This window comes from Ixodes scapularis, unplaced genomic scaffold (assembly GCF_016920785.2).
Source record: "Ixodes scapularis isolate PalLabHiFi unplaced genomic scaffold, ASM1692078v2 PGA_scaffold8__174_contigs__length_109621045, whole genome shotgun sequence".
Classification (NCBI taxonomy): Eukaryota; Metazoa; Arthropoda; class Arachnida; order Ixodida; family Ixodidae; genus Ixodes; species Ixodes scapularis.
This window is the reverse complement of record NW_024609883.1, coordinates 48,370,919-48,658,446: the sequence shown is the minus strand read 5'-3', so window position 1 is coordinate 48,658,446 and position 287,528 is coordinate 48,370,919. Positions and strand designations below refer to the sequence as shown.

The window sequence follows — 287,528 nt, the reverse complement described above, 5'->3', positions numbered from 1 at the left end:
ACAGGGCGGTAGGAGCCATGTGGTTGGTGGGCCAAGCTTTTATTGCCTCATGTCCGACCTGCACATCTGTATGAGAAAGGGGCATGATAAGTGATGCAAGACTGATAATCGGCTGGTTCACCGAGCATGTAGCCTCCAGTGCCCTGTCAGTTAAGGGGTGAATGAAGTCTAAAGTTGGTATATAACAGCCGTCTACTGTCCCACTCTCAGGTACGCCACCCATGACCAGTCCAGTCGTTGATCTATGACACGAAAATTAAACGGATAGACTATTCTTGAAATGGAATGCTCATAGGCTACTTAGTATATACACCAAGTTACGCAATTTTTAGAGCTCTGATAATTGCAATATTCAATTTACGAATTTTTATAATTTTCATCTGGCGACCAGGCAACACTGCTCAACTTAGTCACACCATGGTGTCCATAAACCACCTGACCATGAACACTCTCTCATTCTAGGCACCCCCATGATCGCCCAAGCTCTTCTCGTCGCGGTACGACGCTCAAACAGCTCGGTAAACTGAAAGCTATTCTCGCTCTCGCCCCCCGGCCGGTTGACCTTCCACCCTGCATGCGCCTGCGAGACATTCCCGGACGACTGTGACCACGGCGAACTCGTCGTCGCTGGAGCTCGTCGCCAGCGGGTCGCAGTCAAAATGAACAGCTTCCAACATCTCTTGATAGCAATCACTCTCATCGCTGCTTCGATCAATGTTGAACACTTCGACAAGGCGATCGATGCCGTAGACGTAATCGTCACAGACCGGATGCTGGAAACGTGGAAGGTAAACGAGGAAGCTGAGGCTCGATACGCCAAGAGAGCCAAGTCTGTGAGTGCGTGCAAGTAGACACCATGCTGGAGGCTGGCTACGTCATCAGCCTCCAGGTCCGCCCGGATCTGAGGGGCCCGCATATAAATCGATTTATCCACGAAATGATCGCGCCTTTTTCAAAACACATTTAGCAGGATTATAGGAACATACAATGGGTCCTAGCAGTATAGTTATGTAATATTTTATTTTTGGCGTGTCATAACCCCTTTAAGCAAGGTTAAGCAATCACTGCCTTGTGCCACCACACATGAAGGTGTCCACGGAACAAAGCCGCATTGGTCCTGCCATAACCCACACCTTGTCGAGGTAGAAAACTTTCGGGCCCTTTATTTCCTGTGTTGTACAATACCCCAAGAGGTACCTCTGTTAAAACGGGACTATTTTGACCCCCTCGGTCAGAAGCGAGGCCCCTTGCGGCCATTCAGCGCCGTCTACTCATTCATAGATGTTGCTCCTTTCGACAAAATGTCTGTGGCGACAGCTGGAGCTAGTGAAAAAGCGGACACCGTAGCTCTTCCCAAAGCACCCTGTTCTTCCTCAAGAGCGGCTAGTTCATCCAGGAACAGTGCAATGGTGCTTGGTGATCTATGATCGCAGACCACCGGTCATAACCGCACCAACGGCGGTGCCCCCACCCCAACTGACGTCACTCAGGTGACAAGCATTTCACTCGCATGACGTGACTCCAAGCCATACTCACTATGGCTGGCGACAACGCATAAAAGGCATGCGCTGGCCCTTTGACCCATGCGGAGTGCAGTGCATGAAGTGGAACGGCATCGGTGACCCAGTCGCTGCAGTTACCCAGAATTGTATTACTGCTGTCTCGGCGAAGGTGCAGGCCCGCTGTTTGATGCACGTAGGTAGAAGCCATCAGCCGCAAGCATCGGACACCTGGGGTGGAAAATTTTGCACCCAACAAAACAATAACCATGAGAAGAGTGGTCTAGCCGGTGAATTGCAAAAACATAAAAAGCAGGCACATAAAGAAGTATTTCTGTTACCTTGTCTTGCAAAAACACAAAAAGCAGGCACATATTGAAGTATTTCTGTTACCTCATCTCATGCTCAAGCATTGTTTTGGATAGTATACATCAATAATGCCTGTCTCGCAGTGGCTTTCTGAACAAAATGTAGTAGAAAATACAACCAGTTGAATACCAAAGGAGAAGTAGAACAGAGAGGCACTTATTTGTTGTCACTTTAACATGCACACTATGGAAGAGCACAACTCTTCGCCATTAACCTGTAGCAGAATCGCTTAGCAGTTCTGCGGCAGGTGTGAATGTAGCACGAGGCAGAATACAGTATTTGTGCAGAAAACACCATCGCAGGCCTACCAGGACGAACAGCAACATATTTACCCGCCACAAATTCAACGCGCCGTGAGGGCCATTCGCGAAGCCTGATCTGTTTGTAAATCGCGTCTTTCGACAGAACGCTTTTGTGACTGCACGAGCTCGTCAAAAGCTGACATTCCCAACATGCAAATGCGGCGCAGGCGGCACTTGGGAGCCACTAGGGAGGCTGGGAGCCACATGCCACTCCTGTTGATTATCTCTATTATCTTCTTCTTTGTCCCCGACGCTACGTGAGGTAGCCAAGCGCTATCAAATTCCACCACAGCGGTGTCGAATCGACGATCGAACGCCACCAGTAGGTAAATTCCACTCACCTTTTACTTTCCGAACAACCGTCCCACGGGCCTCCATGTGGAGAGACGGGGCCTGTTGCTGGCTTGCATGAATGCGCTGAATGCGCTGTGGACTTCACTGCCGACGCTCGTTCCCAAGCATTGAATATCACGACCAACTCCACTCGGCAATACCGCGGCACATAACACGACAATGTATAATACAAGAAAGACCGCTGGAACCGCTGATATGGAACCAACGCGACCGCTCCGAAAAGCGCCCAACAAACACTTGGAGAAACGAAAAGTAAAAACAAAAAGTAAAATTAGAAAAAGCAAAAACAAACAAAACAAAAATTTTCGTCACTTCCTGTTTGTGTTGTTTTGCTTGTTTTTGCTTTTTCTCTCAGCCAATAGGCGTTGCAACCTTACTGCGGCGAAACGCTCGTGCTCCTAGGCCGCCGCCATGTTGCTGATGCTGATGCGGCTGGTGCGACTCTCGCGCCCCCTATCAGCTAGAAATTTTCTGCCACTCTCTGGGACTGTGAAGACCCGCTCAGCGCGGTCCTCTACGTACGTTTTTGCGGTTTTGCATTCGACGTTTTCTCGCCTTTCTTGAAAGTTTCCACTTATTTTTTTATGCGTGCTGAGTACCCTTTTTGTGTTGTCTTCCATTGTGAGAAATAAGGCTGCTAAGTGCCTGCCATTCAAGCTTTTCTGCTCGACATTCACGGGAAAGGTGAAGGACGTTGAACGGCCCTCGACGCGATTTTGCGAACATTGTTCTCCCCCCTCCCAGAGATAATCCGCGTAGAACCGTCAGTTATCTCCAAAAATAGTTGTCCGGGTTGGGGTGAGAAATGGGTCAGTCGCATTTGTTTCTTTGTCTTGGTGCGGTTGTGAAAAAAGGAAGCTCTCCCCGAAACGTGCCCCAAAACGAAGTCATCTCGGATTCCGTGCGATCGTCAAGATGTGACTGTCGTCGACTGTGACTGTGTTATTTGAGATCTTTCTCAAATAAATTCTTTTCGGATAACGCTGCATCGTGTGGTACGTACGATATATCATTCGAATGTTAACACTTCCTTAATTGTATGTCCGTGTCCTGTCCATCGGTAAACACGTTATTTGTGAGTGTGAAAAATGCATGCCTTTCGGCCCTCTTCTGTTGCAATTTATTTTTGACAGCAAAACGCTTTGTTGTTTCACATGCGGCGAATCCCGCTGCGCCGTCAAAACTTGTCGTAAGAAAAAAAAAATAACTAGAACTATACATTCCAGTCGCATTCGTTCTGTCGCACGCATACCCCCCAAAAAAAGTTAACAGTTCTTTTTTTTTTTTTTTGCTTGTTTTGTTTTTTCAATTGTGGTACAGTGCTTTCTCAGTGTTCTCGGGAAAATACATGTACCATGAAACACAAAATATAGCGGGAAAAGGCGATAATTTAGCCGCCAGCAGCGTTTGAAACGGTGCCTACGCAGGCTGCGCCTATTGAAATCACAGTCCACTCGGTTAGGGTTAGGAGGGACGCCGGTGAGAGTCTAGCCTCAAACTCAGTGACTGGGCTCGAAAACGGATTGTTGCCCCTGGGGTCGAGTGTTGCGCATGCGCAAACACCTCTCGCTCTGCGCCGCGGGCTGATTGGCTCACTCGGGAGAGAGACATTACGGCGAGATCATAGACTAGCCAAACTCTCTCCATTCTGGCCCGGATGTCACCGTCGAACCTGCTCTGGGTGAATAGATAGATGAATATACGACTACGTCACTCGAATAGGACGGGCTTCTGGGCCATCTAGCCAGTGCTTCGTTTTTAATTCTGGGACATTATGAGTTTCCTTTGATGGGCGGCACTGGGAACTGAAGGGGCCATATAATAAATTTTTAATATGTTTACTAAAAAAAAAGTCAGTAGATTTTCTTGTTTTTCAGTGAATCAGTAGACCCGGAACGAAATCAGTAGATCTACTGATAAATCAGTAGACCTGGCAACACTGCCCAAAGCCTAGCGGGCCTAGCCGGCCTAGCTGGCCTAGCCGCCTAGCGGGCAATGCGCACATAGAGGTTTGGGGCTATGTGGATAGAGGGGCGACGCGACTTCTCTTACGTGGATAGACGTACGAGAGGGAAGCGCGCGTAGTGGCGCCGCGGATTGGCCACCCCGGGATCTACGGGAGCTGCATTCGGCTGACTGTTCCCCCGGTTCCCCCTCCCTTCTTGTTTACTTGGGTAGCCTCGCGGGAGGCCCTGCGGTGTCTGTGTGTTGTTTATCGTGGCGCCTCAACTTAATTAATAGTCACGTTTCACCCATGGCCACGGCCGATCCGACGCTCAGCGCAAGTTGACGCTTGGTTCTCGTGTCTAGAAATCTAAAGCAAAGAAAGAAAGAAAAAAAACAACAACAAAGGGAAACGCTCGATGGCCGCTTCGTTGTGAGGCGATCCAGCCTACACTTTTTTCCCCCGTGCTCTGCCCCAACGCCGCCGCGACACCGCTGCCGCTATCTCCAGAAAACATGGCGAGTCGGTCGCGGCAGGACCTCAAAGACGACGACCTGCGACGACAACTCCGAGACCTGGGCGAAGACGTGGGACCCGTCACCGACACCACGCGTGTGGTCATGCAACGGAGGTTGACGAGCCTTCTGCAGAACGGCATGAAGACTCCATCGCCTCGGCGGAGTCTGCCGAACCGTGCAAGCCTGGGCCGGATGAGTTCGGACGACAGTGACGGTGAGGCGGCGTCGGTGAACCAACGCTCGACCCGGCGTCGCTCGGCGGCGATCCCGTCCTCGCGAAGTCGAAGGACGAGTCCACCCGAGAGGCCGCGGCGTCCTGAGCCGCCGCCGACTCCGCCGCCGCCGGTCGTACTACCGCCGGTGGTGGATCATCGGCCGAACCTGAGGACTCGCGTCGGTTACGCGTACAGCGACGAGTTTTCGGATACTGACAACGACGTGCCCAAGACGCCCTCCCGGTCGCCGTACCCGCTTCAGCAGCAGCAACGCTACAATCACAGCCTTTTGGTGCATCGGGCGGATGGTACGTGACTTTGTCTCGCTTGTGGATTCGTAGCCTCGGAGCTACCCCAATGTACAACGCACGGATGGTATGTGTGACATTTTGGGTCGCTCTTTGCTATGCTTCCACCTTCGAGTCTATTGACGGGGAGTCACTGCTTCCTCGACAGCAGATCAAGTTACGTTAGTGCAAACGTCTTTTTCGTAAAATGCAAAAAAAAAAAAATATATATATATATATATATATTTATATATATTGCAACTTGATTTTGTGTGTGTGCGCTGGTTGCAGTTGGCCCAAAGTAGCTAATCGTTCACTGCTGGGCGGTGTATAAAAAATTGTCTCTTCAAACACACTTGCGAGTGTTAGATCATTCTTATGTCGGAGAGCAGATGCACAGAAGGACACCATTTGCAGGGAATGGGTGGCTAACACCCATTCCCTGCAACACACCGCAGCATATGGAGCAAAAGCATACACTGCAGAACCTCGGAATCCTGGGGTCATACCCACCCCTGCTCATTTCGATCTGGATGAGTGTCATACCAGCATATGTTTATGTAATCGCTTCTGTGGGATGTATACAAGTTAACCCCTTAACCGTTTTAAACAAGCGTGTAGCCATCCCCAAACTGTTTAGCACGTAATCGCTTCTGTGGGATGTATGCAAGTTAACCCCTCCTCTCCAGCGCCTTCGTCGCCGCACCCATTGGCCAAACTCTTCCAATATACGGCTCTGAGTCTGTTGCAAGGATTGAAGAAATCCAGACGACAAAAGAGAGCTCTTTTATGCACAATGCAAACTTAAATAGTGAAGTTCTCGCAGGCAGTAGCAGCCATATAAGCAAACGACGAAGGAGCTCCCCTAAAATATTTCACAGTTCTTTGCACACGTCGCACCTGGGTGCACTCTACTTTTCGGATTGGTCTATTATTGTCTGATTTGCATTTTCTGGAGAAGAGCAAAAAGGCACTCGTCGATATTGTAAGCAGCCATGTACTAAATTTTTTTTTTTTTTTTGACACTGACTTTACATAGGTATACAAGGCAACCGGACAGTACATAGGACAGAAGTTAGGAAACGATAGGCAAGTTGGCATCAGCAGTGGCTGTTGAAAGTATATGCCTTGTTACATGCCTGTCGATGACAAATGGGCTTTAATTAGTAGAGCATGGGATGATTTAAAACATTTCTACCCAAGTATGCATCCCATGATCATACACAGGTTCAACATAGAAAGTCTCGGTCACTCTGCCAGCTGTCCTTTGACCCCACATAAAGTCCTTGGACAGTGTGAACTGAAACATCCAATCCGACCTTTTTTTCCGTCTGCAGTCCCCACAACCCCTGTTAGCTCTTAATTTGGCAAATAATCCGAAGTGTGAGACCTTAACTTCGCATTCCATTTCTAGTTCGAATCACAGCTCTTTCAGAAACTGGCAGGCACACCAAAGAGCACGAAGGACTGTTTCAGCTCATATTTTCCGCAAGAGGACGTCCACAGCACAATGCGTCGTTGGCCAATCTGCAGTCAACGTTTTTTTGCCTGTTGGCATATGTGCAGTACTAACCTTCCTTTTCATTGACGATGTTCTTTGTGTGTAACACAAAAAATATTGAATGGTCGAATAGGCTTTTGGTTGGCATTCTGAAAACAGTTGTAAAGTGCCATCCAAATGTTTACTAGGTGAGCAGGGTAAAATGAGAAAAGGCACACTGGGACCCGTGATGCGGGAGTGAAGCTATTGATGGATGTTTGAATGAGGTGGTGGCTCGCACCTCCTGTTATGGGTGTTTATGGCCTGTAGTACTGTGTCTTATGATTTGTGTATTGACTTCCTAAGACAAATATTGGCTGCATGTTTGGTCATTCTGCCAAACGCATTAAAAGGGACACTGACACCCCCCAAAATTTATTTTTTATTTTTTGCCAGGTGATTTATTATGTTGTCGTAAGGCTACCCAATCAATATTTTGCTACAGCGTCACATATATTTTTAAAAGAGTCAGAAAATGCAACTGCTTGAAATCAAATCCGAAACTGGACTGGGGAGGAAGAAGAAATATAGAGGAGGAGAGAGTTGGCAAAAGTCAAAAAGCTGCTTTGCAAATCTTTTTTTTTTTTTTTTTTTGCGATTAACGCATTTGCAGTTTTTTAGAACCTACAACAAATGGATATCATATTTCTTTTCTATTTTTAGTATTATGTGTGTGGCTTCGATGACCCACAACTTTGATTATATTTGGTGGCTGTGTCTAAACCATAGAAAATGGCACATGACCACGGAGAAGAGAGTGAGTGTGACTCAAACTGGTCGATTGGCAGTTTTCATGTGGAAAGAAAAACAAATTTCGAGCTGCGCATTGTTTTCTGGGTAGTTGGGCTCTCATATGTCAGGTACAAATAAAAACCTTGGCGAGCATAAATACCCTTTTAGTGTCTCTTTAAATGCGGTAGCTTTATAGGATGGGTTGTGCTCTTTGTTTGGGTGGTGACTAGGGCTGGGTTTCATATGGAAACAGATTATGTCGCACCATTGACTATTTATGACGCTGCGCACACTTCCTTTCAGTACCACCCAGATACAAATCCTTCGTGCTGAATTTTCTGGGTCACCAAGAGAGGGGAAGCATCCTTTCCTGCCCTTTCCACTCCTTCTTTTTCTGCATGCTCCTTCTACACCACCTGTTTCTGCTCTTTTCCTTATTGCCCTTTCAACCGTCTGCTCCGCACGCTTTCTCACACCACCTGCTTCTGCTCCTCCCGTTCCTGCGTGCTAGGTCCGTAGCTCGGTCAGCGGCGCACTCGGCTTCCACGGTGGTACCTGGGATTCAATTCCTTGCACCGGTTGCCATTTTCTCCAAGATTGTTTGGAAGTTACAGACTGAATGACCTACACATTCGTGTTTATGCGGCTCCTGGGATTCTTTGGCCCTATAAATCTACCGCTTTAAAGGTTAAGGGAAGACGTTGCAAATGCTGAAGGATGTGCGTGGTGCTGCATAATCAATAAATAAATAATAAATTGACTTAGTTAGCGTGATAGTCTCAAACAGTGATGGACTGCGGCGACAAGTGCTACTATTAGAATTCCTAGAATCTCTGGAAGGTGCACATACGCTTGCGTTTGCACGGTGTATGAATGTGACCTGTTCATTTTGCCTTCCACAGACGCTGGACGCAGCAATGGGTTTGTGGCGAGCACAGATCAGCGGCCCCGGTATCAGTGGGTTTCATTTGTGCTCCTCCTGGCTGCGGCGCTGTTCTTCGTGTTCCTGGGCGCAGCCTACATGGGGGTCCGTTACCCTTCACAGCCCGGTGAGTGCGTCTGCTTAGGTTTCGTCGTGAGCAGGAAGTAGTCTCGACGCGAAGCTGTAAAGTAATCATAGTCGCTGACAAGGTGAGAAGGGCAGGCCGTCTTTTTCGAATACCCGTTCTCAAGCACGCGCTTGTCGGTCGCTATAATTAAAAGTATTACGAGCGAGGTGAAGGCAACGATGTCAAAGTGCTTGTGCGCACGACCATCTTGCACAAGGCTCTTGGAATCGTAAATGGGACATTCAAAATGGTAAATATTTTGCTCAAAATACGGCACCTTAGTTTCCGACTTCTTCACAGAAACGTTGCTCAGAGTTTGGCGCTTTATTTTATTATATTTGCAGCACCGCCTCAGTTTTGTTCATTTAAACTGGTCTAAAACTATGTTGAAAGTACACCATCCGAAGCGTGCAACAAACATTACTAGTTCATTATACTAACTAGGGTTTTGTGTTTTTGGAACTCATCTCGTGATATTCGTAGGTTGTTTCTTGAAGTTTATTTGTGATTGATTCCAGATTCTTTGAAATTCAAAACTTAGTATTGCTGTGTGCCCAATTTTCTTAAAGGGACCATGAAATTGCCTTTTTACTTTTGCCAGATAACTTTTACATTAAACCTTCAACGTTCACTGAATGCCAAACAGGCATCCATTTTCGTCTAAGTTTATTAACTTTTACTAAAAAAATTAATGAAATATCAACTTTTTCTTTCTCTCCAACTGACCGCAAAACAAGCACAGGAACCGGAAGTTTTCTCGGCTGTAGGAGAATGGGAGCGTTAGCGGCGGCGAGTTCGGGGTGCGCCGGTAGGTTTTAGTGCGTGATGGCGCTGATGTCACCGACATATTTTCTGAATCGGCGCCTCTCATCGCCGCAATAGCTATGGACACATCGCAGCTGAGTGAAATTCAATTAGATATGTTGCGCTACAGCGACAGCATGGGACTAGTCCCATATGCCAGTATGCCTGTTGGGAAGTGCGGCGAGTCTTCCGGTGAAGACTCCAGAAGTCAGCCCAACTTTCATTGTTGGTAAAAGGCGGCCCGTGTCAGTCGTTTGCAAAGCGACGTAGATGGAAACAAATTGCCGCGGCTTTTTTCGCGGCCTCGGAGATGCAGGAGCGAGCCGACGTTAAAAAAAATACGTTTGAACTACGACAGAGTCAGCAGGAGCCACGTAAATAGGTACCTGTTCACACTCGGAGCGGACGCGCGCATTTGGTGGAGGTGCTGTATTCGCGCTGTTGGTAAGCGCTTCGGGACCGATCTGTTACTATTGCAACTCGATATTGACGTGACACTCGGCAAAGGAAGGTTGGACCGGCATTGCATGTAGCTCCCGCAAACTGTTATAGCTCGAGTGTGACGTGCAGTCGTGTCAGAATAAAAATAGCATACTAATAACAATTTGTACATACCGTGTTATGAAGGTAATCCATACGGCATTTATTTGAGCTCTATATCATTCAAAACAAGAAGATAGAATCAATGAGAGTCCCTTTTCGATGACAGTGTTCGTCACCACTGTCTCGGAAAACAAGGAGATGACAAGGGTAAGAGATTGACCTCGCCTCTTAATCTAAAATTGAGGTCGGCGATCAAACTATGATACGGGAAGGGTGCATGCACAAGGGTAGGGCAGGCATATTCCATTCAGCACGCCAGCCGGTCGTGGGCAGACGGTCTTGGCCAAGTACCGTTGAAGCAACGCTGCGCCGAGTCGGAGTGCCTGCTATGCCTATCTGCGGAGGTATTCGTCACCGTTGTAGCTTTTCTCGGGTGTTTGTGGATCCAGCGTTCTTGTTCGTCATGGTCTGTTTCAAGTACTTCTTTCTTGCTGCTTGAAGTCGGGGCTCACGGGAAGAACACGTAGAAAAATAAACGTTCGTTGGTCGTCGCGACAAAGTAACTGAGTGATGCTGTCGGCCCTACTGTAGTTGCATCGTTTACCACACGATAGATGGTGCTTGGCTCTCAGCATTATCAAATTTGGCAATTTTAGTCACATCTCTAATTATGCTCCAAATTGTGGATCTGAATATTATTTAACAAAACTTTTAGGAAACATTCGCCGGCTATTTATTGTTTATGATCACGGTGCTGATGAGTTAGGCTCTTACCCAATAGGCGACGTGGATTCGGCTGACGTGCTGCGATTCCGCGGATGCATCGCAGTGAAAAGGCAGAGAGCTTTCAAAGCAAAGAAGGCGCAAAAGGGTCCAGTTTTCTGTTAAAAGTTTTATAGCGAAGAATTTTTTTTGGCTCCCTATTTTTGTGTTTTTGTGTTTCTTTTCACACCTTTTACGACGATCGGTGGACGAAATTCGATTTAAGAATCGTTTCATGGTCCCTTTAAGAATAAATATAAACACAAACATCATCTGGATACAGGCCTGCCCTAAATTTCTAGACACTCCCCTGTATCTTCATCTGGATTTGGCATTCATGCCCTTGCCATCACTAGTGCTAAGTCCCACAACAAAATTTCCAGACAAGTGTTGCTTCAAGAAACATCTATAGCTTAAAGGGTAACTGCTAAGAAAGAAAAGATATTTTTTAAACAGCCTAATTGGGACAAGCATGTCAAAAAACAATTTTTCCGCGAGAAAAAAACAACTTTTTACAGCAATATTTATTGCGTGAGACTGATTTTAGTTTGCGGCTATTTCGTCCGTTTCAAATCAGGCGCCACGAAGTTGGTGTTCTGTGACGCTTAGCCCCAGTTGGCTGCTATTCTTCTCATTGGTTAAGAGTTTGATTGACAGCTTAGATCTTGGTTCTTTAACCTTAGTTATATGTTGTAATTTTCTTTTGAGCGGTATATTTTTACGTTTAAAGGGTGACCCATGTAATGAGAGTTATTATTTTTTACAAAAGGTTTACAAGACGGGTACTTCCGTTTGGATTCATACCATAACAAACTAAAGCTTCGCCATTGTTTCATGGCCGCCGATGTCTCTGCTCCTGCCTGTCTCGCCTACCTCGACTAGCCGTTTCGCCGAAGTGATCAGTGTTTTCATGTTGACTCAGGTGCTTGAGTGATGGTGAATTCTACTCGTAGATCCGGAGCGCTTTCTAAAATCCGCGAGTAGATCCGGAGCGCTTTCCAAACTCCGTGAGGAAGGAAAAATTCCGCTCCGTAGGACCCACTCCGAATCGATGAGGGGAAAATAAACTCGCATTTTTGGAGCGACCTCCCCCACACCCCTCCCCCCACTTCCCCCTCGGCCGTTCAAAATGGCCGCTGCTCGAACTTGACAAGCCCACCAACGCCTCAGCCAACTGATCTTTCCGATGACCAGTGTCAACTCTTACTGCTTAGCTGCAGAAATAACACGTGACACAGGCCGGGCAAAATTATACACACCACAGTGCCCATTTCACAAATAACAAGGAAGACGTCCGCGTTCGACACCGTCACATACCTTTCAGCCACCTGGAAGCGGCGGGGTACGCATAGTGATCGCCCTCAGTGGAGTTCAAATTGCTGGCAAGACTTGAATAAACACACAGAGGAAACCATCACATGCACGGTTGTTGTTTAATCTGTTCTTGCTTTATTGCACGAGAAAACGCCGGCGGCATGCAGTGTAAAAACGTAAACAATCATTGGCTGCAGAATGAACAGGCCTAACCTTGCGTCTTCTGCCTTTGGATTTTCTGTCGTTCTTTTTGTCGTTCTTCCTCTCACAATCACAGATATCAGCGCTTATGATTTACCACGCTCCAATCCCGGCTTTGTATCCCTGATCTACGCGAGGTAGGAGCGTTCAAGCCATCACAATCCTGCGTAAACAACCAACGCATCTGAAGAGATCCAACTCGATGGCCCAATTGGCCCGACCGGTCCGGCTGGCAACCTCGCCAACCTCGTCGCGCATGCGCATTGTCTATTTAAAAAAGGAAATGACGTATGCGCTCTGTCAAGTTCCGGATCGATCCGTGAAATCTCGGGGAGCAAGTTCGGCGGGGTTGGAGGCGCTTTATGGAGCATGTGCTGCCAGGAGATCTACGAGCGGAGGATGACCAACTCGAGCCAGATTTGCGAGCAGAATATGCGCGGTCGAAATGGAGTGCTTTTGGAGAGCTCGAGATATGCGAGCGGAATTCACCATGAGACTTCCTGAAGTGAAGTAGTGTGTGTTTAGCAGCTGTCACCAGTGTTAGTGATAGGAAGCGACGCGGGGTTTTGGCTATCATAGTGCGGTTTGTTACTTTCGTTTCCCTCTTTGCTTTCTTAACGTGCTCTCTTATTATTATTTTTTTTTTTGCTTGTGCTTGTAAATGTTTTTTTTTTTTTGAGATGTCAGCTTCTGTAAAGCGGCGTCGTTGCTCTGTAAAGTGCTGCGAAATGAATTATCGCAACAGCGAGTCTTCCAGCTGCCATGTTGCCCCGAAAGATCATAAGCTGAATACTATTTGGGTGCAGGTAATCGGGCGTTCGCGTAGCGACAAACGGGTCCAGGTATGTTGTCGTCATTTCGCTCCGAGCCTTCGAGATTCGAACCGGGTGCACCGAACGTCCGTGACTGAGACACATCTGTTACGCAAAAATCCTGGCACAGCCAGGCTATTACATAACAGCTGTCCGCAGAAGCCTTCGGACGTCCAAATTCTGCTTTAGACAACATATCTTCTTTTTTTGTTTATCTCGTCTTCCGAATTATCTTACGTACAGTTGTTTGAATTGAATATGTACTGTTATCATAAATTTTAGCTTGGGATTACGTCCTTGCGGGTCGAAAGAGCGGGAGTTTCAAATGTGGAGAGGTTGTGAATCCGACTAAATTTTGTCCTGTGGTGTAAATATTGCTAAAGAAATTTTTTTGTTTTCGCCAAAGATTTGTTTTGTGACATGCTTGTCCCAATTAGGCTGTTTAAAAAAACACTTCTTTTCCTTTGCAGTTACTTTTTAAAATCACTTTAATCCTGGACGTAGCCTCTGGAAACCTTGTTTTCTAGTCGTACGAGAGAACCCTTAGGTGCTTCCCGCCCTCCTCTGATCATAGCTTTCACATTTATCAGAAAATACAGCCCCACCCCTTTCAAGAAGTCCAAGAGGGGGATTGGTTGGTGAGTGGGCTAGCGCATACCAGCTCGGAGCACATGGAGCGAAAGCTCGCGCTGCAGAACCCAGAAATCCTGGGTTCAATCCCCGCCCCTGCCCTTTTCGATCTGGATGAGCATCTTACTGACGTGCGGTTGTGCATCACTACTGCGTGATGCACGTTATAGACCCCAGGCTTGCAGTTGTACCGCACTGGCTAAATTTCTCATCGATAGCTGGGAGACGAGTCGCCCGTTGAGGCAGACTAAGTTCTAGGCTGTATGAATATGCACAAACCCCAATTTTTTTTTTCAAGAATTCCAAGCTGGAAATTAAAACAGTAGCTCTTGTTGTGTGGTGCAAGATTTCCATGACCCGTTGTCCCAAACAAAACTTGACAAAATCAATGGTGAACCTCCTTTTGTCAGTAATTTGAGACTTTGAAGGAAACTCGAGTGGCCTCTCCTCAGGATCCTGATGACCACCGGTCCTGTGCTCTGAACAAGCTTATTTAAAAAATACCATTCTGTTTTTCTTTTTTTTTTGCGTTGTGACATTGAAGCCTTAAGTTTTTGGGTAAATCTGAATTCCGAAAAAATTTTACCGTAAGTGTTTTTTTGGATTTTATTATATTTATCGGAAAACACGGAACCTTAGGAATAAACAACATTTTTCCGTTGCTCGGAGGCTGAACGCCGGCCTACGGTTCTGCGGTTTGCGGGTTTTAATCCCAACTGAGGTGCCCACAATCCGATGAAGGCTTATTGCGGAGGAGGCGCCGTGTAACCGAGATTTCTGTTGCACGTCGGAAAAACGCCCGGGCGGTCCGAATTAGTCTCTAGTTCTCCGCCGGGGCAAGCCTGTGCCCTTCGTAGGTTTGCCACGTAAAACCCTAAACTTGATACTTCGTGTCGGGGAACAAGAAATCTGTGAAGGATTTCACGCGCTCTCGTGTATGGTACGCAAGGCCCTACTCTGCAGTCTTTTTTTTTGGTTTTGTTATTACAATATACAAACAATTGTGGTACTGGGTCATTTGCCTCTCCCCAGGAAGCCACAAGGTCCGATGCATCGCGGCCAAACTGTTAAGAGAAAATATTTTAGCGAGGGAAACCTATTTGGTCTTTTGGCAGAGCTCGGAGGCAATATTTTATCCCGAATAAAATAAAATAAAGAAGTGATGCCATTGCCTTTTTTCCAGGGTCCAAGCCCAAGTCCCGACCGAGGACGGACTCTCCTTACAACGCCACACTGTGCGAAAATTCGAGGAACGTGAGTAGCGCCGCCATTTATTCTAAGCACCTGCTTCGTCGTTCGTTCCCTCCCGACGTATCCTGTGTTGGAAGCTTTACATCTCTTCTTGTGCCCAAGACGCAATGATTGTAATATCGAAGCAAACACGGACTTGGACGCCGAAGTTGTGACTACAGTCAAACCTGTTTATGACAAGCCTGGTCGTAATTAATTATTGTCTAAATATTTAAAACGAAAATCCGCGTAAACTTATTTTCTATAACAAAACAACTGATTGACTTGTACTATATCAAGCTATTAGAAAGCCTAACCCTCAAAAACGTGCAAACACCTTTTTCTGCAAAAAAAAAAAAAAAAAAAAAAAAAAGCTCGCACGGCATGAGCAGCAGCAGATAAAAAGTGTGAGCAGAAAACTTTAGGAAGAGAGCGGCGGGCCGAAAAGAGAAGGTCGAGGCATTTCTTTTTCTTTCCGACAAGATTGGTTGCGCATAATATTTAGCTATTTGTATCTTCCCTCATCAAGCGGTCTGTACTGTGATGGCCGAGATGCCAAGATCAGTGGGGTGTGTCGTCTACTATTGTTTTTCTAGTAGCCTTTGTCTAGGTTGGACTTTCACACGCTAATCCTGATACTGTAACAAACCGCAGTGTTCGTAGCGACTTTAGCTGCCCTGCACGGCTGCCAAACTTGATATTTGCTCTGTGCAGGTTGTGACGTAACGAAATATATACCAACTTTTATGTCACACTGACATGTGGTTCCGACCGAGTTCGTTATAAATGGGTTTGACAGTAGGTCTTAGCCTTGTTTCCAATGTCTTTTACCTTCTGGAAGTCTTTTGGAGCGAGCGTCGTGCCAGTGGAACTCAATATAATCTTCTTTTATTACCTCTAAATGCTTTACATGAAGCTGTCTGGTGGGATATGCTGTTTGTATGTGTATTCACGTTAGAAAGAAACAACACGCAAGCACTCTTAATGGAATTGTATACGTACAGGAAATTTATAGTCATCAGAAAACTTGTTCAGCATTGTGCTACAGTGTAGACCGCATATAACGTATGACGCGGGAGTCGCAAAAATCCGCACTATAAGCGGTACCGCGCTATAACCAAAACATCCATTTTTCAGGCCAGATACATGCCATGAGACAACTTACGTTTGTAAAACAATTTATTTTATGTTAGATGAAAAATAAAGTTTAGTTTGAGGACAGTCTTTACTTCACCAGAATAGTACACTCCTCTCTCAAGTGTGTCACACATTTTGAAAGAAATGAGTGACTTTTGCCTGGTGCAGCCTTTTAACGGCGTCGCGGGTTGCGGATGGACGTTGCAAGTGTTCAGGATTGCTAACCCTATTCACTTTTCTCCATTGATGAAAACGCGCGAAAATTCGGATCCTTTATACGGTACGTGCCAGTAATACCTTCAACTTGAGCACATGCATGAAATGCTCCAAATAAGAAATCGGGGCGATGTTCGAAAACACAAATGCTTGGAAAGCACCACTGTAGTCGAAGTAAACAAACACGATTACACAGGCATTTCTGCTGTCTTGAGAGTGCCGCCACGACATCGCCGCACGAGTAGGCGGATCTTCCCTCCTAGTACCTGCTGGGTTATCATAACGACACACATTGAAAATTCACAGTCAAAGATAGCGCTTTTACGCAGAACGATGAGCTTCCACCACGCCGTATACGGCGACGATCACAACCGACGCCATGTTTGCGGATAGAAGCAGCCGGCCCGCGACCGGCATGCAACGCGCGCAAACACTTCTCCTCGACCTGCGATTGGTCTGTGTTTCCAACTCAGCAGAGGCATGCACGTGAACGACACGTGCGTGCGTCCCTCCGTCGCTATAGCAACTGAAGCCTCTCTCTTCGCTTCTCCCCGCTTCTTCGAGCAACCTCCTTGCCCCGCGAGTGCCGCTTGCGGCTCGCGCCGTTATCTAGTGTCGCACAGGGAAGCGTGCTCACTGCGCCAGTCGGTCGCCACGGTCGGCGGGCTGTTCCAGAAACCGCACTATAACCGGTATTTCCCTTCGTGCGCCTGCATTTTAAGCGGTATGTAATTACATGGAGTTCTATGGGAGGCGAACCGGTAGTTTAAAAAAGCCGTGTTATACCTGGTCCTGCACTATAAGCGGTTACGTTGTAAGTGGTCTATTATTCACGTTAGAAAGAAACAACACGCAAGCACTCTTAATGAAATTTTATACCTATAGTAAATTTATAGTCATCAGAAAAGTTGTTCAGCATTGTGCTACCAAGAATCACACTCACTCGCTCCTGCAACATTCTCGATCTGAGCAGGTTTATTAAAAAAAAGAGCCGTGTAAGGTACATTAATGTCACCTGTGCAGGTGAGTTACACAGCCACGTGTCTATATCTTTCTGAGCTTGACTAATTTGATGGCTTTAGGTGATGCTCAGCAAGTTTCTAATTTGAACCCTATGCTCATTTTCACTAATTAAAAAGTTAATTAACCGAATTTAGTTAATTATGAAATTATCCCTGTTTTCGTGACAAATAACCCCCTATATTATGTTCCTCTGGACGTTTAACCCACGTGCACAGACCAGTGTACCTTGCACGGCTTTTTTTCTTTCAATAAATCTGTTCGGATTGAGATTTAATCACCCTGTATATACACATAATTACTCTGTCTCACTGGATCCTCTTAACAGTTCCTCTATGCTAGCACACATTCCTGTCATCACACCAAGGTGGTGATACTAACGACGAAACGCAGCATGGGTAGCGTTTTCACTGTTGAGAAAAAGAAAAAGAATTGGATTCCCACCTTTGTGCGACTCCCACCACTCGTGTGGACAAAAACACTCACTTACAAACATTGAGGGGCACGTACACAATTCCCACAGTTGGTATACATAGATGCGTTTCTCGTAGACGACACGACGGGGAGAGAGAGCTCGAGGAATGTCGACGAGCAATGGCGGTGTGACCTCGGCACGGATGGTGTCCGCGCGAATGCCCTGGGCACAACCGGCGCAGTACCTCGGCTCACGTTGTCCGACTGGTTGGGTTCCAGGTCGACTTCTCTGTTGTGCCTTCGCAGAGGCCCTGCATCTGGGAGGCAAATGTTCCCGCAGCGCTGGAGCTCGCGGGCCGCATCCAGAGGCTGTTGGGCAACCTGGCAGGTGACTAGGTTTCTTGCCCATCTGCGCTTGACTCATCGATTCTCTTTTCACTGGCGAGGCAGTGTAAAGATGACCGGAGCACTTCTAACGAGCATAAACACTTATATTGTAGATCTCTTTCTACAATATAAGTGTCGCACAATGGCGGTCACTAGCGCAACCGAGGCGTTCAATCGCGCCTCGGCTGTTTGAGCCCTCGTGCAGTGGGAGCAAAAGTCGCAACAACTTGCCTGTGCAACTGCAGTGGCCGACCGATTTTTTGGACTTCGCAGGGACCGAAGGAACGTTTGAATAATAGAGCAGTCTGGAAAATGAGGAGATTAAAAAATTGCCTTTATAACGTCTAAGCGGGTCTAAGAAAAGCTGTCAATAGTGCCTTGCTTCAGGTTACGCCTCCACTTGCATTCGGCCACTTTCTATTAGCTTGAGAATCGCTGCCTTCTTCTCTATCATTATGGTTGAGTACTTTCTGCGCTTCTTCGTGACACTTCGCGGCGGCGGAAGAACAGATAAGGCTATGACGTCCAATCCAGCATTGTTTGAAAACACAATTCAAGGAGACTAGATGAGAGGCGCTAGTCCACAACTGCCAAATGGTGAATGAGTAAAGCAAAATTGTAACATTGATGATGATAATGACGTGCAACTGGAGGGGAAAAAAAAAAAAGCCGTAGCATAGTGTCACCTAGCGGTAGGACTTAGCAGTACTCAAGTAGCACTGCCAAACACCAAGCCAATCCATGCACAGCCAACATAGAATCTAAAATGGCGGCCTCTCGGTGGTGTTTCCCGCTGATCGCTCGCTACGATATTGTCCGGAAAATCAAACTTTCGGACTTCAATCTGTCCAAAACATTGGTCGTGAATATGCTCTATTTCCATCGGATGGGTCTTGGTTCCGCTTTTAGGTTCGAAATATGGAACAAGTCCGAAATATCGGCGTCCAAAAAATCTGTTGACGATTGTACTTCTGTGTTTCGTGGTGTCAGATGGTGAAAGAAATGTTGTCACATGTAATAAACATTGGCTCAGAAGCCTCCCCTTCGGCACCGTGGTCGGGTGTCAGGCTCATGACCTTGGGGTCGGGGGTTCGCTTCCCCGGGGGGGACATCCTGAATTTGTTCTTTTTTTGTCAGTTCATCTTCTTGCCGCTCTTCCAGGCATGTGCTTTTGTTTTGTGTTACAGAACATAACTTATTCTCCCGGGTTGGGAAGGGGAAAGCTGCTTAAAGAAATGCTATCACATTTAAAGCAGGTCGGTGAAATGGCCGCAATCTGCGGCATCGGTTCCCACGCAGTGCAAGTTCTAATGGATGCCCTCATGCTTATTGCTCGTTTTGAACGAGGTCTTGCCGTCCCACCCCCTATTTTTCGCCGTTCACCTCTTTGCTGTGTGCTGGCATTTGTTGGAAACTTTTGCGGCGCTTCATCGGGTTCGCTTTTCTTGGAGTGTCAAACCAACCGATTGCCTCGTAGTTCTCGCCACTACCCTGCAGAGCTCCAAGTTACTTCGCCATACTTGAAGCTTCTTACGGTAGATTCTCTGCATCGCCAACGTGGCGCTTGCGTCGCCTGCCGCCTGGGATCAGAAGCCAGGAGGATTTGGCACGCCGCGGCTACCCGGCGGCCGTGAGGGTAGCGGTCCGGCGGCGATAGCATCTTGCCGGGATGCGTCTCCAACCAGCGCGTTTACTGCGTCCTCGTTTGTGGTTTCTATATTTCCGTGACGTCGCGGAAGCGTCGCACTGTTCCCCGCCGCGTTCCCGGCGGCGTCCCGGCAACAGAGCCTAGTATAACAGGTGCCTATTGCGCCGTGGGTGTCTCTTCAACTCAACGGTCTACGAAAGCTCTGGTGGCTAGGGGTCAAAACGTTGTGACAACGCCGACTCTCGCATTTGCTTTTTTTTTTTTTTTTTCGCCGGAACTCGTACAATTGACCGCCGGGGTCCTGACACCCGACAACACGAAACGTGTGTGCACGTGGTGTAGCCCTCCAACATTCCGGCACCGCTTTCGACGAGTGTAGGATACTAAACATACCGATTGAAGACGCGTACCAGGCTCTGTGGCGACTGGTTTGTTTGTCTAATCACCCTTCATGGTTCTGCATTTGTTGTCAGGAAAGTATGAGTGCGGCGAGACGGCCCAGCCAAGCCTGAGCTACGACGAGTGCTTCGAGGAGATGCGTCGAGCGAAGGACGACTTGCTTGCGGTGAGTGTCCTACACTATCGCGAATCTCGTTTATCTGTCCATTCGAGTAGGTTTCTTCGAGGCCCCTCTGGTGGATAGAGAAGGATGTACACGGAGAGTGATAGCGAAAGAACAGCGGGGCTTCAATAATGAGTCACACGGCTATTGTGAATTTCTCAAGTGGCTAGTAGGTAGTAACTGGGATTTCGTGTTTTCAAAATTTATACCGATAAGCTCTGGAAAGTTAACCCCCAGTTCATTTTATCGAAATAGAAGAAAACTAAAAACACCAAATTGGAGTTGTCCTTGATTAAGGAAGCCCCTGGCTTCTCTTTATTTTGTGTTTATTCAGAACACTGTTTGTGCAATTGAACTGTCTGTGAAGGTGCTTCTTTTTTCGAAAACAGTAGCCTTTCTCTCTCCTTCTCTTATCTCTACTGGGATGTTTTCCTAGTATTTGGGAAATGCAAGCATTCCCTGGAGGTCAGGAAATCCTATGTCTGTGTCCGACTCCGAAAATTGACTCCGAAGACACCGAGCCTGTGATAAAATAAACCCCCTAAAATGCCCCGCCCCCTAACTCAAGCAACTATAGTCCAAAAATACACAACCCCAGTAATGTGCGTAGAAATGTTGCGGATTTGTGTGATTCACGAGTAGTTTGAGGAGCTCATTCTGTTAAGCTACGAATGTAGCGGGTCGGTTCCCAGACCGGGTTCCTTGAGGAGCCCGAATTCTCGAAATCTAGCAACCTTTTTCGATTAGAGTGGAATGAAAGAATAGCTGTGCCATTTCTTTTAAGTGTCTTTAGGGGTATTGTTAAAGCCGACATGTTCGCTGAGTTGTTTTGTCTCCGGAATGCCGAGGGAGACAAAGAAAACATAAATAATGTTGAAGAGATTAGCATGACCATGTAGTAGATAACAGCTCAGTTGAGCTGCAGCACACTGGCTTTTATAGTTCCTAATGTGAAAAGAAGCTACTTCCGGAGCGCACGTTGAATGTTGACTTGTCCAAAAGCGGTTAACAACGGTACATTGGCTCATAAATTAATTTCAGTTTTTCGTCCTAGGATTCTCAGTACGTCATTTAAGGTTTGCATTCTTTTGGAAGCGAGCGACATTTGAAGACTGCTGCGAGTGGGCACTCTGTTGAATCTGAGAGCGAATCAAAAGCTTGCCGAAGGCCTTCAACTTTTTGCACGACTGGCACACTTTGTGTCCTGTCTGCTGAAAAGGCTGTCAGTGTGGTAGATCGTGACATTTAGGGAGCAGAGTTGACTTTGTCATCTCCGTTGCAGGAAGAAGCCTTCGAAGACTCCCTGCTGCTTCTGTTCGAAAATCCTGCCTGGGGCATTGTGTAAGTGGCATGAAGTCTTTGGGAAAACAGTTCATGGTGCTGTGTCCAGTGGCCTTATCTTATATGATAAATTCTAATTTTCCTTGGGACTACAAACTTAACCCCTGCACAAATGTCTGTGTGTGCACATAAAAGTAACAGTTTGTTGCAACAAGTAAGCCAACCAACCATGACACTTGACTCTTGAACATATCCTAGTTTAGTTTTGTACGATTACTTCGGAAGTACTCTGCTTTCAGGGAGACTTTTAATACAGCAATGACTGCATTCACATTCTGAAAACTGATGTTTCTTAGGTGAATTCTTCTCCTTACTGAATACAGTCGAGTCCACTTATAACGATATCCAAGTGCCAAGAAAATACCATCGTTATAACCAATAATTGTTATAACCGGGTTGAGAAAAAAAAAAGACAAAAGAGAGATTGAAACATTTTATTTGCAAGCAAGTAAGGTAGTGCAAGTGCAACTACTTGTTTGCAGAAAAGCCATAGTCTGTCAGCTTTGATTGCTTCACACGAAGCTGGCGCACATCTTTCTCTAGAGCATCTCGGTGCTCCATGTAGCTTAGCGGGAGGTCCTTCACGAAAACAAAGTCCAGGAGGGACTGTATCATCCACTGGGCCTCCTGCGATGACAGTACCTAGGTAGGCTCCTCAACTGCGTCGTCGGAGTCGTTGCTTTCACCGCTGTCCGCAGCACGTACACGCGCGACGATCGCCTCATCACTGAGGCACTCGGACGTTTCCACAACATCGTCTGCATGAAGGAAGTTGTCCAGATCCGATCTTGCATAGAATGCGCCGCTGGCGGATCGGGCATGACGCCCCGTCCGCAGTGAAACGTAAAACGAAGTTGGAGAAAGATGGTCAAAGCAGCAAACTCACAACAGGCGAGTGAGCGAGCGAGTGGCGCCAGAGGTGCGATGGGCGCGGCCGGGTGCGCGGACGAGGCCAAAGCGGCGGCTCCGGGAGGGGAGCTCGGAAAAAGCTGCTCCTCCTCTCGCCTCCTTCCTAGTAAGCGGCGCAGTCGACTCGTTTTCTGAGGGGTGGAAGGGATGCGTGGCGCGGGGTCGTGCGCGGGGCGCAGCATGCCGCGGAGAGCCGGCGGCAGCTGGCATTTTCGGCGCGTGCTGTAACCGGAATCAATCGCTATATCCGATATCGCAGCCCTGGAGCATCGTAATAAGCGGTTTATTTTACCATTGAAAGCGTATAAAAATGGACGGTGCCATCGTTGTTCATTGTTATAACCGATATATTATTATAAACGGTATCGTTATAAGTGGACTCGACTGTATTTTTGTTTTTTAGGGAGTTACTTTCAGAAAGAAAAGGGAAAATATTGAAATCTGATTTTTCTCATAACCAAGTGCATCACCTATAAACTTCAACATGAATTTTCATTCCCAATAATTCTGATGAGCGGCATATATTTTTCATTGCCACATATGTTTGTGTTTGGTCATTGGCCCTACCTTTTATGCTGTTAAGCTGGCATAATTTACCTTGGCAGTTTCTGTAAGGCCTACTTAAAGGGATCATGAAGATTATTTGGAAGTTCAGTTTAAAGAAGGTAATGTTGACGAAGTTTTAGCTCGAAGCTGCGCTTGCGCACTGCACAAATTAATTTAACAGATTGAGCAATAATGACACCGGGACTGATGACAGCGACGCCTGAGACTGTGAAGAAATCCAGCTTTTGAGTCCCATGGACCATGACATTAATTGAGGCTTGTCAGGCAGTTGGTCAAAGTGAAAGCAGTCGGCTCGTCTTTGTTTTCAATAAAAAATTAATCAAAACAAATTTTTTTTTTAATTACATAACAATGAAAAATATATATTTTTGTGAGGAAGGTTTACTGGAATAGAAATAAAATACTATTTCAGTCCACTGGCATGTGGACTTACAGGGGTCATAAAATAATTTTTCTACTTTCGCTAAATACTACCATATTTGCTCAAATATAAGTTGACCACAAATATAGGTGCATGCCTTTATATCAAAACTCAACTAGAATAAAAAAAAGGATTTAAGTATAGGTCGAAGTTTGGGCAAAAGAAAAAGCTAACCTTTATTTACAGCGCTCTCAGTTAAATCAATGCGCAATGCCAAAAACTCAATCATTGTCAGAACTACCGGGCATGTCATTGTTGTTGGAAACTTTGTCAGCTTCGCAGCCATCCTCAGAAATTCGCAACAGTACCTCACTGACACCGTTGCAAAATGACGACAACAAGAAACGAAAGAAGGTGGAGACAGCCGAAGCGACGAAAGACCAAATACAAAGACGCAAGCAACACTGCGAGTCGCCGTGAGAAATGCGCGAGCCGCAGTGAGCAACAAGAAGTGAAAGTAACCTTTGTATTTTATTTTGCTGCACGTCCGCGAGGGAGAGAGGGATGAAGGGAGGGGAGGGTTCAAATGCACGGCCAAGCATGGTGCATTGCATCCCTCTCCCTCCTTTTTCCGTCTTGCGTAGCGAGGGGCATGCGTGAGGCGGCGCCGGCCGCGATGAGGTGCGAAACTCGACACTTGAGGGACGTGAGCGGCGGCCACTGCAGGTGTGCCGCCGGCTGCTGCTCTTTCGGTTGTTTTCGTGCACCAGAAGCATTCTGAAAGAAGAAACAGCGCCGCGGCTCTACGGCGACGCTAGGTCGGTGACTTGATAGCTCCATGCCCTCAGTAGGGTTGCGAAATTCGGTCACTAATGTAGGTTAAAATTCACTGGTCACGATTATAGGTTGACCCTTAATTTTACAGTGAAGCTGTTACGTGCCAGGATCTGGGAAAAAATGCGTCTGCGGATGTTGACAGAAAACTCCCCATTGGTCGTGGCAAGTATGAATAAATAAAAAGAAAAAAGGGGGGCAACCAGTGTGAGTCAGCCTTCCTTGGCATTATTAGATAGGTCCTGATCTCTTGTTTTTATCTCTAGGCATCGTCCTAGAGGTCGTCTAAGAGGTCCTCTAGGCTTCGTCCTATTAGTCATCCTTGAGGTCATCCTAGAAGTCGTCCTTGAGGTTGTTTTAGAAGTCATCCTTGAGGTCATCCTAGAAGTCGTCCTTGAGGTTGTTAGAGAGGTCATCCTAGAAGTCGTCCTTGAGGTCATTCTAGATGTTGTCCTCTAGGCATCCTCGAGGTCTTCCTTTAGGCGTCTTCCTTGAGGTCGTCCTAGACGTCGTCCTTGAGGTTGTCCTAGACGTCGTTCCTGAGGTCATCCTAGGCGTCGTCCTCGAGGCCGTCCTAGAAGTCGCCCTAGCTGTCGTCCTTGAGGTCGTCCTAGACGTCTTCTAGGCATTGTGCTAGACGTCGTAAAGATAACAGCTTCGCTGGTTGTCCATCTTCACATAAAGTGGAAGGGCTCTAAATTTTTTTTAATTTTCTCTCGAGAAAACAAACTTGGGTTGTGGGTATGCTGGCTAGCAATTTAGCTAGCCAGAAAACAAAAATGGCACATTATTGTTCTTCGTTCGTTTTGTTGCGCGTTTCTTGGTTCCATATGTGAAGGGAGCTACAGGAACTGCTCCAGGCTGAGGTGCTGAAATTTCCAGTACTCCTCCGGGTCCATGTCCAAAAGCTTCTTTCAGACCTCGTCTCGCACACTGCAGTCTTTCCTGCGCACCCGTCCAGCCTTTCATCGAAAGAAACCTTTCTGCACGTGTGACGTACCGAAGTGTTTGTGCGAATATGCGGGAACGAAGTCATCGGTAAGCGTCTCTGCGTGTGAGCTCAAGATTCCATCGCTTTTACGCCGAACCTCTTCGAGCAGGACCATACTTGTGTCATGCCGTGGGCTAGTAAAGCCGATGGCATTCGCGTTAAAGAGACACCGACACCCCCCAAAAATTTAGTGGTATTTTTTACCAGGCATTTTAATACTGTGTCAGAAGACTACCCAATTAATATTTTGCTACGGAGTCACGTATATTTTTAATCATGCCAAAAAACGCAACTGCTCAAAATCGAAACGGAAACACGATCACGGAGTAGTGGTGCGACATGTCCACGAGAGAAGAGGGAAAAGTATAGAGGAGGAGGCAGTTGCCGGAAATCACGTGGCTACTCCCAAACACTTTTTTTTTTTTTTGCATTGTGATGGTCAAGCACATAAGGGGGAACTCCGATACGACGCTGTGCTGAGAATTACGCGGTGCATGTGCTTCCGGCATTTTGCAAAATTTTTTATTTTTCAATAGATGTATTTGCAGTTTCTTAAAAGCCAGAAAAAATAATTTTCATTTTTTTTTTTTATCTTTAATATTGAGCTTGCGCCTTTGATGACCCACACTACAATTATTGTTCTTCGTGATAAGTAATCGTAATACGATAGCGCCACTCGCAACGCGATTGGCAATAAACAACATCGACAAAAAATAAGGTCCATACACGCAGTTGCGTTCAAATGCGTTTGTCTGCATTGTGCCAACAAACGGCCGCGAGTCTCTGGGTCATTCGTGCTTTTCAAAGAGTAGCTTGTTCTCAAAGAGTAGCCAATTCAAAGAGTAGCTTGGCAAGCAGCATATGAAGCACGAATATTCTGGTTACCCGTGGTCACAATGCGGTACAGTATAGACCACCTACAACGTAACTGCTTATAGTGCAGGACCGGGTATAACGCGGCTTTTTTAAACCACCGGTTCGCCTCCCATAGAACTCCATGTAATTACATACCGCTTAAAATGCAGGCGCACGAAGGGAAATACCGGTTATAGTGCGGTTTCTGGAACAGCCCGGCGGCCGTGCCAACTGACCGGCGCAGCGAGCACGCTTCCTTGTGCGGCGCTAGATAAGGGCGCGAGCCGCAAGCGGCACTCGCGGGGCGAGGAGGTTGCTGGAAGAAGCGGGGAGAAGGAGAAGCGAAGCAAGCGAAGAGAGGCTTCAGTTGCCATAGCGATGGAGGGACGCACGCACGTGTCGTTCACCTGCATGCGTCCCTCCGCTGCGATGGTTGGAAACAACTGCAACGACAGACCAATCGCAGGTCGAGGAGAAGTGTTCGCGCACGTTGCATGCCGGTCGCGAGCCGGCGGGCTGGCTGCTTCTATCCGCAAACATGGCGTCGGTTGTGATCGTCGACGTAGACAGCTCATCGTTCCGCGTAAAAGCGCTATCCTTGACTGTGAATTTTCGTCGTGTGTCGCTATGATAACCCAGCATGTACTAGAAGGGAAGATCCACCTACTCATGCGGCGATGTTGTGGCGGCACTCTCAAGATGGCAGAAATGCCCGTGTCATCGTGTTTCTTTACTTCGACTACAGTGGTGCTTTCTAAGCATTTGTGTTTTCGAACATCGCCCGGATTTCTTATTTGGAGCATTTCATGCGTGTGCTCAAGTTGAAGGTATTACTGGCGCGTACCGTATAAAAGATGCGAATTTTCACGCGTTTTCATCACCAGAGAAAAGTGATTAGGGTTAGCAATCCTGAACGCTCGCAACGTCTGTCCGCAACCCGCGACGCTGTTAAAAGGCTGCGCCAGGCAAAAGTCGCTCATTTCTTTCAAAATGTGCGACACACTTGAGAGAGAAGTGTACTAGTCTGGTGAAATAAAGACTTTCCTCAAACTAAGCTTTATTTTTCATCTAACATAAAATAAATTGTTTTACAAAGGTAAGTTGTCTGATGGCATGTATTTTGGCCTGAAAAATTTATGTTTTAATTATAGCGCAGTACCGTTTATAGTGCGGATTTTCGCGACTCCCGCGGCATACGGTATATGCGGTCTACACTGTACAATGCTCTTGAATGGCAGAGCGCTGCTAGAGTTCACCATGCTGTCTACACTCGCGGCCACTAAAGTCTACCGAAGCCGACGGCTCACTGTTGACTTCACCTCTGTTTTAAGAGAGTTTGTACGGCGGGGAAGCCGAACCCCAGTTTTGGTTTCGTTCATTTATTTGATACAATATAATGAGCTTCTTAGAACTGTAGGAGAGGGCTGAGCATATTGCCAGGTTCCTAGAGAGTCAGAGAGCACCCTTTTCTAAAAAGTTCAAAAACATCTTCAATGCCTACAGGATCTTTAAAGGTTTTTCTTTGTTTATTGACAGATGTTTTTGGAAGTTGGCATGCATACCTGTCTTTTAATGGTGACTTGATATCTGCAATTACATCTGAAACAAATAACCTAAAAGGAAAGATATTACAAAATATCAAATCCCAACTAGGTCTCTTTTTCTCTCTTAAAATTTCTAATAAAAACTCTTTCTTTTTTTAACAATGTGCAGTGATTTGCAAGGATCCACCATACATCCTAGAGCTAATAGAATCTTTATGAAGTGAGTTTCTTGCCATGAATTAATCACACACGTGAAAGCAAACAAAATCTGGTCATAATTAGTCAACAGTTTACCTAATTACTTTTAATCTATTGACTCTAGAAAAAAAAACAAAAAAGCAGAGCTTTAGGATTCAGTTGAGTTGTTACTGAAAACAACTATGTCAAGATTACAGATACTTGTTCACTCCACGAGGTTCGGCTGGGTTTTCGTTTTAGCATAGTGCAGCAGCGAAAGGCTCTGAGTAACTATTCAATATTTAATTAAACTTTTTCGGCCAAAGCCACTATTCGCTTTGAATTTGCTCCAAACTCAAAATCTAACAATTTGCACGTGCCTAAAATAAAGTGGTGAGAACGTCCCCGTATCCCCATCCCTTCGGTATCATCGTTCAGGCTGCTGGGTCGAGACGGCGAGCCGATGAGCGTCTTCTACCAGAAAGGCTCGGTGCTGGCGCTGCGTGCCTTGCGTCCGGTCAAGTCGTACTGGTGCTTTATACGCCTGACCCTGCAAAGCGTCGCCATGCAGATGGTTTTCGGAACCTTGGGTGCGTTCACCTTCATCTTAACGCTCGCATGCCTCAAATTCCCTTTTTTTTTTGTTTTAACGCGGAATGTGTTCAAAGGGCTACTCCGGCGTTTTCTTTACAGTCCCCGATATGACTGAAAATTGGCTAAACACTCCAAAAGACATTGCTGAATTAGTAACCCATATACAGTGGAATCTCGTTAATTCAAATTAACACACAGGTCCTGTCCCATGTATTTCTAGGAAGGAAACTCCCGGTAATTCAAATTTTGCATTATTGGTCCTTCTTGGGTTCAAATTAATGAGACTCCACTGTATGAGGCAAAAATAGTTATTGTTCCTGAAGTTATTGAAATCACAATTTTGGTCCTCGCCCTGTTTTTCAAACTGAAGGTCTCTACTGGCAACGACGAAAAAGTGATGCCAGTGACAGGCAGGTGTTCGTTCTTTGGACCGTGTGATTTGTTCCCGACCGATTGCGAGCAGTTTCACGGCGTCGAACGAATGCTTTTGGAAGCTCGCTCTGGCACCCGCGCAACAACGCAGAACAAATGCTCGGCAAGCCTGCCTGCCACTGACGTCGTGGCACGGAAAGGCTTGAATGTTGGTTTTGGCATCATTTTCATTTGCCGATTTTGCAAAAAACTAATATTTCGAATTTTTGCGATACTAAATAGCAGACTGGAAAGAGCGAAAGCCGGGGATTCAGAAATTATAGTTGGTTGGGGTAGTTCGAAAATTCTCGGGAGTACCCTCGATGGCTGGGATTCCTGAGGCAGGTGTGGCTGAACATGAGGGGAATCGTTAGAAAACGCGTAACACCTACTTCAGAGGACAATCTGTACAAAAAAATGGTGATTTGAGAAGAAAGGACAAAATTCTAAACGCTTCCCAACGAGAATCGAAACCCACGACCCCACGATTGCGAGCTCGGCGGCACAAAGCTAGCTGGCTTTGTCTCCACCGCGATAGATAATCTTTACTAACTGTTAAAATGCGAACACCGATTGTCGGACGCTGATGTTCGACATTACGGCGTTCGGCGTTTGGCCGGCTTATGAGAAGAAACGAGAAATCCAGGACGTGCCCAAGAGGGATGGAGTTTGGAAGTAAATAACATGCTACGATTAAAAAAAAAGAAACTGCAACGTCTGCCTCAAGCCTCGAAGAATGCCGCGGAAACATATCCTGTGCATACCGACCTTATCCATGGGATCGAGATAAATCGAGCATTTGTTTTTGTGTAGCATCGCAATTATAAATGAATCATTGATACTTTTGCTATGAATTTAAAATTTAACCAGTATCATTTGATTACGGGACTTAGAAAAAGGCTCGTTATTGAGGTTTCCCCACCGATATTTAGACCCTTAGCTGTTTCTAATTTTCGGGAATTCCTGACCCTCGATTGCTTTAATTGTTGTAAAATCAAACTTGTTGCCTTCAGAATAAAGTTTATAGCCACAAACGGAATGGGAGCAAAACTAAGCAATAAAAGGTGCTGTCAGCTGTTGGTAGGGCCGCAAACTACGCCAGGAACAAGCCTGAGTCATTCCAAAAGGTCAAGTGCGTGAAACGGGGAAAGCAGACAAGCTATACTCGTCCCGAGCGGTATCTCCTAACCTGTCTCCGACTGTAGCCAACATCAATGCGTGCCTGTTTGAAACGGCTATAAATATTTCTTGCGATTAATGCTTAAACTCTGCATACCAGCAGTATTAGCGATTCCGGAGAGATCGACGGCACCTAGCGGCTAAAACAGAAAGCCGTGATGGCAGGTTTGCTCGCCAGCCTTCTCGAGCGAAGCGGATATTCGTAGCTCTCGGTGGCCTTAAAACAAAGCCGTAGAAGTAGGTTAAAAAAACATGCGACGAAAATCGCCAATTATGCCATGAATGCATCTCGAGTCGGAAGTTCGAGAGTTTACACTTCTGGGCAGTCGGCATGTGTGTCGGCGTATCATTTGTTCCACTTAGGCTCGTGCTCATTCACCTCTTCCGTCTAAATTGCAATAACGTTGCACAAACTGCCAGGTTTTTTAACGATATACTGCTTTGGAGTTTAGAGTTGTCACAGTTGAAGCGTCGGTTCGTGCTTGTGCAAAGGGGCCACTGAACGTATACAGTTTTTTCGTCTGTGCTGTTTTCCAGCGGTTCTGAGTATCTGTGCCCTGTACTACCTGCTCTGCTGGTGGAAGGCGCGTCGAGATGAGCGGAGGCGCCGCCTGTACAGCCTCGTTGAGAAAATCACTGGTGCGTGCTCTCTTTACATACTTCACGGCCGTGTCGGTGCGCCACTCTTGTGGGCTTTTGTTTCCGGACGAAGCCTGGTTTAACGGCTTCGGACACGTTTGACGGAGACTAGATTAAAGGGGGGGACACTACCTGGGGATGTCAACTTTTGAACCGCTAAAGGAGCATGAAAATGCAAAATCTAAGTTCATAGTAACAGACTCCATAAGATTTCGGCATATAAGCCGCAAATATTAAGTCTCGATAGTACCATACTGAAACGATAGTTTTATTAAGGTGGGATTTATGCCAAAAAGTAGAACGGAGAAAAACTCATTCGAAATGTTCGAACCTCTACATTTTCTTTAGCATCCATGGGCTGAAAATAATTTATAAAAAAATGACTATGCTGCGTAAACAAATTGAACTTTCTGGGAATACTCTACCGTAATATCCCGAGTCATCGCCCACCCCCCAACCGCCTGAAATTCGTTAAAAAAGTGGGGTGGGCCATGTCTCGGTGGGTGAGCACAAACACTTGAAAAAAAGCGGAAAAAAACCGCCTATTTTTTTCTGCGTATGTAGCGCTGATGCGCAAGAGATACATCAAACTCAAAACTCGATTTAGTTTCATTGTTTTATAGAAAAAAAATGCTCACGAAAGAATATTTTACTATAGCGAAGTCCGTTGCTTGCATACGCGCTAGAAACACCGCCGATCTGCATATAGCACGAACGTTTGTTCTGTGAAAGAATGTCACCATTATGTTCTCCTAGTTAGTAAAAAAAAGAAAGAAAAGTCTACGAGAAAATAGAAAAACCGACCAGGCGCAACGAGCGAGCGAGCGAGCGAGCGAGCGGACCAAAGAAGCGACCAAGAGCAATGCTGGGAAAGCGGGAAAGCCGGCGGTCGCGTTGGCAAATACTTTGGCGTCGGGCCAAGTCGGGCGCCTTGTCAATTGCAAGCTCTTGCGCAACTTTCTTGTTTGGTGCGTACATACGTGCGTCCGTGCACGGCGGGCTATCAATGCACGGTTGGGACGCTCTGCAAACGTCTGTGTAGGACGTTCCAGCAAAGCTTTATTTACGCTTTGGCTTTGCCTAAAATATTGCACAACCGCAGTCGCGACGGGCGGGAAGAAGGAGCGGGTTCGCGGTGGCCTTACTTCGGCGGAGACAGACTTTGACCTAACACTCCGCGGTTACGTTAACAAACTCTTATTTTGTTATCTCCATCGTTTTCTTTTCGCACGGATACACGACCACTTTGGGGTCGCTCACGGAGGAAATGCGTGAACAAAAAGAAGCGTCTTTCCCTCCTTCGTTTTACTTTGTCACGGACGTCCTCCAACTGTAAGGTCCGCGGCCGCGTCATTCGGGTAGGATGAGTGTTCGCGGATCGCAGAGTCCGCGCTGGGGTATTTGAAGGGGTGGGCGATGACTCGGTGTTTTTTCGGAAATCGATATTGGCCCAAAAAATGGGGTGGGCGATGGCTCAGGGATGGGCGATGACTCGGGATATTACGGTAGATGTTGGTGGATGTAACAATGGCAGTTTGAAAATCAACTTTTTTTTGCAGAAATTCCTTTTTTCTGGGTAGTGTCCCCCCTTAAACCGGAGCTTTCTCTGAAACCTGGGAGGCGAAGAACCCGTAAAAAAAAAAACGGGGCTCGAATCTTCTTAAATCACGCTTAAACCAGAAGAACACTCTAACTGGGGACAGGGACGACGGTGGAAATTTGGGAGTTTGGGAAACCCTTAGTGGTACTTCAGGAAAACCCCGGGTTCCTATACTTCGTTTCGCATCAAGTCCAGACACAACCGTCATTAAGAGCTGGTGGGACCAATTGGACAGCAACAAAGTGTATTATGGTGGCGTTCGTCACGCTTCGGCACGTGCTCTGTCATCACCGAACCAATCGTAGACAGAAACAGCCTAGCGACTTGGACTTTTGACGCCGCTCGATCGGTCCCATTCTCTCGTGGCACCGTCGGGACTTAAACCGAAACGAAGTATGAAAACCAGGTTTGAGAACCTGCGATCTGTATGACAAAGGTAAATCAAGCCTTTGCACACGGGCTTACCGTGTCCGTTTTTTATTGTCTTTGGCGCAGCCATTCTGAAGGAGCACGCGGAGTCTCCGGACTGCCGAGAGCCGTACCTGGCGCAGGTGCACGTGAGGGACATGCTCATCGAGCCGTCCCAGCGGTGAGCGCCCGTTTGAGGTCACACTGGCCGACGTGGTGCGACCGCCGAAAAAGCCGCATCTCGATGCCGTCTTTTACGTAGCCAATAAGACCGTCCTTTTATGCTCCGTTTCATCTTTCGTCCGGCCGTGGCGGATGCCACGAGTGGTACCGGGAAATCCATCTCCGCAGACGTGGCACGCGACCACGCTTTTTGCGCACGTCACGACGCATCCTCTCGAAGGTCGTGGGAAACTCGCGTGCCCTTGAATTGGCTCCGATGGCTTGTGGCATCTGCTGCGGTCGGACGTGAGGGGAAAGGAAGTGCCGACTGCATTTCAGCGCTATATTTTGCGCCAAAATGCATTCGGCGCATTTCTGTATTGGGTGCATTTCGGTGCAGAAATGCGCATCTAGGTGTAGAGTGTCACAAAAGGTTGTAACAAAAAACATAATACAGTCGAAGCTCATTATAACAGACCTGGTTACAACAGACATTTGGATATAACATACCGATTTGTGAAGTTCGGTTGTGTTTACAACATACCCCTTTAACAACAGACCGTAATCTTGGTCAAAATCAAGGTCTGTTATAACGAGCTTAGACTGTATAACGTGTCTTCCAAAAAAGTTATGTGCTTTTTTTACCCCCAAAATAAAGTATGGATAGCTGAACATTTCTTCTCCACTCAAATGTAGTGGTAGCAATCCACTTTTCCCTTTGGCAGCAGCTACTATTTCAATGTCCATGTTTAAAATAATTTTGAGTATTATTTTGGCGTTCGTTACACCACTGCCTGAAGACTTAAAAATATTTTGAAAATCATTTTGACGTCCTCCATCAAAATATATTTTCTTTGCATTATTTTGACGTATCAAACTTGGAACTTTGGAGCTTTAGAATCCGGACTAAAAAGTGACCAAAGGTGGCGCTAAAAAAAATATATCATCTTGCTTTTAGGCGGCGTTTTGATTCAACATACATTTTCTGAATACAAATGTTGTGCGGTCGACTGCAGTTTTTATAACCTTTCAAGTAATGGGAAACGCAAAAAAAAGGTTCACAAAGTACAACACCAGCTTTCAGGTTGCCCGTAACAATGGCTTGGTTGTGCTAAACATCACGGAATTCGGCACCGTTGCTTTTTGTTGTAACCTGGTTCAGGTGGCAAATATATTTATTTCGAGGAGCCGAAACTAAGCAGGTCCGGCCGCCAGGACATACGGTGCCGAACGCCCGAGCTGCCAGCCACGCGAGCCCGTGCACCTGGCTTGATGGTCCCTTCGATGATGATAGCAGGCTGTCTGCTACATTTCCCCGATTACGAAGACTGGAAGCGCTCCGGTGCCATGCGTCTTCGTTGAGGGTACCTTGGAATGTGCTCCAAATTACGGTGTGAAGCTCCTGGGCTTGCTGGAGTTGGAAATTCCGTTGGAGACGCAGTGCGTTCCACCGGTGGACTTCTGCTGATTGGAAACAGGAGGCCTTCGAAAGCGTCGGATGTGACTCTGTTCTTTAGGTGGTCAGCATGCACACGGCGAACTTTGAAGTTCTCATCCAGGACCTCGAAAATCACGCTGCCTACCCTTCCTTGAATCACACCCTTAATCCAGTGCTGTTTTCTCAGAGGGTGCTTGATCCAGACTTTTTGGTGAATTGCGAACGAGTGCGAGTTCAAGTGGCGGATCTGTGGAGACCTGGACGGTTTGGCCGAGGGTTTTACCAAATCAAGCACCGTCCTATAGTGTCTCTGGTTCAAAAGTATGCATGGGGCCTTCCCAGTGGATATATGAGGGGTAATGCGGTATCGCATCAAGAAGTCTTGTAGGCTCTTCCGGCTGTCCTTGCCCTTTGCGTGACGAAGAGCGGTCTTGAACGTCTTCACGAAGTTCTCGGCTTGACCATTTGATTTCGGATGATACGGTGGCGTGAGAAGGTGGTCAATGCCGTTTTGAAACAGAAACGTCTCGAATTCGGAACTAATGAACTGAGGGCCATTGTCCGTTACCAACTGTTGTGGAAGACCATGGTGCTGAAATATTTCTTTGAAGGCATCCATGGTTGCTGATGCTTTCGTAGATGTCATCTGTATGACTTCCGGCCATTTGCTAAAAGCATCAATGACGATGAGGTAGTGCTTTTGGTCCAATTCTGCAAAGTCTGCATGGAGGCGATGCCAGGGTGTTCCTGGATCTTCCCAACGATGCAGAGGGATTTGCGGTCAAGTGTCCGATATTGATGCGCACTGTTCGCACTGTTGAGTTTGTTTTTCGATTTCATGGTCCATTCTTGGCCACCAAACATAAGATCGCGCGAGCATCTTCATCTTTGTTTGACCAATGTGACCCTCATGAAGCAGATCGAGGATATGTGGCCTGAACTTGCTAGGAATTACCGTTCGAGCATTCCAAAGAATGCAACCGTCGAGCTCGGCAAGTTCTGCTCTTTGCTTGTGGTATGGTTGAATATTTGGGTCAACGATCTTCGTTGGCCATCCTTCCAAAATGGTAGCAGACAGCCTGCTATCATCATCGAAGGGACCATCAAGCCAGGTGCACGGGCTCGCGTGGCTGGCAGCTCGGGCGTTCGGCACCGTATGTCCTGGCGGCCGGACCTGCTTAGTTTCGGCTCCTCGAAATAAATATATTTGCCACCTGAACCAGGTTACAACATTTGCGACGAAAACCAAGAACCCCTGATGACTAGCAGCAGCTCCAACGACCGAGACGTGGGAGACAGCAGCACCCACCGCTTCCATGGCCCTGGGACGTTTGACTCCGACAAGGAAGAGTGGAAGCTCTATCAGATAAGATTTCAAGCTTGCTTGGACGTCGCGAAGATAACCGCCGACGTCGACAAGAAAAATTTATTGATAGCTTCACTTGGATCGACGACGTTTCAGCTGCTGTGCACCCTGGTTCAGCCTCAGAATTTCTCCGAGCTGACGTATCAAGACCTCGTTACACGGCTCCAGGATCACTTCGCCCCGAGGAAATTCAAGGAGTTTGAGCGAGCCAAGCTATTTTCGGCGCGTCAAGAGGAATCGGAGAACGTAAAGGAATTCCTCGCAAGATTATGGTCCATTATTGCAACTTGCGAATATGAGACGGAGACAAACGCCAGGAACTGTTCACTCTTGACGGCATTCATTGTTGGCCTTCACGATTCCCGCATCCGGGCACGTTTGGTAATGGAGAAGGACTTAACGCTAGACACTGCACTGCGGCTGGCCGAGTCTTATCTCAGGGCTGAAACGGAGTCCCTCCAATTGAATCGTCCTGACCAAAATGCGCTGCACGTCGACAAAGTAAAGCATCCTGCTTCTACCCCAGCCAGGTGTTTGCGGTGTGGCAACAGCAACCACGTAGAGTCTACTTGTCGATATCGGAATGAATCCTGCAACAGCTGCGGCAAGAAAGGCCATATTGCAAAGATGTGCCACTCCAACGACCGCAACAAACAACGAGGAAACCGGAAACGGGACGTCAAAACTGTCACGAACGTTTTCGCTACTCGCGATAGAGACGGCGAATTTGTCACCTGTCTCATCCAAGGAATCCCCGTTGATCTGCAAGTGGACACCGGTTCCAAGCTGACACTACTGAACATTGACACCTGGGAGAAGCTCGGATGCCCGCCACTCAAGAAAAGTGAGTGCAACCTGTGTTGTTTCAATAACCAGGCAATTCCTTTCAAGGGACAGTGCGTTCTCAACGTCACACTAGGCCAACAGACCTCTGCGTTGGAAGCCGTGGTGACAGAGAAGAGACACACCGACTTGCTTGGAAGAACGTGGATTGATGCGCTCAAGATCGATCTGAACCGATTGTTTGTTTGATCCTTTGAACTGACTACACGCGCTAAGCTGGAATCAATGCTCACGCGATTCTCGCGCGTGTTCACCGACAGTCTTGGCTGCTGCACGAAGCTGAAGGTTCAGCTACAGTTCAAGCCTGAGGCAACACCACGCTTCTTCAAGCCGAGACCTATTCCGTTTGCGGCACGTACGGCGGTAGAAAAGGATCTGCAGAAACAGATCAACAACAAGGTTATTTCCCCAGTTGAAGTATCCAGATGGGCAACGCCAATCGTGGTAGTCCCCAAAGCTGACGGTTCAGTCCGCGTTTGCGGAGACTTCAGCGTCACCGTAAATCCTCAACTGGACATCGCTCAGTACCCTCTACCACGACCTGAAGAACTGTTTGCCAAGCTCAACGGAGGCAATCGATTCACGAAGTTGGATCTCTCCGAAGCGTACCTTTAGATGGAACTAGACGACGAAGCCAAGCAAGCCCTTGTAATCAACACCGATAAAGGACTTTTTCAATTTCATCGAATGCCTTTTGGAATTGCATCGGCACCAGCCGTGTTCCAACGAACAATGGACCAGGTCACTGCAGGTCTTGATGGCGTGGCTTGTTATCTAGACGACATCATTGTAACCGGGAAGGAAACTTCCGACCATCTTCGGAATCTGGAACGAGTCCTCAAGCGCCTCGAAGAATACGGGTTCACTCTGAAGAAAAGCAAGTGCAGCTTTCTTCAAGAGCAAGTAGAATATCTTGGACAAGTGGTTCACGGTGAAGGGTTAAGTCCGTCCCCTAAGAAGATTTCTGCTATCCTCAACATGCCTGAGCCCAAAAATGTCAGCCAGCTGAGATCTCTTCTGGGGATGATCCAACACTACAGTAAGTTCCTGCCAAGCCTGGCCGAAATATCCGCACCACTAAATGCCCTTCTACGAAAGGACACTGCCTGGAACTGGACCTCCGATTGTGTGGATGCTTTTGACAGGATCAAACAGCATCTATCAGTAACCGAAGCTCTTGCCCACTTCGACCCTGACAAGACGATCTACCTTGCGGCAGATGCTTCATCAGAGGGAGTTGGAGCAGTGATATAACATAAAATCAATGGAAGAGAATGTCCCATCGCTCACGCCTCAAAGACGCTTACGAAGACGGAGCGGAAGTATGCCCAAATTGAGAAAGAGGCACTGGCAATCATCTTTGGTGTACGTAAGTTTACCAGTATCTCTGGGGACGCAAGTTTGTCTTGTACACAGATCATCGAACTTTGACCACCATTTTTGGACCAACCAAGGGCATTCCAGTCACTCCAGCTAACAGACTTCAACGTTGGGCGCTAATCTTAATGAATTACGCCTGCACCATCGAGTATGTTCCAACCGAAAAGTTTGGGAACGCTGATGGTCTGTCCCGGTTTGCAGAAGGCCCTGATCAAGCCTTTGACCAAGAGATGTCACAAGGCGTGTTTTCCATTCAATTGAGGTCTGAAGATGTCTTCGCACTTCACACCGAAACTCTGGCAAAGCTCCCCATCAGGGCAGCTGACATCGCCAAGGAGACAGCAAAGGATAAAACGCTCTCCCAGTTTCGGCACCGTATGTCCTGGCGGCCGGACCTGCTTAGTTTCGGCTCCTCGAAATAAATATATTTGCCACCTGAACCAGGTTACAACACTTTTCATGATTTATATTTGCGTGTTACAGTCAAACCCGTTTATAACGAACAGCAGGAAACGCTATGATCAGTTTGATATACCAAGTAGTTCGATAAGCAAAAAAGCATTTACAACGAACTTCCGCGATGAGTTCGTTGTAAGGCGAGAGCTTTTTTTTCTTTCTCATCTCTTAACTTCCGCCTTGTAACAATGCACTGAAAAGTTTTTTTTTTTTTTTTTTTGCATGCCTGTGTTGTTTTTTTAGCTTATCTTCCCTCCTGAATTGTTTCTCTTCATGGAAAACCGCTTGGGATGAATTTTTTTTTTTCTGTACGTGCGTGCAGGGTGTATTTTCTAGCTTTCTCGCCTTCTGAGTCACTTCTCTTCGCTCAATCTTGTTTGCCACACAGAGCTTTTGGAATTTTCTTTCTTCCCTACTTCTTTTTTGGGGGATGGGTCAGGCTAAAAGACGATTGTTTTCGCGTTTTTGGAAGCCTTCCCGGGGAGAAAAAGTTCGATATAGCCAATATGTTGTTCGTTATAGAACATACTTTTTACATGCATTTTTATTTAAATTTTCCGTGAGTTCGATGTCGACAATAATTCGCTGTACGTGGGTTCGTTCTGAACGGGTTTCACTGTATTTAGACAAAAAGCTGAATCTCGTGTCATAAAATTTGCAATTGATTGGGCGACATGTGCTGTTGGAAGAGGCACATATCTCGTACAACTGTGGCACAGATTGCAACATGATAGTTTTCTTGCTCAGTGCATCAGAACCTTTGTTGTTTGTTCACACCGGTCAAAACACATCGAGAAGGCAATGTTTACTTTCATAATACCTTATTTGACATCCCAACCATTTCGTAGTTAACCCACGCATTATACACAAACCAAAGATAAAAACTGAACTAAAGGAACTCGGGTAAAAACATTATGGGAGCCAGATGCAAAGCGAGACTTTGCAACCACATGAAGACGCGCCCGCACGGTAGTGGAGATGCGGAGGCACAAAAATTGACCGCATCTCCACGTGGTGAATGATGTTGATTGGGGCGAAGCTCTGGTGGTGCTTGTCTGCGTAGACGCTGAGCCGCAGCCTGCCGAGCCTTTTGTTCGTTTTCATCCATGTCAGAAAGAGAATGTGTGGTATGGAACGTGGTTATATATGCATGGTGAGCATTTGACCGCAGCGCCTTCTCGTCTATAAGCGTTGAGCCAATGCATGCGAAGTTTAAAGCAATTATATACGCATTTGACCGTAGCGCCCTCTTCTATATAGACCAGGGGTGGCCAAACCGCGGCTCGCGAGCCGCATGCGGCTCTTTGCTGGTCCAAGTGCGGCTCGCGGATCCCTCGTAACCCCCCCCCCCCCCCCCCCTTTCTGCGTTTCCCCTGGAAAAAAAAAAGGATTTTAGAATAAAGCACAGCTCGGCGGTTTGGCAGCCTTGTACCCCCATACGTACAGTCGTACAGCCTGTGCCCCCATACGTACAGTCAGACTCTCAACACAATCTAAGTTTGCCCCCCCCCGCGGCTCTTAGAAATTTTGTGATTTCGTTTGCGGCTCTTAGGCCGGGTCAGCCTGGCCACCCCTGATATAGACGTTGAGCGGCTACATGCAACATTTCATCCATGGCACCCCCAGCACTTGAGTTACTACCACATCTCAGAGCCCCCTACTCGTCCCGCAGTCGTGGCCGAGTGGTTAAGGCAATGGACTAGAAATCCATTGGGGTCTCCCCGCACAGGTGCAAATCCTGTCGACTGCGCAAACATTTTTTTTCATCATTTTCTTTTTTTGCTTTACACGAGCACGTGAGCTCACGAGCACGAGCACCAGCAAGATCAAGCTGAGCACGGACGCCGGATGGACAAGGCTAGACCCTAAGGAGCTTCGCCCCTAGAAGGCGTACCAAACTCTCAGTGTTACGTAGTACAGTGTAGACCGCATATAACGTATGTCGCGGGAGTCGCGAAAATCCGCACTATAAGCGGTACCGCGCTATAACCAAAACATCAATTTTTCAGGCCAAAATACATGCCATCAGACAACTTACCTTTGTAAAAGAATTTATTTCTATATTAGATGAAAAATAAAGCTTAGTTTGAGGAAGGTCTTTATTTCACCAGACTAGTACAGTTCTGTCTCAAGTGTGTCACACATTTTGAAAGAAATGAGCGGCTTTTGCCTGGCGCGGCCTTTTAACGGCGTCGCGAGTTGCGTACGGACGTTGCGAGCGGTCAGGATTGCTAACCCTAATCACTTTTCTACGGAGATGAAAACACGTGAAAATTCGCATCCTTCATACGGTACGCGCCAGTAATACCTTGAACTTGAGCACACGCATGAAATGCGCCAAATAAGAAATCCGGGCGATGTTCGAGGACACAAATGCTTAGAAATCACCGCTGTAGTCGAAGTAAACAAACACGACGACGCGGGCATTTCTGCCGTCTTGACAGCGCCGCCACGACATCGCCGCACGAGTAGGTGGATCTTCCCTTTTAGTACGTGCTGGGTTACCATAGCGACACACAACGAAAATTCACAGTCAAGGATAGCGCTTTTACGCAGAACAATGAGATGACCGCCGTCTACGACGACGATCACAACCGACGCCATGTTCGCGGATAGAAGTGATAGAAACAGCCGACCCGCGACCGGTAGACCGGCATGCAACGCGCACGAACACTTCTCCTCGATCTGCGATTGGTCTGTCGGTGCGGTTGTTTGTTTCTTTGTTTCCACGCAGCGGAGGGGCGGAGGAACGCACGCACGTGAACGACATGTGCGTGCGTCCCTACTGAAGCCTCTCTCTTCTCTTCTCCCCACTTCTTCGAGCAACATCCTCGCCCCGAGCCGTCAGCGCCGTTATCTAGTGTCGCACAGGGAAGCGTGCTCGCTGCTCCGGTCGTCGGCGCGGTCGGCGGGCTGTGCCAAAAACCGTACTATAACCGGTATTTCCCTTGGCGCGCCTGCATTTTAAGTGGTATGTAAATACATGGAGTTCTATGGGAGGTGAACCGGTGGTTTAAAAAAACCGCGTTATACCCAGTCCTGCACTATAAGCGGTTACGTTGTAAGTGGTCTATACTGTATATGCTCTTACATTTGCGACCTGCAGGTAAGATAGAGGTATATCCAGCTCGCCTTTGTTGTGGATTCAAAATTTTACGCAAGACACCTGACGAAATGACGTGCGAGAACTCGGAACATCGCCGCCGGGCGTGTCACGTCCGAAAGGATCAATTGTCGAGTCGGTCGAGCGCACACACGCTGAATAAGGCATTTCCAGTGCAAAGTACAGCCAAAACATAGACATGCGACACAGCGACACGTGACTCTGTCAACACAACACCGACCGACAACACCATCAGAAACTGAACAGAACGAAACCGACGGAACCACGAAACAGCTACCACTGCTAGTACCACTGCGACAGCTGCACTGACGGGGGACGTCGAAAAATAAAGTCACTATTTTGATGTTTTATGAAAGTGACGTCACAGATGTCGAAATAATTTTTTTTTTTTTAATATTTTGATGGTGGACGTTGAAATAGTTGCTGCCGTTCTTGTTTCCCTGTATCTACTGTATCCTTGCCTTCTGTTTTCCTTGTGTCTACTTTTTTCCTTCTGGAAGAGGCTAGATAAGAAAGCCTTCGACTGCCACATTGCCAGTGTGAAGACACACCTTTACGTGCGATGTGTACTGGCACACACACATTGCGCGATTTAAACACTGGAAGGGGGGATTGCCCGCGGGGAGATGCGCTCCGATAAAAAATTGAAACTAAGAAGCGCGTCCAAATTGAGCGCATTTTTTCGGAATGCCGTAAAATTATGCGAGTGTCTTATATCGTCGTAATGTGGGCGTATTCAGCATTCTCGATGATGCGCATCAAAATTCTAATCGAAACCATCCCTTTAGAATCAATAATTAACAATTTAATTACTCAAAAATTATTAATTACCCTATTATATTGAAAGCTTATCATTTTCCCTAATGGGCCCTTTGACACAGACCACTACGGCCTCAACCTTTTTCTGTGCGATTCGTAGTTTTCGCAGGAGCAATCTTGCCCGCATTTCTGGAAACTCGCCTGTATATTACTAATCACAAGCAGGTATGCCACACGTGAAACATTGGTGAAATGTATGAGATAGCTATACTCAATCACTCAAAAATGTTGTCTATCATGAACTGTATAGACAGCATGTGACACTTCAAAACAAAAGTTTGTTCATCCAGCAAAAACGTTGTCTATTGTGGACCCTTAGCCCCGTCGAGCGCACTTTTTACCAAGCACTGGTGCACCGTAGAGGAGCAACACCCGTGGAAGCGAGCTTCATGGGGGTTGCTTCTCCGCGGTGCACCGGTGCTCGGTAGGAAGTGCGCTTGACGGGGCCGCGAGAACAAAAAGTATGAATCACACGAAAACGCCGTTCGAATTAAGCGACTTATCAATTCATAAAAAACATAGTGGGACACATAAAATTTTAAAATTTTGTTTTGAATTAACCAGAAGTATGAAATATCCGAGTTTGAATTATTACAAGTCTACCGTGTAATCCGTTTCAAATTAGGTCCAGCAGCAGTTAATGCCACAAACCGACATAGCCAATCGGGTGGTGCCAAAAGTGCGTCGTCGCGGCACCCGTTGTCTTTGTGCATCTGCCATCAACAACTAAGCCGATAATGCGCGGAAAAAAAGTGCGAGAGGTTGGCACATTGGCCATGCGTTATTGGTTTAGCTGGCGATGGCAAAGACGACAAGCACCTCGATGACGCACTTTGGGCGTCTCTCGATTGACGCCATGAGATAGTGGCGTCGGCTGCGTTTGTACTTGGAGGGAAACAGTATGGCAGCGTTTGCAATGTGAAACGGAAAAGGCATTCTAAACGATACACATTTGGAATGCCTCTCGTTGCTGCCAAAGAGACGGCCAACCTTTTTTTGCTGGTGCCGAGAGGCAATTGTTTCCTGGTAGCTCGCCAGAGAAAGGCCCAACTCGCCCCAAGTTTATCAATCCTAGGGGCCTAACTCGGGCCTAATATGGTTTCGCTCCGAGTTGTTAGTTTGTGCCAAAGAACTTTTCTTTTGACTTTTATGTAGCTTTTTTTTCTGGTTCACCACATAATTGCGACAGTTCCACATTTCAGCCAAGGATGTCACGAATCGGCCGAACAGCCAAGCAACCACCGGTGAAGCTTGATCCTAACACTTTTTTGGCGATTTAAGCCCAAAGACGCCATTTGACAGCCAAACAAAATTAGCAGCTAAGCCTAACTTCGGCACTTATTGGGCAAACTACGGCCAAGACACCCAGATTCTGCCAAAAGAAGGTGAAGTCGGGCTCTACCTCGGCTTCTTCAAGCTTCGTAAGGCCCAGCATTTTCGGACAAAAGCCAAATTTCGGCCCGAGGAGCTGCGCCACCTGAGCGGCAACCTGAGGAGAGTCCCGGCATCCACGCAGGAAGCGGCTGTCCCAGCTGTGGCAAGACGCAGTCGACTTCCTCGGCCGCAACGAGTCCCGGGTGCGGACGGAGCGGCAGCACATCGACGGCGAGAGCTACCTGGTCTGGCGGTGGCTGGGGGGTGCGGCGAGTCCGCCCGGGTCCCCCTCCGCCACTCCTCCGCGTGCCAAGGTGTGGCAGGGCAGGGCCTTCGAGAGCCCCGGCAGTGGCCTGCCCGGTGGAGCCGCCGGCGGCGGCGTGCTGCCCTACGTGCCTGCCACTTGTCTCAAGATCCGCAACATGTTCGACTTGGAAGTGTGAGTGGATTCCTCGCTCGCGGAAGAATATGAGCGTGACGTCTGACCGCACGATATTCTGGCCCTTTTGCGAGGGCATTTGTTGCCACTTTGGGGCCACTCTCGATGTGTGGACGGAATAGGACTCTAAATGCACCGGTCGCAGATGTGTTTCTTGCACTGCAGTTTAACGTGTCGCTTTGCTCACGAAACCTATCCCTAAACAAGGGTTTTCAAACTTTTCAATCTCGAGGAACTCTTTTTAGCCGAGAAAGTTCTCGGCGTTGGTGCAGTAAAGCAGTTCGGGAGCCTACGGACCTTGCAAACACCAACTCACTAAGATATGTTTTCTTTCCCGTAGTTATGTATCAATGTATGGCTCAGATCTGCTGAAGTATAGCGCTTAAACTGGGAAAACACTCAACTTAGGCATTGGGACGGTCGAGGAAGCTCGGGGAACCCGTGGGGGTGCTCTGGGGAACCCATGGAAGTACTCTGGGGAACCCATGGAAGTACTCTGGGGAGCCCACAGGGGTGCTCTGGGGAACCATGGGGGTGCTCTGGAGAGCCCGTGGGGGTGCTCTGGGGAACATATAGGGGTGCTACAGGAAATGCTTGGGGGTGCTCTGGGGAACCTATGAAGGGTGCTCTGGGGAACCGAGGGGGTGCTTTGGGAAACCCTACAGGGTTGCTCTGGGGAACCCATGGCTGTGCTCTGGAGAACCCATGGGGGTGCTTGGGGAACCCCCATGTTCAAGGAGCCCATTTTCAGAACCCATGCTGTTACACATCCCGCGTTAAAAATTTCCCTTGCCGCGTCCTCCAAATGAACTGCGGCAGAAAATGCATGAATGAACTGTGTCGTGGTAGAAAAATGCATGAAGCATTCCCCCGCCAAATTTAGCGGGAAAGTTTCTTCGCTTAGCTTAATGGTGTGTTCTGACATTACAAATTGATGTGACATTGTTGTCATGGTAGTGTGCAGTCTGTGGGCAGGACAGTGTGCAGTGCGACAGCTGTGACATCACGTCACGCGACAACACGGCGTCATGGGGCACCGTGATGTCACAAGGATCGCAATTCTGCAATTTATGCCTCCTTGCGTCGTCGCGTGCGAGGATCTCCGAGAGCGGACAATCGGCTGAAACAAGAGTGGCGGGTCTTTACGGGTTATAATTTCGCTTGAAGTACCAAACTTTTTTGGCTTAAATAAAGGTGCAGTGAAACACGTTTGCACAGAGTTCGAGGACCAAGAATCATAGTCATTGGATGTCTCTAGAGCAACGACGCAGCAGCGCTAAGAGTCGTAAACTCTCACGTTGTCTTTGACCGTTGCAATTTTTCGTCCCGCAGAGAGTATGAGTGTGACTGGCCGGTGCAGATCCGGAACGCCATCCTGGAAAAGTGCGAGGGCAACCAGGGCATAGTCCACCTCCAGGTCGACACCGCCTCCAAAGAGGTACGGCATCGCCTCATATTCGTCTCCCCAATGCACCTAGGGCCGCCACGTGTTGGCACACCTACCGCGTTCACTCTGACGAAGGCCACACTCTCCGAAAAATTGGGTCTGCATGTCTTACTGCGAACGACTCTACTCCGCTTCGCTTCATCTGCATGCCCATAGTCGCGGATGGGGTGAGAAAGGCAGGGAGGAGTTTCCGTTGCCCCGCCTCCAGCGCAAACTTCCCACCTTCGGCAACGCTTCAATGTCTCGTGCACCTCGAGCATGCGTGCACAGCGCATTGGAAGGCACGAAACGTGCCGGAGGCCAGGCGTTCAAAATACGTGCTCTGCCATTCTCAATTTGTCGACGACTGTAGCGGAAACCACGAAAGTGAGCTCCAGGCTCCCAGCAACCCTGCTGAGCACGCGCACTCGTGCGGCAAAAGCGTCGTTCAGGTTGGGGTAACGCACCAGGTAATGTGCTCCGGCATCAGTTGCCTGTAAGGTGAAACGGGCTGTATTCGTCGCATTTCAGAGTAAGAGCGGAAGAAGGGATGAGGCAGAAGAAACGTTTGCACGAAGGCACTGCCTGTGCTTCAAGGATATATGTAATTGTGTGCACGTTTAGATTGCCGGAAGTTAGTCTGCTTCAACGAGCGACCTGTCTCGGCTGTAGACGAGAAATTAAGCCAGTGCGGTACAACCACTAGCCCGGAGTTTTTAGCGTGCACCACGCAGTAGTGACACGCGCCTGCACGCCGGTACCCTGCTCACCCAGATCGCAACGGGCAGGGTTGAGGATTTGGTCCAGGATCCCTCCCTCTGCGCTACGGTGCGTCGATGCATTTGGATACCGAGTATCTTACCCGTGCTCCAACATTGAGCCTGACTTTTTGCGTGACTTGGGTCCACCATGGATTGTGCTAGACTCGGGCTCGGTGCGGTCTGAGAGAAGGCAATCCAGTGCAGGTTGCCTTGGCTCTTACCGGAAGCTGCAGTCGGATCTGCATTCTTTAAATGAAGGTTGACGCACAAGTCGTGTTATTCTAAGAGGGGCCGTCATTATGCTAGTGCTACGTAGCAGGCTGCAAAACAGACGTCAAAAGCAAAAGGGTGGGTAATATCTTTGCTTTTGACGTGGCAGACGTCGGTGGTGCGGAGAGTGCCCATTTGCTTTGTATTCCCAAAAATACTGGTGCTTGCTAAGATTTGCTGGCTTGTTGTTTGCCAAGACCAGCAACAACCAGGAAAAGTAAAAAGAATCTACGATTTGAACCTCTGGCTTTCTTTTGCGAGAATATGAGCTGTCGAAGTGGGACAGCGATCGCTCGCAATCTTGCGACATGACCTGGTCTCGATGTCGCCGCGGTGTTCGATTGGCTCCCGTCAAAGTGGCGACCAGTCCGGTCACGAGCCAGCTCTTTAGTGACTGTAAAATTACGGTACTTGCGAAAACAAACACCAATATTGCCGGGACCCCCACTGACGATAGTCGTGCATTGTCATTGCGAAAATGACGTGAAATGGCAGCCCATTGTGACGTGCACACAGTACAGTAGAACCTCGTCGAAATGTTCCCGGTTTTTACGTTTTCCCGGCTTTTACGTTCAAAATCACCGGTCCCGCCGATTTCCCAGCCCCCCTACGAGTCTTCTTGTTTTTTAAGTTTTCCTGGATTTTTCGGTTTTTTATCCTCGGTCTTCTGGGAAACATATCATTGAGGTTTGACTGTAGTTGCAGACAACTTAAACGCAGCATGGCAAGTCTGAAGCACCTCATTGCTCCGCAGCCGATGAGAGCGCAGCATCATTCGGCGAGAACGTCGAAGATTTAATCGAAAAGCGTGGACGTAAGAAGGCATGCCCCGCGTTTCTTCGGGAGTCAGTGACCATAGTTGCGTCTTTGTCTTTTGGTGTTTACGTGGGAAGTTGGCACGTGGGTGACTCTGAATTCCACAGTAGGAAATACCTTTCCTTTGACTTTTTGACCTTTTCTTTTACTTTTTCTCTTTGCGTGCCAGGGCTGTGTGTACATGAAGTGTAGCAGCTTGGAAGCAGCAGGACAGGCGTACCGGGCGTTGCATGGCTCCTGGTTCGACGGTGAGTGCTCGTCTGGGAGCGCAAAGGAGGCACGGGTCGTCAGAGAGTTGCCGCACCCAAATTGAGCTCCAACCAGATCCTCTGTCCGTTCACTGGGACAGTGGGCTTTCGGTGGCGCCCTTCGGTGCTTGCATTGTACCTCGTGACCCATCTAAATGACCGACTCCTTGGTTCCCCAATGCTTTTAAATTAATATCCATTCTTTCTCAATGCGAAAGCATTAACTGTCTCATGGAGCGAGCCGACGTCGTCAGCTTGAAACACAAAAACGGCACCTTAAATCCCTTCTCCAAGTGTAGCCAGCTCCCAGCTATGAAACCACGCGAAAAGTCTAGACACGGCACCTAGTTTTCCCGATCCCAAATGAGCGAAGTAAAGCTGAGGAATTTTCGGCTTCAGTCCCATTGGCTGGCGCGCTTCGACTATGCTCCCATTGACCGCTGCGCATCAGTTTCAACGATGGCTCACCCGATGGCGCTGCGTGTCTGCGAGGCAACAGCTGCACCATTCCACACCCAAGGTCAGCTCGGCGTGCGCCGCAGACGAAAGAAGGGAGTGAAGAGCAGCGTGCGTGCTTTCGCATTCACAACTCATAAGAAGTGCTTAGGCGTACCTTGAGCCTTTTTTGCAGCGGAGCTGTTAAGGGCTAGTTTCCCCAGGATTGTGTCCCCCGCAAAGGAATGTCGACACAAAACTTTCGACAGCTACCGCCATCTATAAGTGACGGCGGCAACCAGACAACCGGTTTACCAGCCTCGCTCATAGATGGCGGCAACCTTTCTAGCTTTTCCATTCTGGTTTTCACCAGAGTGGAAAGGCTGAATTTCTCTAGGCGTCGTCCTAGATGTTGTCCTAGAAGTCATCCTTGAGGTACTCCTTGAGATTGTCCTAGAAGTTGTCCTTGAGGTCGTCTTAGACGTCCCTGAGGTCGTCCTAGACGTCGTCCTTGAGGTCGTTCTAGACGTCGTCCCTGAGGTCGTCCTAGACGTTGCCCTTGAGGTCATCCTACACGTCATCCCTAAGCTTGTCCTAGAAATCGTCCTTGAGGTCGTCCTAGACGTCGTCCTTGAGGTCGTCCTAGACGTCGTCCTCTAAGCGTCGTCCTTGAGGTCGTAAAAGAAGTTGCCCTTGAGGTCTTCCAAGAAGTCGTCTTTAAGGTCATTCCACCTTAGTACAGCTTTGCTGGTCTTCCTTCTTCACCAAAGTGGAAAGGATGAAAGTTTTTTTTTTTAAATCTTCTTTTAAGTAGGTCAAGGGTCGTGAAACTTTTTGATCTTGAGGAACCCCCTATGTGCCTTCAGTGGCATTGATGCGAAGAAGCAGTGCTGAAGCCCATGGACCTCGTAAACAAAAATGCACATACAGTCGTGCCCGTTTATAATGAACCCGGATACGGCAAATTACCGTCTATGTCGACCGCCCAAATATTTCTAACGAAAATGCATGTAATATGTAGTTCTATAACGAACATTCTAGTGACTTTATTGTACTCTGAAACGGAAATTGACCCTCGGAAACGCTTAAACGCCTGTCCTATTTTTAAATTTAAAAGAAGGGGGGGAGGAAGCTGTGATGTGACTCGCCGTGCTGACGCGCTATGGTTTTCGAGCCAATGGAACGACCCAGTGATGTGATTGCTGCGCCATTTGCGCCAAACTGCGCCAATCTGCAGTTTGGCGCAAATGCTACATCCTGCTACATTTTACCAAAATGTGAGGAATATGCGCCAACGTTGCGGCAAAACTTAATTTCCCTTTAATAATACTGAAAGTTTAAAAGCCCAGGCCTCGCTGCCTGGCCAGAGCGTTACGATATGCTTATGCGAGTTCTCATAACTTTTGACTATCGTCTCGAATAACGTACTACTATTCGATCACATTTTGTATGAAAGGCTGACAGTATACTCGGAAGTTTCGCAATAATTCTCATGTTCGTCGTCTGTTCTGCTAAAGGATTAGTTAGTCTCGTTGAGTGGGCTTCTTTTCGCACACTGATGTACTGCAGAGAAGCGAAAACCGCAAAGTACAGTAGAATCTCAATGATACAAGCCCCGCGGGATCGCGAAAAATATTCGTATAATCCGAAATTCGTATGAACGAAAAACAAGTTACATATGTACATGAAAGCAAAGCGGGGGCTACTTGCCGTTTATTGGTCACACTCCTCCCGGCCAAAGAAGTCAGTAATATTCTTCTGAGTCTTCTTTTTTTCAATATCACCCAGGAGACAGTTTTGGAATGTGTAAGAACGTTCCAAAGCTCCTTCGCCAAATCTTTCCGTTTTCTTTAGGGTCCTTGCCCACTTTCCTCAGAACTTCCAGCTTCTCTTTGAAGGACAGCGATTTTCTCTTGCGAGACATGTTAAATCAAGTCGCAACTCACGCTGGACAGACGAGGCAGAATGAGGGATATCCTCCCGAAAGTTCATTGATAAAAATCACACAGAGTTCTACAGACGTGCACATGTGCGTGCAAACAAAAGATGTTTGCTCGTTGACGTTCACGTCATCAACGCCGATTTCGAATATTGTTTCTCGTGTTCGCTCGAGTGACTGAGAATTGCTAAAACCCGTTTACCGCGCGACAATAGAAATAAAGCGGCAACCCTGGAGTAGGTGAATGCGAGTTACTCCAGCAATGTGAATTCGAATCACGTGACAACACAGATAGTGCAGCAACGGTGGACGTGGGTATGTTTTCGAGTTTTGGAACGCAGCCACGGTTATTATGATTGCGGCGCGTATCTAGAAAGAACGTCAAGAAAAACAACGCAAAAACGGCGGCTACGGTTGTCGGAGCCGAGGGATGCCGCCCTAAAAGATGTGTAAACGTTGTCGATCATTGTTCGTATGATCCCCCGCGGCCCGATGAAGCGTTCGGACTATCCCAAAACATAATGCATTAGTCTTAAGGAACTTTGGCCAGGGATTTTGAAAAATTAGTATCATCCCGAAATTCGGATGAACCGTGATCCTATCATCGAGATTCTACTGTAAGCATCGCGATTTTGCGTGTCTTGCTTTGCCACAGTGCACCCCTGTGCTAAGGGGAAAGCACTCCTCCAGAGCGAGACGAGTCACAATTCCTGAATACAACTTTGGTTCGTATATATGACAGACTACGATATCCTGATAGACTAGGATATGCTGATAGACTAGGATATGCTGGCGGTACCTTTTTCCTATTTCAAGTACATTTATATGCGCTCTTTCGTATGTTTGTTTATTTATGCCAACTCATTTGTTTAGCTATGACTTTTATATACAGGGTGATTCAAGGAGACGCCAGGCTCTTTAAATCGACCGCAAAATTCGGTTTCTTAACCTATCACGCTACAACTTTGTGCAGCGTTGCCGATAGATGGTGCATTTTTTTTGTAAAATTTGCAAAGAGCAAACTTACCTGAGGAAAAAGTAAAGAAAGAAAAAGGCTTAGCTCGTATGGAAATGCAGCGACGCCACCGGTCTTCAAACAACACGGCGCCGTTTCGCACGGGAGACAAGAGATGGCGCAACAAACACCGCCAACGAACGAGCATACGGCGCCGAGAGCCAGCGTCTTTAGCAAACAATCTTTTCGACTCAAAAGCGGCGCGCGTTCCGCAGGCGGCGACAGTCGCAGAAACAGAAACAGGCACGGTAGCAACAAGGAACTGCAGTTCCTTGTCTGCTAAATACGCCGGCTCTCGGCGTCGTATGCTAGTTCGTTGGCGGCAGTTGGCGTCGCGACCGCTTGCGCCATCTCTTGTCTCCCTTGTGTAACGGTGCCATGTTGTTTGAAGACTGAGGGCGTCACTGCGTTTCCATAGGAGCTAAGCCTTTTTCTTTCTTTACTTTTTCCTCGGGTAAGTTCGCTCTTTGCAAATTTCACAAAAAAAATGCAGCATCCGTGGGCAACGCTGCACAAAGTCGTAGCGCGATAGGTTAAGAAACCGAGTTTTGCGGTCGATTTAAAGAGCCTGGCGTCTCCTTGAATCACCCTGTAGATCTGAGTAAATTGGCACTAAGTTGGCAGGAGCAGTGGATAGAAGCTCGGAAAGAACCTTGTTGAATTCAGCGGGATTGTTTTTAAGGGGATACGCTCCCCGAAACAACTTTTTTTTTATTTCTTTCACTAGAGACATAAAAATTCAGCCCTTGGTATAGTTTTCCATGCGGATTTCAAATATGTATTTAGTTTTCACCTAGCTACTATAGTTATCGAGTTATAAAATACACAATGCAAAAAAAGAGCACTTTTTCCGGGAAGGTTTTGATATACTAAATTTACAAGAAAAGTATCGTGCTGTATCTTATTTTGACTCTTCAGAGATTGCAGAGTGCTGATATCTAGCCACACTTTGCACAAAAATACTAGAACTATGCAAAAAAAGTTTGTACTCTGTACCTAATTATTTTCAGTCTACCTTGAAACAATAAATAAGAAGTTTCATAACTAATGCTGATAGAAAATTCAGTTTCAATTAGATATCAGCCCTCTACATGTCTTGAAGAACATTTGTACCAAATTTCGTTACTATAGGTTAACTATAAGTTCACAAAAGGCTGCCCGGAAAACGTGAAATTTTCAAAAAACGTGAAAATGAGAAAAACAAGTTTGAAAGTTTGTGAAGTTTCTATTCATTGAAATGCCACTCTATTTGCATAAAATCTGGCCATAATGGCAAAATGCACTGACAAGTTTCTAAAACCCTCCAGCAAAATAACTTTGTCCCTCCTGGCTCTTACGGGTTGTTTCCTCACTCCGGGCCCTCTTCACTGTGCTGCGTACTTGTGCCCTGGCTTCCACTGTTTGCTTGGTGTTCATTTTCTTGATGCGCATTTGATCGCAATGGTCACCATGCATGACCAAATCTTCAGAAGGAAGTACTCCAATCTCTTCCAGCACTCTTTCAAAGCCTGTATGGCCTTTGTGGTACCAAAGTACAGCAATCGCTGTGGCCGTCTCCACAGTAGTCCTGGAGGCGAACTTGGTTTTTGGGCACAGCAGCCATATTTTACTATTGAGCGGAGGAGACGGCTGCCGCCGCATGCGAAATGGCGGGTGGCGCGTTACTTTCGCGGCAGAAGGACGCAAACCACACAAATTTTCGCGACTTTTGCTCGGTTTTCACGTCACCACTGCTCACTTGGACGCACTTTTAGATATTTTCTTGTGCGATTTTCAGCTTGATATTTTCAGAAATGAAAGGTTATAGTCCAAGGTCGGCAATGCAACAAAAAAGAAAAAGTAAAATTTGTTCAGAAAATTGTGACTTTTCGACTTACGTCTCCCCTTAAGTTTCGTTCGCATGCTGTTTTTGTTATGAAGTTCAACACACAAATTGCAATTGACGTTCATAATCAAATGACAAGTGCTTTGTTTTTTATTTCAATTAAAAATTGCTGTTTTATTACAACATTTAGAACTTGAAGGAAACATTAATATATGGGCTCAATATTATTGTATTTATTTCACTGGCATTTAGTACCTAAAATAACCATTCACAGCAGTTCGTGCTGTCCTTCATCACTCATCCTCTCACCCTGTCTGGTGCTTATCCACGCAGCTAAACGCTAGCTTTGTGTTTGAGACACTCACTCTTGCTGTGCAATTGATGGTAACAAAGAGTTGCACGTCAGTGAGAAGTCAATGTAGACGTTTTAGTTGGACACGCCGGCGCATTAATCTTAACATAATGTCTGCATTAGTATGAATAAAAATGATGCTACAAGAGTTATTTTTGCTGCTCCAAAATTGGCTTTTGGCTGGTTCAAGAGCTGTTCCGAAATGACTCGGACCAATCACATCACTGAACGACCTCTCCGCCAATGCTCGAGGCCCCGACTTGAGATTACGACGCGCGGACGGCCAACTTGACCTCTTTACGAGCAGCAGTCTCGACCAGCTTTAGCCTGAACCTTGTTCTTGTTGGAGTTTATTACGCACGCAAATGCACTATTGCGTGACGAGAGAGCTTTGTCGTTTCCTGTTGAACGAAGCAGGTGGCGTGCTCTGCCATGGTTCTGCTGGTTTCGTTTAGATTTTTGTATCGAGGGAGTAAAATCTCCTTCAATAACATGCCTGCCATACTGCCAGCCCTAAATCTAAAGCACGGGCGCTTATGGCTCACTCGTAATCGGCGCGCCTCGCACAGCATCTTGGAGATAAGGGTGAGCGACTTCTATTCGTAATCGGCGCGCCTCGCACAGCATCTTGGAGAAAAGAGTGAGCGACTTCTATCTACTTCGCGCAAGTCTAGATGCTCCATTCTAGCGAACGTCCCGGCAGAAGAAACAGTTGAACTGGAATCGCTTCCCGTTTTATCTATTAGCTCAACTAGCGCATTATCAGTTACGTTTGCTTGAATTAAATGTTTTTTTTTTGTGATCCTCCGAAGTAGCTGCATGTAAGTGTTTATCGCACATCTAACGTCAGTACGTTGCATTTCAAACTCCCGGCATTCAAATTTGCTATACGTGAGTTCAAATGTAACAAACTGTTTGATACATCGAACTAATATGCACACCTGAAGGAGTTTCTTAAAGACGAGTTCGACTGTACTATGGTCTGTTTGGTTCATAGTTATACGTCGGTCAGTGGCTCAGATCTGCTAAAATGGTTCTTAAACTTGAGAAACCCTTTACTTAGAGACGGAGACGCTCGAGGAAATCTCGGAACTTCAAGAAGCCCATGAGGGTAAACCCCTGGGTTAACCCAGTTTGAAAACCCACGAAGTAGGCTACCCTTCGTTCACCCCTCATTGGTGGGAGCTATGCTTTCGCCGACCAGTCGGCCGCCTCTCTTCCATTGCCTGACCCTGCTCTCTGTATCCGTGAGAGTGTAGTCACTTGGCTAAAGAAGGATGCAGAACTGGTCCAACGAGCACGCAGCCTCCACCGCCCTGTTATCTTAGGGAAGGACAGGGTATAGGTAGTTTTTGCGGTCATGGCGAGTGCACCCACTCTTCTGTTGGCCAAGAGCCAACAGAAGAGTGGGTGGAACGAGCAGAGCAACCGACTTACAACAGAAAGTTTAATTGAAGCATAATGTAGGCAAGAAAGTCCACTTTGTTTCTTATCGTGCACGCACATGAAAAAAAACCTCAGGTGCTATTTCACACTCGTGAGGAACAATGGATGGAGCACCGACACATTTGTGCCACCCTTTCGTCTTGACATGAAACGAGTTTCTGAAAGCGTGTACTATTTTAGGCGCATGTGTCAATACATCACAACTTACTACGTCCTAGTTGATTGTGCCCACATCGCCTGCCAAATTCAACAGATTTCATCGCATTGGTGCTTCTCGAACCTTGTGGTAAAGTTTAACTGGAATGACGTAATTTGTGTACTTGTGGATTTTCTGGATTGTGCTTTAGCAAACTGCATTGCTTGCAGAGTGGCCATTTAAATGTCCTTATTTTAATCATTTTCGTTCTAAAAGCACCCTGTATAAAAACTGCCTGTTTGCATCAAGAAGTGTACATTCAGATATTGCTTGCTCTATTTGGACGAAGTGAAAATGCTCTTGGATGTATTTTCTTCTTTGTTGAAGCTGCTTTTAATATGCACCTTTCAAAATACTGTGCCCAGGTTGTAGCAGTCACCATCCCATTAAAGGGTCACTCAAACAGAGTTAGCACCTATTTGCCTAAGGTTCGACTACCGTAAAATACCGCGGAGGCACCCATTTCGTTCAAGCACCCACTATTAACATTTCCTGAGCTTGGGGTTTCTGCAGACTATACGTTAAGCGTCCGATTCGTCCGGACAAGCGCCCATGTCTAGATTAACCCAGATTTTAGTAAAAGTGGTGTGGGTGCTGCCCCGGTATTTTACGGTAGGTTATAGTGACGCCAGAGGTACACCAATTTATTTGAGAAAAGGCGCTAAATCTTCATTTAAAATGAATAAAACGATTATCAAGTTTCGCCTGGTGGATGCTCCTAAAGCTGCTTGGAACGTATCTGTGTCAATGGTCCCCCAAAAGCAGGACGGCTTGGCGGAGGCACGGTGCCAAGCTCCGAGCGTGCTAAGCCTGTCAAAATTGGCCGAACGGGATTTTCCTTCTTTCTGTCCCTATTCATCTCCCGCGGCTGGGGAACAGAAAGGAAGATGGGGACAGGGGGAGGAAGAGGGAGGGCAGTTTTGGGACTTGGGTGGAATACTTTGCCTTTGTTCGTGTCGCCCAGTCAGGCATCTTGAACGGCTAGGTCGTAAAGTGTCGACGCCACCAAGTGGCGAAGCTTGCGGCCATGTCACTGCTAGCCGCAGGCTTGCTCATACTGGGACGAACGACGTCGCAAAGGTGCCGGATCTACCGAGGCGCATTGCGCTGTCTGATGGCTGCTCTTCGAGCGCTTGCCAGAATCGGCTAATTAGAACAAAAAATATAGCCATCCGTCGAAAATACGAGCCTGCGACCCGTAATTAGCAGGTATTGTTGATCATGTTTACCTTGCTTCTGAACGCGAGAGGTATACCGTGCTTCAATTGTCTGCTTTTCTCGCGTATCATCTGACTGTCTGATCACGGCGACGTACTGCTAGCCGAAGCACTGCCTCGCGTGATTCGTCGAGTTCTAACAGAGTCAGGGGATTGTGCACCGACCACATCGTGCGAGTTATCGGTCGAGCCGACATTTTTCTCGTTTCGTCCTTATTGACGCCGCACATTCCGCCCCGGACAGGAAACCTGATCACGGTGAAGTACCTACGGCTGGAGCGCTACCACGAGCGCTTCCCGGAGTCCCAGTACTGCAGGGAACCGCTCAAGCCGAGCAACTCTCTCCGACTCTCGCTGGACGCAAGCAACTGCCCGGAGGAAGACGCCCTCTGAGGAACGACGACGACGACAGCAGCCACGGACTACTCCGCAACTTCCTCCTCGTTTGTGCACGCGCATCGTTTCTTGTATACCCCTCGTCCTCCTCCTCTCGATGTGCGAGAGAGGAGAGGGCGACATTAAACAGAAAAATTGGCAGTCTCTTCGCCATTTCCCGAAGGCGTCGCCCGAGCGCATGGCGTTTACGGTCACTGACGAGGCGAGGACGGCGCTTCGTTTGTCCCAACTCCAGCTCGAGCTTTCTACGTTTGACGACGCTTCGGAGTCTTGTGCACTCGGAGTGCACGCACGCGGAGCGAGAACGGCGGGACGTTCGAAAGGCACGCCCCGCCGTTGTCACTCTGCCGGTGGCTATAGTAGAACGCCCATGCTCGCATCCGCCCGGAACTACGGCCTGCCTCACCAATAACGGCTGACCTGCACACTGGCGGCTGCTTATGATTAGACAATCTGTGATCCGGTTTTTAACCGTCTCGCGACCGCTCATGACCGTCTGTGCAGTGGCGCATTCGCAAGAAACTTAAAGGGGAACTCCGCCGATTTTTTTATAGTCTATCGATTTGGTAGTAAATTGGCAGACTGCATCAGTAACCCTTTCTTAACTGATAGCCAAAATATTTTATAAAAATTAATTTTTTGGTGAAGTTATTAAATTTTTTAGTTACGCCGGCCGCGAGGGTTCCAGGAGGCGACTCTCTACTGGCAACAATGAAAAATCGCTACTTTTCCCTACCCGTGTTTGTCACCGGCGGGCAGGCGGACGAGTGATTCAGGCAGCTGGAAGTGGCTTTCCAGGCGTCTGCGATCGAGATTATATTTTCACAGCTTCGAGGTTGAAAGTTAACTTTGTAATGGATAGCAATCTGTGCTCCGCAAGAACACTGCCAGGAAAAGCTTTTTTTTATCCTTGTTTTCGTGGAAGAAAAAAATTGCGCTCTCCGGCAGCTATGGAGGCCAGCCACATCAAGGTGCTTTTGCGTGAGCTGCGTGTCGAGATAACTAGTGTCAGATGAAACATTCTCACTTATGCTCAGAATATTTTATAGCCGCGTGCTGCGAGTTGAGTATTTTCCTGCAGTTGTAACAGCTTCAAGAATGGTAATCGCTGACTCAAGCTGGCTGTTACCACAACGGCATCCGTCCAAAGAGGAGCGCCAATGATGTCGAGACAAATAGTGCACATTCTAGCACTATAGTTGACATTTCGTGCAGTCATATTTGTTGTTCACAATTGCCTCAGTGATATTTTTATTTTTTTTCTTAACATTATATTTCTTTTGGACATTAATATAGGTCGGGGCTACTTTTGGAGTTCCATTCACACGGTCGATTAGGTCACAACGAGAAGTGAAACCTCCAAACAAAGTTTAAGTCCGAGTGTAGACATGACTTTCAACACATTGCTATTTTTATTTGGTATTACAAAGGTTTATGGAGCAGGTGTTGAGCTCCATTAATATATAGAGTCGTTACTTGGTTCGTCAAGTGGTTGGCAGGATATATTTTCTCACGGAAGAGGTGGCAAAAACGTCTTTATTTTATTCTATGGTGGAGAAATGTTATATAGGGCTGAAACATTCTTAAAACCAGAAAGGTATTCATGTCGTTGAGGGGAGGCATGTAAATTTACAGCTGATAGAAACTGTGCGCAACCAAAACCTTATTTTAAAAAAATTCTTATTGAGATTCATCTTCTTCGCATGTGCATTTATTGATGAGCGTTTGAGCATGTTGCATTGTACTCCGACAGTAAAAAAAAAAAAAAAAAAAAATTTGGGTACAATTGTTTTAGTAATTTTTATTAACTTGTTTCGAATTAAAAATTGTATTATGCATTTTTGTACCTTATGCACTATTGCATCTTCAATCAAATATTTTTATTTAAAAATTAACTGTATTTATGTATTTTATATGCCTTTCACGCACCTTGATGTTTGGCCTGGTGGTTGCGCAGTTCTTTTAATTGTCATTTTAGCACCACCTTCATGAAGAGTAACCTGCCATCTGGCCTACACGAATGCAGTTCATTCCATTCTATGCATTTCATTGTTTACGAGAATCACAGTCTACATGTGTTAGGTCACAGCCCAGCATACGCATGTTCGCCGCTTTGTAATGTGAGCAAAGTATGCATCATGCACACAAATGTTGAAAATGGCACCAACCAGAAGCGCTTTTCTGGAATGGTCTATAGATATTTTGCTGAATTACCTAAGCACCAAGGAGCATATGCATGCCACAAGAGTATAGTTACACATTCCGATCATTCTCCATTTTGCTTGAATAATTTGTCAAAAAATGTATTGTTGGCAATTTCTAGCAATTTGCTAGCAATTTCACGAAACTGACTAGCCGCGGCTTAACCGTACAGAGTTGCAAAAACGGTCTTCTCAAAATCCCAATTGCTTCCGTTCTATTTCTCACTTCCACATAGTTCAGCTCATAGGCCAAGGTCACACTTTGTGGAACTAGAGATCATTATCATTTTCAGATAGCACGAGTGCCCGTTTTTTTCGACATTGGACGCGAGCCGATTGTCAGCCACGCGTCTAGCAAACGTCACCTTTGGATGGCAGAGAAAACTGGGCAAAAATTAGGGAGAATGATGTTTCGGTTTCGGCAGTGAACAAAATATCAATTTTTAATGATCTAAAGTGAATTTGGAGGAACGGGATAGCATTTTGGAATTGGGAAGTCATCCGCATTCAGGCGCCTTTGGGTTAGGTAGCTCAAGTAATTGGCGGAGTTCCCCTTTAAAAGCAGTTTTTGGCCTTTCCGGCCGTAAGTGTGCGAACGAGCCTTCACGCGCCACACCGAACGGATTGTATCGCGCACTGGCCTTTAAACGGCAACATGCTTCCCGTCGCTGCTGGGGCCCGGCGCTCTCGTTCTGCAGCCACGTACCGCGCTTTTCTTTCTTCGCCCCGTTGAGCCCCGCCGTCGCCGCCCCTGCGGCGCTTTGATGGTAAGCAAATCCTGCGAGCCAGAGCCCTGGTAGCGTGCGAGGACGCTTTGCCGCAACCGAGTGCACGCCGAGGAAAGCCCCCGTTGCAGTAGCAATCGCCGACTGCACGTGCTGCGCTCCACGTTTTGTCGAGGCTATAGAGAGTATGCCCCAGACTCAAACACGGAGTCACCAGAGCTGCTTCTACAAGCTGTTTTCGAGCGCTCTTCGGGCGTAAAAAGAGTTTGTATAAATAAACTGGCGACCAGAGTGCAATTAAACCTTTTTGCGAAGGTGTTTTTAGGTGGTGCATTTATTATATACAAACTTTATAGGTGTAGGTTTCGGGGAAGAAACCATAACCTTCAAAAGTCTAGTTTTTTTTTCTAATGAACATCCAAACACAGATTCAAGCGTGTGTGGTGCCATCTGTGAGTGTCGGCGTGAACCAAAAAGTTTGTTTTCGGTTCCCTTCCGCGCCAAAAAAAAAGGACTAATTTAGGAATTTTTTGTTTCCTGAAACCCACACGTGAAATTCGAGTGTGACGAATGCGCACCGCCTGGGGGCACCGGTGTGAAAAGTTTCGGTGCTCTCCGATCGTTGGTTCATTTAGAAAACGTTTTTACACCTGAATGGCACCCAAAAACACCCTGTATGAATGCCGCGTGTTGAGGAAACGGAACGACCACCACGCTGTGTTCTTGGTGGTTCCGGTTTTAAAGCATCACGATGCGCCGCCGGTGCCCCAGGTAAAGGCTTGTTGGACGTCTGTCACCAAGACGCTGCACGATCAGTTCGGCGACGTGCAGTTCTTGAGTTGGCCCCGTCGAAGCACTGGCGTTGCGGTCCGTTTCCTTGGTGGACATCGGTCTCATCGCGCTTGTAGCTGGCGGAGTGATGGACTTGCTTGCTGGGCTGCTGTGGTTGCCAGAGTGCATGGCGTAGTCTGCAAACCAGACATGATTGCTCTGCCGTTACCCTTTCCTAGAGGTAGGCTGTCGATCGAACTTAGAATTTAAACAGTTACTGTAATAAGCTAAAGTAGAGCTGTCTCCTTTTGAAATTGTAACTGACATATTACAAACTGGCACTTTTAGCTACACTAATGCGGTCTGTGCAGGTGGAAAGATTGGGGAGACCTCAGGTAAGGGCTAATCATTGCAATAAGTTGGATAACTCAAATTTGTGAACTTTTTAATTAGTGAAAATAAACGTGGTTTGCCATCCGCATTTTCGTATTGCCAGCCTCGCGCCTGTTGTACGAGTGGTAACTTTAGTACACCACCGCACTTCCCACTTGCTCCAAATCTTTTAAAAATTTACAGATTTAATTGTTTTCAATGATGCTCAGCTAGTTTCTAATTGAAACCATGTTTATCTTAATTAAAAGGTTCATTAACAAATGTTGGTTAATTATCCGAATTGTCGTAACGATTAGCCGCCCATGTCCGCCTGGCCTTCTCCCACTCGCAGACCAGATTAGCGGAGCTTTCGCAGCTTTTCTTTTTCTAAACAATCTGTAAAGCCCATAACAGTATAACACCCTTAATAAATAGTGCCTTCGTTTAAGACGGTGCTATGGGGTTAGGCTCCGCATGTTCTCGTTTATGTTGTCGCCATGAACGTGGCAACAACATGCGTGTTGCAGCATGCCCTCACCAGGGGGCATGGAGAAAGAGTAGATAGTAACTGAGAAGCAGGCAAGGATCACGAAAGACAGCAGGGCCGACACCATGATGAAGCGGGACTTTGGAATGGAGATGATCTCTTGCTGGTGTCCCGGTTTAGTGTGGACCACGCTGCAGAAAAAGACAAACGGTAATTGTAGAAACAACAAATCGCCAAGAGGACTACAGGACTACAAAAATATTGTTATCTTTTAAATATCAATACCTATATCGTTCTGTAATTCAGTATGACCGTTCATTAATAATAATGCCAGAGTATTATTAAGAAGGGCTTTCTTAGGAACCGGCTGTTTTAAGTCTTGATGGAGTATTCATTAAAAAGCTAAACTACATAAACTTTAAAAAATAATTTTTTTTTAAAGTTGTAAGTTTCAATATTTTAATGCTTTTTTTAATGCAGTGAAACCGTTCACTAAGTGTTGTTACCCTAATAATAATGCCTGATTAACATTAACATTGACTTTCATTAACATTAATGTAAGCTTTTATACTATGTGAGCTTTAAAAAAAAAAGCCAAAGTTCTATTGTATGTGGTAGCAATATTTTTATGCTTTTGTAACACTGACCATTCATTAAGTTAACTGTTATTACTGTAATAACTGCCAGATTAACACTGATGGGGACTTTAATAGAAACTGTTAGCCTCTACGGAGTATTTGTTAGAAAGCCACTGTTATTACTACAATAAAATCCCTGCAAGTGCCCACTCAAAACTTTGAAATAATCATGTAGAACTGGGGGATAGGCACTTAGGTCCACAGTGCATAAAGATGTGTCTCTTGTGTATCTTCCGAGTGCTACAAAATTAAGGGGGGGGGGGGGGGGGGGGGCGCTTATTGCAGAATGGAAGGATGGTCGGTATTTTACGGTAGTATATAATTTATTTGCTATATCTGCTTCTAATCCCAATTCTGTCTAAATGAAACTACAAATGCGAGGCAAAAAGATATGAGGGCACTTTTTCAGGAAAGATCTATATAAAACTTCCTCCTTTGTTAAATCTGTTCAGGAGTGGAATACTTTTTCCAAAAGAAACAGCTTGTAGATGAGAAATCTTAGGGGTTCTACGAAGCAACCCCCAGTGTTCTCTAAGGAAGGTACTTTACAACGCTCATGCTTGATACCTTCTTTTGATGCCAGCATAAAGCTATTGTTCCACAGAGGCCTTCATATGTTATATTAAAGGGGTAGGGAAACGAAATTTCAGTGCTCATTTTTTAGCTTTAATGTGTTGCATGTTGCACCCCAACCTCAAAAACACCAGTCTTCCATTGAAAAGCACAAGAAAACTAATTTTAAAGCTAAATAAACAATCTTTCAATGTGCACCTGGTGGATGCATGCGGAGCCTATTTGGGAGGTAGTCTAGCAACGTTGTGGAACCTGCTACGTAGTCGTGACGTAGCAGATTCCTTCGGAGCAGCGCCGCCCATTGGAATTTCAACATTTTCCTTTTTAGCTTTCCTCCTAGCTCAACTCACAAATCGCGCATGGTACCAAACGGTCCAAGAAGACAGAAAGGAAGGACTCCCCTCTTTCTCAAACCCTCGTTCGTGCAACCGGAAACAGCCATTCTCCCCCTAGAAGATTAGCCCGTCACCCAAAACTCGAACAAAAGTTGCTTTCCCCACCCCGTTCAGCCCTAAGCTGACAGTGTTGTGGAAGCTACGTGCTCCTTGGGCCAGCCACACGCTCGTCACCCCACGGGTGCTTCGAACGGCTCGGTTGTAACGCGCTGACGCTATTGACACCACCATAACGCTGACAACGCCACCAAGGGCAAAGCTCATAACCGCGCCTGCCTTGCTACTCCACGAACGCGGGGAATCTTTTCTTTCTGTTTTTGTTTGCGCCGGATATCCCACGACGCATCGCGCTTTCCGCTCGCTTCTCTTCGAGCGCTTGCTCGAGTGCACCGTTTGGAACGAAAAATATAGCCAGTCGTTCAAAATACAAACGGGCGATTATCATTTATGGTTATTATCCGTCATGCTCGACTCATTTCCGAAGGAAATTCGAATATTTCAATTTTTGTTTCCGTACCCCTTTAAGTTAGGTTACTGGGTGTTACCCACTCCATGGAGTCGTATGGACGCCTTAATTAAAGGGCAACGCCAATCGAAAACGCAACCAAAATAATTGACTGGTATCGCTTTAGTGGCAGGAAATATGATTGCAGCCGAAATATTACGTCAAAAGGAAGCTGCGTACTCCACCAAAAACAGTTTTTAAAAGATGCGACCAGCTGCTCTTTAGCGAGTGGCAAATGGGTTAGCTAAGTCGTGGAACACTGGCGCAGCACCCCCGTGACGTCACGTCGTGGTGGAGCTGCGTTGGATTGGTTGCACTGCCACAGCCAGCAATCACCACGTTGACGTTGTGTTGCGGCTGGATAGATGGATGGATGGATGGTAATGGCTATACCCTTAGTAACGGGCGGCAGCTTGCGCCACCGAGCCAAACATTTCGTCATCTCTTCTTTTTTTAAAAATTTGTATACATTTTGTCATAACCCCCCCCCCCCCCCTTTTTTAAAGTGATTCCATTGCTTATTTTTATCTGTATATTTTTTTTACCCTTCCCTAAATCTTTTCTACCAATCTTCCAATCTCCTCTTAGTTACCGTAATTCTTTCCCTATCCATTCGTCCATCCGTGTCTACAAATCCCCAGTGCCCCCTCCAAATCCATAGTCATCCCCCCCAAGAGGGCGGGACCAAGCCCCATGCACTTTAAAATTACATGTTCTATAGTTTCCCTTTTGTGGTTGCATATGTTGCGTAGAGTGTCAATTTCCTGGAATTTAGCCCTATATGTCTGTTCTTAGCAGCCCCGTTCTAGCTTCAAACAGTAATGAGCTCCCTAATGAATTATCATACAACTGTTCCTTCTTTAGTTTTTGTCTTTGTGCCCTGTATGTTGTTAAAGCTGATTTCCCCTGCATTCCCTCTTCCCACAATTTCCTCTCTGTTTCCTTCACTCCCTTTTCTACTGATAGACTCTGATCAGCCCCATCTGGTTGAATGTATTTAGATCTCAGCTTGCGGGTTCGGTTTGTCCACCTAGTGTTTAGACTTTTCATTTATAGATACTTATACACCCATTTCGCTGCCCACCGCCTATCCTGAATTTCAGCTAGTCTTTGTTCAAATTTCACTTTACTGATCGCTTCTCTACTCTCGAAAGATACCCAACCGTATCCCCCTGTACTCCCCATCTGGTATATTTCCATGTACCCCCAATGCCAACCTACCCACACTCCTTTGCTGTATCTCAACCTACCTGGATTTCTGACCTCATACACAATCCCACGTTCCCAAATGACAGTCCTGGCACCATGACTCCCTTCCATACACCCCTAACGACTTAATATCTGCAGTGAAACCTGTTTAGAACGAACACAGATACAGCGAATTATTGTCGATATCGAACTCACGGAAAGCATAAATAAAAATGCACGTAAAAAGTACTTTTTATAACGAACAACATATTGGCTATATCGAAGTTTTTCCCCCGGGAAGGCTTCCAAAAACATGCAAACAATCGCCTTCTAGCCCTGTCCCTTCCAATCTACAAAAAAAAAATCTAGGAAAGAAAGCAAATTTTAAAAGCCGAAGCCGCAAACAAAAATGACAAAGAGAAGCGATTAAGAAATGTTGGCTCACCAAACATTTCTGTTTGGTGAGCCAACATGAGTCATTTTATTTTGTTTATTTTGTCCGTAACAGATATTGCTTACTGCTTTTGCCAATGGAAGTGTGTTTTTGATATTTGAATTTCTTGCTGAATGTTTTTTCTTTTTTTTTGTTTTGTCAGTTTGTTTTATTTTTGTTTGCTTTGCCCCTCCCCTCTACAATGCTTCGGCGCTTGAGGGTATGAACAATAAATAAATAAATAAATAAGAAGGGGAAAAAACAAAAGAACTGCACACACTAAAAAAAGCACAAAAAAACTTCATCCCAAAGCGGTTGCCTATGAAGAGAGGTGATTCGGAAGGGGAGATAAGCTAAAAAAAAAAAAAGAAAAAGAAATCTCTGCAAGCATGCAAAAAAAAAAAAAAAAATCCCAGCGCTTTGTTACAAGGTGGAAGAGAAGAGATGAGAGAAAAAAAGAAGCTCTCGCCTGTTATGTACGCACGAATTGGTCGGAGCCAACGATGAACGTTTTACTGTTTATTTGTTAACATGACTTTTGGCTAGGCGGGAAACCCGGTGGTCCTCCGGGCAGCACAGACTTGTCGAATGCCCTCAAATTCCCGGCATACAGGCGGCGGCGCCACCAGTCAGTGGCGAGTACACAACATCTCCCCCTTTCAGTCATAGCCATAACGGCACGGTGGTCGCAAGGGCCTTCCAGATCGAGAGGTTGGTCCGGACCTTGACTGTTGGAGTGATGCTGGCTGGCTGGCTGGGCAGTCAGGGAGCTCGGGCGAACAGGGCAAGCTGCCGAGAGAGATGAGGTCCTCCTCAATGTTGCATCGTCGACGATCGATGACGAGGAACTTGGCATTGCGGCGAATTATGCCCTGGTCAGTGCCAATCCAGTAGGAACGAGGTGTTTCCGCTTTGTTGAGCACTGTCCCTGCACGCTTCAGATCGGTGATCCACACCCTCTGGGACGGCTGGAACTCTGGTCGATCCCTTACAGCATGTCGCCTGTCGTAGTTGATCGCTTGGCGTTTTCGAGCCTTATGCTCAAAGTCTTCGACTTGATGATGATCTGGAACAGAAGGCCTCAACAGCTTGAGGCCTTCTGTTCCAGATCATCATCAAGTCGAAGACTTTGAGCATAAGGCTCGAAAACGCCAAGCGATCAACTACGACAGGCGACATGCTGTAAGGGATCGACCAGAGTTCCAGCCGTCCCAGAGGGTGTGGATCACCGATCTGAAGCGTGCAGGGACAGTGCTCAACAAAGCGGAAACACCTCGTTCCTACTGGATTGGCACTGACCAGGGCATAACTCGCCGCAATGCCAAGTTCCTCGTCATCGATCGTCGACGATGCAACATTGAGGAGGACCTCATCTCTCTCGGCAGCTTGCCCTGTTCGCCCGAGCTCCCTGACTGCCCAGCCAGCCAGCCAGCATCACTCCAACAGTCAAGGTCCGGACCAACCTCTCGATCTGGAAGGCCCTTGCGACCACCGTGCCGTTATGGCTATGACTGAAAGGGGGAGATGTTGTGTACTCGCCACTGACTGGTGGCGCCGCCGCCTGTATGCCGGGAATTTGAGGGCGTTCGACAAGTCTGTGCTGCCCGGAGGACCACCGGGTTTCCCGCCTAGCCAAAAGTCATGTTAACAAATAAACAGTAAAACGTTCATCGTTGGCTCCGACCAATTCGTGCGTACATAACATCGCCTTACAACGAACGCATCGTGGAAGTTCGTTGTAAATGGTTTTTGCTATATCAAAATACTTGCTATATCGAACTGATTGGAGCGTTTCCTGCTGTTCGTTATACACGGGTTTAACTGTATTTTATAGGGTGGTCCAAGTCACCAGGCTCGATCTAAAATGGACCGTAAAAATTGACACCTGCACGTAGCAATCTAAACTTTTCGTCAAAGGTGTATTTCACAGGTCGGTTTTTCTTGTAAAATTACGAAGCGTAGCTCTCTTTCTGTAAAAAATAAGGCCAAGAAACTTGCCAGGGTCTACGGTGGGCAGCAATGCAGACGACAAGCGTCCAGTAGCGGGGTGTGTTTGGCGTTCGTATTGATAGATGGCGCTACCTCCTTATCGCGACGGCTCGCGACCACCGTGGTTTATTAAAATGAATTTTAAAATGTACCTTCGGTTAAAAACTAAATGCGCAAAATAAAAGCAAAACTTAAAGTACAAAACGCGTCTGCATAACGGCGGTGCTTTTGCTGCCAACGGATTTCGTCTGCGTGTTGTCTGCTATCTTTTGCTGGTCGGCTGCACATTAAGACGCTGCTCCCGACGCCATCTATCCACACGAACACCAAACACACCCCGCTACTGGACTTGGTCGTCTGGGTCGCTGCCGCCAGCCGTAGACCTTGGCAACTTTCTTGGCCCTATTTTTTATTAAAAGAGAACAATGCTTTGTACATTTACAAGAAAAAACCAACCTGTGACATACACCTTTGACGAAAAGTTTAGATGGCTACGTGCAGGTGTCGATTTTTACGGTCCATTTTAGATCGAGCCTGGTGACTTGAACCACCCTATAGTTTCATAGTGCCCTGTGTTTCATGATAGCTGAATCTCGTTTCCCCTTCTTTATTGCAATATCTTCATGGTCTTTTAGATACTGTTTTCCTTCACTTAACCATACTCCCAGATATTTGTACCTTTCTACGTGTTCTATCAATGTGTCCTGTATCTCCAAGGTTTCTCCCTTTTCGTTGCTGACAGCTATTATACCCGACTTGTTCCTACTATATTTTAGTCCCAAACTTTCCCCTTCCCTGCTGCAAATCGTAATCAGTTCCTGTGTTGTTTCACGACTTTCTGATACGAGTACAATGTCGTCTGCATACATTAACCCTGGTAATACTTGATCTACTTTATGTCCTTGCTCCATGTAAGTCAGATCAAAACCTAGGCTGCACTGCTCTAACCTTTCTTCTGTCTCACTGAGGTATATCATAAAGAGCAGGGGAGATAATGGGCAACCCTAAGTCCTCTTTTTATTGCTGCTGATCTTGTAGTTTTGGCTTCCCATGTTATAAACACCCTATTCTTTGTATAAACCCGTCTGTTCCCTCTAGCCCATATCCCTTCAGTTGGTTTCAGAGTTTTTCCTGATTCATATTGTTATATGCCCCTTTGATGTCTAAAAATGCTACCCACCCTTGACTTGTCATTGCTATCTCTATGCAGTGAGTGTTTATGAATAAGGTATCATCTAGTCGTCTATCCCGCCTGAAACGGTTTTGATTTTTGAAGCTCCCCCAGAATCTGCTTTCTCGCCGGATGGATGGTAATGGCTATACCCTTTGTAACGGGCGGCACCTTGCGCAACCTAGCCTACGCCAGGTGGCGCAAGCTGTACGGCTTATGATCAGTGTTGCCATCCCTCTAGCAGATAGTTTCGGTCTTGCCGTAGACGCCTAAAACCAAACTTTGAGCTGTGGTACTTATAAAACCACACAATATCGAAAAAATATACCTTGTAATTTAGAGACACTGCCTTAGCTAAAAACAGTCATAATCAAAAATTAAAAGAATGTTGACAGGAGTACTGAAAGAATATTCACTGGATAAGCAGCGCTTGCACCAGGCAGTTCAGCATGGAAGCTTCCATAACTCACCTCTCATTTTTTTTTAATTCTCTTAGATTTTTATATTACAATGGTCACACAACAGTTATTGAACTTCTAGAACACCATGCTGTTCTTGTCCCAAACCCAGGCTTTAGTATGTGTATTCCTTATTGTCTATTTCAGTGGCTGGGCTTCTCGGTGGCGCAGCAAGAGGTCGGTTTGGGTGGCTCAAATTCGTCTCGCACTAAAAGCATGTGTATGTTATTTCATTGAGATCAGTGGTTATTTCCAAATCGGTGATGTCTCACCTGAGTGCCGAACTGTCGTGATGAAGTCGTCTCTCCGATAGGGTCTTGTGCATGCCACATGAGTGGTTGACCGTCATGAGGACCTCGATGCTCGCTGGGAAGCTGCTTGGAAAGTTGCTGTTGTGGGAAAAATCCAGAACTGTCAACATTGGTCAATGCTGTACGCTGACTACTACTGTAAGCGCAACAAAGAAAGGTTGCATTTAATACAAACAGATTTCAATGCTGAGTTAACAGTGTAGATCGAAACCGTGTAACAGGTAGAGCAGGAACAATATTTTATGCCGAATTAACCAGTGACCTGCTTCTCCTCCTAAAACTTTAGATGTCTACAAGAGATTCTCTGAATTTATATTGAACTGTTCGCTCAGTGATGTCATAGCACCAACCGCAGCAGCGCACCTCATGTTGCAGTGCCGCTGTGTCACGTCCTCGGTGGTATGCAAGCTTTTATCGTCGACAGCTGGCTTGACTGGCACAGAGTCTTGCTGGTCCTTGATCTTCATGGATAGGCAGTGCTTGCCACCAGGGCACAGCTGGCTGAGCAGCGAATCGAGCGACTGCACTGTGATTGGTCGCTGAGGCTCGCACGCCACGTCGGAAGGTCCTGGAGACTTGTCACGGCACCCCGGAAATGCTTGCCTGCACGCACACATGCACACAATATCATCATCTTGCCTGAACCAGCGCTAACAAGATGCACAACCTAGGTGGCGCAGGATTATGAGCATCATGAAGATGTCTATGGTATGTTAGGACATTCTAAGGATGTTGCAGAACCTTGCATGCTCTGTTGATCACATAAAACCTGAGACTATGGAGACAACTCGAGTAACCCTATAGGGAGTGCAAGTTCGTCTGCTTCTTGCGCGGGGAGTTGTGGTGACGTAGGAAAGCGGAGCTCTGACTGGCTCTGTTTGAAGGATAGTGGGTAGACCGCAAGGCAGCTTGCTTTGAGGTCTACCCACTATTCTTCAATCGGAGCCAATTGAAGCTCTGTATTCTGATGTCACCACAACCCTAGCAAAAGAAGCAGACAAACTTGTGCTCCATATAGAGACAGTAGAAGAGGACGGACAAACTCATAACTTCTGGTGTTTCGATATGATGTCCCACGAGCCTTTCACACATTATCCAACAGTGCATGGAGCTAAAAAAGACAAAAAATTGTCATGAATGCTCCTCCCCCTGATGGGATATCTTCAATATTAAAAGCCAATGCAAGAAAAGTTTTAAGTGACCTTTGTAGTGCACAGCGCACTATCAGGCTTGTACCTAAATGGGCACTAAACCGCCTACTGCGATTGTCTATCTGTAATCATAACTCAATCTATGGGCTAAAAGCACCCTAGAAAACCAAACATTATACCCATGCATGGCCGACTTCTCTATCAAAGTCAGTATCAAGGATTGATTACCTCGGAACTATTGCAGACACCAGAGGGACACGAGGAGACGATGGTGCCCTCTGGTGTCTGCCATAGTTTCGTGGTAACCGATACTATTCGCGACTCCAGCGACCTGGAGGGGATGCCACTATCGGGCAAATATGGCGGTCGAATCCAGGTCGTGCCGTGCCACGTGCCAGCTGAACGCACAACACTGGGACACCAGCAGGTGAGCATTGGACTCAAAATTGGTTCCCCTGTGTTTTATCTTCCACGTTTCGAACCTGCGGCGATGTGTTGGGGTAAGCGAACTTCCAGAGGCTTGACTTCCTTAGAGGAAACGAGGAAAGGACTGCCCACTGTTCTTCCACGGTGCTGAAGAACATTGATAAACGCAGAATGTCTGACTCGCGCGGTTTCATAGGTTGCGTGCGGAGCAACCTGGGTCACAAGGCGATACTATGGTTACGACACTGTCACCAGTAGAACTGCTCTGTCACGCAAACCACCGACAACATGGAAACACGGAAGCCAGAAGTGACGAGCAGAAATCGTGAAGGGACCTGTTCCGGCCAGTTCTGTGTTTTCCCCGCGAGGTGCCGTTCGTTTTGCTGGAGTTGCGAAATATTAGAAAAATCCGCCATGCATCAATGCAATATTTGGTTATTTCTAGGATGCTTAGAGCCCATTGATTGAGTTATGACCATAAATATATAGACAATGACAAAAAGTGGTTTAGTACCCTTCTAAGGATACCGACTTTGGTTCCAGGCTTTGACCTGAAACTTGCATTCACTTTGTCGAAGAGATAAGACTGACCTTGCTCGTTCAGCGGGGCACAAGGGCCGAGTCTTCTCGGAAGCTCGCAGCGGCTGACACGACGCGTGTGTGGAAGGTTTCGTTGACACCGTCGAAACCATTTTTTGCTTATCGGGCGCAGGTTGTATTCTGGTACGGGTGCTGAGGTCTTCGACCAGTACAACGGGAGGGAGCTGTTGTTCCAACACTGTCCTGGGCTTATGTTGCTTCTGCTGCGGCATTGAGGGTTCTGTGGCAGTGCTCGTGTCGCTCTTGCGACTGCGAAGTCCTTGGGAATTCTCGTTGCCACCTTCATAGTCTGGATCCAGGAGCTGGGCTTCGTCATCTTTGTGGCGTTTGCGACGGCACCACTGTGTGTGAGCGAGAATGAACACTGCTGCGCAAGAGGTTTGAGGCACACATGCCTACTGTTGTGAAGTTATGCATGTAGCGTGTTTATAACATCAAGGGTATGAAGTATGACTACCGAGCTTAAAAATGCATAACGTTTTTCTGTGTTGAAATAAGTCCTAAGCATTACTAAATTGTTGCTTCTGCATAATTACTTACTGATCAATGAACACTTAATTTTTGTATATGATTATATGAGACAATAAAAGAAGAAAAAACAAAAGGCGTGGTGGTGTCTTGGGAGAACGAATAGAACACATTTTTACAATCAATTTACGACAAGACGTATTGAGGTGCAAATCATAACTTGAATCAGGTAACGGAGTAATGGAACCTTTGCAACTGGTCCGGGCAGCGCTACATTTGGGTGAAAAATAACAATTCGGCAATGCATATTTTTTTTAAGAGAAAAAAAAAGGGGGGGGGGGGGGGGGACTGTTACCTTGCTGAGTGGATTCTTGAAAGCATGCTCGTCGTTCCCGTGTTCGCTGCGACACTCCACGTTGTGGCAGCGTCTTGCATGTCCTCTGCGCGGCTCTTTCATGCTTGCCCACGCATCAGGGTGCGTCTTGTCAGAGGATCGGGTAGACAATCATGACGAGCACTGAGGGCCTGCAAATATCATGTCAAGAGAATATATATAAGAAAAAAAACCTTGAGGTGTCTCCACTTTCGCGACAATCTAACTGTCGAGGAAAGATGTGCATGAAAAGAATCGGCGATTCATATTCCTTACCAGCAATTGTTGGCTAGTTGCGCGAGGACATTCAAAACCGCGCACCCGCAGTTTCGGTTTCGGCTTCTTCGAAACTCGTCGGCAATTAATTATGTAAAAAAAATAATTAACTTACTTTATCTAGAGATCTAATAAATTATTTGTATACTATTGTTTAATAAAAAAATTGGATCTGCCGCGTTTGCTTCTTTTTAAAAAGCCTGGCCTGCTGTCGGTTAGCTCCATCAGCGGGGACATCGTCACTCATGCGTCGTGCGCATGCGTGCGTCTGTGCACGTTTCCCGGCGCATTTCTCGCTTCTGTGCAGTTTTCAATCGCGGGTTGGAGAGTCGTGTTTTTGACGGGCTTTGCGTGGTCGCAGGCTGTCCGCCATCAACTCACCATGAAACTGTCCCCAAAAGGGGACCAGACACAGGTCGTCAATGAGATCTTGAACCGCAAGACGACGATGCAGACCACCAAGCGAGCGCTGCCGTGGGCTGCTCTCAACTGCGTTTTCGCCTTACTTGTCTATCTGGATTTGTGAGTTGACCCAAACGCTCGCCGTTTCCACAAACCTCGCGAACGTCTATTCGTCGTTGGCAGAATGAGAACGCCAGGGAAGCTCTTCAGTCTTCCCGCTTTGAGCGCGAGCTCCCTAACTTCCATGACGCTTGGTCTCTCCTGGGCCTCGAGCGCGCGCGCGCGCGACAACCGAAGCACGACCGACGGCACCGAGCTTGTGCTGGAGGCCGGACAACGGAGAGAGGCGTCCTGCCGCTCTCATATATAGTGTAATGACATCACATGCAAACCGTGTATAGTTAATTTTAAGTTAACCCAATTGTATCAGAGTCTTTACTCAATTGTTAATATTTCTTTTACAGGGGCCAAGGATCCGTGATGCGCTTTCTTGGAGGAGAGCTAGCCATCCTTTACTATCTTGGTAAGAGGTTGCTGCCCCGAGCCGGCGAGCACATACCAAGTCTACAAATACTTGCAGAGTGCTTTGTCGGGCTCGTGTTTGGCTACAACTGCTTGGTCCACCTGATCAAGTACGCCTGGGTCCATCTCTACCAGAAACCCGTACAAGTGAGCACGCAACAGAAGAAGCTGTTCCGCATCTTGGACACAGGTAATTCGGGACAGTGAACTTCCCTTTTTGCGTAGTGACGTCGCTGTGGTGCTGCTTGCGGGGGACTTCGTTTTCATCAGCGTTCCTTTGAGTCACTCGTAGCATTCAGACTAAATGAACCCTGCTTTGCTCTTCTCATTTTCTGTGGAACTGCATTCTTGCCGAATCTAACTTTGACTTAGCCATGAAAAGTGAAGTGTGACACAGCGACTGCAGTCAAAGGGTGTTGGCCAGCTGCCTAAAGCCCGCTTCAGACGGGGCAACTTTTCCAGCAATTTTGAGGTTGCTGGCAGTTTGTTCACTAGCTTTCCCTAGATCGACACGAATTGCTGAGACCAAGTCCGGCTCGAAACGGACGAGCAACTCGGAGACGTTTGAAGCGGCAGCAGCCATTCAGGGACGCAGTATTTTTCACGTGACACCCCTGTGGTGGCGATAGTGACAGCTAAAGACTTGGTTCTGGTTTGAAATGGATCGTTTTTGGAACTAAACCTTTTCAGAAAGATGAGTTAGTATTCTCAATGCCATTCAACGATATAAAAAAACACGTTTTGAGCGCGTAGGTGTGTCTAAAAAGTGCAAGAAAAATCGCATTGTATGATGATGATGGCACCGAAGACATGGCGATGCTAGACGCGGCGTCATGTGCCTGGAAGACAGAGACGAGTTAGCGTCCACTGTGTTCCTCATAAAACGCAGTTCTGCATATGACAATTTAATCGATAGATCGAAATTGCAATTTTTTTTCTTACAGTAGCTTTTCCCTCAATGGGCAGTGACAAACACTCACGCATGATGCTCCGCTTCGGCTAATGAAATTACCGTAATATTCCGAGAGATAGCCCACCTAAACTCGAAAGGAATTAGGGTGAAAATGAGGAGTGGGTCAACTTTCGGTCTGCGGCCAAAGAAAGTTTAAAAAATGCTAGTTTTAGGTTTTGTGGCCCGTGAAACTTGTGATCGCAGCCAGGGACGATGACTGTCCTTCCAAGCCAGCAATGCTTGCTTGTCTTCTGTCGTAGGTAAATAATGCAATTTCCGCCGAGGTCTCCATTGGCCAGAGCCCTGTAGTTACTAGAGGTGGGCTACCTTTCGGTGTTTTTGAATAAGTAGGTGATCGTGCCGAAAATTCTTTCACGAGTGGGGCATCTCTTGGGATATTAAGGTAAGCAATTATCTTTGTGCAAATTGACTAATTTGTATGCAGAAAAGAAAATTTGTGGGAGAACCAGAAGAGCGATCGTAAAAGGGTGTGGTCTGTATTTGTGCAATGTTTGTTTTGCGTTATGCCAGCTGTTTTTAGCTAAAAAAAAACACCGTAAAAGCTTTCAGCCATTCACTTATGAAGTTTGGAGAGATTGTACCTTGGCTTTGGGCTTGTCTTCTTTTTCATAAATATTGAAAAAAAGCCTCATTCAGTTCATTGGGTTATTATTGTCATGCAGATACTGGTTTCGGCTTGAAGACGCCACCCCCGGTGGGTGCGCCGGAAAAGCGGCGAGACTTCCTCGGCAGCTTTGTGCTGCCTTCGGCCTCTACGCCCCTCTCTTGCTCCCTTCCCAACAGCCCACTCAACGCTTCAGCAGCCAGCTGGACATCCGCAAGGTTTGAACTGAGTCGTGCATCAGGTGCCGGTTGGACAACAAACAAAAAAAATGCCATGAACTACGCACCACGCGTTTGGAGAAAAAAATGTGACGTTTTTTTATAGCGAGACCTTTATACGGGCCTCTCTTGCTTGGGTTGGCCTGACCATATAATGCCACTGTGTCGCATATCGTCTATTTCCCCCTCTAAACTTGGGGGGGGGGGGGGGGGAATCAATGTCACAATTTCAAGTCGTGGTGTCGCTTGATATTGTGATGTCACGTGGCCTGATGCCACACGACGTCAGATCAGCTGACATCAATTTGCCCGCTAAATTTAGCGGCAAAAATTCTTGTGGGTGTTGCACGACACAATCACGGGGTGTCACGTTTGACGTTGCACTGTTCCCACTAAATTTAACGGGGAAATGTATTCGCAAAATGTTTTTAAGAAGTTGCCGCTCGTTAAAATACTGTTTAAGTGCTATTGTGTTTTTATTGTGTGTGACAGGATGCAATTTTATACTACAACGATAAGCTATGCATAGCCGAAAACCCAGTTTCTGCCCGAACATAGCGCTAGCGGTTTGGAACGCACGCCAAAGTTTTGAAGCGTGTCCTTATCTGATTGAAAAGTTACGGGTGATTTTTGGAAATTTTCAATTGGGAAAATACCAGCCCACCTACTGGTTAGCCGGCGCCATTCATCTCGGGGCGTTCGTGGGCTACGTCGGCTTTCGTTTTCTCATTGAAAAGTTTTAAACGTCGCTTATAACTTTTGAATTGGACAACGGCAAGCTCGAAACAGTAGCATTTTGTCCAGTCTGCCGGTGCCACAGTCGAGCAGAGACTGAACGTTCCGCTATGCATCCATTGTTTTCGTGGGAAAAAAATAACACTTTAAATTTCTCTTGGACACACGGTACAGCAGTCTTAAAGGCAAAACTGTGTAAACATGCCAAACGACAAAGAATAGAGAAGGCACAACACAAGGCGCACTCGCGTCGAAGGGTTGCAAGTGCAACTTCCTTGTTGCGCGTTGCTCCAAGCCAGCGGTTCTCAAAAGGGGGCCTGCAGACCCCTTGGAGTTCCTGAAGGCCTCAGAGTCCCCAAAGCCCTTGACCGTCAGTCAATTCGAGCAATAAAGCTCTTCTTTTTTTTATTGATGCCGGCTGTCCCACAAGGCTAGACCAAACCATATGCACTTAGTGAATAGTTGATTATTCTCCGTTTAAGAGCTTCGAAGCTTGTTTGCACATATTAAGTTAGTATTTTCATCTACCCTTTTGTCATTCTAATCGCCCAATACCCAGTGGATCACATCTGCCAATCCGGAAGGGGTTTTAAAACATCAGCGGTTAAGAACCACTGCTGTATGTATTTACACTTGCCAAAGCCCAGCCATTTGATTCTACTCTTTCCACAAGTTGTTGGGAAGGGCTGCACAATAGCACAATGTGACGGTTCCGATTAATTGTAGTTGGGGCTGTAGGCAGAGAGTGCGAGGTCCTGGTTTTTGCTGTTTTTGTTTCAGCTCGGGCTTGGGTGGCAACGTGAGCCTCTCGTCCAGCTCGTGGGACTACTACGCCAACCCTGCTCAGCGACCGCCGCTGGACACGGTAACGACGCCCCGCTTCACAAACCTGCGTCCCCAAGTGCCTCTGAGGAATGGGCGCAGTTTCTTAGCACTGGTCATGGGCAGGGTTGTAAAAGTTACTTCAAAAATGTACCTAAGATACAGTTACTCATACGAAAAGGTACCTAGGTACAGGTACAGTTACTTCAAAGATACTATTTATTTTCCCCAAATTTGTCAGAATATATGGGAAGTAAAGCTTTTTATACAAGGATATGCACAAAAACGAGTTTGATAAATGTGGTTTATTGATGTCAATGCGATGTCCACATCGGAGTTAAGTCCTCACGCGCCTTATCCCCACGCTCCAATTGGTTCACCAAGGCCACAGCTTCCACTGTTTACCATGTCACGCCGAAACTGCCGGAACTCGCTTGTTGACGTTCTTGCCCTCAGATCCGGTGCTGACGTCGACAGGCCCCGAAGACGTCGGCCGCATAAAGAAACTCATGAGTCAATTGCATATGCACCTAACCTTTGTGACGAAGACCGAAAGGCTTCAAACTTCAGTTTTTTTTTTTCTTCGTTAGAAGAAAAATAAGCTTTTTTTTTTCTTTCGGAACTTTTTCAGTTTTGATAACTGCAAAATTTGAGTCCCATTTATTGAGTGGAAACTGTATTATATACGCGATGTTACATTACTTTACGATTGTAATTTTAATTTATTTTCAGTTATATTTTATATTGTATTTATGGCAGAAGAGGGCCACCACCAGGACAAGATACAGGCAACAGAAACTGCGCACATCTTTCAAGTTATTTCCTTCCTTGTATAGCTGTCAGAGGAGCTTCAAACGCGCAGTGAAGTCTATTTCGGTTTGAGATGAAGGAAGCGGGTCGCTATTTTTCCTAAACGGAGTTCCGAGGCGATTCAATAAATTTGTTTCGCTAGAACGGCATCGCTAATCCACCATTCGCTCAAATGAATATTGCCATTCGCTAAATTGTCGTTCGCTAAAACGTCGTTCGATCAAGTCAGTGCCTTCCAGGTCGTACCCAACTCAACGTTAGTCACGGCACACGGTAGCGTGCTAATACTTCAAGATTTGTAGTTTCTACCATTTTGACGAAGTGAATAGAAAAGTACCTGTAAAAAGTAACTTCACTTAGTTACAAGTTACTGGAAAATGTACCTAAGATACAAATACAGATACAGAGAAGTGAAAGTACTTAGGTTTGTACCTCAGGTACAACAAAAATACTTACAGTTGAACACGGATATATCGAATTCAAAGGGGAGTGTAAAATAGTTCTATATATCGGTAATTTGATATACAAAAATATGTTAACTTGAGCTCCAGTTGAAATTTCGGCTCGTCTCTGCTAATACCGAAGGCCGCGACAAACGGGACCTTACCAAATAAAACCTCTAAGAGCCGCTAAATGCAGTAGAGCTTAGTTGGTGAAGATCGCAAACACTGCCGCCTTTACGCGACCATGCTTGCGATCGTTTATGCCTGGCCACGATCTCCACACAGCACTCGCAACAAAACACGAAAATAATTAAAAAAAAAATGAAAGCAGAAAAAGCGAGCAGCATAAAAAAAAAAAAAAAGTCAATCCGATTTGTATAATGAAGTAGAGCTAGCAAAAAAAGAAACCATTAAATTCAGGCAGCAAAAAGAAAACGGGCAAAGCAAAAACGGCAAAAGCAAAAGGTAAACAAAGATAAGGTGTTCAAAGTATGATTGCTCAACCATTGTCATCATGCTCAACTTGATGAAGACTATTTTTTTTTTTTTATTTTGGGTATCAGGAGTCGCATAGCGACAGTGGTGTTTGAGGAAAGCGCAGGCTACCGTTCCAACAACAGCGGGCACTCTCTGCCCTCCCTACGCATCCACGCTTGCCCTTGCTTTTGCCATCCTTCCCTTTTTTCTTTTTTACAACACTGCTTTTAGCTGCTTATCCCTGTACACGTATGCTGGCTTGGCGGTTTGCCGCCCGTGCAATCCGCAACCCAACCGTGGGAGAAGCCAGGGGAGGCCGTGCTTCCTTCGCTAATTGAGTGTATCCGCTATGGTAGTTCGATATAGAAAAAAAGGCTCCTATACTGTTACATGTGATATTTAAAGGGATGTTTGGACGGTTCGATATAAACAATAATTCGAAATACAGTAGACTCATTAATTCAAACTCCAGGAAGTCACAGATTTTAGTTTGAATTACGAGAAGTTTGAATTATCAGAAATTCATCTAAATATGATAGGCCTAATTATAAGCAAGTACAGGCATAACACATTGGTGAAAGAACTGTGACGTTAAGTTCCTTCATCCGGCAAGAAAGTTGTTGATTGTGGACTGTTTAGTCAGTACATGAGATCTCAAAACAAAATTTTCAATACCAGCCAACGCAAGTAGCTCTTTACGGGACTCTTCCTTTGCAGACAGAAACTTCCGGAGCTGAGCGATGAGCTCAAAGGCCTTTGCGGCTGTGACAGTTGGTAGTGAATCATCCCTTTCTTCATCATCATCTTCACTCTCACTGCTGCACTGTGCTGGCATTACTTCCTTATGTCCTCTAATGAGTCATCACGACAAACACACACATCGTCGTCAAGACTAGCATATTTCGCCAGCTCGGCGTTCACATTATGTGCTTCAAGGCCGCAAAGGATGATGCCAGTGAGCTGTTCCTCATCCTCGATGTCGTCTTGGTCATCATTGCTAGTCTTGAAGCACATAATGTGAATGCCGTTTTCCGCTAATGTGTGCCTGCTTCAGCCCCGTTGAGTGCGCTTCTTTTCTGAGCACCGGTGCACTGCGGAGAAGCAACACTCGCGAAAACAAGCTCCGCGGGTATTGCTTCTCTGCGGTGCACCGGTGCTCGGAAAGAAGCGCACTCAACGGGTCCTCGAGAACAAAAAAGTATGAATTAAGCGAAAACAGCCGTTCGAATTAAGCGGCTTATAAACATAGCGGGACAACCAAAATTTTCAGATCTGTTTGAATTAACCGGAAGTACGATATATCCGAGTTTGAATTATCGCGAACCTACTGTACCCTGATGTGATATAGCCAAGTTGGTAGATGCCAATTTTTAATTTCTTACACCTAGGTACTTTACAACCCTGGTCATGGAAAATTGAGGCCGGTCCACAAATTTATCTTTGACTGGGATTGATTACACTACATCCACTTGTGATAGCTTCCTGGAACACTTGCACTACGCGTGTATCTGGATTGAAAGATTTTTTTTCACCGTATTTGCGAGATCATACCTACGCATTATCCATGAGAAGTGGTCTCATAACGTCCTCGGAATTATTTTAACTTCACGGTCAAAGACTGTTGCGCGAAATGTGCGAACGTCGTAAGTGTCCGGGGCCACCCGGCAGTTGGTGCTGGCATGTCACTGTTAGGGCGCCTAGATTTCAGCTCTTCCAATTGCCCGATCGGGGTCGTGGGGCTTACGGGCCGAGTTTGCAACACAGGTAGAGAAGGGGAGGAGAAAGCGTTGATTCGTCAAAAAGCGTCTTTGAGCTCTGACCGGCTTCTCCACCCGCAATCCCCCTCGCCACGCGACAACTTGCGCTCATTCACCCGAGTTGTGCAAAAGGCACCCGCCTTTAAATTGCAAATGCTCCACGTGGTTCGAGTTGCTCCCTCTTAAATCTAAGCTCTCTACTTGTCGTATGTCGTCGCGAGTGGCTATAGCATAGTAAATGACAGTCAGATGAAAATGTGTGAACCAGCCTCTCAAATAACAGGCTGAAGTTGAGCTAGTTGGTACATAACGCAAAGGGGAACGGTGAGCTAGAACGATAGGGGAAAGACGCAGACAGGGAGAAGCAGCGGTGTATATGTTCCTGTTTCTCCCTGTCTGTGTTTTGTCCCTATCGTTCTAGCTGACAGTGCGGCCTTCAGGTGTCGCAGCACAGTCGACTCACGTTAATTCAACTTATCGTTTAATTCAACAAATTCGAAAAGCTCATACATTCTTACAAAAAAACAAAAAAACTCATTGTTTCGATCTTGAAATATAAAATGTTGGTTAATTTGACCTAGAGAGAATTGGCGGCAGACAAATTACAAGCAGGATTTGCCGTACGTCACATACAAAAACAAGCCTTTTCTTTTACCAGATTATGCAGTGGGCAAGTACAAGCGCAACCGACCGCGCCCATCGGCAAAAAACATTGTTTTAAAATTTTAAGGTGCGCACTGAAGTGCGAAGGGAGAGAAGAAGAGAGCACATGTTGACGCACTGTACACGGCCGGGTCTCAACACAAAACAACCATCGCTACACCGCTCTGGAGCAGCGAACGCTGCTCCGTAGCAGTGTTGCAATGGTTGCCGGCAACCGGCGCACACTACCAAAACAATCATTGCAGCACTGCTGCAGCAGTGTTGCAGTGGTGCCGGTCACCTCTGCTGCCACCGCCTTGAATGCGCGAAGGACATTACCACCGTTGTGCAGCGGTATGTGGCGGATCATTATAAAAATGGTAGCCCGCCTGATCTAAGGCGCTGGATGTTCAGAATTCGACTTTCGAATAATTCAACCCAATTTCGCATGTCCCATCAAGGTTGAATTAGCAAAAGTTGACTGTACGAGTATGAATTGTCGGTCGGCCTGACTGTCGGTCGGGTGTTGTTGCTTAATTATTTGGTTGACTTCAAAAGTAATCGGGCTTTGTTTCTTACGATGTGCATTGACAACATGAAGGCGGACAACATTGCTACCCTTCGGTCAGTAGTCTGTTGCAAGTTAAGAACAGCAGGTAAATCTCCTCACACAAGGCCCTCCACCTTTCCCTCTTTAGCAGAGCGCAGCAAGTACTTTACCAGGAGGATACGTTGTACTCTGTTCATTTGCATCAGACCAAATAATCCCTTGGCGGTGTTGACAAATGGCGTTCGAGAGAACGCGCGTGCATCGGACTGTCCACTTTGTCGCGATTTCTCGCTGCGCCGGGGGAGAGGACTGCCGCCAATGCACCGAAATACTGGATTCGCCAAGACAGCTGAGACGGTACAACCGCCTCTGCCGTCTCAAAGGGTGCCCATGATGACCCATGGCGGCAGCCACCCCTCCCAACTCGAAGGGGAAAACCCCAAGGCTGTGTGCATCCAGATGCAAAAGCCGCTGGTGGGCCGCCGTATTTCCGCTGAGTGGGACGCGTTTCCTAGTCAAGTATTTGAGAGAATGCTGGAAAGGAGGACACCACCAATCACGTCGAACAGAGAGCTTTCGGAGGGGGTCCTGTCCCGCCATTCTATACCTGCAGCGTACTACAGTGGCACCTCGTTGGTTTGATGCAGACGAGCGGATCGGACCGGTCGCCCAGTTCGACGCAGGCCACCGCCGGACCGCTGAGGTGGCGGCATGGAACCTTGGGCACCCGCCGCAGCCCCAATTGTTCGCTGCGTATGTTGCCCTTTATTTTTCTATTAATGAATTGATGGTCACTCATTCGCGTCAATACAAACCCTGTAGGGGTGGAGAGAGAGTCTGTAGATATATTATTGTGAAAGACTTTTGTGACTTCAAAGCATTGTGTAGTGATTATGTTTACAGCCGTCCTTCATTCAGAGATGGCACCACCTACAATGCGTCGATTGCACGTGTCACGTGTTGTATAAAACCACGGGCCGCGTGGCGGCAAGACATGATTCGGCCACCAAAAATATGAAAAATAAATCTGCTCGAGGCGCTCGCCTCAGATCTGCCCTCGTCACCGTCGAGATTGGTTGCCTGTCGTCTCGTTCCCATCGGCAGGTTCTGCCCCGGAGCCGGCCGACACCATCCATGTAAGCGCGGATCTAGTGAGGTCCAAAGGCGTTCAAGGCTTGTTTGACCCCACAGCACCGGAGAATTACAAAACATTGGTAAACCGGTCAGAGTATAGGCCAGATTAATTGAACCTGCCTTAAAGGGGCGGTGCAACGATATTCAAATAGAATGTTTTTCACTTTACACGAGCTTACTGGCACTAGTGGGACTCGAGGATACTCGCACGCAACGCCACTGACCAAGAAACTCCTTTGTTGCGCTGTAATTTCAAGGACAAAACCGAGTGTTTTCATTCAATCTCTCCTTCGTAAAACCTGATGACGTTGGTGGGCGGTAGCAGTACCGCCCAGTGACAATATTTGAATGCGGCTCACTGATTGGACCCGAGCATGGCGTGGACACTCGATTTGGGCTCGTGATAATCAATAGCTCGAGAAGCATTCGGGTAGTGTCCCGTGTCCAATCGCTGCAATGACGACAATAGCCGAGCCATAACAATGTCTGGAACTCAGCGCGTGTCCTGTGCTTTGCCAACCCCAGCGCAGGGCTATGATCAACATTGGCGGCATATAATCGGCTCCAGATCACTTGGCCGCTTGTATTTGCGCAAAATACAAAAATCGTTGCATCGCCCCCTTTAAAGGGGGTGCTGCGATGAAATTCTAGCACCTATTGTATTGTCTAAATGGCAACCGTGTTCCAGGCGCACCACAGAGACACCAATCTTTTGTTCAAAAAGGCGCCAAAATGTTTAGAATGAATGAACCGATTACCAGATTGCACCTAGTGGACGTTCCCGAATGTCGTTGCATCGAACTTACCATGAAAGCAGCACCACTCCACAGAAGTGCGGCGCTGGGCCCTGAGCGCACACAGGCCGTCGAACTCGGCCGAATCAGATTTCCCCTCTCTCCCGTGCCTATTAAGGTGAAAGCCTTACTTGTCCCATTACGCGAAAAGGTGGCATCGTTGCGCCCGAAAGATGTCGTCAAGCGCAACGCTGTCCTTGGCGTCGTTCTTGAGGTCGTCCTATAGGTCGTCCTAGGCGTCGTTCTCGATGTTGTCCTCGTTGTCATCCTAGGCACCGTTCTTGACATCCTAGACGTCGTAAGAGGTCATCTTCAGTGTCGTCCTAGATGCCGTCCTTTACATTGTCCTTGACGTCATCCTTGAGGTTGTACTAAACACCGTACTTGGTGTCGATCTCTAGGAAGTCGTCCTAGAGGTAGTTTTTGATGTCGCCCTTGACGTCCTCGATATGTGCACGGCAAAGCAAATGTTTTGTCATGGTAGCTGTGAAGCCTTTAATATGTGTACTACACATTACTCGAAAACATTTCAGCGGTCGTAAGTGTCCTGTAATTTTTTTTTAACTCCTGGAGGGGGCAAGGAGAGGGGAGCTTGAAGCGGAGGCGAGTCACTTTGGTGTTAGTTATTAGAAACGAAATCCGCAATAGATTCAAGCAAGTAGACTTGTTGCTCCTGTTTGTCTTGTAACTTGTGTTCTAGCCTTGGTTGGTGAACTCACTTCAAGTATATATAGCGCGTACTGTTCTCTTTATATATATATATATGCAGTCAAACCCACTTATAACGATCCCACATATAACGACCGAACGGTTATAACGACCAGTTTTTAGAAAATATACAAATTCAAGGCCCTACCCATTAAAATTGGTCCGGATAAACCGACCGTTTTTCAAAGCATCGTACTGTTACAACGAACTCTCCAAATCCGCTTTCGGAAGAAGAAGAAAAAAGAAGATCGAAAGAACTACATTTCGGGCGCGGCGCTCTGGGAGACGCTTAAAATCATTCCCACGGCTGCGCGGAAAGCAAAACTACAAAAGCCAGAATGCCCTCCTGGCTCGCGTAGGCAGAAGAGGGAAAGAAGGAGCAAGTCAACTTTCCCGCCGTGCTGTGTTTGTTTTATGTCTGCAAACTCTAACTCGATGCTCGGTATAAGGTGGCTAGCCCCATCATCATTGTGACCGTTTGTTTACGTTCGCCATTTTGGCATTCGTATCAAGCACATTCTTTGGCATCTACAGACTCGTGTCTGTCTTTTTTAAGATAGGGAAAGAAAGTCCATTAGGAGGCTTTATTTAAACAAAAGAACATCACGCTGGCGAAAAACGATAACAACGGAGCAGCGCTGCTCGGCCTCGCAATCCCAGCCACCCTGCCAGAGGCGACGGCCGTGCACTCGTACATGCGCAGGAAGCGCGGCACTTGAAACACTTTAGACCAAAGCAAGTATTATTTAGCTCTATGGACAGCGAAGAACCATCGTCGGACTAGAGCACGGCATTTATTTTTGTGTTGGCGTGCGTTTCGTAAAATCTGTTCTAATAAGGCATCTGGCCAATCTTCATTATTTTAGTTGCGTGGTAGAACTAGCAGCAATTTACTTTTTCATTATCTGAAAGCGAAATCTGCTTGCACGTTAGAATTGGGGGCGCGGTAGAGTCGTGCAAATAGTTTCTTTAAATAAAGAGCTGGCAGAGTGAAACTACCAATACCAGCTTCATTAGCCTTATTTATAACGTGTTTTAAAGGCAAGTCCAGATATAACAAACTACTGATAACACAACCATTTTTCGCGGAACTATCGCGTCCATTATAAGTGGGTTTGACTATACGTGTGTGTGTGTGTGTGTGTGTGTGTGTGTGTGTGTGTGTGTACACACACACACACACACACACATGTTTTCCAGCATTTCAAATATTGAAATTACTTTAAAAATATTCAAACTTGCCAAATATTCAATTTGAACTTTGAATCGAATGTGAAATTATTAGCTTCAATATTCGAAAATTTCAAATATTTGCAAAACCCTACGCACAACGTAAGAAACTCGGTACAAAATACAAGCACTAGTAGGAGAATACAGCACAGGTGCTGTCCTGTCTTCTTCAAATATGGCCATATCCCCTGGGCAGCAAAGAGAGAGGCACCCCGGTCTGCTGCTAGTCGGCACGACCTGCAGCAAAAAACGGTAACATTGGGAAGGTACATCGCCCCCAGTCAATGGGACACGATTACTGCGTTGCTGTTTGGCAGAACATACTGGAGCTCAAGCTCGAGACCGGGTCCAAAGACTGCGGCCACGGGCTGTCTCAGAGTTGCGGGAATTCCACAAATGACGGCGCTACCCGTTGAACCATACTTTGCCGCCCTCCTAGCGTAGGTCACCAGTCGAAGGGAGGGAATTTGTGGCTGTCATTGTCGCAAGTACTTCATATAGAAACTCCAGGGTATGTTCACGAGAACGTTTTGTGTTCTTGTTGCAGTCGAGTGGAGTGTGGAAGACGACCGCAGCCTCGAACGCTTCTTGGCTGAGCACAGAGAGAGCGACCACAGCTCCGCCTTCGGTACGCCCCTTTCCACTGTGGCTCCTTCCTCTGCCCCCTTGTGCACGTCATCATTCTTCCTGTTTCCTTAACCCTTCGACGATCGTTGCTGTACATGTATGATAGCGATGACACGTTTGAAAGTTCTTGCCGAAATGCGAGACTGCATGCACACCCAGGAGATGCTGCTATTGGTTGTGTCTTTGGGGAGCTACAAGGATTGTATTCGCACCGTGTTTGGCCTTGCTGGGGCTGCTTGTATTATAGCGGAGCTGTTAAGGGCTAGGTTCCCCAGGATCGTGTCCGGTATGTCGACACAAACCTACCTGGACAGCTGCCGCCATGTACAGTGTAGACCCATATAACGTACGTCTCGGGAGTCGCGAAAATCCGCACTATAAGCGGTACCGCACTATAACCAAAACATCAATTTTTCAGGCCAAAATACATGCCATGAGACAACTTACCTTTGTAAAAGAATTTATTTTATCTTAGATGAAAAATAAAGATTAATTTGAGGAAAGTCTTTATTTCACCAGACTAGTACAGTTCTGTCTCAAGTGTGTCACACATTTTGAAAGAAATGAACGGCTTTTCCCTGGCGCAGCCATTTAACGGCGTCGCGGGTTGCGGACGGACGTTGCGAGCGTTCAGGATTGCTAACCCTAATCACTTTTCTCCGGAGATGAAAACGCGTGAAAATTCGCATCCTTCATACGGTATGCGCCAGTAACACCTTGAACTTGAGCACACGCATGAAATGCGCCAAATAAGAAATCCGGGCGATGTTCGAGGACACAAATGCTTAGAAATCACCGCTGTAGTCGAAGTAAACAAACATGACGGCACGGGCGTTTCTGCCGTATTGAGAGCGCCGCCACGACATCGCCGCACGAGTAGGTGGATCTTCCCTTCTAGTACGTGCTGGGTTATCATAGCGACACACAACGAAAATTCACAGTCAAGGATAGCGCTTTTACGCAGAACGATGAGATGAACGCCGTCTACGACGACGATCACAACCGACGCCATGTTTGCGGATAGAAGCAGCCGGCCCGCGACCGGCATGCAACGCGCGCGAACACTTCTCCTCGACCTGCGATTGGTCTGTCGTTGCGGTTGTTTGTTTCTTTGTTTCCAACGCAGCGGAGGGACTCACGCACGTGAACGACACGTGCGTGCGTCCCTTCGTCGCTATGGCAACTGAAGCTTCTCTCTTCCCTTCTCCCCGCTTTTTCGAGCTACCTCCTTGCCCCGCGAGTGCAGTTTGCGGCTCGCGCCGTCAGCGCCGTTATCTAGTGATCTAGTGTCGCACAGGGAAGCGAGCGCGCTGCTCCGGTCGGCGGCGCGGTCGGCGGGCTGTGCTAAAAACCGCACTATAACCGGTATTTCCCTTTGCGCGCCTGCATTTTAAGCGGTATGTGATTACATGGAGTTCTATGGGAGGTGAACCGGTGGTTTAAAAAAACCGCGTTATACCCGGTCCTGCACTATAAGCGGTTACGTTGTAAGTGGTCTATACTGTATAAGCGACGGCGGCAAGCACACAACCAGTATGGTTTCCGCCTTCGCTCGTAGATGGCGGCGACCTTCCCAGCTATAATAGAAGAATGGATAGTTGGGTGCGTGGGTGGGAATTCATCGTAGGAAACAGCACGCAAAACAGACGACGACGAAGAAGAAGCACACAGTGTATTGAGTACAGCTCTGCTGCTCTTCTTCACGAAAATGGAAAGGCTGAACGTTTTCTCTTCTTTTTTCCTTTTTCTTTATTTGGCAGGTTTTATTGACAGAGACTTTGCCCCCAACAGTTCGACAGTCGGCAAAGCATGGCTTACTAATTAAAAAATAAACATAAAAAAGAAGGCACAATGAAACAGCTAGTTCAACATTCAAAAGTGTGAAGGATACATTCAGTAAAATGAAATACAGGAAATAAAAAAGTTTGAGGTACACCTAAGCATTCCTTATGAGTTGTGAATGCGAAAGCATGCAAGCCGCTCGTCCGCTCTCTTTTTCGTCTGCTGCATACTTTTTGCGCCAGTCAGCGCGTGTGCGCTCCGTGCCCAGGGCAGCAACGGCGCGCTAATGGACACTCAGTGCCATCGGGTGAGCGGTCGTGGAAACTGACGAGCGCAGCTGCCAGTGGGAGCTCCATCGACGCGCATTAGCCAATGGAACCGAAGGATTGGGGAAACTATCTGCCGTTTTTGCTTTTTTAAACTGATGACGTCAGCTTGCTCCATGAAACAGTTAATGCTTTCGCATTAATAATGAAATAAAAGGGCACAATAAACCAACTAGCAAAATCGCATGTTACACAACAAGCATGATTCATAGCTTTTAACAAATGTAACGTCGTATGACAGAGAAGTGTCATATCGCTAATATGGACATAAAAAAAAGTCTGCGGATAAAAAGTTAGAAATTATATACTTGCATGTGATGCGTGCAAGATGCTCTCTTCGCATGTCAATTGCTCTGGTGGTAGTGCTGATTGGAGCGTAGGCTCTTCTGACTGATACTTTTAACATTTCTCGGAATTCAATTCAGGGGATGACGGCACATCGTTTGATGGGGAAGCTCTGTAATAAAGTGCCTTCAATTGGGAGTCGGACACCGCCGGAATGTCGCAGAAGCGGATGCACCAAAATGAATTCAGTTCGATGAAAGGCAGCATCTTTTTGTCCTCAATATTTTAATTTGATGCTTCTCATCCTGAACAGCTTGCAAGCACACTATGCACTCCCATTAGATAACTAAAAAAAAAAAAAACTAACACCACATATTTTTTGTATTATCCTCTAAAAAAAACAAAAAAAGAAAAACGCCACTGTTTTTTTGTTTAATTGAAAGGGTTGAAGACATTGCTTCAAAAGGAAAACTTTTAAACCTGTTTGTCAGGTCTGTAGGAAATTTTCGGGGCATATTTGTAACTGAAAGAGGATGCCTTACAAAGTTTCAAGGTTATAAATTAATCCTTTGAAGAGGGTATGTGAAAGTTCATGATATGAGCACCCACCCACCGAGAAAATCTTTCATTAATGGCCAGTTCATTTGATGAAACATGCAGTATAACACCTGTGTCACACGACTGTGGAAAGAAATGACAAAAAGTAAGCAAATTGAAATAGAAACAAAATGCTAAAACATATATATACCCTTTTTAGGTTAAGTAGGTTGATTAAAACGCAACTTCTTTTTTCATAACGGGGAGCAAGAAAATACAGAACTAAAGTTCACAGCCACATTCGTTACAAAATTTCAGTATAGAACCATTAAAGGTCGACTTCACATAATTGTTTTAACATGAACCTATAGCTTTCCTTAACAAAGATTTGATGCCAAAAAGTGAAACTGAGATAAATGCGATTGTTGCGCCATTTGTGCCAAGCTGCGCCAAAGTGCTTTGCCGGAGCGTCGTCGTCGGTAGGAAATGCCAGATGTGGGACAATGGAAGCTCCTCCTTTTCGTTCTCACCCTGACCATAGCAGCTTGCATGGTGAAGGCCTGTTAATAGATGGCACTACCTTGGCGCCATTAGTTGGCACTGGAAATAGCGCCGACCTTGCTGATGCAGCATTCCATGGGTGCCAAGTTATCGATTTAGTGCTGCGACTGTGTCTGTGTGTGCGAACCTGACCTTTAATTTCGTATGTTTAAACCTCGAGTTTTAAAAGTTTATGCTCTTCGCTAGCATCCTTCCTCATCCATGGACACTTGCATGCTTCTCTCTTTCGAAACGACCAGACTCTGTGGGCGCCGACATCTTGAGTCCCCCGCTCGGCGCTGCAGACTCCGTGCTCCCGCGCGCCGGCCACTACCAGACGGCCACGCGTTCCCCGCAGTCCGCTCACGGGGATGATCCAGACTCCACGGCCACCTTCACCGGAGACAGCGTGAGCCGCCTGTTTCCTCCGTGTTGCTCCAGTTTTTTGGGGAGGACCTTCAAAGAGATACAATCTCACCGTCTGCTTGATGTAGCGTGTACCTTTTAGCATAAAGTTGTAATGTACACTCAAAGTTCAGCTGGCGCTAGTGCCTATGGGACTTTCGGTTTCAAATTGAAGCATACAGCAACCAGTCCACTGGTTGTTGTCTGCTTTAAACTCTCATGCATTTTGTTTCTTCACCGGATAATAACACGAATCACCTTTGTTACTTGGGTCATGGCGAATATAGTAGGTAGCTTTATTAACATTATAAAAGTGCTATTGCTTTAGTCACAGTATATTTCAGGTCAGTGAGCGACATTTAACTTCGCAGAATTCGTTCCAGGCCCGATTCTACGTTCCACAGGAGATGTGTGAAGACAAGTGACTAATTTAAGCAAGAATTGCAGTTGAAAAAAATGCAGGGCTTGGTTAAGAAGTGCCTACTAACGATCACGCTAATATTGATGATGTGCCAGGTTTATGTGCATTATCTCCTCTAAAATTACCCCTATATAGGAGCAATTAGCAATGCATTAAACGGTAAAAATACAGACTATAGAAAGTGTTTCTCTTTTTATTATTGCACTGATTTTATCGGACAATAAGAGTCTTCTGGCTTTTTCTTCATTTTCAAAGTTTTCGAGCATGCAGATGTGATGTTTTGAACGCCAGAACAAAACTACCTTTGCACCTATTCATGAGCAGAGGGAATAAAACGAGTATTATTTATATAAAAAAATGGCACTAATTGCTTGGTTTTCACTTCCTTCGATCGCCTACATGCACAGCTAATTACTGATCCGGCGTTAGTGCATAGTTCTTGATGTCTCTCTTGATTTCTGAGATGCCGTTCGCTGCTTTGGCGCATAAACCGCCCTGCAGAAAAGAGCCGATGCCTCGTTCGCACTAACGGTGTCAAACAGTGTGCATACATGCACATATGAAACTATTTTTGCCCAATGTTTAAAGCCACAAATTTGAAAGAACTGACCAATGTTTTCGCCTACGCGACTGAGAAATGTTCCACGCAGTCTCTCGCAAAACAATTCTTCATAACATTTGCTTTAATAATCGAGCGCAGAAAGAAAATGCACCCACCCTTTCTCACAGAAGTGCATTACCAGAAGTAAATTTCGGACCAGTTGCCATCCGCTTCAGTTTGAAACCGCACGTTAGCGCCAGTCGAACCTCTAGCGCACATTGTCATAACTCTATGCCTTTTAGCACAAAATACGTGATAGGGCTGGCTCCTAGCAATTTCTTGTAACACACTTCCCGTAACATTCAGCTTATACCTACGCATCAATGGGCGACTTGGATCTTCTATAATAGTGCTTAAACTGTAAAAATGTGTGTTTAGGGACGGTTGGGGATATTTGGAAGCTGTGGGAATTACAATGGTACTCTGGGGAACTGAAGAACCCCTGAATCCCTAGAAATCCAGTTTGAGAGCCCACGGAAATTTATTGAACCCTACTGCTTCATTACCGTTCAGCCACAACTTGTGTCTACGTCCTCCGACGGGCGACGCAGAAAGTCCAGTACTACGTCCTCTTCGTCTGGGAGGCGTTGAATGAGCTCGCTCACACACGTGGTGGGAGAATGTGCAGAGGGCGAGGGTGAGGAGGACAAGCACGTGCTTCGGAGGGAATGGGGACGCGTGAAACAGCGAGGTGAAAACTGAGGTTTGCGACTTTGAGGAAGCGAACTTCGCGTTCCGCTTCGGCAGGGCTTCCCTTCGGAGACGCGGTGCAGGACAGTGTTTGTGCTGTCGAGACGCAAAATGCTTACCAAGTTCGGCTGTGCAACTACCCTGCAAAGCAAAAGACAGAATATTCCCTTTTACCTGGCGTTTGCCGCTATGGTGCGGGAAGGGGGCGAATGTTGGCACTGTCTGGATCTTATCTGTTGCTGTCAAAGTTCTAATTGATGCGAGCGACTCTACTCACTGTTTGTATGTCTGCTGCATTGTTTCTACTTTGACAAGAGTGCCATAATACTATTAAACATGTGCCATGTCTGCTTTACTGTTATTAGCTGCCCAAGCCATAAAATTGGGTGCTTTTAGCAAAATAACTAAATGTCTTGCTTGCTGAAACCTATTTAGCAAGAAACACTTTGATTGCATGAGGGATCTTTGGTATTTAAAAGATTGTTTGTAGTGTCACGAAAAATAATGTAAACAATTCAGAATTATGTTTTGGGGAGGTCTGTTTTCTTACATTGGAAGTCACGCTTTTCTGCCTATGTCTGTAATGTGATGAACCAACTAGAATATGCCGTGTTACATATTCTGTAAGCAGTTACATGTGTGCTGCAGTATGTACAGTTTGGAATTATTGAATCGGTGGTGCACGCTCGCTGTCGAGCCTGGAAAACCAGTGATTGAGCATTCTAGTTGCAAAGATCCTTTAAGATCCCACTCCTCCGAGGATCACTAGATAGGCAGTGATCCGGATCTTTTCATTACTGCATCTAGGACTGGAGCAAGTGGTCCGGAGACAAGCAACTGGATCGCTGGGTTGAGAATCTACGCAAGGTTAGTCTACAGCCTGGGTTTTCTTATCCCTGTATTAGAAACAAGGAACAGCCATTTATTCATGAACTGGGAAGATCAGGTGGAAAGATATAGGGCTAGTCAAACCTGAGGCCGTGTTCTTGAAGTGAAACTGAACATCAAAAATGCTTATAAGTGTGCATAAGCACACTTATAAGCATTTTTGACAGGCGAAGATCCCGGCGGCAAATGCCTCTCAAAGGGATCAATGTCGCTCCGCCAGCCAAATGCGTCCACTCGTTTCTTCGACGTCACTGACGTCGCAGCCCTACAAACAAACTTTTTTTAATACACGCTGTTTATGGCGCCAGCGTCTCTGAGAGACGCTGGGTTCTTGCAGCAATTTTTCTGCTCTTTACATGCCCAGATTTAAAATTAGCAAGATGCACAAAAACAAACGAATCACACCTGGCCTCTAGATGATGTTTGCTGCTTTCCGCTTTCCCGAGTGTTTCCAACAGTGCCACTCGGAGAATAACTGCTGGACACATCAGATAGCCAGGAAATAATAGTGAGAGCAATAAACATCTGGAGGCCAAGTTAAGTTTTTTTTTAATTTTCGTGCACACTGCCTATTATAAATAAATTTTCCTGGCACATTTCATGGAAAAAAACTGTGCCGAAATCACTGGTATCGCTATGCCGATTCTCGACGAAATGCATTAGCATTTAGGGAGGGGGGGTGGGGTTCTGACGCGACGAAGGATGGGAATTCCAACCTCGCAACGGTCTGCATACTGTTGTGTTTGGAGAGCCAGTCTATTCTCCCGGGCGTTGGCGGTTTCCAATGCAGCCGCCACAGCTTCCCTCGATCGCCGCATACGGTGCGCATACCGTTGTCTTTGAAGAGTTAATCTTTCCTCACACGTGTCGGCAGTTTCGCTCAAAAGGCGTCATTGCTGTGCCTCGGTTTTACATGTTCACGTATGTTGTGCAAACTGGGGAAACGAAACGATATGCGTACGCTCCGGCTCCATCATAAAAGGACTGTGTGTCAACAGCGGTGCGTCGTTAGAAGCGTGCAGGAAGTCTCTTTCCTTCAAACGTAAGGGAAAGTGGACATAATGAGCGAATGAAGTGAAAGAGCATATTTGGGAACCGCGCTGCGGCCTCGCAAAACCAGTCCGGTTCAGTCCAAACCAAAAGCGGCAGCATGCTCTGAAACGTTAAATGCTAATGCATTTTTAAAAATCTGTATGCAGTGGGTTAGCATTGTGGAGAAAAAAAATCACATCTCCACATGGTGAATGATGTTGATTGGGGCGAAGCTCTGGTGGTGCTGATGATACAGATTTTATTGTTCATAGGTAGTGCTGATGGTGCTGATTTTTTTTTTCTTATTGCTCATAGGTAGTGCTGAGTTCCGGGTGGCGTTTCAACTTCATTATTACTGCTTTATGATCGGTGAAATGCAGAGCCAGTGGTTCTTCTAGTGGATCAGCTTGGATCCGCTAGAAGCCGTGGGAACGCGTCTCCACCGCTTAAAGTCAACGGTCCATGTCAGAAAGAGAATGCGTGGTATGGAATGTGGTTATATGCACATTTGAGCATTTGACCGCAGCACCCTTTCGTCTATAAACGTTGAGCCAATGCATGCAAAGTTTAACGCGATTATATACGCATTTGATTGCAGTGCCCTCTCCTGTATAGACGTTGAGCGGCTATATGCAACGTTTTATTCATGACAGACAGATGGGATGGCAATCGATGTGAGCACGGACGCCGGATGGATGGACAAGGCTAGACCCTAAGGAGTTTCACCCCTAAAAATAAGCCCCGAAACCCCCCCCTGCCCCCCCCCCCCCCCCCCCCCCCCCCCAATTCGAAGAAAAATTAAATTTGAAAACACAAAACCATGTCATGTTGCTCGTGCACGCTGTGTTGAGACTGCAGTGGGCTGCGTGCAACACCTGTGCCACAGTTATTCCTCGTTTCCAGTGGATCAATCAGACCATCCTGGCCAGGCTGGCTTCCGAAGTGGACTCTGTGAACAGCACGCTGCAGCGGCTGGGCTCATCTGACCTCCGCGTTGGGGGTGAGAAGCCGTTCTGTTTGCACCGGGGTCGGGGAACCTCGGCGCTGTCTTTAGGTAGGATCTAAAGCCTGCTAGGCTGGTCATGTGTTCGTTAGCAGACAATGAATGTACTGCTGGTGGTTTGTTCAACTCTAACTTTCTCACGCATGGGCCACTGTATTTCATGTGAGCTCGACCCGAAAACTTGTGGATGCCACGGTAATGAACTTTCGCCCAACGTCTTTCTAAGCGCGGAGGCAATATTTTCTAATCGCTCGAGTTTGTTTGCCTTGTGACAGACTGCGCCAGCAAGAGTGCTCAGGAACGTAAAAGAGAGTCAGCTGGTACTGAATTTTCATACGTGCCAATCTTCATTCAAACTTAACATGCTGGCACATCCTGGGACGCTTCTGACTTGTGTATAACTGAACTGTCATCTTTGGAATGCTCACAAAATCAAACCTACTTGCTGTCTATGAGAAACGGTCGCTCCTAATATTGTCAGAATTATGTCTTGCCCACGGTGAAAGAACAATGTCTAGAAAAGTTAAAAAATATATATATACGGGTCGTACTTGTTTCGGGACTGCCCGATAGGTGGCGCCGGCATGTTGAGCGGTCACGAGAGAGAGTTATGCGCTCGACACGAGAGAATGCAAGTGCGTAAACGAGCCTTAATTCCTCGGTCCCCGTGTTTACTGCGGTTTCAGAGGCAAGCCAGTCGACACTGCGTCAGGTGTCCCTGAGCAAGGGTCCCCAGGTGCCCACGCTGGCTGCCCTGCTGCCCTACCTGGACCTGTCTCCCAACCAGGAGTACCTCGTCCAGAGGATCAAGGGTAGGCGACGTCTTTCTCTTTTTCACGCGGAACTTGCTTTATCGGGCAAGTTTCGTGACAAAACTGTTACAAAGAACCATCGCATCAGTCCTCCCACTAAATTTAGGAAATTGAGATCATCTGGGGACCTCCCGTGGCATCATGAGAAGTCATGATGCCACGGATGAGGCAGCGCTTTGTCCGTGCACTTCTTTCACACGTCCTTTGTCAAATTTTTGCGCTGTTTTCACGTTTGAAAAATGAGGTAGTAGTTTGCGCTCAGCACATTCTGTTGTTCGTAGTCTTCGTCAGCACATTCACGCTTGTGTAATTTTTCCGTTTGTGCTGGTACCAGCTATTGTCCGATTGCCTTCCATATAGCTTCTCTCGAGCAACCCACAGCTTGTCAAAGCGAGGTTAGCTCGTTGTAATGTGCACAGGTCTTGGATGGCTCCCTAATTTGCAACAGGCCCTAAATGATTTTTAATGCAGAATCCGTTTTAGTGCAAAATTTTGTAACGAAAATTGTGATAACATGGCTGGTAGTGTTTGCAAAAAGAATGTTATCCGTCCCTTGGCAAGAATTGAACGAACGAGCTTGCGGTCAGTAGTCTACCGTAAAATCCCTTAAGGGCACCCTCTTCCGAGAGATTGCCCATCCCGTTTTTCTGGCTAAATACTTGTAACATAAAAATTCCGAAACATCGCCTACCCCCCGATTCCTGTTGGACGTCAAGCGATGTGCGATGGGAATCGTGCATCAACAGCGTGATCGGCGGTACCGGTGCGTCTGAGAAGCGAGTTCATAGCGGGTTCCCGCCTTTATGTCCGATCTGCGCGCGATATCGGCTCGCGTAGCATGCTACTTGTTCCCGCGTGTATATTGCATCGTAAAATGCGAATCTGCTGCGTTCGCGATTTGCGGTATCCGTTCCCGAGTTCGTACCGGATTCCTGTGTTTTTGCTTGTGATCTGTGCATGCGATATCGATTTTGAGCTGTAAGTAATACGTGCGAGTTGTTCCTGCGAGTATTTTGCATTGTGAAATGCGATTCTGTTGCGTCCGCGATCTGCGGTATTTGTTCCTGTGACATGCGGGTTTGTAGCGTATTCTTGTTTTTGTCTGCGATTTATCTGCGCGTGCAATATCGATTTCTGTGACAGGCAAGATTGTAGCGGGTTCCCACGTCTTTATTGCACCATGAAACTTGAATCTTCTGCATCCGCAGTCTGCGGTATCTGTTCCCGTGAGATGAGAGTTCTCGGCAAGTTTCCGCGAGTCCTTTGCACCATAAAATGCGAATCTGCTGCGTCGGCCACTTGCGGTATCCTTTTTCGTGACAGGAGTTTGTAGCGAATTCCCGCGTGTTTATCGCATCGTGAAATGTGAATTTGCCGTGTCCGCGATCTGCGGTATCAGTTCCCGCGTCACGTGGTTTGTAGCAGGTGCCCCGGCCCTTATCATTAATTTTTGATTAAGTTTTGCAGTGGCATCCCCAAAAATAGCCATCCCCAAAAATAGCCATGTTTTTCACTATTTATCTCCTAATTTTTGGGTGGGCGTCTTTATGGGATTTTACGGTAGGTCTCTACCCCGTCCAGGAAAGGGGTTATTTCGAATGTAATTTATGTACTCGCACGGCGCCACAATAGTGCGTCTACGAGGAAGATGAGCTACGAACGTCTCAAAGCTTACCGTCAGTGTAAGAACAGAGAAAAACTCATTTATTTTTTTAAGCAGGATTGAGGAACAGACTTGTGTGGTTCAATCAATTCTCGCTTCAACGTGAATTGTGCTGCATTCTTGTTGCTTCCAGAACTGTCGAAAGGTGGCTGCATGAGCGGCTTTCGCTGGAACGGGGGCAGCAGCAATTACAAGGGCAAGCCCTGGGGAGACTACCTACCCACCGATTCCGCCGTCAGTGTTCTTTTATCAGTTTTAACACAGTCGTCGGGCTGGGTGTCGTGAGAAGTGCTACACATTACGCTATATGACTGTAATGTCGCTTGATGTCGCTGAGTTTAGTGATTCACGACGTAACGCGACTTGTGACATGCACACAGCATGTGCCCTGTTCATTTGCAATACATTCTGTGCATCATGTTTTAGGTAACATGACTTTACTTAGATCAAAAGATAAAAACGAAAAAAAATCTCTCTACGAGCCGACGTCCACGTAAGTCTGGTAGTATCGTCAAAACAAAAACTGATGTTGCGGACGCGTCTGGCGTTGATTCCGGCAGAAAACACTTTACAGTCCGAAGGAGGACGTAGTTTTCTTTCTTTCCGACCAGCTTTTTAACTGAAATGGATGCTACAAGTGCCTGAATGTCCCTTCTTGTTTTGACGACAGTGGGCTTGGGTGGAAAATTAAGTCTTTTATCTTTTGATACAGGTGACGTCATGTTCTCAAACTTCCGCGTTCCCTTGCAAACGCTAGCGTCACATTCCTGCAGAGCTTAAGCTTTCTGTGACTCATCATCTATTTGACCAGACCGAAAAGCATGGTTCTCTTTTCTTGCAAACACCTGGTACAACAAAACATGGCTCTCTGATCTAGCGGAGAGCGCGTGCAGGGAATCCTCGACCGCTTTCTACAGGCACGATAAACGTGTGCCCGTAATGGCTCGTGTTATCTTTTTTCTTGCGTGTTACTTTTATTGAGTCTAGATATAATGAAGAAGCAGATATGGCGAAGCGATTTCAGGTTTTCGTTGAATTCGTTGTAACCGGTCGTGATGGTACAGTGTATTTGTAGAGTTTTTGGTATAACGCCAATAAACCTCGTAACTTTCTAGCTAGTTTTATCAAAATCTGGGGGCGGGGCGGGAGAGGCGGAACATTCCCAAATCGTAGCTGTCCTCAAATAAGGAAGGCACAAGTTTGAAGGAACTAAAATTTCTATCTACTCCTTTTTTTTGCATTGATTTGGAACACAGCCCAAACTATCCGTGAGGATGCTTCTCTCTTTGGGAGCCAAATTCCGAACACCGAAGGTTGAAACCGAGAAAACACGGAATCTGGAAGAAATATGAAGCGCCCCCCAAAAACACGTCTGAAAGCACAGAACATTATCTATAATTTGTCGCACATTTGCCTTTTCTTTGAGTTGCGTTGATTCTGTCACGCATCAAGGCTAAACAAACAACCTGTCCAACCCGGAGTCGTGTGCGAGGCGACACGCTTTACTGGTCCTTTTGCACGTCCCCAGATCGTGTTGCACATGTTCTGCACGTACCTGGACTCGAGGCTGCCTCCCGACCCGCGCTTCCCCGACGGCAAGACCTTCACCTCGCAGTTCTTCAGCAAAGCCCCCGACAAACCGCGTAAGAAACGGTTCCAAGTACTTGTTTTAACAAAGGTTTCTGGTTCACAAACAGTTCCTTTCGGAAAAAGTAGTGCACTCCTCAAAATACATAAGGGGATCGGTAGCCGAGCGTGTTGGTACACCGCATCTTGGAGCGTGTGGAACAAAAGCTTGCACTGCAAAACCAGGAATCTCAGGTTCAATCCCCACCGCTGCCTATTTCGATCCGGACGGGCATCGTATCGGCGTGCGGTCATGTGCTCCAGCTGCGTGATGTGTGTTAAAGACCCCAGGCTAGCAGTCATACTGCACTGCCCATATTTCTCATCTACAGTGTGAACACGTGTCGCTGTACCTGAAAAGCAGACCGACCTTACGCCGTTTAAATTTTTTTGAGGAGGGAGGGAGGTCATCAGGAGCATGACCACTATCTAATTTGGTTCTCACGGGGCGAGCCTATATTTTTTAGCGGATGACTTTTTTGTCTGCTATAAGGTATTCTCAGATGAAAATAAAGCGAGAAAGCACCTTCAAGCCGTCTGCTAACCGAACCGCAAAAAGCTGGATTGTGTGCTACAAATCGAGTGCCGCGGCAACGTGAAATCTGACGCAAGTTGAAATCATGATTGTCTCCTATTTCACGGTTCGAAGCGATCGACAACCTATGCTTTTGCCGTCATACAAGAGCTGAAATCCACCGGTGGATAAAGGAGCACTCATAACGAGCACACTCACTTAGGCCGTCGGGCCTCTCTCACCATACATGTGTTGTTGAGACGTTCTCAGCAAAATAGCCCGATCTTGGACTTGCAAATTGGTTGACAACACTTGGCGAGCCACGTCAATTAAGCCATGTCTTAAGCAGCCAAGAAAGCTCTCGCTGTCACCAGGGGTCAAAATTGAATGCCTGAAGACATTGGACACTACTCCCAGAGCACCTCGTTTTGTAGCATCCACCGAAACCAAAGAACAAAGCTAATCAAGCTTTCCGATTGGGTGATGTTGGCCATTTTGAATCTAGGAGAGAAAAGAAGGCTAAAGACATACTGAAAACATTATTGGGGTAGCTCAGAACATCTGGCGAACTGCAATTTGTTGGAAGGTAATATAAACATGTTGACGTTTTCTAGCTACTATATACTCCTTTTTCGTGTAGTCTTCGCCACCTTGAATCGTGGAACCTCCGGTATTGGGGAAGGCATTGTTTGGCTCCTGCCAAGCAACTGGAAGGTATTCACGCTTTAATGACAGTCGGTCCTTGTTTTGCCTTTTCTATATTTTTTTACTCAATCCAGATTGTCTTGCATTTTTTTTGTTCTCCCATTCCGGACATGTGAATTATGTGGCTGAGGACAAGAGTAAACAGGTAGCTCATAGTCTGAACTGCATGTGCAGAATATATTGGCCTGTTTTGTCCACTGGCAAGCAAGCTCTCCCCAGCCCATTATGATTGCATGGGGCAGCCACTTTGAAGCTTTCGTTTGCAAAATTGGGGTGTGTGTATGTTTATACAGTCTAGAACATACGGGCGACTTGTCTCCCAGCTGTAGACGAGAAAATTAGCCAGTGCAGTACAACCGCTACCCTGAGGTCTATAACATGCGTCACACAGAAGTGATACACGACCACACACCGGTACGATGCTCATCCAGATTGAAACGGGCAGGGGTGGGGAGTTCGATTGCAGCGCTGCAACGTGCTGGGTGTGACAATCAGTGGCTTCAGGGTCACCGAAGGCTCTCAGAGTGGTGCACCATGGAGCGTCTGCTTGGTCTGTAAATGAAGGATCCCAGTTTGTTGCTTGCAGACCTCTCTGCCAAGTTGTCGTAACTGTCGGCCATGTTGATGCTCGCTTAGTAAGCTGGGCGACAGTAAATAAAGCTGGGGTATCTGCTGTAAAAACTGCTAGTGAGCCGTTTAATAAACAGGCAGTATTGAGCTTTTTCTGCTTTTTTACTGCTATCACTAGCACTTGATTGGTTGGTAATAGGAAAACTAAACAATTGATCATCTACTGACGGTCCTGCATCCTTTTGTGATCTTTTTCAACAGACACGGGGAAGGACACTCTTTGCATTCACCAGAGCAGCTTGTTTCCACCGCACTACAAAGTGGTCGTGGGTGAGGCTGTCTGGGACCTGCCCAAGGTAAGATAGCTGAACAATTGCCTAACATTCTCCCAATCGCTTAAACTATGTCTGAATGCACACCTTTTAAGAAAACTGTCCATTCTTTTTAGGCAAGCAGCATTATTCCTTCAGCAAAAATGTGATAATGCTGATGCACTGCTGCTTCCTTACCCACAAACCGAAATGGTGACGACATGAGCTTCACTATATAACTGGTTATGGTTAGTGCTGGATCAAGGCAAGGATCTCCAATATGGCTAATGCTTGAAAAGATAACCATGAAAAGACCAGGGTGTCTAGCGACCGGTAAATTTTAATTACCGGGAAAAATAGGGGAATTGTCAGGGATATTGTCAAAAACCGATCCCAGTCAGGGAAAATGAGCCAAAAACGCCATCGGGTGCCCCGAGCAAAGACTTGGGGACTTGGGGGCTTCTGCCCCCAAGTCCTCAAGTCTTTAGGTGATAAATTCTGCTTAGAGCGGAGCGCGGGCTCTGCTCACCTGATGTAGAGTGTGCTACCCGATGCAAAGGAAACAGCCGACAGATCCAGTCCAAGCCTTGGATTGGATTGGATTGAGGACGGGACACTAGGCTAGCTCCAGTTAGACCTACTAGATTTAGGCTGCAGACCCCAATCCAATCGAAGCCTTAAGCCGAAAATATCCGAAAGTGTGCATCTGGCGGCCATGCCGCCGTTTGGTTATTGACGTGTGTGATTGAGCGTCGGTTTTCATAGTGTTTTCGGAAGTGGTCTCTCCTCTGAAGATGTCGGCGGCAAGAAAGTGCTTGTTTAATCCGGACTGGACGAACCCGAATATTTTGGAATATGCAAGTCGGATTAAGCCCGTGCAAATTGATCCTCAAAGTACTCAATGCTCAATGCCTTGTGTGGTAATGGTCTTATATATTTAATCGCCTCTACAGTGGTCAGGGAATTTCCCTGAAATTGTCAGGGAAAACCTGGAAACGTTTGTGAGGGAAACCTGGAAAGTGTCAGGGTAAAGTCACAATAATAATTTACTAGACAGCCTGAAAGACATGGTTGTGAGGCCTTCCTCCCACTGGTATAATTCTGCAATTCTAGAATTTTGTTAAGGGGAGACCCTATTGTTTATCCTGTCATTTCTCATCTGATTTATATTAAATTGTTGCATCTATAATTTTTTTGTGCTAAGCAAAAACATAAGCTTATTGTTTTCTTGCCTAGGTGTTATGGTTTTAAAAGAAATCTAAATTTTATCACATGGTTCTGCCCAACTTTTAACGCGATAGCGTTTAGGAGCTTCTGTCGCAGAAAATCCTGCATTGGCGAGACAGGAAAATAAGGTAATGACGTCGCAGCCACACACTTCGCGCGGGAATTTCGAACAACCCACAACACTCACGTGACGTCTTGCGTGGAATGAAAGCGATTAAGACATTTAAAGGATGCAGCGTGTTTCAAACGATTTCACTTTATAAAGTAATTCATTTGCCTTAAAATGGCAAATGAAAAGGGGATTTGAACCCACAACCCTTCAGTTACGGTCACGCAGACATGCTTGCACTGCTTGGGAACGAGCGGGGGTTTATATGTTTAGCTATCACATTGCACTCTTAAAGGCAAAGCTTAAGCGTCCTCCTGTAATTTTTTTTACAACATTCCCAATTAAAAGAATATGGCACAAAGTACGCTGTATTATAATTTTAGCATTCTCCATTATAATTTATTATTATTATAATTATCCATTTTATATATTATATATAACTATTATAATTTTAGCATTCTCAAAAAAAATTGTCACAAGTTGAAATTGTTTTGCTTATAACTAGAAATAAGTCATTAAAGTCTTTGCAAAATAAATTTTCTAGTTAACATTTTCTAGAACTATTAGTCTCGGTGCACTCTCTAATTATGAGGCATTAAACCCCGAAAAAATAATTCAGATCTATATTTTTTTAATATAAAGATACCGTGAGCAAAACTTTGTGTTGACTAAAAAATCAATTCCAAGAAAACAGGAAGCTTTTCAAAATGTGCTTGCAACAAGCCTAGATATGAAACTTTAAATCGATGTAACTACTATATAAATGCACACTTCTACCAATACCACCTCGAAGACAAGGCCTGCGCACGACGTTTGGTTTGTAGATCCCCGACCCGCCCCAAGCGTATGACGAGAGTAGGAGCCACCTGCGGCTGCGACAGTTGAGCGCAAGCTGATAGCGAGCTTCCAGTTCACATGCAACGTGCATGCGAACACTCCTTCGGCCAGGAGCGCGAGCTAGCACGCGCTCCTGGTTTTGAGACATGCATTTCTAGCGCACGTGCATTCGTTCTGCGGAAGAACGCTTCAGAGCAGCGACCTTGAGCTTCCGCACTTGTGGCGTTGACTGCATTATCTGCTTAAGATTGAACGGGGCATAAACGGTGCCCTCAAAGATGGCGTCCAGTGCCAACGTAGGGCTTGGCAGCCCTTCACACAGCAGTAAGGCATTTTCACTCCTGCATTGGACGCTTGGCGTGAATGTCTCACTTCATCGTGTCCTATAGCAACAGACACTCGGCGTGAGCATCTGTTTCATTATCTGCTACAGAAACCACTGAAGCAGGCAATGGAGCAGACGATGGTGCTCATCCAAGCTAGCTAGGGGGCGCCGAGGGGATCTACTAGTGATGACGTCTAGAGGAGGAAACGCGCAGGCCTTGTCCTCTAGGTGGTGTTGCGTCTACTGCATTTCTTCATGGAAAAACGCATAATGTGGTTTTGGGTTTTATGATACTATTTTGTTTTTTTGAACCTTCACGTTGTATGCATAGAAAGATTGGGCCCTACTATAATCGCGACATTAGCCAAATACACATTTGTAGTACCCCTGGCCCAGAAAGGCATACATCTAAGCCACTTTTGCACGTGCAGTCCGTCACATTGTGGCGTGTCCTGCAACCAAATTTTAGGGGCGAAGCTCCTTAGGGTTTAGCCTTGTTCGTCCGGCGTCCGTGCTCACATCGATTGCCATCCCATCTGTCTTCTTAAAAAAAGAAAAGACGTTTGCGCAGTCGACAGGAATCGAACCTGTGCGGGGAGACCCCAATAGATTTCTAGTCCATCGCCTTAACCACTCGGCCACGACTGCAAGACGAGTAGGGGGCTCTGAGATGTGGTAGTAACTCAAGAGCTGGGGATGTCATGGATGAAACGTTGCATGTAGCCGCTCAACGTCTATACAGGAGAGGGCGCTGTGGTCCAATGCCTATATAATCACGTTAAACTTTGCATGCATTGGCTCAACGTTTATAAACGAGAGGGCGCTGCGGTCAAATGCTAAAAAAATCAGTATCATCAGCACCACCAGAGCGTCGCCCCAATCAACATCATTCACCATGTGGAGATGCGGTCATTTTTTTTTTTTAAGATCTAGGCTGTCTTAAACTTGTCGCATTCTTTGCTACCTTTATTTTCTCACATGAAATAATAACAAAAAGAAAAAAATCTTCTTGCCACGAAAGGGTGTTATTACATAAAATTCGAAAGTTGAAAGCGTGTGTTGCCCTTTAAGTTAGCGGTGTGCTCCTAGCATCATCTGGGGAGCTTCTTACAATACGACAAAGCGTCCGTGATCTTAACCTTTGCCATCCTGGTTTCTTGCAGGGCCGGAACAACCTTTTCTATGCTCTTCTCTTGTTCCTGCACCACATCAAAACCAAGCACGGTGGCATGTTGGGGTGAGAACTGCCCCGTGAGCTCATGGTCTTATGTGGTTACGAGCCCTTGCTTTGTTCATTGCAGGAGGATCAGCCTAGGTCTGTCTGGAGTCAACTTGCTGTGGGTAGTGGACGGATAGCAAGCCTCGAGACTAACCTTGCTCCACACGAAGAGAGAACACAATCGTAAATGTGGACGCCTGCATCCTTAGAATGACAGACAATCCTTTCAGTTGTCCTCCGTCCCGAACGACGACAACGCGGACGAACTGTGCTTTTTGCGTAACCGACGACAGGAAGCTCGGTTACGCAAATGGGACAGCCGAGAGATCCGCCGTCACCCTAAAGCTGCCAGGGAACAGAGTGCCAGAGGTCTTCCACATTTGGAGGTTGTGCAGCAGATGCAGAATCTTAGGATCTGCCTTTTCAGCCACTGCCACGAAGTCCCAGCGAACTTCCACAAAGCGTAGTCATTGTCACGCCACAATCATTCATCGGTCCGAAAAAAGAATTGTAAGAACACTGACAAGTTGATATGTATAGAGTCAGTATCGACTCAATAGTAGAACCCCGTTGATACATTCCTTTTAGTCATGTTTTCCTGGCTCTTACATTCAAAACTGCCGGTCCTGCCAAGCTCCCAGCCCTTGGGGACCGTCCTGCTTTTAATGCAAAAGCATTAACTGTCCTGTGTCATGAACCAGTGTTACAATCTAAGCTCGTTATAACAGACCTTGATTTTGACCAAGATTTCGGTCTGTTGTACGAGGGGTATGTTGTATTCAAATATGAAGTTAAGTCAATGGTATGTAGAGGAAAACCAACCGAACTTCACAAATCGGTATGTTGTATCCAAATGTCTGTTGTAACCTAGTCTGTTGAAATGAGCTTAGACTGTATCAGCTTTCCAAGCCGTGCGCCAGACAGCACCTAAATTCCACTGTCCCATGGAGCGAAGCCTGTTGTCTGTAGCAGCGATTTGGTAGATAGTTTGCCATTGGCTGGCACGCGTCATAGTTTCAGAGAACGAGACTCCCCTTGGCTGGCGTACGTCAGTTTCAAGGACGGCCACCCTATGGTGCTGCAGGCCCTGCGCCGGCAGCACGCCGGTAAAAGGAACATGGTGGCGCGCGCTCGGCCGCTTCTACTCCTCGACGCAGAGGAGCATGGTGGCACCTCAAGTATTTACACTGTGGCGGCCGCTACTTCAGCAGTGGCGAAACCTGCCCGTCCACGCATGTACATTGGCCCAATTTTTTAATAATATGAAGCGAGCGTCGACCGCCGGGCCGGCCAGCGCCGTGTTGTGGAGGCGTGCGGCGATACGGGAGTCATTAGGCGCGTGCGCACAAAGCTCTCCGGTGTGAGCATCGTCTGCTAGTATATTCCGTTGCCTGCACACAACCCCTGCTGCTTATCTGCTGGCAGAGCTAACTGCCTTTAAGCAGAGACCTGAACAGCTCTTGCTTACGGCTCAGGTGTAGCATAAACTGCGCATCATTGCACCGCTGTTTATGCTGTGCAAGACGAGTATCACGCTAGCGCGCGCTCTTCAGACACTTGTTCTACGAACAGATAAAAGCAGCAGTGAGAGAGAAGTGGGCATTGGATAAATGTCAATCAGTGCTCTGGGCTCCTTTGCTACGGAGTAGGGGCTGTGTGCGGTCAGCGGAATAGCTTAGAGTGGACGCGCCTAATCTCGCCCATTTTGCCGCACGCCTCCGCGGCACGGCATTGGCTAGCCCAGCGGTCGACGCTCGCTTGATATTAAAAGCTTGGGCCACTGTACATCGAAAATGAACTAAGGGAGCGGCATAACGCAGCACAACGAGCGAGGAGGCAGTTAGCAAAGTCCACCATTGTTGTGAGGTCTCCGAATACACGGCGGGCAGAACGAGCAGTGGCGCAACGCATTAGGAGACAGAACAAAGCCTTTCAAAAGTGTAAGGTGCAAGCAGATTGCAATTCAAGGCGTCTCGGGCGGCATGCTTTCAGATTCACAACTCGTAAGAAGTGCTTTGCCCTTTTCCCCGTATAATTTTTTTTCCTGCGGTCCCCTGAGAAACATATCAACGAGGTTCTACTGTATACTTATCAATCTGATCTATCTGTGAAGTGTTTTGGCAAGTGCTTTGAAACTGAATCTTGTGCACACGGGCAGCGGTTTGAATGTTCCATAATCACTACCGAACATAAAATGCTTGAACTCATCCCGAATGGCTTTTGTTTTAATTGAACAGTGCATGTGCACCATACGCCTTCTGCAGGGTGTGCAAGGCTGGAAAAAAGAGCAACACACAAGTTTCAGTTTTTCTGTTGTAGCAGTGCTCACAAATGGGGGTATGGAAGTTTCATGAAGATTGCATTGATGCCATCAAAACGTCGCGTGCAAGATGAAGAAAAACATACTTCAATCACCTAGTGTTAACTGATCAATCTCGCCTCTGCACGGTGGCGCGATGTGGCAGCCGTATCTTGTTTTTGATCGAGCGGCCGTGGTAGCAGACAAAGAGCCCAGCATGGCCTTGCAGACTTGCTCTCGCGCGAGCCAGCTGTTGCGCCGGCATCTTGACCCTTGCTGCTCGTTCTTTTTTCTGGCACAAGTTTGCAGACTAATCCTTCATTTTTAGTTCTACGTTTGTCCATTCTTTTTCATCCGCAACAATTTGGTGGTACATAAGCGCTGTTTCGAGTGTTGAATGAGCTTTACGATGTACTATAGTTGCTTTATCAAACTGCGATACATTTTATTTACAATGATGCGCACAAAATAGAACAAACACGAAAACGAAACAGACAAGCTTATTCATCACAAAGCCTCAGGCAGACTGCCCTGGCCACGTTGACTGGATCGTGCGGCGTCCTCAGAGGCTGGCAAACAGGTTGTTGGGGTCCCTGCTGTGATAGACGTCGTCGAGCGGGGCGTGCACGTGCTCCTCGGACGCTTCCAGCTCCATCTGGCGCTCTTCGTGTGCCACTTCATCGTACGGCAGGATTTTGCTGCCACGGACGTAGCCTGCAAAGAGAGACGCACGGCGAGTTCAGTCTCTTAGGTCAGCTCTTCGGGAGCTTGGAACTCTGCTGCCAGATTTAATAGCCTGTAAACTTAGTGCTACGTTGTTTGCCATAGTTTACACAGCGCTGGTTTTTAAAAAAGAAAAAAAAAAAGCCGCATAAAAATAAACTTGATTATACAATAAAATTAAGCAAGCAACAAAAAAGAAACCTCACTAAATTCAGGCAGCAAAAAAAAAATGCGCAAAGCAAAACCGGTTAAAGAAAAAGGAGGTAAACAAAGATAAGGCGTGCAAAGTGTGATTGCTCAACCGTTGTTAGCACACTCAACTTGACTTTTTTTATAAGAGCGCACGCTACCTGCTTTCCCTACGCGCCACTGCATGCCCTTCTCTTCCTTTTGCCATCCTCCGCATATATATATTTTTTTTACATTGCGCATATTTTTGTGCGGGTATGCTGGCTTGGCGGTCTGCCAGCCCCGCAACACGAGCAATGTGCTCACCGCGAGCTGACCGTGGGAGAAGCGACCGGCCGCGGTGCTTTGTTCACTATATCGAGTGTCCCCACCATGGGAGTTCAACACAGAAAAACAACACTCCTACACAATTACATGTGATTTGCAAGGGGATGTTTGAACTGTTCGATATAAACAATAAATCGAAATACCGGGTGTGATATAACTGGGCTCGACTGTATGTGTCTTGTGTCAAACTAGCTTCCTAAAAACCCAGGGGTACGTACCCCAGAGCACACCCAGGTGTTCCCTAGAGTACACCCAGGGATTCACTAAATACACCCTCAGGGTTTTCCGAATGCCTTCCGAATGCCCTTATGTGAAGTATTTGCCATAATGTCACCCCCTAATGTGCCCTAATATTTGTCCTAATATCGCCCCTTAATGCGCCCTAATATCACCCCCTAATGTGAATTCTGGTTTATAGGGCCTGTACACTTCAGCACTGCTTTACTGCATCAATGCCCTAGATAGGAAAGGGCTCCTCGGTCATCGATCGACAGAGGTGGGGTTCTTTGAGATTGAAAAGTTTGAGAGCCCATGCTGTATACTAAAGTCACATTCACACATGTTCCCACATAATCACACACTTCAAATTAGTAGGGCTCAGTTATAAATTGGCAAGGCCTCATGTTTTACCCCAGATTTGCTGCGGAAAGGAAACCCAAGTTGGAACACTGCGCCTCTCACTCCCAAGTTCAAAACGGAACTCTGGCACCATTGAAGCGATCATGTAAAGGGCTGTTCTCTAGCACTGTTCGAGCGTAAAAAGATTTGTATAAATAAACCAATGAGCAGAGGGCATTGATACTTTTTACAAAGGTGTATTTAGGTGTTGCATTTAACATACTAAAATTTTATGTGTAGGTTGTGGTAGGGTTGCCTTGCTGCATGCCCATCCGGGAGGAACAACACGAAGCCGGGGTTTCTATAACGAGAAACTACATTTATTAGAGTAACAGGAATGGGTTGTATCAACGTAAAACATTGCCGGAGCGTTCGAACTGCACGCCTCCGTGACCACGGTCCGTCTCCCCCCTTCTGTGGGCGTGTGCCCTCTTTCGTAGGCTTCTGCGCCTGTCCCATGTGCGCTGTTGCGCGCCTCACATGTTCTCCAGTTTGGGTGGCCGGCAGCGGCCTCTGGCCGTGGTGGCAGACTCTCGCTCCCACAAGGCTTAAAAAAAAGGAAAAGCCTTAAAAACAAAAAGCTTTTCTTTCTTCTATGCATGGGGAGGAAAAGCAGAACCTGATTAATACTGCTGGTCAGATGGCAAAAAAAAAAAACGATGTAAGCAGCAATTTGATAAAAGCGATAGAGCCAAAACAGCGCCAGCAGCCTTCGAGGTGGACATATATTTAATCAAACAAACCTTGGTTATGAAGAACAAGCGGCAGCTTCACCAAGTAAAAAAAATTGAGTTTGCCGACAATTTCATCTGGGCATCAGCTCTCCTCGAACTGCTCCAGGCATTGCAAGAACACTGTCACTGCTGCTGCACTTCACTTCGTTGGAAGCAGCCATAGGGTGTTTTGCACCTCAGCAGGAAAAATCCAACGTGTGCGAAGCAGCTGGCAATCTTTCATTTTCAGGATTGCGGGCGAGCTTTCTCTCGCACGAAAAACTCCTCAAACCCGTCCATTATGCCTTGCTTGTTCCCTAACACGGTGAACAGTGCCGAACAGCCGAAGCCGGAATGTCGAATTCTTTGGCGATTTCAGATTTAGGCCGGCCGCTTTTCTTAACCTCAAGGATCTAAGCGACTTTTGGTAAACGCTCAAATCCCACATGACAAATGTTTGCGGGTAGCGTGTGGTATGCCGCAAGCGTGCAGGCGCACGCGTTGGGGCATCTCGAAGAAGCGACCTCCTCCAAGCTCCACCCTTCCCTTGACCCGATTCCGACAGGAGTGGGGCAGCGTCGACCACGTCCACGTTATAACAAAATCACTTTTTTCGAATTATTGCTTTTATCGAAGTTCAACGTGGTCCCAACCAAAATGCGCACAATTTGAACCGGATTACTCTAAATGCATCAGCGGCCGACCAGCCAAAACATGAAAGCTTCATTGAGATGAATTCCCCTAAAAGCAGATCCGAGCATGTGTAGTGACATCTGTAAGTAGCAGTGTCAACCAGAAGGTTTTTCGCCGTTTTCCACTCTGTGCATAGAAAAAAAAAGATTTTCTAGACAATCTTTTTTTTTTTCTGCTGAAGCTTACATTTATAATATTTGATATGATAAATACACCACCTCAAGACACTTGTGAAGTTTCAATACACTCCTTTCATTTGTTTATTTACACAAATCTTTTCCTAATGCCCGAATAGCGCTCAAGAACGCTTTGTGTTGCTCATGTTCTGCTACTTCAGACACGTAGCTTGACTGTTCGTTGTCGAGCTAAAGACTTGGCTCTGGTTTGAAATTGATGGTTTTTTGGAAATAAACCGTTTCAGAAAGATGCTTCAGTATTCTCAACGACATTTACATGAATAAAAACATGTTTATAGCGCGTAACTATCTGTCAAAGTAGTGCAAGAAAAATAAAATTGAATGATGATGATGCAGCAACGTGGATGGCCCGTGTTGCTGGTGTTGCGACGTCAAGTTGCTGGGCGAAATTGCCCTGTCTGAAGCGGGCCTAAATGGTTGTGTTTTGTGGTGCAGTCTCCCAATAGCTGCAGTGAGCAGACAACAGTGTGTGTCGTCTGGTAGCTGCGCCTTTCGGGAGATGGTGCCCCAGGTTACATCCACCGCTAACTCGGTCGTCTACGTACACATCTGCCGTAGACTTTGGCAAGTTTGTTGGGCATACCTATTACAGGAAGAGAACTCCACCTTGAAATTTCCCAAGATAAAAATGAACCACCTCGATGCATATTGGGTGAAACTTTCTATGCGCAGCCGCCAAATTTTCCGGCCCGTTTTACAGCACAAGATCCACCACTGCAGCCACCCTACATATATTTCTATGGGTGGTCAACGCAACAGCCAAAAAAATGATTCGACCAAGACCATATCAATGAGGTCGTTCCACATCAAAAGGAAACGCTCACAAACCTGGTGGGTAAGGGCTTTTGTACTTGTCCACTTCTTCGTCACTGTCCACAATGTGGTCTAGGCTGTACCGGATGTAGCCAACCTGTCGAAAAACGGAAAAAAATGAGACATTTACAAATTTCTGTAATGCGAAATTAGAGTGCAGCCCTTAAGGAGGAGGAGGGGAGGGTATAGCCCTCATCCTCCTCTTCCATCCTCCATACCCTCCCTTTCTCCCACAATTTTCCCGCTAAATATAGCAGAAAAATTTACGCCATGTGACCTCAACGCCAATTCAGTTTCTCTGCTAAATTTAGCAGGGAAAATTACGTCACACGACTTGGTGTCACGTCCCCTACGAACAAATTCAGTTTCTCTGCTAGATTTAGAGAGAAAATTAACGTCACGTAACCCCAATTTTACCCGCTAAATCTAGCAGAGTAACTGAATTGGTCCACTAAATCTAGCGGAGAAACTGTACTTCTAGTAAGTACAGGGCCCTGGCCAATGGTGACCTTGAAAGAAACGGTGTCACTTAGCCCAGGCGGGACATAAGTGAACACTGCCGACTGTGATCCCAAGTTTCACAGGTCACAAAAGCTAAGACTAACATTTTGTCTACATTTTTACACACGAAAAGTTAGCTTGCTCTTTATTTTCATCCGATTTTCTTTTGACTTTAGGTGTGCCATCTCTTGGGATGTTACGGTAGTAACATAAATTACGAGCGCTTTTTAAAGTGTCATTAACTCTTTCCTGACCGTGCCCACAGGCGTTCGATCACCGGTGATCGCCACCAAGAAATTAAATTCAGTGCGGAGCATTATATGTTTCACAACCGTGTGAATAGCCGGAGAACCCTAGTTTCAATTTCAATGTAGGTTTGAACTTTATCACAAGCTGGTGGGCTGTCATAAAACAGTCCTGGGAATGGTGGTTGTACCTGTCAAACATGGCTAACTACTTGCATCAGTCTTCATAACAAAGATGGCATTATTTACATAACCCAACTCTGTTGTTGCATATTTTTTAGACCTCAAGAGTTCTGGGAACACTTTAAATGATGTTACAGGCGTCACTTAACAAATCTTTGTCGGTAAGCATGACTATAGTTTCTAATGCTGTCCTGAGCCAGCGTGCACGTTTTATGTTCCCAACAAGGCGGACAAAAATGCTAAATATGAAGGAACTTCACATTAGCATATGAAGGAACAAGGTAGATCATAAAGAATTCTGCTGGGGATCTCACCAGTATAAGCTAGTAACAACTAATTTGACACATTTTGATGTGTCATATTGCTCCATACGCAAGTTGGGAAAATAAAAGCGTTTGCACCCTTCAACTTCCAAGGGGAGAACTCCCTTTTCCTGTCATGCTGCCACATCCTTTTGATAACCTTGGCATTACTTTTTTTTGTAATAACCGTACAAAGTTACTTTTTTAATTTCTACGACTAACACTCACTTCTTAGCAGTGACTGGCCGATTCGAGACTGAGCAATAGCAATACCTTTTACGCGTCAAAAAACGAGTCGGTCGTTGCATGCCGACACCGTCGAAGTCGACGGTCCATCATCACTCTCCTTTCTGTCGACGAAAGTGGAATTAACGCCGCCAAAGAGGCCGTAGCGAGCGTTTGACCAACAACGGCCGCCATCACAGGGCGTGGGGCTGTCTGCCTGCCTCATGTCCTGTCCCCGTCAAGGCGCATCTCGAGAACCGTGCTTACGACCGTGGCTGCACCTTTCCCCCCAAATCCGCCATTGCTGTATCTGCGCAGCGCCACCTAGCTTGCGTCAACGTTGCCGCCGGTGCGTTTTCGCAGCGTCTCGCAATGAGCGCGACACTGGTGCACGGCGATGCCGAGACGGACGCGTCTGCTGCTTTGCGGCGACTCTCGTCCAGCTACGGCGTGCTTGCTGCTTGGGGAGGGTCAGAAATCAGCCAACGACGATGTTTTACGCGGTCCTCGTCTCATAGTTTGCATCGGGTGAGCCACCCACCCTGCAGTGCCGATCGGTGAGGTAGTTCCAGGTCTGGGAGGCGACCGCCTTGACCAGGGTCAGCCGCAGAGCCTTGGCCTTCGGCTCCAGGTTAGAGGCCTTGGGCAGGATCGGGGCGTGCAGCGTCTCGTACGTCGCATACTCCTGGCCTTTCCACTGGAACCTGTGGGAAGAGGTCGGAGGGAAGGGGTAAAGACGCGGGCAGAACGCGGCAAATTGTGTCCGCTGACTTCGGTGGTTCCGAGGGAGAGCCGGAAGTGGGGAAAAGTAAAGCGGATGAAAGGTGCAGCGTGTTCGTTCTGTCGCTGTGAGTATGTTGGAGCCCTTGTCGACTTTGTTTTACTGAAAGGGGTGATGCAACAATTTTAACTTTAAAAGAATTTGCAGTTTTAATTTACACTGTTAATCTTACCAAAGGAATGGACTGTACAATGTACTGTAACTGTACTCTAACAATGAGAGGTGGTGTAGAGAAGGGTTCTTTTTCCTTCTTTCTTTTTTTTCAACCCTATATAAAGCGTTCTCTCCTCAATAAAGGTTTAGCTGTGTTTGAGACGTTCTGCTTCTCTTCCTTGTCGTTGTTGTCTGTCAATATTTCAGTATCGGGTTCTTCACTAAAATGTTTGATATACACCAGCTCACTTGTGCCCTTACGTTCTGCCCATTACTAGGTACAATAACCGCAAAGTGTAAATAGGTTTGTGTGCTGATGTTTTCTATCAGGACTGTTTTCTGCGTCAGCTATTTTTGTATCAGCTACTTTTGTTTGTTTCTCTGAGCTGTTCTGTTCTGCCAGTGTAGGGGGGCGGGGACCCGTCAAGCTGTGTTCACAGCTTTTTCCCCCGGCCTCCCTTTCATCGAGTGATGGAAAAATAAAGGCCTTATTATTATTATCATTAATGCGAAACCATTAACTGTCTCATGGAGCGAGCCGACATCATCAGCTTTGAAACCATGCAAAACGGCACTTCAATGAAACCACGCGCAAAGCTAGCCTACGGCACCTTTTACACTTCGGTCCCATTGGCTGGCGTGCATCGACGAGGCTCCCATTGGCCGCTGCGCTTCAGTTTGTGTGGTGTCATCCTGACTGTGTTATCACACTGTTGTGTTATCACTGATCACCGCGTTTGCTCGCCTCTTATCGGTTGTACGGCGCGTGGCAACATATATGGCACATGGGATAAACCGAGGGGTTCGTTCTGCTGGGAACTGCGTTGCTGTCTGTTCTTTCCTCGCGACGCGAATCACACGATAGTTTGAACGATCGTTCACCCAATGGCGCTGCGTGTCCGCGAGGCAGTGGCTCCACCGTTCCACGCCCAAGGTCAGCGCGTTGTACGCCAAAGATTAAAGAAGGGAGCGAAGAGTGGCATGGGTGCTTCCGCATTCACAACTCATAAGAAGTGCTTACCGTAAAATCCCGCCAGGACGCCCACCCAAAATTTAGAGAGGGATGGTGAAAAACATGGGATGGGCTATCTTTGGGGATGCCGCAGCAAAACTTGTAAAAAAAAAACGTTGTCTTTCCACTATCGTGAAGAAGGAAGACCAGCGGAGCTGTGCTCAATACACTGCCGCAACGCGCACGTGCCCGTTTCCCGCTTCTTCTCGTCTGACACGCCGCCAATCGTGGATACGTCTCCGACGAACCAGAGTTGGTCGCATACGGCGCACGCGACGCCAAACGGGTTCTCCACAAACTCCTTTCGGAACCTCGCCGTCGCGCCCGGGAAGTGTTCAGCCCGGGAGGAGTGCAGTCGCCGCCGGGCCTCGCGCTTGCGCTTGGCCTCCGTGGCACGATCGTCGTCCAAGGCGTTGGCCCGCCGGCACCCTTTACATCGCTGGTTCTGTTCTCGCTGGCGGCTTTCTAGGCGAGCGATGTGCTCTTCTTTGGCAGGAGAATCCGAAGTGCTCGACGCAGTGGAAGTCGAGGCGACAGCGGCTTTGCGGTGGTTACAGACCCATTCGCGCTGCTGCGTACGTCGCCGCTCCTTCCGCAGCCAGTCTTCTTTCCCCAAAAGGGCGTGCGGCCGACCCATCCTAAGTCCCAACCGAAACTGATAAGAGCGAAGGAAACAGCGTGCAAAACAGACGAGGACGAAAAAACACACATGACGAGCGCTGCGCTCGTTACGTGTGCTTTTTCTTTGTCGTCGTCTGTGTATCACTCTGTTTTCTACGATGAATTACCACCAACACTCCGCCCAACTATCCATTCTTCTATGATAGCTGGAAAGGTTGGCGCCATCTACGAGCGACGGCGGCAACCATACTTGTTGTGTGCTTGCCACCGTCGCTTATAGATGGCGATAGCTGTCCAGAGGCGTTTTTGTCGACAAGTGTACCGGACACGATCCTCGGGAACGTAGCCCTTAACAGCTCCGCTGTACACACCATGTGACGCGGGAACTGATACCGCAGATCGTAGACACAGCAAAGTCGCGTTTCACGATGCGATGAACACGCGGGACTTCGCTCAAAACTCCTATGTCACGGGAAAGGATACCGCAAGTGGCCGATGCAGCAGATTCGCATTTCACGGTGCGAAGGACTCGCGGAAACCCGCCGAGAACTCTCATCTCACGGGAGCGAATAGCGCAGATTGTGGATGCAGCAGATTCAAGTTTCATGGTGCAATAAAGACGCGGGAACCCGCTACAATCTTGCCTCTCATGGAAACCCATATCGCACGCGCAGATTGCAGACAAAAACACGGGAATACACTACAAACTAGCATATCGCGGAAACAAATTTCGCGGATGCAACAGAATCGCATTTCACGGCGCAATATACACGCGGGAAAAACTCGCGCGCTCGATATTGCGCGTGCAAACTGCGGACAAAAACACGGAAATTTGCTACGAACTCAGGAACGATACCGCAAGTCGCGAGCGCAGCAGATTCACGATGCAATATTTACGCGGGAACAACTCGCGTGTTACGGGAGCCGATATCATGCGCGCAGATCGCAGACAAAAAAGCGAAAACCCGCTATGAACTCGCTTCTCGGACGCACCGGTTCCGCAGATCGCGCCGTCGATGCGCGATTCGCGTCGGACATCGCTTGAAGTCCAACGGGAATCGGGGGGTAGGCGATGTTTCGGAATTCTTATGTTGCAGATATTTATCTAAAAAAACGGGATGGGCTACCTCTCGGGGAGGGCACCCTTACGAGATATTACGGTAAGTGTACCTCGAGCCTTTTATTATTCCTCCCTTCCTTTCGAAATAGAGAGAAACTCCTCTCCTTTCTGCGGAGAGTAGCTCAGAAACCCGCACCTGCGGGGAGAAAAGTGGAGAGGAGTGCGAGGGGGAGTGGACAGAAGGAAACTGGAAGCCGGTTTTCTGGCCGACAAAGGACCATTCCCTGTAGGTTGACCTTCAAATAAAAATTCAGCTGTTCCCAACCTTCCACTTGTCTACTTCTAAACTCGGTTAATTTTAATATAACTGTATGAACTGTGGCATGTAAATCCCAAATTCGTCGCACGTCTTGACGGGATATATAATCGATCGAGGGAATCTAGAAATCTGATCATTTATTTACAATCCAGGGGATTTATAAAACTGCTTGTTATATGCCAATATTCTTTCTTCAATTTCAAATTTGGAAAGAAAAAAAAAAGCTTGAATGATGAACGCGGGTTGTGAAGACATTGCTGCCTAAAATATACCATAACATCCCAACTCATCGCCCGTCCCCGAGTCATCACCCACCCCGCTTTTTGGGTGAGTATCGATTCCCGAAAAAACACAGAGTGATTGCCCACCCCTACAAATACCCCACGCGGACTCTGTGCTCCGCAGACATTCATTCCACCCGAAAGACGCAGACCGGAGCTTACGATGGGAGGACGTGCGTGACAAAGTACATCGAAAAAGGAAGAGTCACTTCACTTTGTTTACGCATTTCCTCCCTGATTTCCACGACCCCGAAGCCAGAGTTCATGACTGCCAAAGGAGAAAACGTCCGTTACCGCCGAAACAAGGTCGGCGTGATCCCACTCCTTTCCTCGGAAAGTCGCGACCACAGTTGGTAAAGTTGTGCAATGTCCAAGTTGTGATAGCACATCTTATGTGCTCGTATCACAATCATTATGACCTAAAACACCTGATTCGACCTTTTTCTGTGTCTGTGGTCCCCACGCAGGTATGCCAAAGAATCATGAAGGAATGCTTCAACTCATATTGAATGCGATAGTACATACAACCCTCCTAGACCTCCCAGCCGTATGGGGCACAATAGAACAAAATTGATTGATTGAAAGAAGGTCTACCGCTTCCACCACCCAGCAATCTCTTCTCACCTGAGATAGAACGAAGTGCTGCTCAGCTGCAGCTCACAGTCCCTTGTCCCCTCAAAGCGAACTTCCACGTAGACCTGATGTTTGTCCTCCCACCACCACAGGACAGGCTGCCGTTGCCTGCGCAGCAAAGGACGTCATACAATGATACAAAAGAAAAAACCCCACAACGTTTTAGAAGTGCTATTGTCTATAATTTGTTCTAGGAGAAACGGCATTGAAGTCTCACGAGTCACATTCAAAATTATAAGGAATACACAGAAAGAATAAAACACATGAATGACAAAAACACACACACACGTTTTTTTCAGTGTATTCTATAGTTTTCAATGCGCTCTGCTATGTGTACGAAACATAAGGGTTTTGATCTACAGATTTATTAAGAAAAAAAGCAAACTCCCTGCCGTAATGGGTTAGACTGTACCTCCCGACACAGAGGCAGAAAAAAGGACTTGACATTTTGTCACCTCAAGATATTCAGAAAAAAGAGTATCCCTGTGCCCTTTAGGGCTAAGCACTAAGCTTTAAGAATAAACTAGACCACTCTAGATGACTGAGAACAATTGTATGTTGTTAACAAGCATCTTGCAAAAGCAGGATTTTTTTATTAAGCCTCATTAACTAAGACTAACTTGCTTGTTTGAGCTTAGGTCCCAATGGGGAGAGGTGTAGAGCACCTCGAGAAACATACAATTGATGTGTTTGCGACATTGTACATTTAGCGTGCTTCTTTCTTCTGACCTAAAAAAAAAAGTGAAGCATGAGAAAATTGGCAGTGCACATGACCCAATGTCACGGCGTCAAGTCGTGTCAAGTCACCAAACGTCGCATGATGCCATGGCGTCACGCAACATTGTCACCTTTGCGCCCAGTATTACTAAATCCAATAACGTTGTTGACCGTTATAAAGCGCTCCGCGCTTTAAAAATATCACGTGATATCACGCCTGTTGAGACAAGGCCTCGAAGTCCTGTCTCGGACATTGCGCCAGAGATGGGGGCCAAAACCTTGTTCCTCCAGAGCATGCCCGAGAGCAAGGGAATTGCGGCACACGAGTACATCGTCGTGTGCTTTCATTTTATAATTTGCAGGCCCAGTGATGTGATTGGCCTAAGCCATTTTGGTGCACGTTTCGAAGCAACCAAAACAGTGTTTTGGAGCAGCAAATGTGGCCTTTGGAGCAACCAAAACAGTGTTTTGGAGCAGCAAAAGTGGCTTTTGGAGCAGCCAAGACAGTGTTTCGGAGCAGCAAAAGTGGATTTTGGAGCAGATATTCTTAGGAAAATAAAAATATTTGTTTTAAGTGCTGTACAAACGAAGGGCACTTTGTGCTGTGTTGCGTTTTGATGTGACGTGTTGTGACGGAACTCGCTGCTTCTGTTTTTACTGCTCAGACGTCCCACAAGTGTACAGTGCTGTAGGCATTGCCAAGCAATTTCGAAAAACTGCTTGCCACCGTTTTGCTGGTTCCCGACGTGCCAGATTTTCGTCAAAATAAGCAAATGTAAAACAATGAATTGCAAGCGTCCCAGCTGGTGCCTCAGTCACGCAACCATGTTCACATGCACGTGAGGCCAACTTCGGCAGGATTGCTGTTGGGCATGCTTCGTCACACGAGTGCAGACAACGGCTGTCCGATCGAAACCGAAACCATGCCCCTCAGCTCCGTCGCTAACTTATCCCCAACATTTTATACAAAATGTAACTTTCGAGCATGCGACAAACACAGTCCAGTGGCGCGTGTTTGCCAGGCCGGCAAACAAGGTACAAGCTAAACACAAAAAAAAATAAAGAAGCTGAGTGCATTGATGCAAGACACTGCGAGCTAGCCTCAAAACGTTCTTGGAGCGCTTTGTGCAACTACTGAACTCGAGACAAACAAGCACACTGCGCGGGTTCTGCGTGCAGACAATGCCTTCTTTGCTTTAGCTCACTTCTCTTCATCAACTTTCTTTCACGGCAGATTTTTCATGTACCGGGGTCCCTCTCGAAAGAAGGCCTAGATAATCAATACTTTGACAGAGCAGTCTTTGAATTAAAGATGAATTTTTTGTAGTAATGTACGATTTAAACAAGAACAGGAATGTTGATGAACATGCGGCGGTACTTAGTTTCATTTTAGAAAGTACCATATCCGCAGTGATGTGGGAACAGCAACATTCGACGTCGCGCGACCACGGTGACTGAAAGGCAGTGACCAAATGTAGTTTTCCCACGGCCATTGCTTCAGCTCACAAAGTAACCCCTGCCGCGCAAAAACGTGGTTTCGTTTCACAGCATGACGGCATGGCTGGTACCCCGCACGCTAGCGTCGGAGTGTCTGCACACATCCACGTCTATCGCTGGAAATATAAAAAAAAAAGAGACGAGAGACAAGACCCACAAGACGAGAGCGCGAAACGCAAGACGCCGGGAAATTCATGCAAGACCGGGTGTACAATTGATGCACGGTACTTTGTGTCAGGTGGCCGCTTACGCCACGTAACACACGCCTGCTCAATTACAGTACTCAGCTTAGTTTCGGTTTTGAAAGGCGACTTAAATTGGTCCTTTGGTGCAGGCTTGGTGCAGATTACCCATATTTTGGCGAAATGTAGCAGGATGTAGCAGGGTTAGCCCCTTGGCGCAATTGGCGCAGCAATCACATCACTGCAGGCCCGTGTCTCCCCATTTTAACTGGACAATTAAGCTACATTTTTTTTAAACTTGGCATGCATGTTCACTGGGACACCTTATATACTAAAGTTCATGCTTGTTGCTGGAAATATATTCTATTGTACCCCCCTCGGAACTTAACACCGGCATGCCTTTTCACAAGATGGTGCTGCCAAACTCTGCCACCCTGCGACCCATCAAAAATAAAAAGCACTGCATTGCAATCCCGCCTGCTTTCCGTGACGCCAGAAACTTTTCGCTTTTGTCACTCAAAAGTGATGCTGAAATTTTATTTGGCAGTTCAATTATTCAGAATGAATTAGCTGGGCTAGGAACCATGGCAAAAAGGACAATATGTATGCCGGCAGGAGTTGCGGGCTCCTAATGACTAAATTCAGCGGGTTGTTTTAGAGCAGGGGTTCTCAAACTGGGTTCCGGGGAACACACGGGTTCCACGAGCTGGTCTCATGGGTTCCGCGAACACCCATGAGACCAGCTGACTTTTGAAAGCCCCGACACGCAGGAGACACGGAAGCGTGGTTGAAAGTAGGAAGCTCGCACCGGACGTATGACAACTTCGCTGTTTTCATCTTGTCAGTGACTATAAAAACAAGGACCGTGCGAATCTTTCCCTAAAAATCCCAACAAGGGCCAATGGATTCTTGGCTAAATTACCCGATCCACCAGGGAGCGCGCTGCGAGCATAGTCAGACGTGCTACGTGTGCTGGCATCTTCAACAGAAAATTCTCACTAAATAGAAAATCTAAAACGCACGGCACTTTGCATGTCCATTCGTGAATACCTCACTTTAGGAATATCTACTTTGAATCTTTGACACGGGTAAGGTGCATGCCTTACCCGTTCTCAGCACGTGTACCCACATTCCCGGCATTCTATGCGGTGCTTGAGGGAGTCGACGAAAGATCAACTGTGAAGCTTACTTACCTGGAAGGCAACAGAAGCGCTGACTCCAGCGGTGGCATCTTGGAAGCGGAGCTTGTTTTCGATGCTTCAGGTTCATCCCTGGTCCGTTGGGTGTCCTTATTAGCTGGAGTGGTGGGTGCAGGTTTCTCCCCGAGAGCGGTGGCTGCCTCTTTTTCGGCGGCGGACAGTTCGCTTTCCATCTCGCGGAGCAATTCTTTTCGGATGTGTCCGTAAAGCTGGTCCATGTACTCCTTCATGTTCTCTTCGCACGAATGGTTGTCGGACTCGCTCGCCGACGTTGAAGAGCCCTGACGAGGAGTGGAGGACAAAAAAACTTGTTGCACTAAAAACGTCGGTCGGAAGAGCTTGTAATCTGCTGTAAGAACTTACCTGGCAATATGTTCCTACAGCAGTAATTTTACAAATAAGCAGTTCTTTACAGTTTCTGTACATTCAAAATCTGTTTGAAATTCAACACTAATTGGGCAAGAACACCATATAAGTCCGGTTTTCACGTGGAAGAGGCTATGCACATGTACAAGAATCGGAAAGCCCGTTCTGACAGAACAGACAGCTGAAAATAAAACCGACATTCGTTTGCAGAAAGTCATGCAGGTTTATCTGCTTCGTTTCTGGACGATGCTTACCCCGCCCACAATTAGTGATGCAGCTTTGTGTATAGACCATTTGCTAAATCCTCCAAGCACCACGGCATGCTCCCGAGGAATCATGGGAACAGTAATCAGTAATTTTCACCAATTTTATGCTTATTCTAAAGTTCCAAGAAAATGCCCGCCCCCGAGAGATTGCTTATCCCGTTTTTCTGGCTAAATATCTGTAACATAAAAATTCAGAAATATCGCCCAACCCCCGATTCTCGTCCGACATCGCATGACGTCTGAGAGAACCGCATAAATTGCGCAATTTGCTGTACCGGCACGTCTGACAAGCGAGTTCGTAGTGGGTTCCCGTGTTTTTGTCAGCAATCTGCGCGCGCGATATTGGCTCCCGTACCACAAGGGTTGTTCCCGCGTGTGTTGCACCCTAAAATGCGAATACCGCACTGCGGTATTTGTTCCTGTGACATAAACTTTGTAGCAGATTCTCGCATTTTTGTCCACGATCTGCGCGCGGGATCTCAATTCCATGCAAGTTGGTCTTGCGTGTATATTGCATTGCGAAATAGGGTTCCCCTGTGTTCGCTATCTGTGTATTTCAGGTTTTACTTGAGCTAGTTGGTACATACTTGAATATGATCAGCTGAACAATTACAAATTAGAAAAAAACCGTGAGAGGAAATACATACACACTGCTGACTATCAACTTGTTGCTTTTAATACTTCGTCTTCCTTTTTTTCTCTTTACTACAGCTAGTGATGACAGCCATCCGCCATGTCCGCGCGATGCCCCCATCACGGTGTTATGGTGTTATGCGGCTCGTGCCACGTCCCAAGTATTGTTTTTCTTTCGGGTGGATTGTGAGAGACATTTTTTTTTTTTTAGAAAAAAACCTCCCACGGTTTTTTTCTAATTTGTAATTGTTTAGCTGACCATATTCAAGTATGTACCAACTAGCTCAAGTAAAACCTGTAGTACAGTTTATTTCTAGTTATATGAGCATGCCTTATTTATGCTTTTCATCTCTCGCCCCGCAAGCGCTCACCCACCTTATCGCCACTACTACGTGCCAAGGCCGGTTGCTAGCGCGGAGCATTAAAAAGAAGATTATTCTGGATGACATTCGGCAGTTCTTCGGGATGATACAACCATCCCAGGCGCACGCCATGCGAGTGACCAAGATTCTTTGCTCAGAAACATGGCGGCAGCAGCGAATGTTAACTGACTTTCTACGGGTCCAATGTTCAGACTACGTCTTCAGGTATCATATGTCGGCGACAAGACGCTCAACAAAGACAATCTGGAAAAGCCGGTTTCTCCCCTCTTTGAAGTTCCATCTGGCAAGGGAGGCCAATCAAGTTCCCCAGAGACAGCCACTTCAGATGATTGGGGATGTGGATCTTTCTGCCAAGGCCAAGCAAGTTCTTGAGCGAGGCCCGAAGTTTGCTCTACAACCACGGCTGGAACCCATCGACAAAGTGGTCCTAGTCAGGACCATCGCTTCCAGAACTCACGAAAAAAAAACGGCACATATCATCAGTGAAGGAATCGACTGCCTAGAAAACCAGAGACGTCAGAGGACCTCGACTTCCCCTGGCATAAGCTTTGGAGCAACGATACAGGAGATACGAAGCAAAGATCTTAGGTTGTGTGTGTCGGATAAAGAAGGTGGCTTTGTCGTCCTGGATTCTGGGTCATATGGTGAGAAAGCCTTAGCTGCTATGAAGAAAAACTTTATCCAAGTTGATGGCAGGAAAAGCAGAGAATCAAAACGGACCGTCATACGGACTCTCGCGAGGAATGAGCTTAGCAGCATGGCCACCAAAGTTAAAACAACGAAAGAAGGTCATCTTGAGGTTTTTTTCTCGGCCAAGACACATAAGGAGGACATCCCTTTTCGTGCCATAATTTCGGAAAGGGGAACCTGGCAGGCGCACATTTCGACCTATTTAGCCAAGCATTTATCCCAATTGCAGTTCAAAGACCTGTGGCGATAGCCACTGAGAAAAGAAGAAAAAGATTGCGTGCGAATAAAAACGAGAAGATCAGTTCGATTTTGGAATGCGTCAGACGTAGTCGTTTTTCGTCTGTCTTTCTCTACATTGGTGACCCGGACGTGATCTTTTTCTTCTGATCGCTCAGCCGACCGATCTTCCCAGCGTGCAAGCCGCCTCGAGCTCAACAGTAGCACACGCGACCCGCATCAAACACTCCAGGACAGTTCACTGGGACGACTCCGTCTCCAAAGGGGGGCTATGTGGCGATAGCCACTGAGAAAAGAAGAAAAAGATCGCGTGCGAATAAAAACGAGAAGGTCAGTTCGATTTTGGAATGCGTCAGACGTAGTCGTTTTTCGTCTGTCTTTCTCTACAGACCCCTACAAAATTCAGAACTCAGAACAACTAATTTCCTTTCTACAGGAAAATGGAAAAGATGTTGCCTCTGGCTTTTCTATTGACGTAAAAGACATGTATTATTCAATTCCACACGCGAGCATCATGCCAATTCTACGGGACAGCATTGAGAAGCAAGGGGTGTCACCTTTTCAAAATGCGGCCGGAGTGAACGTTGATTCCTTTTTGGAACTGTTAGGGTGCTACCTGACAGCTACAGTAGTGTCACATGAAGGCCAGGCATATGTACAGAAAAGTGGAGTATGTATTGGATCCCGGGTAGCTCCTCACCTCTGCGATGTATATTTGGCAGCGTGCGGAAGGAACATTGAAAGCAAACTAAAGGATACCAGAATCAAGGCCATCTTCCGATATGTCGATGACTTTTTTATTCTGTGCAACACTGAAGTGAATGAAGAAGAGGATGGGTGCAAAGCAAAAGGTATACAGTGCTTCCAACAATGTTGCCCCGAATTGGATTTCACATATGAATTACCCATTGAAAAATCCATCAGGATCCTTGACCTGGCGCTTCAGTTTAAAGAAGGCCATGCGTGCTGGAGATATGAGGTGCGCTCGTGCCAAGGGTTTCTTCCATACAACTCGGGGCATTCGAAAATCATCAAAAGGAATGTTGCCACAACTGCTTTTATTTCCACCTTAAAGAAATCATGTCACCATCAACTTGAACCAAGTTTTGAAACACAAATGAAGCATCTACGTGAGTAGTTATCTGGAGTCTCTCCTGGTGACCGTCTCTGAAACCATTTGCCAGAAGTTGAAACGCGAGCATGCAGGGAATGAGGCTTCATCGCAAGCTACAAATCGAAGAAACGTAGCGGTCATACCCTACATCCATGGTCTCACACACAACCTAAAAAAAATTGCCGGGAGGCATGATATTCGGGTTGTGTGCTCGGCACCAAACAAGGCCTACTCCATGTGCCGGAGAACTAATCAAAAAACAAATCAAAAGAAGCAATGCACAATTGCTCACAGGACGCAATACACCCCGTGCCAAAGCGGCGTTGTGTACAACATACCGCTTTCCTGTGGCAGGTGCTACATGGGGCAAACGGGGCGGTGCGTGAACAATCGAGCTAGGGAGCACGCGGCTTCTGTTAAAGGAACATCAACAGGACATCTTTCTGCACATTGCCGGTCCTGCAAGTGCACTTCTAATTTTAACAACATTACCATTATAGGGCGGCACCGGAACGCATATGCACGTGAACTAATTGAAGCTCTGGCCATCGAAGACAGTGCTCAACTGTGTGTGAGCACCCCGTCTCTCACAATCCACCCGAAAGAAAAACACTACTTGGGACGTGGCACGAGCCGCATAACACCCTGATGGGGGCATCGCGCGGACATGGCAGATGGCTGTCATCACTAGCTGTAGTAAAGAGAAAAAAAGGAAGACGAAGTATTAAAGGCAGCAAGTTGATAGTCAGCGGTGTGTATGTATTTCCTCTCCCGGTTTTTTTCTAATTTGTAATTGTTCAGCTGACCATATTCAACTGTGGTACTTGTTCCCGTCACATACGAGTTTGTAGCGGATTCCTGCGCTTTTGTCAGTGATCTGCGCGTGCGATATCGTTTCTCGTGACAGGCAAGATTGTAGCAGGTTCCCGCGTGTTTATTGCACCATAAAACTTGAATCTGCTGAGTCCACGATTTGCGATATACGTTCCCGCGAGATGGGAGTTCTCGGCGGGTTTTCACGGGTCTTGTGCCCCGTGAAATGAGAATCTGCTGCATCCGCAACTCCCGTGACACAGGAGTTTGTAGCAAAGTCTTGAATGTTTATCACATCACGAAATGCAAACTTACTGCGTTCGTGATCTCCGGTATCAGTTCCCGCGTCACAGGTTTGTAGCTGGTGCAAGGATGTTTATCAGTAATTTTTGATGAAGTTTTGCTGTGGCATTCCCAAAGATAGCCCACCCCATGTTTTTCACCATTTATCTCTTCTTTTTGGGTGTGCACTCTTTCGGAACTTTACGGTACACACTTTTGAGCGTAATCCGGAGTAACCCTGACTAAGCGTCATATAGGGTCCGAAGACCTCTGATAACACTTTTAAACTTTCTCGTCAATGTCAGCGTTTTTGCTATTGTGCTTGCCATCAACCCTTTAACCTGGCCCTGAGCTGCAGAAACCTCTTACAATATTATCATTCTCAGGCAGCTTTAAAGACGCTGATATGAAGATAGAGACGTTAAAAAGCTATAAACAGTCCTGCTGACTCCAAGCTAAATCCTGGTTTTGATCGTTATGAATTCTCGGCTTTGCAATTCCCGCTAAAACGACAATCATGAGAATGATAATATTGTAAGAGATTTCTGCAGTCCAGGCCAGGTTGAAAGGTGGATTGCATGCACAGTATCAGAAATGCTGACATTGACGAGAAATTTTAGAAGTGATGCGACAGGTCCTTGACTCTACACGACGCTTGTTCAGGGTGACTCCAGACCACACTCAAAAAGTGTGTAACCATTGAATTGGTCGAAATTACCGATCACTAGGAAGCTGAAGGAACACCGTTCCCATGATTCCTTGTGTGCAGGCCAGGGCACTTAGGGATTTAGCAAGTGATCTATTGCAAGCATATCCAATTCCTCACTTGTTTCACAACCAATGTCCATATGCTAACAACAAAATGACACTTGAAGAATGTGTTCAAAGCTCGGACTCACTCAGAAAAGCCATAAAAGAGATTGGATGTAAGCAGAAGGCAGCACCTGTGCTCTTGGTAACTTTTAGTTGCTACCAACACCAGTAAAATCAAATGTAGTGGTGTGGAAACTTCAAATAGGTTTTTCCGCGGTTTCCCTTTTTTGCAACAACTTTTGTTTTAGGAAATCTATAACTTCAATGAATTGCCAAATTCATTCTTCGCTGTGGAGGTTTATGAACCAAACTTTAATGAGGAATGTAGACAGGTATTTTTCTATCTGAATGGAGCTCTTACTGCCAAAAAGTAGGGTTTTGATGAGGAGAAAATGCCCCATTATCTGGAATGCTATTCAAACTGCCATTTTGCATAGAAAAAAAGCAGATTTCAGGATAAAAAATAGACAGTTGCACCCCCCATATGTTCTAGCTAAGGGCAAGCTTCGAAATGCTCAATATTTTGTGGCAATTATATACGACAGATTCTCTCGCTAAGTGAGGCGGCCTACGTCAATAGCTGCATACCTCCCCCTGCTGCTTATTGGAAAATAGTCCTACAAAGATGAAACGTCATAAAGTGCATTTAAGCAAGGAGTTGAATAGACCCACCAAATTTCATCAATATTGAGCAACTGGTTTAAAATTCGACATTTGAAGGTGGTGCCACCCCTTAAGCAGAAGTAATAATTTACTCCGGCATGTTAAAACTGCTAAGCCCGAACCCCACGTAAGCGATTTGGAGGGCGGCAGACCAAGTGACGGCGACGAGATTTGATGATGTCGGCTGTCCCATGGAGCGAGCGACATCTGATGGTGTCGGCTCGCTTTATGGGACAGTCAATGCTTTTGCATTAAAATCAGTCGTGCCAAGTTTTTTATGCTCACACTCTGTTCAAACCTTACTGTAGACTGATGCACTTCTAGTATTTACAATAAAACTGCGAGCTCAAGTGACTACATACTACAGTAGCAGTGTCCCAATGGAAACTAGTGTCATGACCAGAGATGAACCAGCATAAAAATGTTCCAGCTCAAATTTTGGAGCGTAAAGGTTTGCACGGGACCAGGATTGGATTGTTAAAATATGAGTCCCGGAGAAGTCCAAAAACAGCTGAGAGTAAAAAAATGTGTGGGAAAACAATTATAGGAATTCAGAATGCTACAGAAATGCTGTCCTGCTCGTGACGCTCGCATACTCACAATCTCTTCCTTCTCCGGCAGCCTTGCACCTGGTGCACAAGTGGTAGCTTTAATGAACCTCAAGTCTTTCTAAAGTTTATTGATTTAGTGGTTTTCCATGATACTCACAAAGTCTAATTAAAACCATATATTTACCGTCACTAATTAAAAATTTATTAACAAATCTTAGTTAATAACTGACTTATTATAACGTTTAGCCCCCTGTGTTCCGTACCCCGGGCCGCATAGCTCAACCACGCAGACAGCATTAGTCGAGCTTTCACTGCTTTGTATTAAAAACAATCTGTAAACCCCCCCCCCCTAACCAAGAATAAAAAATTTTTAAAATACTTTGTAGGATGAAGCTTTAGCATGACAAGACCATTTAAAAAATGGTTGTAATTGCAATTCAAATTTTTCAATTACTTAGTTAAAAAGTAATTAAATCACAAATTATGTAGAATTACTTTTAGTAAAAAGATTACAACTACAAACCACCACAATCACGACAACCACAAAAGTAATTCAATTACTGTAATTAAAGTACTACCCAAGTAGTATGCTAGCAACACTTGAAGAGAGAGAACAGACCTGCACCTCCTCCAACGGTGGGGGCTGCAGGGCCTCTGCGTCCAGGTCGGGCACTGGAAGCTCCGACGCGCGTGCCACGCCGCACTTGACGAGTTCGTTGGCGATGTTGACGTTGTCCTCTCCGCACTGGTCGAAGAGGAGCACCTCGTAGCAAGAGGAGCCTGGCTTGTGTCCTTCGGCTTTTCGCAACACCTGGGTGCCAGTGTTGCCAACTTAGCGCTTTTTAGCGTTGACTAGTTAGATAAATTGCCCTTTTGCGGGCGGCGAGATTTTTGTATTTGTTATGTAGAGATAGAGATTTTTAATCATGAATACTTCCGGCTTTAAAAGCATTTTTGTAAAACAATTAATAAAAATTGGCGGTGAACTTTAACTTCAAATATAATGCATGGAATACAGTGTTTACGAGCGACTGTTTCAACTGTTTGGTAGACATTAAACAGTCGTTCCGGGAGTAAAGAGCCCATATTTTTATAAATTTTGGGGAACCTAAATTGGTGCATCACATGACCGAGGAAGACAGAAGGTGAGGCAGTGCACCGTACGGGAATGAGGGAGAGATGGGGGGAGGGAGGGGAGGAGAAGGGGGAAAAAAGAGGGAGGGGTAGGGATTAGAGGTAGGTTGGGGAGAGAGGGAAGTGGAAAGATAGGGGCGGGGAGAGGAAATTTGTGCGTCACATGACGCATATTTCCCACAACTGTTGTATAGGTTGTGCAACGTCGATTTCCCTCCACTAAATTTAGCGGGGAAACTGGATTGGTGTTTAGGTCATGTAAAGTCGATTTCCCCGCTAAATTTAGCCGGATATGCACGGGCGGACGGGCAAATTCTGGGATCGGGAAATTCCGTTAAAAAGCGTTTCATGCTTTAATAAATAAATGCACCCACCCTGAGCAGGAGTATCTTGTTTAAGTTATCCGCGTTGTATCCGAAATCCTCGAGGGCGGAAGATGCCTCGAGGGTCCACTGGTCCGAAGCCGGAGCAACTCCGGCCAGCCGACACTGGATGCCTTGCAGCGGAAGCAGGAGCATCTGCGGCGGCAGAGCGTACAGCTCTTCCAGCCGGCACACTGCAGTGTCCCCGTAGTCTGGGAAGAACACCTCCACGTTCCCGTCTTCTGCTATCTTCTCCACGTGCGCCCGGTACCACCTGGATCGTCGGCAAAAGGTGCAAACGCACGCCGCCGTTGGCAAAGAGGTGCAAAAACACGCCATCCTCGGCAAAGGGTGCAAACAAGCGCCGCCGTAGGCGAAGGGTGCAAACCCACACCGTCGTTGGAAAAGGGTGCAAACCCGCACTGTTGTTGGCAAAAAGTGTAAACACGTGCTGAAACTCTGTTAGTCCGTACACGGGACTGGTGCTAGTTCAAATTCTAAAAAAAATGTAGCATCAAGCCAAGTGACACAGGATGCGTCGTGTGTTTCTGTTAGGCGTGTGCAAATATTTGAAATTTCTAATACAAATAGAATCTGCTCTACTCATATTCGAATTTCCTATTCGGCACTTCGTGAATATTAGGCTGCAGTTGAACATTCCAAAAGGTCGCAAGTACTCCAAAAAAAAAATGACTAAGCGCCGTGCAGGGTGCACAGCGCTTAGCCATTTTTTGCCCGAATACCTGCGACCTTTTCGAATACTCGACTGCGGCCGAATATTCGGCCGCACCAGCAAGGGATTTATTAAGCTAGCCTCACTTATCCGGCAACCTCAAGCGAAAAACCCACCGACGACACAAGCCCGTAGGTGCCTCTGGGCTCGTACCGTTGGGTGCGAGCCTGGCCTTTATACACACATCAGTTCGGAAAAAGCGTCGACCCAAAATGTACCAAAGACAGATCTAAAAAATGAAAGCCGCTTACAACTCCCTGTAACGCCGAATTAGAGCGCAGCTCTTGAGGAGGAGGAGGGAAGGGCACGGGGGGGGGGGGGGGGGGGGGGGTAAACTAACCAGGGGGGGGTCACGTGACCTTGGGGGTCACGTGACCCCCAATGCCGATGATGTCATCACTGACGTCACTGATGACGTCATCCGTGACGATGACGATGCGGGTACCGATGACGTCATTAGTGACGTCACTGATGGCTTCACCAGTGATGATGACGATGACGATGCGAATGTCGGTGACGTCATCAGTGACGTCCCTGATGACGTCATCAGTGATGATGACGATGACGATGCGGATGCCGGTGACGACATCAGTGACGTCACTGATGACGTCATCAGTGATGATGACGATGACGATGCGGATGCCGGTGACGTCGTCAGTGATGATGACGATGTGGATGCCGGTGACGTCATCAGTGATGATGACGATGACAATGTGGATGCCGGTGACATCAGTGATGATGACGATGACGATGGGGATGCCGGTGACATCAGTGATGATGACGATGGCGATGCGGATGCCGGTGACGTCATCAGTGATGATGACGATGACGATGTGGATGCCGGTGACGTCATCAGTGATGATGACGATGACGATGTGGATGCCGGTGACGTCATCAGTGATGATGACGATGACGATGGGGATGCCGGTGACGTCATCAGTGATGATGACGATGACGATGTGGATGCCGGTGACGTCATCAGTAATGATGACGATGACGATGCGGATGCCGGTGACGTCATCAGTGATGATGACGATGTGGATGCCGGTGACGTCATCAGTGATGATGACGATGACGATGTGGATGCTGGTGACGTCATCAGTGATGATGACGATGAGGATGTGGATGCCGGTGACGTCATCAGTGACGATGACGTCATCGGGGGGTCACGCGACATCGGCGGGGGTCACGTGACCTCGGGGGGTTACGTGACCTCGAGGAGGGGGTCACGTGACCTTGAGAAGGGGGTCACGTGACCCCCCACGAGGTCACGTGACCCCGGTGGGGGGGCTTGCGCGGTGCATTATGGGACATTTCCCATGATGCACCGCGCGGTTACGCCGACGGCGACGGCGACGCCGCTCAAGCCGGAAACGGGCCCCTAAGAGCTGCGCTCTAAAATGCCTTCAGTGGAAACACCCATCATGAAAAGTGAGAGCATTTCAGTGGCACCTTTTGTTCTCGAAACGAGCGATGCAGGGGTCTCCAACGTGAGCGGGGTCCAGCCACTCCGGCCCTCCCTGCGACATGTGCTTCTCAATGGTGTCCTCCAACTCTTCCAGGCTGGCACACATGGGAAGCAAGGTGCAAGCAATATAATATCCAGCAAGGCGGTTACTATCTAAACATTTACTGGAGTGAAACAAGCTAAAAAGGCACGTTGCAATGTTTGGTCTCTTCTCAATAGAGAAAAGGCCACGCGTGACTACTTCTGGGTTTTCCAGGGAGCGTAGAGAGAGTCTTTTTTTTTTTTTTTTTTTTTGTGCAAGGCTGCCAGAATTTGGTAATGCTACGAAATTTTTCTGAAAGTTATGAACTCAGCCTTCGTAAGAAAAGCAATGCACATGGGGCCCAAGAAGTTCAGAGTTTTGCAGTCTTACTCGCTGAATTCAACTGACTGCTGCCCTCGGCTAGGCCACGCCTGCAGATTCGCAAGTTATAGGAACGGCCCCTAACAGGGCCTCTAAGCTGGACACTTGGCAAGAGAGAGTCGGCGAGATAACCGAAGGCTGCGAGTGGCCATGGACGCGCTTGACCTTGGCACTGGCTAATTGCAGCACAGCGCTGGCGCTATTGCAACGGTCGGCAATCTCGCCGAGTTTCCGAATTGGAGCCCCGGGTAAATTCAGATGGCACACATGCTCAAAGATGTGAGCGACGGGCAGAGCGGTCTCACCATTCAGCAAACTTGGCAATCTGCACGTAGAAGAGATCTGGGGAGACCACCTTCCAGAGGTACACTTTGGTGTAGCAGTCCGGTTCCAGGAACGCGTAACGGGGACCACCAGCTCCGTCGTTGTAAGTGCCACCAGCTCTTGGTTTTCTTGCTGGAGTAAAAACACTGGGTGAACACACAAAATTGTTGCCAGAATCGTTGCGCAGATTGTCCTTGAAATGCGATACCATTTTACACCGTCTTGTACTGGGTAAACGTCTCTTTACAAAACCCCTTAATGCCTGCTGGGGAAATCCTAAGAATATTTTTTGTAGGCGTCCGTGAAGTGTTCTAAAAATAATTTTTGATGCAAGTGTCTACGCCCTGCAGAAAGGTCTCCCACAACCTACCGACTTTTGTTGCAGCATTACTGAAATTAAAATGTTTCTCTCTAACTGTATGGGTATGAACACAAAAGTGAAAGATACCTGCATCTTTATAAAATACACCCTTATAACTTTCACCCCTACTGTGACAACGCCCATTTAACGAAGTAAAATAAAGCCCCTGTCAATATCCTACGTGTTCAATGTGTTTCTCCAACTGCCGTAACATCGCGACAGATTGCCCACCTAAAATCGATAGCAAATCGAACGAAAATAAGGGAGGAAAACTAACTTTCAATGTGCCATAAAAAAAAGAAAAAAAATGCTAGTTTTAGATTTTGTAACTTTCAAAACTTGGAATGGCAGGAAGGGGCGAGGAACTAAAGACAACTGTCTTTCCCGGTCAGCAAATGTTCGCTGGTCTCTTGCCGTGGTTAAGTAACACCGTTTTCGACGAGGTCACTACTGGCCGGGGCACTGCAATCATTAAAAGTGGGCTATCTTTCGGTGTTTCTGAAAAAAAAAAAGCAAATCATGCCAAAAATAGGGGTGGGCTATTTTTTGGGAGTGGGGCATCTCTTAGGGTACTACAGTACTACAATTTCCGTTTAACGAAGCAATTCCTCGGCCCCACAAAGCAAAAATGACCGGTTTTACAAATTTTCTAGGAGACTTCGAGTCACATAAATTAGAGGAGATACTCAGGCCATACCTCGGACGTGCACTAATCAAAGCATGCTTAATAACAGCATCGCCAACTAAACCTGCTTCGACCGTGCTCGAGGTGTATCTGAAGATAATTCTGTTGCCGTGCCAGCGACGAACACCACGTCTTTTGCACAATGTATGAAGCAGTGTGACTGCAGCTTTAGAAAACATATGCAAAGGCAAAAAAAAAGTTTTTTTAACAGCCTAAATGGGAAAAAAATGTCAAAAAAGAAACTTACAATAAAAAAACATTTTATAGTTGTATATACAGTGTGAAACTAATTCGTAGTTAGTGCCCACGGGAGCCCGTGGAAAAGTGGCCACTAGCAGTCACGTGACCGACCACTATAGTCACGTGGTGCTTGCGCTAAAAGTTATTAATAATCTTGGTTTTTTTTGTTGCACTTTTTTTTTTTTTTTTTTAGCAAAATATTTTGATGTATGAGAAACAACAAGTATAAGAAAATCGTCACTTTCGTTTTGTCTCGTACGACTCGAGCGAGAGCTGCGACCCGCTGGCACCGCCGTCCGTGGGCATGTCGCCAAAAAAAAAAAGAGGTTTCCGCGGGGAGGTTTGCTGGTCTTTGAGGCGTGTCCTCGTAGGGGCAAAGCCCCAGCCACTTGAGGCGGACGACAAGTTTACGCTTCGATTCCGTATCCGTCGCAAAAGACGCAGAGACTACCACCGCCACCACCACCGGCACAGAAACCCAAGAACACAGCGTGCACCGAAGTTGAGCGGAGGTCGTACGCAGGGGGGGGAAGGAGGAAAAGGGAGCGTGGCGCAACACGGAGGCGGTCATATTAAAACCGCTTACATTGCCAGCATAGGTTTTGCAGCGAACAAGTTGCTGCCGTATACGGCGGACTGAGTTTTACTTTCTTTTTCGTTTTGGAAAGAGAATGTATTGTTGTGTTACATAAGTCCTTCTGCATACAGACAACGAAGTTTAATTATATTTGTCTTGTTTACTTGGTTTGAAACCCTAAGAACGGGTGTTTGACGACTTAGGTACTGCTTCCATCATTTTGGAGTAAGCAAGGCAGTTATCTCGCTGCTCTGGTTTCGGTTACAAAAGCAAGGCTAAACGTTGATCATGATGTAAAATACTTGACCACCAGCTCGCCTGTGCACTCACTGTTTTTTCAAGGCAAAACGCTCGTAGAATTCCCACCCTCAGCACACGTTGAATATCTTCCACACTTTAACACCGGATAACTAGATGAACAAGGATTTACATTTACTTCAGAGGTCACTCTCGCCGCTTCCCCACCGTCGAAGAGCCAGATCAGCTGGCGGCAAGCCGCGAATGAAAGGTGCTAAGTGCACTCAGTGCCGATGCGGGCTTCTGTCGACCGGCAGCCCATCACAAACCATGACCGTTCCAGCTTTTCGTTATGACACGTTGCAGAAAGCAGGGTAAAATACAACTATACGGACCACCGAATCAAATGCACTGTTGTCATAAATCTTGGCTTGCAATTGCGCCTTTGTAGATCATCACAAGGATCACCAAATCAAACACACTGTTGTCGTAAATCTTGGCTTGTAATTGAGCCTTTGTAGATCATCTTATTCATTTTGCTGGAGAAACGCAAACGACGGGCATAAAATCGTTTGCATATTCTGCATACCTCGCAAAAGCACTTACCCAGTCACCTTGCGAAAAGCGCGAAACACGAAGTCCGCACCGTCCTGACTTACCAGTCTTTTACCCGCTTTAGGGCAGATTGTACCTGCTAGTAGGCATGAGTGTACAAACTGGGGGGGGGGGGCAAGGGGGTGCTTGCCCCCCCAGTTTTCAGAGTGGGAGGGCAAGGCATGTGTTTTGCCCCCGCTGAAACTACTGGCAAACACTGGCCGGCGGCACCCAAGGGATACCAAGGGCACCGCCCCCCGGTCCTGGGAAGGGGGGGGGGTCTAATTTGCCCCCCCCCCCCCTTCAAAAACAAATTGGTACGCCACTGCTAGTAGGTATGACTACTGAAACTAAAACTTGAGGGCAGTGCCAGAGAGAAAAGAGACAAAGGTGGGAAAGCTTGCTCGCTCTCCCGAATTTCTCAACTCTCAAGTGATTGTACCATAATAAATTCACCAAAATAAAAAAAAAGCACTATGTTCACTACGTAAAAAATGGTCTCAGTTCATGCATCTGAGGGCAGGTAGGAAATCTTGCCCCAATTTATTCACACCGCATGATGAGCGCAACAAACTCGCACGAGATTTAAAGGAAAATACTATCAGTGGTGACTTAAAGGGCCGATGAAACGATTTTTGGGTTGGGATAAATCATTTTAGATTGGGATTTTACTAATAGCACATCGTTCAGTGAACCAAAAGAAAAAAGGTAGAAAGTCAAAAGCCTGACTTTCAGTGCGAAAATTTGAAAACAGAGCGGACTATTTCGTACCTCCTCCCCTTCGCAACCTCTCTGCCTTTTCACTGTGATACATCCGCGGTCCCAAAAGCGCGTTATCGGGTCCAAACTGACGTCACACGCAACCGGACCTCACTTATTCCCTTCACCCCTAAGCTGACATTGTGGTGGAAGCTACGCGCTTGCCGGACCAATCAGCCGCCTCCCTTTAATCACCTGACTTCATTCTCTGCAGCCACATTTGCCACGCTCACGTGGCAAGTGTGGCTGGCCCAACGAGCACGTAGCTTCAACAGCACTGTCAGCTTCGGAATGAACGGGGTGGGGAAAACAACTTTTGTCTGAATTTTGAGCGACGGGCTAATCTTCTAGGGGGAGAATGGATGTGTCCGGGATCACACAAACGAGAGTGCGAGCAAGAGGGGACTCCCCCTTTTCGTCTTCTTTAACTGTTTGGTGGAATGCGCGATTTATGAGTTGAGGAGGAAAGCGAAACAGGAAGAAGTTGGAAAAGCGTTTCATGACCCCTTTAAGTTTCCCTGAAATTCTGTATAACCGGTCATTTGCAGGACCAAATCATCTACTCGAGCGGTGTGCGTCGCTGTGCAAACACAGCAACAACACGAAGCATAAAAACGGCCGATTTAGGACAACCAATCCGGACTCCACTCTTCAATTAAAACGACGTCATTTTGTTGAAAACGCCTGCAGCTTTTCACTCACATTATGCGTCGGGAATCTTCCACATTTTGAAATGGAACAAAGAAAGATTTACTTTTAAAAAAATGACCGCATCTCCACGTGGTGAATGATGTTGATTGAGGCGAAGCTCTGGTGGTGCTGATGATACTGATTTTGTTCATAGGTACAGTCAAACCCATTTATAACGAACAGCAGGAAACGCTACGATCAGTTCGATATTCAAGTAATTCGATATAGCAAAAACCTTTTACAATGAACTTTCACGATGCATTTGTTGTAAGGCAAGAGCTTCTCTTTCTTTCTCATCTCTTCGCTTCCGCCCTGTAACAAAGCATTGAAAACTTTTTTTTTTGCATGCGTGCAGTTTTTTTTAGCTCATTTTCCTTTTTGAATTGCTTCTTTTCGTGGGCAAACAGTTTTGGGATGAAAGCTTTTTTTTTTTTTTTTCGTGCATGCGTGCAAAGCATATTTTTCAGCTTTCTCTGCTTCTAAATCGCTTCTCTTCGTTCAATTTTGTTTGCAACTTGAGCTTTCCAAATTTTCTTTCTTTCCTACTCTTTTTTTTTTTTGGGGGGGGGGGGGGGGACATGCTAGAAGATGATTGTTTGCGCGTTTTGGAAGGCTTCCCGGGGGGGAAAAAAGTTTGATATAGCCAATAGGTTGTTCGTTATAAAAAGTACTTTTTACATGCATTTTTATTTAAATTATCTCAGAGTTCGATATCGACAATAATTCACTGTACAAGGGTTCGTTCTAAACGGGTTTCACTGTAGTGCTGATGGTGCTGATATTTTTTTCCTTCCTCATAGGTAGTGCTGAGTTCTGCGTTGCGTTTCGACTTCATTATTACTGCTTTATGATTGATGAAATGCAGAGCCAGTGGTTCTTCTAGCGGATCAGCTTGGATCCGCTACAAGCCGTGGGAACACATCTCCACCGCTTAAGTCAACAGTCCATGTCCGAAAAAGAATGTGTGGTATGGAAGGTGGTTATATACACATTTGAGCATTTGGTCACAGCACCCTCTCGTCTATAAACGTTGAGCCAAGGCATGCAAAGTTTAACGCGATTATATACGCATTTGACTGCAGCGCCCTCTTCTATATAGACGTTGAGTGGCTACATGCAACATTTCATCGATGACATCTCCAGCTCTTGAGTTACCACCACATCTCAGAGCCCCCTACTCGTCCCGCAGTCGTGGCCGAGTGGTTAAGGCGATGGACTAGAAATCCATTGGGGTCTCCCCGCACAGGTTCGAATCCTGTTGACTGCGCAAACATTTTTTTCTTTTCTTAAGAGGGCAGATGAGATGGCAATTGACGTGAGCACGGACGTTGGATGGACAAGCCTAGACCCTAAGGAGCTTCGCCCCTAAAACACTCGCTGCGTCCTCCCGGATGAGGTGGACTGGATCAGCTGACGTTGACGGGACTGAACCCGTTGAACCTCAACCCCACAATAGCCAATTTGCGCTTTGTGTTAGTGTGGGTTTCTACCTCCAAGCACCACACCACACACCACGAACGTTTCAGGTCTTTGTCGCATCGCTGGCATAGCCGTGTTGCACCAGACAGAACGAGGTCGCCGAAGTCAACGCAGCGCTGTAGTGAACCTTGGCTTGTGGTTGCGCACTCGTGGATCCTGTGACTCCCTTCGCTTTCAAAGCACACACAACGATTACGAATGATACTTTCCGTCTTCCGGGAACATCACAGGGGCACCTTCTCCGGTCACGTCCTTGCTACATGTGCTCGCAAACCGTGGAGCGGAGTTTCTCGCGTGGCTTTAAACCAAAACAATACCGGCGCTATGTTGAACGTGCGTTGTTGCTAGATTTTCTCCGACCAAACAAAAACAACAAAAGCAAACCGGCTCTAGCTTCCAGCGTACATTGATGTTGATGTCAGCTCTAACTTAAAGTCGACCTACAGATGCAACAAGACTGGTATCAAGTTTTAATATGGCGGCCCCCACGGAGCGCCGTAAATTCTAAGGAGGGTGCATGGGAACCGGTCGCGTGGCGACACCTTCTCTTCTCCCTCCCTCCCTCCCTCCCTCCCTCCCTCCCCCCCCCCCCCCCCCCCCCCCCCCCTGGTTGCACGAGGCTCGCGTACGTCTTTCAGCCGGGCAGCCGAGCCCAATCCCCAGGCGGCTTACTTCTTCCCGCAGAGCGCGCAAAGGCGAGAGAGAGGAAAGTGGAAAGGAGGATCGTCACACCTCGCTTGATTAAAAGTCGTCTCGCGCTGTAAATAAGCTCTAAAAAAAATTTTTGTTGTAAATTTGTTTTATGACATTCTTTTTCCATCCAGGCTGTCTAAAAAAAAGGTTTTCCTCTGCATATGTTTTTCTTTTTTTAAGCAGTGTTCTGTTGAATCCGCACATACCGGGTGCGATGGGCGGCAGGTCGAGGCCTGCGTCGGCCGCCAGTTTTCGCAGCTGGGTCACGTGGTCCGGGTTGTCGCACGCCATGCCCTGGTTGATGAGGCAGGACCGGACGTGGTGCTCGTTCACCGTCACCCCGATCTGGTCCAGGTAGGTCCTCTTCACCAGCGGGTCGAGCCACAGTGTGTTGCCCAGGCACAGCACCACCTGCAGCCGAGTGAAACAGACTCCTCTCGTTCTCGGCGGCGATGCGTTTACACGATGAAGTTTGTTTGCAGAATATGTCACAAATTGTCGCGAACGTGCGACAGAGATTTCGGAGGGCAATCTGTACAAGAGAGCAATGAACTGAGAAGAAAGTAGGAAATCTTAATCGCGCCCCGAACGGGAGCTGAACCCCCGACCCTGTGATTGTGAGCTTGACGCGCTGCCACCATGCCAATCAATGGGTAGACGCTGTTTCGTTTTACGTTCTTTTGGCGAAGAGAACACACAGACCTCCTTTCGTGCCAAAGTCAGGCTGAAGACTAATTTTTGTTTATTAAATATAAAACGAAATAAAAGAAAGACGCCTCTGGTACGGGGGAGCTCAGGTTACGTACGAAGCAGAGGAATGGATGTTTATATCTCGGGCTGCACGCAAACGGTGGTTCTCGGTCGCTTTGAACTTTGGAGCTCGCGAGCAATGGCGCGTCGGTGACCATAACAGACGCGAGGGTGGCCGGCTTTCTCTCTACCGGGGCGGTATCTGCGAACTGTTCAAACGCAAACGCCGGCGTTTGCGTTCAAACAGCTCATGAGAAAAATGAGAAATCCAAGACGTGCCCACTACCGCATAAAAAGGACGAAGTTTGAAAGAAAATAACATGCTATAACAAAAAAAAAAAAAAAAAAAAAAAAAAACTTGCAACGTCTCTTACTAAATTTAAGGAATGCCGTGGAAACGGATGCTGTGTACTGACTTCATCCGCAGGGTTGAAATAAATCTAGCATTTTTTCTCCACGAAGGGAATTAAACGTCTTCTAAATTTTGAGGTCACGGGCACCGCGTTGCTGATGCTTCCTCATCCCCCGAGCCCTCGGGGAACTGCAGAGAACCCCTGACTGGCCCACAGAATATTCGTCGTCATGTCAGAGTGACCGGTCCCCCTCCCTATCGAGAAGGATAACAGTCAGCAGCATTAAAATGCAAAATGCCTTCCTCTTATTTATTTTTTTTTCTCTGTTTTTTCTAAAGCGATAGCCTTAAAGAACTCGTGTCCTGATTGATCCTGATCAATCCTGATTAATCAATAAGTCCTTAATCGTGACCTGATTGATCCTGATCAATCCTGATTAATCAATAAGTCCTTAATTTGCTTTAAAAAAAGAAATTCAAAGAATTCTAGGCGAAGTGAGGTTGAACCTACAACCTTTCAGTAGTGAGCAAGACACGCTACCGACCAGGCAATGCAGACATGCTTGCACGGCTAGGGAACAAGCGGGGGTTTATATTTAGCTGCCGCGTTCCACTCTTAAAAGCGAAGCTTAAGTGTCCTCCTGCAATTTTGTTTGGTGAGCCCGTGAAGGTCACAAGGAGGTACGTGAAAAACAAGACCCTGCCGACTTAACTAAACGCGACTTTGTCGTGTTTAGTTAAGTCGTGTTTAGTTAAAACTACTACACTGGTGGAAAATGCTAGGTCAATGTGCTAACCCAAGTGGTCAATTTAGATGTCTGCCAGTACGCTTTCAAAGTAAAATGCGAAAAAGTGTCGAAGTTATGTATGTGGTAACAGTGCCATGCAGTGTACATTTTATAACTCTCTGAAGGGTTAATTCATAAACTGTAAACTCTCTATGGCATCCTTTTTGACTACTACAAGTATTACCCGTAAGTTTCGCACAAAGGAGACTGATGATTAAAAATTAGCCTTTCAGAATAGTGTTTTCTGGGCAACACTGCTTCTAAAGCTTTTTTTATATAACGTGTCATTCAATTCAAATGAAATTTACATAGATTATTTGCCATTAATATCCGACTACAAATATGTACTTGGTTTTGACATAACCCAATTAGTTTTGTTAATATTGAAAATTTCATTCCCAAAAATTATGGGAAAGATTAAGACAAGTTGAAATATTGAAATAAGAAAATAAACATATATCAGTGAGCTAAAAGGTATGCGAAAAATAATAAGGCATAAATGAAAGCTCTAAAAAGCTTCATTTAGGACACTTACTTTGCAGTTTCAAAATTATTTATTGCAGGATGCCTCAAAGGCACCTAAAAAAGCCTGATATCCTATTCAACATATCTGTACCCCTTATTGCATACGTCACACATACACCAACCAGAGAAAGAAAAAAATATTAAGATTAGATACGTGCAAGTGGAGACCCCCCCCATGGCTTCCATAAAATAGTAAAGGGTGTAAATAGTTCACTCAGAAATACTATAAAAAAACATCCACAAAAGTCAACTTCTGTACCACTTGATTGATTTCAATCTAATTTGCAGTGGAAGATTGAGTGGCAAGCCCATCCCTGCCATATTTCATTATCCTATGTCAATTCTGAAACTTGTTACGAATGCTACAATATGGAAGTCAGCGTGTTCGCTTAGAAAAACTAGTTTTAAAATAAAATAAAAGTTCACGATTCTTACGCATAATATAGTCACAGGAATACATACCCATAGCACATACCCAGCTAGTTATTTTGCTATATTGCCATGTTTTTCATGAGTGTATAACTTCTAAAGAAGATCAAAATTATTTTTTCATGTCTGCGCTTTTTTACAGTTGTAGTTTTCTTAGCATAAAAGAATGTTAAAGTAGAAAAACTAACCAGCCAGGCATGTCCCTCACAAAATTCTATCTCAGAATACCACCTACGAATAATTCTCTATTGTGCAATAGGAAAACGATAGTCTTCCTCAAGTGAAATTTATGCCGAAAAGTGGAACGGAGACAAATGCATTCAAAGTGCCCCAACCCTTACCTCTTCTTTAGGATTGGTGAACCGAAAATAATTTATAAAAAATTAACTATTTCTGGAAATACTCTCTAGATGTTGGTGGATGTAAATAAGGCATTTTTTCAAAATCAATCTTCAAAAAACACGATTTCAAAACTTTTTTTTTTATATTTCTGCCTCAAAGAACAGTGTCTCCCTTTAAGAGAGAACACTACCCAGAAAAAATATATTTCTGCAAAAACAGCTGATTTTGGGAAATGCCATGTTTACATCCACCAACATCTAGAGAGTAGCCCCAGAAAGTTTCATTTGTTTACAATGCCTGGTTATTTAATTATTTTCGGTCTATTGATGCTAAAGAAAAGGTAGAGGTGGTGGACGCCGTTCATCAACAAGTTGGAACATGGCTTGAAAAAGTGAAAGCCGTTTACAACTCCCTGTAACACTGAATTAGAGCGCAGCTCTTGAGGAGGAGGAGGGAAGGGTACTGGGGGGGGGGGGGGGGGTGAAGTGACCTGGGGGGGGGAGGGTCACGTGACCTTGGGGGGTCAAGTGACGATGACGATGCGGACTCCGATGACATCATCAGCGATGATGACGATGACGATGCGGATGTCGCTGACGTCATCAGTGACGATGACGATGACGATGCGGATGCCGGTGACGTCATCGTTGACGTCACTGATGACGTCATCAGTGCTGATGACGATGACGATGCGGATGTCGGTGAGGTCATCAGTGACGTCGGTGAGGTCATCAGTGACGTCACTGATGACGTCATCAGTGATGATGACGATGCGGATGTCGCTGACGTCATCAGTGACTTCACTGATGACGTCATCCGTGATGATGACGATGACGATGCGGATGCCGGTGGCGTCATCGTTGACGTCACTGATGACGTCATCAGTGCTGATGACGGTGCGGATGCCGGTGAGGCCATCAGTGACGTCACTGATGACGTCATCAGTGATGATGACGATGCGGATGCCGGTGACGTGATCAGTGACGATGACGTCATCGGGGAGGTCACGTGACCTCGGGGGGGGGGGGGGGGGGGGGGGGGGGTCACGTGACCTCGGGGGGTTACGTGACCTTGGGGGTCACGTGACCCTGGGGGAGGGGTCACGTGACCTTGGGGGTCACGTGACCTTGGGGTGACCGTGGGGGTCACGTGACGTTGGGGGGGTCGGGTGACCTTGGTTACGCCGACGGCGCCGCCGCTCAAGCCGGGAACAGTCCCCTAAGAGCTGCGCTCTAAAAAGGCAAAAAGCCATTTTGTGAAACTGCCCTATAGGGGAGGTACCCGCTGGCAACCATAGCCAAGTGCACAGCTGCTCAGCATGTGTCCACGGCAAGCTTCCACTGTACTTTTGGAAGATGCATTCCACACCATATCAAGATTTGCCGGTCACAAGTGTGATCTCAGTCTGAGCGCGCCCAGCGAGCAGTGTGCTCAAATATGGCGTCCCGCGGAGTGGGATCTTCGCCAGCATGTTGATGAACGTGTCTTTCTCCGTTCCACTTTTAAGGGCGAAGATCCTTAGGGGCTAGCCATGTCCGCATGTCCATCTGATGTCTGGCGTCAAGTGCTCGTGTAAGGAAAAAAAAAAAAACGCGTCTTCACGTGGTGAATGATGTTGATTGGGGCGAAGCTCTGGTGGTGCTTGTCTGCAAAGACGGTGAGCTGCAGCATGCCGAGCCTTTTGTTCGTTTTCATCCATGTCAGAAGGAGAATGTGTGGTATGGAACATGGTTATATACGCATTTGACCGCAGCGTGACATGGATGAAAACGAACGAAAGGCTCGGCATGCTGCGGCTCAGCATCTACGCAGACAAGCACCACCAAAGCTTCGCCCCAATCAACATCATTCACCACGTGGAGATGTGGTTGTTTTCTTTTTGGCATAAATTTCACTTTAGGAAAACTCATTTGGTGACAGGACAAAAGGAAAGGTTCGCTCATTGTTTTTTCTCATTGAAATTTAATCAGCAATGCATCTGTGGCATTGTCTTTTTCCACCTTTTGGACGTCTTTTATGAGACGTTAAGATTTTGTCGACGACATGAAACGCCGAAAATTCAGTACATTTTCCAGCACGATTTTAGCATAAAAAAAATTACTTTTAGAAATTTTATTTTCACAGTTCCACTTTTCGGGCATTCTGCTGCGTATGTGGTGAAGAAAAATGTTGGGTATTAAATTAGTTTTCTGATGATAGTTTTCCTAAACAATGTCAGTGTGTTCCCGATAGAAACAACTATAATTTCACAATCCATGTACACAGATATAACTCTGCACTGCATTCTGCCTCCCAACTGCCACTGTAAATTTCATTCATAATATGCCAAGGTTCAAAAGTTGACCCTGTTGGGTAGTGTCCTCTCTTAAAGGGTCCCTAAAGTGAATGTTAAGAGTGACTTTCTATGACGCAAACTCAATCTACATGTCCTAAGCATTCTAGGAAACCGAAGACAACAATTATGTATGACCTGTTCTATTCTAATGCAACAAAACATTGTGACATGCCCACTGCCCTAAGTATCCCAGAAAGCCCAAAAAGTACAATTGTGAGAGACTTCTTTTATCAAACGTCTTGACACGCTTCCTTTTTTATATGCTGTAAACGGCCTCATTTTCACGAAAACCTAGTCTTCGCGAGTTTTGCAGCTTGAAAGCCATCGTAATCCAATCCAATCCGGAAAATAAAAATCTGGACCGACCTTTCCGACGAGCTCTTTCTCGGTGACCAGGGAGTGTGAGGTGCACTCCGCCTGGAAGGTCCACTCCAGGTCCCTGTCCTGGGGCTGCACCCGGCAGCAGAACACCTCCACCGCGAAGGGGGGCAGCCGGGCCAGGCGCTCCGGCAGACAGAGCAGGCGGCGCAAGGCCACCTTGGAGCTCCCGCCGTGGTCCATGTGGAACACCTCCGCACGGAGCGGCGAACATCCCGCACCGCCGAACTCGGGCACGATAGAAACTACCTGGATGGCAACCGTTGGGAATGCTGTGGGGGGTATTTGCTGGGCGCCATAATTGAGTGCACCGCTCGCCGAGCGTGCTCAGATTGAGCTCACGCTTACGGCTAAAAAAATCTTGATGATGTGGAATGCACGTTTCAAAGCTACTGTGGAAGCTTGCCGACAGCACGCATTGAGCAGCTGCACACTTGGCTACGGATGCCAGCGAATACCCCCTACAGGGCAGTTTCCACAAAACGCCTGTTCCATTTTGTCAAGCCGCGTTACACCACGCTGATGAACGGCATTTCCCACTTTCGCCATTTCTTTAGACGCAGAAGCTGAGTTAATGGCATCATTTTGGTTCTTGCTGAGGCGCTAAAGTGTGGCGAGCGGCTCCGTCGACGACGAAACCCAGTAAGTGCAACCAAGAACGTATTTGGGTCGCATAAGCCCGAGTTTACACCGATTTGTTTCCTTTCGGAGTTGCCCTGGCAACATCTAGTGGGGCTTTAACGGCCGTCGCTGAGTCAACATCTCCATCATCCGCTCGTCTTAAGTCCGGATCAAGACCGGCATGCATAAAAATAGAGTACCAGACACGTTCCTTTGTGTCGCCAACGACCCCAGGAGACGCCGTCGACCATGACGTGAAAAAACTAAACAGAGCTGGTAAACAATGCCTGTTGCCACTGCAGCACTCTCTGTGCAAGGAGCAGACAAACTTGCTTGTCCCGATTGAAGGGCACAGTTGGTATGTACAAAGGTGGAAGCCTTTTTGCTTACCGATTATGCAATCCAACCAAAGCTTAGTGTCGTGACATTGCTGTACCTCTGCTCAAAAAACTTTCAGCCTTTCCACTCTGGTGAAGAAGGAAGAACAGCGAAGCTTACTATGGTGGAACGACCCCAAGGACGACTTCTTGGAAGATTTCAAGGACTTCTTTTACGGCGTCAAGGACGACGTTTAGAGGACGTCTAGGACGACATCTAGGACGACGTTTAGGACGACCTCAAGGACGACTTCTAGAATGACCTCTAGGACGACTTCTAGAATGACCTCTAGGACGACCTCAAGGATGACTTCTAGGACGACCTGGAGGACAACCTCTCGGACAACATCAAGGACAACCTCAAGGACAACTTCTAGGACGACGCCTAGAGAAATTCAGCCTTTCCACTCTGGTGACAACCAGAGCGGTTTTATGTTGACATTTCTTTCGCGGGGGACACAATCCTTGGGAAACTAGCCCTAAACAGCTCCGCTGCAAAAAATTGTAGAGCCCTTCCATTTCACGTGAAGATAGAGGACCAACGAAGCTGTTACCTCCTTGATGTCTAGGACGATGCCTAGAGGACGACCTCTAGGATGTCCTTAAGGACGACGCCTAAGACAACCTCGAGGACGATGCTTAGAGATCATAACAAGGGATCAGGACCTCACTATCTAATAATGCCAAGGAAGGCTGACTCATTATGGTTGCCCCCTCTTTTCATTTTTATTATTCATACTTGCCAGACCAATGGGAAGTTTTCTGTCGACATGTGAGGACATATTTTTTCCCAGACCCCAGCGTATAACAGCTTCGTTGTAAAAGCATAGAAACTTGTTTGCAGTATGAAGCAAGGCTGTCAACCGCTGTTCCGAGTACTCCGTGTTAACTGGCAGGAGTGATGGAGGAACCCGTCCATGGCAAAAGGGGTGGGGTTTTCTTTTGCGACTACAGTGACAACACGACAAAAGAATGCCACAGCCTCATCTCGGTAATTCGGAATAGCATAATTCGATTTCCAATGGACTTCTTCCAAAACCGACGCGCCCCATCGCGGCAAAGTATCACGCAGTGCACTCTGGGAACTAGTTGGCCACTCAGTTTCGGTTTCGACTCAGCAGCTTCATCTCACGCTATCACGCCGCGACCGAATGCGCTGCATGCGTCTTCGATTATCTGACTTTTCACGAACTTACAATACACTCATTCTCGAGCGATACAAAATGAAGACCGGGCCCTTTCCTTGCTTCCCGAAACACCGGATATTATGAGTGCGTATGCAAACGTAGTAAAGCGTGGCTTAGTCACCTCACCCCACGAGTGCATCTTTGAGTTCAATTTCAATAATACTGTCTTGTACCAGTGAACTACAACTGAAATTTGGTCATCTGGAGTCTTACACGTATTTCGTTTGCCAAACGTCCGCTTCTTGTTACTTCATCGGGCGAAAAGCAAGCTGCATCCTTACAGGAGTATCAAAGTTGAGCCCAGAGTTGACTCATGAATTTTTAAGGAAACTCAATAAATTCGACCTTACTAGTGTACAAAAGTGACTATGATTTCCTCCTCGTGTCATCATATATTTCCCACTCAAATTTTATGCTGATAGAAGATTAAGTTTTCGCAAACGCTGAGATCGGCTAGCTATGACGAAGGCCCTAACAAGTGTCCCCTGCCCCTCGCTAAACCGTCTTGGACGAGCTTTTACTGACGCCCAGGATCTGTGCCTGTACGGTGTGCCTGAAATTATCTCCGCATACTCAGGCAGGAAGAAAGCAAACACATAACAAATGTTATGGCCATTAGCAAATGTCAAACGCGCTTTGAATAATTTCGTTCGTTTGGCGCATGCCAGTTCGGTTCACTTCCGGGAACGGTGCGACATTCTTCAGACAAGTGCTCGACTTTTACGTTCTGAAAACGGTCTATATGTGCGAATGTGGCTGTACGATTGCAGGATAACTTTATTTGTATACGCGATGTTTAATATTAGTTCAATGCGGGAACTTCACTTCGTGCAGTGCTGTGGGGCAGTAGAGATAAGAGATAATAAGTGTGTTCGAATGGAGGTTTTCAATGGCGCCTCTGAGTTTTACCTCGCGTACTCAGGGTTATTAAGAAAAACTATAATTGCAAAAAAGTAATAGTTCGTCTATGGACTCACGAAAGAAACAAACTTCCTGATTACCAACACTAAAGTAAAGGCGCGAGCTCGATGTATGCATACTTATTGCTTTTTAATTCATTCATTCATTTAATGCTTTATTTTCAAACTTGCTTTCAAAATACACAAAAACAGTTTGGACCCATAGCCGTTCAGCTTGTTGATTCGTACATAAGAAAGATCCCCGAGCTTCGCAGCATCAAGATTCGCAGCACTGGCTCGTCCACATACCTCGATTGGAACGCTAACAGAAAGGCTCGAGTGCAAAAATTCAATAAGCATGTCTTAAGCCAAGCTATACGTCTCAGGCATGTGCTAAAGCTTCGAGGTCTGGCCATTTAGGTTAGCTTAGGGACCACAAATGACGCTCTCGGGACCAGAAAACATGATGTAACGGCCGTTAATAGTCCACGCTCTGTGTGTAATCTCTCGTCGACGTGTCGATCGAAACCGAAACCATGCCACCCTCCTCCCTGGCCAACTAGTTCCCAGAGTGCAATGCGCGCCGTGTTGCATGCAGGGCTTTATGGAAGTAGTCTATTAGTTCGAAGTATGGATGCAGATCCCGCAACCATATATACAAGTCTGTGGAAAAAGAAAATGAATAGTAATTCGAAGCTTAACCTGTGGCTCTGGTTAATTCTGAAGATTTTGTTTCAAGACTCCCGAAATCTGTTATTTTTGGACTGCTGAAGAAGACTAGCGATTATGCCGAGAATGCCTAAAAGGCAACTGTGCACACTTCATTGCTTTTAAATACCGCTTGCTCAGTCAGGAATAGAGCAAACGTGCATGGCCAAGCGATTGAGCTCCTAATCCAGCCAAGCCGCCAACTCAAACCAAATTATGGCAGCTGTCTTGGGCACCGCCGCTATGGAATTGAGTGGGAGCTTGTGGTGCCATCTCGGGATAGGCGGAGCTACCGGACGACAGTGTCTTTTCCTTTCAACCAAGCGTGTCATCTGCTCATTGTATTTATTCGGAGATGGCCTAACAAGCTCAAACCTCGGGTAACTTGGTCGTCTGTGTTGGCCGTTGAAGGGGTGTTGTCCTCACTTCTCGCAGGAAGAGAGCTACGCCTTAAAATTTCGGAAAGTAAAATCCACCCCTCAAATGCACCTTTTCAAAAAATTTAAGGCTGCTACAGTAACTGAAAAGGTGAGAACAGCGGAGGAGAGGAGGTCAGGCTGTCCACCTTCGGTGCCGACTTCCTACTTCGACGACGCTTCAATGTCTCGTGCACTTTGAGCACGCACACAGCACCAAAGCACGGTGAAAGGTGGGGAATGCCGGGCATTCGAACGACACGCCCTGCCATTCTGAGTCTGCCAGTGACGACTTAAATTTTGCAGGCTCTATGCATTTCGCAAATTTGACTGAGTCCTATTCAAAATATTTTGCGGGCACGAAATTTCGCAAATCAGGGTGGTACGGTAGGTATCTGTCACCATAAGAAAACATATTCGTGGGTCCTTTTTTAAAGCGATAGCTTTACGGGCGACACTTTGCAGAGATTTCGACCTCGTGGGCTGTTGTCGCCGCACATGCGAAGAAGGAAAACATTTTTTTTTTCTCCCCTCTTGACGCGAAGAGAGCGAAGTCGGAACTTCCCGTCGGTCGTGCCACGCGAAGAGAGCGAGGCGAGCGAAGACGGCAGCCCTGGCGCCCCACCAAGAATGGCACAACAAAGAAAAAATGTTCCCGACGTCTGCTTGAAACAGCAGTTTCCAAACATTCCTTGCGTTATGCGAAATCCCACTTCGGCAGCATCCAGCTGCTACGCAAAATGTTGGATGGTTTTAGAAACTTCCACCGCGCTTACCCACCTGCTTCACGGATCACTGGTGGCAGTTGTCAGTGGCATTCACGATGCCAACTGTGATGGCTACGAGAATTAACCATGTCGCACCTCTGTCCTCAGGTATGTGATAGCGCCATTCCACCCGCATTGCACGACCATGCTACAGCTATCACTTTCGTTTCTTTTTATAAAGTATAGATCCTCGCAAAAACTAAGTCGTTTGTCATTTACAGTGCGCGGGCAGGCGCTGGTTCTTCGGACCGACTTCAAAGCAGGGCCCGGCACCGACAACACCCTGTAATCTTCGGACTTCGGGAACGCCGCGCTCCGGCCGCCGCTCCGACCCACCTGCACCCTGTGAAACTGGTCCGCATCCACTTCCACCGCGTAGACTCCGCCGACCACCGGACTCTCGTTCTCCCCGAGTCCAATGTGTCTGTCGCCGCCCGGCACCGCAAAGTAGGCGTTCATCTCGAGCATGGCCTCCTGGAACTCCGTGTGGACCACCGCCGCGCCTCCTTTTCCCGCCGTCGGATCTGCCGCAGGGTCCCAGTGCTCCAGCACCCAGGCGTAAAAATGTGTCGCGTCCACCATCTTGGTCACGAAGATGCGGACTTCCCCGCTTGCGGGTAGGTGGCACCAGCCCCGGGGACGGTCCAGGGCGGCGACGACGCCGTGCCGGTCGCGGCACGCGGTGCCGCTCGTTGTGGGCGGAGCCAGGCACCTTCCGAAGGACTTGAGGTGCGCACACAAGGGACGCTCGGGGTTACAAGCGCGCCTCTGTAAAGAGAGGCAGACAAATAGGGTTACCAACTCTTCAATTAAGGAAGTCGGGAAGCCTCGGACTAATCAAGTTTGGTGTGACACGTCGCGCCATCTAGCTCAAAACATTTGCAACACTGGGAAGGCCCTTTGGCCAGCCTGCTTGCTCGTGGGGCTGTTCACACATCAATTTGAAGGTGTGGATTCGTGCGTTTTTGGCTTTTTATTCTTAACATTGCTATTGGATGTCGCAGGAGACCAAACGCCGAAGCTGTAGGCACTGTTGCACACCGGACTGTCGCAACAGCCAGAAGCTTAGCAAGTGTAAAGCTCCACAGGTTCCCATCGAGGCCATGGAATATAAAACGTGGTCAGAGACGAGTAAATTCCGTAAAACATGTAAAATATGTATTCCGTTCACATTGCCTGACTTGAGACGGATTTCTAAATGTGCTATATGACTCGACATTTTGAAAAATGTGCTCAAAGCCCGGCGTTGTCTTTGGGTTCAATATAATGACTCTCTAAAGTCAGACCAGTCGTTTGACATTCTCGCTGCTCTCTGGTCCGCCGATTTGGAACGCAAATGTTCCCAAAACAATGTTTTTGTGAACGTTTGAGTGTAGTTGCTGAAGTGAGTGTTTTCTTTGCTTTGCCGGTTGCAGAGCGTACTGCCGTTTGCACCTTTAGCATGATCGTGTAGCTACCCAAGATAATTGCTTTATTTTGACCCCTGCGTATGAAGTTCTACCTTCGTCCCCGCCGCAAGAAAAGGATGTTCCTGCGGCATTTATTTGTGCTGTATGTCAAAGAGAACAGCATATTCAATGGACGAAAACGAGTGGCAGCTTGCTACGAGCAACTGTGTACGACTCCGTCCAAACTACAGTCAGCTTGCACAAAAAACGCATTCCTTTGGCACCACAATCGTCTTCAACAAGATGACAAGGGGACGGGAAAAAAGCTGATCCCAGAAACAAGGTCAGCTATTCACGCAGGAATCGAGGTGCACCTAAGCACGTCTTATGAGTTGTGAATGCGAAACCATGTATGTCATTCTTCCGCTCTCTTATTTCGTCTGCAGCGTATTTGCGTTGACGGCAGAGCGGCGCACTCTGCCGCCGAGGAGTGGGCGCCTCTCCTTGCTGCTCTAACCTTGGACGTTTCGTGTTAGCAGCGAGCTGAGGGACACGCAGCGCCGTGGGGTGGCCATCGTTGAAACTGATGTGCAGCGGCCAATGACAGCCTCGTCAACGTGTGCCAGCCAATGGGGCCGAAGCAAAAAATCCATCAGCTTTATTCTGCTCCTTTGGGATCGAAACTAGGTGCCGTTGGCCAGGCTTTTCGGGTGGTTTCATAACCGGGAGCTGGCTTCACTTAGAGAAAAGATTTAAGGTGCCGTTTAGCGTGGTTTCAAAGCTGATGACTTTGGCTCGCTCCATGAGACAGTTAACGCCTTCGCTTTAAAAAGGGTAGGTGGGGATGGGGCACTTTTAGTTCTGCTTTTGTAGAGGGAAGCTCGACGAAATCTTCACTTTCGTAATTTTGAGGCGTGAAAAACATTGTAAAAAGAAAATTGCCCTTGTCTATTTTCTTTCACTCAAATTTTGCTGTAATACCAGGACGATCAATTCTGTGCTGCTAGTTCCCATTATGGGTTGTCTCAGCTCGAGGAAGGCACCTACTAAAACTCCCTGATGCTAGGACCAAACATCCACGCATGCATACACATCAACATACTGTAAACAATGTATTTTTCGCGGGCTCAGTATTTCACAATTTACGTCAAAGCTGAAGTTTTGGAATAATTTGTGGGTCCTAATTTTCACGACGCGGTAGGATCTCAGTATAGATTACAATGCGTTTACCTTTTACCGGAAGTGTTCGCGGGGCCTATTTTTCGCAAACTGTTTGCGATTCGCGAAAACTAGGTCCTTGCGAACATTGTCGTTTACAGTATTTAAAATCCAATACATTTTTAAAACAGTCGGTAGTGTATAGCGCGAAAACAATCAGTTGGTAATTATGTAATCTCGCGAGGGCACGCCGGCTGCACTGACCATCTCAGCCGCCCCAGTGTTGCCTCGTTTGGCCACGGTGGCGCCAATGATTAACCGACGGTGGCGCGCTCTGGAACCCTGCCCAGCGCACGTAGCTGTCCTGAGAAGGACGACACGGGACCCCCGACGCTTTGTGGAAAGTCGGGACAGTCCCTCGAAATCCGGAACAATTGGTAACCCTACACGTAAAAGAAGTTTGTTGAGAAAGCGAGACAAAAATGTCGTTCAACACCGGTTCCTGGTACGGTTTTCCAACCAAAGAGTTTGCCTAATCCCAGAAGGTGGGCCCCCAATACACACCCAACGATGTCGTACAAGTCTCGTGTTATCGCCAGCCGTGATCCCGGTGGTGTTACGGTGGCGGTAGTGGAGGTGGAGGACATGTTTTCCTGCAGGTCGCTGTCCAGCTCGACAGCTCGCGGAAGCTTTGGCGTCCGGGAGTATGTTTTCCGCGATGACAGTGATACCCGCAATCGCTCATACCGTATTTACTCGCATAATGAACAGCGCATTCACGAATGGTCAAGGGCACGTCACAGTAACCATGCTTTATAAATTGCAAACCTTTTTAGGACGCTTTCGGCCCTAAAAAGCCGAAAGAAAAGCGCCCTACGGAGCTCACTCAGCATGGAGAGCGACGGGACCATTTTTAGGCCTAACGACTTTCATGCTTTCACTGTCCAAAAGCGGACCACAGACGACGGCGTGTATGTTGACATCAATGCATCCGATAGGTGAAGAATGTCTGGGGCTGGGCAATTCCTCGACCCAAACTTCGTCAAGTGTGCGTGCCGCTCAGTTTCAAGGCTGATCACTTCTGCAACTTTGCACTTGCAGCCATTACGAAAGTACCTTGGCTTGGCTTGACTTGGCCTGACCGCTTGGTGGCAAAAGATAATTGGCTTGGTGAGTTGGACGCGATTCGAGACTCGCGAAGCCGAAAATTGGAGGTGCGTTCATTACGGGAGGAAAAAAAAAAAAAGTCCAAATGTTGTTACCTGTTGTAGAAGTTGCGTTCATTGTGCGAGAGCATTCACTATGCAGGTAAATACTCTACTTTTCGCCGAGATTTCCGGTGCCAACTGCCGGATAGCGACATCCGACGACGTGACACGCCGGCTTCTGCGACGTCATTCGTTGCACCTTCTGAACCACTTTTGATGTATGGGCGGAACGGGACGGCAAACGTGTTGGTCGAAGATGCGTTCTGGGCATGTCACCGACGACAAGCACCCGCGTTAACGGCATCGCACACAGATGCATCACTCGCGTTGCCACCCGCCCCGAAAGAGTGTAGGAGGCCCAGACCTGGAGTTCTTGGTTGGCCAACTGCTCGAATGCGGGGGGAACCTTGGCCCCGACCCTGGTCAGAAACTCTGCCAGCTGGACCGACAAGTGGGCGTTGTCCCGCGTCAGGATTAAGTGGGCCAGCGGGCTGTCCCTCGGATCGGAGTCTCCCTGCAAAAAACACCCCCCCACAAAAAAAATAAAAATAATTGAGACGTTTGCGTTTAGATGGCACACGGTCGGTTTGCCTTTGAGGTACGGCAACGCTAGTGTACGCCGTGGGCGAGAAGTTTAGCTGGTGCAGTACGGCTGCTAGCCTGGGGGCCTTTTACGTGCATCGCACAATAGTGATACATGATAGCAAGCCGGCACGATGCTCGTCCAGTTCGAGACGGGCAGGGCTGGGGATTGAAACCACGACTCTAGGGTTCTGCACTGCGAGTTTTCGCTCCACGCGTTCCGAGCTGTAATGCACGAACGCACTCGGTCTCCGATACCCCTTGCTGCGAGGATCTGGCAGCAGGTAAGCGGTCAGTGGAGACACTGGTGGGCGAGTGTGTTCAAAAAGGGCAGAAAGCGTTTTACAAGTCATTTTCTATGAGAAAATTGTTACGAACGAGAGTCATGAGCAAGCGTCATGAACGAGCATCAGGAATGATCAAAATGAACGAGCGACACGCCTGAGGTGTTTCACAACGTAACGTAAAAACTGCAGCTTGGGCGAGTAAGTTGAGCGTGAACTCGTATAACCAGCATACCCCCCACATATGCTGGTCCTATGAGTCACAGGGAAACAAGCCGCTCCTACCGTTCAACTCTGCGCATTCTGAGCTGGTCAAGGGGGGTATTATAAAACTCTGTCTCAACAACTCACTTAACAAATCATGCAAACATACTATCCAAAAAAGCTTTGACGTGCAAATCTCTCGATTAACGTCAGCAGGGTACTCTAGTCATTTACTAACATAGATCACCGTAAGCCTCCTCAAAGCACTGTAAAAGGGTGGTCCTATTAAGACAAATCCCAAAGACAGGACAACTAGACTTGTAGTTGTACCCTGCATCCACAAGTTCTCTCAAGGTCTCAAAAACGTAGCCAATAGGGTCAATCTTGAAGTGATCTTCACCGCTCCGACCAAGCTCACGAGCCTATACGAAGGAGCGAACAATCCATCGCACACACAGTGTGATCTGCACAAAAAATCACTGCACCAGCTTTGCTCAGTGCACAGAAAAAGTGGTGTACTCCTTTCCTCTTTCCTGCGGAAAGATACATCGGGGTCAACGATTGACTCCGTGAACGTGACAACAATATTGCCAGTGCAAACTTGGGTCATCTAGGTATACACTGCCGGAATCTCGGGTGTGCGGCAAGTCGAAAAAGTTGCACCATCCTAAGCTGGCATAATAAGATAATGCCTTAAAATAAATGTTTGTCAAAAAAAAAAAAAAATTTTACATTTTATTCATGCTACAGTATGAAGTTTTCAATTTGCGTGCGAAACCAAAACTGTAATTCGATGGGATGATGATGATAGCGTTTGTACTCAACTAGTGTACGCCCTGAAGTCTAGCGAACTCTGAGCACACACTAGTCGGGTACAAACGCTATCATCATCATCCCACAGGGGTAGAGTTTTGGTTTCGCCTGCAGATAGAAAAATTTGTATTGTAACACAAATATTGGGCAAAACATTTTTTTGTTATTTCTGCAAACATTTATTTTGAAACTTGCCTCTCCCAACCAGATAGAAAAAATTGCTTCCCTAGGTTCAGTGTATTACCCTTTGATACCCAAAACTTTACTTGAAATACTGCAGACCTAGAAATCCTGATGTGGTTCTACAACACACAGAACAAAATAAATCTGGTCTTTGAAAAATACCTTTCTTCAAAATTATGTTTTCGAAATGTTGATTGTGAGCAACATTGAGCATTTGTAGCATTATTTTATGTGCAATGACCGAAAGCAATTACAACCTGGTGAAGGCATAGGTGCACTTTGCATTTCGCACAGTACGGACACTTGTAACTATTTGCAATATTTGCACCCGTTTTTCTTCTCGGCGTTTCAAGGTCGGTGGTGCACGCCATCACCCTCACATGGCCTGTCAGCTTTCGTTTTAAAGGAGCTGTGCAACAATTTCAGGGCTTTGCTTAAGTTATTGTGGAAGTTGATGCCTGAAACTTCTGAAGTGAACTACAGAAAACAGATTTTGCCTGGATACCCTAGTTTTTATTTAAAAAAATGAGAAAGATCCAGGTTTTCGCCACCTCTCAACTCGTACGTTGTCTTCCGGGTCACGTGCACAGTGATGTTGATGGGGTACGAGCGGAGTTCCGGAAAAGTTCTCTCTTTAGAGCTATCAGTGAGCAGCGAGAACTCATCCGCTGGCAACCGCGTGACCCCGTGCTGGCGGGTGCCGCGCGAACAATATGGTGAAAGGAGGAAAGTCTCGTCCGGGTCCGGCCATACCCGTCCGGCTCTGTCCCCCTCCGGCTTCTGGCGACTGTTTGCAGAAGCAGATAGAGCTGACGGTTTTGTGGACCTAGGATAGATGGCGCCACTAAAACTCCGTATAATAAAAGATTTGTCGATGATACCAGGTTTTTGATGCATTTATATATACAGTAAAACCTCATTAATTCTATCCCCGCTAATTCGGAAATTCGGATAATTTGAACTGCCGATCTGGTCCCGTCAAACGCATGAATTAGTCAATGGCAGCAAACGCTCATTAATTCGGAGGGTATGCGGCGCACTATGGTTAATTCGGACTAATTCGGCACGTGGCGCTAGTTACCGTCCGTTCCAAAGGGTATGATCGCTATCTATCCGAGGTGCACAAGTGGTTTTTCGCTTTTCCCATGGTTCTTTGCTCTTCCGGTTCTCCGTGCTTCGCACCAGTTTTGCTCTGGATCGCCGTGCTTCAGCGCGTCACTCTCCTGGCATGGAAGTGGCAGAAGCATAGCTGCAACGGAAAAAGGGTAGCACAAGTGACCGACGACCGGAATGGCAAAATCGCGACACGCGGTGCTATTTTTCCGGAGCGTGCCGATAGTGAGAGTGACAGTCACGTTTTATGCCTCAGCACGGGGATCCTAAAGCCCGCCATTTTAACTGCTATCTTATCCCTCAATTTTTCGCCGGCCACCCCCGCGTTGAAAACAACTGCAACGTGACTGGCACTCTTGCTATCGGCGCACTCGGGAAAAATAGCGCCGGGTTTTGCGATTTCGCCGCTCCGATTATTGGTCAGTTGTGCTACTTCTATCGGCGCACTCGGGAAAAATAGCACCGGGTGTTGCGATTTCACCGCTCCGATTATTGGTCAGTTGTGCTACTCGTTTTCCGTTGCAGCTGTAGTAGGCTAAGAATTTAGCGACGAAAGTGGAAATACTGAGGGCCTTGAAGGATGGCATCTCTCGAAAAGTGATGGAAAGTTACGAGGTCAAGAGAAGCAGTTTGACCACATACGTGAAAATTGAGGCCGATATCCTACGGGCTTTCAAGAGGGAGAAGTTCAACGCGAAAAGGAAGCGGCCGTGGAAGGTGGTGCACCCGAAACTAGAAGAGGGCTTGCTGTGCTATCTTGTCAGCGTGCGGGATGCGTAGCTCCGACAGTGCGAGTGCGGTGGAGCACTCGAGCGCGCTAAGGAAAGTTGCCGTCTCCGTCCAAATGTCGTCCAGAAAGCAGGCGGTAATAACATATTTCTTCTCAAAATAAAGCTATGTCACAGGTAAACGTTCTGGCAGTTTTCTTTGTCCTTTCGATATTTCGGATAGTTCATACATTTTTGCCGGTCCCATGAGATCCGAATTAACGAGGTTTTACTGTATGTTGGAACGACAAGATTCATAAAAAAAAGTTACCTTTTATCGAGCAGGTATTCGCGCAACTTGCTATCTCTCTACAAGATTCCCTATTGACGTCACGCCGCGTGTTTCTCATGGCCGCCGCTCGCGGCTGCAGGTCGGGGAATATTCTAAGTTTTGTCTCGCTATTATGCGGTGGAATCGCAACATTTCGATGAAAGGAGGGTGTGTTTTCTGTCATTTGTGACAAGGTGAACAATATCAAAAGCAGAAGATGCCAATTCTTTCAACAATAAAATCGTTGCACAGCTCCTTTAAGGGACAGTGATCTCTTTTAAAGAGGCAATTCAATTCTCCACCGCTAAGCGCAGGTATCCTTGCCCTTGCGATAGAGGGCACTAAATTTATTGAGGCGCACATGGCATGGGAGAAATTAGATCATTCTTGAGTTGTTGCTGCTCCTGAGCAATACTGGGCATCAAAGGGTTAAGACGTGCCTTCCCAACAGACAAGGAAGGAGACAGTCCCCAGCAAAGACTGCAGGCGCTCACCTTGGCGTCGAAGCTGCGCATGCGTTCTGCCAGGCACGAGAAGCGAAACCCAAAGTTGAACCTGGACAGCTCGGGGACGTCGTAGTGGACGAGGACGGCAGCGTCCCGAATACCGGCCCAGGACAGGATGTTGTCCTGAGCCACCAGGACAGGTGCACACGTGTCCTTGTGGGGGGCAGCCCACTCGTTCGCCACGCCTGCATTCACGCACGATGAGGCATCGTTGAGGAGCAGAGAAAGAAAGCGTCGCACACATACCGTTCCGGAAATATCCAACGCTCTACCGTCCTTAGATAAACTACTCACCTGTCTGGAAACTTTGGCAGTTTCCACCTTAGTAAAATTTGCCACAACAAACGGTGCCGACACAAGTAGTAGGAGCAAAGAAAAGTAAAAAGAGATTCAAAGTAAAAAAAAAAAAAATGAACCTCGATGCCAGTGTAACATTTTGAATGGATCCTAGCAAGTTCTACAATGGGGAACGCGATAAGCGCTATACTCCGTTTCGCCTTATGTTGTACCGCAGCGAAGGCTAGAAGTGCGTGCACATAGCGTTGGCAGCTGCTTTTAAGTCAAGAGAGCTTGTGCCGCCGAGATGTGCCCCAGAGCAAGGAGCTCGAGCTTGTAGCCTTTCCTGCGGTACATCATAAGGTGAAACAGAGTATAGTGCTTTTCTCAGCTAGTAACATTGATGGTAGCGTATACGGAGACGAGTACTAGTGGCTCAACTTTGAGACGTGTCGTAGGGAAGTTTTGGGTCACAAAGTTCTTGATCTCAGAGTAGCATGTTCAGGCCGAGATGTGCCGTATTTACACAACGTAAGTCGACCCATTTTTCAATTTTTGAAAATCTGAACGGGGGGAGGGCTGACTTATAATCGAATCAAAGCATTACCGCCGACAAAACTGAAACAATCGTGATATCAAGAACACCTCGGCTTGTTACGAGTTCAGCCATCTGAACTTGTAGCATTGTACAATTCTGTGCGCCCATTTTACAAATTATTTTTTTATTATTTGTAGAACGAGTATTATTGATAGGGATTCGCAAATTAACCCGAATATACGGAGGTGAACAGCGCACGGCGCGCCCGACTCCCAGGTGTGGCGGCACTTCTTGTAAGAACCACTCCGGAGGCTGCTGGGACAGCCTCACGGCTCACTCCCCGCTGCTCCTTTTTGCAGTTTTTCACACGATTTACGGTCGTACGTCGTTTGATGGAGTGTCAAGATCATGCTGAAGTGCTAATTATGCTTTTTTGTATTGACACGCGTGATCCGGGCAGTTAAGGTTTTCGGTGCTCGTTTATGGCCATTCTTCACCCAGGAGTAACCAACAACTGCACTGCTGGGCGCAAGTTCGACCTGTCGGAGCAGGTGACGCTCTAGTGGAGTCTGCAGTGGGATCTTAAACTGTGACGGCAAACAAAGAGGCTTCCGCAGGCCAAAATCTGGATAGGTGGTGATGCCTTCCGGAGTTAAAGGTCAGGCTTGGAACGTACGCCGCAAATGTACGTAATCGGTCCCTACCCGTGACGTGCAACGCGATCGCAGAGCAAGCGCGGAAGATGAGGTTGATGCTGTCATTCGCGAAGTGCGAGATTTCGTTGGACAACGCCAACGACATGCTTTGAGGATGTAGCAGTGATGACGACGGGACTGACATCACCAGTGTGGATGAGTCATAGTCTAGTCGCGAACATAGTGGAAACGACAGTGAACAGCTTCAGTTGTCCCGCCTCCAGCGTGAACTTCCTAGTTTCGACAACGTCTGGGCATCTCATGCACCTCACGCATGCATGCGCAGCCAAAGCACGCCAGAAGGCATTGATCGCGTGTTAGAGGCTGGGCTTTCAAAACAGATATTTTGCCGTTCTCACGTCTTCACACTAAAATACACATCTAAAGATTTTTTTAGGGGCGAAGCTCCTTGGGGTCTAGCCTTGTTTGTACGGCGACTATGCTCACATCGATTGCCATCCCATTTGTCTTTTTAAAAAAAGAAAAAAATGTTTGCGCAGTCGACAGGATTCGAACCTGTATGGGGAGATTACGATAAATTTCTAGTCCATCGCCTTAACCACTCAGCCACGACTGCAAGACGAGTAAAGGGCTCGGAGATGCGGTAGTAACTTAAGAGCTGGGGATGTCATGGATGAAACATTGCATGTAGCCGCTCAATGTCTATACAGGAGAGGGTGCTGCAGTCAAATGCGTATATAATCGCGTTAAACTTTGCATGCATTGGCTCAACGTTTATAGACGAGAGGGCGCTGCGGTCAAATGCTCAAATGCATATATAACCACGTTCCATACCACATATTCCATACCAACGCAACCCGGAACTCAGCACTACCTATGAGCAATAAAAAAAATCAGCACCATCAGCACTACCTTTGAACAGTAAAATCAGTATCATCAGCACCACCAGAGCTTTGCCCCAATCAACATCATTCACCACGTGAAGATGTGGTCATTTTTTTTTTTTGGTCGACTTACAATTGTGTAAATACGGTACACAGAAGTGACACTGATACCCTCGAGGGGTTTCGCGGCGCAGGCCTCACCACAACCGAACGCATGCAACGGCAAGGGAACGCTTGCGAGGTTCAAGACACAGTGCGTTCCCCTGATCCCACTGCCTCACCCCCCTTGGCATCCCTCGATCGAGGGGCGAACTACACTGGTTGAATGTGGTCACGCAATTCGACGTCACAAAGCTTTCTGCCTAGTAAAACGCTGACACCACGAAACGCGGCTGGGAAGTCCCCGTAACAGCTATCGTCATAATAACTGACTCAATCAAAAGCAGCAAGAAAGGGAAATGAGAGCAACTCACCACGAACACTGACCATGGGCAGCCTGTCGTGGAGAAGCAGAGCAAAGATACTTTCCGACTGGAGCAGCCGGTGCACTTTGAGTGCGCTCTCGTGGCTCGAGGTGCAGACTACTGCCTTGCGACCACGGCTGCCCTCCAGCAGCTCTGCGAAAGGACGGATTCAAGCGATTGATTACGGCTACAAAGCTACAAAAGCCACGCTGTGCCAAGTGTGAGACGGCAAAGAGAAACGCGACAGGTCTTTCTTGAAAGTGTGCGCCACGTAGCGGCTGCGGCGCAAATTATCCGAGCCTGCCATCGTTAGGGCCTGTCCTCCAAGCAGTATTGGGCATGAAAGGGGCAGCAGCGTTCGGCGTCCACTCGGACCCGATTGCGTGCCTGGTGTCCGAGAAATGTCGAACGCCAACGTTGCTCGACATGCTTTAAAAAAAATCATGAGCCATTCCACTCTGAGAAAGTGGATGACCAGCAAAGCTGTTTAGCACACGACACAGACCCGCCCTGAGGAGCCACAGGAAACTAGACACGCGCAACGGGACCGCCACCCGGCAGAAAGCAGACGCGCGACGAGACCGCCACTCCGGGAGAGCAGAAGGAAAGGAAACTAGGCATGCAAGCGCTTGGAACGATGACAAAGAGAGGGCAGTGCGAGCGTAGACATGGAAATTCCAGAGAACCCTAGCCATAAACAGCTTCGCTGCAAAGGGGGTCTGCTCAGAACGGCCCAACTACCAATCCCTACAATAATTTGCTGGATCGCCGACCTCCGCTTTGAGCACGTTGCGCGAATGCGGCCGCCGGTCAGCCATCTTACGACACCCGCTGAAGCGCTGCCAGGGCTGTGGTCACGTGACCTACAGATGGTAACCATGGTAACTGTCTAGGCTTGACAGCGCAAGAGTGGGTGACGCAAGATGGCCGATTGGTGGCGTCACATTTTCGGAAGGGGCAATCGGCGATTCAGCAAGTTGTCAGAGAGACCAGAGGACCCACGGAGGTAGGAAGCTTGTGGAGGCGACATGACGCCACCAGAGTTGAAGCCAGGAGTGTGGAGGGACACGTCTCCAACGATAACCAAAACAAAGAATAGGAGGTAAAGGAGAACTGACTAGGCACCGACTGCTGATTTGGTCGCCCCAAGGGCTCTAAGGTGACCGAAACAGCCATTGGCACCAAATTAGCTCTCCTTTTCGTCCAATAGCGTCTCTTGGTTTTGGTCATCATTGGGGGTGTGTCCCTCTACACTTCTGGCTTTACTTCTGGTGGCGTGAGGTCGCCTCCACAAGCTTCCTAGCTCCATGGGTGGACCCGACTAAAGCCCCTCGATGTGCTTGCATCTGTCTTGCAAGTAACGTCAAACGCACCACTGCACGAGACCCGTGTCTCAAGTGGCCCTTAGAGGCAAATGGCGGCAGAACACCTGCTTGTGGTATGTGTCTTGCACGCTTTCACAACAATGGCTGTCGGTATTGTAAGCGTGAATGTCATCTAGGGACTTTAAATCCGACCGGTGGGCGACGCAGAAAATCTGGCGCCGCAAAGCGGAAACACCTAGACGGCATTGCTCACCGAGCAGCGCAGCGTCACGCGCCTTGGGGTCGACATAGCGCACAAAGGTGGGCACCCTGGCGTAGACAGCCGCTTCGGCGAAGGAGGAGAAGAGCACCACGGGGCTGTGCTGGGCCCGCAGCAGGCGCAGGAGCGAGTCCATCCCCTCCGTCCACCGGCTGGTGCACACCACCACCTGATTGAGCAGGCAGCGGGAGGCGCGCCTGCACAGGGCCTCACTGTACTCCTGCAGCACCTGACGCACCTGCGAAAACGCCGTTTCGAGGCTGTACAGACTTCCCAAGGTCGACCGCAACGAAAGAGAACTCTTACTTTATTCATTCAGCCCCCTCAGTGCCGGTACGGCTTAATGGGGGGGGCGAACAACGATAAAAAAAGAACTTGTCGGCATTTGTGGCACAAAACCTCAAACTTCTCGCTGAACTATACGAAGAGACTGAGGGAGAGGAGGAGACGACAGTGTGCGGGGACACTGGAGCGCGGAGCTCCGATTGGAAGGACTTGTGGGTAGATGCAAAGACTAGCTTCTTTCCTCTCTACCCATCGTCTTCCTCCAATCAGAGCGAACAAGAGCGTTGTCTGCTCCTCGCATTCGAACAGTGAGCAGAGACAAAGGCCTTAATTGCGTCTACCCACTATCCTTCCCATCACAGCTCGGCGCACCGACGTCCCCGCGCATTCTCACACCTCCTCCCTCAGTTTTTCCCCTATAGCTCAGTGGTCCTCAAGTGGGGGTCCCTGAACACCCCGTTAGGATCCCCGAAGCCCTTGACAGTCAGGCAAGCCGAGTGCTCCCCCTGCCGCCGTCTTGGCCCTGCGCTTTGAGTGCTTCCTTCATATCGGCGGAAACTGTACATGCTATCGCCGCTAATGAATCCCCATAAAAGCACTGAATACCTTTTAAGACAATTCGGGTGACCTTAAAAGGGCCCTGCAAGGAATTTTTTACTAGTTTTTAATTTGCACCGAACGTGAGCGCACTGAACGTAGTAACTTAATGAAACCTTTCTTTTCTCAAATTTCACTTTATCTTAAAAGTTATAGGCAAATCAAAATTACAAAAACAAGCAAAAAATAACATCCTTCATGACGTCCTTGGTTGCTTGAGTGGCCATGAACTAGAGGGGTAGTGAGCTCAGCAAGCGGTCACGGCTGCCGCACTCCATGTAGACGGCTCAAGAGGACGCCACTAAAGCATGTTCTGGCTAGGCTGTATGAAGTGGGCAGCTAGGGTGGCTTGCATTGCATTTGCTGCACGATTAAACGCTAATTCAGTATGACACTTCATTGGCCACAAACGACAGCAAACATAGGATAAAGATCAGTTCAGAACGGGAACCACTTCGCCCTGCCATACCGCTAAAAGGCCAAACCACAAGCAAAAGCTGCTTGCCGAAGGCCTTAGGAACGCTTGGAACCGGTTAGATCCTCCACTCCATACGACCGCAGCGCCGCCACGTTTATCTGGGACCTTTCTACACTCGCTTTTCATCGGTGCCTGATCCCACTACACCTCTCTAGTACGCGCAGTCTTTTTTACCACTTGGTGGCGGGTATGTCGACGGGTCATTTCTTGTTTCCGTACTTTCTAAACTGCATTTGTTTCTTTTCTGATCTAAAATAGTGAACAAAAACTACTTTTATAAATAATTGAAACGGTTCGCACCACTTATATTTTGTATTTCGACTAAAATGAAGCTTTTAGCGGCCCTGACCAGTAGTAAGCGCAGCACCAAAGACGTCACATATCACACGGTTTTGGCACCGTGGGTCGCCCCCGTAGGTAGAGGAGGTTTCCGCATCGCTCGGTTAAAATAGGACGCACTGATATTTAGTTACTCTCTCCGTGCCCGCTGGCTTGCCCGAACCCCAAGAGACGTTGAAACTGCAAGAAAGGTAGACGCTGAAATATGATTACTGGGCCCCTTTAAGTCACGTGGAGGATAGCCCCACCTACCCAAGCGTGTGGATCTCATTTAGAACGCGAGCTTACTAAACGTGACCTATGTTCGTACAACGAGGAAGCACTCACCTCTTCGGTGAACTCCTCAATGAGCCGCTCTCCGTCGTCCAGCACCAAGTGGCAGCAGCGCTTCAGGTTCACCACAAGGTGGTCATACTTGTGCATCACTCGCAGCAGGCAGAGAGGAGTCGCTATGAGCACGTCCACCCCGTTAACCAGCTGAACCTGTATCACAGCGCGTCGGAAGACAAACGTCTCCTTTGTTAAAGGTGGACACTGTCGCCGAGTCACAATCACCTTGATCATACGTATACAGTCAAGCCCAATTATGTCAAACCAGGTAGTTCAAAATATCATCTATTTCAAACACACAAAACACCCCCTTGAAAATCTTACATAAAAGTATAGGCACCATGTGCGTAGGTATCAAACTTCACCACCTGGGACACTTGATACATTGAACAGCGTGCCATGCCCCTGGTAAGGACGCTTTCTTCACACACTGCCATCGAGGCACGGTTTGCACGCGCCGAGGACAAAGGACTCTGGCCTCTCAGGTCGCGGGCAGCAAAAGGCACGAGGCAGAGTAGAAGAACAACATCTCGTCTCAACTCCTTAGCCCCCCAGATAAAAAAAAAAAGAATACTTTGTTTATTTCTGTTTACCTTTTTCTTTTCCCTTTTTTGCTTAGTGTTTTTGTCTTGACGTTGAGTTTGCTGTCTGATTTTACGTGTCCTTTTTGTTGTTGTTGCTCGCCGGACTTTTTTTTCTGCGGATGAAGAGATTTTCTTTTTACGCATCCCTTTCTTAGTTTTTTCTTTCTTTTTCTTTCATTCATTTCGTGTTCTGTTGTCCACGCTGTTAACCCATTCACCACCATGGACGAGCTGGGTTCTTCCGCACTGAATAAGACACACGTCCCTTCCCAAAGACCAAGCGGACAAATCGACGCGTTTAGTGTTGCGTGCCGTCAAAAGATGGCGCAAGGGATGTATTTATAGATCGAGAAGGAAACCGGTTTGACACTGGCAACAAGGGCTTTAAAACTTGTGGTGTCCACTTCTGAAAGCGGTCTCCCTCTTGTCAACTGTGCAACGAGAACGTGGGGACACAATAAAAATTTTATGACACATCTTCCGTTCGGACGACGAGGACATAAACCTTTCGTACGACAGTGCAGCGACAGTGAGACCCCCCAGCTGTTTGACTTTAGCTCCGACGACTCAGATCTGGTGAAGACATAGTGTTGGTATGTCGGCATTGGATGAGAATCAATGTGGAGAAGCCTCCCTCCCACCCCTCAGCGTTCTCACTTCAGTGCTGTGCCGGGCATGAACGTTGACGTAGCAGGCGATGCCAACAGTTTACACTACTATATTTTTATGTTTACGCTATGCATAAATGTTTATGCTGCTAAACTCCATATAAAAAAGATATCTGTATATTTGGATTGTTTTTTAGTTATTGAGGCAGGCAAAGGGTTAAAGTCGCAACGATGCGAGTGCGCAAGCGGCGGCACCTGCCTTGTTTGACCTTGAACCATGTTTTGGTATGGAAACATGTGTTCTTTTTTTTTTTTTTTTTTTCTCCTGTGCCTCTGCTATTTTGCCTATGTAGGAGGTTGAGGACCTTGTCAAGCTGTACTTTACAGCTTTTTTTCTCGACCTCCACCATCAGTGTTGATGGGAAATAAACTTACTTACTTACTTACTTCTTTGCCAAGTATGTTTTCACAAGGTTCTACTGTATCTAGCAGTTCTTGGATGCTCTATTTGGTAAGCTCCCGTTTCTCACGATCTTCGGTATTAGCAGAGACGCACGCAAATGTCAATTGGAGCTTACGTTGACATACTTTTGATTATTGAATTATCAATATATCAAACTATTTTACAATCTCCCTCAAATTCGATGTACCCTGGTTCGTCTGTAGTTACAATCGTTTTTTCTCAAAGAGCTAAAACGCATAGTCTGAGACAGCGCCCTGCTATATGTGGCTTGGAAGCACCGTACGTGCAAACAGAACCTTTAGAAGAGGAAAGACCTGACCACCACTCAGATTCTTTAAATGGTATTCAAGGGTTATGAAGAACCTCAACTGTGACAACGCTGGGCGTCTATTATCACGAACAAGAGGTGCATCAATTACGAAGCCAATGTGAACGATTCGCATGCCCCCATGCAGAACACACCCCGTAATTTCCGACTAGACCACATCTGAACACGACTTTTGACAGACTTCTTATTCGTAAATATCACGCCGGATTACATTAAGCGTCCAGCGCGGTGTAGCAGCGGCAACTCCGTGGGAGAAAAGGAGCGCGTATGCTGTGCAGGAAAGAGTCACGATACGGCACAAGCAAGGGCGTTAAGAAAACCAAGACCTCCTCCGTACGACATCCAGCATGCAGCCCAACAAACTTCAGGCTGACAAAGAGTGTCTCGAATAAAGCAAAAACTAAAACTGATCTGAAAAAAAAAAAAAAAAAATGAGTAAGGATGCAGGAGAGCTCCCCTTTTACGTTTTGACGTTTCTCTTCTACCCAGTCTCAGGTTAATTCAACTGAAAATGAGACTGTTTCATCTCTTTTAAACAGACAGTTCACCGTTCGTTAGATTCGGGCGACTAAAGCGCAGTGACGCCGAAGCACGGGTCGAATGGTCACCTCCTTGCCGGCTTCCGAGCCCCCCGCGTAGAGGACACCGCACTTTGGGATCTTGGAGTCTTGCGTGAGTAGCTTGAACTGATCGTAGATCCTCTGGGCCCCCTTCCAGGTCGACGAGAGCACCAGCACCAGAGGCTGAAACATGGCACAGACAACTGGCATCATATCTCCGGGGCGTCTTTAGCTCGCACAACAACCTACAAATCTTCTACGGTTTTCTGATCCTGACCCACATAACCTCCGGAGCCACCCTTCCCTACCATACCTACTTTATAAAGCTTATTATTATTATTATTATTATTGTTATACCATGGCACGAGTCATGAGACGTGGCGAGAGTTTGAAAGGGAAGCTAATGCAATGGGTTTTAAGATACTCAAAGTGAGGCTCAATAAGTTTAATAGAGTTGTTATCAATAAATGGTAGATCATGAAAAAAACTAGCTGAACAAAGATATTGTTTTATATGTATGTTTCGTGTTTTTGCACTTGTGTCTTTTTACAGAAAACTACCAAGTTGCAGAGTTATCAAATTTGGTAAATTTAGAGCTCCTATATTCCTGCATGCCTGGTACAAAAAACGTGAGCCATCGTGAAAAATTGACAAGACCAAATTTTTCTTTGTTTTGGAAAATAAAATCATTACCTTTTAACACTGTCTATTGAAAAAGAAATTCCAAAAAAGACAATTGACTCGGGCTCAAAGCATAAACACATCTGTGCAAATAATTTGATTGAAATATTGTTACGAATGACAATTGATGAGGCAGTAAAAACAAAAGAAACTAAACGCTTAATGTGGTGAACTTGTTCCAAAGCAAAAGCAGAACAGAATAATGGAAGGTAACAAGACATCGTTGAGGCGTCGAATGTCGGCATGAATGCAGGGTCGAGCGCTGGCAAAAGACAGACTCCATACGGTGCAGAGCGGCTTCTCTTGAGCTTTCCCTGGGAGCCTAGATTATTCTACCTTGTTCGTTCTGGAAGTATACGTTCCGAGCATGAACAAGCTACAAGGCGCTCCAACATTCTAGAACCTTCTACTTACATAAAGAAAGAAAAAGAAAATGACAAGCGTTCAAGCCCCGGCCATTTGTATGGCAGCCAAGCGCGCTTCCTAGTTGGCTAGCTGCGCATGCGGCAATATAGACAGCCATATTTGACTAATAAAAAACAAAATTTTATTTTTATTTGTTTTTTGCATATTATAAAATTTTATAAGGACGCCAATCAAAATGAAGAGACAAATGGCGAAAAACATGGGGTGGGCTATCTTTGGCAATGCAACAGCAAAACTTTATAAAACAAATCGTAGAGCCCTTCAACTTCACGTGAAGATGAAGGAACAGTGAAGCCGTAGTCTTTAGGACGTCTAGGACGACTTCAAGGACGAATTCTAGAACAGCCTCAAGGACGACCTCAAGGACGATGCCTGGAGGAAGACGTATACGATAACCTGAAGGATGACTTTGAGGATTACCTTGAAGAAGACGCATAGGACGACCTCTCAGACGACATCAAGGACGACTTCTAGGACGACCTCGAGGATGACGTCTAGGACAACCTCAAGGAAGACTTCTAGGACAATCTCTCAAACGAGGCCTAGAGGACAACGCCTAGGACAACCTCTCGGACAACCTCAAGGACGACTTCTAGGGCGATCTAGAGGATGATACCTACGGATGATAACAAGGGACCAGAACCTCACTATCTAATAATGCCAAGGAAGGCTACTCATGCTGGTTGCCCCCTCTTTATTTTTACTTATTCATACTTGCCACGACCAACGGGCAGTTTTCTGTCAACATCCGCGGACACATTTTTTCCCAGATCCTAGCGGATAACAGCTTCACTGTAGAAATAGTGATAAAACACCGGGGTATCCGCTACAGGCCATGTGAAGAAAGAACCAATACTGCTGATCAAGGACATGGCAAGTTCACATTTCACGATGCAATAAACACGCAGGAATTCACTACGGACTCCCGTGTCATGGTAAAAGATATTGTGGACGCAGTTGATTCGAATCACACGGTTCAGTCTAGCAACTTTGATCCTCACAGTAACTAATAATTTTTAATTAAATGAACGCCGAAAAACGTCTGCCGATTGTCTTTCAGTTTGGCAACTTTAATCATCATCATCATCATTTCAGTGCCTGGCATTTATGCCAAACTAATGGCAGCCTACTTGAGGCTGGTGAAGAAGGAAGCTGAAGCTCTGCTACCAGGTGGAGGATCTAGCAAGTTTGTCTCCTTCCTTTGTAGGGGTTGCAGCGACGTCAGAACGCCGAGCTCCGATGGGCTCCAATTGAAGGATGGTGGGTAGACCTCGAGGCAGCTTGCATTGAAGTTTACCCACTCTTCTTCGACTGGAGCCAATCGGAGCTCGGCGTTCTGACGTCGCTGCAACTCCTACAAAAGAAGCAGACAAACTTGCGCTCCACATACGTTTAAGACGTTGGTACGAGACGACACAAGAATCAGATACGACGGCTGCGCGAGTGTTCATTTAGGAGTGTGGCCCACTAAATTTCTTGCCACAAGTTTGGCCCCGAGGCCTTTAGATGGCGGGCACTTAATCGAGGTTTTTAAAGGGCGATAGCTCTCAAGTTTCAAGTAGTGCCCTTGCGATCGAAATCAAACATTTGCAGGTAGAGTTACGGTCGCGCGTCAGCGCACTCACTCACATTGCTCACGGATGCTAAGCTGGCACAATCACACTGGTCGATATAAACTTCCAAACGAAAACTAGAACAAAACAAAAACTAGCAATTTTCTCGCGTCACCATAATAATTTTTTTTTTTTTCCCTTTAGGATTTTTTTAGCGGACGTTGACAGTCACCGACAGACGCTCGCATGCGACTGTGACTCGTCCATGGCTCCGTCTTGCACCCCCTGGCCGAGAAAGATGGGCCTAGGGTCTCTGCTTTGCACCGGTCGGTTCTCATGTCCACACCGTCAAAACCGAAGCCAATCGAGGTAGAATTACGAGGTGATCAAAGAACCACTCCTCATCTGCCGTTGACGCGCTTAGTAAATGACGGCGACAGTCGAAAGACCGCTTCGCGACTGCCCTCGGTTTGTCGAAGGCGAAAGTGCCTTTTGAGCCACCAGATGACACTGAACTCCGAAAGGGGTCCACCGCGACGGCCCAGACGAAGCCGGAGGGTCACCCACCCCGCTGCTGACGGGCAGGTGGCGATAGTCCGACTCCGACGTGAGCCTCGAAACGAGGGGCAGCAGGTAGGAGAGGGTCTTGCCCGAGTGGGGGGAGCCGACGGCCACCACCGTGCGGCCGCTCAGCACGGCGGGCCAGGCCACGGACTGGATGCACGAGGGGCCCCGAAAGCCCAGGGAGCACAGCCGCTGCAAGAGACGCCGCACGCGGTGAGGGCGGGAGCGATTTACGACGGCGATTCCAGAGCTATCTGCACTCCGGCTGTAGATCTTATTTTAATCGTAACCTTTCGAAAGCCGAGCCCGTCGCGAATTATCATGTGGGCAAAGCCTCGGCTGATTTGCAAATGCTTCGTTGCATTATCTACCGTCACTCGTTGATCCAATAGAATCGGTTCGCTCGTGTGCTCAATGTCGTCGTCGGACGTGGACAAAGTCAGGCTCCTTCTTAATGACTGACACTTGTGCGTCCTTCCTCGAACGTCTGCCGTAATGTGCCGAGAGATGCCCCAACCCTGAAAGATGACCCACCCCATTTTGGGCACAATATTCTATTTTTTTCAAAATCACCGAAAGGTAGCCCACTTTTAGTAATTGCAGTGCCCTCGCCAACGGTGACCTCGGCAGAAATGGTGTTACTTAGTTACGGCGAAAGATAAGCGAACAGTCCTGATTGGGAAGGACGGTCGTTCTTGGTTCATTGCCCCTCCCTACGATTGCAAGTTTCGAAGGTCACTAAATATTGAACTAGAATTTTGTCTAATTTTTTTTTTTTTCGCACACCAAAAGTTAGTTTACTGCTCATTTCCACCTGATATGTTTTCGATTTTAGGTGGGCTACTCTCGGCATATTACGGTATATCCATTCAAACACACTTTCTTGCGACAGCACGCTTCCTTTATGCTGTCCACAAAAAGTTTCTGTAACTATTGGCATCAGACACACGCTCAGACCAAAAACAATGACTCCACCACTTGGGCAAATCACACGTGGAATGGCCATTGTTTTTCACACCTCAGTCACAACTCAGCTGACTTAACAGATTCAAACCTGCACAGCAGTGACCGGAGAGACAGCAACCTTGTACGAAAAATTCCGGTAAGACAGTGCGGCCAACAGGGCTAACACAAGTTTTGAGGTAACCGAAGTGTGGATAATTTTTTCATCGCCCTCGTATACGGGCGGCTCCTGGATCACAAGGATGTAAAATTAGAAACCGGTTCACAAAAACAGAAAAAAATGCATAGAGTGCAGGTAAGCTGGCGTACAGTAAAACCTCGTTATAACAAAGTTGAAGGAGTGGTGGTAATTATTTTGTTATAACCATCAGTTTGTTATAGCCAATGTCCATTTCTTCCCACTATTAGCAAGCAAGGGGAATTATGATTGCTTTGTTATATCCATTAGTTTGTTATATCCCATTTTGTTATAACGAGGTTTTAGTGTATATAGAAAGTGATGGTGAACCCCGAGACTGGGGAAAAACAGATCTAAAAAAGTAAGAGGAAAGAAAGAGGGGACAGAAAGCAACTGTGTTCTTCTTCAGTCTCGGGACTCACCATTACGCTCCATGAAACGTTCAGCTTTAAAAAAGTTTGCCCCGTTTCTGCAATGTCGTGGCAAAGAGAGTGGTAACACAAAACGGGTGCTGCTATGCGGCAAAGTTGCACAGATGAACTTGGTGCACATGTGGTCAACCAATGGCGCTGACGCTGTCGTGCGTATGCCATCCCTCAGAAAAGAAATGAGAAACCTGCCAAGGCTAGCGCTCTGTCGGGGGGACTTGACTTCAATCACCGCAAATGTGACTTGCAGTCAAACGCTCACCCGGCACTCATGTACAGTCATACCCCACACGCTGGCCTTCCAGCAAGTGACCTAGAAAGTCCGGCACTATGGTCTCGTTATTAGGACCTCCTGTTTACACACCCTCCAACCTGACGACCCCCAGCTTGAGTCTTCGGAAATGTAGACCAACTCATGCTCAAGAGGCAAAAACGGGTGCTGAAACGCTTTTCAATTTATTCACGTATCTCCTTCCGATCTGGCACAGTGATGCATTTCTTGATGCAGATCTTTAAATCTCCGACCAGATTTAAGATAGCTTTTCTAAAAACGACGACATGGCAAGGTAGGAATACCTAGTTAGGTCATTTCTTAAAGGGGCAATTGCTCGTTCAAAAAGCCTACTGCTGACTATACATATATGGCGATTTGGAAGGGTCAACCATACATCCTACAGCTAATGAAATCTTTATAAAAAGGTGCTATACAATACATACACATTGAAATCTCTTTCTCTCTGAATCATCAACCCGTAGAAAATTAGTCCAAGTTCATTTCGTAAAAATTATTTAGCCCACGACACACTCCGCAGTAGGCTCATTACACATTTCCTTTATGTTTCCCCTAGACTTGACTATCAAGGTAAAGCACACTTACGGCCCTGAGCGTGTCTTGGAACGGAATCTGGTCCAGGCTGGAGACCAGGCGGGGCAGGGCACTGCCATGGCACAGCGCCCGCACCGTGCGGCCGGCCACGAGCGAACTCCAGTGGGAAGGTTCCTGAGGAAGCGGGACACGCTGCTTTGTTCACTCGGAACACACCGCACACGGTTGACCCAAAGACTACGGTAAACTCCCGAGAGACGTCCCGTGCCCGAAAGGTACTAAACCCGCCCATTATTTTCGACTCGACTCAGTTTTCTTTTAAACACCGAAAGATAGTCCACTCTTAGTGACTGCGGTGTTTGGATCAACGATGACCTCAGCGTAAATTTGTATAGTTAGTTAGCTATGACAGGATATGAGCGAACATTACTCGTCTTTGCTTCGCCGCCCCTCGCCGCGATAACAAGTTTGACAGAGGCGCGTGATCTAAATATGGCATTTTTTCAACTTTTATTGATCGCCTACCGAAAGTTAGCCCCCTCCTTAATTTCATCCAATTTTTTCTCAATTTTAGGTGGGCTATTTCTTGGGATATTGCGGTAGGCAGATCCGAAGCCTGGAACTGGAAGTATTCGAGCGATACGCTACGCTCGTCTACGCACGCATAAATCAGTTTGTTGTCAATATTCTTTAAACCCTCGGCCGCTAGCGCGACCACAAAGCCCGACTGCGAGTCTGGCTCGCGTTTTGGTTTCAGAGGCTGTTCCGTCCACTCTCCAACAAAAGGCAGTGCTACCCCCATTGATCCGCACCCTTGAAGCTATTTTGTAGCTTCTTTTAAATTTTCACCAAGAAAAAGCACCATTGGCCCCCCCTCCCCTCCCCTCCCCTCCCTCCCTCCCTCCCTCCCTCCCTCCCTCCCTCCCTCCCTCCCTCCCTCCCTCCCTCCCTCCCTCCTCTCCTCTCCCTCTCCCTCTCCCCCCCCCCCCCCCCCCCCCCCCCCCCCCCAAAAAAATTAACATCTGCAAATGTGGGGAAAGGTGACATGGCCCTAACGTCGGAGGTCCGTCTTGGCCGATGAAGAAATACGGAAACTTTTATGGGTGCACCACCGTTTCCGATGACAAGTCGCACAACCTCTAGGATTACTCTGAAACTTTATTTGATATTGACAATTTGCACGAAAATGAAAGGAAACGTTCACTTGGCCTCCAGATGCTTGTTGCTCTCCAGCTTCCCGAAGGTCTCCAAAAGTACCATACACCAACTGCACACCTCCGATGCGCACGAATTAATAGGGGGAGTGACAAACGACATCCAAAGTCTTAGTGAATGTTCCTTTTATTGTCCGTGAGAATTGAAAATTTTAAATGAAGATTTACGGTACGTTTTTAAAACAAAAGGGTTAGTCCTCTCTGGAGAATAGACGGTTAGTGAGCCGTACCATCGCATCAGTAATAGTGGTTAGTGAGACGGTTAGTGGATCATATCCTCGCATCAGTAATTACTCTAATTATTAAACTCCTTTGCTCCTCCGGTCAGCACAAGTGACTGAAGTGGCATTTAACTCTTTCCTTAATGCAGGAAAAAAATTGCTACAGAGTGGTCTCGGTAAACAAATTGTTGAGCAGCAAATTTTGCTACTAAGAGTACCAAAGCATATCAAAACATAGCTAAAGAAATTATCTTTTTAAAATAGGAAATGGAATACAAATACCTTACTATGCAGCACGAGAAAAACAAAAGTTTTGTCATATTTTGTGTAACTAGCACAGAAGTTCTTACTTAAGTTCAATGTTCCTTGCAAAGCATAAAGAGTAAAAAAAATATGCATGTTCTACTTTACTCTTCTAGAAACAAATCCTGCAAGTGTGAATAGCCCCCATGCAAAACTTCTTGTTCTGCAGAAAAAAAATTAAGGTCGGCACTGGGCTACCTTTTTTTTTAATAAAACTCAATTCATTTTGCTGCTGAAGGCATAAAATTGAGCCCATTTGAGGTTGACAACCTGCAGGTGAAAAATAATGTGTTCAAAACACGCCCATTAGGTCCACAGACACTCAGAGGCAATAAATGCCCTCGGTGCCATGGGCGTCCCCAGAACTTTTTTTTAAAGGGGATGGGCGTACGGATTTTTGTTTTACATGGAAGCAACCCTGGAATTATAGGGCAAAAGCTTCGCTGTTGCAAGCCACGATTGGTCAAGTGGGACCTACAATGCTTTAGTAGGATCGGAGTCCTTTGGACGTATCATTAATCTGTAGTCTTGTGCGAATAGTGGATTTTGAGTTTGAAGCGAATTCGAAGAGAATAGTGGTTTTGTCCGAATATTTTCGAATCGAATAGTTTTTCCACGCCTTTCACTACCATAACATAATGCTTAGACAAAACCCCAGCGAAACTTGTGAAGGTAGTTCCACCTGTTCATTTATAAGCCAAGTTTAATCTATTTATATTTATGAACTGTGACCTCAGAAGGTCTGATGTCTTGGGATGGTAAGTAAACAACAAGTATGACATAAAATCAATCCAATGGAAATGGCCAACTATACCCAATTGAGTGAATTTACACATCTTAAATATTCTTTCTTTAATTTCGAGTTAAAAAAGAATGACTCCCGCATGATGAACGCAGGTTGTAAGGGCATCTCTGCCCAACACATACTCTTGCAAAACAGTCAGTTTAATTTTAAAACTTTTACTACAATGTAGATACTGTAAAACCCTTAATGTTCGCAAGCCCTTAATTTTTGCGAATATCGTGAATTGAAAAATCCATGAAACTTAAAGGCATGCCAAAATTTCGCTCTTCAAGAATTTCAATGCAGGTGTCTGGAATTCGCGATCTTTAGTGGCTGCGATATGTCCCCTGTGACAGATTCGCGAAAAATAGGGGCCCCGAAAATAAAGGGTTTTACAGTATACACATTCACAAAGTTTCCATTTATTTTCATATACAGCCGGCACGCATGCACCATCCCGCTTTGAATGTATGGTTTTCATCCAAGCACGCAACTGCTCATATTCATACTTTTCCGAATGTTTATCGCGGCGGGTTACTCCGTTGAGTGCGCTTCTTACCGAGCACCGATGCAATGCGGAGAAGCACCACCCGCGGAGCTTGCTTCCGCGGGTCTTGCTTCCCCGCAGTGCACCGGTGCTCGGTAAGAAGCGCACTCAACGGGGCTAACCCACCGCAATCAACACTTCGAAAAAGGCAAATAGTGAAGTTCTTCTTGAAGCGAATATCGAATACAGTAAACCCCCGTTAACTCGAACACGGATATCTCGAAAGATCGCTTAAGTTGAAACTTTTGTGGGTTGAGAAATGAATCCCCATTGGCACCATGTATTTTGACATCGCTTATCTCGAAAAGTTTCCGGGACGGGCATCGGATGTCTCAAAACTTCGCCTGCAAAAATTAAAAAAAAAAAAAAAAAAAAATTCCTGAAAGGACACTGAGGCCGAAGGAGAAAGTTTATCTCCATCGCGGACGACGAAGCGACCGCGACCTAAAAATAACGCTAACAAAGGGAGAGAGAGAGAGAGAGGGGGTCTTCCGAGAAAAATAAACAAAAGAAGGGAGAAATATAAACAAAAGAGGGAGCGCTGGAGAAAAATAAACAAAAGGAAGCGCCGCGATCGCGTTCCGGGTGCACAGAACGCGACGAGCGTTCAAGGACGTTTGTTTTCTTGCTTTTTGCTTTCTCCCCATCTCCCGGGACTTTTCTTTCTTTCTTTTTCTCTACGCTTGTGCTGGCTTGTGGCGTTCTATCGGCTCTCCCGATCTCGTGGTCGCCGTAGTCGCCACGCCGTTGTCGCGTCGCCTTCTTTCAACCCCGTCCACATGGATGACGGCGGCGCTCCTTGAAGAATATGTGCGTGCGCTGGACCGCTGGACGCTTGTTTCTAATTCATTTTTTCTCGTTTTAGTAAGTGATTTCTTGCTTAAAACGAAGCTGTGATTGGTACGATTTTCGGAAGCGCTAGATTTTCGAAATCCGCGGTCGGTACTTCGGAAATTTCGGTACTCCGCTTATCTCGAAATTTCGCTTATCTCGAAATTTTTCCCGGTTTTTATGACTTCGAGTTAACGGGGGTTTACTGTAATGTATTATTCGGAACTACTGTTCAAAATTTCGAATATTCGCACAACCCTATTAATCTGCATTCATCAACGTAAGAAGTCGGAAGATGCTTAAACTTTGCTTTAAAAACGGAACACGATAGCGTTATCCAATCCTTGGCCCACTTGTGGCGCATTGCCTCTGCATGCCTAGCATTCTTCTCTGCCTTCTCATCTTCAGTCTTATGTGGTTGACCCCGTCGCCGAGCAGGAGCAGACGTAGATGCGGCATCCGCACTCGTAGCAGATGACGACTCAGAAGAGTGCCCCGCACTGGTAGACGACACCGCATCCATTGCACACGTGTTCTCTCCCAGTGGCCCCGCAGCGGGAAACGCATTCTCCACAGACAAACAATTACGGCAGGACTGCAGCGCCACTGGGCGGACTTGGCGACGGTCGGAAACTTTCTGCTTCTCCGTGACGCACAGAAACTGTACACTCCTCCAGACAGATGAGCCTAGGTCATGTGGCTACGACGTCACAACCCTAGTGACAAATCAGGATTTTTTGCGCCACGCTGGCTTTTCTAGAATGCTACCGAGGCCGGCGTGACTTTTCTAGCGCACCACGAGCTCCTGAACGCTATCGCGTTAAGAAGAGTAATGCCAGACTCTCAATTTTGATGGTGTTCATTTTATGAACACGATAGCATTAAAGGACAACTCCGCTCAATTCCGAAGATTTCAGGATAATGAGCGATTTTGAATTAAAAAGCCCTAGTAAAAGACACTACGTCGTTTGCTTCGCGAAAAATGTGATATATATGTTTAAATCTAATTTTAAACACGAGCGGAAATCGAAACCGAAACTTCGGCTCCGTCCGGCAACATTGGCCTCGGGCCGCCAAGTACATGGCCATCACGTGGTACGAGATGTCACGTGATCCTCGGCCCAACAACGGGCAGGATGGGAGCGGGCGTGCGGCAGGCGCGAGGTTCGTCTGCACCGCACTCTTTGCCACATTTTGGTCTCTACGGCATTCGACGACGTCTGCACAACTGCGGCATAAGTCTGCGACTCTGCGCACGTGGTGTCCATAGTGTGGCGAAACTCCGAGAGGCAATAATCACAAACGGTGAGACGACGATGGTGGTTGTGACGCGGAAGACGGCGGTAACGGCGGGACCACGGCGGGCGGTTGGTCTGCTCCCAAGAAGCGCGCTGCGCAGGCGCGTACGCCAATCACGTGGACACCGCTGAGCGCCGAGAGGCAACGTTGCTGACGTCATGCGCTACGCTCGATCGGAGAAGTAAAAACAAGCAAAAAAGGGCCATGATGATGACGTTTAGCTCAATGTTGGCTCCGCCCATGCCGTAGCCTTGACTGCGCTGTTGGTTGCGCCTGAATTCACCCGCACGAGTCAGGCGATTTCGGCAACTTGGCGAGTTGCAAAGTTTGCCGGACCGTTTAAGAAACATTTAAACAGAACTGCGTCGTAATATTTGACGTGTGGTCTTCCGAGGCGATACTGAAGAGGACTGCATTGTTTTTTCAAAACCAAAAATGAAGCGGAGTTGCCCTTTAAGCTTTTGCTGTGCTTGTTACACATACTGTGAAGCTTGTCGTTCACATTCGATAATCCTAGTCATGCCGTCTCAAGTAGTCGTGCCACCTACGCAAAAGCGTGGGCGTGAAGTAGAATGCATTTTTTTATCCCCAGGAAAGCATTTGATGCCACCTAGGATTGACAAAACGAGGCAGTAAGAAAGAGACGGAGAAAAGGTACTCACAAAGACGGTTTTAAAGTCGATCTCCGCTTCAAACTGCGTGTAAGGCTCCAGGTCAGACGGTACGTCGGAGAAGCTCTGCAGGTCCCGACACCTGGTGGCAATCCCGAGATCCAGAGCACTTTTCATCGTGTTCTCACGAGACAATGCATAGCCAATCCAGCAATTGTACAATAAAACGAAGAAGCACGACTACCCTGGATTGTTGAAGCTGTCTACAAAATTACAATAGTGCAAATATGCCTTCGCATGCATTCATTAGATAACACTGCAGAAATCAGCAGTACAGTTGTGCAAGAAAGTGCTTTTGCTGCTGCTACTTATTCAGCATTTTACTGCTTGACACGATTGTGCTGCATTACATACTGCAGAGGAGCGCAAAAATTCCGGTTTCATCACTGCTTGCATTTTCCACTCATAAATGTGCTATATTAGAACAGTCAAATAATGGCATTCATAATTAAAAAACAATAAACATTTTTTTTTTTTTGCTGTGTAGCCAATTATACGACTTCAGAGTAAGTTTAGTGTAGTTACAACACAATATTACTCTTCTATGCTATGGTAAGAGAAAGCTAAGAGCAAATTTTTATTTGTGCTATTCAGCCTGAGCTAAAACACCAACAGTATTTTATTATCATGAAAGTGGGACCAACAAGACAGACATATAAAAGGGAAAAAAAAGTATAAAATGATGTTGCCATATACCTAAGTACATACAAAAAAAAAAAAAAACAAGTGGCCTCACCATAAGAAATGCAATGGACAATAAAGGTTAAAAATCAGTTTTATTACAAGAATGTCAGCAGGCTGCATCTTAACGACTCAATATCTCTTTTGCATTGCTAGGCCCATTCCTTGAAACGCCTGTAGAGTTTTCTGTGCATTGCAAGTTCACTGGTGAGAGTGCAATTCGAAGTTTTCCCATGTACATGACATAGCTCATTACACGTCCCACAGTCAGAGTGTTAGTTGTTAATGGGCACAGAAATAATGGGATTATGATACCGATGGCAATCGAACCGAAACAGGAGCTGGCTTAGGACAAACCCTGTTCTCTGCTCAGAACTCCAGAAAGAAGCTGGCAAAGTGCAAAAAAGGGCTTGGTTCATCCTAGATTATGAGAAGCCTGTTTGTAGCACACTTCAACGTTTTGCCAAATAACAGCAACCAGTTACAAGCAGGTTTTCCAAGTGCAAATAATAAGGCGACAATCAGCTTGCTATTTTCAAAATATTTATTCCGATACGAAACTACCCTTGCACTCCTCACATTTTAATCCCAATCCAATATTGTGGCTGCAGTTAAAGTACTATGCATTGGTGTACAGTCGTCAAGATATGTTCTACTCTACTCTTACCAACCCCATGGGAACCGTGAATAAAAACAAGCGGAGGTTTATACTTTTGGCACATCACAGGGGCCAACATTTCATCATGTTTTAGGAGTCTTTTCAGTGGTGCGAAAATGAACTGACATTGAAACTAACGGTATGGACATATATTTCATCGAAAGACGGATGCCATTCTCAGATTGAGGGTAAAACATTAACTGAAGGTAAAAGACTAGATCCTGAAAAATTTTGAAAAAATTCTGGGTGAGAACAGCCAGAAAGTTAACACAAACCCATAAATAATGAAAACATGTAATTACATACCAAAAGTAAGCTCCTTTAGGTGACCACTCTGGGCCTACAGACCCGAAGAACACAACAACAATTACTCCCCCTCCCCCCCCCCCTTTTAATGAACGCTAGAATCTATTCTAGCGCTCATCCTCGGTGAACACTCTGAAGACGGAATTGTATCCAAGTGCCTCCTAAAAAGCAATCCTAGACTCTACAGATGTTTACATCTATGGGAAGGGTGTAGGTGTTATGAATTTGCAGCAACTTGTTGGACAACGCTGGAACACAGCTACGTCAACCAAACAGGCAAGATCGGCTCGAAAGACATGCATGAAAGCATTTCATGCCCACGCTGAGCCTCAGAACAATGCATTCCTGTCGAGATGGACATTCAGAGCCAAGCTGGATATCGAGTGCACTCTCCCTGCAGACACTGCACAATGATTTCGCCAAACACTAAGGTCCATGAAAGTGAAAACATTCCCCTGCTCTACGCGGAGCAACTGTCAGAGAAAACAAAAATGAACCTCCTTAGTTGGTAAAAAAAAACAGCTTACTAACCAACCCAAAGTCTGTCCAACGATCGCAGAAGCCGCAAACAAATGAAAAACCTCAGATGAAACTAGATCTTACACTTACAGGTGCCACACAAATCCCAGTTGCAACAACGGACGACACGATTCGCCCAAACCATTTCAAACCCCACCGAATTAAGCAGTCTCTAGCAGTCAAGCGACTCAATCAATTTCCTTGACGACACGGTTCGCCTGGATTAACTGAGCTTCGAGCAAATTGAACGGTCACTGGCACTAGCAGTCGACCTGGTCTACTTCCTCCACTTGGCCTCCAATCCAAACGTGCGTACTAACTCCCAGACACCCTCACCAGACAAAGCAGTTGCCCCTGCCACTCGTGATGATGGCAGATGGCACGATTCGCTCTAATTATTTCGGCTCCAAACGAATCAAGCTGTCACTAACAGTCGAGCGACACAATCGGTTTCCTCCCCCTCGCCTCCAACCCAAATATCGGGGAACGACGTCGCGACAAAGACAAACTTGACGAAGCACATTTCTGAGCAAAAGCACCGACGGCTGGCAAATGCAGCAGAGGTGGAGGAGACGGCTACCTGACGTCCTCGGCCCCCCGCCGGGCGTTGAGTGCGATCAAGTCCTGGTGGTGGTCTCCCCGAGCCGAGAACTTCAGGGACCACTTGCTCTCTTCCTCCGTCGGGTCCAAGTCTTCTTCGTCGGACACGTACTGCTTCATGAAGTCACTGTAGTCCAGCGGGGCAAGGTTGTCTTCGGCACGATTGCTGGGCGGTTCCCCAGAACCGGGAGGCTGCAACGACATTGTTTCCACACCTTGTCTCGTTGAAATGTTTTAAAGAACACAGACAACCCTGCATCTTCCGACAAAGGGGCACCCCCGATAGAAGGAAAGCACCTTTAGCGTAAAATGAATTTCTTGATACGCGTGTGGCCAACCAGACCGTTTCAAAAAAATGTTTTTTTCTTCTTTTCAGGGGCCCTTTAAGTTACTGGTAAATTACTTTCGCCTTTCTTCGAAAGAAGGCCGACGGTGACCTAGGTACAGCTCTGGAGGCATCGCTCTTTTGTCCATGGTGATATATCTTTCACCCCCAAGTTAGCACAAAGAAGCTTGTTCCTACTCCTTCCTACTGGAATTTTTTTTGTTTTCCGTAACAATTTGTAATTTGTGAGTGTTTTGGAAGTAACGAGTTACTTTTAATAGTTTTCAGTACTCTACTCCGATACTTTTCAAATTTGCGTACTTAGTACTCTACTCAACTACTTTTTAGCCTGGTATTGTACAAGTCTGCTTTACACCCTGGTTGAAAACTCGGGTTAGATGACCCTTCAAGGGTCATCTACCCGAGTTTAGGCGAGTCCGCCTAAAATGACCCTTCAAGGGTCATTTTAGGGCAGACTTTGAGATTGTCTTTTTATGGTGCAAACCGCGTCGTTGAGATAATGCAACGCCAACGCTCGACACTCGGGGTTTGCCAAACCACCTCGGACAGGCAGGCAGGCTGAAAAAGCGACCAGCCACCCTCTCCTCCTCCACCACTGGGCTTGCCGTGAAGGGGGGGGGGGGGAGGGGGGGAAGAGGCAGCTGAAGCCTCCTTGCTGGGCCCGTGATAAAACGTCGCTTGACCGCCTGCGTGCCTGACCGCCTGTGTGAGGTTTATGGCGAGGGTGACTCGGCGCCTGATACGTGGTGGGGATCCAACGTGAGGTCCTGGCCGAGCGTTCTGTTTCATAGACTGGGTCGGCACTAAAGATGTGTAACCTTTGCATCCCAAAAAATTTAAGATTATAATCACACGTAACCTTTCCCGCCCTTAAAAATGTGAGAGAACACCACAACACGCCCCTTGTTCTGAGATATCCAAGATAAAATGGGCGTGTCAAGGTATTTCGTTGCGTTTTCAAGAAGCGAAGAAGGTCTGAGCGTGACTGTAATTTTGAGCTTTATAAGATGCTTAGGATGCGGAGATTGACTTTGTGCCATAAAAAGACGATCTTCAAACCTACCTTAGAGCCCGTTCAAGCATAGGGCAGTTCCACGAAATGCCGTTTCATTCCTGGTAAGCCAGCGATCTGCCATGTTGATGAATAGCGTATGCCCCTTTCCCCGTTAGCTTGTTTGCAAACACACAATTACTGGTGTCTTTTTCGGTGCTGGTGAAATGCACGAACTTGGCAAGCGATTCTATCGACGACAGAGCTCAGTAAGTGCAACCAGGGATGTACTTGGGCTGCATAAACCCACGCCTACCCTGCTTTTTTTTTTTCTCCCTTTCCCAGTCATCAAGGCCTTTTTGGCCACCGACGTGTCGACTTCTCGGTCGCCGACCCAGTTTTAATAAGCCTGAATACAGACCACTATGCATAAAAATCGAGTACCAGCGGATGCTCCTTTCTGTCCCTGACTACTGCGGCTTGCACAGTTGAACATATTGCAAGAGCGACCTGGAAAGCACTGCTTCTGCGCACAGAGAGGCATAGGGAAAAAGTTCATGAACATGGCATTTGGGGAGAGTTTGAACCAGGAGTGCGTAACATGACACCACCCTATAGTGCAAAAAAAGCCTAAAGGCCCGTTCACACTCTTGCGACCTCTTAGAACTGGGTGCCTTGAGACCTCTTACAAGGGGACACACTGGCACCATCTATTGGGTGGCAGTGCAAACTTGGCGGTCCGGCATATTTACTATTTCTCTTGCGCATTATCCTTTCTTTCTTGGCTCGAAAAACCTTTGTCAACATTATAAACGAGCCTTTCTTATAGGTATCATGCACATTTGACCTTGGAAATCCCTCAAAACCTTCGCTCTTGTGAAATGCAGTTCCAGGGTCACCGCATAGATGGTGCCAAAATGCCAGTGTGTTCCCTCACCCTAAGAAATTTTAAGAGGTTTCAACAGGTCTCGTCTCTCTCGTGTGAACGGGCTGAACGGGCAAGAGTGTGAACGGGCTTTAAAACATTTTAGCGAAAGTTGAATGGCCGATTGACATACTTCAAGATCAATGCGCTTTCTTTACATCCGCTTTTTCAAACAAATATTTAACGTATTCCGAAATCCTCAAGATGCACAAAATGAGATGCGAAGCACCTCCAAAACTATTGCGCGAGGTTGAAAAATAGAGCTACAAAAAGTTTGTCACTTCGATTCTGTGTGTGTATGCATAACAACTACAAATTTCAGGGAAAAAAAACTTCTTAATTCTCCCTAATTTCACTCAACACAAATCTGCAAAAACCTAGGAGCATGCTTGCAAAAGTACACCAAACAGGTCAGCGAAGGTTGCACTACATAAAACGGGACACGTGAAATGTAAACAAAAATAATATAAAATAAAAAATTTCAATTTTTAGTTGTGCTTGAAAAAAATGAGCATACCACACGTTCGCTGGGAGCCTTGAGACTCAGCTGGCACCAACATGACCCCAAATAACCAGTCACCAAGCCACATCCCACCGTGTCGTTTCTATCAAGGTAGCCTTCGTGTAAAAAAGGAGAGAGATTTCTTAAAAATCCCACGCGACTACCTGCTAGCGGTTGGGACTTGTGTCCCCAGTGATTGAACACGAGTACCAGCCGAATGCTGATGCAGCGCCTGTGCGATGTTTTCCTGTTAGGAGTCTGTTACAGGGAGTGGCTAGGAGCAAGCCATATTAGACATTCCGCATTAAAAACATTAGAGTGTCCCAACGGACCGAATACCCAACATCCTCCGCAGCTCACCTGAGGTGGTTTTTCCAGGGAAGGAGGGGACGACGCAGAGCCTTCCTCGCTGCAGTTCGACCTCGTCGACTCGCAGGCCCTGTGCACCGACCCCGAGGATGCCTTGGCATACTGCAGAAGGTTCCTGAGCCTCTCGGCACGAGACGGCGACGAATCGCTGGGAGCCGGCTGGGAACTTGTGGGAGCTGGCTGGGAACTTGTGGCCTCCGGCGCCGGATTTTCCCATTTCGCTTGTTGACCCTTCGGACTTTGGAGGACGGTCGTAGCTGGTCGGACAGTTCCTTCTGGCACAGCTGGCGGCGATGCAGAGTCGCTTCCACTGCCGGAAGCAAGCGGCGTGGAGCGCCTAGCCAGCAGGTCCTTCAATTTACTCAATCTGGCTCCCCTTTCTGTAGACGTTTCTGCCAAAACCGGAGAGGGTGACAAACGGCTCACAATCGGAGCGTTCCATGATGCGTCTTCTTTGGAAGGAGTCTTCGCTGGTTCTTCGTGAATGTCTTCAAACTGTGACGGCGATGAACTCTTCGATACAGGTCCGGGACTCCTAGTCGTGGGGTGCAGGGGCAGCCTCAGGCCACGCCCCAAACAAAAGACCATTGGTGCAGCCGTTCCGGAAGAGGCGCAACTCCTACCGGGGTTGAGCACCTTCCCCGTACCGAGTTCGGCTTGCGGGAGATTCGGCGTCACGGACACAGCAGACGTGCCTTTGCCTAGTACGCTGCTCATTTCCGCAAGCACGGCGCCGTCTTCAGGTGCTGGAGCGACTGCCTTTGCGTCTTCGAGGTCTGCCTTGGAACTTCTCGGCACATACTTCGGCTCGCCGCCCTTCGTCCCGGCGCCCCGCCCAAGACGAAGTATCTCGGAGAGGGCGGCCGAAGGGGAGGTCCGCATGCGGGCCCGAACTCCGACGTCCAAGCTTGTTGCATCGTCTCCCAACTGACTCTTCGTGCTGGCGTCGGAATCCGACGCAACACGGTCGGCAGCACTGAACAGCGCAGAAATTCGGGTGCCGAGATTCGGGGGAGGCAGGGAATGGCTGCTGGATCCCGAATCAGTCCGAGGACGGCTCGACAACGTCTGCGCGACCGGACAGCTGGATGAGGCAGCGTTCGGACCAATTGGACTGCCAACGTCGGGACTAGGTGGGCTGCCGATATTGGGATCAAGTCGGCTGCCACTGTCGGAACCAAGTTGGCTCCCGACGTCGGGGCGGTGTTGGATGCCAGTGTCGGGACCAAGACGGCTTCCGGTGTCAAAACCGTGTTGGCTGCCGATATCGAAATGTAGCAATGAGGCACCGCCATTGCCGCAATCGGCCCGAAGACGTGGTGAGGCAGTCAGAGCAACTGAAGGTCCGGCACCGAGAAAAGGTAGCCCGTCGGACTGCCTGTTCTTGAGGAGGGCGGCAATGCCGCGGCCGAGGCCCTGGACGGACGGCACCACAGTTGACGTGTCGGAGAATAAAGTCTCGCTTGAGAGGGAGTGACACAGAGAGGGCGCGGGAGTGGGCGACATGGCAGGAGACAATTTCACGTCGGCATTCGCAGAGTTTTCACCATGTAAACTCTCCAGAAGGCCCCCCGTGGACACAGTGGGGGCGTCGTCCAACAGTTCCCTGATGTCGCACCTCAGGGCGCGCTCCTGTTCCCTGCGTGCCCAACCCTGTGGCGAGACCTTGGTGCTCAGCGACCCGGAATTGGGGGAGAGTCCCTCCTCATCCGCGCCAGATGCCCTGCTCTTCTCGGGGCTATCGTGCTCCTCTGGTTCCATTAAGAGCTCTGGGAAAAGAAGCAAGGACTTCTTAGGCCCACCTCAGACGAGGCAATTTTCCCCAGCGTCTTGACATCGCAACTCCAGGAACACGGTCCTTCCGCTTGCAGCAACTGTCAAGGCTCGGACTGCCAAGTTTTGTTCTTGTTGTTATTAAAAACTTAATTTTCTCGCGCTATTTAGATGCAAAGTTACCTATTAATAATGTGGTTTTGTAGGTAAATGACATGGGGAATACAATCTGATCTCTCTGAAACCATTTAGCTGCAAAAACGGTCTATTTAAAATGATAACACATTGAATCCCGTGGTCAGTTATCATCAACATCACCAGGAGAGGTTACGTAAAAATACTGTGTCTCTGACTAACTCCCTGCCACCTCAAACGTCTCGGAGTTGCTAAAGTCTATTGTCAGTTTTGAGCCCTATTCGAACCCAGCAAGTCAGGTTGCTGCGCAATGATCTAGGAAACAACTCGCCACCAAAGCCCAAAATTAGTGGGAAAATTGCTCCGTCCGAAAAGGGCCTTATTAAGGGACGCAGTTTTCTAACTGTAACGAGACAGAGGTTACCAGACTTTTCGACCTAGAGAAACACCCCTCTGCCTTTTAATGACAGTCTAAAAACTCCTGCACCCCAGTCAGCATTGTTGCAACAGAGCAGCAAATCCCAAGGACTCTCTTACATTAGTGCACACACAATGAAGTGTCTGGTTCGTACTTGTGCATCAATACTTCAACTAAGAAAAGCTTGAAATAGTGCCCGAACTTGGAACACACTTTACTTGGGAGCAGGTAAAATCGAGCAACCTTAGCTGCATGAAGAAGCCAGTCAGAGAAACCATGCAAAAAGGTACAAACTACATCCAGTTGGTAGCACCTTTTTAGAAACAAAAAAGAGCACTAGACATGGAAACTAGGGATAGGGCAAATCATCGAAGATTTGGATTCGGACAGTTTCGGAAGTTTCTAAACTTCTCGGGACAAATATTTTGAAGATTCAGTGTTTCGGCAGATTCGGCGTTCGGCGGTCAAGAGTCGAAGCCGATCCGCCAAACTCAGTCGAAGCATTTTAATATTTACGACATTACTGAAAGTAAGGAACAATTTCCCAAAGATTACCTTTTTAAATCAGATATTTGTCATTTATTTATACTGAAGCTAGTGGAAGCAACCGTGATCGGAGTAGCTTTGCAGATGAAAGTGGCACTGGTTTAATTTCAGATAAAAATGACAGCACTTTGGTTTAGCTTTGATTCTGTACACTTGTCAATTAAGTTTCCTAAACTTCGGTAGGTCACTTTTTACATATTAAGAAGACACTCTTACTTCTATACATTTATTCAGGTAATATCTATGATCAGGTTAAAGCTTATATACTTATAATGCAAATGAGGATTCTCTCTCCGCTGCCTGTGTCAAAGAATTGCGTGCCTTCATCATTCAATGGCAAAACCGAGACTAGGAGCCTTTTATTATTTATGTTAGAAAACAAGACAGGGTTGTCCAAGGCAATTTTATTGTTGCCAAATGCAAAACTCAGTTTCTTCAATAATAACTATAATACCTTTATTTTAGGGGTGTGCGAATATTGAAATTTTCAAATACGAATCGAATACGAATAAGACAAAAAACGGGGTTCGAATATCGAATCGAGTATCGAATATCTGTCTAGTAATAAAAGATTGCAAAACAAGAGGTAAGAGCAGGCTTTATTGCCTTTGTAAAATAAATCAATGCAACTGCATAATACTGGGCTGCAGCAGATACTTCTAGTAATGCACTCATTACAAATTATCGCATAAGAAAATTAACTGCTCAACGTGTTCAGAAAGGAAGCGCTTCCTACGCGCCGTGACAACATTTTCGCCAGTAGAAAGACCCTTTTCACTCGAGAAACCTGCGAAATTTAACTAAGTTCGTAGAAGTTCCACTTATGGACAGTGTTGCCCGGCTGCTACAAGAATATTTCGAATTTTGGAAAAAAAAATAATTTAAAAAGTACTTTATTTTATATTTCATAAAATGGTTACCAATGTTTATACCATATAAAAGCGAAAATATGAGCTTTTAACGCTTTCATTAGTTATTAATGTGAACCAGTGATGCCAATAAACGTAACAAATATAGTTTATCGCGCTTGCCTCCCACGCGAAGGGCTAGGGTTCGATTCCTGGCCGTGGCTACACATTTTGTTGACACTGTAATGTGATGTTCTGGTGAATTCGAGAACCGTCTAGCTGATTCGGGTTTAGAATGTTCTACACGTCGAACCTTCTACGTCGAACGCTCCAGAAAGCCAACGCGTGTACAAAAGCGGCTCCGCGTGGCAAGCCGGAGTCAGTTTCGCCCCAGCGTTCGACTGTGCTGGTACGCCGGCTTCGACGCCCGCGACGCTGTTATTACCTTTGTACCCTTTTATTTTTGGCACAAGTTCGCCACATTAAACGTTTATTTCCTGTTTTTTTTGGTCACCATCCGTGACAATATGGTGAATTTCGCTCATCATTTGAGTTCGAAGCTAAAACTTCATTTTGATTATGTCTCTAAAGTTGTGCCACAAAGGGCTTTCAGGAGAAATATTGCAGATAGTATATACTGTTTTTATTTTTTAAAGTAAAAGAAGTCTAGAATTTTAAAGTGTAATTATAAATTTCTGTGTTTTGTAAAAATAAGACAATAACATTTAAATCTTGTTGACAATATAGTCTGGCAATGTTCTGAATCTATCTGAATTGCTACGAGATTCAGTCAATTATCCCAACCATTCCGAATCTCGGTTTGGGAAAATGTTTACCCCATAACTAACAGAAAGAAAGGACAAAAGCACTGCGTGTCTCTTTAAAATATCCCAAAGGCAAACTAAATGCATAGCATTTATACATCACCTGTGACATCCCAGTGTGACGCGACGGGTTGCGACATTATGACATCAGGTGACCCCATAATGTATGTCACAGATGATCTATAAATACTACGCATTTAGAACGCCTTTGGGATACACCAAGGAGACGGGCAGTTGACGTTATCAGCGTGATATTCCCATCGAGGCTTACATGACACGCGACGCCAACACGAAAGCGGCAGGAGCTGGCACTATAAATCCTATGCAGGTACAAAGGATCTGTACCCAGCGCTGAAATGAAAGCTTGAGACGGTCCTCTAGGAGGCTGGTCAAGCAGAAAAGGCAGGCAGGAAGGGGGGGGGGGGGAAGGGGGGGGGGGGGAAACATACCCAGGTTAGGAGTGAGCGTGTCCAAGACGGCGTACTTCTGCAGCACCAGGTCGTCCGCAATCGACGTGAACGTGTTCCCGCACCGCACGAGCAGCTTTCCAAAGAGGCCCCCCGAGCGGGTCTTCCCAAACACCTGGACGTGGGCTGCTCCGGCCCCTGCAGAAATCAATGCGGGTGAGGCTCATGCGCCGACCCCTCGCCCACTCGGCCGCAAGCGTCACTCGTACTACGACTATCTGGAATGCGTCTCCAACTGAAGTGTTTACGGCATCCTAAACACTGGTTCCTCAATTTCCACCCCACGACGTCGCAGGAATATTGTCTCTATTGAAGCATTGAGGCCTCTATTGAAGCATTGAGGCATCAATCTTCAATGAGACATCAAGCTTCACTGTGGGCCAGAACACCAACCCCAGTCAGTACTAGAAAAGCATATAAAGGCTACCATGCAACCTTGGTTTCCAGCGAGAAAGGTAATCTTTGCAGTGTCTTCTCTCAGCCTGGGGGGGATCAGAAAGGCTAAAAATGCATAGCGAATTGCTGGGCAATTCTGTTGCACGTGAAACGTGTGGCATCTACACTATCGGCGCTCTTTATCGGTTAGCTTAGCGACTGGCTTGATGCTCGGCATGTGCACCCAATAGCAACTCCTGGAATGGATATACCGGCGCAAACCCAGGTTTTAAAAACGTGCGACAGAAAGTGAAGTTGCTATCAGCAGGACACAGAGCGGACGCCCCGCAGGGCTTTCCGCCAAATAGCACCTCAACTCACGGCGATCTGCCATAACATGCTGGAAAGACACTCGCTGAACAATTTAAATGGTCTGGGATAGATTCCTGCCCTGGGCAAAGGTGGTTTTACTGCAATAGCCACTTACGTCCCATTCAAAAGAAATCAGTGTCAAGCCTCACAGCCATGCTTTTATCCAGGCTTCACGAAATGCCAAACACCTAGCCAAAGAATGCATGATGTTAAAAAGAAGCCAATGAGCTGCTTAGAATGGGATAAATCAGTCCTGTGTGAGAAAGAGAAAAAAAGAAGGAGGGTGCAAAAGAGAGAAAAGTGAACAAGTAAGGAAGGTGTAAACTGTACTATGTATGCCGCAGCTTCAACGCCAAACAATATTGTGATGCTAGGAATGTTAACTTTGGCCTCCGCGAGCCGAGCTTGTTGATCTGGGCAGAGCATCTCACCGTTCACCAGTGACTTGACGTATTCCACGGCAGCAGTGTCCCAGGTTTTGCTGGGCTTGCTTCGAGGGGAGACGGAGAAAATGGGAAAAATAATCACAAACAGGACTCAAACAAATATCAAACATTTTGATACAGAACTTAAGGAATTTTTCGGGACAGCCATAAGCAAAAATGCAAGAGCTGTCAAGGACTCGTTCGTTCTAGTGGCAGAAAAATATCCTTATTCTTTGTCTGCACAATACTATTCAGTTTCTATGCATAATCCCACTTTATAGAGTTTGTTGATGATTTGCTTCTAACCAAACATTAAAATGTTCTAATACAAGTAATGAAAAAAAAAATACTTTGAATAGAACAGCTTATAAAAATTTTAAACTGACACCTAAAAAAACACAGTTGTGTTTTTTGTGAGGTATTTGTCTATGAACAATACAACACCTACATGGGTACCACCTTTGCAATAGACTTATCAGGCATAATCAATATTCGATAGTGGGGCAACAGTCAAAAAGCAGGTAGCTAATTAATTACCTTGGAGCTATTAATGAGCCGCTGTCTTGATGGCGCTCAAAAGTGCGGCTGGCCACCATGATCCGGCAAGGCACTGCCATTACGTGGTATGCGCCCGCGATCGCGAGCACCAGTACCGCTGATCCCGACAAACTATCGTGGACCAGGAACTTGGTTGGCATTCCCAATCGGTACAGTACCGACAAAGTAAATGACAACTACATCAACCGCGAGACGAGTGACCAAAACCGAAGACGCTTTTCGAGTTTGTGACGAAACGTTATGGGGAGGCATCATCGCACGAAATGGCACAACTTTGTTCTTACATCGGCGATTAAGTAGGTTGTTGCATTTTTGTTGGCGACGCTGTCCACATCGGCGATGGAGCCGCTTGTCGCGCCTTCGTTGGCAACACGGTTTACATCGATGATTAAGTTGCTCGTCACGCCATCGCTGCCGACACTTGCACCATCGCGTCCCTCATTGCGTCTTCGGCAGCAGTAAAGAGAACATTTGCTTTGGCGGCAGTGGCAATCTTCGACACAACATTCTTTCTTCTTAGGCCTTTGGGGCAAAATTAAAAGCAAATACTGTTGACTTTATTTTCGCGGCCTCGATATTTTACAAATTTTACCAAGTGTGAGTTTCGGGAACATTTGGCAGGTGCAATATTTTGCGATTTGCAGTGGCTACTAGCAACATTTGAGAGGTAGCCAGCCTGCCTAAACTGCTTCAGCCTATAGCCCCGTATATTTTGCGTTATTATGCTTTACCCCAAACGTTTTATCACAATTTCTCGGTTGCTTCGAACAACAGATCACTCGGGAAGGAAAACAATGGGACACCTGGCAGAAGACAGTACCCAAATTTTAGAATGGCTCATACGCCACACTGAAATAAAGTATCCTCAGGAAGAGCTATGTGCGTGTGCTCGTAGCTATGATAATTACTTTTCCTGCGCGAGCTCTCACAATGAATCCTCGTGCATGCACGCATATCCCGACTCAATTGATTTTGAGAGTAGGAAATGTGCAGCATTAAAAGCATTGTGGTCTATACAGACACATATTTTGTTGACAGCTGTATTTTTTGCAGCAAAAGAGTGAACCTCGTCCTGATTGAGAGGTTATCCTTCATGCCTTTCTGCTTGCATAGTGCCGCGCAGCAAAAAAAATGACCGCATCTCCACGTGGTGAATGATGTTGACTGGGGCGAAGCTCTGGTGGTGCTTGTCTGCATAGACGCTGAGCCGCAGCATGCCAAGCTTTTCGTTCGTTTTCATTCATGTCGCAAAGAGAATGTGTGGTATGGAACGTGGTTATATACGCATTTGAGCATTTGACCGCAGCGCCCTCTCGTCTATAAACGTTGAGTCAATGCATGCAAAGTTTAACGCGATTATATACGCATTTGACCGCAGCGCCCTCTCCTGTATAAACGTTGAGCGGCTACATGCAACGGTTCATCCATGACAGAAACCCCAGCTCTTGAGTTACTACCACATCTCAGAGCCCCCTACTCGTCCCGCAGTCGTGGCCGAGTGGTTAAGGCGATGGACTAGAGATTCATTGGGGTCTCCCCACACAGGTTCGAATTCTGTAAACTGTGCAAACATTTTTGTCTTCTTTTTTCTTCCCTGCACGAGCACGTGAGCTCACGAGCACAATCACGAACACGAGCACCAGCAAGATCGATGTGAGCACAGACGCCGGACGGACAAGGCTAGACCCTAAGGAGCTTTGCCCCTAAAAAACACATGTGGGAAGGTACTATGCAGACACTAAAGAGCACTGGCCTCTGCAACCGTATACCAGATAATGGTGGCCGCAGCCCCACTGGAGCAGTCCATGTGACCACTACCAGCAGGTGCGCATAGTTTGGAATCGGCGCCACCAAATGACGCAGCATTGGTAAAAGGGTATATTTTGTGCGGAATATTCAAAGCGCCCGGTGCATAGTCGACAAAATTTTCTTTTTTTATTGAAACAAAGATTTTTCTTAAATTTTACGATGCATAGTTTGCATATGCACAGCAGACCTTAACAAATGCCAGCTTTATTGGCTCCTAAAGAATGTAATATTCCATTTATTTATTTAGTACAGTAATGATGACTGCAAATCACCTATATGGTACGCTGTCATTCACAAGATCCATCCCGTCTCATCGTAATCAACGATTTAGGAAAACAAATCCTCGCATACTCGGCATAGAGTAAATAACACATAAACAAAGAGGCCACAGCCGAGTGCGCAGTGAGACTCACTGCGCCATGACAGTTTCCACGTCTATCGTGAGCTTCAGGGGCACGAGGCCCGGAAGCAAGAACTCGATGCACTGGAACGGCACAGCTGAGAACACCGTGTCCGGAACAATCCGTATCCTGCGAGAAGACAAAATTGAGCTCGTGTTCCATAAAACTGGACCAAAAATGAAAGACGGTTACAATTCCCTGTAATGCCGAATTAAAGCACAGCTCTTAAGGAGGAGGAGGAAAGGGTACGGAGAGAAGGGTATCCTCTCCTCCTCCTCCTCTTCCTCCTCCCTCCCCCCTCGTGTCCCTAGTGATCCCTGTGACGTCAGTTGTTACCTTTGTCGAGGCCTTCCAGAGTGACCTTCTTGACGTCACGAAGGTCACTCGTGAAGGCCTTCTGAAGGTCACTATGAAGGTTGTGACCTTCATGAGTGACCTTTGTGATGTCACTCTTGACCCTAGTGACATCATTATGAGAAACATCCCATAATGCAATATGCGGTTACACCGACGGCAACGCCGCTCAAGCCGAAAGCGCTTAAAAAAAAAAAACACACTTGTTGACACGTTGTGAACAACTTGCAGATGTCATAACGCAGATTGTGTTTACGGGCTGCTATCCCGGAGAAAAGCGTGACGGAATGCCACAGAAACCGTCATGAAATATGTCACATATACTTCAGAGGACCATCCGTATGAAAGAGTGTTATGTTAACCTTTTAAGCGCCTTTTTTTTTAATCAACCTAAAAGTGCCATATATCTGGACCCACGATCACGTGGGTTTTTCGAAACAAAAAAACGAAAAACCCACGATCACGTGGGTTTTTCGAAACAGTGGAGGCCAACAGGGGAAAGGCGGAGCGAGAGAGCCTTGTAGTGCACGAGCAACTACAAGGAGAGGGAGATAGGAGCCTCTGCTGTAAAATGAGGTTTTGCGTTTGTTAATAAGCATTTTTTACCAACAAGGGGCACTAACAGCTCGTAAAAAAACTCCAACGGCTGGCACAAACCCCGAAGAACGCTGTGGAAACAGATTCTGCATACAAAAAATTTACCCAAAGGATCGAGATTAATCCCCTTCCTCGGGATGACGCACAGGGTGCACGGACAGAGGACACGGAGAGCCATACAGGGCGACTTGTCGGACGTCGACGCGAACCAACACGCACGGATGGTCAGTGGCACAAGCGTCTAGCAGGCGGCCGACTCTGCTACCTTCCATAGCTGCCGGCAGGATGAGAACCGCAGGGCGCACATTTCGAACACCCGGCCTTTGGCACACCGTCCCCGTCTTCCGGCGTGCCGTGGCGGCAATTGCGTGCTCGGGGTGCCCCAAGCGTCGTTGCAGGTCAAACCCCGTCTGTTGGCACCACCCCGAATCATTGCGAGTACCGACAACCTGGGACCGTTTCTGATTACGGCAGAAGACCGCTACGAAAGAACATGGAAACCGTTTGTGGCGGTCGACGAGAGAAACAGGAGGAGTGTGCTCACAGTCTTCGGTCCGCCACGAAGGTCTCCCCGTAGTCCACCAGCGTGACCCTGCAAGGAACCAAGTCGGGATCTGCTCAAAATTGGACTGCCGGATGCGCAACAAAATCTGTACCAGGTACGGTCGAGTGATCGCGTGAGGAGGTAGTCTATGACCAGCTGGAGATAGGAGCGGCATACGCCGCGTGGCACTGTCAGCGTCCATTTAAAGTAATCACATTAGTGATCAAATTATCAATTGCCCCCCAAAAATTCTAATTGTATAAACAATTGTTTTTAGTTACCAAATGTGTAAGCGAAACACGACCACTAGACACAATAAGTGCACATATATATTGTGGATTAAATTGACTGACCCCAGGATTAAATTGTGTTGCACTAGGATTAAATTGTATGGCGCTTGGATTAAATTGAGTGACCCCGGGATTAAATTGGTCGTCACTTGAATTAAAATGAGCGGGAAAACCTGTAGACCTCCGAGGATTGCATGCTGCTCAAAATAGAAACTGTCATTGCCAAGGGGCCACTGCTGTTGTGTTGCTTGCGAGCTCTCATATACCTTCAGGAAATAAGCGTTCGTGCTCTGTGAGAACATGCAAGACGTCGATTAGCGGTGTTCTTCGTGCATATGCAAGGAACGGACTGCGTGGTAATAAAACATTGTCTCACAAACATTTTGTGCATAACAACGAACTATGCTATAATAAAACATTGTCTCACGACCCCCCCCCCCCCCCCATCTTGTGCATAAAAGAATAAAACGAAGTTGTCTTGAATTGACTATCTCCCGTGAAGCCCCACTAAATGCATACAAAAAAGTGGGCCTTTTTTTGTTTAGCTTTTTCTGCTAACTTTCTGAACCCATCCCTCTTTTTTATGAATTCCAGAGGGCAAATTGGGGTATTACAGTATGCATGATCAAAGGCGTTTCACTCAGTTTTGGTATTCTTTTTTTTGTAAAAACCACAGGTTCCATATTCCATATGGGGAATAGGTTCCATCTTCCATATGTTCCATATATGGAATATGTTCCATGTTTCATATGTAAAACCACAGGTTCCACGAAAGGAAATGTCAGCGATTCGAATGTGAATAAACAGAGCAATTAATAAAACTGATAATGTCTTTTCTGTACAAATCACCCTCACCATTTTCTAACCACTTTATCTTCACTATTAGAAACAAATATTGGCTTCCTAAAACAACTGTTTCCCCAGCCATCGCATGCAAAGAAACAGAAGGGAAAATTCTACATATTCCCAGATTAATAGCCTTAGGAACCATCAGTTGCCGCACCACTGATATGGCCCAAACCTGCAAGTCCCCCCACCCCCACCAATTTTTGCGCAAAAAAAAAAAAAAAAAAAAAAAAAAGCCGGAATTTGAGCAGCAAGCAGGTTTCCCGGGTAGATGTGTCCTCATAGATTTTGCTTCAGTAAAAACATTGTGTCAAAGACTCTTTACGCCACTTCCAAACTCCTAAGGCAGGTGCACCAAGGTCTCCTCGTAGATTTTGCTTCAGTAAAAATGTCGGCAAGCATAAACATAGTGTCAGAGACTCTTTACGTCACTTCCACGCTCCTAAGATGGCTGCCGGCAAGCTGCATACGAGATCTACTCACTCAACTTCGTAGCCCTTGACCGTGTCCAAGATGCGGCAGACACGAGCGCGGTACCAGTCGCTGTCCATCGGCTTCTTCACCAGAATGTTCTGCAGGCAACCAAAGCGAAAAAAGGGACATCCGACACCAGGCAGTCACTCACTCAACCGGGCTGGGCAGGAGAAAAACCCTCGGTTCCCTTGGAAGAACCCTTTTGTTTGCGGTATACGTAACAAACAGGACTCACTAAGTAAGCGATGCTTAGAGCACCAGCACTCCATACCCTATTTCTCTTGCAGGCACGCCATTTCGTTGCTAGTGCAGAGCAGACGCAAAAGACCTTCTGTGAAGCGCGCAGTGCCGTCTGCGGCCCCGACGGCAATGCCAGGTACAACCGGTTTTACCAGACGACAGAGGCGACGGCAAGCGGGCCGGGGCAGGCGAGCTACTCCGGTACCCTCTCACTCTCTCCAGTGTCACCTGGTAAATGCCACGAAGGTACAGAGCCCGAAATGAAATGCCACGAAGATACAGAGCCCGAAACGACTGGCGCATTCACCGCGTGCTAGAATGCGGACCCTCAATTTCTGCTCGACGATGTCGCAGAAGTGCCGTCTCCAGCCCCAATCCCGGCAATGTCGCAGCAGTGGCAGTGTATGCCACGGACTCCGATTCTGCTGCAGGTCACTCTCTCTGGCTTGGCAGTTCGCATAAAATTCGGCAGCCGGGAGTTGGAACCCTGCGATGACGGCAACGCTCCCCCTGCTTCTGCAACGTCATTTGCTGCCATTTCTGAACCCCTTTGAATGTGTGGACAGGATGGGACGCTAAATGCGCCACTCGAAGACGTGTTTCAGGCACCATGGCAGTTGTAAGGAACATACAAAATTCTGCGGGCGACGTTTAAAAGTTTTTGCAAGAGGCCCACTGCATCCAGTCACGACTCGAAAATGTGACTTCCCGAACTCTAGATATCGTATAAGAAAGCTCGAGAACCGTCGCTTCGTTCCGTCGGCAGGGGGGGGTTAAAGACTGCAGCGGAATGCGGCATATCTTGTTCGCCGATGTGGCAGTCAAGAAAGAAAGAACCAGAAACAGAGCGACGGAAAAGCAGAAAAAGAAGGTAGACAAAAAATTGGGCGCGTTTGTTTTGCCGCAACGAGTTGTAGTCACTTAAGCGCTCATCGGCTTTTATTTAGTTCTATACAATGTGCGATTCCGGCATTTTCATGCGAAGTAAGCGAGAAAAGAACACGGTACAGATCTTACGGGTAATGATCTGCCGCTTCTTTGTGCATACCAAGGTGTTGTCAGCGACAGGGGTTCAATGCGATTGCCAACTAAGACGGCAGACGTCCGCGTCCATGCCCCGCCGTTCCCAAGCAGAACCCCCATGCATGGGACCTCTCGCTCTAGATTATTATATTAACTCTTGTCCGTCAAAGACTGTTCCAACATTTTCGGAGGAAAAAAAGTGTTTCCGCAATTTCAAGTAAAGCTACAGACAACCGGCGACAATAACTTTTTTCAAAATGGCGGCCGAAGCGTCGCCACTTCGAACTGCAGCTTCTTTGGCGGGGCGAGTCTGGACAATGAACTAGCAGACGAGGTGAGGAGCACACAGGCCACGCGAGCGAAAAGGAGACACGAGGAGAAGGACAACTCACGGCTCCGATTTCGGGCAGCGGCGGATTGACAGGCTCCGCGTCGCGTCGACTCATGAACTGCTTCAGCTTCCTCTCCATTATGACAAAGTCCCTGCTCGACTGGGAAAGGTTGCTCGGCGCCTCCTTGACGAGAAAGCGATCCGGTGCCACCACCTGCAGAAAGTGGCACGCCACGGGCGGGAATCCTCGTGTGAAACGCCGAACGTCCGCACATGCGTGAGTGCGCAACCACCTACCCCGAAGGCTGGTTCGCACACTCGCGACCGAGTGCATTACTTCCTTTCGTGATACCTTACAACAACACCGAAACGCTGGCGCCATCCGCGAGGTCGCCCCGAAACTCCGCTTCACTGGAGCAAAGGTTTTTTGGTAATTGTGCAACCAAATGGTTGTGCCACTTGTGAGAAATTGTCGACGATAACGTCAAGTTCTTTAAACCAAAAAACTATGCACCAAAAAAAAGTTTTTTTACGGAAGTGTTAACTGTTTGACGGCGCTAATACATGCTCTCGTCGTAAGAGATCCTAAGAGGTCTTATGGCACTCGGTGGCGAGCGGTCACAAGTGCACAAACCAACCTCAAGCTTTATGCTACAAACCTGAATACGAGAGTCAATCGAGGTTGACCGGGACTTTAAATGGGGAGGAAATGGCAAATCCGACAAGTAGGGATCTATATTTTTAACATTTTAGACAAAACCCCTAGACTGAGGGGAAGGAAGGATAACACAACATGAAGTCTCAAACACAGCAGCTGTGTTTGAGACTTTGTGTTGCGTTGTCCTTACTTCCCCCAGTCTAGGGGTTTTGTCTAAAATGTTAACCCTTCACCAGCTTGCTTGCGCCCTAATTTTTTGTAGGAATCTATGTCTGCCATTCAAAGTGTTACCCGCAGGCATCAGGGTACCGCTGCTGTCCTTTAGGAAGCTCCCCGATTCCTTCGATGTGAAAAGAACAAGGTTGCGTGACTGCAGTAGAGCGAACGTGTCCACATGCAATTAAGTAGCCACTGGGCGTCATCCTTTGCAAAACTGCTGGCACCAATGGTACAAGCTTGTCCGTAACACCGTTAATTGCTGTGTGCATGGCAGAGCCGGCAATGCCCATGACTGCCATGCAAAGAAACGGGGTTGGAAGCCCACTCAGACTGGCTCTTTTGTATGTTTTTTTTCAATCAATGTTCTTCTGGAAAGTTTGAGCCCATTCTTGGCCATCGTCATATGTGTTGGTTCAGAATATGCGAAGATGGCCAAGAACCTAGAACCACGGTAATGTGCTGCTGCAAGACAGTTGCCCTTCCATCACCAACGCGAGATGCGGGTACCTAACTCCAAGTTTGTAGGCACACATTCGCCTCATTAAGCATTATTTTCAGTTTTACATTCACTCGCTTCGTTTATTTACGACAATACTGTGATTGCAAACTTAAAATTTCAGCTGGCTTAACCTTCTCCTTCGCCAGAAATAAGAATTTTCACCACTGCTCCACAGCTACAGACAGATTGCTAGCTGCCATGGTAGCAGAACTGCTGTGCAAGCGTCAAATATAACTATAACTATTCGTGTTCTTCATTTCCAACTTCTCCCCCCCCCTACTGTAATGCCCCATGGCGCTGTAGGTATCTGAATAAATAAATAAATAAATAAATACATTGTTCCGGGCACTGGATATCCACGGAGGATCACGTTAACACTCTCCACAACTTTCATCGTGCTACACTTGTTCAGGAATTTCTTATGAACAGAAGTCCAGGCCATACTTAAACAAACCTTGTACATACCTTGGTACTTCTGATAAAGACGACTGACGCAGAAAGCGCTGTGCGCTTACGATGACGTGCTTTGACCGTTTGGCCCCTTTGGCTTTGAGGCTAATCTGCAAGGGATGCTGACACAAACACGCACTGGCATCCCAGACACGCAATGCACTTTTGATAAAGCGCATTTTGTGTCAGTCGGCTTTATGCGAAATGTCGAGGCAAGTTAAATTTTTTTTCCTACCCAAACGTAAGAATGTGATCAAGTGACCACATTCTTACGGGGTGTTCAGCGGAAAAGCAAAAATTAATTTAGATGACCTGTCAATCCTCAACCCGAAACTGAAATCCCAGTGAAACAGCATCTTCACTGCATTAGTCAGCTTGAGGGTAGCTGGCTGAGATTCGAGACCATCCGTTGAGAATCCTGAAGTTCGGAGTCGGTCAGCGTCCATTTAAAGCCTTAAAGGCACGGTTCAGGTAACAGAGGAACAGCTGCCATTCAAAATGACTGTTATCTAAATGATTGACGTAGAACCATAGTATGAGGTTCTATCTGTTTTAAGTTATTTTAGACTCGTAAAGCGCCGTTCACATATATGCGACCGAGTATGACCGAGAGAGACCAGACCGGGTTTTAAGCTTCCTGCAACGTCTTAGGACCGGATGCACTGCAGCAGAGCTGGTCTTAAAGGCCGACGTACAACCTCGGTTTTCTGCAGGGAAGATAATCCTTTTACTGCTCCTTTCTCCTAAGCTGCGAGGGGGAGCCAAATTGGGGCAAGGTAAAGCGTGGAGAGGATATAGGAAAGGAGGTGGCGGGCAAAAGTGGAAAGCGCGAAGTGTACGTCGGCCTTTAAGAAGTCGCCAGAGGCTTAAAAACCGGTCTGGTCTCTCGGCCTTACTCGGTCGCAAGAGTGTGAACGGGCCTTTAGATGCAAATGATATTACAACCCTACGTTATACTTTCACGTCAAGAACATGTAAAAAACATATTGATTGTGAAGCCAATCATCCAGGAACTAGGGAGCACAATAGTCGCACCACAGTACCTTCATCGCTGGAAGTTGCAAACAGATGGCACAAGGTACCGCCCGTTATAAAGGGTAAAAACCAATGGTCACTGCCAAGGTGAAACAGCGGGAGGAGCCTCGCTTGTCGTGCTTCCAGCGCGTACTGGCTAGCTTCGACAACGCTTCGGCGTCTCGAGCAGCTGGAGTGTGCGTGCGCAACTTAAGTACGGCAGAAGGCATGAAGCGCATGGTGGCAGCCAGGTGTTCGGACACATCCTGATCCTCTCACCAAGCCAGTGACCATAACACTCAATCGGATAACGCTGTCTCAGGAGTTCAGTGCTGCTCTACACCAAAAGAAACTAGACAGATATAGTTTGATAGGTTTCGAGAGAATTTTATAAGGTATGACAGCGGTTAAGCTGCCTAATTAATGAAACAATTCATTAAAAAAGATTATCAGATAGTTAATTTAGAGTATGGCCCTCACCATGAGTTGTTTACTTTTAACAATCTTATTTGGTCGCATGAGCTCTCAGTGTAAGGCAACAAAATGTGGCCGCAGGTTCATGTTGAAGGCAAGGCAGCTCAAAATCTTGTATATAAACTGGCCTGCTCCAAACAGTATGAGGACACAGCTCATCCACGACTTAGCAGAATTGTGCATCGACGCCAAGCTCTTGAATGTTGCTTTCTTGTCACCTCTTTCCTGTTTCTTCTATGTTAGCTTTCCAGTTTCTCCACCCAGTCTCGGGTGTTTTTAAGGAAACTGGGAAACCTAAAACAGCTCGCCCACGCTATCGTATTATTGCTTGTGTTCTTCTGCACATGGCAAACCATAGCCATGCTTTGTTGCAGGCTGCCTGAGCCGGCCCTGTAATTTACTAACACTTTCTCTGTAGCTGCGCTGTATTTGTGTATGTGCGACAGTCAGCGCAAACATACCATCGCTGCCTCTTTGCGTTTTACTCGTGCGGTTTAATGTAAAACAACAAACTTTGCCACCTACGTTAATTGTCTACATTGTTACACTGCGCTACACTATTAGTTCTCATGAAAATCTCACTACTGTTGGAGAAAACTGAAGGAAGATAGCTACCGCGCGCTCGTGCCAAATGCACTGCACTCTGTAGTGCCGTTGTCATTTCGTGTTTGACAGCTTGCTGTCTCTTAAAATAAACTCGTCCATAAGTTAATTGCTTTCAGAGAAACATGCATTTCGCAAAGCATTGGCCTTCTGACTCAAATAAGACACTGCTGGCCCCAAACCGATGACAGTTCGGCGACGGCCTAGGCCTTTGATGAACTGATTACCACAGCAACGAAACACATTTACCTTCAAAATGGTCACGTCGGTTTTTTGCTTCCATCCTTCTCGAGTGCGGTACGCGTCCATTTCAGCTTAAATCATTCGCTGAGCGTGATCTGTCAAATGTTCCAGCGTGAAGAGGGGATGTACGCTCGCCGACTTCAAACTACCGGGACCTTGTCAAATTGTCACGTGGTGCTTGGGGTGCGTGGGGACGCCGTCAGAGCAGTAGTTTTCTTCACCACTAGACGTTGCGTACATTTGGCTTGATGAAGACTTCGCCTCGCTGACGTGGCTGGATCAAAAGGTTAGCGTCCTGGTTATCGTGGTTGCGTGCCGCGCCGTCAAGCTTGCATGCCCGTCGTTCAAAAGCATTCGAACACACAACAAATTCTCAAAACACAAAATGACTGTCTTTGCAGGATTGGATTGGATTGGATTATGTTGGATAACGGGATTGTACCAAGCGACGGCATGGACGGCGCCGACGGGGTTGAGTCGTTGAGAAGACTACTTGGACAGTTTGAACACTTTAAAGTAGAATTGGTCTTATTGTACACAGTAGCTTGTCAACTTGTCAACTATCCTTACTTCTGTTACCCAACCTTTGACGATAATGCAAGTTCTAAGTGTTGTTTGGCCGGTTTGATCACAATTTAAGTGAGCGTCTGACTTTTATCCAGAAAGGGGAATATCTTCTTCCGATGTACCCTGCAGTAAAATGAGTCGAATAAACAAATGTAGTACCAAGATTTCTGAAAAGTTTTACTACATATTTTTTGTTCCAATTCAGCCAGGCAGAGCCAAGTTCAGCCGTCAAACCGAATTCGATGTCAATTCAATCCAATCCATTTTGATTTCTGGAGGGTCTGGCGGCTAATCGAAACGTTAAAGGAAGGTGCGTGACAGTCTCGGGCGACACGATAAGAAATTTGATACGTTATCGGCCAGAAGAGTGCCGTATATATACGATTAGACGGTGTCGACAGGAGCCCTACAGGTGGTGAGTGTTGAGTTGTCAAGAATCAAAATGGGGCTTCTCTTGTGCGTCGCCTTTCTGCTCGGCACTAGTAAGTTTAGGATAGGTGCCGGGGGTCATTTTGTGCGTTTGACATATCTTTTCGTCTTTCTAGTGTTTTATATATGTGTAGACTTCTGAGCCAAGCGATATCACGCAACATTGTCATTATTTCGGCATTTAAATGGATAGCCTTCCATGGGAGGCATGTGTGGAAGCATGTTCTCAGTGTTATGTGGTTGGTTGTATTTTGCAGCTTTGTGCCTTGGACAGGAGCGTCCAGAATGGGGCGATGTGTACAAGGTCAAGGGGGTGTTGTACCTGCCCTACGCGGAGATTCGGGAGCCCTTCACCGGTTACTTCGACGCTTCGCAAAACCTCAGCCGCATAGACTACTACAGAGGTGGGTCAAGTGGATATTCATCGAGACGCCTCATAACCTCTGACAAGTATCTTTCACTCTCTCTGGTTTGCACCTTGGGAGGTCTCCTTCCTTAGGACGAAAACACTCTGTCTAGGGTACTGCGATTAGTTGCCGCCGGACAACGCAAGCCGAAACTCTTGACCTGGGCATTTGCCGCGTTTGCCGTTCCCACAAGCGTCATTATCTTTCGAATTTTCGAAGAGTTCAAAGACTGAGACATATGCTTCACATTCCAAGTTTGAACCGAAACTTGAAGGAGAAAGGAGCATGGAGGGCCGTTTCAACTCGGATTTTCCGCAGTAATGCATTCCGCAACTCCGTTAGTGTGTACAAGTCATCGCCAGTTTTCCCCGCTTTTCCCTCAACATCGGAGGATTGTCATCGAAACTACTATAGTGGTGCAAAGTGCTCTGTTGGAGCACCAATTTGTGGTAAATTTTCATGCCTTCCAGTGTATCCTTTCGAAGTAAAAATGTGGAAAAGCGCCACAGTCGTGTTTGAGCTAATAGTTTTGTGCTGTGTACGCCCCCACACTTTTCTGTTTTACTTGATTTTAAGTTTCTGTCTTAAACTAGCTACAGTCACCAACAGAGTGAAAACAGCAGGGCGTGTCCTTCGAACGCCTGGCCCTTCTGCCCTGCTTTGGCTGTGCACACACGTGCTTGAGGGGCTTGAGACGTTGAAATGTTGTCTAAGGTAGGAGGCTTGAACTGGAGGCGTTAAATTTCAAGCCCCTCCCGCCGTTTTCACCTTGTCAGTGACTTGTTTAGTGTCAAAACCGGTTACCGTATATATCTTCTTTTTTTTTTTCTCTTCTATCCATGATAATTTACTGTAAGCTTGTTGTAAGAGTTGTTTCTTTATTGCATTTTATCATTTTTTGTTATTTTCACTTATGGCAGTACGACAGACGAGCTTCACTAATTTGTGAAATGGGCTTGCGCCGAGGCCACGATGGTATACATCACTTGCACAAGACTTTAGTCTGCCCTCCCTTCTGGTGGCGAGAAGCATCGCATTAACATGCTCTTTCCCCTATTATGTCTGACCAAGTGACTTTAGTGAAAGCTACGTATATGCATATACAAGTCAGGAAGGTTATTCATTGATTTGATTGATTGATTGAATATATTCTTGCCACGGATGTTTGGGGCTCAGTTTTTTTTGTGACTAGTATTAGGACATTAATGTTTCAGATTGTCTTTGGCAGAAAGAAAAAAAGAACACTTTATATGGTCAATTACGAGCTAGACAAATTGATAAAAGTGCAAAATGAAATAATTCGCAGCAGCATGCATTTACATAATATCCTGAGAGATGCCCCTCCCCCAATACATAACCCACCCCTATTTTTGGCTTTAAACACCGAAAGATAGCCCACTCCTAGAAATCGTGTTCGGATCAATGATGACCTCGATGTAAATGTGGCTACTAGTTAGCTATGGTGGGATATAACCACACATTGCTGACTGGGACGTACAGTCATCTTTGCTTCGTTGTCTCACACTGCAATACCAAGTTTAGCAGGAAAACATGACCTGAAAATAGCATTTCATTCAACTTTTCTTGATTGTACGCCGAAAGTCCTTATTTTCGTCCAATTTGCTCTCGATTTTAGGTGGGCTATCTCGGAATGTTACATTGTTTTTTTTTTTTTAAATTCCCTCCTAAAAATCTTTTGGCCGAGGTGCCCGCAACTCGACGGAGGCTCATTGCTGGGAAGGTGCCATGTAATTGACATTTTGGTTGCTCATTACAAAATTTTCAGGTGGTCAAAAATTAATCTTCCCTCCTCCGTTGAGATGTGCTAGATGCCCTCAGTTGGTTTGGGCGTGTAAGCTCCCCAAATTTGCTTTTAATCGCTTCAAAGTAAAAGTAATTGGTTTGGACAGTTTTTAGAAGTTTTTCCTTCAACTGCAAACTCAAAATTTTTCATTGTGGCGTTTAGACCTTTTTTTCTTACCGCAAAGTACCAGGGCAGCGGCCACCCCGTTTTTGCTGAAAACTGGGTTAATCTAGACCCCGGTGCTTGTCCGGTTAAATTGGGGCGGTTAACATATAATTTGCAGAATTCCCAAGTTTGGGAAATAATTATAGTGGGCGCCTGAACAAAGTGGGCACTTCTGCGGCATTTTACGGTATATATGAGTTGCCATTTTTGTTTGTAATTTGTTTGCTTGTACAAAATTGTCACGGCTGCCCTTCCATGCTGAAGAAATTTAGGATTCCGATTACACTTGCCACCTCTTTTGTGGAATTAGCAGATCTCAGAATTGCCGAATGGGAACTCTTGGTTTCAACCTAGTTTTTATTTTTACTTACGGAGTGCGAGAGGAATTTTCTAACATGTTCCTTTTTGTCATGCTTCGCTCGAATGGCTGTCATTTGCCCAGATAATTCTATTCTGCGTACAAATAAGTGCTCTTGGTTTCATTCCTAGCGTCCTCGGTTCAGATTCGTCTTTACTCAGCGCGGCCCTTTGTCACCCCTCAACTTTCCCCCAACTATCGCAGCACGTTGAAGTGCTTCGTCTGGATCAGTGTATCTACAGATACAGATAGGATCTTTCGCTGGCTCGCTTCGACAGGTCGTGTTAGTCAGAGATACGGATTGGAGCTTTTGCTTCGTGGGTCGTGTTTATCAGCCGACAGCTGCGGGATGGGGTTTATCTGTGTGCTCTTGAAATCTGTGTGCTGCTTTCCGGTGCCGCAGAAGAGCTATCAGTTCTGGGGCTCTTCAGGAACAAGCATTTGTTTCAGTTCGAGAGCAGCATACAATGAGTTTCGAAACTGGTATCCCCTTTATTTTTCGTTGACGGTTATCTTTCAAAGAAGGACGAAAAGCAGACGAAAGGTTTCGTCTAGAAATGAATAAAAAAAAGAGTGTAAGTACATAAAAGGTACAAAAATACTAGGTAGAGGACAGTCACAGTGACATTGTTGCATTAGGTGCAATCAAAACGTTGCATTGTAGCTTGGAAAGAATTATCTTAGGAAGGAGGCACTATTCTTGGGTGGAACCAGCTGAACAAAGGAAAGAGGGAGGTAGGAGAAAAGAAAGGCAAACCGACCGCTGGACTACTATCTGTTTTATTAATACATCTTCCTCTTCTTCCCCCCTTCTTTGGTTCAGCTGGTTCCACCCGGGATGTATCAAAACCAGCTAGCGCAGCTCATTTCGGTTGTGAGGCACTATTGATCGCCTTGTACTGGGCATTGCCTGGGGTTGAAAGTCAGATTGTGTGGATGTTTAGATTGTATGAACTTAGTTTGCCGCGATAGTTAGGGATGGATGGATTTTAATTAGGAGAGGAGTGTGCAAATAGCAGAATATTTGCTCAAATAGAATTTAAACCGAATAATTCCAAATAGTGGCCATAAAGCTGAATGTTGAATATTGAATACTGTCAGAACTTTGATTTGAAATGCAGGGAAACAGACATAAGAACTCTGCTGCATGTTTATATAATGAAAGAGATACTATGTTACAAGAGCGACAAATGAGATGGTCTTGGACAAACGTCCCTCTCTTCTTTCTCACTGACCGCCTCATCTTCTTCTCTGCCATAGCATTACTCCCCTCTGGGAAGTACGATGTCTCGTCGGTCAAGGAATGGAAGAAAGTGAAGGATGTATGTGGGGCTTGAACCTAACGACATGCACGGCGTCGACTTCTTTCTGGCGCCCGTCGTGATGTGAACCGACTTGCTCGACGGGATATGTCGCGTCACTGGCTTGCGTGAGGATTACGTACGAGCTGTCGCGGCAGTAATTTTTGAGAAAATTCCCGCTCGATGCTGCGCCGTGCAGACAAGGTCGCCGGGAGAATAGGCGACGGGTCAGTGAAATTGAGCACACCGAGCACACTGACATTCTTGAGATTGGAGAGCACGAAGAAGCAACAATTGTCTAGCTTCCACGGTGAGACTTGCAGCTTGTGACGTTAGTGTAGTTCTGGAAGCCAGGTCTTTGGGGTGGAAGTAGAGAATCCAGCATCGCGGGGCCGGGTCTCTGCCGAAAAGTAAGGAAAAGAGGCGAATATCCTGTAGTGTCTTGTTGGTAAGAGGAGTTGTAAGGTGAAGGATAGAAGCAGGACGGTATTTTTTTAATTGCTCCTTCGCTTAAGTCGCTGGTTTCGCGGTGCTGACATAGTAGTGGGAATTGCCCCTTGCCGACTATAGTCGAATGTGACTTGTGGATTGGATGCGAGCACTGTGTGAGCACTGAACTTTGGCTTGTGACAGTACATGCCTCGGCGAACAAGAAATAGCGGCTCGTGTCTAATCGCAGACACACTGCGAATAGCCTAACTCTAACAGTGTCGCAATGTCTGAACCTTGGGTGTATCCCGTGGTGTGCCAACCTCGGCACATGGCCACAACAAGCATTGATGGCTTACAATTGACACCGGACTACACGGTCACTTGTTCTGTCGCGAGATTAAAAAGCCACTAACACCGCCGAAAAAAAATTTTAAAATTTTTTGACAGGCGATTTTTAATGCTGTTTAAAGACTACCCAATCAATATTTTGCTACAGTGTCACATATATTTTAACAAAGTAAGAAAACACAACTGCTGAAACCCAAAGGAATGGGGAGGCAGAAGAAATGTAGAGGAGGAGAAAGTTGTTAAAAATCATGTGGCGCCCGAACACACGTGTGCTGCGCTGTACATGTCTGTTTTTTCGTTCTTTTTTCCTCGGGCGCGTAGAAGCCGAAGTCCAAAGTCCACTCGTCGAACAGCGTTCACCCACACCTTCTTCAATTTCCTGTCCTTTGGAAACTTGTGAAAAACCACCTCCGTGTTGCGCAGTGGGTTGTTTGAGCAGCCCACAGCGCTACAAGTTGTACTCGGCATCTTTCGAGCAACAACTCGGCAGTCTTGGGCGCACCGACTTGCTCACTAAAACTAGTCTTGGAGTCCTCACAAGTAAATAAACAAAAGGCTATACCGAAGCTACACGGGCTACAGATAAAAGCAACGGCTAAACACGCCAATCACATGCTGAAGTAGCGGTGGTAGCGGCTCAAAGAAGCGCACCCCGCGCAACGCCCCGACCGGAGGAAAAAAAGAGAACGATACTGACGTCACGGCCCAATGTTGCTTTAGCTATCGGCAACCTGCTGGCCGCCCGCTAAGAAGCAGCGGCTCGCGGTGGGTCGCATTTTTATTATCGGCATTATGTAATTGGGAATGCGGCGTCCCCAGGACGTAATATTTTGACTGGGGTCGTATTTTGTGTCACTACAGCGATACCAGTAATTTATTTAATTTTGAGTTTTGGCCAAAGTTGCCCTTTAAGAAGGGATGAATTAACAATGAATACTTGAAAGAATAAAACATTGAGGACGAGGACGGAAACAAAACCCATGAAAGAAGTCCAGTTCCCGTCCTCGTCCTCCATGTTTTATTCTATCAAGTATTCGTATCAATTCAACAACACGCTCATTTTCAGTTATGAATTAACACTGCTATGTTTTCTTTTCTCTATTTTTTTTTTTTTTATTGCCATATTGCATGGACAGAAAGACTATAATCAATCTTTCATGGGTTATGAACATCAGGGACGTGCCATTGTATTTGCCAGACAATGGTCCGTGCGGTGCAAGATTTTAACTTTTAGATGTGTGCATGTCTGTGGACTATTGTGTGAAAAATGCGGTGGTTTGATGCAGTATTTGCTGAAACTACAAAAGCCAGTGAACTTCCTTTTTAAATGGAGGGGACTTGCCTTTCAACTCCGACGGCTTTTCTTCTGCGGTGCAGGAATGGTGCAGACCATCCAGGTGGCGCCGGACGCGGAAGAGGGCCGCTCCGAGACCCCTTATGGCGCCAACTACAAGATTGCCTACATGCCGGACAAAGAGACTTGGCAGCCGCGCCGGACGTGCTTCCTCGTCAACGGTACCGTTAACAACACCGTGCCCCTGCAGGCTGTGCTTCCTGACGTCGCCTCCTTTGAGGTGTGTCTCATTTATTAAAGGGGTTTTCGGTCTTCACCGAGAAACACCGATAAACAGGCGCCAAGGTCAGAAATGCAACCTTTCCCACGTAAGGACATCACCAAGCGGCTAGCACGCAAAATATGCTCGGTGGGCTCGGATAATTGAATATACAAATGCACACAGCTAATAAACTACTCGCTAAATCCCCATGCACCCCGGCCCTCACTCGAGGAATCATGGGAACGGCAGTGATGTGATTGCTGCGCCAACTGCGCCAAACTGCGCCGAGGGGCTAACCCTGCTACATCCTGCTACATTTTGCCAAAAGATGGGTAATCTGTGCCAAGCCTGCGCCAAAGAACCAATTTTGCTCGCCTTTCAAAACCAAAACTAAACTGAGCACTGTAATGAGCATACGTGAGCTAGGTGGCGCAAGCGGCCGCCCGACACTAAGTACCTTGCATCAATCGTTCATCCGGTCTTGCATGGTTTTTCCCGCCGTCTCCGGTTTCGCGCTCCCGTCCTCTTGTTGTCTCGCGTCTTCTATAACGTTTTCAACGATAGAAGCGGGCATGTGCGGACGCTCTGACACTAGCGTGCTGGGTGCCAGCCATGTCATCATGCTGTGAAACGAAACCATGTTTTTGCGCTGTGGGAGTTACTTTGTGAGCTGAAGCACTTGCTCCTGAAAGCAACGGCTGTGGGAAAACTATATTTTGCCCCGCCTGCCAGTCGCCGTGGTCGCGCGACGTCGAGTGTTGCCGTCGCCACGTCGCTGCAGATATGGGGCTTTCCGAACTGAAACGTAAGGAACGCCCTAATGTTCATCAACATTCCTGTTGTTTAATACGCTACTACAAAAATCCCTCTAGATCAAAGACTGCTGTGTCGAAGTACTGTTTACCTGGGTTTGTCTCGGGAAGCTTTCTTTCGAGAGAGACCCCGGTACGTGAAAAATCTGCCGCGAAAGAGTTTGTGAAGAGAAGTGAGCTAAAGCAAAGAAGGCAATGTCTGTTATGCTGAACTCGCACAGCGCGCTTGTTTGTCTCGAGTTCAGTCGTTGCACAAAGTGCTATAAGAACTTTTTAACCCTGGCTCGTGATGCTTGCATCAATGTGCTCAGGTTTCTTTTCTTCTGTGTGTTTAGCTTGTACCTCGCCAGCCGCTCTGGCAAGCATGTGTGGCTGTTTATTGTCGTGTGCTGGACAGTTACATTTTGTGTAAAATTTCGGGAGCCAGTTGGCGACGGAGCGGAGTGGCATGGTTTCGATCGAACAGCGATCTCCGCTCGCGTGACAATTTCGCATTGCACTGCAGTGGTCACGTGTATCAACAGTTGGAGACTGCTTCTATTTCTTATATAACTAGTCAACCTAATGCTGTGATATAGAATACTAAGCTCGTCATTTTAAGATAAAATTTAATAAATGCAGTTTGGTTTTTATTTACCTATAGCGGGTACATATATATGCATAATTTTACTGAAGCATTGCCAAAATGGTTTCATGTCAGTGGCATTTCAGTTACATGTTGAGATTCCCAGGTGGTTTAACTTGACTATAATATGTTTACTGCGGCGAGCAAAGTGTCCTTCGTTTGTCCAGCACTTGAAACAAATATTTTTGTTTTTCTACGAATATCTGCTCTAAAAGCCACTTTTGCTGCTCCGAAACACTGTTTTAGCTGCTCCAAAAGCCACATTTGCTGCTCCAAAACACTGTTCTAGCTGCTCCAAAACGGTTTAGGTCAATCACATCACTGGAACGGTGTTCTTCCAGCTCCCCAGTGATCGGTAATTTCAACCAGTTTGATGGTTACACACCTTTCGAGTGTAATCAGGTGTCATCCTGAAGAAACGTCGCTTAGAGTTAAAGAGCCTGTCATATCACCTTTAAAAATTCTTGTCAATGTCATCATTTTTGATACTGTGCACACAATCCACCTTTTAACCTGGCCTGAGCTGCAGAAATCTCTTACAATATAATTTTTCCCGTGAATGTCGTTTTAGCAAGAATTGCTTAAAAGCTGAGAATTCAGAACCAAAACCACGATTTAGCTCGGAGTCATTGGGGCTGTTTATAGCATTTTTTAGCGTTTCTAAGTTAATATCAGCGTCTTCAAAGCTCTATGAGAAGGATAATATTGTACAAGATTTCTGCAGCTCAGCCAGATTAAAGTGTGGATGGCATGCATGGTATCAAAAACGCTGACGTTGATGAGAAATTTTAAAAGTGATACGACAGGTCTTTATACTCGCTACGACGCTCATTCAGGACGACTCTGTATTAGTCGAAAGTGTGTAAGCATTAAATTGGTCGAAATTAATGATCACTGGGGGAATTGAAGGAACACAGTTCCAATGATTCCTTGAGTGCAGGCCAAGGCGCTCGGGGAATTCAGCAGACGGTCTATTGGGTATATGAGCCTGTCCCACCTAGTAGCTCTGTGGCAACCGTACGGTGTCTCAAACGTGTCTCCGACCGGTGTTTCCCTCCTCTTAATAAATGGTGCCTTGATTTCCACCCGACAACTTCGTAAAGGGGTCACGTCGTCGGCGGCCGCCATCACGGCGGTGCCGCATCAGCAGTGGCGGATGTGGCAAATGCCTGCTCTGCTGCAGGTCACTCTCCAGCTTGAGAGCCTACTAAAGTTTCGGCAGCCAGGAGTAGGGATGCCGCGACGACAGTGGCACTCGCTTTCTCTCATACTTGTTTTTCAAAAGTTCTACACCCACGGGGCGGGCATGACGTCAGCCACATAGCTTTCTTCAAGCCATCGTCCCGTGCCGCTCACTTCTTTCTCATCCTCCTCGCCAATCCTTCCTTCAAATATGAACCACACGCGACCATTGAATGGGATGTGGTTGCATATATCCGTATATGAAGCGAGTATCCCCGGGTCCTAGGTTCTACCGTCAGCCCCTGCTTGTGATTGCAGCAGCTGACTGCACTTGCTGCCTTATATTTGCTCGCGTAACAACAACACACTCGAGCAATTGCGTTTGTTACACTCCTTTACTGTCGTGCTAGTGGATACCAGCATTCTAGCGATGTGCGTGACTTCGTTCAGCTTGAGAAGTGTGTTTTGCATCGATAGAAATTTAAATATGAGTTTTTGATGACTATTTTGTGCACGCCCACGTGAAAGGTTTTGCGGAGCGTTCGCACAACTTCACAGTACGTTTGGGGGCGTTCTCGGTATGCATTGCAACCAATATTGGACCGTGCAGTTGAGTTTCCCTATGGTGTTTTATATATATGCATGGTGACCAACATAAGACTAACTTAGTTTGACTTGGCGGGGGCAGACATATACCTGGCGCGACCGTCGAAGTCATCAGATTTTAAGCGAACGAAAGTCCTCTTTGACAAACTCCAGTCACCGTTGCCACAAAGGGCTAAAATCCATCCTTTGAGCAGCTCGGTTGTTTTCAGAAATCTAAGAGAACCGCCCATATCAGCTCGCATTACCGCAAAGTTTAGTCTGAAATCCAACGGGAGCACACTCATGAACGAAACTCCCTGCAGAAGGTTTCTGCTGCCGTCCACACTGCAAACCCCATTTGGGTCTCGGCAACACCGGACACTTTCGTTTACTCAAATCGCATGGCGGCTCAGCCCGTCCTCTCGTCGTGGTCCATGGTTCCCCATCAGGGTCTCACCGGTTTCGCTTTCATGCTGGACTTAGCAGGCACAGTTCTCCGGTGCGTGCAGCTGGCACATTACCCACCTCGTCCGCTCCTCGAGTTTGGTAAAAACATTCTGGACTCACGGCGGATCGCAACGAGCCGATTGCAGTCCGTCGTACGCTCCCCGGGGCCTCGCCTCCTCGGCCTCACCTTCGCTTAGCTCGCGTACACCCTGCCGGATGCAAGTGCTTGCGACGCTACAAGCACATTCTATTTAACCAACCGCCCAACTCGCGCGTGACAGGGTCGCATGTTCCCCACATGGGTGCACGTGTCTACGCCCAACCGCCAGTATGTCAACATTTGGCAGCACGACATTCTGGATTTTGTAAGGTGGTTCGTGGCCACTTTGGGAGCACTTTCGATGCGTGGGCGGAATGGGATGCTATGACATACCCGTCGGAGAAGCGCTCCAGGAGCTGTTGCGACAGTCCCAAACTATGTTCCGGCAGTCTGTTCTTGTTTTATTCTAATAGGGAAAAATTATGGCGAAATGATTTTTATCGATCACTTCACCCTAGTTTCCAGTCTCTTTACGCTCTCTTATCGAGTGGTTTGGCAATTTTGTGCTGAAGTGACACAATCGAGAATGGACAGTCGTGGCTTGTTTCAGCCGTGATACTGAGGTCTGGATGGATGGATGATTATGTCTTGCAGGATGAGCGTTTTTTTCCGAGAACGTTGCGTTGCATGTAACAACATGGTGCTCATTTTAAACGAAATGATGCCACACAAAAAGAGAAGGTGAGGGTTAGCGCTTTATTAACCCTTTATTACCAAGGGGTCCCTTCAACAGTTTTCTTTTGAAAACTTTGGGACCCCCGTCTGAATAAGTGTACTTACCTAACATCTTGTGTACAAATAAAAACACATTTTGACTTGACTTGACTTGACTCTCTATGGAGCCTCCGCTTCCATCCACGAACCATAATTAGATTTTTCGCTCTTTGAAACTCTTTAAAAATAATGAAGGTCGGTGGCATGTATTGATATTATTTTTTAACCAATTAACTATTCTTAGTTTTTGGGGAATTTCTCACCCTCAGCTGCTTGTTTTCTTAAAAATTACATTCGTTGCCTTCAAGATACAGTTTTTAGCCACAAACAAAATGGGAGCAAAATTAAAAAAATATTCAGTGCTGCTCTTTGTTAGCAGGGTCACAAACTAAGCAATGAGTGAGCCTGGTTCATCCAAAACAATTAAGGGCCTGAACTGGAGAAAGCAGACAAGCTATACTTGTCCTAAACAGTTTGGAAACAGCTCCACATTGACGAGTTAGGCACGTCCAAAACACTTAGGGTGTTAACATAGTTGTCATTCTTTTCAATACAGGTCTTGCAGCTTTTAACCCTTAGGGAGTGCGTGAATTCCTGTAGAAAAACAAATCAATCAGTCGCGTGCGAAGCCACCCGCGTGCCGCATGTTGCACCTTTCAATCAGACTGGAAATGCTTTCTATCCATCGCCTCCCTGAGTGCTACAAAAATGTGGTAATCACTAGGGCGATTTCCTGTGCACCACGCTGAAGGCGTCATGCTGTTTGTGGGCACATATCAAATAAACAATAATGACCGACGTTGACAATTGTGGCCATTTCAAATACTGTCACTCGGCAATCTTTTAGGGGCGAAGCTCCCTAGGGTCTAGCCTTGTCCGTCCGGCGTCCGTGCTCACATCGATCTTGCTGGTGCTCGTGTTCGTGATCGTGCTCGTGAGCTCACGTGCTTGTGTAGGGAAGAAAAAATATTATAAAAAAAATGTTTGCGCAGTCAACAGGATTCGAACCTGTGCGGGGAGACCCCAATGGATTTTTAGTCCATCGCCTTAACCACTTGGCCACGACTGCGGGACGAGTAGGGGGCTCTGAGATGTGGTAGTAACTCAAGAGCTGGGGATGTTATGGATGAAACGTTGCATGTAGCCGCTCAGTGTCTATACAGGAGAGGGCGCTGTGGTCAAATGCGCATATTATCGCGTTAAACTTTGCATGCATTGGCTCAACGTTTATAGACGAGAGGGTAATGCTGTCAAATGCTCAAATGCGTATATAACCACGTTCCATACCACACATTCTTTTTCTGACATGGATGAAAACGAACGAAAGGCTCGGCATGCTGTGGCTCAGCGTCTACGCAGACAAGCACCACCAGAGCCTCTCCCCAATCAACATCATTTACCACGTGGAGATGCGGTCATTTCTTTTATTATGATCCCTTCAACTGCTGCAATATACTCTGTTTTGACTGCTCGGTATGTTCGAGCAGTCCAAGAAAGTGTTGCAGAACTCGGAATTTTTAATTTCCTAGTTCATTCGTGCACTTGCTGGACAAGCATCATCATACTGCAACTTCATTCGATAATGAGCTTCAAGAGCTTTCATTGCTTCACTACCTAAAAAAAACAATGAATGAGCGCTGCTGCTCTTTAGCGCTTCAAGGGGAGCGTTCATTTTTTACGCCGCCACTGCGATGTGATGCTGGTTGTCTGCACTGTGCTTACGCCTGTTGGACACCCTTTTAGTGATAGTTACGAAGGGTGCCAACTTATGGGACAATGCCAGCATATTTTAAAATGTTATTGCATTTTTGAAAAATGTTGTGCAACGGTATTGGGTAGGAATGTTTCTCGCTTTACACAAGCTTACTGGCACTAGTTGCACCTAAGTATAGTCGTACGCAGAGGTCGGCATTTAGGTCGCCCTCACTCACCCTCACCCCTCACTCACCCTCATCCTCATTCTCACAGCTACACTCACCTTCAGCCCCTCACTCACCCTCATCCTCACAGTCACACTCACCTTCAGCCCTTCACTCACCCTCACTGAACCTTACGGCCTTTATGCACTCACTCATACCCCTCACACCTCTCACATGCTCATGGCCTTCATGCCAGTTACGAACTCACTGCACTCACGGCCCTCACACCCCTCACACACTCATGGCCCTCACGCCACTCACGCACTCACTGCCCTCGTGTTCCTCACAGACTTGCAGCCCTCATGCCCTTCATGCACTCATCGCCCTCACACACTCGCGGCCCTCAGGTACTCGCTGCCCTCACACCCTCACACTCCTCACGTACTCGTGGCCCTCGGGCCACACACGCACTCACTGCCCTCACGCCCTTCACGTATTCACTGCCCTCAGCCTCTCATGTCACTCATGTACTCACCGCCCTCACGGCCCTTATGCGCTCATACCCTTCATGCACTCACAGTCCTCACAGCCTTCACGGCCCTCACTCACCCTCACACTCGTGAATTTTCCTGGTTCAGAAACTCGCTCACCCTCACCTCACTTGTGAAGATGAGGGTAAGCGAGGGCACTCATGAGAGAGGTTTCCCGGGTTATGCTCGTATGCAACGCCACTGACCAAGAAGCTTCTTCGTCGCCGCGTGATGTCAAGAATGCAAAGGCAAACGTTTTCTTTCAGTCTCTCTTTTGCAAAACTCAATGACCAAGTTGTTGGGGTCGCATTGTTGGCATTGTCACTTCAATGCGATACCCAGGATTTAGTCATTGAGCTTTGCCATCCCCTTCGTAACAATGTCCTACAGTGGACACGAGCACTGCACGAGCGCTCGACCGGTCCCCGTGACGATCAAAGCCTTGACTTGCAGTCAGGCAGTGACTTGTGCCTAACCGCTGCGATGACGGATGTGGAACTCGGCGTTCGCCCTGTGCTTTGCCAGCTCCAGCGCGCTGCTACGATAAATATTGGCAGTGTATAATCTGCTCGAGATCACGTGGTTGCTTGTTCCGGCTGCGGGTTGTGAGGGTGAACGCTGCTCGTTTTTCTCATTTATTCTGGGAGAAAAAGGTGAATGCGTGTTTCATGGGTTAGGGATGTGGGGAATAATTTTAGGCAATATTTACTGAAAATACAAAAATCTTTGTGTCGCTCCTTTGAGCCTCTTGTTTGACTTGCCCACGTTCCCACTTGGCCTGCTACCCCGGGCGTCTCAGTTCGTGCGCCAGGAGTCGTGCTGGGAGGGCACAACCGCGGTGGACGAGCCGGCCGAGAGGGCATCGTGTGAGCGTTTCCAACTGGTGGTGACCAACGAGAACCGGGTGAGCAAGTACACCCTGTGGGTGTCCCGGGACGGCCAGGGCAGGGCGGTGCCCCGCCGCTACCTCATGATGGGCTACAACACCCTGCTGGGATCCCACTTCGACAAGTACGAGCTCATCTACCACGGCTTCTCCCGCAAGCCACTCCCATCGTCTGTGTTTGACATCACCCACCTCATCAGTGAGTGGCCTTTCGCTCCCCTGCTTGGGGGCTTGCCATCTGAAGCTCCCGTGTGCAGGAAAGTGAAGTAAACCTGCCCTTCACTTGCCAGCTTCTCCACCCCATGGGGGGAGGCCCTTGTCTCCCTCTTTCCCTCCCGGCAGACGATGCTATTTTTTAGCGTGGCTGTGCAACACCTCTTAGGACAATGTTCTCAAACTCGGTTCCCCAGACTACCCTTAGGGGTTCTCCGAACTCCTAGGTTTCTCCTCAGTCGTCCCTGACCCTAAGTGAAGTGTTCAACTAGCCTAAGCACTGTTTAAGATCCAAGCCATTCATTCACTAGTGCGTAAGCACGGCTTGCCCACGAATCTGGACGAAGCCTTTTCAGCGACCGCATAAATCGGCTCAGTTACATACTGCGTTACGATTTACCACAGGGGTGCCCAAAAATGGTGGAAGCGTCGCATAAAAATTAAAAGAAAGCAAAAAAACTTACCTGAGTAAAAGAAAAAAAAACAAAAAAAACGATAACTGTTTTTTTTCATCCACAGTGCCCCCGTCTTCTATGCACAACAGATGGTGGCGGCAACCCCGGCGCAAGCTAGCTGCGCGGTCACGCCAAAAGCAGATGCTTTTAGTCGTAAACGGTGCCCACTCAATAAAACGAATTAACTGGAGACAAAACAAACGATTCCGATGGTTCGGCAAATAATATCAGCTAGATGTCGTTCGCTTTTGGTGCAACCGGGTGGTAAGCTTGCACCGGGGTCGCTGCTGCTGTCTGTTGGTTGTTTAGGGGTGGAACGGCTGTGCCATTTGCGTCATCTTGTGCCAGACGCATTTGTCTGCGCCATCCTGCGTCATGTTGCAGAAACTGCGCCACAGCCTATACCTCGTGCTATTACGCACCAAAGCGCAAAACATGCACCAAAAAAATTGTATTTTGTCTTGGTTTTGGTTTTTATCGACTCAATTGCCAACAATGAGCGCGTTTAGCTTGGTCGACCTTATAATTCTTTGTTCTGTTTGTTCACCCTGTGTATCCCGAGTCGGAAGCGCGCAAAAAAACTTGGGGGTTGGATTCTAAGTGCTACATCACCAGCGAATGGATTGTTATGCCGAGGTGAGGTGGATTTGCGAAGCGTCAGATTGTCCAAGGCTCTGTGGCCCAGGATCCGGACGTCAGCCAGTTGAAAACAATGGAGCAAAAGATTCCTTTCAGTACTCCATTGTTAGAAGTTGGAACCGCATTCCCGCAAGATAAATCGTGATTTGATAGAACTGGAACGCAATTTGATTCGAAACCTTGCCGGCCAGCAGTGCTTATGCAAGCGGTATATCTGCTCGGCATACCTTGCTCCTGCTTATCGCTTCAAATACGATAACTCACTCCGTCAATTGGAATCTGCTGCTTCGATATTGAGTTGAACAATAGTATAAACTAAAAATTTGTTGCCCTGTTCCTCCGCACAACTGCACGTCCGTTGCTTACGCACGTCACGTGGTTCGCACATATAATTACTATGTCAAGCACGTGTGGGTTGTGCGATAAGCAGTGCTGGTTTGCATTTTAAGCAGCTGAAAGCCACTGAGAAATTACTAAGAACACTATCTTCAAAAACATATGGTACTTGCTTTTTGGTTCTCATTAAGGCACACAAAGTTTAAAGTTTTCACGTCTGTTACACTGTTATCCCATCTACCTAGGTCCCTAACCACTCATGTTCATCTGTGCTGTGAAGCACAATTGAAATTGCTCCCGTGCTCGTCTAAGACACAAGCTGAAGCGCAATGAAGTTGATCTGAGCTGCCCCTATCATCCTCCAGAATGTAGATTTAGCTGCTCCCAACCTGCTCCAAAACAGCTGTCTCAGCTGCTCCTGTGGCTGCTCCCAAGTACATTTCATGAGTTGGTTGTTGCACCAGTCAGAGGGTGGGTGCACAGCAGACGGGCACCGTAAATAAAAAAAATTGGTTATTCTTTTTGTTTTGTCTTTCTATTCGGGGTAAGCTGGTTCTTTTAAATTTTGGTGCAGTGCTTCCACCCCTTTCGGGCAGTTCTGTAGTCAATCATAGCACATTACGTTACCAAGCAGATTTACGAGGTCACTTTAAAGGCTTTGTCCGGATTCATTGGCACGTTCTATGTAGCAGACACCCACTGGTCTCTGTGCATTGCTCTTTTCGAGCTCTGTTGATTTCTGTACTGCTTTATTGCATCAGTGCCCAGACCGGGAAGTGTTCCCCGTCTATCAGTCGAGAACAACATATGTTTTTCGAGATACAAAATTTTGAGAAGCCCTGTCCTGGATAACACGGCCGGGGGGCTGAATTATTGAATTAAAAAGCAAATGTTGCGTCCAAATTGAATGCAAGTTGTGCGTCGGTGTTTCGGCTGAAACTCTTCTTCCATCGACGACAATGCGAGTCTATGTCGAACGCCGATGCAGCACTCGTCTCAGTCTCTTTTCGACGCGTTCAGAAAGGGCGTCGTCTGCTGGGAGGGAAAGAAGAAATATTTGAGGGCGAGGGTGTAAAGCTGAATACGATGGTTGGCGTTGCTTTCGGTATAGGCGGGCTTTGTTTGCCTACATCTCCTACATAAGAAGGCAGTAGTTCTGGTTATTTTATGTTTGATGCCGGAGGCCGGCGCGGAGCAGATTTGACGTGAGTACTGCGTCGACATTTAGCTGTGACTCGCCAAACTCTGACTTCTTCCTTTATTAACTGAAAAAAAAAAAAAAAGACGGTTTACTCGGTTTTTGTTGACTCCTGCCTAGTACATCAGGTGTCCAAGGCCACGGAATGACACTATCGTGTTATTTCAAAGACAAGGACAAACTTTTGAGTTTCTTTTTCACTTGTGAAAGGATCAGACACTGTTGCTGCCAAAACTCATATTACCTACCCCATGTATACAAATCGTTTTAAACCAAGGCAATGCAATTTCTAGGGTAGGCTACGGTATTCTCCAGACTATAGTCCGCAGGGGCTGATTTCAGCTGAAGAAAAATTGTTTCTCCACGGCTAGTCCGCACTCCGTGCATAGTCCGCACCTGGTGCCTAGTCTGGACGTAAACCTTATCCGTAGCACACTTTGACAACTGCCTGCTTTAATAGCGTACAGAACAGCATTTTATATACACAGGGGTGGAACGGCTGCGCCATTTGCGCCATTTTGCGCCAGATGCGTTTGTCTGCTCCATCCTGCGCCATTTTGCGGAAACTGCGCCACAGCCAATACCTCGCGCCATTATGCACCAAATCGCACAACGTGCGCCAAAAAAATTGTATTTTGTCTTGGTTTCGGTTTCGATCGACTGGATTGGCAACAATGAGCCCGTTTAGCCTGGTCTGCCTTGCAATCCTTTGTTCTGTATATCCTCCTTGTGTATCCAGAGTCGCAAGCGCGCGAAAAAAAACTCGGGAATCGTATTCCAAGCGCTACACCACCTGCGACTGGATAGTTATTCTTCAAGTAAGTTGGCCGAAATGTGGTCGAGTCGTTAAGCGTCAAATTGCCTGAGGCTCTGCGGCCCGGGGTCCGGACGTCAGCCAGTTGAAAACACACTAGCAAAAGATTCCTTTTAGCACTTCATCGTTACAAGTTAGAACCACATTCCCGCGAGATAAATCGTGATTTGATAGAACTGAAACGCGGTCCGATCCGAAACCTTGCCGCCCAGCAACTCTCACGCGAGCGGTAAATCTGCTTGGCGTACTGTAACCTTGCTCCTGCTTATCGCTTCGAATACAATAACTCCGTTAATTGTCGTCTGCTGCTTCGATATTGAGCTGCACAATAGGATAAACTCAAAATGTGTTGCCCTGTTCCTCCGTGCAACTGCACGTCCGTTGCTTACGCACGTCACGTGACTCGCACATATAATTACTATGTCAAGCACGTCTGGATTGTGGGATAAGCATTACTGGTTTGTACTTTGCGCAGCTGAAAGCCACTCGGAAATTATCAAAGACACTATCTTCAGAAACATATGGTACTTTTTTTGGGTTCTCATTAAGGCTCACAAAATTTCAACTTTTCGCATCTGTTACACTGCTATCCCATCCACCTAGGTTCCTAACAACTCATGCTCATCTGTGCTGCTAAGCACAATTGAAATTGCTCCTGTGCTCGTCTAAGGCACAAGCTGAAGTGCAATGAAAGTTGATTTGAGCTGCTCCTAGCCTGCACCAGAATTTAGATTTAGCTGCTCCCAACCTGCTCCAAAACAGCTGTTTCAGCTGCTCCCGTGGCTGCTCCCAAGTACATTTCATGAGTTCCACCCCTGTATACATGAACTGTCATCACCATACCTTCTTGTTCACCAAATCTATCTTGCCATATTGATTGATCTAGAGAAGGCAAATCCTTGTATAGCCTGCACCTGTAGATAATCCGTGCCATGTGAAATTTTGACTTGTAAACAGGTATAGCAAAAAAATACTGTGCTTCAAGAAAAAATTTGAAAGGAAAACGAGTGGACCAACTTTCAGGGTGGTCATCTTTTGGAATACTATTACAATCTCAAAATTTTTATACAGCCCCTTTATAGGATGTGCAGCAGTCCGAAGTTGCATGCACACGTACGTTGCACATGGCCTGTCTTACTTTTGCAGACGAGACCTGTCGCCGATTCCCGGGCCCCGGCGCCGAACACCTGGCACTCCACAGCCCCATGGCGGAGTTTATGAACGGCCATGATGCTCACATGCATTCCGCCTTTGACAAGTTCAGGGAGGATCACAGCCGTGACTACGGACACCATACTGAGCACGAGAGGCGACGTGACATCTTCAGGCAGAACCTCAGGTTTGACTCTCCTTAGGCTCTCCTTAGGACTTGGCTTTGTGTACAGTTGCAAACAACACGAAAAAGCTCAAGCGTGCACGTCGCTTCGAAGACCTCCGGTGCTAAAGCCGTGCTATCATTGAGGCTATTGCATGCACGAGCGGCATTTCAGTGGCTGTACAATTTTTGTCAATATTCCCCACTTGGTCGGCAGACAATTGACGAGTCAACGCTGACTTCGGCGCTATATTTGGATCGGCTTGTGGCATTTCGGTTAAAAGTTGAGAGCGAGGAATCGCGGGATTGAAAGTGCAGTGTTTGTGCATTGCGTGAAAAGGCCTTGAGATAAAAAATGATAAGTGGTTTTAGCTTATTTCATAGAGCACTATTGTCATCTTTTATCTTGCAAACTTACGATCGTATGTCCAAAAACTGATTGATAAACTTGCCAACCTGGTGGTTCCAGCCACCCTTGATTTCATATTTTGTCATGCAACGGCTCTATGACAGGCGCTAAAATTACCATTATTTAAGCAACGGCCAGTGACGACAAAGATTTAACTACTGGTTAAGCCTTGATAACATCTAACTTGTTTTTGATAAATAGCGCTGCAGGCGTTCCAAGCCACACGCTCGCCTGGGCTTTTTCATATTGTCACGAATGACAAGTGATGAAACGACGAAAACTGAAGTAAACTAAACGTTTAATGGGGCAAACTTGTGCCCAAATTAATAAAAGGAAAAGGAAACAGAACAAAGCAGGAGAGGGTCGCGGGCGTCGATGTCGGCGAAACCGCAGGATCGAGCGCTGGGGCGAGACTGACTCCGGCTCGCCACGCGGGGCTCCTTATGTACATGTTTGAGCTTCTGGAATAATCGGTGTCGAATGTTCGACGCATAGAATATTCGGACCTCGAACAAGCAACACAATTCTCGAATTTACCAGAAGACTAAATTGCAGGAATAAACAAAAGGACGCGTAACTCCCGGGAATCGAACCCTGGCTCTTCGCGTGGGAGGCAAGCGCGATAACCGTTAGGCCACGGCCGCGCTGCCTACTTGGCGCGCGGCATTATTCTCCCCCTTAAAAAGTGTATCATTCCGATGCAACACAAAACAAAACAAAGCACATAAAAAGGACGGGAAACTAAAGAGTCATTTGAAACACATTAGGTCCACAGTCCTATCGGCTTCAGGCGCACGACGTGGGCGACTTCAGGTCGTGGTGGGCGGCGTGATGATGTTCTTGTTCCGTCGGGCATCACCTCTTAGTTCAAATCTCCTAATCGACAAAGTACCTTGTAGGGTCCGAAAAACTGTTATAGGAGTTTCTCGCTGAGACCACGGCGGCGAATCGGAGTCCAGACCCATACTCTGTCTCCGGGCTGGAAGTGGACGTCCCGGCGACGAAGGTCCTAAAACGGTATTTAGGACCCTACAAGGTACTTCGTCGACTAGGAGATCTGAACTACGAGGTGATGCCCGACGGAACAAGACCATCATGCCCCGCATGATGTTCTTGTTTCGTAAGGTGCTGAGGCTCAGCACCTTACGAAAAACACCGCTGTGCGTCACCCCAAAGAACTCCCCGACTCAGCCGCAGTCGCCAGGATATCAAAAGACCTCTCTTCGTGGCCACCCAAGATAACGCCGCTTTTGCAGTTTGACATCGACCCAACCTTGCCTGCCCCACAACGACGACAACTCAGTGACCTTCTCGCCGAGTTCATTAAGTGCTTCTCCACGTCGTCAAAGGTGCGCCAAACGACCGTTGCGAAACATGGAATTGTTACTGATGACGACGCGCTTTCTGTTTATCGGTCACCGTTCCGTGTCTCTGTGAAAGAGAGAGAAGTCATCCAGAAGCAAGTTCAAGAAATGCTCGACAACGACATTGTCCAACCCTCAAGCAGTCCGTGCGCTTCACCGGTAGTCCTGGTGAAAAAGAAAGACGGGACTCTTCGGTTCTGCGTGGACTATCGCCGATTGAACGCCGTAACAAAAAAGGACGCGTAACTCTCGGGAATTGAACCCTGGCTCCTCGCAAGGGAGGCAAGCGCGATACCCGTTAGGCCACGGCCGCGCTGTCTACTTGGCGCACGGCATCACCCCGTAGTTCTTTCATGCCCCGCATTAGGACCTTCAGCTTCTTTTCTTCTGGGGCGTCAGGATCCGCGCGGCGGCTCAGTCGAAGAACATCTTCGACAAAGCTGACGACACTCTCATTAGGGCCCTGAACCCTCGCTTGAAGGAGGTCTTCGGCGCGTTCTCTTCGGTGTTGGTTAGTGAATGTTCTTCCTAACTCAGCCTTAAATTGCTCCAAGGTGGTGATTGATGCTTCATGGTTCTCGAACCAGTTGCGCACGGTTGCTTTTAAGGCAAAGTAAACATTCTGAAGACATTGTTCCAGTGTCCACCCATTATGGCGAGCCACTTGTTCGTACTGTTACACCCGGTCATTGATGTCTTCGTGGCTCTCGCCGTGGAAGGAAGCCGGTGTCCGAGGAGCGACGGGCAGGTAGATGACGAAAGGGGCGGCCGGGTTCTGCTGGGTCATCTTGATCGCCCTGGTTTTCGAGTTCTCGGGTAGAAGTCCCAATTCCGGGGGTAGGCCTTGCTTGCGGCGACTTGACCGGGCCTTGGTCTGGTCCTCTGCGAACGGTGGCCTCCTGGGGCTGAGCACGTCACTTCGCTGGCGTGTCTTCGGAGGGGTACGGTTCACGGGCATTAAATGCAAATACCCCGCACTTCCACCCAAATGTCACGAATGACAAGTGATGAGGCGACGAAAACTGAAGTAAACTAAACGTTTAATGGGGCGAACTTGTGCCCAAATTAATAAAAGAAAAAGAAAACAGAAGAAAGCAGGAGAGTGTCGCGGGCGTCGATGTCGGCGAAACCGCAGGATCGAGCGCTGGGTCGAGACTGACTCCGGCTCGCCACGCGGGGCTCCTTATGTACATGCGTGAGCTTCTGGAATAATCGGCGTAGAATGTTTGACGCATAGAATATTCAGACCTTGAAAAAGCAACACGATTCTCGAATTCACCAGAGGACTAAATTGCATGAATAAACAAAAGGATGCGTAACTCCCGAAAATCGAACCCTGGCTCTTCGCGTGGGAGGCAAGCGCGATAAACCGTTAGGCCACGGCCGCACTGCCTACCTGGCGCATTGCATTATCGTCCGCTACCTTACACTCTGCAACGTCACTAGCACAAACAAGCCATTGCCAGCTTCCTCTATTTTTTTTTTTTCAGTATTGAAGAACTGAAAGAAGGAAAGTGCTCAGTTGAAGTATGCGCCAGTACCTTTTCAAAGCAGAATGTGAAAAGGCACTGTAGTGACGTTTGCTTACGGTGTCACACAGTGTACCTGCACAGTCAATTTTACCCCCGAAAGAGATTCTTTTTAATATTTATCCATACTTTTGTGCTCAGAAACTTGCATTTTTATAGATGCACGAAAGCAGTGCCACATTTTTGGCCCACGGTCTCGCAGGGTGAGGACGACAACGGTGCCCAGTCGTCGCTACACCCGTGTGTCTGTCAGACACTGCATTGTTCAACAGCAGCAATGGGCCACTCATCAACACGATGAAGCTCACGGTATTTGTGACGAGCAATCGCTACTAAGAGCAATGTCCGAGACTGCGAGATACCTTGTGCGTCGCATTTCTGGTTGGCACTCACCGAGGGTTACGCCTCCGAAGGGTGCACAACTGCACCTTTCGGGACAGGAATCCTCGGCGGTGCAGCCAAACGTTCTCCGCCTCCAGGGTCCCCCGGAAGGTGCTAATCAGAACTGAAGGTGCACGATTCACACCGCTCGGGATGTTAGACGAGCGTCGGCCCTTCGGCGGCAGTGGAAGGAGCGCGAGACCTGGGTTTCTGTATATCTCATTGGAAAGGGTTAATGCAGGGATTCTATACACCTTTCCAAGAAACACCCCTGGGCCGTCGCCACGTTGCCGATGATGGTGCAGCTGGTGCGACTCTCGCGCTTCCTATCGGCCGTAAATCTTCTGCCACTCCCTTGGGCTGTTGGAACCTGTTCAGCGCGATTCTCCGCCCACGTTTTGCGGTTTTACATTTCAAGTTTTTCAGCCCCTCTTGAAAGTTTCCACTTTATTTTCCGTATGCATGCTGCATGCACTTTTTGGGTTATCTTCCACAGTGAGAAATAGGGCTGGCAAGTGTGTGCCATTCAAGCGTTTCTGCTTGACATTCACAAAGAATGAAGGAAGGGAAGAATGGTTGAATGGCCCTCGACGAAATTTTGCGGACGACGACAGCCGATCTTTCCTCTTCCAGAGGTAATCTGCATAGAGTCCTTCTCAGTCATCGCCAAAAATAGCTGTCTGGGTTGGGGTGGGATCAGTCGCGTCCATTCCTTTGCCTTGGTGCTGGTGGTGTTGTGGATGAAGGATGCTCTCCCCAAAACGTGCCCCAAAACAAGGTCTTCTTGGATTCCATTTGATCGTCAAGATGTGACTGTCGTCGACACTAGTGCTGCGTTATTTGAGATCTTTTTCTAATAAATCCTTTAACAAACATTTTAGTCATATCCGTTCTGTTATGCACGTACCCAACAAAAAAAGTTAACATTTTTAAATGTACTAATACAATGCTTTCTCAATATCCTCAAGAAAATACATACATAATAAAACACAAAAAAACATCGGGAAAAGACAGAAGTTAGCCGCCTGCAGTGTCTGAATTTGTGCCCATCGAAATCGACTGTCTGCTCGATCAGGGTTAGCAGGGATGCCGGCAAGAGACTAGCCTCAAACCCAGTGAGTGGGCTCGAAAAAGGTTCTCTTGTCCCTGGGGACGAGTGTTTCTTGGAAAGGTGTAAACAATGGGGGCTTCATTAAGAGCAACTGTTTTGATAGGAGCTCCCGGGTACTAGGAACAGATTGAGCTCCTTTAGTTAGTTTGTGGCAGTGTGCAATGAATATGCAGCCAGATTACATTACAGTTTTTGTGCTTGCAGCTGGGACACAATAGGCTAATTACTAGAGTCACTGAATGTTCCCAGAGCACCAATTTCATTCAGTCCGCTTACCGAAAGTCAATCCAGTTCTGGTTGGCTGGTTTAGCTCATGGCAGAAGTGATCAGTCTGCGATTTCGTGGATCGGCCCAAAACATATATAAAACGTTTTCATGTTACACGGCTACGGCGGGTACACACGGGTGAGAACTCTTGGCGTCAAGGAGTTAGGACAGAACGGAATTGATTTTCTAGTTTTTTTGTATGTCGAGTAGCTGCTAATGTGGTTCGCTAAAGAAGATTGCCAGATTTTTTTGCTCGGTCCAGTTGCGCTGGTGCTGCGTTTCAAACCGTACGCCTTAGATGCTAATCCGAACACTCGACTTCGATGATGTGTTTTGAGGCGAGGGAGAGAGAGAAAGACAAGACAGCGAGGAGCAAGTCACGCATCACGCATAATGAAGGAAAGAGCTCTAATGAAAACAAACCAGTGTCGCCACAGGCCAGGAACGTGGATTGAAGAGCTCACACTAGAACAAACGCTATACTGTATTCGCTTCGCTTAGACCGCACAGGGCAGCACCATATCTCAAAGATTGTGACGGCTGCACCGCGACTTGGTTTCAAAATGAAAAAAGATTGAGTTTTGGTACTCTGGAAACATTCAATGACTCTAGACTAAACATTAAAGGCCCTCATGGCTTTGGTGCCCTTTCTTACCTGTGTGGGAGATGTCAATGTTTGTTTTCTTGCATGTTTTCTATATTTGCGTGAAGTGGTTTGTGGCATTGATTTTGTTGGATACAAATTGAATATGCCTTTGAAATCGGACAATTTGCAAAGAATGTAAGACTTGTCCTCGAAAAGAATCCCATATCTGACTATAGGTTGAAAAGTGTCTTGCCTACACTTCCAAATCTTTTTACGGGTATTTGCGCTATGCTATTGAAGCAATGTTTATACGCCAAAGTGGTTTATATTTTCTTCAAAAGAAAGATACCAGTGCAGTCACGATGCTGAATGTTTTTAAAGCACACAGCGTTCAATGTGCTCGCGCAATGGCACGCATTGCATGGCCATGGAGGCAGTGCGTGTTTAATAAAGCGTGGAATGCTTTTCATTGGTATCCCCTACCCTCTGAAACTTGCTTGCCCATCGATACATTTCCCCACAAAACATAGCGGAAATCAATGTCACTTGATGATGTCACGTGTCGTCACGGTGTCAAGTTGCAGTGTCGCATACAATATGGCATTACTTCTCCATTCCACCGAGACGACCAATACAAATCCCCCCCTATACAAATTTGAACGTTTGCTCTTTAAATACTGCATTTCTTACATCATGGGGTAAGTGTTTTTATGGTTTAATCGCAACATTGGCACATCTGATTCGCCCATTGATGCGTAGCTATGATTCGAACACTCCCTATTGTCGCTAACAAGGTGGGAACGGCAGGAAGGGGCTTCAGTTGTCTCCTCTCCAGCGCGAGCTTTCTACATTTGACAACGCTTCAGCGTTTTGTGCACCTTGAGCGTACGCGCGCAGCCAAAGCACAAGGGAAAGCCAAAGCACAGCGGAAAGCCACAGTGCTGCAGAAGGCCAAAGCGCAGCAGAAGGCCAAAGCCCAGCGGAAGGCCAAAGCACAGTGGAAGGCATGAAGCACATGCCTTCCAGTCATTTGGCAGACTTGCCCTGCCGTTCTCACTCTGTGAGTGATTATGCGGAGCGCAAGCTTGTCTGCTTCCTGTACTGGGGTTGCAATGATGTCGGAATGCCGAGCTCTTATTGGCCGACTGAAAAAAAATAGTGGGTAGACCTCAAGGCATCAAGCATTGAGGTGAGAACCCTGCGCCTTTCAGACGTCACCATGACACCTGCGCAAAAAGCAGACGACTTGCTCTCCGCATAGTATGTGCATTAGTTTTTACAAGGTCTGTAGGCTTCTGCACCGCTGTATTACCTCAGAAAGGGGTTTGTCAAGAGTGAGAAGTTTAGGAACGTCTGCAGTATGTTGTATGATTTTAAAAAATAAAGGTCCCTGGCGAATTTTTCTTCTAGGTTCATCCACTCTACGAACAGGGCCAACCGCGGCTACACCGTAAAGGTGAACCACCTGGCTGACCGTAGCAGCGACGAACTGGGCTACCTGCGTGGGCGGCTGCAGTCGCGGGCGCCCACCAACGCCCTGCCTTTCCCGAAGGACAGGTTCAGCTCGGACTTGCCCGACTACGTGGACTGGAGGCTGTATGGTAATGTGACTCCCAAGTTGGATGTCTCCTACCCGCTTTAGGCGAAACCGGGGTTTTCCTTTACAAAGAAGCCCACATCGCCGTGAGGCATTTTAGCAGCGGGTGGGGTTTACGAAGCATTCATAAAACATCACTGAAATATGAATATATAAAAAAATCTGTCAAACACAACTAGTTAGAAACACAAAGAAGCATTCCTGTAAACATATCTGATCGATTTTGTTTAAATTATCTATCAGCATAACCAATGTAAAAAGGCCATTATCTATTGTACAATTGGATTATAAGAAGCACTATCAAAATTTGCTGGAAAGATAAAAGCACCATCCATCAAACACGAGCCAAAGAACTATTCAAAAGGCTATTTTGAAAATTTGTCAAGAATACATCTTTATGCTGCCTATTCCACTCTTCAGTGGTTTTCGGGATATAAGAAAAAATTGGGCAGGCTGTATCGAGGATGCAGCTGCAAAGGGGTATCTGAAAGGTGTTGTGCTCGCTGCAGAGGGGGTATGGACACTAGGGTACAGAAACAATGTAACCAAATATGCAACTTACATTTATTCATGCATTACAAAGCTTACATGCTCAAGTTATGCTGAAGCCAGTAGGGTTTTTATGGTCTAGTTGTGCAAGTGTGCTTGCTCCCTATTCGTAATAGTGGGCCCGTTTGTTTTGCACGCTTGCTCTGGTTACTCTGAGGGGGTGACGATGGGAGTGGGCCACCTTCTGTCTTGCTGCCCGAGTTTCTTCGCCATTTTTGGGATCTTCATATCGAATGTGGGGCACCGCAGCTAAGCACCCGGAAAATTTCTGCAGCAAATTACACGCTTGTAATCCTTGTAACTCCTGAAGACCACCGGTTTGAGTTCGATGGATTATACCTTCTATGGCAGAGTGAGCTCACTTGAAGGCAACCACATCCGCTCAGATAGTCAAACGTACTGCCGATCTATGCCTCTGTGAACACCGCGGACGAGGCTAAATTTATCTTAGATTGCCTCGAGCGTGGTGCGACAACGACACAAGTTGTGCGTGCGACACATGCATGATCACGTAATGGCTTCTTTCCTGTACACAACGATACCAAAGGAAGGTGCGCAAGTAGTACAGTTGCAACAATATAAGCAATATTAGAGTTACACGTTTTAGTGAGCGAAAGCCTACCGACCAAAGTGAAAGACATTTCACAACAAAAGCAAACTCATCAGCGCGACAAGAGTGTGGTCGGATTTTGCTCGTGTGATCCACTCTTCCTGATATATAAAGCTCTGTAATATCCGGAGAGGGTAGTTGCAGAATACTGCTCTGTCGCCACTTTCGACGGAATTTCGATTCCAGCAACTCTGCTGGAACTTGAGATTGCGCATAATTAATTCTTTGGTCCCGTTTGCCTAGGTCTTAGGAACTCGCTTAGAAACTCGTCGTGTGGAGAGATTGCTTGGCTGAACATCGTCTTTTCCGTCATCTTTGTTTCCTTGCGATCCAGGAGCGGTGACGCCCGTGAAGGACCAGGCCGTCTGCGGATCCTGTTGGAGCTTCGGCACCGTGGGCGAACTGGAGGCCGCACTCTTCCGCAAGGCAAGACGCTTTTCCATGTTTGTAATTGAAGCTGTTGATGCCATCAAAAAGAAAAAAAAAAATGATTACTATTATAACGAGAGCCTGAGGCCGCGTAAATTTCCCGCACTCGGGGGCATAGCATAAGTGAAAAGGCAATGGAAATAGGAGAAATATCGGTTTGTTTTGACTTCACTCATCTTCACTGCACAGGTCCTTCCGCTTACAATCCACTTGGGAGCTACACAGATAAGCAGCAGCACAGGGCGGCCCCCGTCTGGTAGTTCCTTTTCCTTTGACGTGAGCTCCCCAGCAGTCCACAAGCAAAGCAAGGCGGGAAGCAGAAACACCAACACACAAAACACCAGACCACTCTAAAGCGGAAACTAAAAAATGCGCAGGCAGAAAAAAAGACTACTGAACTTGATACACAATCACACTTATTCTTGTTCTTGTCCCTTTACATAAACAAACACGTTGTGTTGCACGATTGCGTAAACACGGTCAATGGTCTTGGCTTGGCTTGTGTTGACTTGACTTGACCTGGCCTGGCTTGGCTCGAATTGGCTAGTGCCCGCATGGCGCGCTCCGTTTCTGCGGCGTGCGCACGTTGTACAAACACAAAAGCGATAAAAATGCTTTTTGGGTTTTCTATTTGCCCCTTCATGGTGGCCCATTAGCTAATGAATTCCCTCCCACACCCCCACTTCTTTTCCCACCCAATCTTTTTCATTGAGCCGGAAGGATGGCTTTCTCCTCTGGCTTTGTCCAGACTCTCGCTCCTCGTGGCTGAACTCGATTCCGAATATAACGCGACGTCCGTTTTGGAGCACATAATTTCGAGAAAAAAAAAGAACTCGCGTTATATTCATGCAAATACGGTAATTATAAGCAGGTATGCCACACATGAGACATTGGTGAAATGTATTCAATAACTTTATTCATCCCTCAAAAATGTTGTCTATAGTGGACTGTTTAGAGAGAACACGACACCTTAAAACAAAATGAAGTTTGTTCATCCAGCAGAAAAGCAGTCTACACTTCGTTTCACCTTATGTCCGAACGCAGTGGATGCTACGAGCCATCGTCGCAGCGAATCTAAGGCCGTGTGAGTGTCTTGAGACCTTGGAGAGGGGGCACAGCGACGTGTGGGAAGTGTATCGCGGGCTACCTCCACAGAGCGGGCTGGACTACGATAGCTCATAGCGTCCACTGCATCCGGACTTAAGGTGAAAATGAGTACTCTAGCGTAGAGCATTAGCCCTGTCGAGTGCGCTTCTTGCCGAGCACCGGCGCACTGTGGAAAAGCAACACCTGCGGAAGCCAGCTCCGGGGGTATTGCTTCTCCGCTGTGCACTTGTGCTTGGTAGGTAGTGTGCTCAATGGGACCGCGAAGACAAAAAGTATGAATTACAGGGAAACACCATTTAAATTAAGCGGTTTATGAATACATTAAAAACGTAGCGAGACAACCAAAATTGAAAAATCTGTTTAAATTAACCAGAAATATGAAATATCCTAGCTTCAATTATCGCGACCCTACTGTATTTCTTTGTATATTTGAAAAGATACTGGTGTTCAAAGCACAGATAATTGGAAAGGGCTTACTGTTGAGGGCTCATGTCGCTCATATGCCACAACCGGACAGCATCAATCCACCACTTCCCCGGAGAACCGGTACCCCCTGGCAATCACTTCGTTCGAGGATTCCTCACTAGGGATGCCGCAAACTTTTTTCGAACCGAAGTTTCGACTATCGAATCAAGTGGTTCGAAAGGTTTCGAATTTTTGAACTTTCTATATTGTAAAATTCGACGGAAGTAGAATTTTCAAACTTATTAAACTAGCAAGTTCGACGCGGAAGACTCCCGTTCTGCTGCAGGTCGCTCTCTGACTTGACAGCTCACGGAGGCTTCAGCAGCTGGGAGTTGAAACGCCGTGACGACGGCAACAGTTGCGTTTTCTTTCGGAACGTCCGCGCCCAAACGCCGGGATCGCAAAATCCAACAGCCTGACACTCCGGCTTTTACGACATCGTTTGTTGCCACTTCTGAACCACTTTCGACGCGTGGGTGGGACGGACGCTAAACGGTCCAGTAGGAGACTCGTTCCAAGCGCCGAAATTCTCCGGTAACGTTTGGCGGCGGCATACTTCACTCCACAGGGGCCGTACGGATGTCCCGACGTACGGCCTCCCGTGACAAACACCCCTTGTGTCGCAGACGGGGAAGCTGACCCGGCTCTCGGAGCAGCAGCTGGTGGACTGCAGCTGGAACCAGGGGAACAACGGATGCGATGGAGGAGAGGACTTCCGCGCCTACGAGTACATCCGTGCTCACGGCCTCGCCACCGACGAGGACTACGGGGCCTACCTGGGACAGGTGCGCTTGGGAGAAATCTGCTACTGGAGCTTTTTTTTTTTTTTCATTAGCGATTCTTTGATGCCCAACACTTTACTTTGAATACTGGAATCGTACAGGACTCTAATGCGGTTTTAGAACACACGGAATAACAGAAGTCTGGTTTCCTAAAAAAAGTACCTTTTTTTATTAGTGTGTTGCAAATATTTGAATTATCAGATACAGTGTAGACCGCATATAACGTATGTCGCGGGAGTCGTGAAAATCCGCACTATAAGCGGTACCGCGTTATAACCAAAACATCAATTTTTCAGGCCAAAATACATGCCATGAGACAACTTACCTTTGTAAAAGAATTTATTTTATGTTAGATGAAAAATAAAGCTTAGTTTGAGGAAAGTCTTTATTTCACCAGACTAGTACAGTTCTCTCTCAAGTGTGTCGCACATTTTGAAAGAAATGAGCGACTTCTGCCTGGCGCAGCCTTTTATTGGCGTCGCGGGTTGCGGGCGGACTTTGCGAGCGTTCAGGATTGCTAACCCTAATCACTTTTCTCAGGCGATGAAAATGCGTAAAATTTGCATCCTTCATACGGCACGCGCCAGTAATACCTTGAACTTGAGCACATGCATGAAGTGCACCAAATAAGAAATCCGGGCGATGTTCGAGGTCACAAATGCTTAGAAAGCACCACTGTAGTCGAAGTAAACAAACACGACGACACGGGCGTTTCTGCTGTCTTAAGAGTGCCGCCACGACATCGCCGCACGAGTAGGTGGATCTTCCCTTCTAGTACGTGCTGGGTTATCATAGCGACACACAACGAAAATTCACAGTCAAGGATATCGCTTTTACGCGGAACGATGAGATGAACGGCGTCTGCGACGACGATTACAACCGATGCGACGCCATGTTTGCGGATAGAAGCAGCCGGCCCGCGACCGGCATGCATCGCGCGCGAACACTTCTCCTCGACCTGCGATTGGTCTGTCGTTGCGGTTGTTTCGAACGCAGCAGAGGGACGCGCGCACGTGAACGACACGTGCGTGTGTCCCTCCGTCGCTATGGCAACTGAAGCCTCTCTCTTCGCTCCTCCCCCCTTCTTCGAGCAACCTCCTTGCCCCGCGAGTGCCGCTTGCCATGCTTGCTCGCGCCGTCAGCGCCGCTATCTAGTGTCGCACAGGGAAGCGTGCTCGCTGCTCCGGTCGGCGGCGCGGTCGGCGGGCTGTGCCAAAAACCGCACTACATAACCGGTATTTCCCTTCGCGCGCCTGCATTTTAAGCGGTATGTAATTACATGGAGTTCTATGGGAAGTGAACGGGTGGTTTAAAAAAACCGCGTTATACCCGGTTCTGCACTATAAGCGGTTACGTTGTAAGTGGTCTATACTGTAGTAGTTTCGAATAATACGCTATTTGATATACGCTATGAGATATTATGTGATACTATTCCTATTTTTTTTTTTCGAAGTGTTGATTGCAGCGGGTTAGCCCTGTTGAGCGCGCTTCTTGACGAGCACGGGTGCACTGCAGAGAAGCAACACCCCTGGAAGCGAGCTCTGCGGGTGTCGCTTTACTGCGGTGCACCGGTGCACCCATGCTCAACAGGCCTAACCCACCGAAATCAACATTTCAAAAAGTACAAATATTGCAGGCATGTGCATAGGGGGAAAGCACACTTTCAAAGCAGGAGGGTGCACGCGTGCGCCGGGTGTGTTTAAAAAGAAACTGAAGCTGTGTGAATGTTGATTGAACTAAAATTTTCAAAATTTAATTGTGGCGTTCATGCAAGAGTATTTGTTGGAAAGAGATGCCCTGACTATCTGTGCCTATAATTTAAGATTTTTTTTTATTTTTATTTATTTAAGATTGAAGAAAGTATATTTGCATATAGGAAGTTTTATAAATCCCCTTGATTAGGTATACCTGGGCATCTCTATTGATTTCATTTTATGTCAAATTCATCCTTTTTTTACCATTACACTGTAGGCATTCAAATTTCCGAGGTCACGGTTCATAAGTATGGTTAGATTAAAATTAACTTAGCTTAGAGATGGACAAGTAGAAGCCTGGAAGCAACCTTCATGAGTTCAGCTGGGTTTTCATTCAAGCGTGGTGCAACTGTAGTGAAAGGCTTAGAGAAACTATACAGTTAAAAAATATTCGGCCAAAACCAACCACTATTCGCTTCGCAGTAAAAATCAACTGCTTGCACATCACTACTTTTTTCATAAACATGTTGGAAGTGTTGCTCGTGAGTAACATTTGGTATCTGCAGCACTAATTCACATCGATTGACTGAAAGCAGTTATGACCTGGGAGAAGGCACGGGTGCATTTTGAATTTCGCGCAGTAGAGAATGGTATAACCAAATTTACAATATTTGCGCCCGTTTTTCTTGATGCAGTTTTGAGACCAGTGGTGCACGCCATCACGCTATCCACTGTCGGCTTTGGTTTTAAAGGACGAGGGATTGGTTTCCAAAACGCATTTCGATCCTTCACTGCTAAGCGCAGGTATCCTCATTCGTTGAGAGGCACATGGCTCGGGAAAAATAAATCTTGAGCTGTTGTTCCTTTTCAATGCTGAGCGTCAAAGGGCTAATCTGACTGATTAAGGATCTTCAGTCACAAACTTGCATAATTGAAACAGTTTTTTAAAGCACCACATTTTTTAAATAAGGGGTCTCCCATCATCTCAGCATTCATTTGCTTATCGCATACTAGTTATTTTTTTGTCACTGTTATAATATGAATGTGTCAATTCATTTTGTGTGCTGTTTTTTTACATTATCTAGGTAACTATTTGCCCTGACATTGTGTTAAGGGGGGACACTGGCTAGAGGTTGAACTTCTGAACTACTCAAATGATCGGAATGAAATTTGCAGGGGAGATTTAACTTCAGATGTAGGTGTATTGTGCAAGCTTTCAGCTCTCTAAGACAACTTTACATACCTGCATAAGAAGATGTGTCACTCTTCGTTAAGAAATCTATGATATGCAAATGAAGCTATTAAGCACCATTTTAACTGCTTGAGTATAAAGTGGGAGATGTGGGACTTCGGGCTATCTGGTTTTTATAACTCAAATGTAAATACTTCAAGAAGAGTGATTACCTCAAAATATGAGATGCATATCTGTCCCATGTCAATTTTTGAAAACATAGCTTTTTTTCAATGAGGACTTTAATGTAAAACAAAATAAAGTAGATAACCCAATTCCCCAGTAAATTTCAGTTTAGAAACATCTTGATTGTGGTATCAGAATAATTTTACCTTCGAACAAAAGATTCCTTCGTATGACATTTGCAGCAAAAAGCGGAACTGAGAAAAATGCATTCGAACATTGAACTCCTTTACTTTGTTACTGTCTCACATTGTGTCGAAAATATTTTTTATCAACATAACTATTTGGTGCATGGCTATGAACTTTAGTGTAAGGGTGTATAATTAGTTTCTAAAACCGAAAACCTCAAAATTGAAAAATGACTTTTTTTTCAAAAAATTTTGAAACTCAGGCCCATGTCCCCCCTTAATATTTATGTATTTTAGGTGTTTCAATATCAGTGCCTGTTATCGTAATATTTTATAAAAATTGGCCCAAACTAGCCAAATTGGCTTGTGCTGAGATGGTCTTTTAGTAACTCGTAATATGCATTGACTTTAATAAAAAAAATTGATTGATTGATTGATTGATCGACATACCGTTTTCAAAATTCAGTCCTCACCCTGTGCAGAGACGAGCACGACGCCGTAAATGACGGCATTCCACAGCTTCTTCTCGGCAGGAAAGGCGAACGTCCTCAAAAGCAGAAAGTGAGGGATCGATTCTTACGTCAGTCCTTTTACGTAGCCTTTGATTGACAAAGTCTAGGGTGCTCGATTTAGCCAATCTCGTTCTCTCGTCACCCTCATTATGCGGAAATATTGGAGCTCTCGAGACTGCCACCAGATGGCCCTTCTGAGAAGGATCTATCGAAATGAAATTCCCCCATCACATCAGCCTCAGCACTGTGATTGTCGACATGTCTTCGCAATCGAAGATTCCGTTTGCCGAGGTTCTGGACAAGATTAAGAACGATTCAAACGCTGAAATTGGGAGATAAGCGTATATCGGTAAACTAGAAGGTCTACAAAACTGAAGCCGTAAGTGAAAAGACCAGATCCAGTCCGCGGGCCACCGGTTTCCGAACCCCGTTCCAGAGGATGGCTCCTTGGTTGCAGGACGGCATTTGCCACGACACCAAGGTGAACGCAACAGTGACCACCATCAAGAACTACATCAACGTGACGGACAAGGAGTCGCTGCAGAAAGCCCTGGCCAACGTGGGGCCCGTGTCAGTCTCCATCGACGCGGCGGTCAAGGCGTTCACCTTCTACTCCAATGGAGTCTTCTACGACCCCAAGTGCCGTAAGCACCGGACTTTTTCTCGTTTGTGACTCGGACGCACGGTAGGAAAGTAAAACGGTACCGCTCGGAAAACTTGTTAGCGCGGGCGGCTAGGGATGGGCATGTGGAAGGGGACACAGATAAGCTGGCGTGTGAGTACATGCTCGATCGTAAACTTACTCGCACTTGTTTGTAACAACGGGTCTTGTTATGTATCGTAAAAACCCGCATACAATGCAATGTTTTGTTCCCCGGTTTTTAAAAGAATGGTTATCTCTGTGGTCGAGAGCATGGGCAACGGTGAGGTGGGACAAAAGTTTACGACGAACGGAGGCTGCGTTCATGGATGGAGGAGATCGAAACATGCCGTTTTCGCGTGCGAAAGCTCAAGAAAACATTTTTGGGCGAGGGCCGAAGAAAGCGAAGTTCTCCGAAACCGGTCTGGACCTGACTTGGTTCGTGAAAGAACAATGTCCTCTACACCATGCCGTAAACACTGTGCTGCTGCGGGCAAAGGCTATGGACCTGCATGTTCCTGCGTCGCTCTATATCTGGATCAAACTTTTTCTCTTTCTTTTCACGGGTCTTGGATTGCATTTTCTATTATGTGCAGGTTTTAGGGTATGTGTAGCTGGGGAAATATGAGATTTGGAAGAGCATGCAGTGACATCCTGTTTTCTTACTTTGCCGATAAATCAATAAATTGAAACACCCTCTGTAGGGATTTTGCTGGGCTGAATTGTGGCGAGAACCTGCGCATCAGTGGCGTAGCCAGATTTTTTTTTTTTTCGGTTAGGGTTGAGGTGACTGGGATCCATGACTTGGGGTGCGGAGGGGGGGTTTAAAATGCATGTGTATATATTATAGGGTCGGCTGAATTTCAGGAGAGGCTGAAGCACCATAAGCCTCCCCCCTGGCTACGTTACTGCCGCGCATTAGGTAATGAAACGCTGTAAGATAGTGGAATGTGTTTGGGTCAAAACTGCATTCCACTCAATGACTGCCACAAACTGTTTCGTTTTTTGTTAATTTGATGAAAGAAACATACAGACAACCTTTGGTGCCGGAGTGAGGTCTCGTTTATTAAAGGTAAAATTAAATAAAAAGGAGATGCCTCGGGTTTTAGTGAGTGTCAAGGACACATAGGTGATGACGCGATATGATCCATCCTCCTGTTCTTGACGCAACAATGCTCCCAAGCCGTGGGATGACGCATCTGCCGATACAGTCAATCTTTTGGTGACGTCGTAAATTCCAAGAACGGGGCAGGTTGAGAGGATTTACTTCCACTCTCTGAAGGCTTTCTGCTGAGGATGATTCCAAACGGAGTCCACTTTGGAACTTTTGTTATGTTTGCAACCCGATAAATGTTGCAGAAAATCGATCGTGTGAAGCCACCGTATAGCAGACAATTGATCTGCTGTATGCTGATGACTTAGAGGCAAACCATTCCCAGTTGTGAAATTTTCTGCTCGTAAAAAATATTTCCAGAACTGCACTCTCCAAAAATCGCTATATATCAAGCCCGCAAGAGCATGGTCGTTTATAAAAACAAAAACAAAAGTAACTCCCTTGATCGTGCTGACTAAGGCTGGGAAGCACAGAACGTGTTATGTATTAGCTGAGCACATGCTATGTGTATTTGTTGTAGGATCTCATGAGGTCACAGGACTGGGATGTCACATGATGTCATGGTGTCACAACGGCATTTGACATGATGACATGTCATGACGATGTCATAATAACGTCATAATGTTGTTATGTGACGTCGCGGTCTCTCGTGACGGTACGACGGGCTTTCACGACAGTTTTCTCGTAGAATTCGACTGATAAAACACTGTGTGTTACTAATGCAGGATACAATTTCTTGCTTTCCGTATCCAAACCTGTCGTTTTAAGCCGCGACCTCCGGGTTTTCGGCGCGCTTGTCCCCCCCAGGTAACGACACGGACGGCCTGGACCATGCCGTGTTGGCCGTGGGCTATGGAACCCTGCAGGGGGAGCCCTACTGGCTGATCAAGAACTCCTGGTCCACCTACTGGGGAAACGACGGCTACGTGCTCATCAGTCAGAAGGACAACAACTGCGGGGTGGCCAGCCAGGGCACCTACGTCGAGCTCTAGCATTTCAAGACGACGAGCCCTTCTGCACAATACCCTTGCAAAAGGTCTCTTTTGCAGACAAGGTTAACACAACTGGTTTACATATATGGAGAAATAGACACAATTTTTCTATGTACATAAAGAAATGCCTGCAATAAACGGAGCTGAACGTTTGTTTAAAACGCGGGAGGTCAGTGTGGTGTCTTCGCTGTAGATGAGAAATTCAGCCGTCGTGGTGCCACTGCTAGCCTGGGGTTTTTAACATGCATCCCTCAGTTGTGATACACGATTGCATGCCGGTACAATGTTCAGATCGAAACGGGCAGGGGTGGATTTTGAATCCCCCGGAATCCGTAGGCGCTGCAGTGCGAGCTTCCGGGACGGAGGAATGCGGGGCAAAAAGCAGAGAAGCCGACATAACTCAAGGTCCAGGAGCGTTCTACCATACCAGTGGCGTCGGAAGAAGAAAAACGGAGCGGGGGGGGGGGGGGGGGGGGTTTCTAGCCCCTTCTCCCCCCCTTCAATATATTTCTTACTGTTAAAGAAAACAATATGAAGAATGAGGTCGTGGTCAAAGTTATTTTAATCTGAAATTAGTTATGCACATGGTTGGGGAAAAAACCCCGAGACTGCGGGTAAACGACACAACACTAAAAAGTCTCTCAGAGACTTTTTAGTGTTGTGTCGTTTACCCGCAGTCTTGGGGTTTTTTCAACCATGTGCAATGTACACCAGCTTGTTTGCGCCCTTACTTTTTGCTCATTAGTTATGCATATATATAGCTACTGTGGCTCTTCACTGCATAAAAGATCGCGTAGATGGTCATTGTCGGAAACTCATTGAGTTTGGCAAGCATCAAATTTTGCAGCGTAATAACTTAGAATGTTTGAAAAGGATCTAATTTTGAATGTAATAAGTTCGAATGTTCGAAAAACATTGCATTTCTGAATGTGCAAAGTTCGAAAAGCATGAAACTTCTTAGTTCACTTGCTCATTTGTTGACTTGTTTATTTTCTGGTCCTCCAGACTACAACAGGCACCTAATCTGGTCCTTTAACCATAAAGTTTAGAGACCCCTGATATTCAGCAATTATTTTTTTGTCCATGAGGCTGCTGCTTCAGGAACTACACCCCTCATTTACCTTTCTTATCAATGCCGGGACATTTTTCGAGTATTCAGGTAGCGCGCATATTCTCCGTAGGTTGGGGAACATTCTCATGCCCGTGTCCATTTCTCTTCAACAACGCAAACTTCATCACAAAACACAGAATCTATAAAAAAATAACAACCGTGATGAAATGTCACTGAATTCGAAGAAGAAATAAGCCTGTAAACGCAGAACCCTAATTGTTACCAGCTCGCGAATATTTTATTTATATTGCAACTTGCAAGCATGTTAGCATTAATTTAAATCAACAGTGCGGAGGATGCTGTTGCTCTCCAGATCATCGTAAAAACAATATTGATATACGAATTGCGTGCAAGATATGCATCTACCTTTTTAGAAATAGCTGGCAGAAAACAGGGTTTTAGGATTTCCGGGACGAAACAATAGCTTTGTTTGATTTACCTGCACTTCCTGCACCGGAGCAGAAAAGTGTAGGGCAGTGTACTTCCTCGGTATGTGTGTTGAAATACGGCCGAAACTACACTGCCCTGCACTTTTCTGCACCGGTGCAGGTAAATCGAACAAAGTTAATGTGTGCCTTAGGAAGGAGGAACTTGGGGGCGAAAATATAAACCACAATGATTGGTCGAGGGAGTGCCTGCATTTGTTTGAGCACATGCTTGCACATTTTCAACCAGAACCTCAACCGGCGATTTTTAAAAATGGTTTGTTCGAATCGACAAGCTACATAGGGGTGGAGTGCTTGCCACAACACAAGACATTAAAAAAAAAAATGTGAAGAGCATTTGGCATGTTCTCTCACTTTAGACCAGGTATATTTGATGCTTGAAGTAGAGAAGCTGGAAACCATGATGATAAAACCTTTTGAAGGCCCCCAAAAAAGGTACTAGCTCCTAAAACTAGGAAGATGCAATGAAAGTATGAAGTGTCTCGTATCGCTTTGCAAGAAGGTCCACAGACCTTGAAACATCGATGTTTGGCAGCTTGGAGAATTTCAATTGTGCTAAACAAACAAAAAAAAAAAATATTCCAGCACAGTTAAATAATTTGTGCCCCCCCTTTGATTCTTTATTCGTTCAAGGGTACTTGAGCAGCGGTCCATACCACATGAGCAAGTGACATTTTAGCAAACAGCGACATCTTGGCAAATAACGGGGGTGCCGAGGCTGTAAACGCCGCTTCGCGGCGGCCTACTATTTAAAGGGTCATTCGGTGAAACGTTGGCGTTCGCTCAATCGTCATCCGATCAAGTCAGTGCCTCCCTTTAATATTATGACAGTAATGTACCCAGAATTAATACTACTTTTGAATAAGGAGCTTTCTTTTTAGCCAAAAACATGCTCTCCCAGGCTGGGCCCGCAGGCCTTTTGGTATGGACACTCTGCCTTCTGCGGCCCTTGCAAGCCTGGATCTCCTAAAACACATACGCAAATAAAGTATTATTATTATTATTATTGCCAAGTCGAATTGTCTGGTTCGAAGTAAGTTCTTTCCTGTGGAAAGAAAAGTTTCTTCCAGAATTTATGGACATTATTTGGCGAAATTATTAAGGTAAACTTGTTAGATATGTATTTTAGAAAAAAAAATTAATAAAATAGCGCGAAGGTCAAAGCAAATTGTTGCTGCCTCAGTGGGTGTCTGGTGTCTCAGCTGCAGATGAGTAATTTAGCCAGTGCGGTACAATCGCTAACATGGTGTCTTTAAAAGCCGACGTACACTTCGCGCTTTCCACTTTTGCCCTCCCCCTGCTTTCATATATCCTCTCCACTTTTAAGCTTGCCCCAACTTGGCTTTCCTAGCAGATTAGGAGAGGGGAGCGCTAACAGGATTATCTTCCCTGCAGAAAACCGAGGTTGGTACGTCGGCCTTTAACGTGCACCAGGCAGTAGTGATACACGGGCACTCGGCCACCGATCCCCCTTGCGCGAAAGTCAAATACACACCGAGAGAGAGAAGTCTTGCAAAAGAGGAAAAACCAACGTTGGAGTTACAGCCATGGGCCGAACGGCCATCGTTGGATTGGGGGGAGGGGCCACCGATCCCCCTTGCGCGAAAGTCAAATACACACCGAGAGAGAGAAGTCTTGCAAAAGAGGAAAAACCAACGTTGGAGTTACAGCCATGGGCCGAACGGCCATCGTTGGATTGGGGGGAGGGGAAGGGGATAACAGCTGATAGAAGAGAAAATTGTGAAAAGAGGAGAACTGTTTCGCCAAAGCCGACAAGCGGGGTGCGAGGAGCCACAGAACGTGGCTGGCAGAAAAGCGGGCGGAGCAGAGGAAGGAAGGAGATCCTTTAGAAATGTCCAAGCGCTATTTCAACGCTCGAGACCACTGAAGAAATGAACCGAAAAGTAACGCTTATCTCAAAAAGAGGGCGCCACCAACTTCAGGAGTTTGTGGAGAGGAGGTAAGAAGTTTTTTGTTTTGGTTTTGGGGTGAAGTGAGAAAAGAGAGAAAACGGATGTCACGTGACATTGTTGTCCGCCTCTGAACATGGCGATGTTTACGTTATCGCACTAATCAAGCCGTACCGGGAGTTGCGCCTGTTTCCCGGTGGCAGGACCCGGTATCCAAACACTATGCAGCAAGAAGCGAGCAAGGAAAAGCCCGTTAAGAAGAAAAAAATCCGGGCGTGGACCGAGGCAGCGCGCATAGTAAGTGCTTTCTCGCGTTAGGCTTAGTGACCTATTTAAGTTGTCAGGGCAGTCGGCCCAGCGATCATTAACGTGTTTCGGCGATTCCAGACACCAACCACATACGTCCGGCTTGGCCACCCCGTCTCGAAACGCAAGATTCGACACAGTCGACGGAGCGAATCTGCGATGTCCGCGGTCGACTGTGCCGCTCTGCTCACCGCGATCCCTACTGACTTTGGGGTCGTGGACTCCTGAGATGCTTCTTGTGGGGGCTGATAACCTTATAAAGCCAGTTTTGAGCCTCCGCAAATTTCGCCTGCATGAGGGCCCATTTCGGGGGAGCCGGACGTGGTTTGTGTGTTTTCGGTAGGTTTCACTCGTCCAAAGAGCTGCTTGTGGCCTCTTTTCACGAGTACGTGCAACTTCGATCGCGGGATATCCCTCGCGTGTGCTGCGAGAGCTCATTCGATGCTCTGCTCACATTCGGCCGATGTGTACGGGAAAAAATTGGGCTGTGTTGGAGAGTGTCCTTTGTCGCAGTGGAGGCCTGTGCGTCCGTGGAGATGCGCCGGATCGAGCTCGGGGCGAAAAGCTTGTTGGTTTTGCGCGAGGTTTTGACATGCAGACGCCTGTTACGAGTTGTGTGGCGATGTCAGATTTGCCGAAGCACCCTTGGAACCGTGTGGTTGACAGCTGATGCGGCTGTTTTCAAGCGGACGAGTGTGCACCACATCCGCACTTTGTGCCGAAAAACACGATATCTAATAGGATAGGAGTTAAGGTAATTCCTGTACAGTGGGTTTGAACATCCTTCTCTATTCCTGTGGCTCGCGAACATGTGAAACACCTTTGGATCACATCTGTAGCAGTGTGACTCAGTGACGCACTTCATGCAGCGTCCTTGTTACCCAGTAATACAGTCAGGTACCAAGGACGTCGTAGGAACGTCCCAGTGTGGATGAATAGATGGATCTGATGACACTTCGAAGATGTATTCACACTGACTTTAAGGGGCTGATTTTGTATTTTTCCGGATAGGACCTACAAAATCTCTTGAGGATTTCTCTAGGATCAATCTGCAAACATCCATAGTTTATGTTAAAAATATTTTAAAAGATCTTTGAGATGTTAATACATCAGGGTTTTCCGACATACTCTGGATATCATTGGAAGTACAGCGAACACGCGTCAGTTCAAGCCTCACTGACCGCATCGCAGGTGGTTGAACATGTCCCGATAACGTCCAGAAATGGCCTTTCTCGGATAGTTCAGAATGTGTCATTCGGAGAATGTCTACAGGATAGCCTCGTTGGGACGAAAACCCTTGGAGTGTTTGCCATTTTGAGGAATACTTTGCTCCTGGAACGTTCGGTAGGAACCATGGAGTTATTAAGTACTCTTAATAAATACAGGTGCACTAGCGGACCTCAAGCCGTAAAAACAGATTGTGTTAACCCTGTTCAGCTCCCAAATTTTGCCCTTATTAGAATCGTGGGTTATTCTTTGCCCCCAAGTCCATACAAAAGAAGCCTCCTTCCCTACCCTTCCGATATCCCGGCCGAGGTGCCCGCAATCTTACAATCTTACACGGCGCCTCCTCCGCTTATTGCGGAGGAGGCGCCGTGTAACCGAGCTTTCAGTTGCACGTCAAAAGATCCCCAGGTGGTCCAAATTAATCCTCAGTCCTCTGCTGGGGCGTGCCAGATGCCCGTTGTTGGTTTGGCACGTAAAACCCCCAAATTTGACTACCCTTCCGACGAGCGCAACGAGAGAGGGAAAGTTGACCAAATACTCCCGAAACTATTTTGGCTGGTGGCAGCAGTTTTGAAAATTGCAGATTGAGGGCTATGCATGTTGTTTGGATAGGAACCTATGCTACATTTAGAACTACAAAACTGTGATATTGTGCCCATCACTGGTTTCCAAACTTTGGGGTGCAGCAGGCTATCAAGGCAGTGGTAAATGGTCCCCAAAACTTGGCAGGGGTCTCGAAAATTTGATGTAACCTGGTTAGATCAGAATGGGAATCGGGTGAAACCAAAGTATAGGAAAGGAAGTTTTTTTTTTGCCGGGGTACCCTGAAGCGTGTGATTATCTCAGTGGTCATGCGCTTGGCCGTACAAAGCGGTAGAATTTAATGGTCGCTTCTCCCCCCTTTTGAAGTAAAAGGCAAAAAAGTGCCGGTGTCATGTTTGTGCTAATGGTGTCGTGCAGTGCACACCCCGAAATGCTTCGGGGTCGCTCGAACACCCCGTCTGATTTTGTCGTCTTGTATGTTTTTCAGGTTCTCGAGCTGCACCCTCACACACCCATGTCCCACAAGGAGATCTTCTCCGAAATATGCACCCGGGGACTCAAGGACGCGAGGTGAGCTCTGCCTCTTGTTGTCAGGTGGCCCCAGCACCGGAGGTCTGTCTTTGAATTGCCGTTGTAGCGGACAAGCACGCTTGGCACAGCGGAAAGGAAACAATGATGGAAGGTCTTGAGAGGTAGCCGTGGTACAGAAGCGTATGTGCATTATCGTTGGCAGGGTCTGTCGGTTTCTGCCCTGCTTTCTTCTGTTCGTGTCGAGGTGGGGAAGGGTTCCTCGGCTGTCAATTCAAAGAGATGGGTTTCCCAGAACACACTTATGGGTTCACCGAGCAGTTCCCCAGAACTTGGGGATTCCCCAGATAATCTTTGTGGGTTCCCCGTGTCCTCAACCATCCCTATCACTAAGTGAGACATCTTTCCTGTTTAAGCATACTTTTAGCAGATGTAAGCCAAGCAGTCCTTAGCGCGTTGAGACCGGAACTGGTTCTTGGGCTGGAAACCGAGGAAAATAGCAGGTTCTCGAGATTGAAGAGTTTGAGAATCCACTGGGTACTTTGGCCGTCGGTTTGCTCGCGTCTTCTGGTAAAGTTTTCGGGGAGCATCTTGGGTGGCGGGGTCGTCACACGAGGGCCTCGTCGTTCCGTCCTTCCAGTAGCCCGGCTTCACTGGCCTGCCTTAACGCTATGCTGCACGCACACTCAAGGGGACCCGAGGCCATCTTCTACAGGGTCTTCGGGGCCACCAGCGTCTTCGGTCTCAAGGTATGCCTCCCCGTTTGCACATTTTGCTGGCGAGCATCGGCTCGACAATAGTGCCTGGAACACGTCTTTGACTCGTGCGTTTTAATGCATCCTCATTCGTAGTCCCTCGATTTCTGCCTGAAGGCGTCACGCCCATGTCGTGCCGTGGCATGGCACGAACACCAGAGGTACCACAGCGACGAATGTGGGTAGGCAGATGTCCGTTCTGTTGTAGGTTGCTCTCCAGCGCAATAGTCCGCGGTGGTCAGATGCTGAGACACCGCGACGACAGTGACGCTTCTGTTTGCTGGTTCACTTTGTTCTAACTTTCCTATGGTGCCTAGAATGTGTCTTCGACCGGTGTGCTTAGAGCCTAATCCTGTGCATACGTCGGAAGTGCTCCCGAAGTGGCAGCAGACGACATCACGAAAGCCGGCGTGCCATTTCGTCGGACGTTGCGGTCCTGGCGGTTAGCGGCCCTGGTGCAAAATAGGAGCGAATGGGAGTGTCACCGTAGTCGTGGTGTCCAAACTCCTGGCTGCCGAAGCTTCCGTGGACTGTCGAGCTGCAGCAGAACGGTCGTCTGCCACATACAGCACTGCTGCTGTGGCACTGCCAGGGTCGCGACCGGCGACAGCATGGCACTTGGACGACGTTACGGGAGGAAATGGAGAGAGCACTTTTTGGGAGGCCTCAAGCGCGCCAGTCAGAGAATGTGTCCCGGGCAGCAGACTTCTGCGACCAACCTCCGGGATTGGCGACATCGTCTGTTCCCACTCCGGGACCACTTTCGTTGACGTATGGGCGGGATGAGATGCCAACACACACCAGTTGGAGACGCGTTTCTGGGATCATAGTACCGTTCCAAAGCATCTGAAATGCATGGGAGGCTGGTGGAAGTTTTCCTCTTGATTTGTTATGTCAACTTTACCCTCCTCAAATAAACTAACAATAATCTGTAAAAAAAAAAAAAAAATTTTTGTGGTAACTCTTTGCGGTCAGATGCTCTGACCAACTTAATGGTCATTCCGGTCAGGAACTATTTTAGATGCATGGGCCTCGGAAAAGTAAAATTATTTTGGCGTACCAAGGTAACGTCTCGCACTGAACGTAAGGACAGGAAAGTCCGGGAGATTGTTTGTGTACAAACTTTGGAACAATGTTTGTGGCGGAGCGGCTTCACGGCCGCTGTGTTGCGCAGTCATTTCATATTCATCACTACTTTCACTCAAGTCACAGAGGTCGCCTCTCCATCATCTGATGGAGGGATATAGTCGTCCTCTTCACTGAAATCGTCGTCACTTTCAATTACACCATGCAGAGTTGCATAAAACGAGCGTGACTGGAACGTGGCTACAACCGTCGTGCCAGCGAAGTTGAAATTGACGCGTCCTCCGTTGCGCGAAAAGACATGCAACATAGAACATGCCTTTTTTTTTTTATGACTAGTCCTGGCCCTCCATGAGAAGAAACTCGAACCCTTTCAAGTGTGATATGATTGAAGTGTTTTCCAAGAGATGGGGCGGGGGGGGGGGCACCACCAATCCAGCAAAAAGAGTGAAGGTGCATGTTCAAAAGGACGCGAGAACAAACGTTGAGCGACGCCAGACTCCTGACCGGAAGCACGTTTCTCCGATGTCGGGCCTGGCCCGACAAATGACCGCAAAGGGTTAAGAGTCTTAAGACATTAAAATCAATTTCTGGGCTAGTTGGTTAAACACCATGTCTACAATAGAGCAAGATTTCGGCTAAACATCATGTCTATAATGGCGTTTTCCCTCAAGAGTGAAAATTAACATATAGTTCCAATTAGAAATTTGCTGGGCATTATCGAAAACCACTTAATCGGTAATTTTTAGAACAACCTTGAGCTCGTGGGAAGCGCAGTGTTGCGCTAAAGTTACACTTGTGCAACAGGCACAATGCTAGGGTGAGAAAACTCGAAAAATAAGACAGAAAAAAAAATGCATGAGCGCGTCATTGTTTTGCTAGCTTTGCTCATGCTGCACAAGTCATAACTTTTGCATTCCAACCATGCTCACCACATGCTCCGAGTCTTTCTAATATTGGCTGATTTAGTGACTTTCAATGACACTCGGCAAGTTTCAAGTTAAAACCGTACGTTTATTTTCAATAATTAAAATGTTTGTGAACGTATTCTAATCAATTATCCAACTGATCATTACGATTAGCCCCCTATACTCTGTCCCGCTGTCCGTATTACTCATCTGCACAAACTGCATTGTGCAGCTTTCACAAATTTTTTTAAACAATTCTGATAATCTTAAAAGAAACGCCTCATATATTTTTTCTATCTCCCCAAGCCACGTCTTCTCAGTCTTTTATATCCATGCACAAAAAAACACTTCTTTTAAAGAGATAAGCAGACAGTGTAGTTGGAACAAGCCATATTCATTTGCAGAGCGACATTCCCAGCAGTGCAGTCAGCATGGAGGTGGACGAAGATTCAGGTCCGGAGACGGAGGACTCGGAATCAGGAGTGGTCAGCTTCGTGCGGGACCGCAAGAAGGCCAAAGGCGAGTGGCTTTATTGAATGCAAAAGCCTTTCTTTCAACAACCCCCTCCTCCCCCTCCCCTTTCCTCCCATCCCCCACAAAGCGATGGCAGTGGTCCTTGGGCATACACGGGGAATACCTTGAAAAACTCACCTGTGCTGTGTTGATTTTGCGTTTCCTCCGTAGGGATAAAAGTCCTGGTCAACCTCAAGCAACCCTTGTACGGCATGTAAACTAACGCCTCTAAGGTACTTTAGACGACCCGCAAAGATGAGCATCTCTATGTATTGTGCTGCGATTTACTATGGAGGTGCCAGCAGGTAGTGAAAGTTTACAGTGAAAAAAATCAAGGAAAGAACTTCGTTCAAAAGATTAAAAACACTAACCTGTTCTGGGCAGTCTATGCCGCCACTTCGCAGACGATGCACGCATATTGAGAAGTGTTACAAACAGATGACGTCGTCCTTGAGGTCACCACGTAGAAAGAGCGCCGGCCAATTTTTTTTTTTTTTTTTTTCGGGATCATTTGTTATCTTAGTCTGAATTGTCTGGTCGTTCCTCAATGGCAGCGTATGCCATCTGTTGGCTGAGCTTATCCCTACGCATGCATCATCTGCGAAGTGGCGGAGTACATTGCCCAGAAACATTTTTTTTTTTTTATCCTGGAGTTGTTAAGGGTTAGTTTCTCCAGTATTGTGTCCATGGACAAACAAGTGTACACACAAAACTCCAGACAGCTACCACCATCTATGAGCGGCAGCAGGTAGACACAAAACTCCAGACGGCTACCACCATCTATGAGCGGCGGCGACAACCTTTCCAGCCTTTCCACTCTGGTTTTCACCAGAGTGAAAAGGCTGAATATCTCTAGGAATCACCCTAGCAATCGTCCTTGGGGTCATCCTAGACATCGTCCTTGAGGTCGACCTCGAGGTCGTCCTCGAGGTCGTCCTAGACGTCGTCCTCGAGGTCGTTTTTGAGGTCATCCTAGAAGTCGTCATTGAGGTCATCCTATAGGTGTCTTCCTCGAGGTCGTCCTAGAAGTCCTTGAGGTCCTTTAAGAAGTGGAAGGGCTCTACATTTTTGAAAGAGGCACATTCATTCTTTGATTTTTTTTTACTGTAAACTTCCACCACCTACTTGCACCTCTGCAGTAAATTGAACCTTAATATTTTGAGAAACTGTAAAGGGGAAACCATGTCGAAGCAAGCGAAAAGTGAATTGCCAGATAACAGGTTGACGGGCCCCGTTCATTGCAGTACTGTACGTCAAGCTGCCGGGCAACTTCCGCTCAGGCAAGGGTCTCTCCCCGGATTCTGTGGCGAATGGGGAGCCCAACGTTCTCCTTCCGATGGCCAACGGGTCTTGCAGTGCTGTCGAGTTGGGCAGAGAGGTCCTGGTGAGAATTCTTTTTTTCTTGTTTTGCTGGTGAAAGATTTTAAACACTCATTTTATATCATCAAGCTTCTTGTAACCCATCAAGAACAAGTTGTACTGTTTTTCTATTACAACATTTGACGTCATGTTTTCGATGCGGGAACAACCCATGTATCATGGGAGCCGATATAAGATGCATATCGTGAACAGAAACGTCGGAACTTGCCACCAACTCTCTTGTCACGCATACTCGTGCCGAAGATTGCGTGGTCGACACGATTCCCGTCGAACATTGCACGGGTGGGCGACGTTCTAGAATTTTTATGTTATGCATATTTAGCCAGAAGAACGGGATGGACAATCTCTCGTAGGGAGGGTGCCCTTACAGGATTTTACGGTATTGTGACTTGTAATTTCGGTTACTGGTTCAGATGTTGTTGCTAGTTCAGACGTCGTTACAAGTTCGGTTCAAACTTGTTCAGACATTGACCCAATATTGAGGCAAATCAGTGACTCTCAAATTTTGCTGGAGCACCCCTTTAGGAAACGGGTTCACACACTTGCACCTCAGGGTGATTGAGTGCATTGTGCTCCCTTTTGATCACTTGCGACGGTAGTGTACACTGGCGTCATCCTTAGTGTGGCCCGGGAACTTTTCAGACCTGCATGTATTTGCTGGGTTTTTTTGCGGATTATTCTTTTTAGTGGGTCAAGAAAGTTTTGACAATTTTATAAAGAATTATTCCTCATGGGATAGCATGCATACTTTTGGTCCCGCAGATACTGCAAAACCTCGAGTCTAGTTATACGCAGTTCCAGGGCTACCTCTTGGACATGTTGGGGTGCCAGCGTCTTCTCTCGTCGTAGGCAATCGCAAGGCACTTGGTCGCATTCGGAAAGATTTGTGCCAACCAGCCTTTAGATTCGGGAGTGTCAAGTGTGAAGCGCGAATTTAATCTCTCCCTATCGGGTGATGGGCCAGTGGTTGCGCGATTCCCAGGCGGTGCGGGGAGGAGGTGGACTTTTAGAAATAAATAGCGTGAAGGTCAAGTACACACTGGCTGTACAAGTGCTAGCTCACAACTGTCATTTTAATATTATACAAAAGAAGTCTCTAGTATGAATATTGAAACGACAGTTGTGCGTTAGCGCTCGTTCAGTCAGTGTGTACTTCACCTTCACGCTATTTATTTCTAAAATGCATATCCAGCTAGCCCACCTTAATATTTTAGGAAGTGGAACTTGTAAACTGCAGTAGATGGAATGCACTAGCAGCTGGCTGCCAACATTGGAAGGAAGTCCCGCAAATGCCAGCGTCTTCTCATATCGATCAACAAAAATGCCGCAGTGCAGTTTTTACGTCAGTGTCGGTTAGTGCCCCTTCCGGGCAAAAAATGCTCGGATACAAACGCGAAACCCCTTTCTACAACAGAGGCACCGCTCTCTCTCTCGCTGTCGGCTTTCTCTCGTTCCCCCTTTTCCCCCCTGTGGGCCTCCACCGTTTCGAAAAACCCATGTAATCGGGTGGAACTTTGCCTCCCCATCGTATCTGCTACATTCAGATACCCTCCCGCAACGCCCTCCTTTCCTCCCCCCTCCCCCCCTGCCACCATTACCACCACCACCACCACCACCCCCACTTCGGTAGCCATTATTGTGAAATGCACATGTGGTTGCAAGGTGCAAACATGCTGCATCGCCTCCCCACTGCTGCCACCCAGTTTCCGTTCTCGTGCCTCTCCGTGCCTGTATAGAACTGTGCACGTGCATATTTTCATTTCTTCCACCGCAGGCACTGTCATCGTTCTAAAAAAGCATTAAAAAAAAATAATAAAAGCAGCACGTCTTTGTCTTTTTTTTCTAATGCATGAAACATCTCGCACAGTCGTTCCACCAGAGCACACATCTCCTCAGACACGTCTCCTACATCAATTCCACTGAAAGCAAAGAACCCATTGCAAACATTGTACAACACACTGACTGAAGGCGAATCTTCTTCAACATACCTTTCCATGACGTAGCAGCTACCGCTGTCAGTTGCAGCACACTTTGCGTGGTCCCTTGTAATTTTGTTCTTACTTTTTTTTTGTGGCCATTGGTTCGAAAAAAGCAAATGGATTTTTTTTGCCTTCCTGCAAACCTTCTAAAGGCTGTCCACACAGGACCTGCTTTTTGCTGTGCACAGCGCTTGCTGGACGGAAGCGTAGGATTGTTCTCCGCTTCCGGTTCACTCTGGGACGCTTCTTTGCCAGGGGTAAAGTCACCCCTCGCCTGCGTCTTTGGTCAAAGCATCGTGCTCCTGACGCGGGGTGAGACACATCCACTCGCACACTCTGCTGATTGTCGTCGAGGCCTCTGCCGTTGTTGTCGGTCCCCAACCTCCCGAAAACGAGAAAGTGGAGGAGACGACAGCAAGGAGGAAAGCCGTATTTGCTTGGTTGACGTGCTTACTCAGAATGTATGTGTGCGTCGAAATGTTCACATATCTATTTACAGCAAAGCTGTCAAGGGCTAGTTTCCCCAGTATCGTGTTCGCAGGCAATCAAATGTCGACACACAACTCTGGACAGCTACCACTATCTATAGACGACGGCGGCAACCAGAGGTTGCCCGTTGTCACTCATTAATGGCAGCAACCTTTGCAGCCTTTCCACTCTGGTGCAAGCCAGAGTGGAAAGGCTGAATGTCTCTAGGTGTCGTCCTAGAAATCGTTCTGGAGGTCGTCCCTGAGGTTGTTTTTGAGGTTGTCCTTGAGGTTGTCCTCGAGGTCGTCCAAGAAGTTGTCCTTGAGGTCGTAGACGTCGTCCTTGATGTCATCCCACCATAGTACAGCTTCGCTGGACTTAAAGGGACAATGAAGGCAATTTCGGATATTTTTTTGGCGATTGAACTGGGTTCCCGGCACGGCTCAGGCCACGTTGCCCAAATTTCAGCCAAAACCGGCGCTTGTGTGCCGCGCAAATCAATTAAACAGTCACGGTGATAATCGTACCGGGATCGATCGAGGCGACGCCCCGAGCGTTGCGGGAGAAACCAGCAGAAGCGGAGGTCACGTGACCCTGCGGGGCCTGGAAGCGTGACGTCACAAGAGACGTGTCAGCGATTGGTCGAAACGAGACACATGCCCTCGGTCACGCTTTGATTCGTGGTTTTTATGAACATTGTTCTAATTCCACTTGAATAACCAAAAAAACTATAAATCGAACCGAAAATGATAACTAAACCGTAAATAAAACACCATAATTATTTTTCTCTTTGCTACACTGCACGCGAAACGGGCAACGAGAAAAATATGGGCAAACAAAATATATAAAATAGAGAACACAGCGCGGAGCACGCGGGAGTTTTTTGGTTCTGGTTTCAGATGTCGGTGCCGTGTTTACTTTAGGAACACGGCACTCGAGGGATTCTGCAAAGCGGTAGTCATGCCAAATTTGTGCGCTGTTGAAGGATGTTCAAACGGTCGACTGAAGACCCGTGATCGTTCGGGCGACGCTAGTTTTCACCTACTCCCAAGCGATGAAGCATTGCGAAGTCTCTGGTTGAACAGCGTTGTCTTGCGCAGAGGTCTCGGCGATGGCGTCAGAATTTGTTCGCTACATTTTCGGTCAGGAGACTTTGAACAGAACCTTCAGGTTAGTCGGAGTCTGGGCGTAGGTGTGAGGCGAATTACTCTGGGTCGGCGGCAATTCTGGGGCGTCCTCACGTAAAGAGGAATTCCAGAGTTCCGTGTCCTTTGGAGCATCTCCCGTTCTGTTGGTGTCAGGTCACTGAACGGGAGCCCGAATTCGCTCGCGAGAGCGGCATTGCCGTCCATGTTGGTCCGACGAAACGACCGCGCCACCGCGCTACTATAACCCACCGCGGTAACCAGAGTCTCGACGCCCTAAATGCTACCGGTACCGACAATTCACATGTGACGTCACTCCCTACGTCACCTCCGTTTTCGGAGGCCCAAAAATCAGAAACGCAGATAGTTCAGTTTCGGTTTCTTCAGTTCTTTCGTAGTTACAGAAATACGCGTCACAAATGTGTATAAAAAATTGGGCAGTGTACCAGGTTCCCAAGAAGCCTAAAAACATCATTTAAAAAAATTTAAACAAATCGCCTTCATTGTCCCTTTAACAAGAGTGGAAAGGCTGAAAGTTTTTTTTTAGAAGTGTGCACGCTTTCTTTTGTTGTGAACACCAGAAAGTGTGTCCTGTGTGGACAGCCTTTGCCCTTTCTCTCTTAGTGCTTTTCTGCAATCCACAAACGGTGTCGTCGTTGTCGTCCTCGTGCAGCCACCGGCCCTGAGCTACGGAGGGGTGCGCCACTCGATGCGGCAACAGAAGCGCGCCAACGCCTGCCTGGACTTTTCCGAACAGCGGTCCGTAGCCTGTGGTGAGCCCTCCTTTTGGCCTGCGGGGACAATTTGTGGCTCGGAGACGCCGGATTCATGTGTTTCGCTCGCACTATTGATGCTTTGGATACAAATTGCGAGTGTCGCTCGTGCCCTCCATTACCATTCCAACAGTGCCGCAGAGTAAAGAACTCTGGAATGAATGAATTGGATAGTTGGGAATTAATAGCGAGAGCAACAAAGAACTTCTGGAGGCCAGATTAATGTTTCGTTTGATTTTCATACCAGTTGTCGACATTAAATAAAATCTTGCGGTATGTTTTAGGGGAGGGGGGAAGAAAGTCTTCGATGAGTTAAAGGTACTTCAGAGAACCATGGGGCAAGCACTTGTCCCATGTTATTTTGCAGATATTTATTTAAAACAAATTTGCAGAAAAGAAAGAAATGGTAAGAATGAGACGAGTACTTGTCCCATGTTCTAATTCCTTTACATAGCCACTTTTGGTGCAAACAAGTGATCTTTTTCTTCTTTTTTTTTGTCAGAATTGAAGGGTTGTTATTGAGACTATTCTAGTCACCGAGAGGTTAATCGTGAAATGTTGTTTCGAAGGTCTGAGCTATATGTCTGTTTGGAATGCTTGTCCTCTATTTATATGACCCTGGTTCATTCATTTGATCGTCCAGATCCATCTACTAGCGTAAAAAGGATCATTCTGCTTTCCTGGGGAGCGTCTTTCCCAATTCTGTAAATATTTCGCTCTAGGTAACCAATAAGACATGTTTGTTGTTTGCGCAAGGTGGCAACGTAGGCCGGACTCAATGGGCGAAGCCAGAACGTCGAACATCACTCTCACGGCGGCACCATTATGACGTCACGTACACAAGTCAAGGAACGAGATCCGACTTCTGATGTTACACTCGGATGATTGTAAGATAGCTGACCTCATTGAGCTCTGGCGTTGCCCATTGCACCACATTTGGCTTCTAGTCTTCGAGCCGTACACAGCACTGTATATTTGTGATACCATTTGTTGTGTCGCTGAGGAGAATTTGAGAGAATCATTTGCAACTCAGATCGGCCAACCCACGTCCCGACACGATCGTCAAATAAGCAGCCGAGGATGTGTTCTCGCATCAACCAGAACATTGCCGATCCGTTGCAGAACAAGGCCGAGAAGGCTGGAAATAAAAGCGAAATGAATCATTTTTTTGTCATGTCAAGTTACTGCCGAGGAAAGTTGTGGTAAAGGGAACTACAGTCGAACCCGTTTATAACGAACCCGGTTAGAACGAATCATGTTCTATATCGAACACACAAAATTTTAAGATCAATATTCTTGAGAAATATACACCTTTCCAAAAAACGCTCCTAGGCCGCCGCCATGTTGCTGATGCTGATGCGGCTGGTGCGACTCTCGCGCCCTCTATCAGCTAGAAATTTTCTGCCACTCTCTGGGACTGTGAAGATCCGCTCAGCGCGGTTCTCTACCTACGTTTTTGCGGTTTTGCATTCGACGTTTTCTCGCCCCTTTTCAAAGTTTCCACTTAATTTTTTTTTATGCGTGCTGCGTACCCTTTTTGTGTTATCTTCCATTGTGATAAATAAGGGTGGTAAGTGCCTGCCATTCAAGCTTTTCTGCTTTACATTCACGGGAAACGAAGGAGGTGAAGGACGTCGAACGACCCTCGACGCGACTTTGCCAACATTGTTCTCCCCCCTCCCAGAGATAATCCGCATAGAATCCTCAGTCATCTCCAAAAATAGTTGTCCGGGTTGGGGTGAGAAACGGGTCAGTCGCGTTCGTTGCTTTGCCTTGGTGCGGTTGTGAAAAAAGGAAGCTCTCCCCAAGACGTGCCCCAAAACGAAGTCATCTCGGATTCTGTCCGATCGTCAAAGTGTGACTGTCGTCGACTGTGACTGTGTTATTTGAGATCTTTCTCAAATAAATTCTTTTCGGATAACGCTGCATCGTGTGGTACGTACGATACATTCTTCGAATGTTAACACTTCCTCAATTGTTTGTTTGTGTCCTGTCCATCAGTGAACACGTTATTTGTGAGCGTGAAAAATGCATGCCTTTCGGCCGTCTTCTGTTGCAATTTATTTTTGACGGCAAAGCGTTGTCGTTTAACATGTGGCGAATCCCGCGGCGCCGTCAAAAGCTGCCGTAAGAAAAAAACACAAATTAGTACTAGAACTATACATTCCAGCCGCATTCGGTCTGTCGCGCGCGTACCCAACAAAAATAGTTTACAGTTTTCTTTTTGTTTTTTCAAATGTGGCACAATGCTTTTTCAATGTCTTCGGGAAGGTACACGCACCATGAAACATAAAATATAGCGGGAAAAGACGAGAATTTAGCCGCCAGCAGCGTTTGAAACTATGCCTACGTAGGCTGCGCCTGTTGAAATCACAGTCCTCTCGATTAGGGTTAGGAGGGACGCCGGTGAGAGTCTAGCCTCAAACTCAGTGACTGGGCTCGAAAACGGTTTGTTGCTCCTGGGGTTGAGTGTTTTTTGGAAAGGTGTATACTTTCTATAACGAATCACACATCGGATATATCGAACTGCGAGCGCCCGCTACCGCCCCCGTGGAGACGCGCGGGCTTCCCTGCAATGCACAGAGTGACAGAGGACAAGAGAAAACCAAGAAAAACACGATGGCCCTTGAGAAGATGAGTCACAAAACTGACTGCGAACGCCCGCAACCGACCCCCGCGGAAGCGCGCTGGCTTCCCTGCCATGCACGGAGCGACAGAGGACAAGAGAAAACCAAGAAAAACACGATGACCCTTGAGAAGATGAGTCGCAACACCGACAACGAACGCCCGCAATCGGCCCCCGCGGAATTGCGCTGGCCAATGATAGAGCAAGCGTGCAATGACGTTCTGATGACATCATCCTGCAGTCGTACCAGGCCGGACATGGCTCTCTTGTTCCTAGCGTTTTGCCGAGGAGGCTCGTTGTTCTTTGTGTCCTTCCTGTTCCCGCAAGAGATGGCGACCGAGGTGCGTTCATCGTTACCGTTCTCTACCAAGGTGGAAATAATCCGGCGCGTTGAACGCGGCGAGAAGAAGTCAGAAGTCGCCGCATCCTTCATGATCGCCAGAAGCACGCTGAGTACGATACTGAAAAACAAGCCAGCGATCCTGCAAAAGGCCCGAGATCGACCGAACGCCGACGGAAAGCGCATTCGGGCGCCTGCCTTTGACTGAGTGGAAAAGGCGCTGTACGCGTGGTTTTTGGATATTCGCGCTCGAAACCTTCCAGTTTCGGGCCCCATGTTACAGCAGAAAGCAAAAGACTTTGCCTTTTTGCTCGACGTTCAAGATTCGCCGGCGACAACTTTGTTGTCGCCGGCGAATCTTGTTGTCGCCGGCGAGAGTCGAGCAGTCGACAATGAAAGCGTCAAGAAGTGGATCGCCGAAAACTGGCCAGCAATTACGGAGCAGTACAGGCCCTGCGATATTTATAATACCGACGAAACCGAAATTTATTGATAGAAATATGAATACATATGTTCCATCATGAAAGCTGCCTCGCGATAACACGGCTCTGAGCGCCGGCATGAGGCTCGCTACGCTCGGCAGCCTTCGCCGCTATTCCGCGCGGTTTCCTTTCATCTCTCTCGCTTTTGCTGTCCTCACGAAATAGCGATATTTGCTATAACGAACTACTTGATATATCGAACTAAAATGCGTGTCCGATGGAGTTCGTTATAAACGGGTTCGACTGTAATGGGAAAACCCACAACTATAAACCCGACTCTGGGAAAGTCAAAATGTCCTTATACTGCGCCCGCGAAAATAAACTGCCCGAGGCGGATGTGCTGACAGGTTATGTGCACATAACCCTCCTTGCTACTGACTTTGCAAAGTTTTGGGTTCAAATTCTCAGAATTCTTTTGGGATTATAATTTTTCATCGCTTGAACTTTATGTTTCATTATAATCGTAATCCACAGTCGGGTTCCACAACCGCATTCCTTGTGGAATGTGAGCCGTGGCGGGACGAGCAGCGCGGTTACGACGGTTACCAAACGACAGAAGACCCGGACGTGTTTGAGATCGAAACTGTATTGGAGCCACGTGACATAGTGTCGTACTGCTAATAGAAGGACTCCTATAAATACCTCAATGTTTTTATTACTCGTCATTTATTATTCGAGGATTAAATAATGTTTTCAAACAATAGGGCAGCCTATTGTTTGAAGATTGGTGGCTTAGCTGCATTTCCATAAGAGTTGGGCCTTTTTCTTTTTTTACTTTTTCCTCAGGTATGTTTGGTCTTTGCAAATTTTGCAGAAAAAATGCACCACCTGTGGGTAACGTGGCACAAAATCGTAGCGCGGTTAATTAAGAAACCGATTTTGCGGTCGATTTAAAGAGCCGGGCCGCTATTTGAGACACCCTGTAGTTCCTGTAGGTGTGTACTGCTACATACTCTACAAAAAAAAAAGTGGTTCGTATTATATGTAATACTGAGTATAATAGTCATATTAGTCCATTATTTATTAAATTGAATATTGTACAGATTCCTAATCAGTATTATTATTAACTTTTTCTTGCATTGAAAAGATCTTTTTGCCAAAAAGAAAATATATTCATGTCTATTTCCAACCTTAGGATGAGGGAGGTTACCTATGAAACTAGGTCTGCAGACGCATGTTTAGTGCCACACTCCAGGACGAACTACGGAAATCAGACGTTGAAATGTATAGTACCTCGTTTTTTAAATCGCCTGAGTGAGTTGAATGTAGAAGTTTTGAATGAAACCATAAAAAATGTATGTTTCATGTTTGTGAGAGAGTGCCCCTGGAATTTGTAAACTTGGCTAAACCGATTACTTTTCCCCCTTCCCCCCTCCCCCATCTAATGTTGTTTATTTTTGTGCTATAAGTGTGATGGTGAAAAAACATTTGTATGTAGATGCTGTCCTCTTTCGCTGCTGTGGGGAGGCAGAGGCTGTTCAAGCAACAACTGAGTTGCTTTTTTCTCTGTCTCCCTTCTCCAAACGGAGAGAAATAAAGAGTTTGAGTTAGAAAGGGCTCTCTAGGGGCACTAATCCGAGCTGCAAGATTTTGTGCCTGCTAAATACCCTTTCAAAGCAAAATGAGACCGCCAACGTCGCCTTAGCGTGGTCGTGTGGTGTACCGTAAAAACCCAAAAATATAAGGAAAAGTATTTTCTGATCTCTGCCTGTAAATTTTGTGCTTGTGTCATGTGCGAATTTGAATGATTCTAAGCTCTGGCGGGGTACATGCAAGCTAGGATTCATGTGGTTTCGGTTTCCGGCCTGCGCCACCGCCCGATCCCGATGGCAAGCTGTACGTGTTTGCCGAAACATTCTCACCTCCCAGTGTTTTCGACGTCGGCGACGCCTCCGGTTTTCCCCACACATCCCGCCGATCTACATGATGGCATCGTCGCGGAAGCGATGCTCAGCTGCGTGTAAAAGAAAGATCAACTTAGTGGCCAGGAGTGTCAGCAGCAGTGCAGCGAGAGAGAAGTTTATGGCGAACAAAAGTTGCATTTGTGGATGGAGAGGACCGAAACGAGCAATTTTTTTGCAAGGGCGCGAGAGAACTTTTTTGGAGGCCGAAGAAAGAAAAGTTCGCCGAGACTAACCTGGACCCGACTCCGTTTGTGAAGGTTCAATGTGCTCCACACCTTGGTGTAAGCACTGAGCTGCTGTGGGCAAAGGCTACGGATCTGTGTGTTTCTGAGCCGCGCTATACGCAAATCAAACTTTTTTTTTGTGGGTTTTGGATTGCATTATATGCGGGCTTTTACGTTACTTGCTATTTTTTGCACAGTGGTTTTCAGAGAATCGTTTCCTGCCCTGTCTCGTAGACTTTGCACATTATTTTGACGCATTTCTGCAGGGAGTTTCAAAAGTGCCTTTTGCAATTCATTTCCATCTGTCGGTGCGCAGCACCGGTGGCGGTGCAGCGCAGCTCGGCGCGTGTGGCAGCCAAGAGCGTGGGTACGGCACAACAGTTGTCGGCGGCAGATCGGCCGCAGACGATGAGCGAGATCCTGGCGTCCCTCCCCGGTCTTGGACTGAAGGTGAGCAGACGTGCGAGGGAGTCGGGCATTCTTGCTCCAAAGTCCGGGGTTCACTGCAGATCTAGCAAAAACGTGTGCGTCGCAGTTTTGCCATGAAGATGTTCCTTCGCACAGTGGCATTTTAAATTATAACTTTACATTACTGGTACGTAAGTGCTTTGCATTAAAAAGCAGTGGGGGGGTCTTGAATAGTAAAAAAAAAAAAAAAAAAAGAATTGCCTAAAGTTTTATTTGTGAGTCGCGATTTTGAAGCCTCTATAGTCCCGAGCATGATCTCACAGAGAATGAATGCTGAATTCAATCTTGGTAAGCGTTGAAGGAATCGACTTGACGCCTAAACTATGAAAATCGACCGAACTTGAAGGAGGGGACGTCATTGACGCTTTTCGAAAAAACGCAAACACCACTAAAGAGACGGACGCCTTTCGAAAAATGTGCACGATGGTCTATTATGTTTTTTTACCGCCAGGCTTGGGTTTGTTGCGCGAGTGGTATCTGTAGCGCACAACCATGCTTTTCATGTGAGCCCCAAGTTTTTCCGAAATGACTGATTTAGTGGGTTTTGATGATGCTGAGCAAGTTTCTGTTTGAAACCACATGTTTATTTTTACTAATTAAAAGTTAATAAACAAGATTTAGTTAATTATTCAACTCGCATGACAGTTAACCCCCTACATAATGTCTTCCTTGGCCGTACAACTCGCTCATACAGCAGGCTTGTACAAGATACTCACGAAAAGTATTTAAAGGGCAACTCCGCTTCTTTTTTGATATTCCAAAAACTATGCAGCCCTCTTCAGTATCATATAGGAAGACCCAGTGTCAAATATTACTATCTAATTTTGTCTATATATTTAATAAACTGGCCAGCAAACCTTCAAGCGAGCCAAGTCGCCGAAATCTGCCAACTCTAGCGTGCGACGTGAGGTGCAATCGTCGGCGCAGTCAATGCGACGGAGTTGGAGCGGCCAACGTTGAACCACTACGTCAGAGGCATGACTACGTCATTCTTACGTTTTGTTTGTTTTTACTTCTCGGAGCGAAATTGAATGATGACGTCATGAGTTTTGGCTCAACGGCGTCCACGTGATCACCGTAACGCGGATGCGCTAGTTTGCGGTGCCCTGCGCGCTTGTTGGTCTGTTTCTCCGCTCCCCCTCTCCTCTTTCGTCTTCTTCCCTTCCTCCTCTCCCCCGGGCCATCCCACGTTGCGTGTCCTGTACCTCACCCCCACGAACATCACAAGACCACGTGGTTCGACGTGACGTGGCCATGACTCTGACGATTCGAGACCAATGTTGCCTGACGCAACCGAAGTTTCGGTATCAGCTGATGTTTAAATTAAGATTACACAAATATTATTCCACCTTTCGCGAATCCGAAGACGTAGAGCTGTTTAGTAGCGCTTTGTGAAATGGAATCACATGTACCGTATTTACACGATTGTAGGTCGACTCAATTGTAAGTCAACCCCCACATCCACATCAGCAAAAAAAAAAAAAATTTTTTTTTTTCAGATGCGCATTTTATTGCGAACACGTGAGAATGGCACAGTATCTGTTTCGAAAGCCGAGCCTCCAACACGCAATCGATGCCTTCTGGCGTTCTCTGGCTGCGCATGCACGTGCGAGGTGCATGAGATGGCCAGGCGTTGTCGAAACTAGGAAGTTCACGCTGGAGGCGGGACAACTGAAGCTGCTCACTGTCGTTCTCACTCCGTCCGCAACTAGACTACGACTCGTACACACTGGTGATGTCAGTCCCGTCGTCATCACTGCTACGTTCTCGAAGTACGTCGTCGGCGTCGTCCCATGAAATATCGCTCTTCGCAAATGACGGGATCAACCGCATCTTCCGCGCTTGCTCGGCGATCACGTTGGACGTCATGGTTAGGGACCGATTGCGCACGTTTGCGGCGTACGTTGCAAGCCTGACCTCCAACACCGGAAGGCATCCCCACCTATCCAGACTTTGGCCTGCGGAAGCTTCTTCGTTTGCCGTCACACTTTCAGATTCCGCCCCACCGCAGACTCCACTGGAGCATCACCCACTCCGACGGGTCGAAGTTGCGTCCAACAGCACAGTTGTTGGTTGCTTGCGAGTGAAGGATGGCCATAAACGAGCACTGAAAACCTAAACTGCCCGGATCACGCGTTTCAATACAAATGAACATAGTTAGCGCACCAGCATGATCTCTTACTTGATCAAACGATGTGCGACCGTGAATCGTGCGAAAAACTGCGAAGAGAAGCCGCGGTGCCGCGGGGAGAGGGAGCCAAGCGAGCCGAGAGGCTGTTCCAGCCACACGGCCTCCGGAGCGGCTCTTACGAGAAGTGCCGCCACCCCCCGTGAGTCGGGCGCAGCGTCCGTGCTTTGTTCACCGCCGTGCATTCTGGTTAATTTGCGAGTCGCTACCAATAATACTCGTTCGCTCAAATAAAAAATAATTAATTCGTAAAATGTGCGCACAAAACAGTGTAATCCTTGGGGTACAGCCGGCTGAACTCGTAACAAGTCGAGGTGTCCATGATATTGCGATTGTTTCGTTTTTGCCGGCGGTGGAATGCTTTCGTTCGATTATAAGTCGACCCCCCCACTTCAGATTTTCGAAAATCGGAAAAAGGGTCGACCTACATTCGTGTAAATACGGTAAGCCTAAATTTTTCGGAATTGAGCGGAGTTGCCCTTTAAAGGGACCATGAAATGACCTTTTTACTTTTTCCAGATAACTTTTACATTAAACCGTCAATGTTCACTGAATGCCGAACAGGCATCCGTTTTCGTCTCGGTTTATTAACTTTTGCACAAAAAATTATTGAAATATCGACTTTTTCATTCTCTCCAACTGACCGCAAAAGAAGCCGTGACGTAGACCGTTTCCGGAACCGGAAGTTCTCTCGGCAGTAGGAGAATGGGAGTGTTAGCGGCAACGAGTTGGGGTGCGCCGGTAGGTTTTACTGCGCTGATGTCACCGACGTATTTCCTGAATCGGCGCCTCTCATCGCCGCATCGCAGCTGAGCGAAATTCAATGAGATATGTTGCGCTACAGCGACAGCATGGGACTAGTCCCATACGCCGGTATGCCTGTTGGGAAGTGCAGCGAGTCTTGTCACCACCCCGTCACTGTTGGCAGAAGGGCCGGCCCGTGTCAGTCGTTTGCAAAGCGACGTAGATGGCGTTTTTCGCGGCCTCGGAGATGCAGGAGCGAGCCGACGTTAAAAAAGATACGTTTGAACTACGAGTGTCAGCAAGAGCCACGTAAATACCTGCTTACACTCGGAGCGGACGCGCGCGCTTGATGGAAGTCTTGTATTCGCGCTGTTGGTAAGCGCTTCGGGACCGTTCTTTTACGATTGCAACTCGATACTGACGCGACACTCGGCAAAGAAAGGTTGGACCGGGGTCGACAGTGACGTGCACTCTGTCAGAATAAAAATGGCATACCAATAACAAAGTGTACATACCGTGTTACGAAGGCAATCCATACGGCGTTTATTTCAGCTCTATATCACACAAAACAAGAAGATAGAATCGACGAGAGTCCCTTTTCGACGAGTGTTCGTCAACACTGCCTCGGAAAACAAGGGGAAGAGATTGACCTCCTCACCTCTTAATCTAGAATTGAGGTCAGTGATCAAACTATAATACGGGAAGGGTCCACAAGGGTCGCGCGGGCATATTCCATTTAGCACGCCAGCCGGTCGTAGGCAGACAGACGGTCTTGCGACGAAGGAACGCAGCGCCGAGTCGGAATGCCTGCTAGGCCTATACGCTTCGTCGGAGTCGGTGAATCCAGCGTTCTTGTTCGTCGTGGTCTGTTTTAAATACTGTTTTCTTGCTGCTTGAAGTCGGCGCGCGCGGGAAGAACACGTAGAAAAATAAACGTTCAGTCAGTCGGAGTTTTGAGAGGAAGGAAAACAAAGAAAATAAATGTTCGTCGGTCGCCGTCACCCAAGTAACTGGCGGCCCTGCCCTACTGCGCACGCGCAGTGGTTGCTTCGTTTACCACACGATAGATGGCGCTTGGCTCTCAGCATTATCAAATTTGGCAATTTTCGCCACACATCTCTAATTATGCTACAAAATGTGGATCTGAATATTATTTAACAAAACTTATAGGAAACATTCGCCGGCTATTTATTGTTTACGATCGCGGTGCTGGTGAGGTAGGCTCTTACCCAATAGGCGATGTGGATTCGGCTGACGTGCACCGATTCTGCGTATGCATCGTAGTGAACAGGCGAAGGAAGGAAGGCGCAAAAGAGTCCAGTTTTCTTTTAAAAGTTCTATAGCAAATAATTTTTTTGGGCTCCCTATTTTTGTGTTTTTGTGTTTCTTTTCACACCTTTTACGACGTGCGGTGGATGAAACTCGATTTTAAAATCATTTCATGGTCCCTTTAAGTTAAGTTACTGAGTATCATGAAAAATAGTAACTGAGTAGAGTACTAAATACTCAAATTGTAAAGTAATTGAGTAAAGTACAAAATACTTAAAAAAGTAACTTGTTACTTTCAAGATACTCTCAAGTTACATTTTCTCTGCAATTCATTGTCAAGCACAACCCAAGTCAGAAAAAATTCTTCCTCCCAGCTACTAAATCTGGAAATCTCTTAGCTAGATTTTGGTTGCCATTCAGGCTTCTAGGAGGTCCCAAGCAAGGAGTCCCAAGTAACTACAAGTGAAACAAAAATAAAAAAGGGTTTCTTCTATACCCTTGCTATGGCGAGGACATAGGCGAGGGCAGCGCAAAGCCCTTTCGCCCGCTGAGGGAGTTTTTACACAGAGGCTCGCCTCTGATGCTCCCCTTGTGCCCGGGTGTTCATTTCCGCTTCCCCTGTCAGTGCACTGGCGGTGCCGTGCAGTCGGGGGTCGGGGACTCCAGGTCAGGGGAGAGCGGGCGCCACCGTGGTGGGCGCCGGTGGTCATTCGTGCTACCGAAGACAATGCTGCGTACGCCGCGAGCGATGGGCCGCCGGATTGGAACCGTGTAGTCGTGTCTTACGATTCTTGTGTGCGAAGAGAGCCTAGTGAAACGAACGAGCGGCGTGTGAGACTGTGTGCAGATGTAAAGACATTCCTGAAGCTGGAAGGCTTTCTTTTATATGCTTTCACTCCATAGCATAGGAAAATGAACTCCGGTTTACTGTCGGCTCTTACCAGACACTTGTCGAACCCAACCTCTCTCCGACACAAGTGCCCTCCCTCTGGCTTGTAGCCTTGTACACATTTTATGCTTTCACCCCGCATGCCCTTCTGCTTCGGAATCTCTGTTGCTCTTGGGCTTGGCCACAAACAAATTGTAAAAAAATGTGCTTTGACGTTTTACTTAGTGAGAAGACACGACACACATCCGCTCGGCTTGAGGCTGCGACACCTGCTTCTCTGCGTCACCTCTTTCAGCAGACGCACGGAACTGCACTGTATTACTTGGCATGAAATATATCTGCAATGGCAGGGTGCCTAGCCAAAATAACTGGAGTTCAATATTTTCCAAGCCAAAATTTCTTCTAAAGAAAATAAAAAATAGAAAGTAACTTAAAAGTAACTTTAAAATGAGTACAAGTTACTTGAAAAAGTTAAGTTAGAGTACCAAACACTGACGTTCGAAAGTATTTGCAAGATACGAAGTTACTCTCAAAAGTATTTAAGATACAGTAACTTGAGTAGAGTATTTAAGGGGGGACATGGGCCTAAATATTAAATTTTTTTGAAAAAATTCATTTTTCAATTTTAAGGTTTTCAGTTTTATAAACTTATTATACACCCTTACACCAAATTTGATAACCATACGCCAAATAGTTACGTTGATATAAAATATTTTAACACATTGTGAGGCAGTAACAAAGTAAAGGAGTTCAATGTTAAAATGCATTTTTCTCGGTTCCACTTTTTGCTGCAAAATTCATACGAAGGAATCTTTTGTTCGAAGGTAAAAATATTTGGATACCACAATCAAGATGTTTCTGAACTGAAATTTACTGGGGAATTGGGCTATCCACTTTACTTTGTTTTAAGTTGAAGTCCTCAGTGATAAAAAACTAAGTTTTCAAAAATTGACATAGGACAGATATGCATCTCATATTTTGAGGTAATAACTCTTCCTGTAATATTTACATTTAGGTTATTAAAACTAGATAGCCCGAGGTCCCATATCCCCCACTTTATATTCAGGCAGTCAAAATGATGCTTATTAGCTTCATTTGCATATCATAGATTTCTTAATGAAAAGTGACATATCATCTTATGCAGGTATGTAAATTTGTCCTAGGGAGCTGAAAGTTTGCACAGTACACCTTCATCTGAAGCTAAATCTCCCCTGAAAAATTCATTTTGATCACTTGAGTAGTTCAAAAGTTTGACCTCTAGCCAGTGTCCCCCCTTAAGTTACATACAAGTCTGTCGTATGGACAGCATTAGTGCACCTCTAAAGGCTTGTTTAAAGTGAATGCTCTAAAACATAGAAAAGAATACCTTGTATCTTGAACCTGCTTGTTTGGTTTTATATCAACATATCTAGGATGGAAAGAAAGTTGTTAAAACTACCGGTGAAGAAAAGGTTAGGTTTTTATTGTTTTTTCAGCTACAAAGAATGTAACATCGCGTGGTACTGACACGAAACACGAGGTGCAAGGTGCGAGAGAACGCCAGGAAAGTAACGCCACCTAGCAAGGCGGTGACAAACTGTTTCCCAGTGCACGCAATGACGGAGGTCCTTTCTCTCCTTGCAGCCGCACAAGCGATCCTCCCGCAAGTTGAGCATGAGTAAGTTGCTACACTCTCGGGGTCTGGGCCAAGGTTTCTAACTTTGCCCCCCACCAATTGCGACAACAGCCGCCCAGATCGCCGAGACCAGGAAAGGCCTCGTCGACCTCGAGACTCCCGACTCCATCTTGGTCAACACCAACATCAAGGCAAGTGTTGCGGGGCATGTGGCCGTTCCGACCTTGACCGAGCTGCGTCGCAGGTCTCGCTGCACAGCACCTGCCACATTTCTCTCTGGCGTGTTTTGCTTTAAGCTATACACTGTTGCAGGTTAAGAAAAGCGGGCCAAGGTCCTCCCACTAAGCCCTCCACTTTACCAGAGAGAACGCTGGGAAGGAGATGAGGAGGGACTTGCCTCATCTCTGGCATTCACTTGGCTAAAACGGAAAGACTGGAGGGCTTTGTGTAATAAGTTTGCCCTCTTTTCTTAACCTGCAACGGGGTATAGGGTTTTATATTTTCAGACTTTATATTTAGCAAATTTCAAAAGGTGGTTTTCGGAGTTTGTACTGACCGTTCAATGTGAGGAACTGGCTTTTTATCGATAGTATGAGGGTGATTATGATGTATACGTTTGATGGTGGCCTGTTGGGAAACAGCAGCAGTAATAGGTATTAATATGGTAGAATTGCCCAGGCAAAACAGCACTCGCTCGTGACTACCGTATTTATTCGAATCTAGGCCGGCCCCGATTCTAAGCCAACCCCAGAAAGTGCGAAGCCAGGAATAAAAAATACCGTATTTACTCGAATGTAACGCGACCACGATTGTAACGCGAGGGGTAACTTTTCACAGAGCGCAAAAAAACAAAAAAAAAGAACACGAATTAACGCAAGTTAAGTGAGGGGGAAAAAGAACCTTAAAAAGTACTACAACATGGTCCGCGGAAGCCTTTTCGGCCGGGTTCACACTTGAAGAGCACTTCACGCTGGAGCCTCCACCCACGGATAGTCGATTCTGTCACATCTACCCGTCTAGCCGCGGCAGAATTTCCGATTTCCTCGGCCATCATAATTGCACTTCTTTTAAAGCGGGCGTCGTACTGAGCTCGTCGTGTCGCCATTTGCTCGAGAGTCCAGTCGCGGAAGCATGTAGCAGCAGCTCACAAAACACGGGCACATGGGTACGGTAACCCTAACAGAAAGAGAAAGCGTTGTGAAGGTAACCCGTAACCCTAACATGGGTGCAACGAGTCGCAAACAAGAATACGGTGATTGGATTGGCTGTTTCCAGCGTGTATATGTTGCCAGCACAAGATTGAAAGATTGCGAGATTTGTCGTAGCCATTTTAAAGAGCCTGTGCTGCGACACCGCCAAGGCAAATTTTGAGGCGTTTCGATTATAACGCGAACCCCCAAATTAGGTAAGAGAAATTCGGAAAAAAACTCGCGTTACATTCGAGTAAATACGGTAACTTGCCTCGAATGTAGGTTGAACGAAAAAGCGAAGACAGCGTTCACAAAAATAAGACATTTATTGAACATGAAGATGCCGTGCTCATTCTAAGTTGTCATCGCTGCTAGCCTTGTCGCTGACTTGTTTACCACTGTCATCATCAAACAGTGCGCTATCCTCAGTACCATCACGCGCTTTTGATATGCTGCACTTTTTGAAGGAGTGCACGATCAAAGTTCCAGGGATGTCGTCCCACGCTGCAGCTATCTGGAGCACTTCTGTCGTTACTGGAAGGGCAGCTGCTCGCTGCGTCCGAACGAAGTCGGCCAATGCCATCTCCATTTCGTGGTGACCGCCTTTTCGTGGTCCGGTGAATGCCATCCTTGTTGCGGTGCATGCAAATATTTTCTCCCGTTGCCTTGTCTAACGACGGACATTTCTTTCATCCACGCTAAAGTCTTGCCCGGCTTGAACGTTCGACGACAACTCCGCGGCTAAAATAACTTTTCCTTTGAAAGCGGAACTATAATCGCACCGCCTGTTTGGTGCCATTGTGCTGTTGATAAAAAGAAAATTCCACGCCGCACGCAGGCCACTTTCAACGCAGGTCAAAATGGCGGCACTGCCCGTCTACTTAAGTGACTACTGGCTCGGATAGTAATGGCTACAATACTTTCTTTTCTAGGTGGCGCTGGCTGCGCGCCACTTCCTTCAATTTTACTTGGTACTTGGCAATTGGCTTGTTTTTCAAAATCCTCGAATCTAAGCCGACCCTAGAGTTTGATGTATCGGTATTTAAAAAAAAGCTATCGGCCTAGATTCAAATAAATATGGTAGTTTTTCACAAAGCCCTTCATTGTTGTCTTTGTAACTCATTCTAAATTTCATGGTAACTTCAGTCTGTATGTACCTCACTGTTTTTTGTATGCAGAATTACCGCTCATTCACACTGGAAGCGGATCCGTGTTCCAAAGCGGTTGCGAACGCGGTTGTATAAAGATCCAGTGCAATTGCACGTGCCCTCGATGACATTAAGTGCGCGTGCAATTTTACTGGATCTTTATACAACCGTGTTCGCAACCACTTTGCAGACGTTTCCAGTGTGAATGAGCGGTTAGACTGATCATTTGATTGATCAATTTCAACTAGCTTCTGGGATTATATTGATTGATTGAAGCCCTGTCATTCTAAATCTCATGGTAACTTCAATCCTCACTTTGCTATTTTTGCTTAAAAAAATGGAGTGATTGGTTGAATTGGTTGATTTATTGATTCAGACTAATTTCTCGGTTCAGTGACTGACTGGCTGTGTCATTTATAGTTTGATTGACTGCCCTGTCACACTAAATCTCGTGGTATGTTCAGTTCTCACCTTTCTGTTTATGTGTTGAGAAATGGACCGATTGGTTGATTGATTGATTTCCAGTTAACTGCTGGATTTATTGACTGAGTGGTCGGGTTATTTATTGACAGATTGATTGGTTGGGGTTAAACTATCATTTTAAATCTCATGGTAGCTTCAGTCCTTACCTCGCTTCTTTTGCAGGTCAAAAATGGAGTGACTGGTTGTTTGATTGATAAACAACTTACTGTGGGTTTAGTCACAAACTTATATATTGAGAGATTAACTGGAGGAATGTTATTCTAAATCTCACAGTAACTTCAGTCCTCACCTCAATGTTTATAGACAGAAAAATGAACCGATTGGTTCATTTTACCCCTGGGCTTCTTGACTACGGTGTTGGGTCACTTACTGATATAATGACAGGCTTTGGTTACTTTGTTGCTCTAAATCTCTCTCGCTGTTACTTCAGTCGTTTCAGTCCTCACCTCGCTGTTTATTAGTAATGAACTGAATCTGCCGAACTTCAGATTTAGCGAAGTTTGGCAAAGATTCGGTGAAATTTGGCAAACGTCTGCGCATGCGCGAGGTGTGCAACGAGGCCATGGATTGCAAATGGACGCCATGCGGTTATCATCGTACAGTGTAGTGTTACCAGCGGTTCCGGCGAGGTGTGGAATAGGCGACATAGTAGCTGTGTGGTTGTCTGCCTTTGTGAGTGCGGTTCTCTTCAATATTTTCTACCTCAAGAACAGAAGCAACCAGGAATTGATGCAGTATACTGTGCAAGTGACAAATGATGTGGTACATCACGCATAACATGATTTTCATTTGATCTTTCCAGTGAGGTAGTTGCAACATTGACTGACAAGTACTTTAAAGTAGGGGTGTGCGAATACCGAATAGTAGTAATCGAATACCCAATCAAATTAAGGAAAAAGAGCCGAATATCGAATAGAATATTGAATAGTGATTTTATTTGTAGGAATTTTTTAGTGTGCTGTGAATGAGATGATGATATGTGCAGAGAATGCGCCTGGTGCAGAATATGCATCTCATATGGAACAAAAGCTCATATGCATGGAAGTTCTGGTGAAAAAGAGAAAAAGAAAAGCAGCTGATGGTGGACGTTGGGCACGAAAGATCCAATTTTATGGCGGAAACATGATCTGTCTACCCTAAGCATCACAAAAAACCCAAAGTTCCAGCCACGTGTGCCTTTTTTCTCGTTAAAAGCACGACCTAACACCGCAATGTCCTTTTTTTTTATATATGTATATCTCAAAAAAGGGGCATTTTTCGATATTTGGTCTCAATTTTCAGAGAGAAAAGGGGAACCCGGGATTTTATTTTATATATATATATAAATAGATAGCTGTTAAATCTGAGTAAACAGGCTTCAACAATATATTCTAAAGAAACAAAAAAAAAATGTGGTTAGGTGGTTCAAGCCACCGTCCAACTGCCGCTATGCATCCATTCCTCCGTCTATCTATCCTGCTTTAAAGAGCCCAGATTTAAAAGAGGAAGCAAACGAAACTGAAACCACTGAGACGGCTCCTGCGCAGATTGGTCGTAAGTGCGCGTGTATTGTGTTGTCACATAGAAAGAAGGCGAGCACGAGCAAACGTAAGAGCCTTGACGCCTGCCCGATCGACACTTTCTTTTCGTCACCTTCTCGCTGTTTGTAATTCAAACGTGGCGATCGAACGGTTGGAAACCCTCTCAAATCTAGGCACACTACTGTTCCGTTACGATTAGGAATTTGCAGCTTGCGGTTCCAAAAGAACAATGACAAAAACTCGGCTGGTTTCGTCGGCGTGGTTCATGGTTTTTTTATGTGATCTTGCAGTTGCCGATTTCTGTGAGTGTGGCAGGTGTGTTCTATGTCGGCGCTTCAATTTGAAACGAGGGGCTTTACTCGTGAATAGAATTAGGCATGGCGCGGAATTCCGGCCTACCAATAATTTCTCTCGTGAAGCGGCGCAAACAAGATGTTTCGGTTGTGATTCAAGGCTAGATTGTGTCACGTTCATGAGTAAATCTATGTGGCGTTCGTTACTTTTCTTTTTTCTAACCTGCGCATTACATTTTTGTGTAATGGTAGGGTCAATAGGTCCTTCTCGCATGGTCTGTCTAACATTGTGACGCTAACATTGGCAGAAAAACGGCTGTTTTGTCAGCTCCGCGCCGATTGCGCGTCTTTGGCCGAATATACCGAGTATTCAAGTGACCAAATACTAGGAATTTGATTCGTGAATTGAATTATTCGGGAGCTTGCTATTCGATTTGAATTCGAGTATTCGCACACCCCTACTTTAAAGCACTTCTCGCAATTATATGATTTTTTTTTTTCAACTGACAAGTAGTGTGTGCCGAAACGAAATAATATTGCTTTTTAATTTGCGTTATTTCGGAGTTTTCATCTATCTGCATAAAACTAAACACAGAACTATCAGCTCGACATTGCACATCCAACATTCCTAACTCTTCCCATCTTCCTAAACGTCCACGTGTGTCCTAAAATGAGAAATTGGCATTTTAAAAGTTAAAAATGAGACTTTGCGAATATGTGACGCTCACTTTCATGCAAAACTGGCGTCAAGTGACTCAAATCAAAAAAACATGCATACTTACAGTAATATTATCTCTTCTGGTGGAGGCATTCTCACGCGCGAAGCGGTGACCCCAGGGAAAGTAAGAACGCAGTCTTACCACCTTTATTTCACTTTAACAATGCACAGACACTTGCAGACTTGTGCTGATGAGGTTTCAAGATGGAAACTCGCGGACCGTGACTGCGCCCACTGCTACCCAACCTTGTTGTCGCGGCAGTTCTGTTAGAAGCCACTGTAAAATTGCTCGTAAACATGCAGAAATGACACCAACACAATTATCTTTTATATTAGGACCTTATTTAGAAACAGTGTTGTACACGTTCCTCAATAAAAGGAATGAGAGCTCGTTCCTCATTCCTTCTGATATTTGGAACTCGTTCCCGTTACTGTTAAAAAAATGGAACGTATCATTAAATACATGTTACATTTGTGTTTTGCTGATTACCATATTGAGTTAGATTGAACCAAGTTTATATTTTTATATGTCCCATCAAATGCCAACATAGGAATTTGAATGCCATGATGGAAAGGCACCTGGAGAAGAAAACAAGCGGAAGCAGAGATTTATATCATGATATATTCACTATTAAAAATCAGCTTTTAACCATATTCATCTTTGTGGTGGGCTATGCAGGCGAGCCAAATGTACTGTTTCATTGCACGAGCGTTTTACGACAACCTCCTTGTGTTTCAATCTAACAAAATCCCGTGTTCAAACTTAAGAGCAGTTGCTTATCGATGTTGCTGTCTGTAAGACGAGCAAGTGAAGAAGAGGGTAGGTCTTTTGGGAGGTCAGTCTTGAAAACTACAAGTCCTTCTTCGTGAAGGTTGGATTCGTTGTTCAGTTTGAAGGAGGGGAGATTGAATAACGGTAAATTTTTGTGTATTTTTTAAGTGACCAATGTTCGGTATAGAAGAGCGCGTTCAATGTCTAGTAGCCTGCTCTTTTGCTGTGACTGTGTTTCTCTTCGTGCAAGTTCAGTGGCGGCTGTAGTTGGCCTCAGATTTCTGCGTGTATGAGGATTTGTGGAAGCAAAGCACGTAGCTGAGTTTGAAACGTCCGTCTTTCTGTGCCTTTTTCCCTTGACTAAAGGTTTTCGGTTTTGCTCTTTGGACTGCAGCCTCGGGCACTAAAAAAAGAATTAGTGTCCACCAGCTTTCATGTACCCAACTGTTGCCAAGCCAGGACCACACAAAATAAACCCTAATATAAGTAACCGAAATGTTAACGAGATTCTGCTCTTCGTAAAGACATTGTTTTTATACTTCTAAAATTTCTCTCTTAGAAATAAATTAAAAATTACCCCGATGGCGAAAAAAAAAGAAACGCAGTTCCTTTTTCCGTTTCAGTAGAAATGTAACGAGTTCTCGTTCCAGTTCCGCCAATGCCAAATGGAACGACGGCGTTCCTTCGTTCCTCCGTAAAGGAACGCGTTCCAGGAACGCCGTTCTGTAAAACACTGTTTAGAAATTACTGTGTCGGTGCGAATTATACGTGGCATTTAAATAATTAAAAAAAAGAAATAATCTTTAAAAATGTTTGGCAAAACTTTGCCTCTGCCAAATCCCAAGATTCAGCACTGAATTTTCAATTCAGCTAGAATTCGGCCCATCGCTATTGTTGATGCTTTGAAAAAATGAACTGATTGGTTGGTCAATCGAATGATTTCCAACCAACTGTTGGGCTTATTGACCGAGGGGCCGGGTGTTCAGGGAACGATTGGCTGCGGTTACCCCGCCTTTCTAAATCTCGCCACAACTTGGGTGGATTCAATGCTTACCTCGCTGTATTCGCTGGGCCAAACGGGCCGACAGGTTGCTTGACCGGTTGATTGTGCTTCAGGACCTGCTGACGAGGCACACGCTGTCGCTGCTGCCCCCGCTGTACCAGTACCGGCTGGTGCAGCTGCTCCCCGCAGCGGACCGGTGCGCCTGGGACGCGAGCTCGGTGGTGCGGCTGAGCGGTTCCGCCCTGAGCAACGAGTTCTTTGCCCGGGCCTGCCAGGAATGGCGAGAGCGGCTGGCGGACGGGGAGCTCACCCACGAGAGCCGGCTGAGGGCCAGGGCAGAGCGGGAGCGCGCCTCCCGCCTGGACCCCTGGAAGGTGGCCAACTTCGAGGACGTCTGGGGCCACAGGTGGGCTGGTTTGTTCAACATGATATGGTCGGTCAAGGGAAGCTCCTCCCACCCCTTTCCACTTTAGCAGAGCTGGGGAGGAGACGACCTCATCTCCGGCGTTCGCTCTGCTAAAGTGGCAAGAGGTGGGAGGAGCCCTCCCTGAACCCTTGACCTGGCAGCGATTATAAATATATCGGGTGTTTCTGCGAATGCTTTTATAGATTCCTGAAAAGTCGATTTTGGGAAGACTCGAAGCACGTGGGAAGTGCGGGAGTGCGCTAAAGTTACTACTGTCGAGATCGGTTATAACGAAGTCAACGGGACTTAGAAATTACTTCGCTGTATCCGCCCTTTTGTTATAATCAACTTCGGTTAACGAAGGGCAAAAGGGAATGGGAAATCCTGATTGCTTCGCTGTAGCCGCTATTTCGTTATAACCGACTTCGTTATAACGGGTTTCGACAGTACTGGTCCAGCGGGCACAAGGCTGGCGATGCGAAGACTCAAACGACACGAAAATTGTCCCCGTCTTTGCATTGCCAGTCTTCGTCCACAACAAGTTGCTCCACCGTCCCCTCCCCCCCCCCGGTGCATGCAGGCTTCCGTCCGAGGAGCGCCTGGCGTCGCTCAGCCTGACACCGGGTCCCCTGGCGGTGCCCTCTGCCAAGGGGGCGCACAAGAGCGGCCGGCCCCTGAGGAGGGGTGCCTCCGCCCACAGGACCAGCCCCTCCAGGCCCACTCCGGTGAGTCCGTCTTCCGCCTTCCGAAGTCCCGACCGATCGATCGCTTCGGTCTCGAGGGGAAACCGAAGCACTTTTCAATGAGTCTTAGTTAGTGCGGACTCTTATGGCTTTTTTGTCCTGTGAGTTTGATTGTCACACTTAATTAAGTAGAAGTAAGCCTAAACTGTTCCATTGGAAAGAATGCCGTACCGCATTTAAAAACATTTTATCACGGAATGTGTTGTGGTGCCGGGTTTGGCGAGAAAAGCGCCGCGTTACGCTCGACCAACGCGCGGGGTCGGGCTGTCCCACGACACCCCAATGTCACGTGACACCGTGGTGCCACAGACACGCACAGCCTGTACCCAGCTCATTTGCAACACATTCTGCACATATCCGAGTTTATCAGACTCAATCGAGATTTGCCGAACTTTAAATTTTTTTCGGTGCCTCGATAGTAGACACTTGCCTCGATCGAATCTTTTCCCAAGAAAGAAAATCCTTACCGCAATATTTACGTCGCGAGACTGCTGCCAACTTGGAGTTGCAGCAATCTCGAATTGCGCTTGTATTTTGAGACGTCCATCCTGGGATAGACACATGCGTAGGAATCGATCAAATAAGTCTCGCTGCGTAAACATTTCAGTCATCTTCTATATTTTTTTTTTTTTCTTAGTAAAAGTGTGTTGTGTGACGTACATGTCTTATCCAAGTACTTAAAAATTGCTTTTTGGAAGTTCAGTGTCCCTTCAACAGAATGACTGCACTTTTTGAATAACTCAGCCTCATTTAATTCACCTATTGCGCCTCCGTGAGAGTGAAAGCCTCAATCGATTTAATAATTACGCATCATGATTGTCATAGCTAGAGACACAGTTTAGGTTGATTTATTGTGTCGTAGATGTCCGAGCATTCTTCTATCATTTATTACACGTTCGTCGGAAGTGCAGTCAACTGATTTATTATGTGTTCTTGAAAAGTGTACTTCCGATTGAATGTATGGGTGTCCATAGAAGGCACAGCGTAAATTGACTGGTTCATATGCTTACATATAGGGTAGCTTCAACTGCCCTATGAGCAATGTACTATCACTCAATGATTATTAGTGGGGTTCTACATTTTCGGTGTGTTTCTGGTGAACCTTGAGAAATAACCCCAGAACCGGTTTTACAAAATTTGGAAAAAACAGTGGGGAAGAGACGTATTCGAGCTGTTCTCGAAAAAGAAAACTCGAACATCATGCGGAAAGAAATCTGTAGGTACAGTGCTATTTTGTTTAGTCCTGGAACATAGATGTGTCATGAGGCTGCTGCGTTTTTTTTTGCGAACCACACTTATGTTATCTGTAATGGGACGTTTTCTGCATTGTTTAGCCCGTCTAAATAAACTATGCGTCCCTGAAAGCCCGAGCCCCGTGAGAATGTGATGCTAGCGGTTGGGATAGTAGGCGAACTTTAGAGAACATGACGTTCCTCAAGGTTGAAAAGTTTAATGTCCCCCGCTCTACAGTGCCTGGAGGGTGGGGGGGGGGGTCTATGGTGGAAAGTTTGGCGAGTTAATGGATGCGCTCCTATCCCTTTTCAACGATCCGCGAGCAGGTATCGAGGGGACGGTGTCCGGCAAGGCACGCGGTGCGGGGCAAGGCGTCGCTCAAGCGAGCGGCGGCCGCTAGGAGGGCGGCGGAGAGCCCAGCCGCCAAGAGGCTCAAGGAGGTTCCTTCCCCGTCGCCGGCTACTCCAGGTTGGTTGCATTCTCTCTTACAGCCTGTGGAGTGCAGGTCACGCATAGTTAGGCGGATCGATTGATTCAGAACGCGTATTTATTAAATTAATTAAATGCGTTAGCTCTTACTGCCTCAGTATATGCAATCGTCTTTGGTTTTGAACGTCGTGATTTGGACCGGACTGTTTTTGGTTTGGACCGGACCGGACAATGGTTTCATGAGGCCGCGGCACAGTTTCTGCTGTGCTCTTTCACCGTGTTCTTTTGCTCATTATGTCCACTTTTCCTCTTAAGTAAGAGGGTAAGAGTCTTCTGGCCTGCTTCCAATGACGCGGGAACGTGAGGGGAGGGGATTGAGCGGCCCCGGCAAAACGTTTGAGGTAAAGCAAAACTGAGGAGCAGCAACGACTTTGCTTGCGCTAAAACCGCCGACATTCGGGAGAAACGATTGGCTCTATGAAGACAACATTATGCAGACTGGCCAGGCGGAAAAGAATGCTGCGAGCTTGGTATTCCCATCCTTTGTTGAGTCGGAACCCCCATGCTAAATGCCGACACATTTCATCAAGAATCGGCAAAGCGACAGCGGCGATTTTGGCGACTTTTTTTTAATGAAGAGGTTCGCCTGCCTATGCCTTGGTTGCATAGGCAGGCGAACCTCTTAATTAGGCAGGAGGGATTGGAGTTGTGGCTGTAAGGGCGGGGTAGGGTTATGATTATGATTTTGTTTTATGACACGATGGATTCCGGAGTCCCCTGCGTAACGTATCGGGGAATCCACGATTCGCTTCTCGTGCCGTGCCTGTCCTTTGGTGTGGGTCCAGTCTTCCAGCTGCTTTGGGTCTTGTACAGATCAGCAGAATCATCCTATAGTACACTGTGGCATACCTGCCAACTCTTCCAAATTTTTCGTAAAATGTACGAATTGGGACTAATTTTAAGATTTTACGAATCTTGCTTCAAATGTTGCAAAAAATATTTTTTAAATTTTTGTTTTGTCTTTGTAACTCTGTTGTTGGCGGTATCTTGCACCGCCACAAGAGGGCAATAGGTACCGTCCACAGCAGCGTCGTGGTTTTTACCATCCGTCCATCCGGTGGCCACGGATCGAAAACCAATCCAAAGCTCAAAGCCTTTGTTTGTGTGTTCGGCGGTGCACGTTGGTTCAACGTGTTCAGACGTTGTTGGACCTCGTTGTTTCGGCCAGTTTCGAGGCGGGTAGTACAGCGTCTGTGTTTATTGCACGTGTAACTGTAGCATTCTCCTGGTTACTGTGGCTTTGCAGTGCAATGGCAAACTCCAAACCTCAGAAGAGGTACTTTCAGGTGTTCCTGAAGTCCTACACGTCGAAATTCCCGTGCTTCGTGACGCCCAAAAAGCGAGAGAAGTTTGGATTCTGTAGCACGTGCACATGTGGTGTAAGCGTTTCACACGTGGCCAGGCTGACATTAAGCTGCACATCGCTTTGCGTAACCCCCCCTGCGGCCGCGGGACTTTTACGAACTTGAAGGTACACAGGTTGGCAGGTATGCCGTGGGCACACAACAATTCAGACCCGCTTTATTTAGGTTTCGTAAATCGGTACTGTGTGCTCTGACACCGTCAATTGAACGCTGAATTGTGGCTTGGTGGTGCGTTTGTTTCTTAGTTGAGCCTCCTTAGGCTAAAAGTAAAAAAGCGTCCATCTGTAAAATTGGAACATCTTACAATCAAATCCCACTAGAACAGAGTTGACTGGCAAGCAAAAATTATTGCGCATCTCTATGACGTAATGCTTCTTAAAGAACCAAGAAAAACAGCAGTTCTGCACCGGCTGAATTTCCCATCTACAGTGTAGACCGCATATAACGATGTCGCGGGAGTCGCTAAAATCCGCACTATAAGCGGTACCGCGCTATAACCAAAACACCAATTTTTCAGGCCAAAATACATGCCATGAGACAACTTACCTTGGTAAAAGAATTTATTTCTATGTTAGATGAAAAATAAAGCTTAGTTTGAGAAAAGTCTTTATTTCACCAGACTAGTACACTTCTCTCTCAAGTGTGTCACCCATTTTGAAAGAAATAAGCGACTTTTGCCTGGCGCAGCCTTTTAACAGCGTCGCGGGCTGCGGACAGACGTTGCGAGCGTTCGGGAATGCTAACCCTAATCACTTTTCTCCGGCGATGAAAACACGTGAAAATTCGCATCCTTTATACGGTACTCGCCAGTAATACCTTCAACTTGAGCACAGGCACAAAATGCTCCAAATAAGAAATCCGGATGTTCGAAAACACAAATGTTTAGAAAGCACCACTGTAGTCGAAGTAAACAAACACGACGACACGGACGTTTCTGCCATCTTGAGAGTGCCGCCACAACATCGCCGCACGAGTAGGTTGATCTTCCCTTCTAGTACGTGCTGAATTATCATAGCGACACACAACGAAAATTCACTGTCAAGGATAGCGCTTTTACGCAGAACGATGAACTTCCACCATGCCGTCTACGACGACGACCACAACCGACGCCATGTTCGCGGATAGAAGCAGCTGGCCCGCGACTGGCATGCAACGCGCGCGAACACTTCTCCTCGACCTGCGATTGGTCTGTCGTTGCGGTTGTTTCCAACACAGTGGAGGGATGCACGCACGCACGCACGTGAACGACACGTGCATGCGTCCCTCCATCGCTATGGCAACTGAAGCCTCCTTCTTCGCTTCTCCCCACTTTTTCGAGCAACCTCCTTGCCCCGCGGGTGCCGTTCGCGGCTAGCGCCGTTATCTAGTGTCGGCGCGGTCGGCGGGCTGTTGGAGAAACTGCACTATAACCGGTATTTCCCTTCGCGCGCCTGCATTTTAAGCGGTATGTAATTACATGGAGTTCTATGGGAGGCGAACCGGTGGTTTAAAAAAGCCGCGTTATACCCGGTCCTGCACTATAAGCGGTTACGTTGTAAGTGGTCTATACTGTATGGCAGAAACGCCAGACGCCCACTGGGGCGGACTTCCCGCTGTCTCAGCATGCGTGCAACACAATTACTTCTACCGTATTTACTCGCCAGAAAGCGCCATGCTATGGGCATTTCTCGCAAGTCAAGGCGTCAAAGTTGCGCGTCGAACGGCACGTGCAATCTAGCCGATTGTGCTAAACTCCAATTTAGCGATACCGATGCTCGTAAAACGAAAAAGCTCATTGGTGAACCGTGCAAAGAGGTGTGACTTATACCACAGCCGGACCTGAAGCACGCGCTCTCTTTCTCTTCTTACGGCCTTTGCAATTGGGGCAATCGCCACCTCCCGCCGCAATTCGCGGGGGACGCTGTCACCTCGCCCCTGGGCTACCCTTTGCCGTTTGCACAAAGCGCGTCTGACAGTGTATCTCAACAGTGTCGCAACTTGAGGCCGAGATTTTATAGCCTTTGACACCTGATCCTTACGTTTAGACCCTCAGCCACTATCTAATGCGCTTCTGATGAGCCCACAACGGTGAATATTTGACGCACATCTCCAAGAGATTCGGGAGTAAAAAGTAGCAAGTAGAGACAGCGAATACAATTGCGGAAAAACTATGCTCGTCTTTACCTCCAGGACTTCTGTTGCAACTCAAGAGCAGGAGGAGACGGACCCCTTCTACGTGGAGGAACTCTAAATGATAAATAATTCGTACACTCTCATGAAGTGTAAGCAGACCCAATCTATCTATTGCTGTGGTCTGCATCATCATATCATAGGCCGCTCATGAAGTCGGTCAGCTGCTCTAGACGAGGGTGTAGTAGTCTGTACAATTTTTGCATAGTGCATATTACAGCCTAAAGTGCTTCCTTGAGGGCTTGTGCATATATCCAGCTGATTTTTTGTTTCTGTCTGTGACCGTCTTTGCATGGTTAATCAGAAGTATTCTGAGAAACCGTTGCCAAAACAACAACCTACGAAGCTCGAACACCAGCGCAAAGCAGCTCGAAGGGACTCTCCAAGTGGGATGAGGTGGTTGCGCCCCTGGTGGCAAGCAAGTGAACTACATACAGAGAAAAGATGCCACTGACTCCCGGGTGATTGCAAAGGCCGTAAGAAGTGAAAGAGAGGGCGCGCTTCCAGTGGCCGTGCTTATGCGAAGGTGCGACTTATATACCAACTTGTCCACAAAAACGGCTCACTGTAACGGATGTGCAAGTTATACAAGGCTGCGACTTATAGTCCGGAAAATGTGGTCTTCAGTCTATCAAGTTTGGTTCCATGCGATTGGGGAATACACCTGACCAACCTCACTTGTTTCGCTTGTTCTTTGATATACACTAAAGACAATTTAATTAAAATTTTACTGTGGTGGGGCACTTTTATGAACTGCCTAGAGCGGCAAAATGCTAACCCCGACTCTGGTCAAGGAGTATGTCTGCGTAGCGTGCCTAGATTACAGAGTATGTGGATTGAAAGTTTGTCTGCTTCTTTTGCAGGGGTTGTGGTGACGTCAGAAGACCGAGCTCTGATTGAAGGATAGTGGCTAGCCCTCAATGCAAGCTGTCTTGAGGTCTATCCACTATCCTTCAATCAGAGCCAATCAGAGCTCGGCGTTATGATGTCAACACAACCCCTCGCAAAAGAAGCAGACAAACTTGCGCTCCGCATTTCCAACTGCGTGATGGGGGTCACGTGATTTATGGGCTGCATTTGCAATACAAGCTGATCATTTCCGCTTCTCCGCCCGATTTCCTCCCCGCCACGGTAACGCAATGCAGGTGCACTTACGACCGGTCTGTGCAGGAGGCGTCTGTCGTTGGATTGCACGGCTTGAGTTGATCCCTCTCTCAAATCTAGGCTCCCTACATCTGCGTTTCAGGGGTGGAGCCTCTGGTGGCCGCCAACGAAGCCCCCACGGCAACCGACCAAGTTGAAGACGAGCCCCAGGTTGTGCTTGTGGCAGAGCCCGAGGCTCCAGCGTCCCCTCCCCATGCAGCCTCCTCCCGCCTCGAGGAGGAACCCCCGGTGAGAAGTGCCACGCGTGGTTTTCGTCGGAGATGTCGGCGAGCTGGCGAGGTTTGAACGTGTCCAACCTTTAAATGTTAAAAGTATTACGGTACAGGGTGTCCCCCAAAAACAGCTACGGAGCATTTACGCTGCAAGACTAAACTATGCGTCGACAAGCGCCGAGTCTGTCTCGATGTAGTGCTAGCAGTACGAACTGGATGCTAAAGCTTCGGAACTAGCCATTGTCTGATTATAAAAAAAAAAAAAAAAAAAAAAAGAAATAACTGATTTTAAAAATTTTAATAGGAAAATGTTTGCCAACAAAGCCCACAAATACGGGGAGCTGAATGGTGCGAGCTACCGGGAATAGGCCCCATTTTTACTTCGAAATTTTCAGAAAAATTCGCTTACGAATCATGTAAGCCTAGTTCTTACTGCCGGCTCGGAGCCAGTAGAAAGAAAGCCGATTAGCCCTTCCCTCTTATTATAATCTTTTTATTAGTACCATTTTACGGTCCGGCCAACGGCACTTTGAGCCAGCCACAGTGAAACGCCGCTCGAACGAGCTGCCGTCAACAAACTGTTTGAGCGAACAAACTTTCGTAAAATTCCCCGGCCAAACCCCATTGTGTACAGTGCCTTCGGTTGAGCGAGCCTTCTATCGAACATGCTTTTTGGCTTTTTGTCGAGGTCCCTTAATTTGTTCAAGTGGTATTTCACCGTAGTGTAATGCGTCCTTCGAAATGCCAAACTTTTCTGTCCGAACCGGGTCTTTGACGGTTAACCGTTCCAACGCTTCCCGTCGCAGCTCTGCATCACCCCCGAGGTCCCGTCTGTGGCTCCCGGGTCGGCCAACACCCCGGGACCCTCGGACGAACCGTCGGAAGGTCCGTGTCTCGACGAGGAGCTGGAGACGCTGTCCGCCGAGCAGCTGCTCCTCAGGGTCTACGACGAGACGGACGTCAAGTCCGACGGCCCCGACGAAGACCCGGACGCAAAGTACGACGATGCAGATCTGCACAAGTACGTCGAGTGCGCGGAGGAACTCGTCGTCACGCCGGCGCCCATCGTCACTTCGGAGCCGTGCGGCTATGACGTGCTGTCGGAGGACGGCGTTGCGGCCGAGGTGGCAGTCACCGTCGAGGCTGCCGTGGCATCCGAAGAGGACGACGAGGAGTTAATGCGGGTGGCAGAACCGATGCCGGAGGTCCGCGCTATGAGTCCGCTCCCGCCGCCGGCTGTGGAAGAGGTGGTTGTCATGGCGGAGGAAGAGGAGGAGGAGGAAGTGATGCTGGTGACGACGGTTGAACACGACGCGCCCGTCATCCTGGCGACTGCAGAAGGCGTGCCACTCGTCGAAGGGCTGCTGCAGACAGAGGACGTCTTGGTCTTGGGTGCTGGGGAGGAGGTGGCGCCGCCCGGCCACGCATTGGATCACGTGGCACTGGAAGTGGTGGCGCAGGAGGTGAGCGTGACGGCTGCCGAGCTTTTTGCGACGTGTTTTCATTTGGGGGTTGGCAGTTGTTGGAGGGCTGAAGCAGAAGATGTGTTTTTTATGTGGGTTTTGGGAAGGACAGGGCAGTCTGGTGGCTTAGTCTCAGACGCAGCTCTTGTGTAGGTTAGTCTCAGACACCGCTCTTTTGTAGGTTCCGGAGAGGACAAAACCGCTCTGCAGCTTGGTCTCGGAGACGTCCCTTGTAAAGGTTTCAGGAAGGATAGGACAGGTTTTCAGCTTACTCTCGGACACGTCTTCTGTGTAGGTTTCGGGAAGGATGGGACAGTTTTGCAGCTCAGTCTTGGATGTGTCTTATGTATGTTTTGGGATGGACAGGACAGGTTTGCAGCTTTGTCTTGCTATTGGCGACTCCCGCGAAATCGACACCATGTGGCAGCAATGCCAAGAAGCTCTGGAGAGGAGGTCGTTTCGACTGTCTGCTATTGCTGCTTTGTTCTCGTAGACAGCATAGAAACAAACATTGTTTCCAGTAATTATTTTTATGCTTCCACCGTGTCATTCCTACGTGCTGACCAGAATAGGTTTCTACTGTCGAAAAATCGTTTTACTTTTATATCTAAGACCAATTTGTTGCTGCAGTGCAAGAAATTTATGGTTGTCCGCGTGCTGAACGACGAAAATGTCCTCCTTTCGTCCGCCATTTTGCCTGAGTAGCACGTCCCCGATAGTTCGCTGGAGTTGCCAATACTGTGTTTGCTCTTTGTTGCTACCTGCCTTAAACATATTGTGCATGCCAAACTCCTCAGTTTAGGTACGCCGAACTAAGCAGATGGAAACTGACGACTCTTTTTCTCCCAAGGAACCGCCCCTGGAGGCCCAAGTGGTCGAGGTCGAAGAAGTTCCGCTGGAGCTGGACATTGCAGACCCGACGATCGCGATGCCGAGGCTGCCGTGGGTTTTCCAGGAGCCCGCGAGGCCGGAGCCTCGCAGCGCGACCCCGGAGCCCGCCGTGTCGCTCCAAAGAACGGCGCAGGTGCCACGGCCGTCCAGCGTCCCTCTGGTCGTCTCTGAGGGCAGAGCGGCTCGACCCTCGAGCGCTCCCCTTGTGGTTCCGGAAGGCGGCGTCGCGCTCCGAGCGGTCCGCAAATCGCTCAGCTGCAAGGACCTGCTGGCACTGCAACGGCAAGGGGCATCCGCCGTCTGCATATCGCTGGAGCCGCTCGCAGCGACGACGGTGGCACGCCTTGTTCCCACGGCGGCAGCGGGCAACGGGCGGCGGCCAGCGCCAGACGGTCGGGGCACGGGGGACGGGGCCTGCGGATGCAACCTGAGGGCCATGGCCATCTGCCGCAAGTGCGGAGCCTTCTGCCACGACGGATGCATCGGACCCTCCAGGCTGTGCGTCACCTGCCTCATTCGGTGACCGGAGACCGCTGCCGGTCGCGGTGACGGTGCCTGTTACGGGGAGACACCAATATTTATTTGAAGGGGGAAGGTATGGAGCGCGTTCCTCTTGTTACAAACTTTTTTCTTTCTTTTTTTTTTTTTTGACATGTAAATACATTTTTTCAGTCGAGCAAAATGACTTGCCTCGTTTCTCGTGTTTTTCGGTGGCTGCCTAGGGCGGCCTCGAAACGGCTCAGTACCGAAACGTGAAGACGGTAATGGTGAGGAAGACGACCGTCCAGCAGGAAGATACCAGGATACCGAGCAGCACGGATGGGTGGGTGAAGCCCCAGCCCTTGGACATGACCGATCGGAAGGCCTCAGCGGGTAAAGTGAGCGGCAGGACGTAGCTCAGCCAGCGCACATACTTGGGGATGCCCTCCACGGGCCACAGGATGCCTGCAAGGCCGTCGATTAGCCTATTCTCACCGACTGGACAAGAACAGCAGGGCGGTCCTTCGATCGTCCCACCTCCAGAATGAGTTCCCTACCTTTGACGAAACTAGACTGTCCCGTGAGTTTCGGAACGTCCCTGCACATCCAAAACGCGTCAGTAGGCAAAGGGCACATGCTGGGGACCGAGTGTCGAAAAGAGATGCCCTGCTGCTCTCATTGGCTGGAACCGTTTGGCCTATTGTCGTTCGACAAGTTCGATCCAGAGCTCTCAGTAGAGTATGCGTTCCGACAAGATAAAGGGCAGTGTTACAGAACGCAAGTATTTTTCATTGGGGCGCTCGAGCAGAGCTGCGGGGACAGTGGCACTGACCGCTGATCATCATGCTGGGGTAGTTGATGCCGACAGTCAGCATGGAAGCTGCATGTGGGGAGTCCAACATCGACGAGATCATGAACCCTGCAAAATAATATTCAGATTAGTGTCTGGCAGTCACGGGTCCCGGCGTTTTTATGGGTAAGCAGCATGAAGCCTCGGTTTACAAGGTATATTGTAATGTGCACGTGTATGTGGTGAGGAATCTTGTGAGGAACAAAACAATGGTCCGTGAGAGAAAATTACACCCATTTCCTTGGCCCACCCAAACACACCATGTACTGCAGAAAGCTTAAACTCCGTGAGAATGCAGGGGTGGGACGGCTGCGCCATTTGCGCCATTTTGTGCCAGACGCATTCGTCTGGGCCATCCTGCGCCATTTCGCGGAAACTGCGCCACAGCCAATACCTTGCGCCACTATGCACCAAATCGCACAATGTGTGCAAAACAAAATTGAGTTGTGTCTTGGTTTCAGTTTCTATAGACTCGATTGGCGACAATGAGCGCGTTTAGCTTGGTCGGCCTTGCAATCCTTTGTTCTGTTTATTCTGTCTGTGTATCCCGAGGTCACTGAGCGAAAAAACTCTGTGATCGGATTTGAAGTGCTACATCTGCAACTGGATAGTTTTCTTCAACCATCAGCGGTTAAGCAAGTCGACCGAGGTGAGGTCGAGTCGTTAAGCGTCAGATTGCCTGAGTCTCTGCGGCCCGGGATCCGGACGTCGGCCAGTTGAAAGCAAATGAGCCAAATATTCCTTTTAGTACTTCATCGTTAGAAGTTGGAACCGCATTCCCTAGGGTGACCACCCGTCCCGCGACTCGCGGGACCTGTCCCGCATTGAGGGCTTGTGTCCTGCGTCCCGCAAGATGATCCAAAAAATGTTCATAATGTCCCGCATTTCACGCTGTCGTAAAATTCACAATTTATCTCGTGGCGCTGCCGAACAAAGGGGCGCGGGGAAGCGTGGAGGCCTCTGGTAATCGTGTAAATGCGATGGTGTGCTATTTACTATCCTAGCATTGCGGGAAGCGACCGTCGTTCTTGCAGGAGATCGACGCGCATGTGCTGTGGTGCCCCTCCCCCTGGTGGGAAAGCACTGCAAAAGAAAATTGCTAGTCAAAATGTCAGATATAAATTATTGCAATTATTTTTTAATTAAACTGTGTCAATGCAAACGGGTTGATGTGAACAATTTTTAGTGAAGACGTAGCGCCTGTCCTGTTGTCTTTGTGTCTTATTGTCCTCGTTTTACATGATGGGGAAAGCAGTTCAGAAAACACTGACTACGAAGAGAAACAAACACGACAGGAGATGTATAACGTCCACCAACTGGCCCAGTTCTCTACCTTATTACTGTCCTCGTATTGTTCGCGTTTTTATCCTTTTAATTCAGTCTGGGCCAACTAGCCCAAACCCAAGTTTTAATAAAAACATAAGGTTCTAAATTTGAGTAAGAGTATGTTGGTAAAAGTATATCGACAGGAAACAATAAGCAAAAAAAAGGTTTACTGTTCTTTACCTTTGATGCATTGAGCTCTGTTGCAGTCAATTTTGATGTTTTAAACTTAGACACATTTACTAGCTTGTCATTAAAATAAAAAAAAAAATATATATATATATATATATATCACTGGGTGTGAAAGTTATTTGAGCTTAATGGCCGCAATACAGTGTGCAGGTGTATTATATGCTTTCAGCCACCTCCAATGTATCCTTCGTAGACCCTCCGGGCAGTCAAGTGGGGTAGGGAGGCTCAAGTGAGGGTGGGTGCAACTGCTAGATCGG

At 47.0% G+C, this 287,528-nt stretch overlaps 6 protein-coding genes and 2 non-coding genes across 13 annotated transcripts; 5 read left to right on the top strand and 3 right to left on the bottom strand.

The window, feature by feature from the left end:
- Window positions 1–4,564: 4,564 nt before the first annotated feature.
- LOC8030945 (inner nuclear membrane protein Man1) lies at window positions 4,565–56,784 on the top strand. 2 transcript variants are annotated; one of them, XM_029972432.4, is made up of 13 exons: window positions 4,565–5,510; window positions 8,664–8,810; window positions 15,060–15,130; window positions 18,200–18,281; window positions 20,402–20,493; window positions 21,773–21,831; window positions 28,508–28,659; window positions 30,791–30,892; window positions 32,988–33,081; window positions 44,005–44,301; window positions 45,634–45,739; window positions 47,744–47,822; window positions 56,492–56,784. In XM_029972432.4, the coding sequence occupies exons 1-13, from the start codon at window positions 4,985–4,987 to the stop codon at window positions 56,638–56,640; spliced, it is 1,956 nt and encodes a 651-aa protein (XP_029828292.2). In that variant the 5' UTR covers window positions 4,565–4,984; the 3' UTR covers window positions 56,641–56,784. The 2 variants fall into 2 exon arrangements, with proteins under 2 accessions (XP_029828292.2, XP_002403644.3); XM_002403600.5 differs by having other exon boundaries at window positions 4,628–5,510; window positions 18,173–18,281.
- Window positions 56,785–60,285: 3,501 nt separating this feature from the next.
- LOC8030930 lies at window positions 60,286–72,208 on the bottom strand. 2 transcript variants are annotated; one of them, XM_002403602.5, is made up of 7 exons: window positions 72,155–72,208; window positions 71,861–72,030; window positions 71,029–71,378; window positions 69,224–69,463; window positions 68,822–68,938; window positions 61,251–61,390; window positions 60,286–60,537 (listed from the first exon to the last, which is right to left on the bottom strand). In XM_002403602.5, the coding sequence occupies exons 2-7, from the start codon at window positions 71,960–71,962 to the stop codon at window positions 60,308–60,310; spliced, it is 1,179 nt and encodes a 392-aa protein (XP_002403646.3). In that variant the 5' UTR covers window positions 71,963–72,030; window positions 72,155–72,208; the 3' UTR covers window positions 60,286–60,307. The 2 variants fall into 2 exon arrangements, with proteins under 2 accessions (XP_002403646.3, XP_029828302.2); XM_029972442.4 differs by having other exon boundaries at window positions 71,861–71,986; window positions 72,155–72,159.
- Window positions 72,209–72,347: 139 nt separating this feature from the next.
- Window positions 72,348–104,553, top strand: LOC8030931 (transmembrane protein 209). Its single transcript, XM_029972412.4, has 16 exons — window positions 72,348–72,676; window positions 73,021–73,079; window positions 73,137–73,268; window positions 74,714–74,873; window positions 76,389–76,473; window positions 81,757–81,862; window positions 85,523–85,603; window positions 89,333–89,481; window positions 91,997–92,056; window positions 94,013–94,109; window positions 94,799–94,924; window positions 96,721–96,821; window positions 98,116–98,230; window positions 100,264–100,358; window positions 103,975–104,048; window positions 104,113–104,553. The coding sequence occupies exons 1-16, from the start codon at window positions 72,537–72,539 to the stop codon at window positions 104,165–104,167; spliced, it is 1,635 nt and encodes a 544-aa protein (XP_029828272.3). The 5' UTR covers window positions 72,348–72,536; the 3' UTR covers window positions 104,168–104,553.
- A 2,196-nt stretch (window positions 104,554–106,749) lies between these two features.
- Window positions 106,750–201,963, bottom strand: LOC8030934 (putative ATP-dependent RNA helicase TDRD12). The gene is made up of 30 exons (XM_029972386.4): window positions 201,591–201,963; window positions 197,486–197,638; window positions 195,840–195,928; window positions 194,221–194,268; window positions 192,738–192,854; window positions 189,964–190,022; window positions 188,768–188,923; window positions 183,766–185,543; window positions 180,622–180,833; window positions 177,869–177,959; window positions 172,059–172,181; window positions 169,616–169,804; window positions 166,437–166,571; window positions 163,843–163,998; window positions 161,811–162,054; window positions 160,242–160,385; window positions 157,403–157,599; window positions 153,056–153,205; window positions 149,274–149,705; window positions 143,951–144,211; window positions 138,270–138,474; window positions 131,730–131,880; window positions 131,006–131,116; window positions 128,833–129,094; window positions 127,944–128,135; window positions 120,508–120,794; window positions 116,910–117,026; window positions 112,600–112,762; window positions 110,618–110,699; window positions 106,750–107,043 (listed from the first exon to the last, which is right to left on the bottom strand). The coding sequence occupies exons 1-30, from the start codon at window positions 201,648–201,650 to the stop codon at window positions 106,892–106,894; spliced, it is 6,516 nt and encodes a 2,171-aa protein (XP_029828246.3). The 5' UTR covers window positions 201,651–201,963; the 3' UTR covers window positions 106,750–106,891.
- On the top strand, window positions 137,077–137,158 carry Trnas-aga. Its single transcript has one exon. It is a non-coding gene; the product is annotated as a tRNA-Ser (tRNA).
- A 467-nt stretch (window positions 201,964–202,430) lies between the features above and the next one.
- On the top strand, window positions 202,431–239,502 carry LOC8030941 (digestive cysteine proteinase 2). Its single transcript, XM_029972398.3, has 10 exons — window positions 202,431–202,633; window positions 202,838–202,984; window positions 208,773–208,969; window positions 216,605–216,890; window positions 221,493–221,685; window positions 228,719–228,909; window positions 230,399–230,490; window positions 232,692–232,850; window positions 237,053–237,239; window positions 239,157–239,502. Exons 1-10 carry the CDS (start codon window positions 202,594–202,596, stop codon window positions 239,339–239,341), a joined length of 1,677 nt encoding a protein of 558 aa, XP_029828258.3. The 5' UTR covers window positions 202,431–202,593; the 3' UTR covers window positions 239,342–239,502.
- On the bottom strand, window positions 214,404–214,485 carry Trnas-aga. The gene has a single exon. It is a non-coding gene; the product is annotated as a tRNA-Phe (tRNA).
- Window positions 239,503–242,862: 3,360 nt separating the features above from the next.
- On the top strand, window positions 242,863–285,108 carry LOC8030942 (putative Polycomb group protein ASXL2). Of its 4 annotated transcripts, none has more exons than XM_029972361.4 (15): window positions 242,863–243,105; window positions 245,372–245,454; window positions 246,056–246,161; window positions 248,563–248,677; window positions 249,916–250,055; window positions 254,317–254,416; window positions 260,309–260,442; window positions 267,174–267,207; window positions 267,277–267,356; window positions 274,406–274,698; window positions 275,279–275,423; window positions 277,001–277,142; window positions 281,943–282,088; window positions 282,879–283,535; window positions 284,386–285,108. In XM_029972361.4, the coding sequence occupies exons 1-15, from the start codon at window positions 243,031–243,033 to the stop codon at window positions 284,947–284,949; spliced, it is 2,814 nt and encodes a 937-aa protein (XP_029828221.3). In that variant the 5' UTR covers window positions 242,863–243,030; the 3' UTR covers window positions 284,950–285,108. The 4 variants fall into 4 exon arrangements, with proteins under 4 accessions (XP_029828221.3, XP_029828211.3, XP_029828225.3 ...); XM_029972351.4 differs by having other exon boundaries at window positions 242,867–243,105; window positions 246,053–246,161; XM_029972365.4 differs by lacking the exon at window positions 242,863–243,105 and adding an exon at window positions 243,380–243,453 and having other exon boundaries at window positions 246,053–246,161.
- Window positions 285,109–287,528: the final 2,420 nt, after the last annotated feature.

What these genes read in the sequence shown, in the direction of transcription:
- LOC8030931 (XM_029972412.4), top strand. Translation starts at nt 72,537, where the DNA reads ATGAAACTGTCCCCAAAAGGGGACCAGACACAGGTCGTCAATGAGATC. An exon ending in TTACTTGTCTATCTGGATTT is followed by an intron (nt 72,677 to 73,020) that starts GTGAGTTGACCC and finishes TTTCTTTTACAG; the next exon opens with GGGCCAAGGATCCGTGATGC. An exon ending in CTGTCTGGGACCTGCCCAAG is followed by an intron (nt 100,359 to 103,974) that starts GTAAGATAGCTG and finishes GGTTTCTTGCAG; the next exon opens with GGCCGGAACAACCTTTTCTA.
- LOC8030930 (XM_002403602.5), bottom strand. Translation starts at nt 71,962, where the DNA reads ATGAAAGAGCCGCGCAGAGGACATGCAAGACGCTGCCACAACGTGGAG. An exon ending in TCAAGAATCCACTCAGCAAG is followed by an intron (nt 71,379 to 71,860) that starts GTAACAGTCCCC and finishes GCTCACACACAG; the next exon opens with TGGTGCCGTCGCAAACGCCA. An exon ending in CTCTTTCTCCATGCCCCCTG is followed by an intron (nt 60,538 to 61,250) that starts GTGAGGGCATGC and finishes TCTGGTTTGCAG; the next exon opens with ACTACGCCATGCACTCTGGC.
- LOC8030941 (XM_029972398.3), top strand. Translation starts at nt 202,594, where the DNA reads ATGGGGCTTCTCTTGTGCGTCGCCTTTCTGCTCGGCACTA. An exon ending in CTGACGTCGCCTCCTTTGAG is followed by an intron (nt 208,970 to 216,604) that starts GTGTGTCTCATT and finishes CGGGCGTCTCAG; the next exon opens with TTCGTGCGCCAGGAGTCGTG. An exon ending in TGACATCACCCACCTCATCA is followed by an intron (nt 216,891 to 221,492) that starts GTGAGTGGCCTT and finishes TTACTTTTGCAG; the next exon opens with ACGAGACCTGTCGCCGATTC.
- LOC8030942 (XM_029972351.4), top strand. Translation starts at nt 243,031, where the DNA reads ATGCAGCAAGAAGCGAGCAAGGAAAAGCCCGTTAAGAAGAAAAAAATC. An exon ending in CTCCCGCAAGTTGAGCATGA is followed by an intron (nt 267,208 to 267,276) that starts GTAAGTTGCTAC and finishes TTGCGACAACAG; the next exon opens with CCGCCCAGATCGCCGAGACC. An exon ending in TGGTCAACACCAACATCAAG is followed by an intron (nt 267,357 to 274,405) that starts GCAAGTGTTGCG and finishes ATTGTGCTTCAG; the next exon opens with GACCTGCTGACGAGGCACAC.
- LOC8030934 (XM_029972386.4), bottom strand. Translation starts at nt 201,650, where the DNA reads ATGGACGCGTACCGCACTCGAGAAGGATGGAAGCAAAAAACCGACGTG. An exon ending in ACAAGATACTCCTGCTCAGG is followed by an intron (nt 128,136 to 128,832) that starts GTGGGTGCATTT and finishes ACTGGCACCCAG; the next exon opens with GTGTTGCGAAAAGCCGAAGG. An exon ending in TCACCGATCGGCACTGCAGG is followed by an intron (nt 110,700 to 112,599) that starts GTGGGTGGCTCA and finishes GTTTTTCGACAG; the next exon opens with GTTGGCTACATCCGGTACAG.
- LOC8030945 (XM_002403600.5), top strand. Translation starts at nt 4,985, where the DNA reads ATGGCGAGTCGGTCGCGGCAGGACCTCAAAGACGACGACCTGCGACGA. An exon ending in CCGTTACCCTTCACAGCCCG is followed by an intron (nt 8,811 to 15,059) that starts GTGAGTGCGTCT and finishes CCTTTTTTCCAG; the next exon opens with GGTCCAAGCCCAAGTCCCGA. An exon ending in TCGACACCGCCTCCAAAGAG is followed by an intron (nt 45,740 to 47,743) that starts GTACGGCATCGC and finishes TTTGCGTGCCAG; the next exon opens with GGCTGTGTGTACATGAAGTG.